Here is a 203,002-nt window from a genome sequence, read left to right as displayed (position 1 = left end):
AAACCTCAGATGAAAATAGTCATTTTTCTCTAAAGTTGTAAATTTCAAAAATAAATTGTAAACTTCAAAAAAAAAAAGTAAAGGAAATGTAGAAAACATAAAAAGGCAACTAACCACGTGAGAAATGGAAAAATCTAGGAAACTTCCCAAATGTATCAAATGATGTTACAGACAGGTTTTGCAAAAAACTCCAGGGAAGAGAAAAATGCTATCTTATAGAAAATATTCCAGAGCCCAGAAACCATCCTCACTATTAGTGTTGGCACATCAATTCTAGCAAAGTGGCAAAGCGCTAAGGGTCATCAAGCTTTCCTCACCGAATGCAAAAGTCATCTGGCCGGCCTGGCTTTCGCTAGCCATTCGCGAAGGCTCGCACTGACCGCCCCTGGGGGTGCACATAGGGAGGAAGCCGTGGGGTGCTGGTCTGGAGGGGGGCGGTATGTGGAGTGGGGGTAGGGCCGGGAGGATACCTACAGCCCAGGTGGGGGGATCCACAAGTGAGTCATCCCCAGCAACGTGTGGGCAGCCTCCCCAGCGGAGTCCGCGAGGCAGCCAGTGGGTTCTGTGCCGTGGAGTGTCCCGCCTGCTGTTGTGCCAGCCTCTTTGTCCCCCACCGACCCGAGCTGTAGAGCAGGCCTCGGGATTCTGGACGGAGCAGGAAAGGAGCGGCCTCTCCACAGCCGCTCACACGCTCTCACTCTCTCCCATGGGAGAAATCACCGGCTGGGAAGTTTTCTCTTGCACTGAGCTGTGCCCCCGTAGGAGACATGTGGGCCACACAGGTGAAGTGAAGCTGTTCCTCTTACCCTCTCCAGCGCATGTAATCCCAAATATGTATTTTTTCCTCCAACGGTGCCGGACTTCTGCACTCCCATCCATGGCTGATGGCCAATGTTTATGTTCTTTGGGAGAAGGAGGTAGAAACTCCTATTCCACCACTCACTGATGTCACTCTCCATTGTGTCTTCCTAGGATCCTATCAGACACACCGTGGGACTTCTGGGTCTGTTCGCCATATGAGGCAATACAAGATTGATCTCCCCCCCACCAATATTTTCCATCTTTTATCTCACTGTGCTGTGTCCCAAGAGATACTCTCAGCTTGACCTTCGGTTCTCTAATGATTCTTTGGCCGTGTCCAGTCTGTTATTCAACCCACCTATTTGGGTTTTTGCAAATTCCAACAGCTATGTGTTGTATTTTCAAAATCTTTTTTAGTTTTTTTTTCTCTCACAGCTGACTCTTCACATTTTATAGTGATTTTACATTTTTTAAAGTGATTTTTAGACTTCTGAAGGGTTGCAAAGATAGGACAGTGTTGTTACATCTTTCCCTTTAATGCTGACATCTTACACAACCAGGGGGCAATTATCAAAACTAAGAAATTACCGCTGCTACCTTACTATTAACTGAACTGCAGCTTTCTTCAGATTTCACCAGTTTTTCACTGATGTCCTTCTTCTGTTCCAGCATCAAATGCAGGGCCTCACGTTGCATTTCCTCGACCTGCCTCATCGGTGCCCTCCAAACTGTCACAGTTCCTCAGTCACCTCCACTCTTTCATGACCTTCACACTTTTTGAAGAGTACCGATCAGGTATTTTTGAGAACATTCGTCAATTTGTGTTTGTCTGATACCTTCTCGTGATTCTATTGAAGTCATAGTTTTGGGGAAGAATACAACAAAGCCTGTGGTTCCTCCTCAGCGCATGGCAGAAGAGCGTTCGTGTCAATAAGTCTTATTGGGGTGACGTTAGGGGCACCCAGTCGTTTAAGCATCTGACTTTGGCTTCGGTCACGATCTCGTGGTTCGTGGGTTCGAGCTCCGAGTTGGGATCTGTGCTGACAGCTCAGAGCCTGGAGCCTGCCTTAGATTCTGTGCCTCTCTCTCTCTCTGCCCCTTCCCTGCTCATGCTCTCTTTAAAAAAATTTTTTTAAACTAAGTCTTACCGAGGTGACGTTAAAGCTGATCATTTGGTGCGGGTGGTGTTGGCCAGGTTTCTCCACTGTATAGTGACATTTCCCTTTGGAGTTAATACATATCTTGTGGAGACATACTTTGAAGATATGCAAATATTGTTTTTCTCCTGAAACGTTTGCCAACTAATTATAGTATTTATGGGCAGATATTCTTGCAGCTAGTGTGATTGTGGTGTTCTAACTGTGATGGTGGTTTTTCTCCTCCCTCACTCCTTTTACATTTATTATTGACATTCTTCTGCAAGAACGAGTTGTTCCTTGGGGGCCTGGGTGGTTCGGGCGGTTAAGCGTCCAACTTCGGCTTGGGTCGTGATCTCTCAGTTTGTGAGTTCGAGCCCCGCATCAGGCTCTGTGCTGACTGGTCAGAGCCTGGAGCCTGCTTCGGATTCTGTGTCTCCCTCTCTCTCTGCCCCTCCCCTGCTCGTGCTCTGCCTCTCTCTCTCTCTCTCAAAATAAACATTAAAAAAAGAAAAGAAAGAGTTGTTCCTTCTCCCCAGTTAATTTATTTATTCAATTCAGTTATTTGCTATGTTATTAGCTGTGTGATGCCTTTGAGTAGCCATTACCAAATTTTATGCAAGTTTTTAAACTGTTCTTGTGCTTCAGAAAGAGACTAATCTAACTTATTTCACCATTACCAGAAATGAAAACTCCCTTCAACATTTCCTGTTTATGTCCCAGAGATAGAGGTAGATATCATAGCTATAAATACAGATAGATAGGTATGCTATAGATCAATAGGCATAGGTGCTATTGGTATTGAGTATATTTTAATTTATTACATGAGTGATATCATAACTGTACTCAGTAAATGTCTTTGTTTTCTCAACAAGTATGGCACAGGCTTCCATATTAAAACATACAGATCTTCCTCATTCTTTTTTGAATAATACCCACCAAACTCAGAATGATGGACAGGGAGGGTAGTAAAGGTTTGCCTTTTGACATGATTAGTAGTCAAAGGGTACCTCGGATTTTATATAAGATTTTCATTATGTTATAAGGTGAATGAATTTGTTTCGAGTTGCATAATTAAACATTTGAAAAATGAGTAGCTATACTGGTGGAAAGGGCATTTTGTAGTCAGAACAGAAAACCTTTAGGTAAGGGAGCGTCACTTTTCCAGACAACTTCTTTGGCATTTGGGGACTATATTTAACATACTGTGTTTATGTTTTTTAAGATTTTATTTTTTAAGTAGTGTGTGCCCCCAATGTGGGCCTCCACCTTACAGCCCTGAGACCAAGAGCCTCATGCCCCACCCACTGCAACAGCCAGGCGCCCTTAACATACTGTGTTTACAGTAACTTTTTCTCCGTAGCATTTCAAAACATCCTCCTCCTCCTCCTCCATTTTTTCCTCAGTAATTTGGTCAATGTCACCAGCTAATCAATCCGTATAATCTGTTCACTGATAACAGAATCTTTTCCTCTGAATACTGAGTCATTCTTTCCATCTGTTTTTCCCTTTGGCTTCGTAAGCAAACATTGTGCATTTTTGTGGGACCTGGAAGCTGAAGTTAAGAATTGTTTTGTTTTTTCATCTGAATGAAGATGAAGTTCCTTAAAACCAAGTCCAAATAGCTACAGAACAATTCTTTTATCCGCTCATTTCTTCATACACAGACTATTTTGCAGGGCCCTCTTAAAAGTCAGTAGACAAGAAAACGTGCTGTCCTAAAATATAATATCATGAAAAACAGTGGGCTTCTAGTTATTCTCCCAAAGGTTTTCCTACCCTTTCTAATAAATTAAAGCCAGCTTGGCCACCTTTTCATGGATGGCATAGAAGGCAAACAGTGCGTGACTAGCGATCTAAGATGTAAATAATGCAAACCTTCTCAGAGCAGGGATGTTTTTCTGCAGGGTTTAGTCTGGCATTAAGTCAATGTCTGGTGGGGCTATGTACCTATGCGGCATCTCGCACGCTGTGGCTGTCCCCTCTTAATCCCAATCCAGCTTCATCCCTAGACTTTGGCAGTCAACCTCCTCCAACTGGAATGTTCCTTGAGACTGCTTCTTGACTTCTTGCTTTCCTATCACTTGTTCATTGGATGAGTGAGTGAGTGAGTGAGTGAGTGAATAGAAGCTCATTAATTTGCTCGTGGTCATAGTACTACCGAGGGGCAGAACCCTTTTGTTTCTCTGTTCGGCACTCTGCTACCCACTGTAGAAAGTAAGAGAGACACAAAATTAATCCCTCTCCTTTTGCTGACTCCCTGTGTGGGTGCAAGTCAATTCTAGTTATGTGCCTAGAAAACCGTCTCGTGTATTTTCCTATAAATGTATCTATACTGTCATTTGTGGATGACTTAGTTATTGTTGATTTGCTAACTCGGCAATGAGTGGTTTTAGCTTCTGTTACATGATATTAAAATGAGACAATATTTGCACACAGCTTGACACACATCTTCAGACTGAAGCCTCAGATGAATAACAAATATTGAAAGAAGATGAGTTGGTATGTTGAACAAAAGGAACATATGGATTGCGATAAAAGCACGTTTGTTTTTACCTCCCGCTGTTCCTCTGAACATTATTTAATGGAGATAATTGTCCCTGTCCCTCAACTCCCTGTGGGTCCATGATTTGTTTTCCACTTTAAGGTAAAGGTCCCACCACACTTAAATTTACAACTAGTTTTGTTTCAGAAAGTGGCACTAGACACTTGATCAAATACACAGTCTTGCTTGGCATTGTCTTCTCTCCTCCTGTTTTGGCTCCCATGTCCCTGTGGAGGCCTCTCTCTTTGGGGATCGCTCATAGCTCTTTTCTCAGCTCTTGGACAGCTTACACAAACCTCTGTCCTCTTGTTGAAGTCTCCTCGCCCTTCCAGACAGCCTTGTGTGACAGGACCAAGACAACTCCATGCCAACTCTTTCCAGCAGGGCCAACATTTGGTCCCACAATCTGACAACTTTGGGAGTGTGGGGATAGAGGCTCCAGCCTGGCCAACAGGAGGCACTCCAGACACAAAGAACCACCATGCATGAGGAAAGAGGCCACTGGACCCAGTCATCTCTCCCTTGCTGGGGTTCACTGAACAACAAATGCAGGGCAACGGAATAATTAACCCAGCAAGTTGATGGCAGACTAAGAGGGGAATCCAGCCTTCTGATGGCTAGGCATCTTGGGCCCTTCTGTCACACCATTTTTTGAAGCAAATGTTAAAATATCCATGCCTTTGCTACACTTCGGTAAGACGCAGAATCAACGTATGGGCTAAGATGCGAGATGTTTAACATGTCACATCATTAGACCAAGTTTTTCCTGGCTTGTCCCCCTGTTCCATGTATTTGATGACCGTTCTTGTGGAAACAAAGGTTTGGGTGCATAGCTCAACAAGTACAGGCTTACCAGTGGTTCCAAAAGAGTCTATTGATAACACGCGGACTATCTGGAGGAGGTCTAGGACGAAAGGCCCCCAGAATAGCAGTCGTCTTGTTTAATGGCTGGGGGTCACACTGGAAATTTGACCAAGAGATGCCCCGCTTTCCCAGAGCAAGAGGGTGTGGTTCAGCAGTTCCTCTGTGATCTTTAAGGAAGTGAGGCTCTTGATGTCAGACATGACGGGTGATTGGAGTATATTTAGCCTTCCTGCTACCACAAATTTGTCCTTGCTCAACTCTCCTACCCTTTATTGGGCACTTTCTGTGCCATGTACTGAGCTAGAAGCTGCAGGTGTAAAGGAAGTCACAGCCTTTGCCCTCAAGTAGTTTGCAGAGCAAGGCAATGTGCTAAAGTACCACATATTATTAGCAATTATTATGGATAATCATTTTATCTGTAGAAAGTTTTTTGATTTACCAAGTATCCCGATCTAAAAACCCTGTACGTCAGATGGCCTTATCATGTCTATTTTATAGGTAAACAAACTGAGACGGAAGATGTAAAGTGATGTCTCCAGGATGGATATGAAGTTGCAAAAGTCAAACTTAAACTCAGTTCTGCCGAATCCTTTCCCGAGTTGTCCCTCTCAGTGGCATGTGCATCTCAATAAGGATCAGTCTTCCGTGAAAGCTGCAGGATTCAAGCCAGGGACTCCCGGAGATATTTAGGAGATTGGAGCGCTGGAGCCCTCCCAGGGTCCCTGAAAACCCAGCACAGCAGCAACCTGTGGGTAATACTCCCCTGGGAACAAGTCTCACCCTGAGGGGTAGCCCTGCAGCCGCCTCCTTGGCTGCCTGGAATGGCCTTCCTGCCAAGTCCAAAGACTGTCTTCCTCTGGGGCCAGGGCTTCTGAATTGCTTTCTGTGGGCTCATTCCTACTTTTCATTAGATTAGGTGCAAACACTCTGAGTAAACAAAATAAAAATTCCCCAGCATCGGCAGCCCAGTGCTAACGGCTACACCCTGGATGATTTTCTTTTAGTTAATAATTCAATTGCCAAAAATGTCGGGGGGGGGGGTGGGAGGGCTTGGCAGGGACTTGCCTCCAGCTGCAAATCAACTTCAGACCCCAGAGGAACTTGAAAGAACTACCAGTGCCCACAATGGTTCTTCAGTGCAGCCTGTGTTTACTCAGGACCAGCCCACAACCTCCATAGCCCCAAAGGCGGCCTGCATGTAAATGCTACATTGTGCGGTGATTTGGGGGTTATGTGGCTTCAGGCTGGTGGCAGATGATTTGTGAGGCTGCTTCAGATCCATCAGGTTTGAAATTCGACATTGGCTGGTATGTTTTGCTTTTGTGCTCATTCATTCCTCCTTCCATTCATCAAAGCTTAATTAAATGCCAACTATGTGCTAGGCACTGTACTAGCCACCAGCTATAGGAAAACATAAAAGGACATGGTCATTGCCCTAAAAAAAAGATGATAAGGAGAGACCTGTGCAATCCCTTGACAAGTTCCCTATTCTACTCAGAGCATTAACGTGACCCTTGTCATGCTCTCTTCTTGGGATCCTCTGATGAGTTAAACTCAACAGATTGGGGTATATGATTAATTCATCAGACATAGGTACTTCATAGAACCAGGTACTTCCCAAGGCAGCAGAGTTAACAACACAGAAAAACATGGTCTCTGTCCTCAAGGATATTCAGACTAGTGGGAGAGAGGGATCTGCCGGGCAATGGTTGCATTAAAGAGCCATAATTTGTAAGAGACAACCGTTCAGGCTATGGTGTAAGCACAAGGGAGAGAGTCTTGGGTGGAGGGACTGGACCAAGTTACAAAGAGGACTCTACAGACGAGATGACGGCACTGATTCAAGAAAGATGAGCAGGTGTTCATCCAGGTGGGCTGTGGGAAACGCAGTGTCCCCAATACCACGGACAGTATCTCATTCATTCTTTCATCAGACATTTATTGAGTGCCCATTATGTGCCAGGCACTGGAATAGGTACTGTAGGAGACATTAGCAATACACAGAATGGCAAGACCCCTGGAAACTTATTCTCCAGAGGAAGGGATAGACCTATAAATCTAGAACCATAATACAGTGACCTAAGGTGTGCAGTCAGAAGGTGTTCAAGAGGTTACTTATGGTTTCTTTCTCATACCTGGACACAGAGTGTCAACATTAGAGTCTGCCTTTCTAGAACTTAACACTAATTTAATAGGAAGAAATGTTTACAGGGTATACCAGAGGCAACATGGTACGAAGGTAAGAGTGGGGATTTCGGAATCGTATACAGTTGAGTTCAAATCCCACTTTTGCCAAGCTAGCTGTATGACCTTGGGCAATTTGCATAACCTACGTAGAAAAAAGCTCCATCTTCTCATCTGCAACCTGTCTATGGTTGTTGCAAGGATTAGAGATAATCTATATTATTAAAGTGCCTGGTTATCATAGGTGATCAGTAAAAGGCAATTACTTCTTAGTGCACAAATAACACTGAGAAGTGAATTTCTAGTACCGAAGTGAGACGTTAAGGCTGATCATTATTCATTACTTCACTGTTAAGAAAACTATGATCAGTGTTTGACCTTCTGACTCCATATGACCAGGAGAAATCTGGACATAACAAAATATAGATGAGGCCAGGTATGCTAATTCAATTTTTAAACCTTCAGTGGTTATTCCAAGAGATCCTACTTAATGATCCAGGCCATTAGAGTCCTTGGTCAGATTTTAGACAGAAAACCAACTTTCTCTCTCTACAACCGAGAAAACAAGTTGGACAGTATAGACTAGTCTATGGATTTTCTAGGGATTGGAGCGTAGCCAGACATCTTTTTGAATGCGTGAACTCTGAAATACCTCAACCAAAGCAAAATATTTTGAATGTAAACAATGGACTCTCAGGGAGGGTCTAAGCTCATTCCATTTCTCGTGTACAAATTTAAGTAGCACGGAATGTTTACAAGTGCTGTGTTTATATGTGATTATGGGAAACTAGGGGACGAGGAGACCTGAGAAGAGAAGAGGGGGAGAGACGAGCAGAAGGTGGCCACAGAATATTGCACAGTGTCCAGTAGGACTGCTAAAAATAGGGAAATCTAATACTCCATTTTAAGTGGTTCGCATTTATGCAAAAATATCCTCTCTCTTTTCTAAATCCTTTGATTAAAAGGGCTATCTTGTAGGTAAAGCTTTAAGTGAATAGTTTGGGTAAAAATAAAGAAAAAAAGAAAAAGGTACTCCAACATGAATTCCACATTTGAATGGACACTAGGCTGGAAATAAAGTGACAGCCACTTTCTGTAAAACAGCAGCAGGGCAGGAATTCAAAACCCAGGTGTCTCAGAAAAGTTCAGAAACTTTTGGGTGGACTTTGGACTTTTCACAGACACTTGTGACTTTGTGAAATTAACATGTGTTAAGTAAAGCCAGAGAGAAGTTTATTACTTGCAGGTCCTGAAGTAAGTACCTGGCCGTGCCTCAGGGGACCACGTGGAAAGGTCAAGGCAGGGTGCAGGCAGAGAGCATTCTGGATGTTATTTTTTCTCCCCGATTCACTATCTCTTTGTCTTTTCACTATCCTCACTGGGAGATTTCTCAACTTTATCTTCAAGGCCATCTACTGAGTTTTCCATTTCTGATCTTACGGTGGTCTCTAAATATTCCTTTTTGGGAGGGGGAGGGTTGTAAAAGCAATCTAGCCAAGTAAATATGTAAAGATCTAACTGACTTTATTAAATGATTCATGAATGATTCAGGAACTAGACCGGCAGCATCCCACCTAGAAGGTTTTTATAGGAAGGAGGGTGGGGCACGAAGTTATTAGCAAAGGAAAAGAAAGGGTCGTTTGAAGCAAGGTCACCTTTCCTTAGGGGAAAGGGCAAGGGTCTTATTAGGTAGATTACCTCATCTTGTTTTGAGTGGGTGGAGAAGGCATCTGTGATAGATTCCTCATAGATGCTGATCAGAAAATTCCTGACTGACCAGTTAAGACTACATTTGGGGGAGGTTGAAACTGAAATTAGGTATTAGGTTCAGATTCGGTGACTTGACTTAAGAGATGCCATTTGGGGCTGATGGTTTTCTTTTCAGCAGGGTAGAACACTTTTTCTTTCTTTCTTTCTTTCTTTCTTTCTTTCTTTCTTTCTTTCTTTCTATGTTTATTTGTTTTGGAGATAGAGACAGAGCGTGAGGGGGAGAAGGGCAGAGAGAGAGGGAGACACAGAATCTGAAGCAGCCTCCAGACTCTTGAGTCTTATCTCCAAGAGGGCAGTAAGGTTATTGTGTTGAAGTTTCCTTTTCCCTGCATTGTCTCTGTCTTTTCTGGGTTTTTTCTTCTTCTCCTTCTCCTTCCCCTCCTCCTCCTCCTCCTCCTTCTTCTTCTTCTTCTTTCTCATTTCCTTAGTTAGGTCTCTATCATATTACAGGTTTTCCTCAGATATCTGGTGGTCCTGCATTGTCTACCTTTCAACACATGAAGCCATCAAGGGATGTGTGCTGTGACAACACTGACACATAAGGAGCCATCTAAGTCATGACACATCTCCATTTTCTATTTAGATGGTTACGTAACTTACGTGACACCTCCAGGCACCCGTGCCCCATGGAGCCATAGACTAAAGGTTTATTCACCATCAGCAATCCTAGACAACCAAGTACATCCTTCCAAAAGCATTCCAAGGGCGAGACTTCCCTGCCAGCCATATCATTAGATTGTTTGCTAGGAGGTCTGTCATTAAATGTTTATAAAGGTATCTGACTGGATCACCTTCTTCCTTTCCTGGTGTCTCTCCCAAGTCATGAAGGGAATGAACTACAGACCTGTTGCTCAGCCAGTTACTTCACTGCATTTACAGCTCGCTGGACCTCTTATTCCATCAAAGCAAGGACCAAAGGGCATTGATAGTATTATCCCCATTTAACAAACAAGGATGTGAAACTCAGCCCGTAAACAGTTCCCCATGGTCATGGCGTCTGGTAAAAGCAGGAGGCTTTCACACGGCTAGCCTCGAGTTCTCGTCCCCATTGTGATCCCATGGACAAGGTCCCTTAGCCAAACAACCCTCCTTACCGTGGGGACCAGGCATAGTGTCTGCTTTTCTCTGAGCAGTGGAGAGTTCCAGTTCCCCACCAGCCTGAGGAAATTATTCAAACAGGACAATCACATCCTCCCAGGAGGATCAGAGAACACCTGACCTTCTTGTTACTTCAAAGCCTATGTCCCTTAGCCCCTACTTGTTCACTTTGTTCCCAAATGACCGTCCATGGCATGCGGGGTCCTTCTCCCCTACGCTGTGAGTGTAAGTGACTATTAAACCACTATTGGGATGCCTGGGTGGCTCAGTCAGTTACGCACCAGACTTTGGCTCAGGTCATGATCTCATGGTTCCTGAGTTCGAGCCCTGCTCCCTCGGGCTCTCTTCTGCCAGCTCGGAGCCTGCCTCAGACCTTCTGTGTGTCTCTCTCTGCCCCTCCCTCGCTCGCTCACGTGCTTGCTCTCTCTCTCAAAAACAGATAAACATTAAAAAAAAAAACCTGCTGTCAATCTTACCTGTCTAGTGTTGGGGATCATGTGTTCAGCCATCCTCATAACTCTAGGGAGAAAAAATAATAAAATAAAAGAATGATCCCAGGAGATTAAAAGTAGGAAATCCGAAAGAAGAGGGGCGACTGGGTGGTTCAGTCGGGTGGTCATCCAACTCTTGATTTTGGCTTAGGTCATGATCCCAGGGTCGCAGGATCCAGCCCCTTGTTGGACTCCACACTGAGTGTGGAGCCTGCTTAGGATTCTCTCTCCTTCTCTCTCTCTCCCCTGCCCCCCACTGCCCCCACCCCGGATCATGTTCACAAGCACGCTCTCTCTCTGTCTCTCTCTCTCAAATTAAAAAAAAAAAAAAAAAAAAAAAAAAAAAAAAAAAAAAAAAAGGAAATCCAAAAGAAGAGATTTGACAGAGGGAGGAAACATCGAATAAATAATATAAGTTGGGGGTGGAAAGAAGATTGATGTTGTTTAAGGGCACAAACTTCAACAAGTAGTGACTAAGCCACAGTGATGGAATGCACTGTTTAAAGAATATGGACAACAATACTGTACCATGATTATGGAATGGGATAATATAGAACAAAGGCTATGGTATTACAAGATATAAATGTATCAAAATGACATTTTGTACACCTTAAATGTATACAATGTTATATGTCAAATATACTCAATAATACACAAATAATCCAAGCAAATTCCCCAGGTCTACAGGGTACCACAGCTTGTTTGAAATTATGGATTATATGGGCATCATAATGTATTCAAGAATTCTAGAAACATCCAGAGGTTTCTTAATTTAGCGTGGATATTATTTATTGGTATTTATATAATCACCAGAAAAAAATAAAACAATTTATGATAGCCTTTAAATAATGTCAAATGTTCTCTTTTGGCAGAATTGAGCTTCCAAAAAATTTATTCTGATTTCATGCATACAGTTGGTGAAAAAAATTGGACCATTATTGGAGTAGACTTATTTTCTATTTAAAGTATCTGGTAACACCATGTGAAACTGGCATCATTTAGGCATTGATGGAATCAACGTATGTGCACAAGAAAACTTGAAATAAAATGAAAGGAATTAATTTAAAAGAAAAGTCATTTGAATAGAAAAGTCATGTTTCATAGAATGATATGTGAATGGATATTGTACCTGTTAAAATGTTGTCTTCAAACTTTTGAAATGATTGCCGATGCTTCCTTAGCAGATTCATGTGTCTGATTTTCATGTTGTCCGTGATATTTCTCAGGCCCATGATGGCTGGTAAATATTGACAAATATTTTGGGTAACCTACATGTTCATTACTAACTATCTTGAGAAAGGGAAAGACAGTACTTTTCATTAAATATGCATTTCCTTCTTAAAATTCATTGCCACCAAAAGGATTTATTGCAAAATAGTTACCAAAAATAAAATAAATGACTAAGTAGTTGTAGATTTGCACCATACAATAAATGATCATTCTGAGTAGCAAGACTATTTAAGCTACACACGAAGAGCTCCAGGCCTGAATTCCTCAGCCTTCATTTTCTGCACATATTGCACATAAACCTAAACTAGAATGTCCCACTTTCCCCACTGACCTGCTGACTGGTGGCCTCATGCATCTTAAACTGACTGGTGGCTGGCGGGAGCTTTGAATACTTTTCCCGCCACGACCACAGACCATAAGGAGTAAGCTGTCGCTAGCCACCCGTGTCTGAGCGCACTCGCGCACTCGATGATGTAACTGATGGTTCTGCATACTGTCCTTGAAAGGGAGAAGCTGGCGAGATGGCATCAGAAAAAGGCCGGGGACAATGAGATGGGCCACTGGTTAGCTTTCACGGTTCATCACTTTTCAAGCCGGAACGGTACGTGCATCTCACACACTATTAGATGAGAACATTCACAAACCCGAAGTGCAAGACTGAGGACGATCATTCTGGCTTATGCTGAGTCTACTCTTGATGATATTTCTTCAGAAATTGAAACACCCGGGTCAAATACGAAATTGGATGGGATACCGGGACAACAGTGACGAGCAAGAGGAAGGAACCGGGACGTTTGGTCATTCGGTGTTTCTTTCCTGTTTGCCGGAGCAGAAGCCAGAAGACTTTGGGAAATGTTAGTGGCTTATCTTCAAAAGAATTAGGTGTTGATACGTGCTCTTCCAGGAATACTGTCCTTACTAGAATAAATCAATACAGGCTTGGGCACCTGTTAGGGGGTTATTAACCAAGTAAATGGTTTATTTATTTATTTATTTTTTTAATTTAATTTTTTTTAACGTTTATTTATTTTTGAGACAGAGAGAGACAGAGCATGAACGGGGGAGGGGCAAAGAGAGAGGGAGACACAGAATCGGAAGCAGGCTCCAGGCTCTGAGCCATCAGCCCAGAGCCTGACTCGGGGCTCGAACTCACGGACCGTGAGATCGTGACCTGGGCTGAAGTCGGACGCTTAACCGACTGAGCCACCCAGGTGCCCCTAAATGGTTTATTTTTAATTCCATCAGCAAACACAAGCAGAAGCCATTTGCTTTCACCTAGCAAGGATAGTAGGAGATTTTCACTGTGTTATCTCCGAGCTGTATTTAGGGATAAATCGATGCCAGCATGAATAAAAAGTTACAAAGGTTTTGGGACCAGTTACTGTGTGTAAACCCATAAGGCTTATAGTTTTGAAAGCAGTTCATAGCAAGAGGGAACTTTGTAGCAACCAGGCTTCAGTACAAACTGCCTTGCCACCTTGGCCTCACGTCACAAAAGGCACAATACTTTGAGATACGGATGCCTTACGATGCTTGGGCACACCAGCTAGCAGAAGGGCAATGGAGACCCCTAGAGTGTCAGAGTTGAATCAACTACTCTCCATTTGATACGCACTTTGTATCCTGCAATCGGGCTCCTTGACCACAGGTACCACGTGAGTGTGAGACCTTAGCTGGTCTTATGAACGAGCTATTGTGAAATGTATAGCAGAATTCCACTCTCAAATGGAAATGGTATATACGTCAGTGGGCCTGGAAGGGACAAGTAAATTGATGAGCCGGTGGTTCAGACCTCCATGGCACTTGGTTTCACTGTTTGGCTTCCTCCACCCCAGCCCACACCTGTGGACTCATGTGGTGTTTCACTTCACAGAGGAGGAAAATCCTTGGGCCTGCTTTACCCTTGAGTGTCCACAGCATGGCACTAACCTTCCCAGTCTGGTCCAGCACTAAAAATCAGTAGTGACACAGGACAGACATTGTACGATTCCACTTACGTGGGGTACCTGGAACAGTCAAATCTAGACCAAAAGCACAAGAGTGGTTGCCAGGGCTGGGGGTGCTGAGGAAACGGGATTTATTGTTCAATGGGTACGAAGTTTCAGTTAGGGATGCTGAAGGTTTTCTGGAGATGGATGGTGGTGAGGGTTGCACAACAACATGAACGTACTTAATATCACAGAGCGCACGCTGACGATGATTAAAGTGGTACATTTTGTGTTAAGTATATTTTACCACAATGAAAAAAAAAAAAGAAAGCAAAAGAAAATCCTCCCAATGGGTGAAACTTTGGTTTCACCTTTGGCCTTACTCATGAATCCACACTGATTTATGGATAATACCTAAAATAGTTGGTCAAAGACCTGAAAAGTTCAAGACCGAAAGGCCAATAACAAGGATAGCCGTATGGACCTACTGGAATTGGCAGCCTGTGAATATAGATGTAGACTAACCGCCCCCCCCCCCCAGGGGCATTCAATGGAGAGGGTTTCCTTAATAATCAGGCTGACACCTTGAGAATTGGACCCGTTCTCTAGTTGTCAGGTGCCTCTTACTCCAGCCACATCTGTTTTTACTATATGCCTCACTACTCAGAAGCGGGTGGCTTCATAGAAACGTGAGGTCACTAGCTGGTGACAACACCTTGAGAGAGGAGCCCTCCTCTCAGATGCCCAGATACAGCATATGTCTTAAACCACCAGCCGATACGTGGGGCCATTTCTCTTACAGACAGAAGACGCCGTCTAAAAACCAAGGAGTGGAAGTGGCAATGACCTCCCATGCATTATATATAATAATCCACCTGCCAAGGTTTTGTATAGCATCCCCACGACATTTAGATTCGTGACTCGGGAGGTTTGGGTGGGCAAAGGAGAAATATTTCCACCAGTAAACACTCAGGCATGTGCCAGTAACTTGGAAGCAAAGCTTGCTCTCCAACCGGCAGAGAAGAAGGTCACCCTACTGGCTGGTGATTGGTCCTGACTACCAAGGGGAGGTTGTGTGGCTGCGACAGGATATGGCATGAAAGACTGTCCAGATCCCAGACAGCTCCCATGTCCAATGACAACAGTCCGTGAGAAACCAAGGCCAACGAATAACATAATGAATAAACAAATAAAGATCCTCTAGTACGAATGAAAGTGTGGGTCCCTCTCAGCGGTTAAAAGAAAACAGTCATGCAGGCCAAGAGGCTCATAGACTCGAATGGGGGAACATTGCAACGATCGTCAAATAAGGGCCCATGACCAGTTACGGAAGTGGGGACTGTAGCAGCCATAGTTTATCATTGTCTGCTTCTCCCACTTGCCTTTATGTGAAACAGCACTTACGCGAAAATAACCACGGATGGTGGCTAATGCCAGTTTAGCTTCGGGTGAGAATATGAATGAATTCACATACAGAAACTGATAGCACTTCTGTTTTATTCTGCGTTTTCTTCATCCCAATGAATGAAAAAACTATATAGACCTACTGGTTGTTTTCCGACTGTGTCTCCAGCTCCGTTTTCCACCCTCCTCTGGCCAAGTCTGCACTCTGAGACCATGACCTCTAAGGACGCTGGTACCTGTGTTCCTTTCCCCTCCACCTATCAAACGGCTCAGCCAACAGGAGGCATCAGGAGGAATCCGAAGGGCGGAGGACAGAGATGTTGGGGTATTTTCTGCCCCACGCCCTTCCTACCAGACAAGTGGCAGGGATTTTGTTCTGCTACCTACGGCTAACGTCCCCTTCGGGAAGCCTCTTTCGTGGCAACGGCCCTAGCTGGGTTTTGCTAACCCCTCCACCTCCCCTCCTGCCCTCGGGCCTCCAAGTTGTGACGGCTTCCTACTTCTGACTGAACGAAGACCTGTTTGTACGTTATGATTCCATTCAAACAAAGCTCAAGAGGGGCAAAAGTGGTCTGTGGTGACAGTAAATACTGTGGCTGCCTTTGACAGGGTAGGAACACAAAGGAGCTTCTGACGAGTGGGAATGTTCCATATTTGCTATTAAGGTCTGGACAAATACTTCAGCGGGGCGCCTGGGTGGCTCAGTCGGTTGAGCGTCTGACTTCGGCTCAGGTCACGATCTCACGGTTTGTGAGTTCGAGCCCCGCGTCGAACGTTTGTGAGTTCGAGCTCTGCGGAAGGCTTCTTTCCCTCAGTCACCACATTATTGAGTGTACCAGTATTTCATTCCTCTGATTGCTAAATAGTACTCCATTGTGTGACCACGATGCGGTCTGGGTTTCTGTTCATCTGTTGATGATGTTTGGGTTGCTTCCAACTTGTAATGGTTGTGGATAAAGCTGCTATGAAATTTGTGTACAAATTTTTTGTGTGTGGACATTATTTCTTTTGGAAAAACATCTAGAAGCAGAATTCTGTGTTACAGGAGAGGTGGGTATTTAACTTTGCATGAAAGGTCCAAATGGTTTTCTAATCAGCTGTACCAAACCTTCAGAGCAGGCCATCTCCCCAGACTGGGACAAGCCAAGATGCATCCGAAAATAGACCAACTTTGAAGTGTCATTAGGATTAGACAGCAATAGCCAATTGACTATTCTAAACACATAAGTGGTGGGGCTCCTGAGAAAGTCAGTCAGTAGCTCCTGCGGGGCCTCCTGGCCCCTCCCCTCCATTCTCAGCAATAATCAGGCTTTAAAAGGTCCCCTACAACCCAGACATGTGAAGTTCCACTCCTTAGGCTACCATATAGCTGTTAGAAGAGAAGTGACTGAGTAAATTAATTTACACTTACATGTGAATGGTTGTCAGGCCTTACTGCATTTAACACCCTAGAGTATTTGTATTTTGAAAGCAAAGTTTTATTCGTAAAGGAATTACTAATAAATAATAGCCTTGTAGTCGACATCCGGGGAGGAACAAGGAGAGGACACATCTTTTCCCTAGACTTCAAAAATTATATGAGCTGAAAAATGATGCATGTAGTAAATCAGGTGTGGGTTCAAATCCCCGTGGATTTTGTTTTGTTTTGTTTTGTTTTGTTTTGTTTTGTTTTGTTTCGTTTTTGGTGTTTGTTCACTTGAGAGAGAGCATGTGACCTGGGAAGGAGCAGAAAGAAAGGGAGAGAGCATCCCAAGCACAGAGCCAGCTTGATCTCCCGCACCGGTGAGATCATGACCTGAGCAGAAGTCAAGAGTCAGCCGCTTAACCAACTGAGCACCCAGGGGCCCCCCAATCCCAGTTTTTACCTTAAAAAGTAGTCTTTCAACGTCTGCGTCCTAGCGCATTGTCCTGGGGCCAAGCATGTGTTCCTTTGAGTACCAACCACTTGTTCGTCCTCCTTACGTGCCTGTGTTACTTCGGTCTGGGCATTTTCAGGACCGATCCTCCCTGCTACCGGGCCCAGCTCGAGGGCAGGCACGCCGTGGGCACGTCCGACCAGGACGCGAAGGCGGAAGGGACTGGTAAACCGTCCGGCGCCGCGGGGCCCGAGTTACAACACGGATCTTTATCACTGCACGCGTCAAGAACGCAAACCCGCCTCCGCTCGCCGCGGGAGGCCGATGCTAGGACACCGGACAGGGGGCGAACCGGGAAGAGGAAGCAACTGAGGGCAGGGACTCCTGCGGCAGAATCCGGCAGGACGCTTCAGCAGGTGAATCCCAGCCCCTAACGGACCGCGAGTCCCAGGCCCTGTCCAGGTGGAGGAGCCCTGGCCTGGGAGGCGCGACGAGGGCGACAACCGCCCCAGCGCCTTGGAGAAATGCTGGGCGCACCTGGGGACGTGAGGGAGGCGGCCGAAGATGCCCCCCCCCCCGCAGGGCCTTTGCAGCCACGCCGTCAGGAGGGGTCCCGCGGCCGCGTGCGCCTGGCTCCTTGGGGCGAGCTGGCTGGAGGCCCCTTGTCCCCACCGTGTTCCTCCTCGGGGAGCGGGGGGAGCCGCAAAGTCCGGGGGCGGAGCGCAGACGTGGGCGTTCAGGCTCGGACCGTCCTCCCGGGGTCAGGCCGCCAGGCCGCGTCCCCCTTTGGCCGACGCCCCCCCCCCCAGGCAGGCGGGGGGGAAAGGGGGGGGGGGTCCCTGCGGCCGGCGCTCGGCTCTCCCCGCCTCCCCGCGCCCTCACCCTCCGCCCCGGCGGCGCCCCGCGAGCTCGGCGTGCGGCGCAGCCTCCGGCGGTGCCGAGACCTCCAGGTGCCCGGCGCGAAGGCGGAGCCGCGCGTCCAGCCGCCTCCCCGGCGCCGCGGACGACACCCCCACCCCCCGGGAGCTGGGGGCCCCCGCGCGGCGGCTCCGGGCGCCCGGCCTCCCCGGGGCTCGGCGCGCTCCTCTCCCCGGGACGCGCGGGGCGCGCACGGCCGAGCAGAGCGCAGCGCGCACGGCCGAGCGGCGCCCACGCGGGGCAGCCCGCGCTCCAGCCCGCGGCGCCCGGACGCCCGCGACCATGGCCGCCGAGGGACGCGGCCCCCGCGCCCCGCTCGGGGCCGCGGCGCTGCTGCTGCTGCTGCTGCTGCTGCTGGGGCTGCCGCGCGTGTGCGTGCGGGCGGACGGTGAGTGTGCGCGGGGCCCGGGGGGCGAGGCGGCGCGCGGGGGTGCTCCCCGCGGCCCCCCGCCGACCTCCGGGTCCCCTCTCGCCCCCCCCCCCGGCTCCCGACCCCTCCCCGAGCACCCGAGAAAGCCTGGCCTTCCGAAGGTCGTCGTGAAAGGGCTTTGCGGTGAAGTCACGTCTAGGGCGCCCCGGAGCCGCCTCTGCGGAGACCTGCTTTTCCACGTCCGTTCAAGGGGCTCCCGGCGGCGAGGCTGACAAGGCTACCGGCTAGTTTGTCTCGGTCCAAGAACATCGGAAAGATGAGTAGGGATCAGCAGGCAAAGGGGAGAGGAGAGTGCCTTGCCCGGGGGAAGTAGCATGTGCAAAGGCCCTGTGACGGGCAGGGGAGATGGGACAAAAGAGTGGCTGGAGCCGAGCGTGCGAGGTGATGTCGTGTGACGCGAGGCCGCAGAAATAGGCAACAAACAGGTTCTCGCAGGTGGTGAGAATTGGCCCGCTTTTTTGTTTGTTTCTTTGCTTTTTTTTTTTTTTTTTTTTTAAACCTGAGTTCAGCTTTCAGCGCCTCCCTTAAATTGGCAGGATCAGAGCCTTATATCGGCTACATTTTGAAAAGCTAATTCAGCTGTATTTTCATTTTGGGACAAAACCCCATTGACTTGGTGCAGGAGGATCTGGGAGGAAAGAAGACAGCAGTTCTCACGTCCATGAGCGGTTTCTAGAAAGTCCAAGCTTGGGACAGATTGGATTGATGAAGAAGAAAAACCCTTGGCTGATTTGGGATGCTTTGTATATTTTTGAACGTCGTTGCTTTTTGAGTAAACAATTCCCGGTGAAAGAAGTGGGCTTGCCAGAAAGAGGCGTGGTGGTTAGGGAAAGGGGGAGAGTGCGAAAAAAACCTCCAGATACTATCTTAGAATTTTGGTGCTTTTGTCCTAAGTGCCAGCTTGCAGAACCCTTTGCTCCTAATTAAGGATGAATGTCTTATTTCTTCATATCCTCAGAGTGTTAGAAAAGAAAACATTTTTAACTTTGAAGGTTCCTCCTGAAGACTGTTGGGTTCTTTTTCATTGAGATGTAGTCCGTGTAAAATTTACCATTTAAACATTTATAATCAGTGGAGCTCGTACATTGATTGCATTGTCCCATCATCACCGCTAACTCCTGAACATTGCTATCCGCTGAACCGAAATCCCATACCTATTAGCAGCCAACCCACTGTTACTTTTTTACTATAGTATTTTTTGCCTGATGAATGCAAGTGGAATAAATAGGAGTCAGTATCGACTTTTGAACAATGTATAGTATTGTACCAACTTTAATTCGTTTCAAAGAAGTACTTCTGCAATCCCCGAGGCTTTAGAGTTTCACCCTATTATAACTGCTTAAGTGGAATGCTGAGTGGATAGAGATCAGCTTTTTTGTGCCTATCTGGCTTAGTGTGGGTCCTAGAAACTTGAAGGCAGAAATATCATTGGACAAGGAGAGAGAAACAGAAGCACCACAGCTCTTTTTCTTGTTATCCCTTGCCAGAAATGCCTGTTTCTCCCTTCTCCTTTCTTTCCTCTCCCTGCTTCCCTAAGTACACTTACTTTCAAGAAACTCCATTTACTGAGTTCCAACTTTTATAACAGAGCCATTGAAGAATTATAATCTATATTATGAAAGGATTCTTTTCCCTACAAAATATATGTTTAACGACCTTCGCTTTCCACATTTCGTTATTTGTGTTCTGCGGTGGTGGAAGGAAGAAGAAACTTTCAGCTAGACTTGATGTGTCACAGACATCTGGAGAGAGACTTGGAGTTATTAAAACCTCCATGGACTCATTAAAAAACCTCAATGAGATAAATTCAAACGAAAAACATTTAGTTTGCGTTTGACTGATGAGATATGCATCTCCTATATTAGAGAGATCTGCCCCTGTATTTTTTCCCCCTTTTTTCTACTGTGCTTTTAAAATACTTTTGAAACTGAAAACTTTTCACATTGACTGAATGGAAATTAATTGTGTTTGGGTAATGATTATAGGAAAAGATTCATTAATGCAACAGATAATTGATTGAGCATCTATCATAAGCTAGGTACAATCCTTGCTGTTGGGGATAGAATGGTGAGGGGAAATAGGTCCTTGCTATCAGGGAGTTTAACATCCAGTGGGTTAGTCAGTAAGCAAATCATTATGTGAATAAAATGTGAATTTGTGATTTTGATAAGTGATTAAATTAAAGGACAGAGGTACTATGGGAGCCTGTACCAGAAGATTCTGGTTTGGTGCATTAGGATCTGAGAGAGGAATAAGAATTGACTAGGCAAAGAGGGGGAAGAACAGGTGTCTGGGTAGAGAATAGCACATACAAAAAAAAAAAAAAAAAATTGTGAGCAGGGAAAATGGGCCGTGTGATAAGAGACAGAGTGGCTGGAGTTACGAGTCCAAGGTGGAAATGGTTTGAAATGATGCTAGGAAAATTGGAGTGGGTGTAATGAGGTGGGGTGTCATAGACAAAGTTTCTTCTTAATCCAAAAAAGGGAAGGAAGTCATTGGATGATTTCCAGCAGTAGAATGGCTAATAAGATTTGCATTTTGAAAAGATTGCCCTGATGGTGATGTAGGAAGAATGGATGGGACCAGGGCAAGACTGGATATAGAGAGAGACCATATAGGATGCCATTTTAGTTGTGCAGGCGAGAGAGGGTGGAGGTGTGTAGAGGTGGCTGCGGTTAGTGGGAAGGGTCTGGACTAAAGAGAAAAATGTGAGTCATCTGTGTAAGGTATGAAGCCATGTGTGTGGATAGAATCCTAGAGAAACATTTCGTAGTGAAAAGAGATGGCTTAGAACTGAGCCTGGAGTAAGAAACAGATTTACGGTTACTGACTCTACATTCATGAGATATATTGGCCTGTGATTTTCATTTCTTGTAATATTCTTGTCAAGTGTTGACATCAGTATTATGGTGATTTCTAAAATAAGTGGGGAAGTTGTTCCCTCCACTGTTGTCTAAAAAGGTGGCTGCAAGGTGAGCTGTTGTTTTGTTTTGTTTTGTTTAGTGTTTGGTAGTGAGGTCATATGTGTTTGAAGTTTTTCTCATGGGAAGATTTTTAAATGATGAGTTTAATTTATTTTTTTTAAGTTTATTTATTTATAATCTCCCCACCCAGTATGGGGCTCAAACTTAAGACCCTGAGATCGAGTCACATGCTCCACCATTGAGCCAGCCAGGTGCCCCTTAATTTCTTCAGTAGTTAAAGACATATTCAGATTTCTTATTCATTTTGGGTCAGTTTTGCTAAGTTTGTTTTATGAAATTTGTCCATTTCATCTAAATTGTCAAATGTACTGGCATATATAACATAATAATCGCTTACTATCTTTTCAGTGTCCATGGGATCTGTAGTAATGTCCCCTTTCATTCTTGATATTGGTAATTTGCATTTTCTCTCTTTTTGTCTTGATCAGTTTTGCTAAGGATTTATCAATTTTATCATTCTTTAGAAAGAAACAATTTTTGGCTTTATTTCCTCTATTGTACATCTGCTTTCCATTTCATTGATTTCTGTTCTATCTTATTTCCCTGCTTCTACTTCTTTAGAAGCTTTAATTTTATGTTCTATGTTTTTAAGATAAGAAATTAAGTCATTGGCTATCCACAACTCTTCTTTTGTAATATGATCATTTGAGGCTACAAATGCCCCTTAAATACTACTTTAGTTTCCCCACAAGTTTTTGTCACTTTCATAAAAATGTTTTGTTTGAATTGTGGTTTTCTTTGAACCCATCGTTTATTTAGAAGTGTATTTTGTAATTTCCATCCACAAGGGGATTTTCCTAGTTATTACTTTGCTATTGAGAGGCAGTATATATAATACAGTGGTTAGGAACTTTAAGATACAGCCAAAATGCCTGGTTTTGTATCCCAGCTGTGTGATCTTGGACAAATAATTCATACCAAATCTTAACTATAAATAAGGATAATAATAACACCTGCATCACAGAGTTGTTATAAGGATTAATTTAATATTTATAAAGCAATTTATAAAGCAATATTTATAAAGCAATTTATAAAGTGTTTACCCATAGTAAACACTGTATAAGTGTTTGATAAATAAGACAAGTCATTTTAGGTTGTTTGTATTGTCGTTTAAAAATGTGCTTTGTATAGGGGCGCCTGGGTGGCTCAGTAGGTTGAACGTCCAGCTTCGGCTCAGGTCATGATCTCACAGTTTGTGAGTTTGAGCCCCATGTTGGGCTGTGTGCAGACAGCTCAGAGCCTGGAGCCTGCTTCCGATTCTGTGTCTCCTTCTCTCTCTGCCCCTCCCCTGCTCATGCTCTGTCTCTCTCCTTCAAAAATAAATAAAAACATTTAAAAAAATTTTTTTAAATATGCTTTGTATGATTTGAGTCTTGAAATGTTTTTTGATTTGTCTTGAAGCTCAGTATTTGATCAGTTTTATAAATGTCCTTTGTGTGTCTATACTGAATGTGCATTCTATACTTTGCCATATTGTGCATCAGTCCTTACATCAAGTGTGTTAATTTTGTTGCTTAAATCTTATATGGTCTTTCCAGTTTTTTTCCTGTTTTATCAATTCCTGAGGAGGCCAGTGGTTAAAATTTTCATAAGCACTGTGGATTTTTTCCAATTCTCCCTGTAGTTTTATTAATATTGCCTTTTTCTAGTCTAGAGTTGTTATTTATTTGTTCAAAATTATTTTACATTACTCATGAAATAACTGTCATAACAGAACCTGTTCTTCTCTAGCAATGGCTTTTTTAATAACAGCTTTATTGAAATATGATTCATATACTGTACAATTTGCCCTTTTAAAGCGTGTGATTCACTGGTCTTTAGCATGCTCACCAACTTATGAATCACTGTGCACAATTTTAGAACATTTTTTTTGCCCCCAGATAAACCCTGTTCCCACTGGCATTTATTTCCTTGTTTCTCCTCAACCCCCCAACCCCTAGGCAACTACTTCCTGTGTCTGAATTTGCCTGTTTTGGACATTTCATGTAATGGACTCATACAATGTGTGAACTTCTGTGACTGGCTGCTTTCCCTTCGCATAATGTTCGTATCCATTTGTAGCATGTGTCAATACTTCATTTCATTTCACTGCCAAATAATATTCTTTCGTGTGGCTCTTCAGACCATACTTTGTTGATCCAGTTATCAGTTGATGGTCATTGGGTGGACTCTACTTTTTGGCTATTATACACACAGTTTTATAATTGTGGACTTAATTTATTATTTATTATAAATAACGCTGCTAGGAACATTCATACAGGAGTTTCTTTTTTTTTTTATTCACTTATTTAAATTCAGGTTAGTTAATGTACAGCGTAGTGTTGGTTTCTAGAGGAGAACCCAATGATTCGTCACTTACATGTAACACCCAGTGCATATACAGAAGCTTTTATATAAACACGTGTTTTCGGTTCTCTTGGGTATTCACCTAAGAGTATGACTGCTGGGTCACGTGGTAACTCTAGGAGAAACTGCTATCGACTTTTGAGATGCTAGACGGTTTTCCAAGCAGCTGCATCCTTCTCTGTTCCCACCAGCAGCGTCTGAGGGTTCCACTTTACCCACTTCCTCGCCATCACTTAGGTCAAAAAATGTCTTTTTGATGATAGCCATCCTACTGGATAGGAAGTAACATCTCATTGTGGTTTTGATTTGCATTTTGCTGTCGGCCCATAACGTTGAGCCTCTTTTCGTGTGCTTATTGGCCGTTCCTTTAAAGATGTCTATTCAGATCCTTTGCCCATTTTAGCCATTTTTAAGTGTGCAATTCTGTGGCATTTGAGCACATTCACATGGGGGTACAACTGTCACCGCCATCCGTTTCCAGGGCTTTTTCATCTTTCCTACCTGAAACTCCATTCCCATTAAGCATTAATTCTCTACCGTCCCCACCCCAGCCCCTGGCAACCCCCATTCTATTTTTTATCGCTATGAATTGGACTAACTTACTTCACTTAATATAATGTCTTCAAGATTTAGCCATGTTGTAGCATCTGTCAAATTTTCCTTCTTTTTAAGGATAGTTAATATTCCTTTGTATTTTGTACCACATTTCGTTTACCCGTTCATCTGTCGATGGACACTTTGGTCGCTTCCACAAATGGTGGTTGTGAATCATTCTTCACAATCCCGCCAGCAACGCATACACGTTCGGTATTTTTTCCCTACCTATCTGCCAGCCCTGTTATTTTCTGTCGTTTCTTTTTTATTAGTAGCCATCTTAGTGAGCATGAAGTGGTATTTAATTGTAGTTTGATTTCACTTCCCTGACGGTTAGCAACGTCAGCAGTGTCCTCTTGGCCGTTTGTATGGCTTCTTTGGAGAAAGATCTTTTCAAGTCCTTGGCCCATCTGTACTCAGGCTGCTTGGTCTCTTTAATTGTTGTCGGGTTGTGGGAGTTCCTTACCCACTCTATATACGAGTTTCTTACTAGATGTGTATTTGCAGAAATGTTCTTTCATGCTGTGGGCTGTCTTTTCGCTTTGTTGATTTTGTTCTCTGAAGCGAAACGTTTTTAATTTGATGAAGTTCAGTTTGTGTCTTTTCTCCCTGGTTGTTTGTGCTCTTGGTGTTGTGTCTAGGAAACCATGGCATCATCCAAGATCACAAAGATTTCCTATGTTTTCTCTTCAGTGTTACGGTGTCAGCTCTTCCATTTAGGCCTTTGATTCACTTTGAGTGAATTACTGTGTAAAGGGTGAGGCGGGAGTCCAGCTTCACTCTTTTGCATGTGCCTGTTGAGTTGTTCCAGCACCGTTTCTTGAAAAGACTCTCCTTTTCCCATTGGGTGGTCTCGATCACCCTTGTTGAAAATCAGTTGACTGTCAACGTGGAGATTTATTTCTGGAATCTCATTCTTTCCTTTGTGTCTTTTTATTAACTTACTATTTTTCATCTTTTTTGTCTCTCTGCTACCTTTTGAATGATTTCTTCTGACTTCTGTTTCAAGGATGAGTTCTTTTTTAAAATTTTTTTAATGTTTTTATTTTATTTTTGAGAGAGAGAGACAGAGTGTGAGCTGGGGAGGGGCAGAGAGAGAGGGAGATACAGAATCCGAGCTGTCAGCAGAGAGCCCGACGTGGGGCTCGAACTCATGACCTGTGAGATCATGACCTGAGTCGAAGTCAAACACCGAGTCCCCCGGGCGCCCCAAGGATAAGTTCTTTGTCCGATTGTGTCTGACAGGCAGCCAAAAGCATCCATTGCATTTTTAATTTATCATTGTGACTTTATTTCTAGAAGTCCTACCTGGTTCTTTTGCAGTTCAGCTAAGCCCCTTTTTGTAGTTTTCTCTTCTTTGCGGATATTTTCAGACTTGTCTTTTCTTCCTTTAGATGTGGTAATTATCATTGTTTTATGATCTGTGCCTATTAATAACACTATCAGATGTACCTTTAGGTCAGTTTCTGCTGGACACTGTGTATGTTGTTTCTCACTCGTGGTGCCTCGTGTCCTGAACACTTAGCCGTGTTTTAGTGTTGTGGTCATTGCCTTTGAAAGAATATTTGCATGGGATTTCCCGAAGCCTACGATGAAGATATTTTTTTCCCTCCAGACAAGATTTCCCTTTGTTCCTACCGGGTGTCGATAAATGTCGGCCTCAAGCCACTTTAGGCTAAATTCACGGCTTAAAGTATCTTAGACGTCAGTTTTTGTCAGGGTGACATTTCCCACTGAGTATTAGCGCTTGGGTATCTGGCACTCAGACAACTCTTCCCACAGTCCCTTGAGAATGAGGGGAGGGGGTACTGTTTTTCCTTGGTCACTCTTATCCTGAGAGCTAAACCCCTCAGGGTCCCAGCTTTGTGTATTTACGTGCGGGTGTGATGGTGGTGGAGAGGAGAGGAGAGGCCTGTCGCCTTCTCTACCTCATGTGCGCCCTGGGCTTTCACTGTTGTCCCCCTTGTTCAAGGGCTTGACTATCAGCGCATCAGTTAAATTTCCTAATATTTTTTCCCACTGAGGCAAATGCCATTGACACAAAAGTGTCTTGGGGCACGTGCTTCTCCAGGCAGGGCCATCAAGTACAGTTGTTCAGACTGTGTACTGCACACTGGCACCAAGTCTAAGGGAGGACGAGTCCCCTACAGATACGTTTAGTGTGAAACATTTTTTAATTTTCCTCACGGCTTTGATCCCAAAGCTGAGGGCTTATCGTATTTATTATAATTATCTCAGAACTGATAACAGCTGAAGTGTCTCATTCCAATAAGATCAACACAGTGTGATAATTTTGCCAAAAGAGGGAAGCGAAGTGTCTCATTCTAACCGGGATTCTTCCTCCCCCCTACCTTAAACTTGATAGGGTTTTCCCAGGCACTGCTTCACCTCTGCAGGAGGCTCCCAGAGACCACAGTGCTCCCTCCCTCCCCCGCCATGAGTTTCTTGCCGAAAGCTCTCTTTTGCTTTCAGACTCAGCTTCCTCCTCTGCCTGCTTTCCTGTTCCCATGGTACTCACCTGTCCCACGTTTTTGAGGCTCGCTGCACGCCCGTTTACCGAGGTGCTACGGGAATCCACGGTGCCCCGGACGTGGCCTCCGCTGTCTTGTCCGGCCTGGGACAAGTGGCAGCCCGCACAAGTGGATTCACCGCGGGACGGGCCCGATGATGTTCTGAGACAAGGAGAGGGGAAGCAGCCTGCCGTGTACGGGGTCACCCCGGGGCCAGGGCAGGCAGAAGAAGGCAGACCCGAGTCCGACGTCCGTCCCCTGGACACCGACTGCCCAGCTGCCCGGGACAACTAGGACACTGGGCCTTAAGACACGGTGTTTGTAAAATAGCTTTGAAAAAGGAAGGTTTCAAGGGTATATCCAGAGAAGCATGCAAAGCAGATGGTTAATTTTGTTTTAAAGAAGACAGGAGCAGGGCACCTGGGTGGCCCCGTCAGTTAAGCCTCCGGCTCCTGGTTTCAGCTCAGGTCATGATCTCGTGGTTCGTGAGTTTGAGCCCCGGATCAAGGCTCTGTTCTAGCAGCGCAGAACCTGCTTGGGACTCTCTCCCTCTCTCTCTCTGCCCCTCCCCTCCTTGCGCTGTCTCTGTCTCTCTCTAAGAAAATAAACTTAAAACAAAAAAGAAGTCATTGAAGGCGACAGGAGCGTAAAACCGGTAAAAGCACCAAAGTAACTGTCGTCACCTCGTCCTGGGATGAGTACCGTGGGGTGGTCGCTGCTCATTGGGGACTTCCGGCCAGCAGGAAACTACAGCTGCGACCCGTGTCTGCCAGAGACTGAGTGTGCTGAGGTTCAATCCCGTGGATCCTGGGGTAAGCCCGTGTTCGTGCTTGTCCCCACACAGGGAAGCTGTTTGTGCTGGAATCCCAGAACGGCTCTCGCGGCCTGGAACTGGAGGTGGCCCGCCTTTCCTGCAGGAGCAGGGGTGCGCACCTGGTATCTGCGGACGAGCTGCGGAAGGTGGTCCAGGATTGTGCCTTTGCGGTGTGCACCACGGGCTGGTTGGCGGATGGCACCCTGGGGTGAGTCAGGCATGCAGGGGAGAGCTCTCCTTCCCTCGCACCCCCGCTCCCCCGCCAGGGCTCCTATGGGGGCTCGGTCACCGTTTTGAGGTGCCAGGATGGGCCAAGGCCAGCGGGCAGTGGCCTCGGGCACATTCTTGTTTTCAGTTCTCAAATAAAAACACGTTTCTGGAGTTCTGTCACGGTATTCCCTCCTGACTTTGTTGTTCCGAGTTTCTTTCTAAGTCATAAAACTAATACATGCTTGTGAAAAGTTCAAGTAATACAGACATGTGTGAAGTTCAAAGTGAGTTTCTCTCTTCTTCCCCACCTCAGAGGTAATGGCTGTTAACTGCTCGGTGTATATCCTTGATCTCTTCTTTCCCTGTGGGGGTTCGTCTACATACCTGTGAATAGGAGGATGGGAACGAGTTCTCTCGTGTTACTCCCATGGAGAGCTGGGTCTGTGTCCTCTCCCTTTAAATGAGGCACAGCATAGAATGGCCTGGACCAATAGAATACAGCAAGAGTGGTACCATGTGACTCCTGAGGTTAGGTCGGAAAAATCCATGCCCAGATTCCTGGGACACTCACTTTTGACGTGTCATGTAAGACGTCTGCCTATCCCAAGAGGGCCATGCTGTGAGGAAGTCCAGGCCACAGGGAGATGCCCCACAGAGATGCCCTCACCGATAGCCCCAACCGGGGTCGCCGTCCATAGCCAGCATCGACCGCCAGAGACGCCAGTGAAGGTGTCTCTCCATGATTCTTGTCCCCCAGCTGTTGAGTTCTTGCCGGCTTCTGGGTCTTCCCAGCTCAGGCCCTAGACATTACAGATCGGAGGCAAGCCATTCCCCTCGGGCCCTCAGTTCCCGACCAAAGGAATCCTTGTGGAGAAACGATTCTTGCGGCCAGCCGGGAGAAGACTTCCCATTAGTTCTGGTCACTGCTTCTTTAGTCATACCCAGAAAAGGCAGGGGCCATTCCTGTCTCCTTCATGCCACAGGAATGTGAACGAGCAGAGCGGGCTCCAACAACTGCTTTGGTTGATAATAACCTTGAGGACGGGCTGGCAGATGGCCATAGACAACACACACAACCGGGCTGACTTACATTTCCAATTGGGCCACACGTGAAGCAGCAGTTGGACAAAGAAGACCGCTAAGGCTACCCCCAAAGCTTTTCAGTGAATCTGGAACCGTGGCTCTCTCTGCCTTACATTTTACATCCGGGTTCTGGACAGACAAAGTAGGTCGTGTGCATGCATATTTCCACAATGTAGTTAAGTGTGGATATTTTTCATAACGTTGTTGCTGTCACTACATCAGATAACCAGGCTGTTTAGGAATTCCGAAGAGCCAGTTTGAAGCCAGGCTTGGGTCTCCCAGGCTTTACAGATCAGGAGTGGGTCTTTGGAAAGGTCTGTCCTCTCTGGGTTTGCGGTATGGTGTTAGGACATATTAGTAGATCTCTACATTGCTTAGATGATATTTCTTTGTAGCAAACATACTTCCTTGATAGATTTACAACACGACGTATTAAAAATAAAACTATTTTGATGTTTCTGGAACCAAGAAGTATCTGATCATCGATACATACATTTCAGCCATCCCCCCTCCACCCTGAAGGCCAATTATTAAATGTGTGGCGCATCTTACAATTGATGGCATAGTGAACGTACAGTTCATGTGATCTGTGTCTCCATGGATTTCAGTTGACTGTACACATAAACCCAGAGGGGGATGGAGCCCTAAAGTGGTGAATCCAAAATTGGGGGCCACTCGCCTCCTGGAAGCTTTTGCTCATTCCATAAAGGATGACTGAACAAAACCGAGTGGCAATTTACATAGCTTCATAGGACTAGGACAGAGATTGGAATTCAGGTTTTGTGTAGGCAGGTCCTGTGGAGTCGTTTGCTTTGGGCTGGGACATTCCAGGGCTGTACCCCAGGAGTAAGAGTAAACTGGAAGAAGTATGCAGGCCCTCACGGGAACTGCAGTGTGGCTTAAAATCTTCTGGAGCCACGAGTGTGGCTTGAGATGATACTGGAGCTCCAGTGTTCCATATAGCTAGTGGAACTGATTTTAAAAATCCTCTCCAGAAGGATGATATTATCCTAGGCAATGTATTTCCACTAACAATTTTAGGAAAAATAAGATTTGCCACACAATATAACATTAAAAAATTTTTTTTAATGTTTATTTATTTTTGAGACAGAGAGAGACACAGATGTGAGCGGAGGAGGGGCAGAGAGAGAGGGAGACACAGAATCCGAAGCAGTCCAGGCTCTGAGCTGTCAGCACAGAGCCCGACACGGGGCTCGAACTCATAAACCATGAGATGCTGATCTGAGCCGAAGTCAGACACTTAACTGACTAAGCCACCTGGGCACTCTGCCACATAATATAACATAACCAGTTACATAAGGAGACAAGGCAACCAGAAAAAAGATAGCGAATAGAAGCTCTAGATATTAGCATTGGTAGATGCAGACTTTAAAATAACTTTTCAAATGTTCAAAGATACAGAAGATACAAGGAGAATTTTGACAAAAGACTAAAACTATGACAGTAACCAAGTGGAAGTTCCAGAAGTGAAACATACAGTAACTAAAATTAAGAGCATAGTGGATGGATCTAATAGCTGATTAAAAAAAAAAAAAAACCCAAAGATAAAATTAGTGAACCAGAAGATATTTCAGGAAGTATCCAGAATAAAAAAAACAAAAACAAAAACAAAAAAAAACCAGAAGAAAAAAGGATGAAAAATACAGAAGAAAGGGTAAGAGGCAAAGAAATATGTAATTGGAATTTTGAAAGAAGGAACAAAAGCAATTATCTAAAACTTAAGAAAAGACTTATCTACAACTGAGGAAAAACATCCAGGCACAGATTCAAGAAACCCTTCAAAACATGAGTGGGACAAATAAATTCACAACTTGACACATCATGGTGAAACTGATAAGAATCTAATAATATGAAGGAAAAATATTAAAAGTAGTAATAAGAAGGGGTACCTTCCAAGGAGTGACAATAAATGGACAATGAAAGCCCCAAAACAGTTGAATGATACTTTCAAAGTGCTGAAAGAAAATTGTTGCCAACCTAGAATTTTATACCCAGTGAACATATCTTCCAGGAATAAAAGTAAAATAAAGACATTTTCAGACAGACAAAAAGTGAAAAAATTCATTATGTCAGACCTGCACTAAAAGAAACCCTAGAGGCTAATATTCAGGCAAGAGGACAGTAGTTACAGGTGGAAGCCTGGAGATTCAAAAAAGGAATAGAGTAAACATAGGGGTAAATTGAAATTGTGTAATTATATAAAGCAAGAATAATAGTACTAAACACTAAGTGGCATATAAGTCAGGAAGTGTTTTAAGTATGTTAATATATAGTATTTTAATTTTTTATGTTTATTTTTAAGAGAGAGAGAGAGAGAGAGAAACAACATGAGCAGTGGAGGGGCAGAGAGAGAGGGAGGCACAGAATCCGAAGCAGGCTCCAGGCTCTGAGCTGTCAGCACAGAGGTGGACGTCGGGCTCAAATTCATGAACTGCGAGATCATGACCCGAGCCAACATCAGACGTTTAACTAACTGAGCCACCCAGGTGCCCCAATACATAGTATTTTAAGTATTTTTAAGTTGTATTGTTGGAGAAGAGGGTGAAAGTAATATTAAAAAGTCAAGGAGGAATACATAATCTCCAGTGTAACCACTAAAAGGATAGTAAAAGGACATATAACTTACAGACCCATACAGAAAAAGGGAGTGCCAAAAAAAAAAAAAAAAAAAAAGAATTCAAACAATCAAAATAGGAGAAAGAAAAGAGAGGAAGAAAGAATGCGCAGAACGAATAGAAAGATGGCAGGTTTCAATTCACAGAGATCTGTGATTAAATTAGATTAAAATAGATGGGACACTTCATTTAGAAAACAAAGATTAAAAAAAAAAATCTACTACTTGCTGTTTACCAAAGATACCCCTAAATATATCATGGGGCAAAGATAAATTATGGTTTGTTAAGTAGCATGTATGTGGAACTGAATGATATTAAAACGATAACATTCTCAAACTTGTAAGCTGCTACTAAAGCTGTACCCAGAGGAACACGTAAAGCATTTAAATGTTTGTGTTAGAGAAGAGGAAAGGCTAAAGGTTTATAAACTAAGTTATGACCCGTCTTAAGAAATCTGAAAAGGAACAGAAAAACCCCCTCCCAAAGAAAGGAACCGATAAAAAAAGCAGCATTTTGTGAAATAAACAAAACAAAACAAAACCATACACTAGAAAAGATCAATGAGGTCCTTCCTCTGAAACTTGAATTGGTACATTCGGCCTCACTGAAGCATCACCTGTGTCTTCCTGACCGTAGACATGTGTTTGGGGAGAGTATTTCCCTACGGATGCTTTCAGCCAAAGATCCTAAATCAGAAAAATGTCTGCTGATTCCGAACCGACAGCAGAAAAGAATTGTTCTTTCCCGTTCTTAGTCCCCCTGACACAGTCTTCTTTGTGTGTTTCAGGACAACCGTGTGCAGCAAGGGGAGGGGTGAGCAGCAAATCGTGAGAGCCGTGGACGTGAGAATTGAAAGCAACCCGGTTCCTGGTGGCAGGTCCAATGCCCTCTGTATGAAGGATGAAGGTCAGTGCCAGAACCCTTGTAAAGGTTCTGGAGGGTGTGCCTGGTGGTTGCCATCCGAGGCTGCATTCTCCGGAAGCAGACCTTGCGACGAGAAAGGCTTCCAAAGAAAAGCCAGTAGGGCGGTGGGGCAGTGGGCAGAGAAAGCAGGGGTGCCATACTCAGCAAAGTCCACAGTGGCGGTGAGGTGACGGGTAACTTTGGCTCGGTCCTACAGGAGGTCTCAGGAGACAGTGAAGGTCACCAGTTTCCCGGATCAGGGGTGAAAAGGCAGGGGTATCCACACCGCTGCACCTGTCAGTCATTGGATAAGGGCTGCTTCAGGGAGATGTAAATCCCCAGGCTCTTCTGGTTTAAGATGTGTGCTGGCGAAGGGTTCCAGTAGCCTGAGTGCCACCCTCCGGCAAAGATGCAAAAGTGCCCACCAGGAACCACCATGGAAACGATCAAGGCATCTAGGTGATGCGGGGCAGACCCCTGCAGCATCTGCTACAGTTGCTGATACAGCTTGTCCTTCGGTCTGTCTTCGCTGTGGACAGCACACTGAAAAGGAAAAAAAAAAAAATCATTTTTTCCCCAAAAGGAAATTTACAGGATTTAGGAAACTGCTCCAAGGATGGATAATTCTGCTTCCCTCTGGTAAATCGGCTGAGCAGTGAGAAAACCACAGTGGAGTCTCCAGGATAGCATCTCATTGCACTGAAATCACTACACCTTCATTATCAGAAATGAGATAATTTGAGAGGGGGGTGTACGTGCAAACGGGGCAAAAGACAGCTGCTCACTCGTCAGTGCTGGAAATCAGCATACGTGCTGCTTGGCTGCACATTGGCCTCATCTGGGAGGTTTTAAGAGGTACTGATTCCTGGGTACCAGCCCTAGACATTCAGATATAAATGTTCTGGGCATTCGGGTTCTTTAAAGCTCTTCAGTGATTTTAACACATCGTCCAGCTTGAGAGCTGCTTTCCTTTTTTTTTTTTTTTTTTTTAATTTTTTTTTTTTAATCTTTATTTTTGAGAGAGAGAGAGAGAGAGAGAGCAGGGGAGGAACAGAGAGAGAGGGAGATGCAGAATCCCAAGCAGGTTCCGGGCTGAGCTGTCAGAACAGAGCCTGATGCGGGGCTCGATCCCACAAACCGTGAGAACCTGAGCCAAAGTCGGACGCTTAACCGACTGAGCCACCCAGGCGCCCCGAGAGCTGCTTTCCTAATGCAGAGTGTCCCAAACCGCTCTGATGATGAGAAATACCAAAGGGACCTGTTAGAAATACAAACCCTCAGGCTGCATTCTAGAGGCACCAATCCTAATCTCGGAGGAAGGGGTCAGAGGAGTTGGGAAGTCAGAGAGCCAGGGGAACCCCAAGGCCCTGGCTGGTGCCCGTTAGATGCTTATCAGTGACAGGTTTCTCTGCTCCTCCGGGCTCTTCCTCCAGAAGGGTTTCTTCATTTGCTAACTGCTATGGAAGGGTGTGTTGGGAGAGTCTCCTAGTATCTGCCCAGTCGAGCTAGTGAATGATGTGGCCTTGCTCTGCAGGGCTTGGGGAGAACAATACCCATGGTTTGTTTTTCAAAATCACCTAAGTAAATTAGAATGATCCTTTGAATCCCAAACACAGGCAAAAGCTCAGATCCCTGAGAGAGACAGAACAGAGCCAGAAGAAAGAGCATGACTTTCTTCCTTCAGTGAATATGTGGGGCTTCTGAGTCTTTTCTTTCCCTGATAACAAGGGGTGTCAGTTAGCTTTCGCTACGTAACATAATACCCCACAATGTGGTGGCATTAAACAACTATTTATTGAGTTCACCGCCTTTTTTGGACCAGCGGTTTGTGTTTTGCTGCTGGGCTCAGCTGGGCTCATTCAGGAGTCTACAGTCAGTGGCTGGTTAGGTGGCCTTGCTTCTGGGAGTTGGTGGCTGTTGGCTAGGGCACCAGGGGCCACTGAACCATTGTTCATCATCATCCAACAGGGTAGCCTGGGCTTCCCGCCTCACAGGCCTTCAGACAGGTTGCGTCTATGCAATTGTAGTGCGTGAAGCCAGAGTTTGGAAACATCAATTCACATCCCGTAGGGCACCAAGCTCAAAGCCGTGATAGCAACTCCAGAATTACTGAGTTTTTGCCAAACCAACGCAATGTGCCTTCTGATATACCGCACTCAGAGGAACACAACTTCAATTCAGGGCTATTCCTGCCAAAAAGGCATAGCTTGACTCTAATCATGAAGAAACATTAGCCAAACTCAAACTGAGAAACAGTCTACAAAATGCCTTTAAAAATGTCTCAGAGGAGCAAGGCAAAGCAACTGTTCTAGATTAAAATAGGCTAAAAAGACTTGACGACAAAATGCAAAATATAATTTGTGAGCCTGGGCCGTATCCTGGACCAGAAGGAAATAGCTGTAATTGATAACATCTGAATATGGATTAGGAATTAGATAATCGTTTAGTAACTGTACTGCAATTGTGTAAGAGAATATCCCTGTTCTGGAAATGTGTACCAAGGTTTTAGGGATGAAGAGACATCATATCTATAGCATACTCTCAAGTGGTTCAGGAAAGAATTACAGATACAGATATACATACATATATAGATATATATACACAAACATACATATGTTTGTCTCTGTATAAATAGATATCTATATCATGTATCTATTTATCTATCTAGAGAGGGGGAAATGATAAAGCAAATGGGTGAAATGAAAACACCTTGGTAAATCCAGATAAATGGGTTTTTCGGGTTTTGTTTTTTTAAATGTTTATTTCGAGAGAGAGCAAGTGAGAGCAGGGGAGGGACAGAGACAGAGAGAGGAAGAGAGAATCCCAAGCAGGCTCTGTGCTTTCAGCACCGAGCACAACGCGGGTCTCGATCTCACCAGCCATAAGATCGTGACCTGAGCCCAAGTGAAGAGTCGCACGTGGATGCTTAACCGACTGAGCCATCCGTGCCGTGCCCCCCTGGATAAACAGCTTTGTGGAAATCCTGATTCTTAAAATTTTTCTGGAACGTTAAACTATGTAAAAATAAAAAATTTCCAACAACAAAAAAATGGTCTACGAAGTTCTCCAAAAACAACAACAACAACAACAGGAAAAACAAAAAACACTCTGAATCATGGGAACCGACACGGGAAGCCAATTCGTGATGGCTGTCAGCCTATGTGAAGGATGATGTCATTTTAGTAGAGGGAGCACTGTGTCTGGCTCATTAGTGCTCCAGAGTCCTGCCTCCCAGAACACTTTGCCTGAGCCTGGCCTGGCCTCCCCTCACCTCCAGGTCGAGAGGGATAGCCTCATGTGGGGAAGACTGGAGTCTTGGCCCTACAGGCCTGATTTATGAGGAGGCTTCGGGTGGGCCATGAAGGGGACTGAGGAATGCATGCTGAGGGGGTGTTAGGGATGGAGGGCTGCTCTCTCTTGAATATTCTAGAAAAGGAGGATGGATTCTGCCAGAGTCACTCAGAGAGAGCGCCGTCCCTGTTCAGAGCCTCCTTTCATCCTTTTGAGCCTTGAAACCGCTCCCCTGCAGCCCTCGCCCTACTCAGTGGAGCCGTTACTTTTCCTCAGTGGAGCCTTTGTTGACAGCGCAGTCAACAAGGGAAACCTGTGTGCTGAAGGTGTAACGCCTTAGCGGAAGCCGAGGGGAACGGGCGTCCTTGCGGCTCCCATGGTGGTGGAGGTGAGGTGTGGTTCAGCATAGGCACCAGGGCAGTATCCCCTCCTGAGGTTGCCTTTTCCCTGACGATGCTTCACGGCACTTAACTCTGTGCTCCCACTTCTCTTTGGCAAGATGGGAACAACGAAGCGTGTTCACTCCGAAAATGGCAGACGTGGGCCTCATAAAGAGCTCAGAAGGAAAACAGAGCCTGTGGAATATCCTGGCAGCTTCCTTCCTGGGTTTCTTTTTTGAAATAAAGCTCATCATGAATGTAGACTTTTCTTATTTGCCTTCCAGTATTTTTGTTTCACTGACAGTGAGTTTCCAGCCCTCTGGTGATCTCACTTAAACTAATAAGTGAAGTTATTTTTAACCAGCTGGATGCCAATGGCATAAGCGGCCTCCGCGCGGGTTCTCTGGCTTTGCTTCTCTTGGCGGCTCGTCTGTGGGGTCGAGGGCCTGACGTCTGCAGGCGTCACGTCTCTTCTCGCCCCCTCCCTGGTGCACCCCCAAGGCTCCATGAAAGGTATGCCTCCGTCTCCCCCCTGGCCGGGCTGCTCCTCCCTACCAGCCGCCTTACCTGCTCAGCACTGCACACTGCTTCCTCTGCATCCTGGACAATTGCCAGTGTTTCCCCTGAAAACAGAGAAGGGGTTCTTCCCTTCCTTTATGTCATCGAGGAGGGAGCTGGATGCTCACCTCTTTAAGAGCAGTAAGGACTTTTTGGGGCGCCTGGGTGGCGCAGTCGGTTAAGCGTCCGACTTCAGCCAGGTCACGATCTTGCGGTCCGTGAGTTCGAGCCCCGCGTCAGGCTCTGGGCTGATGGCTCGGAGCCTGGAGCCTGTTTCCGATTCTGTGTCTCCCTCTCTCTCCGCCCCTCCCCCGTTCATGCTCTGTCTCTCTCTGTCCCAAAAATAAAAAAAATAAAAAAATAAAAAAAAAAAAAAGTTGAAAAAAAAAGAGCAGTAAGGACTTTTTGAGAGTAGACGGTTCTCTCGTTTTGTTAACATGATTTATTGTCAAATTGGCTTCCATACAACACCCGGTGCTCATCCCAACGGGTGCCCTCCTCAGTGCCCATCACCCACTTTCCCCTCTCCCCCCACCCCCTGCAACCATCAGATTGTTCTCCGTATTCAAGAGTCTCTTGTGGTTTGCCTCCCTCCCTGTCTGTAACTATTTTTCCCCCTTCCCCTCCCCCATGGTCTTCTGTTAAGTTTCTCAACATCCACATATGAGTGCAGACATATGATATCTGTCCTTCTCTGACTGACTTCACTCAGCATAATACCCTCCAGTTCCACCCACGTTGCTGCAAATGGCCAGATTTCATTCTTTCTCTTTGCCAAGTAGTATTCTATTGTATATATAAACCACATCGTCTTTATCCATTCGTCAACTGATGGACATTTAGGCCCTTTCCATAATTTGGCTATTGTTGAAAGTGCTGCTATAAACATTGGGGTGCAAGTGCCCCTATGCATCAGCACTCCTGTACCCCTTGGGTAAATTCCTAGCAGTGCTATTGCTGGGTCCTAGGGTAGTTTGTGGGTTCGAGCCCCACATCGGGCTCTGTGCTGACAGCTCAGAGCCTAGATCCTGCTTCGAGTTCTGTGTCTCCCTCTCTCTCTGCCCCTCTCCTGCTCACACTCTGTCTCTGTCTCAAAAATAAACTTTGAAAAAATTAAAAAAAGAAAATGAAAATCATTCACGACAAGTCTGCCTTGAGAGAAGTACTTCATCGTCAGACAAATCTTTTTACCCTGCATTTTTATTTAGTTCACCAATTTGGGATTCTATGGACCATATATAGGTTTGCATTCTGTCTTTTTCACTCCGTAATGTACATCTTCCCATGACAGTGAATATGCTCCAAAGGATGATTTTTTAATGGCTATTACAACAGCCTATTATGAATGTACCCTAAATTAGACGTCCTCCTGTTCTCAGACATTTCAGTAGTTGTGTGGTTTTTGTTGTAATAAATAATACCATGATTGAGCATCCTCCTACATATATCCCTCTGCCTGTCTTTAATTATTTCAGGCTCCTTTTATAACCACGATTTCTCGGGAACTGTGTCAGAAATTGCACTAAGACCTTGTCTACTGCGTGCTGCGTTAGGGTCAGCCTCCTGGCAGAGACAATCCCCACCCCTCCACCCCCAACCAAGAGCCTGTTGTTAGTATTTACCAGCACACCACTGGTCAGCTGGAATCAGCAAGCAAACAGAGAGGAATTCTGGTACAAGTGAAAGGTGTCAACATTTCAAAAGAGAGGGCATTACTTTGAGGAGTCAGAGCAAATGAAACTGTTTAGAAAATAATTCATACACTCATTGAACGGCTATCTTTAGCTGCCATCCTCTCTCTCTCCTCCCCTTCATGGCCCTAAAATTCCTCTATATTCACCGTCTCTATGATCTCACCTCCCATCGTTTCTTCATCCCTCTGTCCACTGCTTTCTGGCTTCTGTCCTATCATGTGAGTGCAAGCGCTCTCACCGAGGCTACTGGAGGCTTCCCTGTGGACGACTGTGGTGCATTTTGCTTGCTATTTCCGCAGCCTTAAGTACTTGGTCATGCCTTCATCCTTGAAACACGTTTTCCTTTGACTTCCTTTCGGTTTCCTGTGTATCTGCCTGGCTGCAGCGGTGTGACCTGTATGAACTCTTCATTCTCTGCTCACCTCCTGGGACTCTCACCTGGGCCCTCATCTCCCCTAACTCCGCAGTGGCTTCAATTTTCATCCAGATACTCATTTGGGGTCTCCCTAAGCCTAGGGGTCTCCACTAAGCCTCAGATTCCACACACGCAGCTACTTACAGATGCTTCTTTTAGCACCTCGAACGCCACCAGTCCTGCCCTGTGCTCATGTCCTTTAACCTCCTTACCCTCTCCCTTGCCCCATCCTCTCCTTTACTCCCACAACTTTTCTGTTATAAGTTCCCCAAAACCTCCCTTCTCAGTATCTCCCAGATTCACCTGGCTCTTGCCATCTGCACGTCACATCAGCCCCTGTCCTTCTCCCCTGGACGTCTCAAATGGCCTCCTCACTGCTCCTTCAGTTTTCACATTGCTTCCTCAATCCGTTCTCTACCCTGCAACTGTGCTCCTTCTAAAGTGCCACGGGGATTGTGTTCTCTCCTGCTCTGAACTCTTTAACTGTCCCCCTTTCCCCACTGGACAAATTCCAGACTTCCTACCCGGCTTACGACGGCCTGCCCTAAACTCACACCTGCCTCCGTTGTATTTTAGCCTTCCGTCTCACTCACATATTTCCGTTCCTCAAATAATGAGAAGGGGTCAGATATCAAAATACATTTTAAAGCTATAGTAAGCAAAATCATTTGGCACTGTAGAGGGCACAGGAGATAAATCCTCGAAAGCAGAAGGCTGGAAGTACCCAGACAGACCCAATGTGCTTAAGTGTTAGTATATAGTGGGAGTATATCAGTACATAGTGGATGGTGAGACTTCAGATCAGTGGGAGACGGATGGGTGGAGCATTTGATAGTTAGTGCTAAGTGATTGGTTAAGAATTTGGGAAGGTGAGACAATGCATTGTTGTACTGATGTAAGGCAATCTCTTATAGGTTGATAAGGTAAAGACCGAAATACAGAAATACTTTTAAGAAATACAGTTGGTCAATAAATATTCAACTCTTTTTACCAATTTAAACATATGCATGTTTGTATAAGAAATCACTTTTTTGGTTCATGAAATTGTCCAAGTTTATGAAAATGATAGTCTCCAGGGTGCTGAGGACAAACAGGCAAGATTATACACCACTGAGGGGTGTAGATTCTTAAAACACTCATATTCAACTTGGCATAACCTGTCAGAAGCTTTAAAAATATGTATGCCCTTTCAAAAAATTCATATACCATTTCATCCATCAATTCTGCTTTGAACATTTTATTCTAAGGAATGAGCTTGGATAAGTACAAAAGTATGTTACAAAGATATTAATTACTTAGTAGGGAAAATTGGAAACAAAGTTAATGTTTAACAGTAGGGGAGTCCACTCTGATAAATCCATTACAAATGGATTAATATATAGTGATTTACAAGTAAATTCCAATGATTCAATTATCTGTTGATAGGGAAAATACCACAATATAATGTTAAATTAATAAGCTACAGAACAAAACAGTTATATCATAGTGTGGCAAGATACTGTGTGTGTGCAAAACTGAAAACAAAACCCATGTTAACAATGGTTATCATTGGTGAAATTCAAAGAGAATTTTAATTTTTCCTGTGGCATTTTTTCCCTGTGATTTTTTTCAGGTTTTCTGGCTTGTATAAGAAATACCCATATGGATAATTTTTAAATTTTTTATCATGAAAACTTTCAAACAAACAAAAACAGGAAGAATAGTATCACCAATCCCCATGTGCCCATCACCCAGCTTCAGTAGGCAATATTTTGCCAACTTGATTTCATCTATTTTCTCCAGTGCTTTTTTCCCATCGAGATATTTTAATTTTTTTTAATGTTTTTATTTATCTTTGAGACAGAGAGAGACAGAGCGTGAGCAGGGGAGGGGCAGAGAGAGAGGGAGACACAGAATCCGAAGCGGGCTCCAGGCTCCGAGCCATCAGCACAGAGCCCGACGCGGGGCTCGAACTCACGGACCGCGAGATCATGACCTGAGCCGAAGTCGGACGCTCAACCGACTGAGCCACCCAGGCGCCCCCCATTGAGATATTTTAAAACAAATGCCAGACATGATATCATTTCATTCTAGAACTTTTGAAAATTATTTTTAGGAGGGGAAACTCCGGAACTGGTATCTTATAGATTCCATGTGACAGTAATTGATTTAAATTTATTGATTGACACAGGATTTAACTGCGTATGAGCTTCCCCACACCTTGCAAATACTGCAATACTTCCAGGGTAGAAAGTCTGCAAATTGGGAACCACTCCCCTAAAAGGCACAGATCCTGGTCAAATGCAGTTTCCCTTGGGAGAGGTTGTGAGTAATTTTCACCCATTTATACCTCATGCTGAATAAATTACAGACTTTCTGGACGGGAGGTATTTTTTAAATTGACTTATTTCATGGAGGTATGATTTATATCAGCAAAATGCACAGATCTTAAGTTTGATGAGTTTTGACAAATGTATACACCTGTGTAACCAACACCCAGTTGTGATACAGAACATTTCCTTTACCCCAGAAAGTTCCCTGGAGCCCTTTTCCAAAACTCCTCTGCCTGTCCTCATCCCAGCAGAGCCAAGGCAATCTCTGTTCTGATTCCCATCGCCATATATTAGTTTAGCCCGTTTTGGGGGGTAGGTTTTTATCTAGAGCAGTAGTTCTCCAAGAACGGTCCCTGGACCAAATAGTACTAACATCACCTGGGAACCTGTTACAAATGCAAATTCTTGGGCCCTAACCATGACCTTCTGCCGAGTTAGAAACTCAGAGTAGTGTGTGTGTATGTGTGCATGAGAGAGAGAGAGAGAGAGAGAGAGAGAGAGAGAGTGTGTGTGTGTGTGCGCACTACCAGCCTTCATGTGATTCTGGTCATGTTCAAGTTTGAAGAGCTTGGGGACTAAGAACAAAATTGGACAGAATGGGGAGGGCAGCGCTGGTTGTGTATGGGGTGAGTAGGGTGGGACGGAACAGGGTAGGTTAGCCCAGAAGACAGCTGCCTCACATAGCTTAGAAACACCGAAAGGAAGGAGGAAAGGCTGAGCATTTGTATCAGAATTTCTACATTTTGGTTTTGCAAAGTAATAATGAGGGTCTGTAGGCTTCAAGTTTCGCAAAAGAGAAGCATCAAGTTTTATATGAGTTCTAAACCTGTGGAAACTGGTTTTCACAAGCTGTGATTGGCAAATGAGTCGTTTATTTTATAATACGATTTTATAGACAAGATCTTCTATAAAATCTCTTTTCTTGGAAGGGAAACTAATAGAAATTGCTCTTTATGTTGCAATTGCTGAAATCCAGCTTGAGGGTCTGAGAAATCCACCAACCGCAGTCCCTACCTGCGGAATAATGGAGAAGTAGAAATAAAGGCTGCCCAAATGGAAGTTTCCCTGAAGAGAATAGGACCCAGGTATATAGCCAGCTGCTTCCCCGAGCTCCCTCGGGAGGTTCAAGATGGGAAGGTTAATGAAAAGAAATGGTTCAAGTTGTGCCTGGACGTGGGTGGTGCTTTTGACATGTGCTTGGTTGTGTTGGCACACAGAACTGTTGTCCTGGAGTTTCTGAAATTACACCACCAAGAAGCCGTGCGTTTCCTGTCTTGAGCGTTTGCGGGAAATTCAGAAATACACGGCGTGTGTATGCAGACCCTCAGCAGCACGATTGCGGTTTTCCCGAGCCAGATTCCAGTCTGTGCCGTTCTGCAAATTAAGTCCGAGGGAGAAGGTCCCATGAATCTGGCAGGCTGCGAATGTGGCCTGCAGCACCCCTTTGTCGACTCTCGGAACAGTGACTCTGCCCCTGGATCTTCCTTCCAGGGAGCTGGTGTCGTGTCCCACAGATAGCACCATGTGAGACAGATGGGATTTACCGGCCCTTTGATCGTGAGTGTTGCACCAAGAGCCTCCGGTTTCCAGGACTAGATCCTGGGAAGAGGAGAGAAAGTTGGCACGTCCAGCACGAGCCCTGGCCAGCCGAGGAGGCTGGAGAGAGCGAGGGAGGCTGTAGCCCCTGAGGTGCTAGCTGGAATCCGGGCCAGCCTGCTTGACTGAGGCTTGGTCCATTCTTCCCAGGATGCCCTGCTCAGGCCGAGTGAACCCAGAGAACTCAGACTGAGTGGACGCTTCTCTGCTCGGCTGGGGGGACCCCCGGATTTGTGGCAAGTTTCAGATGGCCGCCTGTTGTACCTGCCCCACCCGTGAAGCAAACACTTGAGCTCCTGGGCTTCACAGTCAAGGCAGTTGGGGTTAAAATGCAGTACTCTGGGCCAGCTTCCCGAAGTACAACCACACCATTTTTCATTCAAAACCTCCTGTGTGAAAGAACATGCATAGCAACGACTCTCTTTGAGAAAGTGCTACCAGAATTACAAGCTGACAGGCTAATCAGGGTGGCTTCAGGCACAAGTCCTATTTTCTGTTTTCATCTTTTTTTTCTTTTTTTTTTAGCATGTCTTCTTTTAAGCAATATGCCTCTTAGGTAATTTGACGGAAAGGCTTTCCTTTCCAACATAAAACTAGAAGAGGAAATTCAAATTAAAAATTATTTCCTTTCTTTGAAAACGAAAAACAAGCATCACCACATCCCTTTGACGCAGCAATTCCGCTTCTAGAAGTTTATCCTAATAAAATATGTGCCGAAATGAGCTGGTCATTCTGTAGCATTGTTTTTGAAAACTTGAGGGGCGCCTGGGTGGCTCAGTAGGTTAAGCGTCCAACTCTTGGTTTCGGCTCAGGTCATGATCTCATGGTTTGTGGGTCTGAGCCCCAGGTTGGGCTCCACACTGACAGTGCAGAACCTGCTTGGGATTCTCTTCATCTCTCTCTTTCCCTGCCTTGCTTCTCTCTAAATAAATAAATAAATAAATAAATAAACTTAAAATTTTTTTGAAAACACTGAAAAGTTGGAATCAAAATGTCTGTAATGATTAAATAATTTGCTATGGTATAGCCTTTCAAAAGATTGGGGTAATTTAAAGTGCTAATGTGGAAGGAGCTCTAAAACGTTAGGGAAAAAATAGGCTTCTAGTTTACAGCCCTGCACGTAAGGAAAGAAGTTGAACCAATAATTAGTAACCTCACCAAACAGAGAGCACCAGACCCAGATGAGTTTGCAGAAGATTCTACCAAACATTTAAGGAAGAAATACCAATTACTAAGACAACCTCTTCCAGAAGTTAGAAGCAGAGCGAATGCTTCCTAACAGATTCTATGAGATCAGCATTACCCTAATACCAAAATGAGACAGAGTCATGACAAGAAGGTAAATCCACAGACCAATAGCTAATGAACATAAATGCAAAAATCCTCCACAAAACATAGGCAATTTGAATCTAACAACGTATAAGAAAGAATTATACACCATAACCAAGTGGGATTTATTCCAGGTATGCAAGACTGGTGCAACATTCAAAAATCAATTAATATAACCCATGACATCAATGAGCTAAAGAAGAAAACGCACATGATCGTATTGATAGATGCAGAAAAGCATTTGACAAAATCAATACCCTTTCGAGATAGGATTTAGCAAACTAGGAACAGAGGAGAACTTCTTCAACTGTATAAAGAACATCTATGAAAACCCTACAGATAACCTCGTACTTAATGGTGGGAAATTTGAAGCCGGAAATCTTAGTGGGAACACGAAGTTATTTTGTGTACTTTGAAGGCAATTTATTGTGTCTGCCCCTACATGAGAGGACCGGGTAGGTGAGGGGCTTCGGATCGCACCAGGAGTGGCCCTGCCCACCTCGAGGGTGGAGTCTGACCCGTGTCTCAAGCCCCAGCTCTGTAACCATTAACCTCTTCCTTCAGCTAAGAGTGTCATTCCACACAGTCAGACTCCGTGTTGGGATCTGCCCCACAGACCTGTGAACCCAAGGGCCTCACATGAGCCGGACCCCAGGGCTCCCACTGATGCGGAGGCAGGAAAGCTCGGATCCTCCTTTTCTCACCTTCAGGGCTCCGTCGCTGGCTGACATCTTGGGTTTTTCATAAGCAATTTGCAAGTTTTAATACAAACCAGCCTACATTCATGGCTAACAGGCTCATTTCCAGTAAAAAAAAAAATATATATATATATGTATATATATATATATATATATATATATATGCACCAGTAAAAACATTCTGAGAGGACATTTAGAACAAGGGTTTAAAAGGAAACCTGGGCCTCATTCCCCAAAAGTGGCTCTCGGGACCAGCCTGAGGGCAAAGCCCTGGAAGAGGTTCCAGGGAATGGGGGAGGGGGGGCTCTTCTTCATCTTTAGAGCCAAGCGTGGGGCTCCCCCACAGAGGGACCCGAATGTAAACTGTGGACTTCCAGTGAAAGTGGCATGACAGTGTGGGTTCAGAGTTTGTAACAAATGTGCCCCCCGTGGTGTCGGACGTGGATAATAGGGGACGCTGTGCCTGTACGGGCTCGGGGGACACATAGGAACCCTCTGTACTTTCCACTGTACTTTGCTGTAAACCTAAAACTGCTCCAAAAAACAGCTATCGGTAATACATATGATAGAAACTTGGGTTAAAACCACACACAAAACTATACCTAGCTGTGTCTACAGACACGTGTACATATATTGGTATATCTGTGCTTTTTGCATACACCAAGCTGGTGACGGTGTCGCCATCAGAGGCTGGGGGAAGGGAGGGGCACCTTCTGCTGAACCGTCTGGTCCGTAGCCTTTTAGCTTTTCGACCAAGAGTATCTATCTGTTGGCTTTCGTCAGTAAGACGGAAAGGAGCTTTGCTGCTAGACCTTCGCCTCTGGGTCTTCCTTGGGAGGAGACATTCGTGGGTAATGTTGCCTGGCAATTTCAAGATACAAAGTCGTAGCACTTTGTAGCACATTTATTCACTCAACAGGTTTTTTTAAGTTTTTTTAATTTTGAGAGAGAGAGCGCGCGCGCATGTGAGAGAGAGTGAGCGCACATGCGAACGCAAGAGTGGGGGGAGCCGGAGAGGGGCAGAGAGAGAGAGAGAGGGAGAGAGAGAACCCCAAGCTGGCTCCACACTGTCCGCACAGGGCCCCACGTGGGGCTCGAACCCCTGAACTGTGAGCTCGTGACCTGAGCTGAAGCCACGAGCCAGACGCTTACCCGACCGAGCCACCCAGGCGCCCCCAAGCAGGTGTTTTGTCTTTAGTGCCCCATTGGTGCCAGGCATCCGGCCAGGCTCTGGGGGCGCCAGGGTGAAGGCGAAGTGGGCCCTGTGACCCCAGTTCAGGGTGCAGGCAGCACCCGGGAGGGGGAGAGCTGTTTGTTCGTTCAGGTTTGTTTTCTCCCGGTAGTTGGGGAAGGCTGACCGCTGCCTCCTTTTCTTCAGACAAGCCGTGTGGAGACCCGCCCTCGTTCCCACACACCATCCTGCAGGGCCGCACGGGCTTGGAGACCGGGGATGAGCTGCTGTACGTGTGCGCCCCGGGCCCCGCCACCGGCCGCCGCGGATCGGCCTTCACCTTGCTGTGTAACAGCTGCGGGGAGTGGTACGGCCTGGTGCAGGCCTGCGGGAAAGGTAAGCCCCCCCCCGCCCCCATCCCCGGGCTGGGCCCCCTCCGGGTGCCCACACACCGTGAGCGGGGCCTCGCCCCTTCTGCTGGCAGCTTGGGGTGGCCTCTTCTCCACAAAGGTACCTTTGAAAGAGGCTTTCAGACCTCCCCACCCCCCCGCCGAGTTCTGGACCTGCCCACGTCTGCACTTGACCTTAGGTTAACTTTCTAACTTATTTCCCTGGAAATCTGATCAACATGCCGAACCAAGTAACAGTGCTTGTGGTAAAGAGGAGCCCTGATTGTAACCCGGGCCGGGGGTCGGGCATGAACGCAGGACGCAAGCTGGGCTTCCCCGAGTGTGGGGGGTCTCGCGACTGGGCTTAACCTTTGTGGGGACCTTGAGGGCTTCCCTAAGGGTTGTGACAGGAGCCCGGGGCTCATTCACCGGGGCGGGTCCACGGCCTCACATGCAAGCCCTGCTTCTTTGCCCCTGAGCCGTCCTGGGGCTGTCGTGGGGGTGGAGGGTGACGCCGGGAGGATATTCCAAGACAGCTGTGTGGTCTGGCCCCACCGACGACAGCTGCCCGCCGCTGTCCTGCCACCTCGTTCTGTTCCCGGGGCTGCAGCCTGAGGCAGATATTTAGTTGAGACTAACGATTCCGGGTGGACATCAGACACCAGAAACCTGATCTGATTCCCCCAGGTGTCCCCACTCCATTATCATCATAAACCTGAGGGTCTCAGGCTTCTGCACCCACCCCCCACCACCCTGGGGGATTCTCCCTGTAGCAGAAATCACTGTCCCCAGCCACAGCCTGGCCTCCCTCCTCGTGACCTGGGCATATGGCTTCTTGCCGGACTCTGAATTGTTCCCTGGCCTCAGGAGGCTCCTCTCACCCCAAGGCTCCTTTGGGGGCCACTTCCTGACCACCCCTCCCCGCCCCCCCCCCCCGCGACATCTGGGTACCAAGCGGAGGTTGGCTCCACAGAGGGGAATGAGTCCAGAAGCACAATGGTAACGCATTTATTGGGCAGTCTGTCCCTAGAACGTCCCACAGATCCCACGGGGGAACCACAAGGAGACTAGGGTGATGTCCTGTCTATGAGATGCATCCGTGCCGTGGCCCGAGCTGTGGTTAGTTGTCTGTGCTGCTGTCTGCGAAGGGTGAACACAGCAGCACTGTCCCTGCGGTCTGCCGGCGGACCTTTGGCTTGTCATTTGCAAGCTGTACTGCTACGATTGTTCTCATCCGGGTCGTCTGGGTCACATGCGAGCGTCTCCCTGCTGGTTCCTAGGAGTGGAATTGCCTTCCGGGGGTTAGCGTGTGTTCGGTGTCGGTGGATGCTGCTGCAGAATTTTCTAGAGTATTCTGACCAGTTCACTCTCTGGACTAGCTATGTCTAAGAGCCCTCATTGTTCAGCCTCCTCACCAACCTTCAGGACTGTGACATTTTTACCTTTGCCAACCTAGGGACTGCTCTGCGGTCACTTGCTTGTAGTATTTATTTCTCTGGTTGAGCACTTACCACATGTTCAGCAGGCATTAGCATTTCCTCTGTAAAATGCCTATCCGAGCCTTTCTGCCCATTTTTCTAATTGATTCAAATTATTTACCTCATGTAGGATTTCTCTCTTACATAAAACTGTCTTGTAAGTTTTTTTTTTAATGTTTATTTATTCTTGAGAGAGAGAGTGTGAGTGGGGAAGGGTCAGAGAGAGAGGGAGACACAGAATCGGAAGCAGGCTCCAGGCCCCGAGCTGTCGGCACAGAGCCCGACGTGGGGCTCGAACCCACGAATGGCGGGATCGTGACCCGAGCTGAAGTCGGACGCTCAACTGACAGACTGAGCCACCCAGGTGCCCCACATAAAGCTTTCTTAAGTGTGTTGCAAACATTTTCTCTCATTCCGTGGCTTATCTTTTTCCTCTTGGAGTATCTTGTAACGAATGAGATTGTTTAAAATTCCCTATTTCACTACTTCTCAAACTCTCTGTGCACCATTGAAAATTCTTTTCTAGTATTGGCAGACTGATGCTTTAGCACAAAGTATAGTGAAAGCCAAGTAATATAAAGCTAACCTAAAGCCCCAAATACAATACTGGTTTGTTTTTTTTATATATAAATAGACATAAAATCCCCCTTCCAAATTGTTATGACAGCTTCTAAAAACGTGCTCTCCAGGTATCTACTCGCCTTGTTGCAGACTAGTAACAAGAAATTGCAGACTAGTAACAAAAAGCCCTGTGGGGGTGATCTTTCAGCCCTTGACTCATCCTGGCGACTTCGCTGTTGTTGGGTGGCAGGCGGGAGCCTCCCTGCCGGTTCTGATCTTTCACCTGCTGGAGGAAACCAGGCCTGAGGCCCCGGCTTCCTGTTTGTAGACTGCGGCACCCCAGAGTAGAGCCCACCCCCCGAGACTGTTCCCGGAGCGGAGCGGGCTTGGTTTCTGGTGAGGCTCCGGCCTTGGAGCCTGACCCGCTCGGGAGCCACGCCCACCCGCCCCCGGGCTGGGCTGTTTACCGGGCTCCAGTGGAGTGAGAACTAAATGCAGGTTTTGTGTGTGTGCTGCCGTGTTTATTTTCGCACAGCAAGGCAGACTTGTTAGAGCTTTCAGCTGTGGGGCGGGAATTCTGGTTTCTATCCCTGGCTGAGTATACAGACTCTTACAGTATTCGTTGCCCTGTAGATTTAACGTTCAAACTAGCCGTGTCATTATAAGGGGCGTGTGTGCGTGCGTGTGTGTATGTGTGTGTGTGTGTGTGTGTGTGTGTGATGAGACTATCCTCACCAGGGATTCCACTCCCTTTGGCACATGGAGGTTTATAGTGAACGTCCATCTTTTGGCGAGAGAACTGCTTCCAGTTGGGGAAAAGTCGTCTTGGGAGAGGGGCCGCTCGGGGGCTGGACCCCGCTGGGTTTGGAAAACGGCTCTGCCTGCTGTGGGCTGAGGGGCCACTTCACATCCCTTCGCTTGGCCCGGCCCAGGTGCTCTGTGTGTGCACTTGAGCCAGCCTGTCCCAGCACTAAAGGGAACTCCACGAACCCGGTGCCTCAAGGGAGTCCCAAGCAGCAGATGATGCGGTGGAAGGGGAAGCTGGAAACCAGGTGAAATTTTGGAGGCCGTGTGTGTTTCCAGACGGCAGAAGCGCTCAGCGATGCGAGAGGCTGCAGAGAGCAAGTAAATGAAAGCTGAAGCGGGTGCCTTAGCTTCGCAGCACAAGGAGGCTCGGCTGCCCTCGTGGTCTCAGTGTGAACGTGGGGAGCGCGACGCTCCTGGGCCGTGTTGCCGCGAGCACAGGAGTGAGGCGGGGTGAGGAAGAGGTGGGGGCAGACGAGTCATCCTAAAAGCTCTCCTGCTGCCTGCTCGCCACCAGAACGAGGCAGAGACACAGGGCAGGGCCGGGGGAGGATCGGGGGGACCAGAGAGACTGTGAGGGTTTATTTTGTTTGCGTGCTCACTTTGTCATTTTAAGGCGGGAGAAACTTCAGTCTGTGTAAATGAGGCTGGAAAAGCTCGGAAGAGAAGGGGAGACTGAACTGTTTTCTTGACTTCCCCGAGTCTTAAATCGCTCATAGGAAAACACGGACACCCGCATGGGCTTCCTGCCGCTGCACCACTTAGAGCAGGACCTGCGAGATGAATGGAATCTCACGGAATGTTCTTTCCCCTTCACCTTCATGCTGATCCAAGAGAGCACTCAGGCCCCCTCACTTACGGGATCTGAGGGGCTTTGCGCATGACTCTGGCTCCCTGCCCGCTTCCTTGTATGTTATTGACTCTAGCCCCTATTCCACCGAGTAACCAGAGGCATCCTGGGACTTACAGCTGTCCGTTCCTTGTGAGAAGCTAGTCTTTGCCAGCAGGTGTCTCGGGTTCTGGAGAGCGGAGGTCGCACTTAAAACAGCCTGGGGCTCTGACGAGTTTGCTGTCTGACATTCTGGAGGCTCAGGAGGTCAAGGCTAGTGGGAGGGCTATTCCATTCACAGCTGGCCTTGTACAGACACCTGAAAACTGGCGGGATGTCTTGGGTCACATTGTCTACACATAGAGCCTGTGCAGATGCGTGTGATTTATCAACGGAGGAAAGTGGGCAGGGAGGCAGGAGACGTGAGGGGTGGATCGATGTGACCCCGGCAGCCCTCTCCCTTTGCCTGACCTCACGAACTGTGCCACAGGGTCGGTCCCACTGGAAGCGAGGAGGCCAGCTCCGAGTTCCTCTGTATCCATCCGGCATTGGCTGCTGGGCTGGGTGACGTGCTGTGTGGGGGGCACCGAGGCCGGTTCTCGTTCCACCGAGGGCAGTTGTCCAGAGAAGGGCCTGTCTGTGAACCATTAGCTGCCAGCGCTCACAGCAGCCGGGGGATGGGTGCACCGGCCTGGGAAAGGGGACGTGGTTGGGGACATCAACAGCCCCCACGACTGCAGTGGAGAACGTAGCTGTTTATTAAGCCATCAGTTCTGGAGAGCAGCAGTGGTTTTGGTTTTGCTTGAAATCCGTTAACAGGGTGGGGACTGGCTGGAAAAGCTTGTGTCACCATGAGCAAGGATGAACCCACAGGGGCATGTACACCCGGGCGGGGGTGCAGGACGTGCCTCGCTCGCCTGCTGCCTGGGTTGTGCGTTCACTGCAGGTAAGATCGAGCCTCAGTGGCGGCAGTGAGGTCTCTCGCTTAAGCATCGTGACTTTGTCCTTGACCGTGAACTTACATGGGCGAGGGCTGACTTAACTGCTGCCTTTCCTTCTGTGAGCCAGTGTCTCTCTAGCTTCGGTTCCTAGAGGCCAGGTCTGGATCTGGCCATTCAGCTTCCCGTTCTCCTGTCCAAAGCCACACATCTTCTTGGTTCCTGTTCCCAGCTGGGCAGCAGGAAATACCTGTCATACCTCTCTGATGTCCTCAGTGTCTAACCGGCCGTGGCCCTAATTACTGAGAAATCCTGAGGCTTTGGCCCCTGAGTGTGTATGCAGCAGGCTTCCACGCTGGGGTTGCTTTTCCTTGGGCGTCTTCTGATGCCTAGTCCACAGTCACCTTCAAGGCTGTGTTTTGTCTCTGGTCTTCTGTATTCTGAAAACCGTCGGGCCTCCCAGCCCCCCAAGAGGCCACCCCCGGCCACACGAGCCCAGTGATGGTGCCCACACAGTCTCACTTGTGTCTTTCCCTTGGCATGCTGCCCCTCCCCTACTCGCTGTCCTGGCCTCACATTGCCTTCAACACCTCCGTTCTCTCCTGACTTTAGCACGCAGGGGTCCTGTGGCCTCCACCCTGGGCTCCAGGCCAGGCCGTTTATCCCATCTTTGTGGTCGGGGTGGGAGAGGACAGCTACTGCAAAGTAGCATAGGGCAGATGACCCGGAAGTGAAAGACTTGGAGGCTCTCCCTCTGTCAGTTGCCCCTTGTTGGCCCTTTGAAACTTGCCCGGACAACAGGCATCACCAAGTGTTAAGACAGGCTCAGAAAATCCTTTAAGACTTTCCACTCTTAGGGGCGCCTGGGTGGCTCAGTCGGTTGAGCGTCTGATGTCGGCTCAGGTCATGATCTCACGGCTTGTAGGTTCGAGCCCCACGTCGGGCTCTGCGCTGACAGCTCAGAGCCTGGAGCCTGCTTCGGATTCTATGTCTCCCTCTCTCTCTGCTCCTTCCCTGTTCACGCTCTGTCTCTCCCTCTCTCTCAAAAATAAATAAACATTAAAAAAAATTGAAAAAAAAAAAAAAAAAAAAAAAAAGACTTTCCACCCCAAGCTCCTTGGGATATGTTTACGCTTTGTGGTCTGGAATATCAGGAAAGTGAGTGACACCCATTTTGACCTCACCCCACCCGCCCCACCTCCTCTGAGTCCAACAACAAATAGCTTCTCTCCTTCCCTTCCCTGGCCGGCCACAGCTGTGGAAACAAGACATTCCCCACGTAGCACTCATAAAACCCAACGCTCGCTCTGGGCCGTCTCTGTCTTTTTTGTCTTTTTTGTTTTTGCTCCTTTTTTCCCAGCAACTCGGTTGAGGTCCAACTGGCATCCAATAAACTGTGCCCACCCGAGCTACGAAAGCCTCTGACTTGTCACAGGTTTCTACACCCATGGCACCACGACCACCCACGACAGCGAACGTTTCCGTGAGAGGAGTCTTACACATCTTATGTCACTGAATCCGCAGAAATCTGAGGGTAGGAGTGGTTAGCACCAATTAACAGATGGGAAAACTGAGGCACGCAAAAGGTCAGCGACTCTTCTGTGTCATGCGGCCAGAAAGCAGCAGAGCCAGGATGTGAAAGCAGGCAGGTCTCCTTCCAACACCTGTCTGGTCTTTGGGCTTCCTCCATAGGCCTCTGAAGCTCAGGGAGCGAGAGACACAGGGTGGCACCGGGCCCTGCACACTGGCTCTTCTCCCGCCATGTTCCTTGGCTCTTTTATCGCCTTTCGAAAGCCTTCCTTTTGTTTTCTTAGACTAACTCCAGTTTCTGTTTGTCTCCGTTTTTTGGATTTCACTTCCTTCCTAGAATAAAGCAGGAGTCTGCCACTGAATTTAGAATTTCCTTGTCAATATTGCCATATTTGTTCAGAAGTTCATTGGACCAGTGGTTATTTCTGGCTTGTCTGGTTGTCTTTTTCGGAATTACTATTTTTAACGACCGTGTAGCCAAGACGAGAGAAAAAAAGAAGGAATGTGTGGGCTTCTGGAAGTGCAACGACTTGAAAAGAGGTGGAGAGCAGCAGGCCCGGGGGCAGCCTCCGGGTTCTGGGCCGTGACCCCGTGCACTTCGGGGTAGATGCAGGCGGGACATGAGCAAGCCTTCTCCTTCTACTCCTGGGTTCTCTGGGTCTTCCAGTTTCCTAAAGCAACAGTGAAACGTAAACACCCGGGGAATGATCTGGCTTTTTCCGGTGAAGTTTACATTTTCTGGACTTTCTGGTCCACTCAGGGGACCCCAGGTTGTATTAGCACAGGTTTGAGGGGGAGCGTGGGAGAGGGGAGAGGGCAAGGAGGATGGCTGCATCCTTGATGATTGAGGAGAGTGTAGACACAGGAAAGCAGGGGGGACGTGAGCGAACGAGCCGCTCAACAGGCACGGCACTGGACTTTCCCAGCTTAAAGGCAGAACCTAATTTTTGGTTGAAATGCAATGAATAACAAACTTTACTCTTACTCATGAGGAGAAAAGCAGGCTTGGGATACTTTCCCAGGGGTAGCCTCTTGGTAAACGGTCACTTCACTTGAGGTTCGGGAGAACTGTGACGTGGTGAAAACGTGTTTCTGAGCCGGGACCTTGACCTGAGAACCTAGGGAGACAGGGAGCACTTGGTTCAAGGCCCCAGGCTGCTGCCCAGGGATGCTCTAGGCTCAGGGGCTCTGGAAGCGGACCCTTCACACACACACACTGCTCACACTGACCATAAGGGCCCAGGCCAGGGGAGGCCCGCTCACGGCCACAGTGGACTGGCCTTTCCCAAACCCTCAGCTCTACCATTACACATTAGGCCACTGTTGCCTGCAGGACGAGGGGTGGGGGAAGAAAACACGACTCATGTACTGCCCACACTCCGGGTGCCTTTTGACTTCATGGCATATTTAAGCTCGTGGGGTGGGTTATACGGGAGAGGGAATTTAGCAGCCGTCGATCGTGCCCAGTACTGGAACTAAGAGGTCCTTTACTATTCTTTGCTGCCATCACGAATCAGATAATGCCATTCGATGGACTTCTGGGCTGAATCGAGCTTCATCAAAAGGGTTTCTACCGCTCACGAATTCACCTCTTAACCCACTCATTTGTTTATTCAACAAATGTTTATGGAGTGCAAGCACCACGCTGTGTGCAGGGTACGCAAAGGCAAAGTTCCTTGTTCTCAGAGGCCCCAGGCCGGGAGGGGCCGGCCGGACCTACTGTGCAGTGAGACCAGGGAGGTGTGCCCAGTGCACAGATCGAGACTGCTCGCATAGTTTCCATGCGTAACCGTGATTCCCAAATGAGACCGTTTGGGGTTTAAGTCTCAAGCACCAGCAAGGTATGCATTGGAGCTACCCAGCGTCCATAAGGATGAGAAGTGTCTCCGAGATATCCTTAGTCAATCCCCATTCATAAATACCTCTCACTTTGCCAACGAGAGCCCATTTCTAATACGTATCGTGGTCGTTACGAGGCCACTAATTTTACCAGTGGCCATTTCAGATATTCAGGACACTAATTAGCATTGCCGTGGCTTTGGGCAAGGCACAGATAATAGACGTACTTGCAGTAGGCACACATCTAGAGGGCGAGTGTCCCGATGAGAATGCTAATTGTCCGCCCCTGGACTGTGAATTCTTTTTCTTTTTTCTTTTTCTTTTTTTTAATGTTCCTATTTATTTTTGAGACAGAGAGAGACGGAGCATGAGCAGGGGAGGGGCGGAGAGAGGGGGAGACACAGAATCCGAAGCGGGCTCCAGGCTCCGAGCTGTCAGCACAGAGCCCGACGCGGGGCTCGAGCTCACGGAGTGTGAGATCGTGACCTGAGCTGAAGTCGGACGCTCAACTGACTGAGCCACCCAGGTGGCCCTGGACTGTGAATTCTTAATTGGAATGTCAGCAGCAGCTGGTTTACAGCTTAATGTAAGTGACACATGCATAAGGTCACACAGTATTTGCTTGAAATCTCTTCAAAGTACAAACATCCTAAGAAGAATGAATGCCTACTGTAGTTGTACATTAACGATGTGTAACATTGTTGAATTGCTCCCAACGTCACCTTCCAGTCATTGCCTTCCTAAGACTTCCATGACCAGGAACTATGTTTTCCCTGTTTAAACTTTATTTCTGTGGAAGCATAAAGGATGCCCTCTTGTGTATGGCTTCTTTTGTCCAACATGTGTCTGGGAGGCACATCTGTGTTGTTCGATGAAGCTACAGTTCGTTCTTTTTCTTTGTTGTGGAATATTCCATTCTACTGTAGATGAACGTTTTTGTTGTCTCAGGTGTGAGAACTCCGGGAGCCCCAGATCCTCACCAATAGTTGGTATTGTCCGTCTTCTTAATTGTTAGCATTCCGATGTGTAGGTCGTACTGTCACTTAATTTTAATTCCCCCTATTGTTAATGGTGTTGAGCGCCTTATCATATGTTTATTGGCCATTTGAATATCTCATTTCTGAAGTGCCTATCCATTTCTGTCACTCATTTTTCTACTGGGTTGTCCATTTATTTCATATTGATGTGTAGGAGTTCTCTATAGGATTCTAGATACCCGAACTTTCAAGGTATATTATATATGTTGCAAATGTCTTCTACTAGGTAAGTTGGCTTTTCACTTTCTTCATAGTGTCTTTGATGAATAGAATTTTAATGTAGGGTACATTATTAATCCTTTCCTTTAAAAAAAACTGTGGTGGAGGGACGCCTGGGTGGCTCAGTTAGTTAAGTGTCTGACTTCGGCTCAGGTTATGATCTCACAGTTTATGAGTTCAAGCCCCTTGTCAGGCTCCATGCTGACACCTCAGAACCTGGAGGCTGCTTCGGATTCTGTGTCTCCCTCTCTCTCTGCCCCGGCCCTGCTTGTGCTCTCTCTGTCTCTCAAAAATAAATAAATAAACATTTTTTAAAATGATAAAAAATAGAAAAATTATGGTGGGAAACACAGAACACAAAATTCACCATCTTAGCCATAAATATATTCACATCGTTGTCAAACAGGTCTCCAGAACATTTTTCTCTTGCAAAACCAAAATTCTATACCCACTGAATAACAACTACCTTCTCCCACCTCCCCCCAGCCCCTGGCAATCACCATTTTACTTTCCATTTCTGTGAATTTGACTACTCTAGGTACCTCATATAAGTGGAATTGGATAGTATTTGTCTTTTTGTGACAGGCTTATTTCACTTAGCACAATGTCCTCAAAGTTCATCTGTGTTTTAGCATGTGATGGTAATCTTTTCCTTTTTTCCTCAGTTTTTATATATTTTAAAAATCGGGTTAAGGAAGTTTCCTTACATTCCTAAATCCTAGGGGTTTTTATCCTATTGACTTCCGTCAGTTGCTTTTCTGAAACTCCTTTTTTCAAATAAACCAATCATGAATTCCTGGGATTAAACGTAACGTGGTGTGATGTGCTGTCCTTTCAATATAACGCCTCCAGGTTTCCATGTGTCAACATTGTGTTTATGATTTTTGCATCTATGTTTAGTGAGAATGGTCTGCAATACTACTTTCTCGTCATGTCCTTGCCAGGTTTTGTTCCCAAGGTTACACCAGATGTATAAAATCAGTCGGGAAGTAGAGTTTGTGTAAGATTGGAATTCACCTCCTTTATAAATATTTGATAGAATTCATTGACAAAGCCGGCTGTGCCAAGTTTTCTGTGTAGTGAGATTCAATTGCATTAATAGTTAATGGCATATAAAATTTTTCTCCCTCTTCTCATGGCACTTCTGGTGAGCTTCTTCCAGGATTTTGTCTATTTCATCAGGATTTTTGTTTTAGGAGAGCCTGGCTGGCTCAGTTGGAGGAACATGCAACTCTTGATCTTGGAGTCATGAGTTAGAGCCCCATGTTAGGTGTAGAGATTACAAGAAAGACGGACGCCTGGGTGGCTTGGTCGGTTAAGCATCCGACTTCGGCTCAGGTCATGATCTCACGGTCCATGAGTTCAAGCCCCGCGTCGGGCTCTGTGCTGACCGCTCAGAGCCTGGAACCTGTTTCAGATTCTGTGTCTCCCTCTCTCTCTGCCCCTCCCCTGTTCATGCTCTGTCTCTCTCTGTCTCAAAAATAAGCATTTAAAAAAAAGAGAGAGATTACAAGAAAGAAAGAGAGAAAGAAAGAAGGAAAGAAAAAAAGAGGGAGGGAGGAAGGAAGGAAGGAAAAACTTTTTAAAAAGTTAGAAGTTTAAAAAAATTTTTTTTTATTTTGGGGGCATAAATTTATCATAATCTTGTTACTGTCTTTTCTAATATCTGAAAGATCTATGGTGATCTTTTTTTATTCCTGATATTAAAAAAAATTTTTAATGTTTACTTATTTTTGAGAGAGAAAGAGAATGGGAGTGGGAGAGGGAGACACAGAATCCGAAGCAGGCTCCAGGCTCTGAGCTGTCAGCACAGAGCCTGACATGGGGCTCAAACCCATGAAGCAAGAGATCATGACCTGAGCCAAAATTGGACGCTCAACTGACTGAGCCACTCAGGTGCCCCTATTCCTGGTGCTTTAATTTGTGTTCTTTCTAAGAGTTTCTTAAGTACTCTTGCTAGGGGCTTCGATGTTTTGAGCTATCAATCAGTAGTTTTTTGCCAAGAACTAACTTTTGGCTGCATTGACCCTTTATTGTATGTTTGGTTTTTATTTTATTAGTTTCTGCTTTTTTAAAAATCTCCTTCCTTTATTTTCTTCGTGTTTAACTTACTCTTCCTTTCCTAGGCTTCTGAGATCAATGTGATTTTCAGCCTTTCTTCTTTTCTAAAATAGGTATTTAAAGCTATCACTTCTCCAGTTAGCCCAGTGTTTGCTGCTTCCTACAAGATTTGACATGTCATTTTTCATTATTCAGTTAGAATATTTTCTAATATCTATTGTATTTATCCTTTAACCCATGATTTATTTGGAAATATTTTGCTTAATTTCCGTACATATGGGAATTTCCTAGTAATCTTTTGTCTAATTTCACTATGGCTAGAGAACATATATATGACTTAATCCTTTCAAGTCAGTTGACATTTCATTTATGATCAAGTTTGTAAAAGTATTCTGTGTATCTGAAAAGAATGTGTATTCTACAGTTTTTAGATATGATCTGTATATGTCAAATAGGCCAAATTTATTAGACAAGCATGTTTTTCAGATATGTATTCTTAGCTTTTTGTCTGCTTACTCTAATTGTTACTGATAGAGATATTTAAAACCTCTCTCTATGATCATGGATTACGGATTTCTTTTTTTAGTTCACATATTTTGAAGTGCATTTATTTATTTTGAGAGAGAGAGTACTCGAGCAGGAGAGGGGCAGAGAGAGAGAGAGAGAGAGAATCCCAAGTGCGCTCTGCACTGTCAGTACGGAGCCTGACACAGGGCTGGAACTTACGAACCGTGAGAACTGGCCCTGAGCCAAAATCAAGAGTCGGATGCTTAACCGACTAACCCGCCCAAGCTCACCTTGTTTACTTATTTTAGACTCATATACTTTGAGTTTCCGTTAAGTACGCACAGATTTAAAAATTAATGTCTTCCTGGTACATTGAAACATCTATCTTTACGAAATGAGCCTCCTTCTCTCTAGTATTGTTTTTTGGCTTAAAGTCTTCTTTGCCGGTTAGTCTTTCTATGTGTAATTTTTTTCATTCTTTTTTTTTACTTTCAACTTTCCTGCACAGTTATATTTATTTTTCAAATTTTTTCCCGTAAAGTTATATTTAAAGTATGTCTCTTATAAGCATCAGACAACCAATTGGAGCATTAATCCGCTTACATTTAATCATCAATGATTTGGGTTTAAAATTACTGTCTCTATTTGTTTTCTCTGTGTTCTAGCTGTTTTTTTGTTCTTTATCCTCTGCTTTCCTGTGTTCTTTTGGAAGGATTAAGCATTTTAAAAATTATTATATTCACTCCATCTATTACATTCTAACACATTCTCTTTTTTTTTTTTAATTTAATTTTTTAAGTAATCTCTACCCCCAGCGTGGGGCTTGAACTCACAACCCTGAGGTCAGAGTTGCATGCTCTACAGAGTGAGCCAGCCAGGAGCTCCTCTAACACATTTACTCTTTTTTTTGGTGGTTACTCACAAATTCTTGACTTATCAAAGGGTGATACCATTTCCTGAACAATTTAAATACCTTCAAATATTTTGACTCCAGTTACCTCCTCCCAATTTCTATGCTGTTGCCACACGTTTCAAATAATAATTGTGTGTGTGTGTGTGTGTGTGTGTGTGTGTGTGTGTGTGTACTCGTTTTATGCAGTCAGTATTCACTTAGATTCGTCCCCCACCTCATATTCACCTGCTTCAGTGTTCTTTCCTGCCTACATCATGGGGCTTTCAGTGCAGAGGCTTTCTGCGAGGATATTTTCACAAAGTAAGAAGTCCAGGTTGGCAGTTCTAACTTTCTTCTGACACTTTAAAGGTATCGCAGGGTCGGGGCACCTGGGTGGCTCAGTCGGTTAAGCGTGCGACTCTTGGTTTCCGCTCAGGTCGTGATCTCACGCTCCATGAGTTTGACCCCCGAGTTGGGCTCTGCGCTGGCAGCAAGGGCCTGCTTGGATTCTCTCTCTCTCCACCTCTCTCTCTGCCCCTCCCCTGCACATGCTTTCTCTCTCAAAATAAATAAATAAATTTTTTTTGAGGTATCACAGTGTCTTCTGGCTTTCACTTTTTTTTTTTTTTGGAAAAGTCGCTCTCAGTCATATGGTTGCTCTTTTGAAGGTTATGTGTCTCCTTTCACTTGTTGCTGTTAAATTATTTTCGCCTCGGTTTTTAGCAGTTTTAATTGGTGTGCTTGCCTGTAATGGTCTATGCGTTTTTTCTGCCTGTGGTTTGCATTGACTCTTGAATACGTGTCTTCCTGTTATTTTTCTCAGCTTTGTAAAATTCTCAGGGTATTCTGTTCCTTGAAGTTTCTGTTTTTTCGTTCTGTGTTACATTGGTTCTCAATTTGATTCCTGAAGTTTAAAATCACTCTTTTCAAATTTTTTTTTTCAACGTTTTTAATTTATTTTTGGGACAGAGAGACAGAGCATGAACGGGGGAGGGGCAGAGAGAGAGGGAGACACAGAATCGGAAACAGGCTCCAGGCTCCGAGCCATCAGCCCAGAGCCTGACGCGGGGCTCGAACTCACGGACCGCGAGATCGTGACCTGGCTGAAGTCGGACGCTTAACCGACTGCGCCACCCAGGCGCCCCAAAATCACTCTTTTCATATAACATCCTGTTATCACCTCCCCTTGGAACTTTCGTTTAATTGCACCCACTTTCTTCTTCCTTTTTTTTTTTTTTTTTTTTGAGCTTATTTATTTATTTTTGAGAGAGACAGAGACAGTGTGAGCAGGGGAGGGGCAGAGAGAGAGGGAGACACAGAATCCAAAGCAGACAGCACAGAGCCTGACTCGGGGCTCGAGCTCACAAAACCGCTCTGATCATGACCGGAGCCAAAACCAAGAGCTTGACCGACGGAGCCACCCAGGTGCTCCCGTGCCCACTTTCTTCTTAAGTTCTGTAGTGTGAGGCTGTTGCTAGGAATTTGTTCTATTCTGTGAATTCTTTCTTCTAAGTTAGGTTTTTTGCCTTTTATGTGCATCTTTCTTTCATCTGAAGAGGGAATGGTAGCTAGAAGGGGGTGTAATTTTACTTTATCTGTTTGCTTTAAAGTATCTGGGCTCTGCTTTCTTTCCAGAAAGGTTACGTGTCCCATGTGAAGCTCTGCTTCACCTGCACAAGGCAGGTGCTGGTGTTTTGGATTCCAGAACCACCCGCCCTGCAGGTTACTGGTCTGTTTCCACCCACTTTGCTTCTGTCTGGGATTCGTTGACTCCTCGGTACGGTTGTGAAGGGTGAGGGTGGCTTGGGAGTGGAATCATGCTCCCTTCTTGACTCTTCTCCAGAATTTTCCGTTTCTCCTCCGGTAACTGGTTTTTGAAGTTTGCTGCAGAATATAATGTCCCTTTCCGTGCATGGTGGTTGTTTGTAAGAACTTTTTCCTGGTGTTTCATGTTTTTTCCTCATTAAAAAAAAAATTCATATTCAGCAAGCCTAGTTTGTGTGTGTGTGTGTGTGTGTGTGTGTGTGTACTCATGTTGAAGGTGTAGGGTAGAGAAAATGCGTGATGTGGGTTCAGCTGGACCACTTGGATGTTGTAAAGTGTGGCATGTAATCCACTCTAAGGATAAGGAAATGTTTGCTTATGCCCCGGCGACATATTTAGCCGTCTGGAGTGTGAGGGGTGAGGTAGAAGGAAGAGAAGGTTGAACGGAGGGAGAGCCGTCAGAAGGGGCGAGGACAAAGAAGCACCCCAGACTGCAGCTGAGGGCGACGGAATCGGGGTTGGGGGAGAAAAGAAGGGAGGAAGCCAGAGCAGAGGTTACGGGGACTCGTCAAGGCCACAGATACTCTGAAGTTCTGGAAGGTTCTGAGTCTCCCTCACTCACACTTGTTTTTAGCTGTCGCCTATTTGGGCCGAGTTCAGTTTGCCCGAGGCCACATGAGTCTGGGTGTCCTCTGGGTCGTAGGGCGATGGCCGTCTGGACCACGAGAGAGACCCCTGTGCTGCTGGCCGCCCTCACGCCGGCCCCCGGCCAGCTTCCACTGTGACACCGCTCTGCAAACGTGGGTCCCGTTGGCCAAGTTGCACCCAACGGTCAGTGAGCTCTGGTCGATGAGCTGAGAGAAAACACAGGGTCAGAATTTAACCAGCACCGACAGGAGTTCCACGGAAGGAAACAGGACCACGTGTGGGCTCTCTGCGGGTTGGCATCTCGGGGCTGCAGTGAGGCAACAAAGAAACGGTCCTTGGTAAAATAACGTGTGGTGAGAGGCCTTCCACTTAAGATTGCGCGTGAGGTAATAGTCTGCGATTTCAGGTGGGGCAAAGCTTCTGGAGGAAAAATGGTCTTGGAGAGACCTGCTTCCTGCCTTTCCCCATCGTGAAAGGGGGCTGTGTTCTGAGAACACAGCCATATTTATCCTCAACGGCAGCACCTCTGGGAGACAACTGGCATATGGGTATTGTTTTGCAAACATGCTAATTCTGTCTGCAATGCCATAAAATACATCCTATTTTTTTTTTAATAAAAAACAAGTTGGATGCAGCCGAGTTGAGGCAGAAATGACCTGTCGGATGTGTGAAATGCCAAGTTTCTTTGCGCGAAGACTAAATTTTGTGGAGAGGGGTTACCTCCCTGTGTCAACGTGAGTCTACCGGCAGCGGGGAGGGAGTTCTGTTAGGGTCCCCTTTTACATTATAGGGCGGGGGCACCAAGGAAAGGCTGGGAAGAGAAGAGATGTTCTCATGGGCCTGGCTGTGGGCTGATTTGCTCACCTGCGTGTGAAAGGTGTGTGTGTGTGTGTGTGTGTGTGTGTGTGTGTGTGTTGCCCTCCCATGTGGATGTCAGTGTATTCAAGTAGTGCTCCAATGATGGCACCTTTCAGAGCTGATAGAGGAAACCATCGTTATGTGTAATGCATTCCTCATAAATCGGAAATGAGCCCACAGTCCCCTTGGGTTTCAGCACTGTGTTCTTGGAACTAGATCTCCGCTCTGAGCAGTGACGAGGCAAAGATCAGGAGAATCTTGGGATCCGAGAAGATTTTCCTTCCTGTTTCTCCCAGTGCCATGGGTCCACTCGTTCAAGAATACCCATAAGAATACCTCTAATGGGCGGGGCGCTGTTCTGCTCTGCTGACACAGTGCCTGGGACCCTGCCCTCAGCAGCTCGTGGCCAGTGTGTCAGTTTTTTCTGCATAAGGAACCACCCCCCAAAACGTAATGGCTTAGTCAACACTCATTTACCTGGTGGCGATTTCCTGTGTAAACAGTTTGGGCTGGGCTTAGCTGGCTCGTTCTTCTGGTCTTGGCTGGGCTCACTCGGGGGGATGTGGCCAGCCCCCGGGTTGACTGGTGTAGGATGGCCTCAGCTGGTGCCGGTCATCTCTCCCCCACATGGCCTCTCATCCCTCAGTAGGCTCCCTGGGCTTGTTCACATGGCAGCTGACAAGCTTCAGAGAAAGACGGGGCGGCGGGGGGGGGGGTGGGAAGAGAGTGAGCATGCAAGGCTTTCACTGTTTTCTGTGGGTCAAAGCAAGTGACAGGCCAGTCCCAATTCGAGAGCTGGAAAGAGAGTCACCGCTTCTGGAAGCAGGAGCTCCACAATCACATTGCAAAAGGACTCGGGGCAGGAAAGAGCAGTGTGGCCATTTTCGTGATCTCCCTCCCTCAGCCAGTCGGTGCACACACGTTCACGCGATATAACTGCATTATCTTAAGGTCAAGGATTTAAGTCATGGGCGTGTTAAATGTCCAGCTGGTTTGGGTAGATTTTAGAGAAACGTTTTGTCACAGTAGCTTTTTTTTCGTTTTGTTCTGTTTTTAAGGCAAAAATGGTACTTCAGTGCAAAACCTAGTGTTTATTTGGCAGGACGGATGAGAATTTGCGCGTACAAAAGGTTTGCAACTCAACCCGGCAGGTCTCAAGACCGTGGAATTCTGACACCAGCTGGGTGTCATACAATTTAATTCAGTGCTGACGTTAGCTACTCGGTAGTGAAGGGCTCAGTCCCGCAAGGCTGCCTCCACTTGAGACGCCAAGCCTAAGTCCTGGGCCTCTTGTACTTCTGACCAACCGGCTGTAAATTGGGGATTCTCACAACTGTCTCCTCAAGCTCAGTAACTTGCTAGAAAGGCTCACAGAACTCAGGGAAGCACTTTACTTACATTTACCGATTTATTATAAGAGGATATTATAAAGAATACAGATGAACAACCAGATGTAGAGGTATACAGGGCAAGGTCTGGGAGGATCCCAGTCACAGGAGCTCCTGTCCCCGTGAAGTCAGGGGGAGCTACCCTCCCAGCACATTGGATGCAGTCACCAACCTAGAAGCTCTTCGAACCCGGTAGTTCAGGGGTTTTATGGAGGGTTCATTACTTAGGCGCGATTGATTCAATCATGGCCGTTAGTGATTAACTCCATCTTTTAGTCCCCTTCCCCCTCCTCAGAGGTCAGAGGCCGGGGCCGAGAGTGCCAACCCTCTAATCGCTTGGTTGGTTCCTCTGGCAACCAGCCGCATCCGGAAGCCATCTGGGGTCACCTCATTAGCATAAATTCAGGTATGGCCAAGAGGACTGTGTTATGAATAACAAAAAATGTTCCTCTCACTCCTATTGCTCGGAAATCCCAAGGCTTTTAGGAGCTCATGCTAGGAACTAAACATCTATGTCTTACTAGATCCCAACGTCATAGGGAGCCTTTCTGTCGTAATAATGAAGTATGGCTTCCAGTAGGACTTGACTTCCAAAAACCATTGTGAATGGGGAAAGCCCCATGGGCTGCCCTCTTCTGAGGACACGGCTTCTTGAGCCTTCTTGACCTGCTGTCCCTACATTCTGCTCTCCTAACTGTGGGGCCCTTTGTTCATTCTTACTCAGCTCATTTAGAGTATTTCACAGCGTAATCTCAAGAAGTCTTACAAAGAGCAAGTCCGCGTTTTAAAAGATACATTTTTATGTAAACATAGCATACATACAAATCCTAAGGGAACAGATCGATTAATTTTCAGAAAATAAAGAAACTAGCTATCACACAGGTCAAGAAGTGGGTTGCCCGTATCCGCAAAGCCCTGCTTGTCCCCAGACTCAGTAATTACTGCTTCGATCTACCAACCTGACTTTTAACACCATAGATTAGCTTTGCTTATTTTTGACCTTTATGCAAGTAGGATCACACAGAGTGTATTCTTTTGTGTCTGGCTTCTTTTGCGCAACATGCTGGCTGTGAGATTCATCTGTGTCCTTGTCAGAAGCAATGGCTTGTTCATTTCATTGATGTACAGATTTTCCTCGTACAGATATGCAGTGATTTACATCGGTTCTGCCGTGAATGGACATTTGGATTATTTCCAGGTTTTGGTTATTATGAGCATTCATGTGCATGTCTGTTGGGGCCCAAACACTAGATATCATCAGTTAACACTAGATACTGTCCGTCTGCTTAATTTTAGCCATTCTGGTGCTATGTAATGGCATATTTTTATGGCTGTAATTAGCATTTCTCTGTTACTAATGAGGTTGACCATCTTTACACATGCTTAATGACTACTTAGACAGATGTCTTTTTTGTGATATACCAACTCAAGTATCTTGCCAACTTCTCTATGGTTTGTCTGCCTACTTAGTATTGATTTGTAGGCTTTCTTTATCAATTCTGGACGTGAATCTTTTGGAGATGATATGTGTTGCAAATATCTTCAAGTCTGTGGCTTTCTTTTTAACTGTCTTCATGGTAGCTTTTGATAAACAGAAGTCCCTAAAGTTAATATAACCCAATTATCTATCCTTGTGCCAATACCAGAGTCTTACAAAGTATTTCAGTTTAATAGTAAATCTTGAAATTTTGCACATTTCAAGGAATCTTCTTGGTTCTCTGCATTTCCAGAAATTTCAGCATCAGCTTGTCCGAGTCTGAGATTTTCATTAGGGTTGTATCAAATCTATGTTGCTCAATTTGGACAGAGTTGACAGCTTATCAGTCTTGAGCCTTCTGTTGCATGATCATGGTATATCCATTTATTCAGGTCTTCTTTAATGTTGCTCAGTGGTATTTTGTACCATTCCTTGTACAAACCTCGCACATCTTTTGTTAGCCTTATTCCTAGGTGTTGGATTCTTTTTAGTGCTATGGCAAATGGTGTCTTTTAAAATGTTTGTTTCTGTACATTGCTGGTATACAGAAATACAATTGATATTTTCCACTGACTATGGACCCTGTGTCCTTGATAACCCGTATATTAATTGTAACAGTTTGCATGTAGATTCTTTGGGTTCGTCATCTGGGAAGGCTTAGCATCTGTGGAGGACAGTGTGAATAACACTGTCCCAGTCCTTATACTCTCTAGTCCTTGGGTTCTACACCACCGGCTCCAGGACCTGATGGAGTTTTTCCTTCTCCTTTCCAGATGATGCTGAGGCACATATTGACTATGAAGATAATTTCCCTGATGACAGATCTGTGTCACTCAGAGAGCTCATGGAGGACTCCCGGACGGAGGCAGAGGAGGACAGAGGTCCAGGAGAGGCCTCTGAGGAGGCTCCACGGCAGGACCATCTGGTCTCCGTTTCTGTGGGGAAAGACAACATAGCCCAGGATGCGGCCTCTGTGCCAACTACAGGCTTGTCCGTCGTTGGGAGCAGCGTCCCCACAGACCTGCCGGGATCCCGACTGAGCCGCAAGTACTTGTTCTGGCTTCCCGCGGAGCCCTTCCACAAGCCTGAGGGGGAAAAGGGGACGGATGATGACACCAAAAAGCAGTTTCTGGCTAGGGACAACCATGGTAGCATCACACCGGCTCCAGGCGAACCTGACGCCAAGACGGCCGATAGCAGCACGGATGGGCACTCAGGGACGTTTGTGGGCAGGACTGACGGCAAGACAGGGGACCCGATGGTGAGCAGCAGCGATGAGTCCTGGTTAGATGGCTACCCTGTGACTGACGGGGCTTGGAGGAAGACGGGGGCAGAAGAGGAGGACGGAGACAAGGGAGGTGGGTCAGTAGGGCCAGAAGAGAGGGTTCTAGTTGCTCCCAACCAGCCCACTCCTGTCGAAGTTAAGAAGCCTGGAGGTACCACGCTCACACCGAGTGAGGACGTGACCCGCGGTTCAGTTCTTCTGTCTCAAACGCTAGATGTGGAAGCTTTGGCTCTCGGACCGATAAATGTGTCTGAAACGGAGAGTCCCAGCGAGGGAGATGGTGACTTGCCCAGGTACCAGTCAACTGTTCCTCGGAAGTTTGCCACAGAGAAGGCTCCCGTGGCCACCCTCCCCTATGAACTCGCCAGCTCTGCCCCGGAGACGGCAACAACTGCTGCCCAGCAAAGGCCGGATCCCAGTCCCTCGACTGTCATGGCGGCCACCCAGACTCCAGTGGAAACCATCGCTCCTGAGGTCCGGGATAGCTTCCCCTACCTGCTGTCCGAGGACTTCTTGGGACAGGAAAGCCCCGGCCCACGTGCAAGTGACGAGCTTCTCCCAACCGTGGAACCGTGTGTAGGGGATGGGTGTCCCGGCCTCGGCAGGGGCCCTGTCATTGCCACCATCGTCACCGTCCTGTGTCTGCTGCTGCTCCTGGCGGGCGTGGGGGCGGTGTGGGGCCACCGTAAGTGCCAGCACAAGAGCTCTGTGTACAAGCTGAACGTGGGCCAGCGGCAGGCTCAGCACTACCACCAGCAGATTGAGATGGAGAAGGTCTAGCCTCCTTCAGTGCGGGCTCCCCCGAAGCCACTTGGGAGGAAAATGAACCGTGCCACGTCTCGCCGATAAACACGGATGATCCACTAGACCACGAAACAGGTGGCGCCGGGCTCATCCTTCTTGTGCTCGGGTCTTTGTTCTACAGGCCAAGAAGTGTCTCTGGGGGCACCTGGTAGGACAAGAAGGCCTGGGTGGCATCATCACACACATCAACATCTCCCTAACCAACTGCCCCGGAATGTGCTGCGCTAATCCCAGACCTGTGCTCGGGCCCTGATTCCCATGTGAGGTCAAAAGTCATCTCCCACTCCATCATGCTATTGCCTTCTTTCCCTTTTTTACAAAAAAAAAAAAAAAAAAAAAAAAAAAAAATGACTCCACAACCTGAAATGTTTAGAAAAAGTGTGATAACCTGACATTTGAGAACAGTGTTATTTAGGAGATAGATATTTAATTGTTGGGGGTGGGATATAGAAAAATAATAGGCTACTTCCTTTTAACGTTGTGACATTGTGGGGGCAAATGAGCCAGGAACTGGGGCATAGTCTAGAAGCTTTGAGGTTTCTTTTTAGCTGTTTGTTGAATTTGGAGAGAATTCAGGACTGATGTTTCGTTGGGGGTGAGGGGAGTTGAAAAGTAATGAGACACGCCATCCACTTCTGTCCCCTCCGTTCTGTAGGACAGACCATTGTTTTTTTTTTTGAAAACAAGGTCATCTTTGTACTGGTAAGCACGATTTCCTCTCGGATGCAGTGGCCTTGTTGTTCTTGACCAGTCTGTGCCTAAGAATACCATAGAGTTTTTTGTTGAACTAACAAAGCTCAGTTCTTGGTTTCCTCTCTTAGAATTCGCCATTTTTCCGAACTCCAGCAAGAGGGAATGACACGGGAGGAAAGTAATCTTTTAAGAGGGCCGAGGGCTTAGGATACCAAAGTAGAGGGATGCGGAGGAATTAAAAAGGAATATGAAATTCACCGTGCTGACGTCTTCTGTACTCTGTCGTGGCAGTTGGGAGCTCCATGGAAACAGCATGAGTCCGGGATGGACTCCTCCTGGCTATGGAGCACCCCATCTCATGGTGTCTAGATCACCTTACGACGGTTCGGCAGGTACCGTGTCCAACAGAGGCTCTCAGAGCGTGGTCCTCAGACAGGCAGTATCAGCTCCCAAGCGGAAACCCTGGGGGCGGGGCTCAGCTCGCTGTGTGTTAAGGAGCCCCCCAGGCGATCCTAAAGCGCAGTCACGTTGGAGAACCATTGCTTTAGACTATAAATTGCGAGCTTGAGCCAGCTGAAGGCCCAGAGGCCCAGAAGATGAGTAGCGCCCGTGGCTTGCCTTGCGCGGAAGCCGGGCATCGCCACGCGCACCTGTGGCAGCATTCGAAGCCGCTGCTACGCCGTCGCCAGTGGTCTCCGATATGTTGGCCCAGAGACGAAACACATTATGCTTTTATAGTATGAGTCACCTTCTTAGGAATAGTTTTCAGTGGTAAAAAAAAAAAAAAAAAAAAAAAAGTGACGAAGGCCTTACGTTGATTTTAAGACACTAATTGAGGGGTTTTACGTGCAATGAAATCCTGATCTCCTTTACGATGGAAGAATTGGTGGTGGTGTTTTGCACACGCACGTGTGGAAAATTCGCACACCATGTTTTCCACCCCGCCACCTGTTTGCTTTGGAAAAATGCACCTGGGTGCATGCTTTGGAAAAATAAGTATGTATAGAGGCAGTGTGGCAAAGTCAAAGACCCTAGTCACCATCACTGGGTAAAATGAAGGCCTGAAGGTACCGAATGGAATACCTACATGTCAGATAGAATCTAGAATAGGACCGAAATACTTTCTGCATGTGTAGCCAAAGCAAAACACCACAGAATAAAAGCCAGAGACTGTATGTATTTATAAATTAGATTCTCTTCTAATCTATTACAAGATAACGTTTCTATTTTTAACTATGTAAAATAACCTCCATCTCAACATTGGGATCGTGTTATTCAACTATCATTATGTCATAACCGAAGAACACTGACTGAATATCAACCCAGAAATGGGGAATGTTAATATGAATGTATTAATAAATTTATTACAGATACATTAATACATGTCAATGTATTATTCTGTAGATGTGAACTACATGAAAACAAACCCAACGCATGAGTTTTTACGTTTTTAGTGACTTACTGTCATCTAAATTAATGTCATAGGATCTAAAAATGCATGTAGAAAGGGAATGATTAAAACATTGTGTACCTAAATTTTATGTCATGATTCGTGTTTGGGACTGGTAAACATTTAATGTTCATGAAAACTGAGGTTGGGTGGTTTATTAACACAAAGTTTCCGGGATCTTTAAAATAAATACTTTCCCCAAACAGTTGCTAAATGTATTTTATATCTGAGTTACATCATGATGGTTTAAAAAAAAAACACACAAAAGATTCTCTAGGGGCCTCTGGGTTCAGGAACTGACTCTTGATTTCAGCTCAAGTCATGATCTCACAGTTGGTGAGATTGAGCCCCATGTTGGGCTCTGTGTAGACAGTGTGGAACCTACTTGGGATTCCAGAGGAATCCTAGAATTCTCTCTCTTTCTCTCTCTCTCTCACTCTCTCTCCTCTCAAAAGAAATAAACTTTTTTTAAAGAAAAAGATTTAAAAAAAATTTTTTTAATAAAAAAAACTGGGGGGGGGGGGACACCTGGGGGGCTCAGTCAGTTAAGCATCTGACTCTTGATTTTGGTTCATGATCTCACAGTCCGTGGGTTCGAGCCCCGCATCAATCTAATAGCGCAGAGCCTGCTTCGATCCACTGTCTCCTTCTCTCTGCCCCTCCCCTGCACTCACTCTCTCGCTCTCTAAAAAAAAACCAAACATTAAAAAAAAAAATCTTTGTTTTCAATGACTTTCCAAGTTCTTTTTTTTTTTTAATTTTTTTTAACGTTTATTTATTTTTGAGACAGAGAGAGACGGAGCATGAACGGGGGAGGGCCAGAGAGAGAGGGAGACACAGAATCTGAAACAGGCTCCAGGCTCTGAGCTGTCAGCACAGAGCCCGACGCGGGGCACGAACCCACGAACTGCGAGATCGTGACCTGAGCTGAGGTCGGACGCTTAGCCGACTGAGCCACCCAGGCGCCCCCCAAGTTCTAATTTCCTGTAAGTACGAGTGAGATGGTACACACCCCCCTGGCCGAGGGAGGGGAGGGGAGAAACAGTATTTCTCGTTTGGCCTGCTGAGTGCCCCCTTAAAGGAAGGTTGAAACTGATCTTATTTGTATTTGTTGGCCAAATTGCTTGCTTGCTTCCGTCTTATCCTTGTCTTATAAAATGGGGCATCAGTATCTTACCCTGTCAGCTCAAGAGAGTCGTGAGCCAACTCATTCATTCAACAAGCCACCAAAGCCAGATATCTGGGGGGGGGAGGGGGAGGCGTCTGGGGGCAGCCGGAGGGGCTGGGGGAGCCTGCCCCAGGGGAGAGGCGCCCTACTGTGGCACAAACCACAGCCAGTCCTGACTCTTTTCGGGGACAGGAGCCGGTCGGTCAAGGCGATGCTGAACTCTCAGGGTGTCGTCCCTCTCGGGGAGCCGCTAAGAGGAGGAGGACGGGGATGGGGTGGGGAACCGCCTTGCCCCTGACTGCGGGCACAGGAAGTCCTCTGCACAAAACCTTTGGCTGAGGCTTATTTGAGGCTCCTTTCCCTTTCTCCCCCGCCCTTGTATACAGCCTAAAGTCTCCACACTAGGTCATTCAAGCCTGGAGTCACCAGAAAAAAGAAGTCGCTGTTCGGGGCGATGGCAGATGATCAAGAGTGCAGACAGCTGTGATGAAGGATTAGTTGTGGGTTTTCCTCGGGGCCTCGCTACAAACTGCGTCGCAGTCCCATGTGCAAACACTATTAAATGAGAATGTTTTCTCTGGCACCAACCCACCTTTCCCCCCCCAGTTTCAGTATTGAATTAAAAAAAAAAAAAAAAGACCCAAAACACCCAAACTAAAGTAGCTTAGGTTTACAGCTCACATTTAAAACTTAAAAACATGATTTCCACAAATGTTGGCAGAAACCGGCCGCCGTTGACTCCACCGGCAGTCGTAATAAAAAAACCCTTTCCCACTGACAACCTAACAGATCATTTTCTGTTTGCCACGGAGTTGGGCTCAATAAAATGCTTGTGCTCTTAAAACTCCCTTGGTGAGAACTCCGAAAAGCAACATTTCCTGAGGCGGCCTTCGTGGCCAACGTACCTGATCCCAGGGGTGAGCCCAGCAGGCCTGTGGCAGCCGTTGGAAAGGCTCAAAACTCAGAGGCACCAACAACTTGGCATGTTGGTGTGTGAGGGGCTGCAATCAGGCGCCTTTAAACCCGAGTCCGCACAAGCCTCCCCTCGGCCCTCCGCTGCTCGTGTGGAGTCTGAACGTTCGCGGGGGCCTGGGTAGGTGGCCTCTAGACCCTTCCCGGCGGGGGCCCCCTCCCGGGGTGGACCGGCCAGAGGAGACTCCCCAGAACAACCGCTGGGCCCCGTGCAGGTGGGTCAGAGGACAAGCAAGGCCGGGCCCGGAAACTCCCACAAGCTTCCAGATGTGTTTGTTGTTTCACAAGACAGGCCCAAGTCACGCTGAACCCCTCAAGTCTCAATCCAGGAGTCTTCTAGGCTCTTGCAAGAAACGCTGTCAGGGAGGTGCTGGGTTGAGGTCGCTGAGTAGAGCCTGCCTACTGGGTTTCACGGTAGGTGTGGAGGAATCAGCCCGCCTCCTCCTGGTTTTTTGTCTGTTTGCTTTAACATTGGTTTGGTTTCCTTTGAAATGAAAACGTGGGTTACTCAGCCCCACCGCCTGCGATCCATCCATCCATCCGATCGATCGATCTGTCGGAGCAACGTGCGGCGTGGACCGGACAGTGTGGACCAACTGCTCCCGGGGCTTCTTCCTCAGGGGGCTTGCGAGGATGGGGGAGCACGGGGGCTTTTCGGTCCCCCGGAAAGAGGGGCCAAGTTCAGGGAGCGAGCGCGGACCCCTCCCACCGCCACCGCTCAACCCTGTGCGCAACACCATCCTCCACCAAGAGCTCGCCCGGCTCAGAGGGGCAGGACCAGATGGAAGCTGTGCAGGGCGCGCAGAGGTGAGGGGGATCCCACCGCCGGGCCCGGCCAGTCCGGCGCCGCTGTCCTTGGCGGCTCTCGCCCGGCTGGGAGGGACAGCTGCGGCCAGGCTCGCTGGGGAGTTCAACGGCCACCAGGTGTGCCCTCTCCGCCGGCCCAGGCCTCCTGGGGCGGGGCGTCCACTGCCTGGATCCCTCCCGGGAGTCCTGCCCTAGGACCGTCCTCTCCACCGGCTTCCACGGGAAGGAAGTCTGTCCGGTTGGGGTGGGGGGCGGCGAGGCGAGGCGGAGGACCCGCGGAGGACCGGCCTCGTGGCTGGGGGCCCTGGTGGGGGCTGCTGGGGACCCGCGTGCCGCCAATCACCCTGACTCCTTGGCCCCACGGTCCCCGGGAGCGCAGGCTCTGTAGGCCAAGTCCGGCCAGAGAGAGCCGCCGCTCACGGTCTCAAGTGCCCTGGGAGGGGACCTCTCTGGAGGACTCTGGTGCAGGTAAGAGCGCAAGTGCCCCCTTTTCCCCGCAGTTTCACTGTTGAATTAAAGTGAAAAAACAAAAAACCTGAAGTAGCTTAGGTTTGCAGCTCACGTTTCAAACGTGAAAACACTATTTCCATAAATGTGGTGCTCCCCAGGGAGGAAGCAGACTAGCTCAGGAGGAACACAAGCGCCCATCTGTGTTCCCGGAGCTTCGGATAGTGAGATGGGGGGGCGGGGGGGGGGGGATAGAGAGATGGGGGGAGGGGGAGGGGACTGGAAAGCCAAAAATACCTGCATTTTCCACCTCCCACTGTTCCCCATTACGTTAAAGACCCCCAACTCTCTCTCCCTTCTTCCCTTCCCGTGCCACTGTGAGAAAATTCCCGTCTCCCCAAGGCCACACCAGTCTCATCCACCCTGCATCCCCAGAGGGTCCCAACTAGACTAAGCGGCTCATTGAAAGAGGGGATGAGCTTGAATGAAGGAGACTGAGAACACCACTCTCCAGCCTCAAAGGTGGCTTCTTCTCGGTCTCTTTGGTGGGGTTCTCATTTCGCAGAGAGCCCCAGGGCTCCTCCTTGGCCCTTCTCTCTGGCTTCTCAACACACACGTGCAGTCTAGGTGACCCCCTCCGGCCTCACACTTGCCCATGATTCAGCAGGGGGCGTGGCGCTCCTCCCAGAGCCCCTTCACGAGAGTCAGGACCCGCACCCCTGCCCCCCGGCCCCCTCGCTGTGCCTCTCCACAGCGGTCCTGCCAGGGGTCCGCAGGCCTTTTTCCAGAGAGCTGCCCTTGGCTGACCAAGCCACTTGCCTGCGAAGGTCCACTCCACCCCACTGAGGGGCAGTCAATGACTCAGTGATGGAGACCTCACAGGTGCCTGCTGAACGTACCCCCACCATTAACCACAGGCATTTGGGTCCCTGCTTCAGGCTCTGCTGAAGACCCGATCTGAGAAGCTTCTCAAGTTTTGGTCGCAGCCGGAGGCTCCCATCCCAGCCTCAGCTGCTCTGCACCAAACTCCTTACGGAGCCCACGCCCCGAACTTCCCCATATTCGGCCAATGGAAACGCCATCCTTCCCGCTGCTCTGGCCAAAAGCCTGGAGGCCACCGTTAGCCCCTCTCTCCCATGCTCCACATCCAATGGGTCACTTCTTACGTCCCCATCGCGACCGCCCGGGTCCGAGCCAGCACTGCCTTCCGCTCAGCTCACGCTCAGGTTTTTCACAACGTGGCAGCTGGAGGGATCCAGTAGTCAGGGCCCTCTCCCGGCGGCTCCCACCTCAGCAGGAGTAGAAGCCTCACGCTGGCCTAAGCCGTCGGTGCTCGTCCCACCTCATGTACTGACACCTGCCAGACTTATCTCCTTCCGTTCTCCCCTGCCCACTCCTCTCCTTGGCCTCCGTGGCCACAGGGAGCATGTTCTCCATGTAAAGCATTGCACATGCTGTTCCCTCTGCCTGGCATGCTTTTCCCTGAGACCCGCTTCCCCAAAGTCTGGCCGTGATGTCGCCTTCTCAGCGAGGCCTTCCCTGCCCATCCGATTTAAGACTCCAGGCCTCATCTCCAGGCCCCCTTGCCCGCGCTCCTGCTTAATTTTTTTCCCATAGCAATTAACACTCTCGATAGTTTATATACATTTGTTCTTATTTATTTGTTGTCTGTCTCCCTTAGAGGACGTAGGCTCCGGAGGGCAGGGATTTTTTCCCCGTCATTCTGCACAGCGTTTCTAGTGCCCCCGTCAACGTCTAGCATGTAGTAGGTGCTCAATAAATATTTATTGAAAAAATGAATGAGACCAGACCCCCTCTGCTTTCTTCCATTTCCAACTCTGAGACTTGCAACTGACTATGGTGCCTAGGGATCGACCGACCATTGTTAAGACTTTGGAGATGCAGAAGTGTGGGGCAAAAGCCACATTTCTGGAGTCTGCACTATCTACCCAGCTTCTCTTTCAGTGGGTGCCAGAAATGGTGCGGGTCAGACCACTTGTACGCTGTCACGGGGTCGGGGGGGTGTGTGGAGAAGTTTGGCCTGTGTCTTCCACCGTCTTCCTGAATCAGGGCATGGGGATAACGGAGTCTAAAACCTGAAAGAGGAGAAAGCCCAAAATAGGTTTTCACAATTACCTAATTTGAGGAGTATTTTTCTTATTAAAAAAAAAAAAAAATTGTGGTTTTCTGGGGGGAAAAAAATGGAGGACTGTGCTTCCAACCAAAATAGTGAGAAAGGCCCGTGTGGAGGTGGGAGGCGCGTGGGGAGGCAGGTGTGGTCACGGGGAAGGCAGGCTCGCCCCTTATTGTACGCAGTGAGAGACGAGGCTTCCCTGTCACCTCGCAGAGTGAAGAGAAGGCTTTGAGGTATCGGCGACGTGGGCTACTGGGGAGAGGCGGACAGAATCTGTGTCCCCTGGACATCCAGGGGCTTCTCTTTGCCGTGGACTAGCCGGTCTCCTCCAGCTCCAAGAGGTCATCCACGTATTCCAGGACCTCTCCCTGTAAGAGACGACACAACACGTCTGTTAAGTGGGTTACCTGACTTTAGAAGTGCTGGTGAGCCAAGACTGTTTCTAAGAGGCCGCTGCCAGCTGCCTGTGTGGGCTGGAGCAGCCCCTCCCCCTTGCCCTTGGGCCCAGGGGACCTGCCTTCTAGCCGGGAGGGGACCTGGCTTCCACTCCTTGGGAACTTGGAGTCAAGGGCTCTGCAACCCCCACAGATGGCCTGTGTGAGGGAGGGGGGCAGTCCAGCCACCCTCTGAAAGAGCCGTTTAGAGCCCCCCCTTTCTGGGCATCCCCCTTCTTGGTAGTTAGTCCACAGGAGCACTCTCTGTCTGCTCCCTTTCTACACTGGCCAGCAGATCATGAGCTTTTCAAGGACTAGGACCCGGGTGACTTTCCTTCCCTAGAGCCTGGAATGGACATAGTCGGAAACCTGCTACAGGAAGAGGGTATGTGTGCGTATCCCTGGTGTGGCCGAAGCAGTCACTCCGTTCACAGGACGGTCTCTTGGGTGTCGTGGGACCCACCTGCCCACGGTTAGTACCAGGAGCGCGCCCGCTCCCCGCTTCTGCAATCAGCCTTAAGCCTCAATCTGATAGCCCAGCACACTTTCTCGTTTCCTCCCTGCATTGAATTCTCTCCCACGACACACCTGGGCCACCAGCTGAGGACACCCATTTTCTTCCGTGCCAAGAATGAGCGAATCACCAAGCAGGCCGAGTCTCACTCCCATGAGGGCCAGCCCCCCGTGAGGGCCAGCTTGGCCTCCCTCACAGAGGTCACCATCACAGGCCAAGAGCCTCTTTGCTCCTTTTGATATTTTACCACACTTCCTGTTATAACCTCTCAGCATCAGAGAATAGTTGGGAAACCTCCCGAGCGCGTCAGACACAAAAGGGAGGGGTCTTATTATTTTCATCAAATATTTCTACCGTATCATGCCTGAGATTGGAAACTAAAGTGACAGAAGTGGAAGACGACTGATCGAACAAACGATGTTTGCTTCCGTTGCCTTCTGGGCCCCAAAAGGAAAACACAGTAGAGGGATTCTATGTATGGCCATGACAGCTGTTCCCAGAGTTACTGTTTCTCGCGGCGTGGCTGCTGTGACATAGGGGTGTGGTATTATTTGCTCTCGGCTCACTAATAAGTACCCAAGGCAATACAGACGAGAGAAACACTACCCCCCCTGTGGCCTGTTATAGCGGAGGCCTTGCTCAGACCTTTCGGGTGCACCCGTCCCCCAGCTGCTGGGAGTGTTACTTGCTGACGGCTTACAGCTGCCCCTTCTCTGGACAATTGGCCTTGGCCAAAGGGAGCAGCCCTACCGGGGAGTTTGCACCCCAAGCCCTCCAGGCTGCCAACCGCCAGGGAGAGGACGATAAGGTGCGTACGAAATGCAGGAAGAGCTCTGTGGTACAGTTCGTGCCCCGGAGCTCCCACGGGATCAGGCTGAGCTTGACTCTGGCGGAGACCTCATATTTTCATGGCTCCTTCCCCTGCCCCTCACTTCTTTCCCTCCTGAGAGCACTCCCTCTCAGTAAATCACTCCTGCAAACTGTAATCTATTTCTTTGAGACCTTCCCGAAACAAATAACCATCAGATCCTGAAACTTGATGCGTCCATTTCAGCCTGCTTTATAAGGTTTCGGAAACTATAATAAGCGTCTGCAAAATTCTTAACGAGTGTGCAAAACTTTCAGGAGCTCTTACAACACATTTCAGGATAATAAAGGAGAAATCCCCTAATATCAGTCGCTGAATCGTACTGACGTTTTGTCTCAATGTAGCATTTTGGCCTTTGGAATCTTAAAGATTAAATTAATAATTTTATTGTATTGATTATACTTATTTCTTTGATACATAGAAATAACCCAATATGATTTGAAAATGAGCTGAAATATAATTTGATATATAGAAAAGAAAGTCGCTTGCTCACGGTTCTAAAGCTTCGATTAAGAAGCTAAATGCTTCTAGGACCTTCGACAGACCTCTTTCTTTATCATGGCAGTGTCAGGTCCAAGAATTCTAGGAATTTTGAAGCCTAGAATAATTCTGGTGAGCAATGGATGATTACTAACCAGCTGTGTGACTTTGAGCAAGTTACTCAACCTTTCCGAATTTATTTCCTCATCTGTGATGTGAGAGAGCTTGAGTGAATATCGTAAAAGTTCTCCTGTTGTTCTAACACCTATGATTTTTCTAAATATATTGTTTCTGTACATCAAAAGCCCTCATTCATAGCCTTAGACCCAGGAATCCCACCCATGGGAATTTATCCTAAGGAAATGACCAGGAAAAAGGTAACCAATGTAGTCACAGCTGTGTTATTTGTGAAAGCAAAAAGTTGGAAGCAACCTAAAATGCTTATAAAAACAAAAAGCTCAACTTTAAAAAATCCATACCACGGACTGTTAGTCACTAAAAAGTCATGTTTAAAATAAACATTAACTAACAAGGTTAACGAAAACCACACGATCATCTCAATGGATACAGAAGAAAGCAACCGACAAAATTCAACACCACTTCATGATAAAAACATTTGACAAACTAGGAGTAGAAGGGGGAACTTTCTCAACCTGACGAAGGGCACCTACCAAAAAACCCACAGTTAACAGCATTCTTAATGCTAACACCAAATGTTTTCCTTCTAAAATTGGGAACAAAACAAGGATGTCCAATCTCTCTCTTTCTATTTGACATTTTACTGGAGGTTTTAGTCAGGGCTATTAGCAAAGAAAAATAAATAAAAGTGATCCAGATTGGAAGAAAAGAAATAAAACCACTTCTATTCATAGATAACATGATCTTGTATATAGAAACTCCTAAGCAAAACCACACATACACACAACTATTACAATAAACAACTTCAACAAATTTGCAGAATTATAATATCAATATTCAAAATCAACTGTACTTCTATCTACTAACAATGAACAACTGAAAACAAAAATAAGAAAAAATTCCATTAGCAAAATTTCATTTCTTAATGAAATGTAAGAAAGCATTATTGAAGGAAATCAAAGGGGACCTAAAGAAGTAGAAAGACATCCCATGTTAATGGATCAGAAAACTTAATACTGTCAAGATGTCAATACTATCCACAATCCCTATCAAAATAACCAGCATTCTTACAGAGCTAAAACAAACAATCCTAAAATTTGTATGGAACCAGAAAAGACCCTGAATAGGCAAAGAAACCTGAAAAAGAAAACCAAAGCTGGAAGCATCACGATTCTGGACTTCAAGATGTATTACAAAGCTGTAATCATCAAGACAGGATGGTACTGGCACAAAAATAGACACTCAGATCAATGGAACAGAAAAGAGAACCCAGAATTGGACCAACGTATGGCCAACGAATCTTTGACAAAGCAGGAAAGAATATCCAATGGAATAAAGACAGTCTCTTCAAGTGGAGGTGGGAAAACTGGACAGTGACATGCAGAAGAATGAACCTGGACCACTTTGTTACAGCATACACAAAAATAAACTCAAAATGGATGAAAGACCTCAATGTAAGACAGGAAGCCATCAAAATCCTAGAGGAGAAAACAGGCAACAACCTCTTTGATCTCAGCCGCAGCAACTTCTTACTTGCCATATCTCAGGAGGCAAGGGAAACAAAAGCAAAAGTGAACTATTAGGACCTCATCAAGATAAAAAGCTTCTGCACAGTGAAGGAAACAATCAGCAAAAATAAAAGGCAACCGACAGAATGGGAGAAGATATTTGCAAATGACATATCAGATAAAGGGTTAGTATCCAAAATCCATAAAGAAGTTATCAAGCTCAACACCCAAAAAACAAATAATCCAGTGAAGAAATGGGCAAAAGATATGAATAGACACTTCTCCGAAGAAGACATCCAGATGGCCAAGCAACACATGAAAAAATGCTCAACATCACTCATCATCAGAGAAATACAAATCAAAACCACAATGAAATATCACCTCACACCTGTCAGAATGGCTAACATTAACAACTCAGGCAACAACAGATGTTGACAAAGATATGGAAAAAGAGGATGTCTTTTGCACGGCTGGTGGGAATGCAAATTGGTGCAGCCACTCTGGAAAACAGTATGGAGGTTCCTCAAAAAATTAAACATAGAGCTATCCTACAACCCAGCAATTGCACTACTAGGTATTTATCCAAGGGATACAGGTATGCTGTTTTGAAGGGGCACATGCACTCCCATGTTTATAGCAACGCTATCGACAGTAGCCAAAGTATGGAAAGAGCCCAAATGTCCACCGACAGATGAATGGATAAAGAAGATGTGGTATACACATTTTCAATGGAATATTACTTGGCAATCAAAAAGAATGAAATCTTGCCATTTGCAACAACGTGGATGGAACTAGAGTGTATTATGCTAAGCAAAATAAGTCAGAGAAAGACACATATCATATGACTTCACTCATATGTGGAATTTAAGATATAAACAGATTAGCTTAAGGGAGGGGAAGCAAAAATAATATAAAAACAGGGAGAGAGATAAACCATAAAAGATTCTTAAATACAGAGAACAAATTTAGGGTTGCTGGAAGGGTTTTGGGTGAGGGATGGGCTAAATGGGTGATGGGTATTAAAGAGGGCACTTGTTGGGATGGAGCACTGGGTGTTCTATGTAGAGGATGAATCACTAAATTCTACTCCTGAAATCAGTATTACACGATATGTAACCAACTTGGATTTAAATTTTAAAATAATAATAATTTTTTTAAAAAGATGTCAATACTATCCAAAGGATCTTCAGATTTAGTCCAATTCCTATAAAAAATCCCAGCTGCCCTTTAGAGAAATTGGCAAGCTGATCCTATAATTCATATGGAAATGCAAGGGACCTAAGAGTAGCCAAAACAATCTAGAAGAATGAGATCAGAAGACTCACATTTTCAGTTTCACGATGTACTACAAAGCTACAGTATTCAAGACAGTGTGGTACTGGCATAAGGACAGAAATCTGGATCAATGGATTAGAATTGAGAGCCCAGAGTTAAACCATCAGATTTATGATCAGTTGATTTCCAACAAGGGTACCAAGATAAGTCAATGGGAAAGAAAGTCTTTTCAACAAATGGTGCTGGGACAACTGGTTATCTGTATGTAAAAGAATGGAATTGTACCCCTACCTCACATCATATGTAAAATTAACTCAAAATAGATTGTAGACCTAAAGTCTTAAAATTATAGAAATCTTTAAAAAAATAGGAGTAAAATTTCATGATCTTGGATAAGTGATAGTTTCTTAGAGATTGATACCAAAAACACAAGCAAAAAAGAAAAAACAGATACATGGGATCCCATCAAAATTTAAAACTTTTATGCCTTAAGATACCATTAAGAACACGAAAAGAAAACCCACAGAGAATATTGCAAGAGAATATTTGCAATTCATGTGTCTGACAGAGGACTTATAACCAGAATAAAGAATTCTTATAATGCAACAATAAAAAGAAAAGTAACCCAATTAAAAAAATGGGCAAAGAGTGCGAATAGACTGCACATCTCCCCAAAGAAGATATACAAATAGTCAGTAAGCATATGAAAGAATGCTCAACATCATTAGTCATTAGGGAAATGAACATCAAAACCTCAATGAGATGCTATTTCTTACCTGCTAGGATGGCTAATATAGAAAAGACAAACAGGAGAAGGGCTGACAAATATGTAGCCAGTTGGAAATTTTATACATTGCTGCTGGGAATGTAAAACGGTGCAGCCCCTTTGGAAAACAGCCTGGGAGTTTCTCAACAAGGTGACCATAGAGTTACCATATTACCCAGCAATTCCCCTTCCACATATGTACTTTTGGTACGTAAGAGAATTAACAACCTTTGTCCAAACGCAAATATGCCCACAAATGCTCATGGTGTCATTATTCAAAATAGCCCCAAAGTGGAAACAACCCAGTATAAATGTCCATCAACAGAGGAACAGGTAACCAAACAGTGGTATATCCACACAGTGGAATACTAGTCAGCAATAAAAATGGAAATTCACATGTAACATAATACATATTACAACATGGTTGAACCTTGAAAACATTATGCTCAGTGAGAGAAGCTGGTCACAACAGACTACATACCCTATGATTCCATTTATATGAACGTCCAGAACAGGCATATCCATAGACACAGAAAGTAGATTAGTGGTTGCCAGAGGCCGGGGGCAGAGATGGGGGGGGGGGGGGGCAGCGGGCAGAGGAGAAAGAATGGGGAATGAGACCACTAACAGGTTTGGGATTTCTTTTGGGGGTGATGAAAATGCTCTAAAATTTGATAGCAGTGATGGATGCACAACTTTGTGAGTATACAAAAACACACTTATTTGTACTTTAAAAAGGATAATTTATGGTGTGCGAATAATATTTCAATAAAGCTGTTCCAGAAAAACATAACAAGGGAAGCTTCTCATATTGCAGCGTTAAATGGAAAAGCCATGATATCTATTACAATTGGGTTTGTAATGAATATGTATTGGAAAACGGGTAGAAAAAAAGTGGAGGTATACATCTCAAAATGTCAGTAGTGGCTTCCATTAGGAACTCAACTCTCCCCTTTTTTCAATATGGTTTTCTCCACGTTCCAAACAACAGCAGCCAACCCTGTTTGTATCAAGCCAGCACCCCTGCCTTTGCAGCATCCTTGTGACCTTATCTCGGGCTCTGCTTCTCAGACACATGCCACAACGATCACCTCCTGGTCTATAAATCACTTCCACACGCAGCATGGTATTTCATTTTCCCAGCCCTGTGAGGTCCCCATTATTCGTCCCATTTTATAAATGAAACAATGAAGCTCTGGGAAATCCAATGAGTACCAGTGACGGGTCCACCCCGCGCAAATCTGTGCACCGAAAACAAATCCCATGGTATCTTACTTAGAGGTGCTCCACCAAAAACCAGGGCAGTGGAAACAGAAGATCCGGAGGGCCCGGGCCCCTGGGTGCAGCCCAGCAGCTCAGAGGTGAGGGGTCAGGCCAGGATACGCTCCAACAGCCGGCAAGCCCGTAGGCTTAGGCCTTAGGAAGCATGTTCTGGTTTGTTTCAAATGCATCTCTCTAAATACCGCCCCTAAGGACTTTTCTGTGACTAGGCTGCCCCACCCCAAAATGCTCCGAGCGCGCAGCGAGAGCGGCAGGGCCTTTCTCAAAAAAGGAGTCAGCTGAAATCAGGAATTTCAAGCGGTCTCCGAGAACGATAAAATGCCGCCCAGCAAGGACGTAATTAACGAAAAGAGAAAGAAAAAAGATAATAATGATATCACAGAGAAATCGGGGTGAGGGTTTCCAAGGGTGTTGGGAGCACTGAGTAATTGAGAATCCACTGTGTTGTTATAAAGTTAAAACATGATGTCCGGATGACGTCTAGGATGGGTCCCCCCACACTCACCGTCAGGACATGTGGGGCTGCAGCCTGGGTTTCCTAGAAAGCCGCCTTTCCCCTCCCCAGAGCTCTGACTTCCACTAAAACGCCCACAGAGACTGTATTCCTCCGGGTCCCCTTCTGTTTCAGGGACGACTAGGCTTCGAGTGACTTCCGCGAAGATGTGAGTCATATTTTCTCCGAGCCAGACGTGTGCTAACCGTGCAAACTCACCTCATCATCATCCACTATATTTTCCTTAGCAAAGTCATACAGCTCTTTCTGGAGCGTAGTTACGTTGAAGAACTGAACTGCTTCCTGTTCAACACAAACACAGAACGGTTTTTACGACCAACCTTTCCACGTCAGAACCGGGAGGAGGGAGAAACAGGTATGGACTTCTTTCGGGGGCGATAAAAATGCTTAAAATTGGACAGTGGTCATGGTCGTGCCACTCCGTGAATGTGCTGGAAACCACTCAACTGTACATTTTAAAAGCATGAATTTTATTGCATATGAATCATATCTCAATTAAGAAAGAGTGGCCAGGGGCGCCTGGGTGGCTCAGTCGGTTGAGCGGCCGACTTCGGCTCAGGTCATGATCTCGAGGTCCGTGAGTTCGAGCCCCGCGTCGGGCTCTGGGCTGATGGCTCAGAGCCTGGAGCCTGCTTCCGATTCTGTGTCTCCCTCTCTCTGCCCCTCCCCCGTTCACGCTCTGTCTCTCTCTGTCTCAAAAATAAATAAACGTTTAAAAAAAAATTAAAAAAAAAAAAAGAAAGAAAGAAAGAGTGGCCAGCCCCAAGTGAGTAAGAGAGGGGGAGAGACAAAGAGAGAGAAAGCGTGCGGGTGTGTTGGCTGGGGAGCGAGGTACGAAGGAAAACGTATAGATGGCAGACAGGAAAGCACATAAAAATCCCAATGAAAATACAAGTTAAGGGCAGAGGCCAATTTAAGAAGCTTTTTTACAAGTAATATAGGAGCACCTGGGTGGCTCAGTCGGTTAGGCGTCTGACTTCGGCTCAGGTTGTGATCTCACAGTTTGTGAGTTTGAGCCACCCAGTCAGTGCCAGGCCTGCTTTGGATGCTCTGTCCTCCTCTCTCTCTGCCCCTCCCCGACTCGCACACACGCACTCTCGCTCCCTCTTACTCTCTCTCACAAAAAAAAAAAAAAAAAAGTAGGATACACTCCTGGAGTTCCTGGCAACACACGCCAAGCTGGGCCTGTCCATCAGGGGAATTAAATGATGCCTTGGAGGTGCAAAAAAATAAGCAGGCGTAGGAATGTGACACGGAAAACGTTCACGAGAAAGACGAAGCAATGTGCACAAGAGCAGGTAACGTGTGACCCTGTTTCCATAAAATCGAAGACACACGCGCTGTGCACATGAGACGTGTGTAGCGGTAAGGCAGGGCGTAGGGAAAAGGCACGGGACGTTGAAGGAACTTCACTTCCCAAGTAAAACATTTCCATAATGTTTGAAACTGGTAGTTGTTACTGATTTAGGAATCAGAATAGAGCGGTAAAATGTTCAAGGACAAAACAACAACGACAACTAGAAAAACAACAGAAGAAAAGGAGTTCCCCTTCGTTTCTGCAATAACTCTTCGTCTTAAGATGCGGAACAGTATCCTGAAAGTGAGAATGAAGAGGAGGCCAGGAAACGTGATGCCTGGCGCCCCGATACCTACTGGCCTGGGCTGGAAATGCTCGTCCGAGAGGCCCCACTTGTCCCTGTGGTACTGGTAATACACCAGGTTCTGCTGCATGACCTTGTCACTGTGGTCAAAGAGCAGGTAGCTGACCGCACAGGGGGCCGCGTTCTTCAGGTCGTTCACTGAGGCCGGGGAGAAAAGAGGAACAGGAAATCAGCAAACCCTGCCCTGAAATTGCCCTCACCAGCACAGCCGCCTAAAGGAAACGGCCATGAGCCAGCCCCTTGGGCACATCCCCTCCTTGGGAAAGCCTGTGACGGACCAGAATCACCCCTGGGCAGGCAGGTCACAGACCGGGTCTCCAGAGCAGCCTGGGGAGTGGTTTTCAAACACGGAGGTTCCTCGTGAGGCAGACGCCTCTGCAGAAATGTCTATTAGACTGCACTTCGGGATCCACTGACCTGGGCTGGGAAGGCTGGGTTCCCAAGGCCTGGACTGTCCTCCCGGGCTGAGGGAGGTAGGGAGCACGTGCCCGGGTCCCCTCCGGATGGCACCACCATCGCCAGATCCAGGCAGCCCTCCTACAGCTAAACCAAAGCTAGGAAACCCAAAAGGCGGTGGGCCCTCTGGGCCGGAAAAGATGTGAAGTCACCTGGTATTGACATGTCCTGGAAACTGGGGTTCCCACCTCTAGCGTCCCTCATTAGAGTTGCCCCACCTCCGATGGCACCTTCAGCATAGAGGATCTGCAGGGGCTGGGGTTTGTTTTGGGGGTGGGGGTGGGGGCAAAGGGAAAGAGGTGATAAGCCACAAGCCCCCGGGGCATTTATCCTGACACATTGCACTCCAATTTACAACCCAGAACACTACCCTTGCTAAAAGCTCAGCTTGGCCAGAGTAACCAAAACTCGGGTATGAATAAATTGTGCCACCTAGTGGCTGTTTCCTGTGACAACAACCTTAAAACCTGTACTTAAGGGCACAGGCCATTCACCAGGTCTAGAAGGCTGGGAAAGGCACTTAGGTCAAGGCCTTTTAGGGCTGGGGTTCAAGTATAAATGACACCTGCCCTCAAAAACTTTAGTGTGGCAGATAGTGTAGAAAGAGTTCACAACAGGGCCGACTTTCAAGAAGCCAATTTCAAGAAGTAAACGTTAACTCATACTCTTTACCTATAAACCCGGAAAGCAAAGATTTTCTTTCGAAGCAGCAAGCAGATGTAAAGGTTTTGGTCTGCCAGTGTTCATAAGTCATTGCCACAGTTTCCGAGATGCAGGGTGATTTCCTGAGCATGTGAGAATTTCGAGGACCCGTGAGCTGCCAGAGCCTGGATGTATCCGGAACACTCCTAAACTCCTAGTGTTCTGGCCCTGTGCACACAGCACCAAGCCAGGCTCAGAGGGCTCGGAGACCTGATCGATCCTTCCCTGGGTTTCAAAGTCCAACAGGGAGGTACCAACAGAGATTTTTGTGAAAATGAAATAAATACTAGCTTATTAAAACAACAACAACATCGGGGCGCCTGGGGGGCTCAGTCGGTTAAGCCTCCGACTTCGGCTCAGGTCACGATCTCACGGTCCGTGAGTTCAAGCCCCGCGTCGGGCTCTGGGCTGACAACTCAGAGCGTGGAGCCTGCTTCAGATTCTGTGTCTCCCTCTGTCTCTGCCCCTCCCCAGCTTATACTCTGTCTTTCTCTCTGTCTCAAAAATAAATAAACATTAAAAATAAATAAATAAATGGGGTGCCCAGGTGGCTCAGTCGGTTGAGTGTCCGACTTCAGCTCAGGTCATGATCTCACAGCTTGTGGGTTCGAGCCCCACGTCCAGCTCTGGGCTGACGGCTCGGAGCCTGGAGCCTGCTTCAGATTCTGTGTCTCCATCTCTCTGCCCCTCCCACTCTCACACTCTGTCTCTCTGTCTCTCAATAATAAATAAACATTAAAAAAAAATTTTTTTTTTAAGTTGAAGCTGGGTGATGGGCATACTACCACTCTCTCTAATGTATGTTTTTAAGTTTCCAGGGTGTTTAAAAAATGTACGTGACAGGGACGCCTGGGTGGCTCAGTCAGCTGAGCATCTGACTTCAACTCAGGTCATGATCTCACAGTTTGTGAGTTCGAGCCCCGCATCGGGCTCTGTGCTGACCTCTCAGAGCCCAGAGCCTGCTTTGGGTTCTGTGTCCCCCTCTCTCTGCCCCTCCCATTCTCACGCTCTGCCTCTCTCTCGAAAATAAATACACATTAAAAAAATTTTTTAAACACAAAACTTCATCCCTGCCCTCTGTGCAAGGGGAAGGACACCTGATGAAGCCACACCTCACCCTCCTCTTGACCTGAGATGTCCCAAGCAAGGGACATTTCAGGACACTTCACTGCATCCTTAGGTGAGGTTCAGGCCGTCGTAATGGCAGGTTCACTGCCGGAAGGGGCCATTTCCCTTCCTCACAGAGCTCTGGAGTAAATGACTGCTACACAGCCTTCCCAGGGACAATCTGGGAAGATTACCAAATTAAAAATTTACCTGATTACCTGATTACCAAAATTAAAAATGTAAATATATATATGTATACACTCACATATGCACACATAGAAGAAAAATCTTTTTTTCTTTTTTTTTTGGTCCCTTTTTTAACCTTCAGCAGGCAAATCTTTCAGAGTACCCTCAAGAGGACAGGAGGTGGGGTAAAACGGCAGGTGGCCGTGGCAGGACAGCCACTCAACAAAGCACGTTGATAGAGGTTTGTCACACGCCCGTGTACGAATACCCCAAGCATTCCACACCTGTCAACCCACTGGCCCCTCATGGCAACCTCAGGAGGTTAATACAATTGTCTCTGATTTACAGATGAGGACCCGAGGCACAGAGAAATTAGTAAGTGACGGCAGCTGACATGCGCCCTGAATCACCAGGCCTTGCCACCTTTTTGTGGGAGGCCCAGCAACTGGGGCTGTCGACATGACCTTGACAACTCCTCTCAACAGCCACAGGTAAGGTAGGGTTAAAATATCTTAACCCTATTTTTTACAGATGGGGAAGCTGAGTCTCAGGACTGAGCACCTTGCCCAAGCTCTCATGGAAGATAATTACTTACATTTATAATAAGCAAACTGCAAATAATGATACATGGTGGCCACAAACTTCTCCACGGGATAGCCTCCTACGATGGGGGTGAGGTTCTTTTCACACTGCATTTTGCATTCCAGGACTTCTACATAATGATCTGAAAGAATACACACAGATTTTCAGAGCAGTACGTTCATTCGTTCCTTTTTCTTTTTTTCAGTTTTTTAGTTTTTAAGTAATCTCTATACCCAGCGTGGGACTCGAACTCACCACCCTGAGATCAAGAGTCACATGCTCCACCAACAGAGCCAACCAGGCACCCCTGCATTCATTAGTTTCTTAAAACTACTTCTGCCCCCCTCTCCTCATGATCCCGGTAAAAGGTAAAGATAATCAAGGTAAAATAGTTCAACAACAGTTATGATAAATGGGCTGAAATCCTTAATATACAAAGTTCCTCAAAGTCAGTAAGAAAAAGACAAACACCCAATATAAAAATGGCCAAAGGAGGTTCACAGAAAAGAAATTGTAAAAATGGCTAATAAACATTGTGAAAATATGTTATACTTCATTTGTAATTAAGAAACACAATCCAGGGGCGCCTGGATGGCTCAGTTGGTTAAGCGGCCGACTTCGGCTCAGGTCACGATCTCGCGGTCTGTGAGTTCGAGCCCCGCGTCGGGCTCTGGGCTGATGGCTCAGAGCCTGGAGCCTGCTTCTGGTTCTGTGTCTCCCTCTCTCTCTGCCCCTCCCCCGTTCATGCTCTGTCTCTCTCTGTCTCAAAAATAAATAAACGTTAAAAAAAAATTTTTTTTAAAAGAAACACAATCCAGGGGCACCTGAGTGGCTCAGTCGGTTAAGCTTCTGACTCTTGATTTTTGGCTTGGGCAATGATCTCACGGTCGGTAGGACTGAGCCCCGAGTCAGGCTCTGTGCTGAGCAGGGAGCCTGCTTGGGATTCTCTCTCCCTCCCTCTCTCTCTGCCCCTTCCCCACCCACACACAATCCCACCTAAAATATCTTAAAGCGTTAAACTGGCAAATAAAAATTTGCTTAACTGAAGTATGGTGGACACACATATTACATCAGTTTCAGGTGTACCACATGGTCATTGGACACGACCGCAAGTTAAATTGGCAACATTTTTAAAATTTGATAACACTCAGCATTAGAGGGAAAATGGTGAAACTTACAGTCTCATATTCCCTTGATAGAAGCAAAACAGAAACACACTTTTTGGAGACAAATTCGGCAAAACGTATCAAAGTTAAAATACACAAATTCTCTGACCCACCAGTCTACCTCTAGGAAATTTTCCTTAGACGCAGGCACACCCAGGCACTGTTTGTAACAGCAAACAGACTTGGGAATAACCTAAATGCCAATCAACAGGCTAGTGACCACTCAACTCTGATACATACAAACAATGGAATCTACACAGCCTTTAAAAGAGAAGAGGTAGACTTAAATATAACAACAGAGCGAGATGTCAAAGACTACATTTCCCAGCCTCCCTTGCAGTTAGGGTGGGGCCCTATGGGTAACTGGGCCAATGAACCGTGGATAGCAACAACTAATGCGTGCCACTTCTGGGACTGGTCCCTAGAGTCTCCCACATGATCCTTGGTCCTCTCCCCTTTCTCCCTTCACACAGTTAGAAGCAGAAGACTCCAGGATGACGGTACATGTTTTGTTGGCCGAGACGGTGGAGGACAGGCACTCTCCTACATTTTTGGTAGGAATACAAAAATGGTACCTTAACGTACTAAATAATTTACAGAGACATTTACTCTTTGAACTATCTATCCCACTTGTGTTGGCTTTGAAAACATACCCCTACACTTAGCAAAAAAAACAAACAAACCCTAAAGTTCCCCCTTAGCAAAAGATTGGGCCAAACCAAATGTCCATCAGGTAACTGAATAAACTGGGGCATATTATTCCCACCACCCCTCGATGGAGTACTCAGCAACAATAAAAAGAAGGACTATCTCCACGTGCTAGGTAAGGTATATTGCTAAGTACAAAAAACCAAGAACAGAACAGTGTGTAAAGTATGGTACCTATTCGGTATGAGAGAAGTAAACATAAAAATACAGAAAAAAATATATATGTGTGTGTCTATTTTCCTTTATAGAGAAAAAAGAATCAGGCAAGAGTCTTCAATACATGCTAAATCAGGGGCGCCTGGGTGGCTCAGTCGGTTGGGCGGCCGACTTTGGCTCAGGTCATGATCTCGCGGTCCGTGGGTTCGAGCCCCGCGTCGGGCTCTGTGCTGACGGCTCAGAGCCTGGAGCCTGTTTCGGATTCTGTGTCTCCCTCTCTCTGACCCTCCCCCGTTCATGCTCTGTCTCTCTCTGTCTCAAAAATAAATAAACGTTAAAAAAGAAAATTAAAAAAAAAATACATGCTAAATCAGTATACATGTGGTAGTGGGGGAGGGGTGGAGACAGAGTTTAACGGACAACAAATTGTCTGAGTCTTGAAGTCTCTCTTCACAAATTACTTATTAGTATCAAAAGGAAAAACAGTATCGTAGAGAGACTGGAAACTGGAAAGTACCTTAACCAGTGCTTCAAAATTAACGTCACCAGTAAGGGGCCAAAAGATACCACGTACATTTGGATGTGATACCCTGAGAAGCATACTTCCATAACGTTCCAGCCCAAAGTGCGTAACCTGAATGTAATTGTGAGGACACACAACAGAAACTCAAACTGAGGAATAATCTATAAAGTGAGTGGCTTATAGTCCTAAAAAATATCAATAGCATAGGGGCGCCTGGGTGGCTCAGTGGGTTAAGCTTCCGACTTCGGCTCAGGTCATGATCTTGTGGTTTGTGGGTTCAAGTCCCGCGTCGGGCTCTGTGCTGACAGTTCAGAGCCTGAAGCCTGTTTCAGATTCTGTGTCTCCCTCTCTCTCTGGCCCTCCCCATTCACGCTCTGTCTCTTTCTCCTTCTCTCTCAAAAATAAATAAATAAGCGTTAAATAAATAAACCTAAAAGATGACCAATTTGTTACAATATTTTTGGAACTTGAGTATGTTATGCTAAGTAAAAGAAGCCAGTCCCAAAAGGACAAATACTAATTCTACTCATCCGTGGTACCTAGAGTAGCCAAATTCATGGAGACAGAAAGTGGTTGCCAGGGGCCGTGGTGGGAAGAGGGCGGGACCTGGGTTCACTGGGTCCAGAATTTCCGTTTGAGAGGATGAAACGGCGGGAGGTGGCGGTGGCTGTACGACAAGGGACTGCACGCTCACAGATGCGAACATGGCAATGTTCTATATCACGTGGGTCGTGAGTCGCTCTCGGCCCGCTTTTATTTTTCCGAAAGCCTGTGGGGAATCTGTGACTGGGCAGGGCTGATCTGGCCGACCCCCTTTCCAGGCCTGTGCTTGGACACCGTACTCAGTTATTTTTCCAGAAGCCCCTGGAAAGTCAAAGGCGGGTCTGCGTGGGTTACATATTACCTCCCCAGCTACCCAGCCAGAGGGACGCTCAAACGTCCCCCAGAGGTCACTGCAGGCACCAGGAAGGCACGCAGATGCCACACGAGGCTGTCCCGTTGGTCCCTGGTCCAAACCAAAACGCCACCAACCTGCTATGGAAAGATAGAAGTCCTTGAAGTCCTTGATCTCCCTGGAGCCCTCGCAGGCCGCCAGACACTCGTAAAAGGCTTTGAAGAAATCGGGAAGGGCCAGCTCCATGTCTGTGACGGACGTCCTCCAGTTCTCGCCATTGTAGGCCCGCACGGCTCGGACGAACAGGCTCTGGAAGGCACGGTGGAGGGGGCGGGGAGCTTGCAGGCCTGAAGGAGGCAGACCAGCACGGAGTTCTGCTCTCCTCAGTGCCCAGAAAACCACGCCGACCCTTAATCACACATAAGCCAACCGGGAACTGACTTCTATCTGGCTTTTTCTGTCCTGTGTACAATGGTACCTTCTCACCTAATTCAAAAAGTAGGAGGGGCTGGATAATACAACCAAATTCAGATCAAGAAGAAAGGAAAAACTTGCAGTGACAGAAATCGGAGCAGTGCCACCCCCGGCCCCCCCCCCCCGCCCCCCACGATCAGGGGTTGGGACAAAGGCTTGACTGGAAAGGGGCCTGAGGGAGCATTTTAGAGGAGATGAAACTATTCTATAGTGTGATTATGGTGGTGCTTACACAATTGCACAGCTTCCCCCCAAATCATTGAATTATACACTTAAAATTGGTGAATACATTTCAAGCAAGCTATCCCTCAGTAAAGCTGATTTTTATTTTATTATTATTATTTTTTTTAACGTTTATTTATTTCTGAGACAGAGAGAGAGAGAGCATGAACAGGGGAGGGGCAGAGAGAGAGGGAGACACAGAATCCGAAGCAGGCTCCAGGCTCTGAGCTGTCAGCACAGAGCCCGATGCAGGGCTCGAACTCACGGACCGTGAGATCATGACCTGAGCCGAAGTCAGACGCTTAACCGACCGAGCCACCCAGGCGCCCCAGTAAAGCTGATTTTTAAAACTGAACCGAAGAAAACACATAAGCTCGACAGCAGGTGGCAGGCCCCCTCCCCAATGGCTACGTATAAAATAGGAAAGCCACTACACTGGCTGCTGGGGATGGTGGCCACCTGCCTGGCGGCGGAAAAGTCAAGGGACTTCTGCTCATCGTCGACTGGACCAGACAGAGAGAAGTAACGGGGGCTGAGGAAGCTGCCTGGTCTCAGAAGAAATGAGCAGAGATCTGGGATGCATACACGACCCTGCTAGTGTGGATGCTGCAGGACGGGCCGGGATGTAAGCAGGGAATGCTCCCCTCGGGGTCCTCTTCCAGCGGCTCCAGAACGGGGGTATCCAAGGGCCACCCCTCAGACCTGAGCTTCTCGCCAAGCTTCAGGTGTCAGCTCGCACGGCAAGACCTCCCTAAACCCCCCGGGCAGGCAGCATCCCCTGCACATGAGGCCGACAGAGAACTGAAGGCACCTTGCCCGGGGACGCGAGCAGCAACCCCAGGCAGCCGGCTCTGCAGGGGCAGCAGGGCGGGGGCGACAAGAAGAAAGCCACATGTGGAGAGGGGCCCCTGGGCACACAGGAGGGCAGCCCCACCACAGCCGGGCTTTTGAACGGGGTTTTTGGAGCCCTAGGTTTCCTCTCACGCCCACCTACGTGCCCAAGAGATCCCACCTCCCAAAGCTGCTCCTTACCAGAGACCGGTGATTCCTTTTCTAGAGACCCCATCCATAAAGGCTGGAGGGTCAGGGACCAGGCATAGGAGGGCGGGGGTGCAGGCATGGGGCGGAGAGCCAGGAAGCGGGTGAGGTCTCCGACCCAGCCGCGGCGACCCCTTCCCTCTCCCCAGACCGGCTCTCGGACACCAGCGGACGAGCATGAGCCGCCACCAGTCCTTTAAAAGGCTGGAGGATTCTTCCCTGGAAAACTGAAGGGCCCCCAGAATAGAGACTTGGAGGGTCCCCACCAGTGAAAAAGTGAGCTTGCAGTCTGGTCACACTACAGGAAACCCTGGGCCTTGGTTGCAATCTACCAGCTGCCCATGGACACCTTCAACACATCCCTCTGTTTTCAACCCGGCCCTGCCCTCCCTTAGGACCCATGCTCCCCGCCCCCCGCACCCACGCTCGACAGGTCCAGACAACAGCAAGTGCTCACAGGGGTTAGGTTCTTCCCCACTCCCTCTCATCAGACTCCCCCCTGCAGAGGCAGAGATTCCAGTAGTCTCTAATCTGTCAAGTCAGTCCTCCACGCTCCCCGATCCCCTCTCCACCTCAGTACATATGGTGTGTGTGTGTGTGTGTGTGTGTGTGTGTGTGTGAAAAGATGTCTTCTAGTCTCATCAGAAACTGTGTGTTTATTCCTCTATCTTAAAAACCAAATGATCAAATGACCTTATTTCTAAAATACAGCATTTAAAGGAAAGATGGCTTCAGGTGCATCACAGAACGTAAAACCCCACTCTTAAGTGGGTCACCGTTATGCGAAACAGTCCATCGTTCTTGTTGCCCTAATATTCATCAGTGTCATCAAAAATCCTAGAGGCCCTTAGACGTCAACAGCTGTTCATCCAGACCTCCTCCTTCAGCCACTCACGCTGCCACTGTCGGCTGTGTGAAAACCCACTTATACCTCATATGACTTGGTTTCCAAGTCCTTAATGTATTCCTCGGCATCAGGCAAGCTCTTGTAATACGCCATGTTTCTCTTCATCATTTCGTCATCGGGATGCTTCAGTAGAAAGGTGTGAGCGGCGGCAATGGCCTTTGGGAGATTATTTGCCTAAGTACAACGAAGAGACGTGACATCTACTCAATGGAAGATGAACAGTGATTTTTGCAAAACAAGAACGTTCAGTCCTGCAAGTAACTCTGTGTTTCAACACAGGGCTTCCAGCCGGGGGTTCGTTGACTTCCATGGCCCATGAAACCTGCACTCTCTTGCTCTCCTGCTTCCAATGGGGGTCACCGGTGAGGAGCCCCAGTGGGAGCCCGAAGGAAGGCAAAAGGGTGAGGTTGGATTATTTAGCCTCCTGGCTCCCTCCCTTCCGTCACCTTGGGCTGCTAGTGCCCCTTAACTGAAGGCCACAGCTCCTCTCAAGGCGGCCCTCTCCACACAGTCTCCCTCCTTCCTGCGTCCTGAACTGTCCTCACCCTCGCCCTTTTTGGCCAAGGGGTGCTCACACTTACCATCACTAGCCTTTGTAAATAACCACCCTCAAACGTTCCTCCGACTACCCAGTATGACTACGCCACGCCTTCTGGAAAAATACATCAGTATTTTCCAAGATACGTATATGTTCCTAAATACATTAATATTTTCCCACATGTCTTACAGAACCTCCTGCTCACCATTCTCGATGACCCCCATCACCGTTCCCTTATCCATTCACTCGGCAAACATTCGCTGAGAGCCTCCTGCCTGCCAGCCGCTGCTCTAGGAAGTGGGTCTGTAACAACGAGCAAAACAGGAAAAGAAAACCCCTGCCGCCATGTACCCGTACCCTCAAGTATGCTTCCCGATCTCCTGGCAACATCCATTAAGGTGTGTGGCCTGGGAGCTTCAGGCAGGGCACCCTCGTGGACAGCGACCAGGAAGGCAGAAGTCCTCGGGGAGGAAGCGTGTGTTGGGGTGTGGGCTCCAGCAGGCGGGAGGGCAAGGATGTGGACGCCCCCCTGGGCGGACACGCGACCCGCAAGCAGAGGGCACCCACGCTGACGTGTCGTCCCTGGCCGTCCCCGGGAATCATGGCACAACCTCGCTGTGGGGAAGCGGAGGCACCCATACATGTGCACGGAGCCTCCTTCAGCCAATCCAGAGGGCCGCTCAGAGGTGGGAGTGAGGTTTGCAGACAGAAAACAAAGGGACACTTGGCACATCCTGGAATTCTGCACATCAAAGGGTAGCGTATATCCGTACGAAAGCGCCCCAGGATTGGCACCAAGTCATTTGGAGACGAGGCGGCAGCTAGGCCGGAGAAGTAACGAGGGCAGACTCCCGGCTGTCAGCGCTGGCATTTCGGAAATGCCTGTGAGTGGCCCGTGTGGGAATGCCCTTGCAAGAGCTCTACAGAAGGCCTTAAGCTCCGGGCCGGAAACAGGCAGGCCCGCAGGAAGGGAGGAGGTATGAATGCGGCCCTTTACAGCATTTGCCAATGAAATGAGACTCTTGAATTCTCAGAAGGGCACTTAGAAAAAAGGGCACAGAATGGGATCTTCAAGGCCGCTAACTTAGGATCTGAGTTTTATGGAAGCCCTTCCTGGAGAGGAAAGGGTGGTGTATTCACTTCAGGTCGGGCTCTGCCGGCTGAAACGTGGAGCCACATCTTGGCAGCTGAACCTCGCACAGAAACCCAGGCAGGTTCTGGAGAAGGGGGAAGGAGCACTACCCTCCCGTGAGCTCCTTAGAAACAGCCACCTGCACGGGAGGACCCCAGCTACCTCCCTACGAGCCACTGCTCAATGTGGTGACAGGGGGTGGGGGCGTGGGGAGAGAGTCCTGGTCCCGGCAAAGGGTGGGCTAGGAGTGCCTGGGACGGGGCCCGCTCTACCTGCTCAGACCTCAACAGTCATTCGGGATTTGATCAAGGGCGGGGGCCCACTTTTTGCTCAGCCTGTGGGGACGGTGAGCATTTCGTGGAAATGCGGCCATGGAGAGAACCCACGGCTGGGGACGTGGACCTAAGATAGGCAATGACCTAAAACCTACGTGGGCTTGTGGGCCATACCAGGAGCCCCTTCCTACAAAAGCACACATCCATACCTCTTTGCCTCGCTCTGACAGGCCAGCCCCACCATCCCCATCTGTGTGTTCAACTCAGGCATTTGTCCTTAATCACCGAAACAGAGGCCTGCAAATCAGAGTGGCACAATAACACCTGCTCAAGTCCTCCCACAGCAGGCGGCACTCAGAACCAGCCTCGGGTTTCAGGTGCCAGGCCGGATGTATGGGCCTGGCACACCATCATTTGGTCCCCACCCATTTGGTCTGAAAATAGAAACATCGCTAAGGAAAAAAATAAAGCATACAGTAACACCACCTAAAATCACTTCTTCAGTGATTTTCAGTCGAAGCAACTAAGTGAAGATTCTGGCTTACTCACAAAACTCTGAACCTTTTCCTGTCCCATAAGAGATCTCAAAATATCAACACAGATGCTATTTTACTGACTTTTAAGTAAAGGGTTTTGAAGAGTAGCTGTGACCACCCCGACCTTTGAAGATGCCATGCCGAAGGAGAAAACCTTTGCCTTCTGGTCACATTAAGGAAAATCCTTTCCCTCCTCCCTATGTATACCTTTTGTTTCAAATTCCTCTGTATAGAAAAGAAATCAGCTTCTACTGTTCTCCAGTTTTAAAAATAAAACATTTCCCCCTTGATTATATGACTCAAATTCGGTTCAGACAGTAATCTGGCAAAAGCTATACAAAAAAGAGAAAATTAAATGAGTCACTTTTAGCTTAAAAATAGGGATGGTGTGAGCCAGCCATCATTTTTCTACGTCCTGGAACTTTATCCCTGGTTTTATTTTAAAGCTTATTTTTTTTTTATTGCCAGAACAAACATTCACAAAATCGAGACCTCGTACAAAAATGTAAGCATAGAAATAACTCAGGTGTTCACCTATTTAGGGTTTCACGCTATTTTATTACTCTTAGGAGCGCAGCATAACACGGATTTGTTTCAGAAATACGAAAAACAGACCCTGCAGTGCAAAGACTCAAAGCAAAGACAAAAGCAAACAACTTCTACCTCCAGAGCCTGGAAAATGCCATGAATCTAGTTTTGTAGTCGTTAAAACAAATGCATAAACGCAATATATTCCTTTGAAAAGCGTTTCCAATTAGGTAAAGCAGAAGCTGGGCTTTAGGAGGGCTTCCTTGGCAAAATCTGGTAAAGACCTGCCAAGTTAAAGTCACTTTGTCCAGTAACAGGCAATTGAGCCCATCCTTAGAACTTGTGGGTCCCCTGAGAAGGGCCTCAGAGGGTCAAGAATCGCAATTTGTGGCTATTTTTAGCCAGCAATCACAGGATTTAAGCAGCCGCAAAGGAGGAAGTCAACCGCGTTAAATTCTAGACGGAAAAGAGCGGAGAGGACCAACCCGGATGAACCACAGTGCCCCGTTCTGCTCCTCCAGGCAGGCGTGCGTGCTCCCAAGGAGACTCTGCCCCGGCCTGGCCTCAGTTTCCTTCTCTTTAAGAGAGACTAGGCGGCAGCTCAGGTCCTCTTCCCCTCAATTACTGAAAGCCGCCACTGGAGACAAAAAGGGGTTTTCATGGTACACACAGAAAAGGAGAGTCTGTCAAATACCCGGTAACATTCATCAGGCACTGTTGCGTGGCAGACACTGCGCTAGACGCTCTGTGTACGAATTCCCTGCCTCAGAACAACGCTTCCAGAAAAGCATTTGCACCTCTATTTAAGACGAAGAAGGGGAACAGAAGTTGGAGGCTTCCTTTCGCAGGGCTGGGTGGGAGCAGGCCGGGTCAAGGAAAGGCGGGGCCGCCCAGACGGAGGGTCTGGGCCTGGGGATGGGGCGGGGCCCGGGCCTGGGGGCGGGGCCCAGACCTGGAGATGGGGCGGGGCCCGGGCCCGGGGATGGGGCGGGGCCCGGGGATGGGGCGGGGCCAGGGGATGGGGCGGGGCCCGGACCCGGGGATGGGGCGGGACCCGGGCCCGGGGATGGGGCGGGGCCCGGGCCTGGGGACGGGACACGGACCTGGGGATGGGGCGGGGCCCGGGACGGGGGATGGGGCGGGGCCCGGGCCTGGGGGCGGGGCCCAGACCTGGAGATGGGGCGGGGCCCGGGCCCGGGGATGGGGCGGGGCCCGGGCCTGGGGACGGGACACGGACCTGGGGATGGGGCGGGGCCCGGGACGGGGGGATGGGGCGGGGCCCGGGCCTGGGGGCGGGGCCCGGGCCCGGGGATGGGGCGGGGCCCGGGCCTGGGGACGGGACACGGACCTGGGGATGGGGCGGGGCCCGGGCATGGGGCGGGGCCCGGGCCTGGGGGCGGGGCCCAGACCTGGAGATGGGGCGGGGCCCGGACCCGGGGATGGGGCGGGGCCCGGGCCTGGGGACGGGACACGGACCTGGGGATGGGGCGGGGTCCGGGACCGGGGATGGGGCGGGGCCCGGGCCTGGGGGCGGGGCCCAAACCTGGAGATGGGGCGGGGCCCGGGCCCGGGGATGGGGCGGGGCCCGGGCCTGGGGACGGGGCCCGGACCTGGGGATGGGGCGGGGTCCGGACCCGGGGATGGGGCGGGGCCCGGGCCTGGGGACGGGGCCCGGACCCGGGGATGGGGCGGGGCCCGGTCCTGGGGATGGGGCGGGGCCCGGGCCCGGGGGCGGGGCCCGGGAGGCGGGGCGGGCCGACTTGCCTTGAAGTAGGCGAACTGCAGGAACTTGTAGGGCTCCCGGCGCTGGAAGTCGGCCAGCACTTCGCGGCTGGGCTGCGACTGGCGGAAGGCTGGCAGGCCCTGCTTGCAGCGCTTGAGGCAGTGCGCGCGGCGCAGCAGGCCCCCGAAGAGGCGCAGCTCGGGGTAGCGGGCGAGGCCGGCGGCCGGCTCGGGCTGGGGCACGGCGCTGCAGTTGCGGTGGCAGAAGGCCTCGCTGTCGCGCAGCAGGCGGTGCAGCCGCAGGCTGATCTCCAGGTAGCCCACGCTCTCCGCCCAGTGCTCGCCGCTGTACTGGTCCAGCGCGTGCCGGTAGGCCGACTCGAGCGGCATCAGCTCGTCCCGCGGGAAGCTGCGGAAGCTGTAGCGCTCGTACTGGGCGCGCCCGCAGCGCAGCGCACAGACTGCGCACAGCAGCGCCAGCAGCGCCGCGGCCGCCCCGCGTCCCGGCTCCATCGCGCCCGGCGGAAGGAAGGAAGAAAGGAAGGAAGGAAGGGGACGAGAAGGCAAGGAAGGCGGAGGACTGCGCAACGCGGCGAGCCCAAGGCTTGGGAGGCGGGGACACCAGCCTCCGGCCCGCCCCGTCCTGCGCCCTCCCCCACCCAACCACCCGGCCGGGGGGTCCGGGAGAAGCTGCCCGCGCCGGGGAGGGTGCCCTGGGGATGGCGCGCTGCCCTCCGGTTCTGCACCGGGCTCTGGGGGCTCCTTTGTTCATTTGTTTGGAGCTGGCGGTCTGCAAGCCGGACGCGGCCCTAGCGGATCGCAGCGCCGCTTAAAACCTTTTGATCGCTTAGAGCGCTTGTGAAAACGCAGATTCCTAGGCGGTACCCCAGAGTTCCCGACTCAGAAGGTCTCGGGTGAGGGTCTGGGCATTTGCATTTCTAGCCAGCATCCTGGTGAGGCTGATGCCGCGGGTCCAAGGCCTATACACCTTGGTGGCACTGCCAACGACCTTACCTCTCAGTGAGAGGAAGACGATGGATAAACAGAATTAATGCGGATGTCAGTGACCCTTCGTAAACTATTCAGCTGATCAAGTTGAAGATGCACACACCTTCAGTCTGCGATTCCACTCTTCACGAATATGCTGGAGAAACTTGTATGTATCCAGAGATAGGGGTGGGATGTTAAAGGCAGACCTGTTATTTTTCTAATGCTTTAAACTTTTTATTTTTAAATAATTTGCAGAACAGTTGCACGGATAGTACAAACAACTCCTATGTATCCATGATGCACATTCATAAATTGCTAATATTACACCACATTTCCTCTATTTTATTTATAGGGGTTTTTTTTCCCTGAATCATTTGAGAGTACATACATCAAGAGAGTCGCATACATCAAGCCCACTTGGCCCTTAATCTGTCAGTTTGTAGGTTCTAAAAGCAAATCTACAGACAACGATCCAGTCCAGGAAATTTCACGTTGATACATTATTCCAGCTTTGTCAACTGTTCTAATAATGTCTTTCGTGCACATTTTTTCCCTGGAGACAGGCTGCAGTCCAGAATCCATTTTGTCTCCTCTATGTAGTGGTCTCCAATCTTTTAGCTTTTCTTTTCTTCAGCTTTTCTCATTATGCCGTTGACATTATTCAAGACTCTAGGCCAAAACGACAATGCGAGCCACTACACAACTACTGGAATGGCCAAAACCCAAAATACTGACAACACCAAATGCTGATAAGGATGCAGAGCAGCAGGAACTCTTCATTCGTTGCTGGTGGGAACGCAAAATGGTAATGCGACTTTGGAAGACAGTCTGGAGGCTTCTTTCCAAACTACATGCACTCTTGTCACACCAACCAGCAATTGATCACACTTGTTAGTATTTACCCAAATGAGGGGAAAATTAATGCCCACACAAAAACCTGCACACGAGGGCACCTGGGTGGCTCAGTGGGTTAAGCATCTGGCTCTTGGTTTAGGCTCAGGTCATTATCGCAGGGTTCATGAGTTCGAGCCCCATGTCGGGCTCCACCCTGAGAACTCGGGACCTGCTTGGGATTCTGTCTCCCCTCTCTGCCCCTTCCCTACTCAAGCTCATGCTCGCTCGCTCTCAAAATAAATAAATAAGGTTAAAAATTGTTATATAAAAAAACCTGCACACAAATGTTTACAGAAGCTTTATTCATAACTGTCAAGACTGGGAAGCAGACAAGATGTCCTTCAATAGGTGAAAGGATGAAGAAGCTGTAGAATTTATCCAGACAATGGAACATTATTCAGCATTAACGAGAAATGAGCTATCATGCCGCGAACAGACATGGAGGAAACATAAATTCACTTTACTAAGTGAAAGAAGCCAATCTGAAAAGGCTACATACTGTGTTTCCAACTCTATGACCTTCTGGAAAAGGCAAAACTATGAAGGCAGAAAAGGATGAGAGGTTGCCAGGCACTTGGGGGGGTGGGCAGGGATGAGTGGGCACAGCACAGATGATTTCTAGGGCAGTGAAACTATAATGGTGGATAGGTGTCATCATACTTTTGTCAAAACCCATGGAATGTACGAGACCAAGAGTGAACCCTGATGTAAGCTGTGGACTTTGGGTCATGATGTGTTAATGTAGCTTCACTGATTGTAACAGATGTACCACTCTGATGCAGATTTTGGATAGTGGGGAAGGCTGTGCACATGTGGTGGCAGGGGTGTTGGGGGAGGGCATCCAAAAGACGTGACTGCTATCAACCTGTGAGTTGGACCCAGGACGCTCCTCATCCGCCTCCCTGTCTTAGAACGTGGGTCCCACTTGCCTTTTCTGCTCCCAGAAGCCGCTCCAACGATACCCCCTCGAGATAGCAATGTGGTGTTGAGAACACCTGCACAGTGCACTTGACTAAATCCAAGTGAAGCCTCTTTGTATGTGGTGGGCGTGGGCAGGGATCCACTCATCTTGCTGCCTTGTATTAATCCCTTTGCCGATTAAAACTGCCACCTACCAGCCTGGAGTGGCCTGCCTCTTTCCTTCTCTCTCCCTGCCATCTGCAGTCAGAGGCTGGTTTCATATTTCACCCGGGAAGCTCCCCAGAGGGTTGTGAACCAAGGAGGGGTGGGCAGTCCTGTATATGGAAAGTCTCTGTACCTTCCATTCAATCTTGCTGCGAATCTAAAATGGCTCTAAAAAATAAAGTCTATTTTTAAAAAGAATACAGGCCAGTTATATTATAAAAGGTCTTTCACTTCCCTGATGTTTTCCACGATTAGATACATATTAAGTGCTTGGCTAGAACACCACAGAAGCGATACTGCGTTCTTCTCAAGTGTCACATGGGCAGAACACAACGTCTGCCCTTAGCAGCAATGTTAATTTGGATTACTTGGTTAAAGTCATGTCCATTTTATCCACTTCATTTTTTTTTTTTTTTTTTTAGTAATAAGTGTTTTTGGTAAGATACAGCAACACTGTTATAAATAGCGGAAAGCGGAAGTAACCTGCCCTATAAGCAGAAGAGTGGATTTTTTTTTTAAGTATGTGTGCGTAGAAGAATATTTTATAGCAGGGGAAAATGAAAGAATCCCAGCTACACATAACAACTTCTCAATCTAAACAATCTCAAACAAACATGGAGTGATTCCATTCGTCTAGAGTTTAAAAATATACTGAAGTACACAAAATATCCTTTAGGATTACAAACAGTACAGTCTGGCTCATACGAAACACAGAGTGAAACCATAATGAAAAAAAAAACCATAGGAGCACCTGAGTGGCTCAGTCGGTTAAGTGCCCAACTTCGGCTCAGGTCATGACCTCACAGTTCGTGAGTTCGAGCCCCACGCCGGTCGGGCTCTGTGCTGACGGCTCAGAGCCTGGAGCCTGCTTCGGATTCTGTGTCTCCCTCTCTCCCTGCCCCTCCCCTGCTCATGCTCTGTCTCTGTCTCTGTCTCTGTCTCTGTCTCTGTCTCTGTCTCTGTCTCTCTCTCTCAAAATTAAATAAACATTTAAAAAAACCCTGTAAATCAAAACCTTGGAAAGTGGTTTCCTGTAAGGTGGAAGGAAGGAGCCAGAATTGGGAGAGGGTGGCATGGGGGTGAGGGGATAGGAGGATGAGGATACCCACCACATCATTCTTTATGCCATAGATATATAAACATAAAAATTATATATATATGTTATATATATATTTTTAAGAAATTATTTTATAGTTACTTGTTTTTTGAAAAAATGTTTTTAACTGTCCCTTCCTAATGGAGGGAAGGAGGCTCTGGAGAGAGCAGAGCTAGGGAGGGCAGTTGGCCTGGTCCCCCGGGGCCTGCCACTCCCACTAAGTCCAACGGACACTGTGGCCTCTGCTGACACGTCGTGTGGTCCCGGCTGGTCACCACTGAGGAGTCACCCCCATCACCCTTGGCCGAGCCCCTCCGGGTCCATCAGCTGTAGGCCACTTCCAGGCCACTCTGCTTTGACAGTGAAATCTTTGGGAGCTGCTTGGATCCCAGCCTACCTTCACATATTGCAAGCCATCCCGCCAGCCCCACAGAAGATAACTCTAAGGAGGAGACGGGAAAAGTGTGAGGGACTGAACCGAGGCCTCGAGGGCTTGGGTATGAAGAGGGGGGAAGGGAGAGGGGAACAGCCACGGTTCTGTGCATTGCCTTTGAGGAGCAAGGAGGTGGGTGGGCAGGCGGAAGTCAGGGGAACGGTGCTTTCCATTGCAATTCAACACAATTTGTAGAAGGAAGTGAAACCAGCCCCTGCCTAGTGTGGCTGACCCCTCCTTCTGGGGCTCTTCAGCTGCGACAGAGCTATGTCTAACAGTGGCTCCCCCCCCCCCCCCAAGGAGCCAGTGTTCTCCCATGTGACATTAATGGCAAATTCTCTTTTCTATCATGAATTTATTCATGCTTTTGATACACCGCTCAGCATCTACCTTATAGCAAATCCTGCCTTGGAATGCTAAGGTGAATCAGACATACATCCTTGACCAAGAGGAACTTCAAGTTGAACAGAGGTAAGACATCTATTGCTTTTTACTTTTACATAAACCTATAGTGTATTGCTGGGTGCCAGGTACCTATCAGAGAAACGACATCAAACTTTTCCTCAGGGAGCTCGCAGCCCGGAGAAGACAGATAAGTAAATCTTCAATGACCCTACCGTTAGAGCTGGAATGGAGACACGGGCAGAGTACTCTGCGGGCCCCAAAGAGGGTTGGGTAACTGTCTTAGACTGCGCAGGCTGCTGTAACAAAAATGCCACGGCACGGGTGGCTAAACACGGAAATTTATTTCTCACAGTTCTGGGGGCTGAGGAGTCCAAGATTAAGTTGCTAGCAGATTCAGTTGTGGTGAGAGCCCACTTTCTGGTTTCATGGATAGCTGTCTTCTCACTGTGTCCTCACATGGTACGAGGGGCCAGGGAGCTCTCTGGAGTCTCCCCTCCTCCTCTTCCTCCTCCTCCTCCCCCTTCTTCTTATTTATTTATTTATTTATTTAGAGACAGAGAGAGTGCAAGCAGGGGAGGGGCAGAGAGAGAAAGAATCTCAAGCAGGCTCTGCTGTTGGCACAGAGCCTGACTCAGGGCTTGAACCCAGGAACTGTGACATCACGACCTGAGCTCAAGTCAAGAGTTGGAAGCTTAACCAATGAGCCACCCAGGTGCCCGTCTGGAGTCTCTTCTATAAGGGCACTGATCCCATTCATGAGAGCTCTGTCCTCATGACCCAATCACGTAAAAGACCCCACAGACCCCACCTTCAAATACCATCACATGAGGAATTAGGCTCCAACACATGGCTTTGGGGGGTGGGGACAGAAACTGTCAGTTTATAGCAGTAATCTAGTCTAAAGCAGCAGCCTAGGGCTCAGAAGACAGGTGGCTAGTGAATCTGTGGTGTCGCCTAGATCTGTTTGATGTGGCAATTCCACAGATTGTGGTCACATTACTACCGATCCTCTCTGATCTAGGAGTTACAAAGTGAACTATCTCATAGAGCCTGCAAGGTATGTCAACAGTGAAGTGGACCAGATGGACGGAGACTGTTGCCTACGAGAGGGGCCAGCCGTGCCTAAAATATGTCCTGATGCATATCTCCCGTCTACCGTTACCCCCCAAGGGCCCGAGGGCCTGGTGTCATGAGATCTTCGGGTCTTTGAAGAGAAACTGGAAACCCAGATCATGTAAATTCCTCTCATCAGATGGTGACAGCTCCAGCAATTGGATGAAATGTCGGACCCCGATGGACCAACGTGGTTGTCAGAATGAATAGCCCTTCTGGCCACAGCTAGTTGCGACCTTCTGTCGAGCTGGCAAACAACCGTGATCTTTCAGGGAAGTGAGCCCCAGCTGCGGAGGTGGCTGTAAAGACAGAGAGGGTGGGCTACCTCTCAGGGCCCTGGTGAAGAAGAAACCACAGGCCGAGACCAAAGACATGAGAGGGAAGGGAGCTGAGACCTCCTGGAGAAGGAAATGCTCTTAACAGTCAGGTGACAGAAAGGACGGAGGAGAAAAGGAGTGTTTAAAGCAAAGTCATCAATTCTCTTTCCCGAAGTCACGTCTCACTTGGGGCATTTTTACGTGTCTAGACATCTCAAACTCCCGAAAGGACGTTCGAGGACACGGGGACAAGGACATCCTCACACTCATGACTGCCACATGGTGCGATCCAACTCCTGATGCACAGCGCTGACTTTTATTGGGACTTGGATGAACTGCTGGCCAGTTATTTCACAATTTTATCTTTTTATTGTTTCCTAACCATACCCATCGGTTGCTTGCACAACTTAACCCCGGGACGCAAGCCTCAGGACTTTCTGTGTCAGAAAACATAAAGACGTGTGAGAAAGATAAGGAATCGCTACAGAGCAGAACTGTCGACCTCTGTAGACTGGAGGATGTATTGCTTTATTTTTAAATAGCTTTTTATTTTGACAGAAGAATTCCTGGATGGCCTTATACCTAATTCATCAATAGTTAACATTTTGCCTTATTTGCGCCATAATTGCTGCCTCATCGTATACATGTAATGTAAATACAGATATTATATAGTTATTCTTACCATTTGAGGTAAGTTATATTCCGTTGCCCCTCAATATTTCAGTGTATTTCCAAAGAACATAGCCACGGGGTCATTATCAAAATTAGGAATTTTAATATTGATAGAATATTATTTTTTTAATGCATAGTCTATATTCAACTTTCGTTAATTGCCCCAATAATGTTTTTTGTAGCTATTTCCCCCCCTGGTTCAAGATCCAATCTGAGATCATGCATTGCACGTAGGTGTCATTCATACCTTTTTTTTTTCTTTTTTAAACATTGTTTTAATCAAGTAACGCAGTTGTTTAAAACAGGAAATTTTAAGACCATTGGATAGATCAAAGTGAAGGATTGGGGCACCTGGGTGGCTCAGTCGGTTGAGCGTCTGACTTCGACTCAGGTCATGATCTCACAGCTTGTGAGTTCGAGCCCCATGTCAGGCTCTGTGCTGACAGCTCAGAGCCTGGAGCCTGTTTCAGATTCTTTGTCTCCCTTCCCTTGTTCATGCTCTGTCTCTCCCTGTCTCAAAAAACAAAAAAACAAAAACAAAACAAAAAAAACGTTAAAAAAAATTTCAAAGTGAAGGATTAATTTATTAAGATAACCTCTACGGATAAAGTTTTAATATGTAGATTTGAATTCCGCTGGAAGTTTGGCACTGGTCTAAACTTTTAGTTTAAGAGACACTGGTCTAAGCCAAAATTGTCTCTTTAGTGTTTAGAAGCCCCACACAGGTTTTGGGGGCGCCCGGGTGGCTCAGTCAGTTGAGCATCTGACTTTGGCTCGGGTCACAATCTCACAGTGTGTGAGATGGAACCCTGTGTCGGGCTCTGCGCTGACCGCATGGAGCCTGCTTGGGATTCTCTCTCTCCCAAAAATAAATGAACATTTAAAAAACAAAAAAAAGGAAAAAAAGAAGCCCCAAACAGGTTTTCCTTCAGGTTAAGAGAAGGGCGGGGGGAAGCTGTCTTTTTAGTGGAGGCTTTGTTTTTTTCCTTGCTTTTAACATACATCGTTTAATACTTCTAAAACCTATTATAAATTACAATTAATAGAATTTTCTAAATATTAGAAAAGTAAAGTTAGTTCAATGTTTATGCTGAAATACAGATCCGAACTGCCATTAAAACTTGAAATTTGCTGAATAAGAAATCTTTGTTAGGACTGTAAGGGAAACCAGATTGGCCAAAGGGGTTGAGATTGAGTCTTGTGTGCAAAAAAGCCCCATGGGGATAGAAAAACAGGGTTTTCATCTGTGTTACTGGGCCACACCTCTCTCTCTCCTTCATTGTTCTTAGCACATGAGGCCCCTGTGCTTCTTAAAACTTCCATCTTTGGTGAAGGATCAGTTTTGTTTCTGTGGTTATCAGTGCTTCTCCCCATGGTTCAAGGGCTGATCCTGCTGTAAGATAAGATAGATAAGATAAGATAAGATAAGAGAACTAGTAGAAGGAAATAAAAATAGACACAGAAAATTCACGTCTTCTGTTCTCATTATTTGATTCACCTGACAAACTTTCTCAAACTTTCTCGCCACAGGTTTCTAAAGACCCACACTCAATTCCGGAACATATTTCATGCCTCTGGTACTCAGACCACACTCTGAGTAGCACTGGTCTACATGAGAGCATGCACTGTGTTTGTGCAGGTAAACGTCTCACCGGAGATGAGTCCCCACAGGGCAACCGCCTGCTCCTGGTCATTTCATGTCCCCCACAACCTGGGGCAGCAAAGTCTACACACGCACTTGGGCAGGAACTAAAAAATAAAGTATCGATAGAAGCACAGCCTTGGAAAAATAACTCCTGCTAAATTCAGGCAATAGGACTTCAGAGCCTTCATTACCACCCAGCCCTGCGGTGAGTCAATTAACTCCTCTGTGCCTCTGTGAAATGCGGACAATAATAGCAATTTGGATTATGAGGCAGACGTGACGCATTGCTGGTAAAGCATCGGCTCAAGTACAATACAAAGTCAAGTACTAAAATCTGGGAAACAAACTGCGATCTACACTCCCTGGGCAAGCTTTCACTGTAAAGCGGCAGATAAAAAACATTTCAGGCCTCGTGGGCCTTAAGGTCGCTGTTGCAATAGAGCAGTTACACATACAATGTCGAGGATGGGGAGTGGCTGTGTTCTAATACAACTTCATTTGTGGACACGGACATCGGAATCGCATATCGTTTTCAAATGTCACAAAATGTTATTCTTCTTTTGACTGTTTCCCAACCACTTAAAAATATAGACATAATTCTTAACAGACGGGCCATACAAACACAGGCAGCAGGCCAGAGTTAGGCTGCTGGCCTTTGTCAACCCCTGTGCCTCGATTCAGTTACGAATGCCTGCTGTATGTTATCACCGTGGGTCTTTATTACAAACTGGGAAAGAAGGTGGGAAAAGTTGAATCTGCCACGTGCTAAGGATTAGAAGATTTTTTTAAAGTTTCATTTTGCAATAACTCAGATTTGGAAAAAAGTTAAAAAAAAAAACGGTACATGGGGCACCTTGGCAGCTCAGTCGGGTAAGCATCTGACTCTTGATTTTGGCTCAGGTCATGATCTCATGATTTGTGAGTTTGAGCTCCATGTTGGGCTCTGTGCTGACAGTGTGGAGCCTGCATGGGATTCTCCCTCTCTCTCTCTCTCTCTCTCTCTCTCTCTCTCTCTGCTCCTCCCCAACTCATGCTCTCTAAATTAATTAATTAGTTAATTAATTAATTAACAAACTTAAAAAAAGAAAAAGAAGAGGGGCACCTGGGTGGCTCAGATGGTTAAGCATCTGACCTCTGCTGAGGTCACAATCTCACAGCTTGTGAGTTCAAGCCCTGTGTCGGGCTCTGTGCTGATGGCTGAGAGCCCGGAGCCTGCTTCGGATTCTGTGTCTCCCTCTCTCTCTCTGCCCCTCCCGGCTTGTGTTCTCTCTCTTCCGAAAATAAATAAACTTTAAAAAGAAAGAAAAAGAAAAAACAGTACAAAGAATTCTTGGTTGATTCCTAAAATGTCAACATTTTACCATATTTGCTTTATTGTTCTGCATGTGCGTATATACACATTTTTTTCCCTGAACTGTTTAAGACTTGCAAAGGTGATGCCCTTTTATTACCTAAAACCAAAGACATTCTTTTATATAGCCACGGTGCAACTATCAAAATCAATAATACAAAACTATCGTTTAATCTTTAGACTTCGTACTATCAAACTCAGGAAATTAACCTACAGGCCTGATTCTGACATCATCAGCTGTCCTACTGACATTCTGTATGTGCTAATGTCTTGTATCCATCACCTCCGCTAACTTCCCCAACTACCCAGTGAGTTTGATATTATTATCCCTGTGTTACCAGTGAAGGGGCTGAAGCTCAGAGAAGTTAAGTAACTTGCCCACAGTCACCCAGAAGGCACAGCTGGGATTTTCACTCAAGTGTACCAACTTCCAAAGCCCTTGCTGTTTGGTATTGGACCAGGATCGCAGAGTTTGGAAAGGACTTCCCAGTACAAGGAGAAGAAGCTGGTGTTCCAGGGATGAGAAGGATCCGAGCAGGGAAAGCCATGACTGGTTCTCTGTTTCTCAAGGAAATGTCCAGTGGGGAAAGAGAAAGGAGGCAACAAACGGAATTTTAGTTATTGTTACATAATAAGAAAAGGTTTTTTGGAAACACTTTCTAAAAGTAAAATATAACTTTTTAACTTATTTTAAAAACAGATACAGAACCTGACACAAAACAAATAAGTTAATGAATTCTTTAATGGAGAAAACCCTTGTAACCACCACCCTCCAGTTGAAGAAACAAAACCCTCCCAAACCCCAAAAGCCACTGCATGGGTGGGGTCCCAATCTCAGCTCCCCACCCCCATAAGTAACCACTATTCTTGACTTGTAGAGTTATTTCTCCCAGCGTTTAAAAACCAAATTAATGTCTGGGGGTGCCTGGGGGGCTCAGTCGGTTAAGCGTCCAACTTCTGATTTCGGCTCAGGTCGTGATCTCACGGTTCGTGAGAGCGTCGGTCTCTGTGCTGACAGTGCAGAGCCTGCTTGGGATTCTCTCTCTCCCTCTCTCTCTGTCCCTTCGCTGCTCGCATGTGTGTGTACTCTCTCTCTCTCTCCCTCAAAAACAAATAAACATTTTTAAAAAACTAAATTCAGATTTTTAAATGATCCACAAGTTGTACAAAATAATGTTAAAGAAAAAATTATTCTGATACTTGTTAAAAGGATAAGGAAGACTTCCTTCAAGATGTTGCAGTAAGGGAGAGAGAGAAGTTTGAAGTCAAAGGAGAGCAAAGACAGCTGGGGATTTATAGCTGACCGGCAGAGTGAGGGGGCTGGGGGTGGAAAATTACAAGAGGGGATATCAAGACATTCCTGCTAAGGGCAGTCAAAGGTAGGGGATGAGGAACTTGATCGAGTGTCAAGAGTGGGGGGGATTTTTCCTAAACTGACTTGGTCAGATTCTTTGCTAAACTAGGCAATGCAGGCCAGGCAAAGAAGGAGGAGCCTAACTAAAGTCTAGTCCGGGAGAGAAACAGAATCTATTAACAGAAAGAGCTTAATTTAACCTTACCTTTTATTTTCCAAAATAAGGAGTTAGCAAAATAAAATATTTAAAACAAATGAATTTTGTGCTATGTCAACTATAACTAATAAAGCTGGAAATTTTAAAAGTATGTATGTGTGTATTTAAAAGCAATATTTGTTTATTTATTTATTTTTCGGGAGAGAGAGCATGAGTGGTGGAGGCACAGAAAGAGAGGGAGAGAGATTCCAAGCAGGCTCCACTCTTTCAGAGCAGAGCCCAACGTGGGGCTCAAACCCATGAACCTTGAGATCAGGACCTGAGCTGAACTCCAGAGTCGGACACTCATCAAACTGAGCCACCCAGGTGCCCCCAGAGCAACATATATTTAAAAGCAAAATAGAACTACCTTATGATCCAGCAATTGCAATACCCTATGGGGTATTTACCCAAGAACACAAGAACATTAATTCAAAGGGTTACTTGCACCCCTATGTTTATGGCAGCATTGTTTATAATAACCAAGATATAGCCCAGGTGTCCACTGATTGTTGAATTGATAAAGAAGATGTGGTTGGGGCCTCTGGGTGGCTCAGTTGGCTAAGATTTCAGCTCAGGTCATGATCTCACGGTTCATGGGTTTGAGCCCCACATTGGGCTCTGCACTGGCAGTGTGGAGCCTGCTTGGGATTCTCTCTCTCTCTCTCTCTCTCTCTCTCTCTCTCTGTCTCTCCCCTGATATATCTCTCAAAATAAATAAATAAATGTAAAACAATTTAAAAATCTCTTTTAAAAAAACATGTGGCATATATATACAATGGAATATTATTCAGCCACAGAGAGAAATGAAATCTCGCCATTTGCAATGACATGGATAGAGCTAGAGAATATAATGCTAACTAAGCAAAATCAGTCAGAAAAAGACAAATACCATATGGTTTCACTCATATGTGGAATTTAAGAAGCAAAACAGACAAGCAAAGGGGAAAAAATAAGAGGAGAGAAAGCGTGCTCTTAATTCTGGAGAACTGGTGGTTACCAGAGGGAGGTGAACTAGGCGACCGGGATTAAGGAGTGCACTTGTCTTAATGAGCATAGGGTGAGGTCTGGGAGTGCTGAATTACTAAACTCTACACCTGAAACTAATATAACATTCCGTTAACTGGAATTAAGATTGAAACGCTAAATAAACAAACAAATACGCTGAGAAACAATAAAAGTGATTTCCCTCTGAAACTTAGTTTCCATTAAAGCTAAGACTTTCCAAGTGACAGTGAAGAGGACGTGGGATTTTCCGTGCTCAGGGGGAACCGGCCAGGACAGGATTTTAACTGAGGCTACAGGGACTGTTCTCTCCCAAGAGTCAAAGATACAGTATCATTTCACATCCAACTGTCAGATTCCCTGCGGTGCAAGGCTGTTGAGGGACTCAAGTGCCAAACTGAAAGGCGGGGGTGCTGCCGCTTCTCCTATCTCTCAAAACCCAACCGTGCAGAAGTAGAAATGCCGCAAACCCGGGTGCTTTGAAGGGTTGGCATTTGGAACTGATTTTGTCGCAGTTGAACCATAATCTCTAAAACTATCAGCGACCTAGCACGGTGGTTCTCAAATTTCTGCATACGCTGGAGTAACGTGGAACACTTGCAAAAATGCAGATTTCTGGACCCCACTCCTAGAGTTTCTGACTGAGAGCTTCTGGGACGATAGCCTGGAATTTGCATTTATGACAAGTACCAGGTGGGTGCAGGCACCACCCGTCGCGAACCCCCGCGCACGTCTTCCCCTTAGGTGTGTCGGCTCTCAGCTTCCCCTTCGGTCCTCTCCAGGCAGCCAGGGAGCAAGGAGACCCTGGTTGAAGTCCAACCCCGGGACGCCTTATCAAGCTGCTGACAGTCGGGCCTCCCGATTGCCCGTCCAAAGGGACCCTCCCACCCGCAGCCACTAGCAAAATCCAGATAGAGCCACCCTGGGGTCACGCGCCCGCCCGCGCCCCCGGGGCTCCTCCGCGCCCCTCCCTGCCGCGGGCCACGGCTTCACGGTCGCGGGGCGGAGCCGGCGCGGGGCTGCCCGCAGGGCCGACGAGGGGCGGAGCAGGGGCGGAGCGGGGGCGGGGACGGGAGCGGAGCCGGCGCGCGGCTGGCTGCGGGGCCGGAGAGGGGCGGGGCGAGGGCGGGGCGGGGGCGGGGTCGGCGCGGGGCGGGACGCAGGGCCGACGAGGGGCGGCGCCAGGCCGCGGGTCCTCCGCCGAGCGACGCTGGGCGGCTGGCCGGCGCGCTGACTGCGGAGCGGAGAGGCCGGAGGATGGACTTGTCCGGGGCTGCTCGCCTTCTCTCTCTGCTGCTGGTGCCGCTGCTGCTGGGCCCTGCGCGCGGCCTGCGCGTAAGTCCGCAGGAGAAGGGGCAGGCTGGCGGGGTCCGGGCTGCGGCGGCGGCCAGCGGGGGTCCTGCGGGCCGTGGGCCCGGGGCTCCCGAGTGCGCCCCGGCAGGCAGGCAGGCAGGCAGGCCGGCAGGCAGGCAGCCGACGGGGCGCAGGCAGTGGGCCGGCCCTCCCGTCGGGGGCGGGCCGGGCGGGGCGCGCGTCCTTCCCGGTAGCTCTGCGGCTTGCGTGCTCCGCCCGCGTTTCCCCTTTCGTTTGGACCCACTTCCCCGTCGGTGCAAGGACGGGGCGAGACGAGGTGCGCCCAGACCCTTGCAGCCTTGCAGGTTTCCGGAGCGCGCAGCATTGGAGGCGCCGTGGGCTCTGGCGTGAGGCGCCCTCCCTTGCCCATTTCGGGAGCTGCTGAGCGCTCCGGAAGGAGAAAAATGGGGTCAGGAGAGGCCCGCGCGGTGGAAGCGTTGGATTGATTTCCTTCGAAGTGTTGTCTTTTCAAACATCTCGTCCCCTTCTCGGCACTCCCTGCTGCCTACTTTTGGCTTGGGTTTCCCGGATCTTCAGGGTCTGGCGGTGCAGGCCAAGGGTGGGCCAGAGGTAGGCTGCAGGTGGTGGCCCGCGTTGCTGGGGGGGGGGGGGGGGGGGTCTGGCGGAGCAAGTAGGTGAGTTGGTGGGGCGGGCGAGATTGGCAGGGGAGATGGACAGCCCCAGTTCACTTGTCAGAGCTAAAGCGGGGGCCTAGGGGCCTCCAGACCGCCGCCTGGGGAGGGCAGCATCACAGCCGCGGAAAGGTTGGCGGGTGGGGGGCGGGCAGGCAATCGAAATGGGCACCTGTCTCCCTGCACGTTAGCGAACCGGCTGTGGTTCCTCCGAAAGTTTGGGTGGGCCGAGGCTGGGGCGTGTTTTCAGTAGAAGGTGGTGGAATTTGGGCCCATTGACTTGTAAATTGCACCGCTGGCTAAAAGGCTTTCAATAACTTGCCTAGGCAGAGAGAGGTCATACTTTCAAACCAAGAGTGAAAATTTTAAGTAGTTGAAAAACACCTGCTGAAAACAGTGGAACATGGGGTTCTTGGGAAAAGATCACTAAAATCGAGTTCTTGCTAACTTCCATCTCTGGTCTGTGGTTTCCACGCTCCGTTTTTGTTTTTGTTTTTGTTTTTGTTTTGTTTTTGTTGTCTAAAAGGCCTGAAGGAGCCCTTGAGCGAGAGCTGCGCAGCTTTGAGAACCACTGGCCAGGGGGCACTGGGGAGCAGTTCCAGGGAACATTGGCAGAGAGAGAGGAGGAGGGTAGATTTTAACCCGTACCCGGGAGGGTTGGGGGAAGGAAGAGATGGGCATTTATGGACAAGCTTGTGGACAGGGCAGCCCCCTGGGCTAACTTTACCTTAGAAATTAAAACAGAAAATTTAAAACTATTTATTAACTTATTTCAGAAATAATCGTTACAGGTTCACAAACTGTATTTATATATATAACTACATATTAACTGTATATATATGCACACACACATATATTTTGAAAAATAACAATATTTCTCCCCAGAGCTTAGGAGGAAGAGTGGCACCATTTTACATTTTTGCAAATCTCTTTCACGTCTGTCAAGTCCTTGCCAGGTCACATGTCACAGAGCCTCACGAGGGGTCCACTATGCACTCGTGACAGAATGAGAATGGAAAAGGCGGGTACAGCCTAGGGTTATCGTGGAAATCACTTTGACCACATGATGCTCCCGCGAGGCTCGCCCCAGACCACACTTTGCAAACTGCAAATTTAGGATAATGTTTTTCTTATTATCAAAACAAAAAAGTTCCTATGCTTTGTGGAAACACTTTTACATATTTTCAGAACACTGTAAGTAAGAAAATGAGAACTGCCCATCACGTTACAGTCCGCTGTGTTTGTATTTTAATAATCAAGGGTAGCAACCGCCGGATTTGAGCGGCTTGGATTCCAGGCAGGTTGGGTAGATGTGAGTGGCCTTCAGGTTTTGGATGGGGACAAGGAAGCTCTAATATCCCACAAAGCTGACGCGGGTTCCTGGTTGCAGGCGGAGCTGACCTGGAAACCTCTCCTTGGCCACTGTCCTTTCTAAGGAGCTCACCTTCCAGAGCCCGCCCGCCCAGAACTGGCAGGGGACCCTCTTAGGAGCAGAGAAAATGGCGATCTTCAGGCAGCTGTCCCTGCGTGCAAAGGCTGCCCTGGCCGCCGGCACTGTCTTCGTGTCCATGATTGTGTCCCGCTCGTGTCTGGCGGGGAGCCTTGAGCTCCGGGCCTGGCGTTGGCTGTTCCGCCTGCAGCTCGCCCTGTTTGCCAACTCGCTCATGCTCATTGGCTCCCTCTACATCTGGCGGAGCACAGTCAGCAACCTCAGCCACTGCCCGGGCGCCGAGTCCGCCTGTTTCCAGCTCTGGAAGATGGCGGTTGTGGCGTTTCTGGCCCTGGCCCATTCCAGCTTCTTCACCATGCTCTTTTTAGTGGCCGAGGAGCCCTATCTCTTCTCCTTGGCAGCCTACTCCTGCCTCGGGGCGTACATCATCATGGTCTTCTTCCTCTGCACCCTCAGTGGCATGGAGCAGGCCTATCAGCTCGTGGCCTGGCGCGGCGGCAGGGTCGTGGGCGGCCCCGACAAGACAAGGAGGGTGGCGGTCAGGCCGGCCCTGGCGGTGGCAGTGACCGCTGTGCTCAGCGTGGCCGGGCTTCTGAACGCCGCCCAGCCCCCGGCCGTGAAGACCGTGCAGGTGCCCGTCCGTCAGCTGCCTCCCTCGATGGACGGCCTCAAGATCGCGCTCCTCTCCGACATCCACTTGGGCCCCACCGTGGGCAGGACCAAGATGGAGATGTTCGTGAGGATGGTGAACGTGCTGCAGCCAGACGTCACAGTGATCGTGGGGGACCTCTGTGACTCGGAAGCCTCCACCCTGCGGACGGCGGTCGCTCCTCTGGACCAGCTTCGCTCGCGCCTCGGCGCCTACTTCGTCACGGGGAATCACGAGTACTACACGTCGGACGTCAGCAACTGGTTCGCGCTGCTGGAATCCCTGAACGTCAGGCCCCTTCACAACGAGAACGTGAGGATTTCCGCCACGGGGGCCCAACCCGGGGGCGCTGAGGGCGACGACTGGATCTGCTTGGCTGGGGTGGATGACATCGAGGCGGACATCCTGCACTACTACGGCCACGGCATGGACCTGGTCAAGGCCCTGGGGGGCTGCCGCCCGGACCGCCCCACCATCTTGCTGGCTCACCAGCCCCTGGCTGCCAAGAGAGCCCTGCAGGCTCGGCCGGATATTAGCCTCATTCTTTCTGGGCACACGCATGCCGGGCAGATCTTCCCCTTGAACGTGGCAGCCTATCTCCTGAACCCCTTCTTCGCCGGCCTCTACCAGGTGGCCCAGACCACGTTTGTGTACGTCAGCCCGGGCACCGCCTACTATGGGATCCCCATGAGACTGGGCACCAGGGCAGAGATTACCGAGCTCATCCTGCAGCGGGCTCCTTGAACCTGGCCCTGCCCTGTGCGCCCCTTCAGGGTCCTCGCCCTTCACCCTCCGTCCCTCTTCAGAGCGGGTGGCCTGCTTCACCCCCTGCAGCCTCTGCTGCCCAGCCCTGCCCACGCACGCTCGGCCACAAGCCTGGCTTGAGCAGTAACTTGCGCTGGGGCTGCCTGGCGAGCATGGGCTGGTTTCCTCCGCAGATGGCCAGTTGCTTATTTATGTATATCTGCGAGGCCACTGACGTCCCATATGTCAGAACAAGCGTCCCTTTTCCAGGTGATGTGGAGTGAGCCCTCCTTGTCCGCAGAGCTCACAGGGCCGCACCGAAACGGGGCTGCCTGAAAGGGACACCTCTAAAAGCAGAACAGAGAGGAACACTGGCGGTCTGAAACCCTCTTTAGGACTTGGGCAGTTTTCAGCATCACTGGTCCAGAGCTTTCTGGGGAAGGGGCGGGGTGGCTAGGTAAGCCAGGACAGGCAAGAGGGAGGCCCCTCTGGCCACTGGAGAAGAATGGTTTCTTTTCCCCGCTGGCTCTGGCAGAGTCACCTTTACTGAGGGCATCAGCCAAACCCGCGGGGACACAGGGCTCGTGCTGTCCCGGGCCTTGAGTGATACTTTTACTGCCTGTGCTCCTGGGCCTTTGGGATTGGGGGTGGGCTGGAAAGACACAGGAGCACGGTGGTAGGCGATGGGATGCTAAGGGTTCTGCTGCTGAGGAACTCAGAGGGGGCTTCCCTCCCTTGGCTCCCTTTATGCACCACTCGGGGGAGGTGATGAAGGACAGGCTACTTTTCCCTGTTTGAAGGTGTGGAGACTGAGGCCGAGGGAAGCAGGGCATCGGCAGAATGACAGGGCACGTAGGAGATTCTTGGCTAGAAGCCGGGTCCCCTCCCTCCTCTTCCGCTGTCCCGTGGGTAAGTAGTTGTATCTGTTACAAGCGAGTGCAGGATTCAGACACATCTGACTGTGCAAAGAGAACGCACAAGGGCTTAGAGCCTGCTGGTCTTTCAGAGTGGTTTGCTGGAGGCTGGTTTCCATTTATCCACGATTACTCGGGCCAGAGCCCGGAAGGAGGTCGGCCGGTTTCAGTGTAGGGTGTCTGTTACCCTGGAAGAAGAGTCAGGAGGCTGCGTGCCCCTCCCCGGCGCCCCACCCCCACCCCTCACCCCGGGTTCGGGTCTGTGTCTTGTGGGGCACCGAGGTTTGCTCTCCACGGGGGAAGTTGGGAGCTGCGCGGGGAGCGGCAGGGCTTCGTGCTCTGTCGGGGCCTCCAGGCCTTCCCTTCCCCTGGGCCCCGGCTGTGGGTGGCTGGGACTGTCTTCCCTGCTGGGTGGCCTCTGCTCCCACACCCAGCCCTCCATCCCCCACCCCGTCAGCGTTATCCTGGGGCTCTGGCCATAGGACCGCGGTGCCATGCGGCCGGGCTCTCGACCCTCTGGAGTGACCCCACCCTGCCGGCCAAGCCTCTTGGGCCAGAGCCAGATACCCTTTGACCCTGAGGCCGAGGTCAGTAAGCTCTCCTCTTAGAAAAAGTTGCACCGAGAAGCTTGGCGACCTCGGCTCAGCGGTGGCCCTTTTGTGATTGAGAGTCTCCACCGCCCTGCCTGGAGAGGCTCACCCGCTGCTCCTGGGTCAGGTAGCGGCCCGCACGTGACTTGACCTCACTGAGCCGCGCTTTCCCTCGCCTGAAAATGAGGATAACTTAGCTACCTCAGGATGGTTTCACGGGGAGAGTATTAGGGCGTGGCGTCAGGTGCGCGGGGCACAGTCACTCAGGAGGCACCGGGTGGTGTCAGTATTTAAACATCACGTGGGCATGCCAACCGCGCAGGCACGGGCGCCCGGAGGCACCTGTTCTGGAGCAGTAAAGCGGGGAGTGTGAGTGGGTAACCCACTGCCAGGGGCCAGCGATCAGGGTCAAGGCGGCAACTGCTAGGGTTTGCTCTCCTTGCCTGTGCTGCTGGGTCCGGCGCGCGTTCTGCCTCAGGGGGTTTCTTCAGCCTCCTCCTTGCCTTGCCGTGTACGACAGACAGAGTCCCCGGGGATCCTGGGGGCCACCTCTCCTGTCGGCAGGCAGCGAAGATGCTGACGGCGAGCCCGCCAGGCAAGTTTCACATGTGTCTTCCAGTCGAGATTGCAGTGGGTTCCTCGTTTTGTATCCCCTGGTGTTTCGTCGTCCTTGCGGCCAGGAGCAAGTTTGGAGAGCACCACCCCGGCCTTTCTTTTCATACCGCTGGTAGATGGCGGGATCACAGGAGAGGTGGCCTGGCGCGGGGTGGCAGGCCAGCTCCCAGGTTCTGACCCCCTTCTCCACGGTGCCACTCCTAGCTCGCCACCCCGTCCTGGCCTCGGGATGACGGTACTTCCAAACCCTCCCTCTGCCGCGGGACCTGACCCTGTTTTGTGGATCATTCTAGTTGCCTTTCCAGTTCTGTTTTGTGTGGATTTCACCAGACCACGCTGCCTGATGCCGTTTTTCTGGCACCTTCCGGCGCACCTGGTGGTGGTCAACTTGCCTGCCCGGTTATTTTGCCGCTTTCTTCAGTGTGGCTCTTTCTCACCCCGTGTCCTGAGCTTTGCGATGTTAGCTTCCTTCAGCTTCCTTATGTTTTATCTTGCACTTTGTGTCTTTTTTCTCTTGGATGCCATCAGGCAGGGCCATCCTGTGTGCCTTGGGAGTACTCCGTACCTTCTCAGGCCTGCTTTGTATTCCACGACGTGGAATTGTTCCCGGCAGAAACTGGTGGGCCACCCCCCACGGCACCCTTTGCACCTCTGTTCCCATTCCTCCTTGTTTACTTGCCTTCTTTGTTTTGTTGGGTCTGGGCTGGGGGAGGCGGTGAGGAACATTTACTTGAAGCTTGAAAATTCTTTCAACTTTCTTCTAGTTTCCTTTTTTTTTTTTAATTTGTTAAACACAAGTTGAGATGTAATGCTTTATTTATTTTTTAATGTTTATTTATTTTTGAGAGGGACAGAGACAGAATGCAAGTGGGTTAGGGGCAGAGGGAGAGGGAGACACAGAATCTGAAGCACTGAGCTGTCAGCCCAGAGCCCGACGCGGGGTTCGAACTCACGAGCTGTGAGATCACGACCTGAGCCGAAGTCAGACGTTCAACCAACTGAGCCGCCCAGGCGCCCCGAAATGTAATGCTTTTTAAAAATGAACAATGGCGTGTGATAAATTCATGCTATTCCATCCTTTCCAAACATCCAAGCACCCTTTTCTCCCTTTATTTTGTTTTAAACTTTCTTATCGTGAAATGTAAAAACATTCACAAAGTAGAGAGGATAGCATCGCGAATCCCCAGGTACTTACTCATCATGCAGCTTCAACAGTTAAGACCATCCTGCTGTTCTTTCTCAGGTACTGCTGCCTCATACTCTTTCTTTTTTGGCTGGAATATGTGGAAGCAAGTCTAAGACAGCATAACTTCACCCAAAAATACTTTACAAAAAGCGTATCCATAATGCCATTGTATCCAATAAAAGTAATAGTGAGTCTTGGTTTTTAAGTAATCTCTACACCCAACGTGGGGCTCGAATTCATAATCCCCCGATCAAGAGTCGCATGTTTTAGTGACTGAGCCAGCCAGGTGCCCTGGTAATAGAGATTCTTTAAAATCATTTAATACCTAGGTAGGAGATCTGGGGCTGGAAGCCAGGCCTTCTACCTCTCAATAAAGGTGTTTTCGTCTCCCACCGTTTCAGGGTTAAGTAGTTGTATCTGTGACAGGTGAGCACAGGATTAAATGCAATTAACTGTGTAGAGAATTTGTGTTCAGTGTTTCCTGATTATCTCAGGTGTCTTTTTTTCATCGTGATTAAAAACACCTAGTGTAAAATTGATCATCTAAATGATTTTTAGGTGTGCCATTCAGTAGTGTTAAGTGTATTTCCGTTGTTGAAGACTCCATTCCTTTTTAAGGCTGCATAATATTCCCTCGTAGGTACATACTACATTTTGTTTATCCGTTCACCCATCAGTGGACATCTGGGTCATTTCCACCTCTCGTCTGTTGCGAATGGTGCTGCGACGAACACGGGTGTGCAAACATCTCTTCGAGGCCCCGCTTTCTGTTCTTTTGGATGCACACCCAGGAGTGGGACTGTCGGATCATATGTTCTGTTTTTCATTTTTTTGCGGAAGCTCACTACTGTTTTCTGTAGCAGTTCCACGATTTTACGTTCCCACCACGATGTACAAGGGCTCCAGTTTCTCTACATGTCTACGTCCCCGCTTGCTCCTTTTTTTGATAATGGAGTGAGGTGATACTGTGGTTTGGATTTGCATTTCTCTGATGATTAGTGATGTTGAGCATCTTTCTCTGTGCATATTAGCTACTAGTCCATCATCTTTGGAGAAATGTCCATTCAAGCCGTTCGCCTCTTTTTCAAATCAGGTTATTCGATTTTTGTTTTTATTAGAGGAGGTCTTTATATATTCTCAATATTGACCCCTTATCAGATAAATGATTTGTAAATATTTTCTCTCATTCCAAAGACTGACTTTTCACTCTATTGGTTGTGCCCCTTGACAGGCAAAAGTTTTTAAGTTTGATGTCCTATTTGTCTGTCTTTGTTTTTGTGCCTGTGCTTTGGTGGTGTCATATCCCCAAAATAATTAACCGAATCCAGTGTTGAAGATTTTCCCCTTTGATTCCTTCTAGGAGTTTTATGGTTTTGGGTCTAATATTTAGGTCTTTGGGCCATTTTGAGTTAATTTTTGTATATGGTATAAGGTAAGAGTCCAATTTCATTTTTTTGTATGTGGATATCCAGTTTTCCCAACACCACATCTTTTTTTTTTTTTTTTTTTTTTAGTTTACTTTTGAAAGAGAGAGAGAGAGAGAGAGAACAAGCAGGGCAGGGGCAGACAGAGAGAGAGAATATCCAAAGCAGGCTCCAGGCTCAGCTGTCAGAAGTGCCCAATGTGGGGCTCAAACTCATGGACCGTGAGATTATGACCTGAGCTGACTTTGGATGCTTAATTGAGCCACCCGGGTGCCTCTCCCAACACCGTTTTCTGAGGAGACTGTCCATTCCCTGTCAAGTGATCTGAGAGTCCTTGTGAAGACCATCTGAGCATATATGTGAGGGTTTATTTCTGGCCTCTCTAGCCTATTCCATTGGTCTGTTTGTGTTCTTATGCCGGTATCACACTGTTGATTACTGTAGGTTTGTAATATCTTTTGGTATCAGGAAGTGTGAGTCTTCCAACTTTGTCCTCCTTTTTCAAAATTGTTTTTGGCTACTTGGGGTTCCTTGAAATTCCGTATGAAATTTAGGATGAATTTCTGCAAAAAATGGGGTGGGACTTTGATAGAGATTGTGTTGAATCTGTGTATCCCATTGGGTAGAATGGACATCTTAATGTTTGTTCCTCTAATCCTTTCCTTCATTTCTTTAAGCAATGTTTTGTAGTTTTCCGTGTATGAGTCGCACCTCCTTGTTTAAGTTTATTAAGGATTTTTTTAAATGCTGTTGTAAATGAAGTTGTTTTCTTAATTTCCTTTTCGGATTGTTCATTGTCAGCGTATAGAAATGCAACTGATTTTTATATGTTGATTTTGTATTCTGCTTTTTTGCCGAAAATTTTTCATTAGTTGTAACAGTTTCTCTCTCTCTCTCTCTCTCTTTGGTATATGAAACTTTTCATTTGTTTTTCTTGCCTTGTTTCTCTGGCTAGGACTTCCAGTACTCTGTTGAATAGAAGTGGTGAGAGCAGGCATTCTTGCCTTGTTCCTGATCATAGAGGAAAAGCTTACAGTTTTCACCACTGAGTATGGTGTTGGCTGTGGGCTTTCATATGTGGCCTTTAATATGTTGAGGTGATTTTCACCTATTCCACGTTTGTTGAGTGTTCTGTCATTAAAATGGTGTTGAAGCTTGTCAAAACTCTTTCTGCCTCAGTTAAAATGATCATGTGGTTTTTGTCCTTTATTCTGTTAACATGGCGATTGATTTTCATATGTTGAATCATCTTTGCATTACAGGAATAAATCTTACTTGGTCATAGTATATAATGCCAAGTTGTTGAATTCACTTTGCTGGTATTTTATTAAGGATATTTGTATCAATATTCATCAGAAATATTCATCTGTAGGGGCACCTGGGTGGCTCAGTCGGTTAAGCGTCCGACTTTGTCCCAGGTCATGATCTCATGGTTCATGAGTTCGAGCCCCGCGTCAGGCTCTATGCTGACAGCCCAGAGCCTGGAACCTGTTTCAGATTCTGTGTCTCCCTCTCTCTCTCTGCCCCTCCCCAGCTCACACTCGCGCTCTCTCTCTCTGTCAAAAATAAATAAAAACTTAAAAAAAATCATTAAAAAAAAGAAATATTCGTCTGTAGTTTTCTTGTTATGTCTTGTCTGGCTTAGGTATTAGAATAATGTTGGCCTTATAGAATGAGCTTTAGAAATATTTTCTCCACTTTGATTTTTTGCAAGAGTTTCAAGAAAATTGGTGTTGATTCTTCTTTAAATGTTTGGTAGAATTCTCTGGTGAAGCCATCTGGTCCTGGATTTTTCTTTGAGATTTTCAGTTAGTGACTCAATTTTCTTTCTAATTATTGGTCTCCTCAGATTTTCTATTTCTTTGTGATTCAGTCTTGGTAGGTTGTATATTTCTAGGAGTTTTTTCATTTGTTCTAGATTACCCAGTTTGTTGGCATATTATCATTCATAGTAGCACCTTACGATCTTTTTTTATTTCTGTGGCATCAGTTGTAACATCTCCTCTTTTATTTCTGATTTAGTTATTTGAGTCTTCTCTCTCTCTTAGTTAATCTAGCTAAAGGTTTGTAAATTTTGTTGATTTAAAAAAAAAAACTCCGTTTCATTGATTTTTTTTTTCCTGCTGTTTTTCTATTCTCTCATTTATCTCTGCTCTGATTTTTATTATTTCCTTTCTGTTAGCTTTTGGTTTAGTTTATTTGGCTTCTTCAGGAATTACGTCTTTTTACAGTTCTTTTGTTAGAATCATAATCTAGAAACAAGGTCCAGGGGCACCTGGGTGGCTCAGTTGGTTGGGCATCCGACTCTTGATTTTGGCTCTGGTCGTGATCTCACAGTTTGTGGGATTGAGCTCCACAGAGCCCACTTGGGATTCTCCCCCTCTCCCCCACTCTCCGTCTCTCTCGAAAATAAATAAATAAGCAAACCTAAAAAATAAAAAATAAAAACAAGGTCCATATACCGTATGTGATATATTTCTTAAATCTAAGTCTATAAAACATCTTCCCTTCTTTGTGTCGTTTACTTGGTCAAGTTATCTGGATATTATTTCTTCGTATTTCCTACATTTTGGATTTGTGGTAATGTTTACTGTGTTGTACTATCCCTCATTTTCTGTGAACTTGTAGAGCTAGAGATCTGTAAAAGTTACAGCTAGAGGCTGGATAGAATCACGTTCAACTTTTTTCTTTTTTGGCAGGAAGACTTCACTGCTTTCAGTGATGCTAAGACTGACCCAGGTGTTGCCAGCTTGACCCCTCCACTAGAGGAACTAGAAAGTTCCTCATCATCTTCTCCTCTATGACTGTTTCAGCAGTCACTGATGGTTATTACCTGAAGTCACTGTTCCATAGGGGTTTCAAAATGATTTTTTTTTTAAGTTTGGTGTATTTAATACAGAATTTAGTAGGCCAGAGTACTGAATAGGCTTCCTAGGACTAGTTGGTTACTTAGCTTTTCTATATTCAAGAGACAACGGAAACTTCTTTTACCTCTGCTCTGACTTCTGAAGGATTTTTTGGAGCACTCAGAAAATCTAATCATGCCATCAGCCCCCAAAGTGGTGATTTTTCATTTCATCATTTCTTCTGTATTTACTAACTGTGGTTCTTCTACAGAGAATTCTCTTCATCAACTGATTGCTCTGAAAAAGTCTATAACGAAGGCAAGATAGATGCTAGACTCTTTCCCTCTATTCGTTGGTTTCCAGAATGAAGAGTTGATTCCCCAGCAAACTGCAAAGATGAACCCATACTTTTCTTTGGGTTGGGAGGGAGTATCATGAATTTGACTCTTTTCATATATCTGATGTGTTTCAGTCCGTTGAAGTGATAAATCTTTTGATGCTCACAATCTCCTGTGCTTGGCCAGTTGGAGCCAGATTGCTTCTGTGGCATTTTGTTGTGACCCTAATAGTTGTTGACAGTTTTGGGCTTATTTTGTACGTGTTTTGCCCCGGATTTGGACTAAGTAATTTCTGGAAGGAGTTCTGGGTTCCTTTTAGTGGGAAGTATTTAGAGGCTGTGGTTTAAGTGTTAGAGGAGTTAAGTGCTGCTCGCTAGTGTCATTTCTAAGCTGTTTCAGTGGCTATTGCTAGGAAATAAATATTTTTTTTTAGGAAGAGAAAAAATAAGTTATATTAGTATTTCCAATTCAAATGGCAGATTATGGGCTTTTTTTTTTTTAATTCATTTATTTATTTTTTGTTTTTGAAGTGTTTATTTATTTTTGAGAGACAGAGAGTGACAGAGCGCAAGTGAGGGAGGGGCAGAGAGAGAGGGAGACACAGAATCCGAAACAGGCTCCAGGCTCTGAGCTGACAGCACAGAGCCCGACGCGGGGCTCGAACTCACGAACCACGAGATCGTGACCTGAGCTGAAGTCAGACGCTTAACCGACTGAGCCACCCAGGCGCCCCATGGGCTTTTTTTTTTTTTTAAATAGACTTTATTTTTTAGAGCAGTTTTATGTTCACAGCAAAATTGAGTAGAAGGTAGAGAGTTTCCCACATAGCCCTGATTACAGGGTTTTTACTTCACTTTCTCTGACTTTATTTCTGAAAATGTTGGTTGCTAATGACCAGTGTCATTTCTTATTTACTGTATCCTACTTCTGTATATTATGGATTCAAAATAGCAATAAAATATTACTAGGGTGAAATCTGCGGGATGCAGTTTTGTTTGTTCGTTTGTTTTACCTGAAATGCGGCGTAAGATGTATTTTTGTCCGTAGGCTAAATACCGTCAAAATATTATTTCAAATTCACTTGAAATTGTCCTTTCCTGTGTGGAAAGTTAGGTCTGTTTTCAACTTTTAAGAATTGTTTTATAATTTTAAGACTCGTGTTTTGGTCTTTTTAGACTGTGTGCTTCACCTCTTCTCTGAGACGAGGGGGCAAAATTAAATCTGTAACTGCCTGCGAGTCCTGGGGAGCTGGCCCCACACTGTGTTTCTGCCATTTTCTCCTCCGTTCTGCCGTTTTCCTGCCTCTTCCACTGTCATTCACGCTCTCTATCCGCCATCTTTAGGAATGCTGGACGGAAATCTTTGTGGAACAAGAGAGGCATAAATAAATGAACCAACTTGATGAAAATAGAATGCATAGGCCATAGCAGTTCATCCACAAATTCTTCCACATCCACATGGATTGTCCCCGTTCCCTGTGGCTCGTTTGCTTCAGACGTGTGGCTGATGTCCTGGTGCTTCCATAACACTGGATGTTTGAAAGGCTCTTAGCTCTGGCCCAAAGTTTGTTGTGGAGTCATCTGAAATAGTCCTTCTCGTCTCTTTGTTCTGTGAGCTGAGGGATCTGGGAAGCCCATGTGTACCAACTCTCTTCCATTCTGATCTCCTCCACTCCCCTTAACTTGTCCCTCAACCCTAGGGCGCTAGCGGCCTTAGGAGGGTTGGGTCTCTGCCACTCTGGAGCTGAGCAGCTCACATCAGGAATTCTCCAGGCTTTTGGGCCTGGAGTGAAAGGGTATATAGTGTGCAGGGGATGCAAAGCCATTGAATGGGTGCTTTACCAGAGTTATACTGAAGGGCTTGAAGACGTACTGTCTTCCCGTGGTCAACATGCCTCCCAACCTGTGGTGTCACCGAGCTTTTATTTCTTTAATCCAGTGGAGGTATGTGCACAAGTAATGCAAATATGATTATTTTTAGTCCTGAGCATTAGGAAACCTGGGGGATGTTCACATTACCTGGTCATGTAGATTTTGGCATTATGTTTAACATTTTTAAGAAATGCCTATTTACCACTGAAATAATCTGAATGGAGTCAATAACTTTTAAAAATGTTGTATTGGACAGTATGAGTCCCTGATGTGTAATTGGTTCAAGGATGTTTTGTTTGTACTGCTGTCTTTTTTCTCCAGTGTTACTATATGCATTATGTACACGGGGGTCTTGGGAAGGTGTGCGCTTTGCCTTGCTTGGAATTGCTTTTTCTAAGTGTTTTGTGACCTCATGCATTGGAAACACTGACGCTCACAGCCCTGCACATGTGAAATAAAACCATGCTCTTCGGTATTCTGTGCCCGTGCCAGTTAATGTAGAAGGGGGTGAAATCTGCACACAGGTCAAATTTTATGGTATTTGTATGTGGGGGGGGGGTCAGCTCTGAAGGCAGATTCCCTCTTCCCTTCTCCCCCTACATTTCTCGGTGGCCTTACTTCTGTCAGAGGTACCACAGCTCCGAGATATTAAGGAGGCTGGCTCTTTTAGGCTGGATCCTCTCAGGTCCTTAGATGTTGAGGGGAGTCACTTTGGAGCCACGAAGCAGATTTTCCCTATTTACCTTGACCATGACCGTCACCATTTAGAAGCTGTCCCTTAGGGGTGACTCAGTCGGTTAAGTCTGACTTTGGCTCAGGTCATGATCTCATGGTTCGTGAGTCCAAGCCCCACGTGGGGCTCTGGGCTGATAGTGCGGAGCCTAGTTGGGATTCTCTCTCTCCCTCTCTCTCTCTGTCCTCTCCCCCACCCCACTCATGCTTTCTCTCTCAAACTTAAAAAAAAAAAAAAAAAGAAGAAGAAGCTGTCCCTTAGGTGATGCTGCTTCTGTAGCTGTCCCTGTCACTCTGCTGCTTTTCCAAGCTTCAGAGACCTGTCACTGCTCCCTAGGTCCAAATAACATGATGTTGTTTATATAGCAGACAGCGTGACAGCCCAGGGGATGTGCTGATGACCAGGGTCTCTCATGGGAGAGAGTGGGGCAGTTAAGGGGACCTGGGACCAGACAGAATGTGTGCTGCTATCCTGCCCGCTTACAAATGGCTTTTGATCCTTTCTACTGATAGTTTTGAAAAGAACAGAACATGAGCCACAGACCCAATGCCAGAGGCTGCATTGGCTGCTCCAGTGACAACGCTACACCCACACAGCAGGTGCCACTCGGGCTGCTGCGTGGTTCAGTTAGCAGTCCCCTGTCATCCACCATGATCTGTCTGCTCTGCAGGGGCTCACATGTGATATGAATGGGGATCTGAAGAGAACGTTCTGTGAGTCTCTGCGGAGGGGGCACTAGGACCTGCCATTCCAGGAGGAATTGTAGTCTTCAGATTGGTCTTGGGTTGAGCTGGGGGAGTGGGCACTTCCACGATTTCCACCTGGCTCTTCTGTCCACGATGCCTCTGACTTACGGTAAGGGTTCTGGGGGCTGTTAAGGAAAACCACCCCAATATGCACTCGGGACCGGGGAAATCGCCAGAGGGTAGGCCCTCTGACTTGTTGGACCCACTGTAGAAGGACCCTGGCCATGGCACCCCTTTCTCCCTGATTTCCTAAAGAGTGATAAGGGGGTGTGATGGCATGTCAGATACCCTGGTATGTCAGCTCAAGTGTATCCAGCCATCCCCACGAGGTCTGGAGGACCATTTTCCTGAGGACACAGGTACCCGAGTCCTACTGGGGAAGGATTAGGAGAATATTCATTGGGCGTCCTGGAGTGGCATCACAGAGTTCTTCCTCAAGGGATCCATCCAACCCTCCGTTCGGTCAGTTGGCTGTTTGTTGGAGAGCTGGCCCAGAGCCAGGAACTGGAGGAAGGAATCACAATTGTCCATTGCGGTGGCTGACATCAGCCTTTTGCTCACGAGTTTTTGATTACCTTTTTCTTGTTAGACGGGTCAGGCAGCATCCTTGCCGGTTACCCAATCATCCCACCCTCTGGAGATGTTGTGGTTGATGAGCCATTGCCCGAGATTGCCACCGGTCAGCACACCCTGGCCTCGCCGGTCGCTGTGGTAATTATGTTGTCCCTCGCCGGGACCTTCCGGAGAGTGTCGTCATCCTCAGTGCCACAGCAGCATTTTCTGCTCCAGCCTCGAGGGCTCGGCAGCCTCGCTGGGCTTCTCGAGGATGCCAGGGCCCTGCTCGGTGGAGCGTTCCTTCCTGAAGGCAGCGTTCTCTGTCCTGTCTTGGGGGATGTAGTCAGACGGTGGCCTGTTTGGTCACCGTTTTTGCGTTCCCATCTCCCTGAGACGTCTCACACGTTCCTCAGGATGCCAAGCCCATCCTGGCGTCTCTGGCTCGTTTCCTACAGGCCAGTATCCTGTCCAGGTTCGGAGAGCTGGCTTCCAAAAGCATAGCGACTGGGTTAAGGTACTTCCATCAAGATGGTAACTCAGAGGTCATGGGAGAGGGCACCGTGTCAGTAAACTCCCCTCTCTCCAGCCTCCCATTCTGAGCCTCGAGATCCTGTCCCACGTGCCCGCGTGGTTAAGTCCTGAGCCTTACATTTCTGGCCGGAGACGTCAGTCTTTAAATACTGCCGCGGGAGCTTTTGGCATCACAGAATGGCTGACTTGAGCCCCTCGAGCAGTCTTTCTTCAAAGCTTCCAAATCTGTTAATAAAAAATCAGCCAACTTCAATAATCCTTGTAACTACCGGCACCTACCATCCCCCCACCCCATTCCAAGGGTAGAGCTATGGCAGATTCCAGCTGTCCTTCGGCCCATACCTCCTCCCAGTCCCGCACAGGCGAGGACCTCAGAACTTGTATTTACACGCCCACTTAGCACCAGCTGTAGGGTTCTTGTTGCCGTTCGATAGATATGAGAAATCCAGGTACAGGCTCACATCCTGAGGATGTGCTGTTTAGGCTAACCCTGGCACCCACTGTCTCAGAGTGGGTTCCTCTAGAAGTAACACACGAAATAAAGGCTTGAGTGCAGGTGATCTGAGAAGTGAGCCGAGAGTTGCAGGGAGGAGGGGCAGGTGAAAAGAAGCAGAAGTCTGTTTAAGGACGTATCATGGTTCTCGCTCCGGGCAGTAGGGCCGGGATCCTGCCAGCCATAGAAGGTCTCCAGAATTGTCTGCCCGAAAGAGGAGAATGCGGTGATCCACCCCCGTTGGTTGAGGGTTTTCCAGAGGGGCACGGGAACCCCCTGGATCCCTGGGAGAGCAGGTTCCCATGTGAGGCAGGAAGGCACCGAGTCCCAAGGTGTGGGTCTGGGCTGAGACACTGTCAGCATAGAGTGTACTGAGCTCACAGAGGACCGTCCACGAGGGCTGCAGCTGACATGGGTATGCTTTAAAAACAACTCTCAACCTTCTTTTAACTCTTTACGTATCCAAGCTGTTCCTGCAAGGGCAAGAGTATGCCCTTCGTCTCAGGGGCTGCCTAATACTTAATCGTGTGTGTGTGTGGGGGGTACGTACACTCATGCACAATGCCCTTAGCCTAGAAGCCGTAACTCAGTTCATCAGTCCGCTTTTTAATTTTATTTATTTATATTTATTTTTCCAGTTTTACTGACAAAAGTTGAAGGCATACAGCATGATGGTTTGATTTACGTGTATCGTGAAATGAGCACCACAGTATGCTCAGCTGACATCAGTCTTCCCATATAGATACAACAGAAAGGAAAGGAAGAAAAGAAGGGAAAAGTTTTCTCCATGCCATCAGAACTCGTAGGAGTTTCTCTCTTCCCAGCTTCCCCGTGTATCACACAGCAGTGTGGACTACAGCCATCATGCGGTGCATCACATCTTTAGTGTTTCTTGATCTTTTAACCGGAAGTTTGGACCTTTTGACCACCTTTCTCCAATTCCCGCCCCCCCGGCCCCCGCTGGCTTTTTTATTTGTGTCAATGTTTTACTAGGACAAATTTTCACACGTAGAGTTGAAAGAATTTTATGCTCACCATCCAGATCCTACCATTAACATATGGTGGCCGTCCCTGCACTCATCAATGCACCCCGTCTTTTGGATGTGTTCCAAAGTAAGCTGCAGGCATTCGTGTACTCCCCACTCTGAGTACTTTAGCAGGTCCTGTATCATTAACTAGGGATCAGTATTTGTTTATCGCTGTTTTTTCCCCCTTTTAAGGTGAACTTTACATACAGTGACGTATACAAACCTTAAGGGTACCATTCGGGGAACATGACAAATGCACACACCTGTATAGTCCACATCCCTCATTCAGCTAGATTACAGTTACCCAGGACGTTCGCTCGTGTTCCTTCCCGCGCAATGCCTGCGTCCCTCTCCCAAAGGCAGCGACTTCTCTGACTTTTTTCCCACCATAGATTAGATTTGCCTGTTCTAGAGCTTCACCTGAATGGGCTCCTCCGGTGAGAACCTTTTGTGTAGGGCTTCTTTCGCTCAGCATGACATTTTTGAGATGTATCCGTGTTCCCGGAAGCCCCAATAGCTCTGTTGATGGATATTCGCTTCCTTCCAGTGTTGGACAATGATGGGTAAATCTGCTGTGAACATTTGTTACAAGTCTTTTCATGAACCATGCTTTTGTTTTTCTTATAACTGAGAAAAAGCCTTTATTTTGAAGTGCATTTTTTAAAAAATTTATTTATTTTGAGAGACAGATTGTAAGCAGGGAGGGGCAGAGAGGGAGAGAGACAGAATCCCAAGCAGGCTCTGCATTGTCAGCGCAGAGCCCGACGTGGGGCTTGAACCCATGAACCTTGAGATCATCACCTGATCCGAAACCAAGAGTCAGACGCTTAACCAGATGAGCCACCCCAGAGCCTCTAAGCTGCATTTGGTTTAAACAGTGTTGCAATTAAAAACAGACACACAAAGGGACAAAGAGAATACTCATGTATCCATACCTAGCTTCCATGATGATCAGCTTTGTTCTATGTGCCCTCTGCTTTTTTTGTTTGCTCTTTTTCTTTTCCATCTGTAGTGACCTCAGGGGTTGTCATTCCACCCAGAAATACTTCTGGATGTATCTAGGGAGTGCCTGGGTAGCTCAGGCGGTTAGGCGTTGACTTTGGCTCAGGTCATGATCTCACAGTCTGAGTTCCAGCCCCACATCAGGCTCTGTGCTGACGGCTCGGAGCCTGGAGCCTGCTTCGAATCCTGTGTCTCCCTGTCTCTCTCTGCACCTCCCCTGCTTGTGCTCTGTCTCTCTCAAAAATAAATAAACATGACATGCAAAAAGATTTTTTTAAAAATATTTCTGGATGTATCTCTGATGAGAACTTTTTTTTTTTTTTTTTTTGGTGAGGTCACCATGCCATCATTATAGCCAACAGAATGAACAGTTTTGTTTTTTTTTTTAATTTTTTTTTTAACGTTTATTTATTTTTGAGACAGAGAGAGACAGAGCATGAACAGGGGAGGGTCAGAGAGAGGGAGACACAGAATCTGAAACAGGCTCCAGGCTCTGAGCTGTCAGCACAGAGCCCGACGCGGGGCTTGAACTCACGGACCGCGAGATCATGACCTGAGCCGAAGTCGGCCGCTCAACCGACTGAGCCACCCAGGCGCGCCTAGAATGAACAGTTTTAATTCCACCCAATGCCTGGTCTGTATTCAGTTTTCCCTGTCGTAACATTGGGTTTTTTTTTGGCAGTTCATTAGAATCAGCATCCCATGTTGCATTAGGTTATTGTGGCTCTTAAGTTCTCTTTTGTTTTCTAACAATATCTTGTTTGATTTTTTTTTTATTTTTTTAAATGTTTATCTTTGAGAGAGACACAGAGCATGAATGGGGGAGGGGCAGAGAGAGAGGGAGACACAGAATCTGAAGCAGGCTCCAGGCTCTGAGATGTCAGCACAGAGCCCGATGCGGGGCTCGAACTCACGAACCGCGAGATCCTGACCTGAGCCGAAGTGGGACGCTTACTGACTGAGCCCCCCAGGCGCCCCTATCTTGTTTGATTTAATACCATCAATCTGCTGGAGCAGCTCTATCATCGGGCTTCTAGAATGTCCCTCGTTTTGCCTTTGGCACATTTTGCGTCCTTGTGTTATCATTAGATTACGGCTCATCCGAGATTCAAGTTCAGTAATGAGGACTGCTTTAGGTGGGGCTGTGTACCTCCTGTTGAGCGACAACATGAGGGACATAATGTCTGCTTGTTCCCTTTTTAAGAGGCTGAGGTTGAGCAGAGAACTCATGTAGATGTAACCCACAGGTGTTAATATCTATGCAGTCTTTATTCCCCGCCCCCCCCCCCGCCCCCCCCCCCCCCCCGATGATATGTCTTTTAACTGTCTCTCCTTTAAATGCCCCCGGTGTTTCCACCTGAGGCCAGTGGGAGCCTCTTCAGGTCAACCCCTGTGTCCTGCCTCTAACCACCCACCCCGGTCCTGCCACTTACACCTCCTGTCCACTGCCCATGCGCTGCCGTCACCACGGTCCCTGACTCTGCTTCCTTTTTGCTGCCAGAGTGCCAAACATGTGAAAACCGTGTTTTCAGGCACTCTTCTGTGTAAGTCGCTGTCCGTGGCCGTTGGCCTGAAGCCCAGGCCCATGACTGGATGTTGGGGCACATTTGGTCTGGTCCCTGCCCATCTTCAGCTCCTGACTGCACCGTCCCGAGGTCCCAGGCCTCCCTCTTTGCGTCCCCCACACCGTGTCCTCTGCCTGTGTCCTTCCCCTTGCCTCACTCCACCTCATCCTGGGCTCAGCCCAGGCCAGTAGTTCCCAGCCCTGGCCGTACAGTACATCGTCGTCTGGGCAGTTTTAGGAAACACCAGTGCCCGGGCACCACCCAAGGTCAATTAAGCTCTGATGTCTGGGGGTGAGGCCTGACTTGGCGGTTTCTAAAAGTTGGCGCAGGTGATTCTGATGTGTGGCCCAAGTTGAGAGCCAGGGCTCCTTCCTCTGGGAAGCTTGTCCTTGTGTCCCACACGTGCGTTACATGCCATTTATTACCTCCGCAGCATTCCGCTCTAATCCTGACCCCAGCTTTATCGAGACATAGTCGACGGCTAACACTGTGGGTTAAGCTGTGCGACGTGAAGGTTTTATCCTTGCTCTAACCCCCTGGGCCTCACCGCGTTGACCCCTGGGTCTGTCCCGGGCCACAGGGAAGCTCCGTGCAGGCTGTGGCCACATCTGTGTGGCTCCCTCTGTTACTCCTCAGCACATAGTAGGGGGTTGGCCATACTTATGAAATGGATGGGAGGGAGATATTGGGGCTGGATTCGGGGGTTATTTCGATGCAGGGACGTTGCTGCACCGAGTGGGACAGAGACCTGAGTCCGTTTCTGCTGGACATTTCTCACCCACCACATCTTCTGTTCCTCCGAGCCCCTTGCCCTAGACAAGAGGGCTTCAAACACCCTGTCCTTCTCCCAGTCGCTTATCCTTTGCTACCCGTCCCCAGAATTTCCCCACCTCACGCGCCGCTTCTGAACTCACGGAATGTGTGGGAAACCCTTGTTTGCCACCTGGTCACATACATGCCGTGAAAATGTCTTCAAACCCATCTGTTGGGCACCTGGTAAAAGAAGTAGTTTTTATATTTTTTGTGAGTTTCTTTAGGAGTTTCTTGCCTTTGAAAGGCAGCTAAAGCCTTGTTTACTAGAAGAACAAAGTAATATTAAACTGACACTCTGGCCTTTAAAAAAAAAAAAAAAGATTCTTGGGGAGCCTCGGTCGCTAATCGTCCGACTCTGGATTTTGGCTCAGGTCGTGATCTCACGGTTTCATGAGTTCGAGCTCCGTGTCAGGCTCTACGTTGGCAGCTTAGAGCCTGTTTGGGATTCTCTCTCCCTTGTTCTCTGCCCTTCCCCCAATGTGCTGTCTCTCTCTAAATAAACAAAAAAAACTTAAAAATAAAATTAAAATAAAAAATGATTCTTAAATGATTTATTTGTTTAAAAAAAATTTTTTTTTAATGTTTATTTATTTTTGAGACAGAGAGAGACAGAGCATGAATGGGGGAGGGTCAGAGAGAGAGGGAGACGCAGAATCCGAAGCAGGCTCCAGGCTCTGAGCTGTCAGCACAGAGCCCCACGTGGGGCTCGAACTCACGGACTGCGAGATCACGACCTGAGCCGAAGCCGGATGCTTAACCAACTGAGCCACCCAGGTGCCCCATGATTTATTTGTGTATTTTTGGTTAGGTCTATTGAGGTGAACTCACCTGCAGTAAAGCTGTCCATTCGCCCCTAAACGATCTACTCTGAGTTGTTTAACTTTCCATCACGGTGCTTTAACTCCCTAAGTTGGATTTCAGGCCAGATGTGATCTAGGACTCATGCTGTCACAGTTACTTCAAGGGAGACCTCCAAAACTGTCATGGACTGTGGTGCTGCTATGGGAAAAAAAAAAAAAAAAAAAAAGGTTTTTAAAAAAAAGCCTAGGGGCACCTGGGTGTCTCAGTCAGTAAAGCGTCTGACTTTGGTTCAGGCCATGCTTTTGTGGCTCACGAGTTCAAGCCCCACATCGGGTTCTGTGCTGACAGCTCAGAGCCCGGAGCCTGCTTCGGATTCTGTGTCTCCCTGTCTCTCTGCCCCTCCCCCACTTGTACTCTGTCTGTCTCTCAAAATAAATAAAACATTAAAAAAAATTCCTAAAGCTGCGCAGGAAATCTTACCAAGAGTGGGGGACAGCACTTAATTGGTTTCTTATGCTGTGGTCCTGTTGGCACCCATGACCCATCACTGCCTTCTTCCATCCACCAGAGGGCAGTGTTCCCTTCTGCCTCCCCTTTGACATCTTCCCTTTCAAATTCTAGCATTTCAGCTTCTGAAGTGATCTCCAGTCTTTCTCGAAATTTGATTTGCCTAGGTTTTTTGATTTTGCTAGAAACACGCCTTCCGTTGCAACCCCGTGCAGATTTACATCTGATGCAACTCTGCATCTGTATACATAACAACGGTTTCATAAACTAATACTTGTCTTAACTATGTGTAGTACGCTGATATTTTATTACTAAAAAAGTGTCAATCAAAAAAAAATTTTTTTAAGTGCCAGTCGTCGCCCAAACTGGGTTCATGATTCACCAAAGGGATTGCAGCCCCTAACTGGAAACAGATTGGCTTGAAGTTCATCTCGTCAGACATCCTGCATGTTTATGGCAGTGGAGATGTGGGTTCGAGAGAGTTCACCTGGTCACTGCCAGACTTAGAGCACCAGCCAGGACTCTAGACCTCTCGTGTCTTGCCTGCACCCGGGTGACATTACTGTCGAGGTGCATCCAGTGCCCCAGTGAGTGACCGCCACAGGGAGGGAGGGTGTGATTGTGTCTTCCATTCCCAGCACGTTGGGCTTTGCTCGATCAAGGAAAGAGTCAGCCCCAGCGAGGTCTTTACCAGATCGGTGCTGGCCTCTGGAAAAGTAAGCCCTTGGGAATCCTGCACAGGGGTCCTTCCCGATGATTTCTGTTGCCTGAGTGCAGTAACCACCGTCTGGGCAGCGGTTTGCTTTTGGGCCCAGAAGCCACGCACTGACTCGATCAGCAGATTCCACAAATGAAGCAGGCAGGAGGCCGCCTGCCACTGAGAGTTTCTGCTCCCGAAATGGGGAAGGTGGAAGTTCTCACGTGGCCCCATCCCTGCCCCGTAGAATGCTTCCCAGAGGACGTTCAAGATCGACTACAGCCACAACCGCTTCCTCAAGGATGGCCAGCCGTTCCGCTACATCTCGGGGAGCATTCACTACTTCCGGGTGCCCCGCTTCTACTGGAAGGACCGGCTCCTGAAAATGAAGATGGCCGGGCTGAACGCCATCCAGACGTAAGTAGGAGGGCACCGGGCTCTCACCTGGGCCCAGACACCCGCGCCTGGAGACGGGCTGCCGCCAGTTGCGTGTCTCCGCGCGGCGAGCGGTTTCGTTGCTCAGAATGGGAAACAGCATAACCTGGTGTTCTGGGAGGGGCTTGTCCTCAGCTCGACTGGCCCATCTTCAGATAATTAACCACTTCTTCCGATCTTGAACCTTGTCAATGGAAATCGTGAAATGAATATCAGCTTTGAAAGGAAAGGGAAGTAACAGTGATTGAGCGTTTGCCGTGCGCAGGGCCCTTTACACAAAGGATTCCGTCCCTTCACCCCCCCTTTATGGCTGGTGAGACCGAAATTTGCCCAAGTGCCTATTTTTGGCCAGAGGTCTCCCCAGAACTTGAAGGTAGCAGTGTTTATAGGCGGCCACAGCTTCTCTCAGTTCTTGGGGGAGTGTGCCAGGTTAGGTAGGTTCCTGAATCCCAGTTTTTCTTTGTGGTTCTGCTGGGGTACTTCTCTAACTCCAGATAGAGAATTATCCCAATAACTATCTCTCCTCGTCTCTTCTGCTGTTGCAAGGTGACTAATTGGGAGAAAAGCTGGGTTGGCTGGCCACTCTGGTTTTTGCACTACTGATGAGGATTGCTGATAGCCTCTTCAAGATAAAGGGTGAGAAAATGCAGAGGCAGAGGCCTGGGGCATCCATTTCCTCCCTGTAGTTTAACACTTAAGCTCTGGGGGACCGGGGCTGTCTGTCCCATGGAGCCCTAAAGCCATGGGATTGTGGGAAAAGGCCATAAGCCAGGGGTCATCCGAGAGACCTCTGCGATGGCAGTGGGTGGCTCTGTATTCCAGTTTGTGTCCCATGTTTTTGTCACTTCCTGCGTGCTGCTCCTGACAAAATCTCTTGCAGGAGGACACAAGGGTTGGAGGGGTTTTTTGTTATTATAATAATTTATTTATTTTTTAATTTACATCCAAGTTAGCATATGGTGCAACAGTGATTTCAGGAGTAGATTCCTTAATGCCCTTGCCCATGTAGCCCATCCCCCCTCCCACCACCCTTCCAGCAACCCTCTGTTTGTTCTCTATATTTAAGAGTCTCTTATGTTTTGTCCCCCTCCCTGTTTTTATATTATTTTTGCTTTCCTTCCTTTCTGTTCATCTGTTTGTATCTTTTTTTTGTTTTTTAATGTTTATTTTTGAGAGAGAGAGACAGAGCACGACCCAGAGGAGGGGCAGAGAGAGAGGGAGACACAGAATCCAAAGCAGGCTCCAGGCTCTGAGCTGTCAGCACCGATCCCAACACGGGACTCGAACTCACAAACCGTGAGATCCTGACCTGAGCCCAAGTTGGACGCTCAACCGACTGAGTCACTCAGGCGCCCCTTTCTGTTTTGTATCTTAAAGTATTCATATGAATGAAGTCATACATTTGTCTTTCTGTGACTAATTTCACTTAGCGTAATACCCTCTAATTCCATCCACGTAGTTGCAAATGGCAAGATTTCATTCTTTTTGATTGCCGAGTAATACTCCATTGTGTATATATACCACATCTTCTTTATCCGTTCATCCATTGATAGACATTTGGGCTCTTTCCATACTTTGGCTATTTTTGATAGTGCTGCTATAAACATGGGGGTTCATGTGCCCCTTTGAAACAGCACACCTGTATCCCGTGGATAAAAGAGTAGGAGTGCAATTGCTGGGTCGTAGGGTAGTTCTGTTTTTAGTTTTTGAGGAACCGCCATACTGTTTTGCAGAGTAGCTGCACCAGCTTGCATTGCCACCAGCAGTGCAAAAGACATCCTCTGTCTCCGCATCCTCGCCAACATCTGTTGTCTCCTGTGTCGTTAATGTTAGCCATTCTGACAGGTGTGAGGCGGTATCTCATTGTGGTTTTGCTTTGCATTTCCCTGATGATGAGTGATGCTGAGCATTTTTTCATGTGTCGGTTGGTCACCTGGATGTCTTCTTTGGAGAAGTGTCTATTCATGTCTTTTGCCCATTTCTTCACTGGATTATTTGTTTTTGGGGTGTTGAGTTTGGTGAGCTCTTTATAGATTTTGGATACTAGCCCTTTGTCTGATCATGTCATTTGCAAATATCTTTCCCATTCCGTTGGTTGCCTTTTAGTTTTGCTGATTGTTTCCTTTGCTGTGCAGAAGCTTTTTATCTTGATGAGGTCCCAATAGTTCATTTTTGCTTTGGTTTCCCTTGCCTTGGAGGGGTTTTCTTAATTTTTAGTTTTGTTAAAAAGCATTTTCAAAAAATAAATATCTCTTATTACCTTAGCATAGATATTTTCATTTTCCCTAAGCCTTCCACAGGTATATATAATTTCTACATAGTAGTAATTAATGTTTGTGTAATTCTGTGGTTTTTTTTAAGTTGTTAAATAGGAATGGGCATTCTTTGTGGGTCATAAACTTAAATGTGTCCCCCACCAAGTTTGGTTCACTTGCGTAACTGCTCTGAAAACTCAAGACAAGGCCTCTTTCCCAAGAGGCTGCCGAGGGGAGCTATGTGAGTGTCCCGAGGGTTTACAGTTCTGCTGACGGTTTAGAAATTCACATGAGGGGGGCGCCTGGGTGGCTTAGTCGGTTGAGGTCATGATTTCGTGCTTCTTGAGTTCAAGCCCCACATCGGGCTCTCTGCTGTAAGTGCGGAGCCTGCTTCAGATCCTCTGCCCCCTTCTCTCTGCCCTTCCCCAGCTCATGCTGTCTCTCAAAAATATATAAACATTTAAAAAAGAAAGAAAGAAAGAGAGAGAGAGAGAGAGAGAGAGAGAGAAGGAAGGAAAGAAAGAAAGAAAGAAAGAAAGAAAGAAAGAAAGAAAGAAAGAAAGAAAAAGAAAGTAAGTCACATAGGACAACTGGATTTTTGAGCTATTTCCAGGAAGGGGCTGTGTGTTTCTTGGCAGGTACGTGCCCTGGAACTTTCACGAGCCCCAGCCAGGACAGTACCAGTTTTCTGGGGAACATGATGTGGAATATTTTCTCAAGCTGGCCCATGAGCTGGGACTGCTGGTTATCCTGAGGCCCGGACCCTACATCTGTGCAGAGTGGGACATGGTGAGTGTGGCCAGACCTGGCTCTGCCCGGCTGGTGCACGTGACAGGGGCGGGCTGACTGGCAGGGATCTGGGGCAAAGTGAGTTAAAGCAGTTTAAATAGGTTTCCCGTTCCAGATGACAGGGAGTCTGTGACTGCAGCCGGCATAGGGATCTTTTACCTCAGGGGGTGTCTAGGCAGAGAGGAACAGGGAAGGGTCCGCAGGCGTGCGTCCTCCCCTTGGTGCTCACATAACTCGGTTTCCCCATCGGTTAACGGTACGGGCTCCGTCTACCTCACAGGGTTGTTGTACAATTAAGTGGGATGAGCCGTATAAAAGCTTTGATCATTCTCCAAACACTCCATTCGTGTGATGTCATCTTACTAGTAAAAGGAAGTTATGATCACTGCCGTCCCTGAAAGTTCTACACCACAAAGCCCGCCTCGACTACCCCTTCTTCCCTGAAAGTCTTCTTTTCCCTCACTGCTAAGAGTAATTTCTCTCTGCCTTGAGACCTCGTAATGGCTTCTCCCTCCTTTTGCCCCACCCCCCATCCTAGGGAGGATTGCCGGCTTGGCTGTTACTAAAAGAGTCGATTATTCTCCGTTCTTCTGATCCAGGTAAGTTGTTACGGGTGTCCCGAGAGACTGATGATGTCTTTCGCGACATTTTATACCAAAAGCAGCAGGTATTTTGGAGGCTGGGGTTCTTCTGCACAGACACTTTGGAAGGCTTAGTGGAAGCGTGTTAGTCACTGCCCACTGCAGACTTTGAATGTGTAGGAAATAAGGCTGTCTTGAACCGTTTGACCAGATCTTGCTGATAAACTGGTGACTTTGAACTGGCACTGGGCCCTGTTTGCGGTTGACCGACTGACTTTAATGCTTTCTCTTCCCACTTTCTCAATAATTACATGCCCAGTGATAGCATCTGGCTAATCAAAATGACAGTTCGTTTGTTGACCTTTACAGAGCGATCTGGAAAACGATAGTCTTTTTCTGGCCTTTTTCAACAACTAGAAATTATTTTCGCTGTAAACCCTGATGAGGCAGAAGGTCCCAGTAGCTGCATTTCTGCCTCCTGAAGATGCTGGTCTCGGGACGGTCAGAAGAGCAGCTAACATTGATTGAATCTGCTGTGCGAAAGGCTGGTGTCCTGTGCTCTACGTGTACATCCTTCTTAGTGCATTACCCTCCCGGTTTGCAGTCCCAGCACATTATTCATGTTTTTACCTGTATTACCTCATTTCGTCCTCACGGCCTCTTTACAAAGGGTGCGCTCTGTTATCTCCATTTGCCAGTGTCAGTATTTAATTTATTAAAGCTTCATTTTAGAAAGAAAAAAAACACCCATCCTACTGTGACAGAGAGAAAGACACCCCCTTCAGGCACTCTTTCCTTCATTCAACAAACATGGGCTGGACCAGCCTCCTGCGCTCCAGGCCTGGTGTCCCCGTGGTGGGGCAGATACCATGCATGTGCTCCTTTCCACTGGGAACCCACTGAGCAGATGGCTCCTTGTGGGACAGCTGTTATCACATCAGTGCGTGCAGCTACCCCATCTCAGTCTCGCTGGGTCCGGCATATCCCGATCTCGGCTGCGAGCCCCAGGGTGACAGGGCATCAGTGTGTGTTTGTACTAAAAGGTGTGGAACGGTGCTAAACCTGTCCTCTTTTCCAGATTACCTTGCAGCCGTGGACAAGTGGTTGGGAGTCCTTCTGCCCAAGATGAAGCCTCTCCTCTATCAGAATGGAGGGCCCATTATAACCGTGCAGGTAACCTCAGAGATGAGCACGGGCAGGTGGGGGGCGGGGAAGGCTTTCATCCGGCCGCATCGTACCCGGGAGTGATGCAGAGGTGAGCCTCACAAGTCTGTTTCTCTGCAAGGCAGTGCCACAGCTGGTGATTTTATATAAGTCACACTTTGGGGAGGCATTGTCGTTCACGGCTGCTGTATACTGGACCCTGAGCTGACTGCCCTCCAGACGCCATGCAATTATTCCAACCGATGTCTCTTTGAAAAGAAGAACTCCAAAGGGGTGAAGTGACTTGGCCCGGGTCGCCCAGTGGGCAGGTGGCAGAGTCAGGATTGCATCCTAGGCCCACTGATCCCGTGGCCTGCCTCTTTCTCTAGTGCCACGTTGCCTGTGGCTGAGGGGGTGCAACACGGATTAAAATGATTTGGTGTCTGCCCTGCTTAGGCAGTCAGTTCATGCTGGTTTGAAAGAGGATGTGGTGAACTGGGGCCATTCTGCTTTCTCTCCTGCTTCCTGCCCCCAGTCTCCTCCTTCCATGTGTTCTTTGCTCTGCAAGGATCGGTATATTGTGGGTACATCATGTGCCAAGTATTTTCCATGTGAAAAATTGGGGCACTTGACCTGCAACAATTTGTGATGTTTGTAGAAATTACTTAGGTGAAACTCAAAACCGGGGCGCCTGGGTGGCCCAGTCAGTTAAGCGTCCAACTTTTGCTTTCAGCTCCGGTCACTATCTCATAGTTTGTGAGTCTCGAGCCCCGCATCGGGCTCCGTGCTGTCAGATTCTCTCAGCCCTTTCTCTCTGCCCCTGCCCTGCTCATGTTCTCTCTCTCTCAATAAATAAACTTAAAAACAACAACAATAACACATAAAACCATGTTCATTAGTCATCTGCCAAGGAGCAAATGTAAAAGGGGCTGCATCCTGAAACGGCAAGGGGGTGCAGTGCAACTCCCAGAGAAGTGTGGGCAGGATTTCCTTCTTAGGAACGATACTATGGGCCGTTGTAGGAACGGTCCCTGTGGGAAGGGAGCGTGGCCACCCTCTTGCCCTTCAGGTGTAGGGCAAATGAGGCGGTGAGAAGGCCGACCTGGCCACAGTGGCCATTCTGACCCTGCATGGGGGAGAGAGGCCAGCTCACTGCTCCCGGAGCGCTGAACGCCCCTCCACCCGTCTTGAGTCTGTACTGGTGAAGCTTATAGGAGCCCGTTTTCCCACATGAAGATGTCAAGGCTGCAGGTGAGTGTGGCTTCGCACGAATGGGTCTTCTTCCTTTGTCTTCACCTCGGGTTTTCTCTGGTTTCCCTCGTTTTTAAATCTCTGCTTCTTCCCAAGTCACTTTCAAGCTTCGCTCACAACTTTCCTGTACCTTTTGGTCGTCGACATGCCGCGAGGAGTGTAATCGGACATGAATTCCGCAGAGGAGAGCAAAATTGGCTGCGTGAGGGGCATTTCTTGTGTGCATCCCTTGGACGACCTGAACTTGACTGTGGGTCCTGCCAGGGTCCTGCCGGCCGCCGCCTCCTCTGCCTCTGCCCTTCGCACCTCCCCCCGCTTGAATTCCATAATCCTTTTGCCCCTTGATTACTAAATAAGTAAGTGTGGGGAAGCATGGAAGGATGTAAGAAAACAGAGAAACCATAATTTGCTTCTGGAGTCAGAAGCAAAGCTCTTTACGTTCTGGGGAGATTTCCTTGATTTTTTTTCCCATGCCTTTAAAACATTTCTTTTTACAGAGTCAGTGTAAACTGCCCAGTTTCTTACCTGACTCTTCTTGCTTGAGCCTACGGTCATAAGCATTTTTTCATATCATTAACAATTCTTCGCACTGGCCACCGAATTCATGGTGGCCTCTTGTCCACGTAGGCCCTCCTCTGCCTGGAGGCCTTCCCAGTTGGCTTGTTGGCGTCCATGTGACTCTCAGAGCCCCTGTTGGTGCCTCCGTTTGTGAGGCCCTCCTGACACTTTGTCCACGTTCCTCCCTGACCACTTGTGTCTCCGTTCTCTTCTCCCCACGTGTCTGAGGTCGTACCACACGTGGGTACACCTCACATGCCCCCCCCCAAGTGGTTCTGGAATGGAACCGAAGCCCAGGGGTTAGAAAAGAAGGAAGCTGGCATTGGTTGACAGAACTTGGGCACGCAAAAGTTTCTGTACCAGCTGTCTGTATTTCTCAGTGGGGTGTGCCTTTCACTCAGTGTCATGCCTCTAAGATTCTTTGATATATTGGGTGGAGCTGAAGGTCATTCATCTTATGGCCTTAGAGCAATGTTTCTTAACTTCTTTTTCGTTATTGCCCCTAAAAAGCCTTTTTAGACATCTTTTTAATTAAAATTTTTTTAACGTTTATTTATTTATTTTTTTTTGAGAGAGAGAACACGGGCAGGGGAAGGGCAGAGAGAGAGACACACACACAGAATCCTGAGCAGGCTCCAGGCTCTGAGCTGGTGGCGCAGAGCCCGATGCGGGGCTCGAACCCACAAACCGTGAGATCATGACTCGAGCCGAAGTCAGACACTTAACCAACTGAGCCACCCCGGCGCCCCTGTAGACATTTTTTTCTAATTTCCTGCCCACGAAATTTTAATACTTCTGATCTACTGTAGAAGTGTGTATATCTGTGCTTTACATATAAAAAAAGAGTAAGGTGTTCTTTTCTCCTGTAAGAATCCATTTTTACCTTCTGGGGCATGCCCTGTCGATGGGTGCGTCCCCGTGGAGAATGGGAGAACGCGTGCCCCAGGGCAGCATTTCCCACCCTCGGCACAAGTGCCACTCACTGCACCTGAAAATCCTTCGTTGTGGAGGCTCACAAGCAGCGGGCCCGGTAGCATCCCTTGGCCTCCACCCACCAGGTGCCAGCCGCACGCTCTCCCCCTCCAGATGTGACAACCCAAAGCATCTGCAGACCTTGTGAAACGTTCCCTGGGGGGCAAAATAACTCCTGGTTGAAAACCACTGATGCTGTTGAACGCAGACTGAGCCAATTGGTTACTAAGAACAAAAACAAGAAACGCCCTGAAAGTTTGGCAGTAGGTGGAGCGAACGGCAGTACGTCCTCATCCGGCACTTGCCCTTGTCGCCTCCACGGACGTGTCGCATAGCGTGTTGAAGGTGGGAAGCCAGTGTTATAACTGGTGCGTGTATCATACCAGTTTTAAGAACAGAAGTCACTGTGCTTTATTCCGTATATCTAGGGTGTGCGTGTGTGTGAATCTCGAAGGCTGAGCCAGAATGCCCATAGCAGTTATCTCTGAGTAATGGGATTAACACACGGTCTTTCTAGTTTCTTTGCATTTCCCCACATTGTCTAATATTTCTACCGTGGGAAGGTGTTGTTTATGTCACGTTTGAAGGATCTATTACCCAGTATAGGGTAGAGCATCACTACAATCCAAAATCTGACACGGTGGTTTTGTCTTTCTTATTTTGGTGGAGCGGGAGGTAGGGGCGGTGTTTTCGTGCGGAGTTGCCCTTTGGAAGATGCGAGGACTTGGGCAACGGTCGAGCTTTGGCAGTGGTTGGGCAGGGGCTCAAGCCTGCCTCGAAGGACTCGGTCGGGATCTCCTGACCCCGCCCCTTTGTTAACTTGCAGGTTGAAAACGAATACGGCAGCTACTTCACCTGTGACTACGACTACCTGCGCTTCCTGCAGCGGCGCTTCCGCGACCACCTGGGCGGTGACGTGCTTCTGTTCACCACCGACGGGGCGCACGAGAAGTTCCTGCAGTGCGGGGCGCTGCAGGGCATCTACGCCACCGTGGACTTCGGCCCAGGTCGGTGTTCGCCGTCGCAGAGAACCGCGCCCAGGCCGCGCGGGCTCGGGCGGTGGGCGGTGGGCGGTGGGCGCCGGCCGGCACCCCGGGCCGCGCGTTTGCAGTGGGTACGTTGAGTGAGATTTCCCAAATGCTCCCCGACGGATCAAACGGAGTCAGTAGTGAAGCGCCCCCCTGTGGCTCGCGTTAGTTATTTGAGTGAGGCCGATGGGCCCTTAGGGCGGGAGCTGCTAGGAGCTGCGCCCCCGTGCGCTCGTCCTCCAGGTCGGCTACCGGGAGGGTGGTGTGGCCCCGCCCTGGAATGCGGGGAGCCTCCCTACACGAGCGTGGTCTTTCCGTGGAACTCAACATCGTGACCCTTGCGGGCCGCGGGCCGTCGGGGAGATGCTGCAAAAAGGCCTTGCCTCACCGGTTAGGGCCGTGTCAGCTGCAGGAGGCCCAGCGAGTGCGATTCCGGGGCGGCCGGCGCGGCCCGCAGGCTCCCGGCCGTGACCAGCGTTAAGGGGGCAGCTGTCATGAAGGACAGGACACCCACAGGCAGTGTATGCTCCTGAAGGGGACCCCGGACCGGATTTGCCCGCCTTCCGTCTATCTGTGCTAAGAAGGCCATTCCCGGACAATTGCATTTTTTGAATCAAATCTGTAGATTAGATAACAGGATTGTTTGCATGTTAACCTCCCCCGTTTTTTAAATAATCGTGTTGTGTCTATTTGAAGAATGCTCATGCTCTTCCGGGAATGTATGCTGAAGTATTTAGGGGTAAAGGGCCATCATGCCTGCAACTTATTCACAAATGGTTCAGAGAAAAGTAACTGTACTGAGAGAGAGAGAGAGAGAGAGAGAGACAGACAGACAAACTGATAAAACAAACGTGGCAAAATGTTAACGACTGAGGAATCTCGGTCCTTTGGGAATTCGGGTTCTTTGTTCTCTTCTCACAACTCTTGCGTAAGGTTGAAATTATTTCAAAATAAATGTCAACCTCCCCTCCCCCCCCCCCCCCACAAAAGACCTGCCCTTCAAGCAGCATGAAGGCCCCGCTGCCTTCCTGACAGTGTAAGAGGCTCCACCCCCACGGCACGACCAGCACTGACTTTCTCTTGAGAAGGATGTGTGGAAGGCTGAAGTTGCCTTTTTTATGTATTATTTTTAAAATAATTTTTAAAGTTTATTTTACGTATTTTGAGAGAACGAGCGCGAGCCAGGGGAGGGGCAGAGAGAGAGAATCCCAAGCAGGTTCCGTGCTGTGAGCACAGAGCCCGACGCAGGGCTCGATCCCACAAACCGTGAGACCGTGACCTGAGCCGAAATCGAGAGTCGAACGCCCCAGCGACTGAGCCCCCCGGGCGCCCCTGAAGTTGCATTTTTAAAGAGCTCCTTCTACATTCGCAGAAAAGAAAAGAGCTGGTTTTAAGTGAATGAAGTGTTTCTAGAAACATGAGGCGTTGCTCAGAGTGTTTGGTGATGAAATAACTCGTCTACAAAGAGCTGCACAGGAAGCGGCACTCTGGTTTCCTCCTGCCCTGGCACACTTCCCATCACAGTGATGAAAAGCACGGCATCCTTGTGTCGGGAGAAACAGTTTGAAGGTTATTCTGACTTTGCTGTAGGGCTGATGTGCATGTGGGGTGAGAACACAGTGGCTCCGGCTGTGGGTCGAAGACAGACCAACGTGAGGCCAGTGTGTGTGGGGCAGGTGGGGCTTGTGGCCGCTTCATTCACGTGTGTGGGACGGGGCAGCGTCCAGGGTGAGGTCACAGGACGAGGCCCACGAGAACAGAACTGAAAGATCTGAATGCCACCCGGTGCTTAATGGTGAGACATTTACAGCCATGAGTAAATGAGATTCCACTCTTGACCAGCACGTCCTCTCCCGAGGCCTGGCCTTACAGGGGGCAAGGGGTTATTTCGAGGTCTTGGCTGGTGTCATTTCCACGCCGGGTACCTGCTGTGGGAAGTGGGTCGTGAAGTTCGGGGCCAGCGTACCCTCTGCTCCGGTTAGAGAAATACGGTTCGTGCTTGTTCGTTCACTGCAGGAAGGCAGCCCACGGCCTCCGTGGGGAGAGGTTCGTCCCGTTCAGAGAGGGAAAGGAGACAGAGGGAGCAAGCCCACACACGGGCGTCTTAATGGAGTATTTTAGAAGGAGAACTTAAGAGCAAGTGGCCTGGAGTGGCTGACGATGTACAGATTCAAAATCAGCGTATGCGCCGTGGCTCAGGCATAAAAAGACAATGAGACCACATCTCTCCCTTTGCTTTGTTAATGGCCTGGCACGTAGCTGTGGCATTATCATGTGTGTGGGGGGTGCCGTGGAGGCTGCAAGGAGGTGTCTTCAAAGCAAGCCCCATCCTGTAGGGAGCATCTCGGTCAACCAGATGGGCCTCTCTGTGGAGAGAGAAGGACGCAAAACGTGCGGGGAAACCCAGGTGGAGAAGACGAGCCTGTGACGTGATCTCCTGAGACAAGGCGGTCAGGAAAGACCATAGGGACCTGCTCTGAGAAGAAGTCACGTTCCGTGATCCCCACACATCCTTCGGATGGATGGTGTGAGTCCAGCCTAAAGCTGGCTGGGGGATGTTCCAGGCCCCCTGTGGGCCAAGGGCAGGCAGGGCCTCGGGCTAAAGGTCTGTGCAGGACTCTTTTTACTTGACTTATCATTCCCACGACTGACCTTTCTTCTCCGTCTCGTAACTTCCAGATGCCAACATCACCGCTGCTTTCCAGATCCAGAGAAAGAGCGAGCCCAGAGGACCGTTGGTAAGAACGGGGGGTGAGCTGCGGGTTGAGGCGAGGTTGCTTGCAATAACTAAGGGGGTAGGTCCTTGCCTTTTCCGGCTGCGGAGTCCGCGGCTGGATGGGACCGGGGGCCCGTGGCCCTCTGGGCGCAGTGACAGCAGTGGCGTGGAACACAGTGGGGACAGATGTGCCTGTCCTGCCATGACTCGGGCTCCGCGCTCTTTCGTGCTCCCTCCCGCTCGGCACTGATGGCCCCTCTCACAGGGGGTGTCGTTTTCTCCATTTTCACCGAGGCTCAGGGAACACGTCACTTAGCCAGGGCCGTACAGCTGGCGATGGCCAGGGCCAGCCTCTGAGTTCAGGTCTGTGTTTCTTGAGAGCTCTTTGCGACAGAGCTTCTCCGTCTTTAGTGTGCGTGTGAGTCGCGGAGGAATCTGGGTAAGACGCAGGGCCCGCGTGGGGCCCGAGCGTCGGCATTTCCGACAGGCATCCTGGGGAGCACAGGCTGAGTTCGGGGGCTTTCTGGCATGCCGCAGAGGCAGCCAGGAGGAGGAGGCGACAGGAACGTCCGGGCAGGTCCGCACAGCCCTTCAGCTTCTCCCTTGTCCGTAGTCGTCACCCTTGTTTCTCGGCACAGTTTGAGGGCTGGGGTCCTGTGCCTTCTGTGCAGCCGGCCAGGCTGCCCCCCGCCCGTGCACACAGCCTTTCCTGAACACGGTCTCTGAGCAGTGCAGAACCTGTGTTCACAGACTGGATGGAGCTGTTTCCCAAGCCCTGACACAGGCAGCCCCAGAACACGTCCAGGTTTCTTCTTCCTTCTCCAGAAGGAAGGGCGTGGCAGGGGCGTGCTCTAGAGAGCCGTGAAGTGCCTGGGGTTTGCTTCGCAGAATACTCGGGCAGGTCCGCCTCAGCTAAAGTCAACCTGTGATCTGAAAATCCGGATGGACACAATGGGTGAACTTAGATCTGACAGTTTGGTGAAAATATTTTGCCATCGGATTCTTTTGCCCACCAAAATTTCCTGCCTTGTTCAAACTGGGGGCTGGCTAACAAAATTTTGTTGCGGGTACAGCTTTTCAGGAATACCTGTATTGTTGGCACCTAAAAACTGAGTTTGGGCAGTGACCCTCATTGGTCCCCCAGCTCTGGGCTAAGCAGTACACGTACACGGCCCGCTCTGCCCATCGCTCGGTGGGGTAGATAGGGTGATGGTTCTAGAGAAGTGCCAACGTCTGAAGGTCATGAGTCTGTCCTGAGCTCCCTGTCCTTTCCTCTTTTTAGGTGAATTCTGAATTCTATACTGGCTGGTTAGACCACTGGGGCCAGCCTCACTCAACAGTGAGGACTGAAGTGGTAGCTTCCTCCCTCCATGACGTACTTGCCCATGGGGCGAATGTGAACTTGTGAGTGGTAATTCCTGGAAGGGAGGGCACCCTCCATAGCTATGGGCTCGTAGTTAAGTATGTCTGTTCTCTTGTTTCCTTGCAGGTACATGTTTATAGGTGGGACCAATTTCGCTTATTGGAATGGTAAGAGCAATTTAATGTGTTCATGGAAGCTTATGCTAGAATGTTTCTGGGGCTTGATTTGGGGGTAGGGAGTGCCTACAGACAACTTTTATTTTCTAATATATAGCAATTTCCTAATATATAAGAACTACCTACATAATTTTTAAAATCACGATAATTTTTTCTTAAGGAACAGAACTTGTCCGCTTAGAAAGCCTATTGCTTATTTATTTATTTTCAAGTTTACTTATTTTTTTTTTTAGTAATGGGGCTCCAACTCACAGCCCCAAGATCAAGAGACACATGCTCTTCTGACCAAGCCAGACAGATGCCCCAGAAATCTTATTCTTTAAAAAAAATTTTTTTTTAATGTTTATTTATTTTTGAGAGAGACAGAGAACAAGCAGAGAAGGGGCAGAGAGAGAGACACAGAATCTGAAGTGGGCTCCAGGCTCCAAGCTGACAGCACAGAGCCTGATGCGGGGCTTGAACTCACAAACTGCGAGATCATGACCTAAGCCGAATCGGATGCTGAACTGACTGCGCCCCCAGGTGCCCCCCAGAAACCTTATTGTTTTAAACAAGGTAGCTGGGTAGGTCCCATAGTCTCTGGCTATAGCTTACTTGTTCATGTATTCTGCTGTGATCTATTTTCTTTTCTTTTCTTATTTTTTTTTAAACATTTTGTTTTGTTGAGATATAATTCACATACCATAAAACTCACAATTTTATGAGTCACAGTTTAGTGGTGCTTCGCATATCACAAAGTTGCATACCCATTACCACCACCTAGTTCCAAAACATTTTCACTACCCCAAAAAGAAACCCCTTATCGGAGAAATTCCCCACTCTCTCTCCTCCCGGCCCTTAGCAACCATGAGTCTATACTCTCTGTTGTTGTGAATTTCCCTATTCTGGGCGTTGCTTATAAATAGAATCATATGATATGTGGTCAGCTTTGTGTTTCACTTCTGCCCCTTAGGCAGGTTGAAAAGATGAATCTTTTCAAGGTCCATCCATGTTGTAGGATCCGTACTTTAGTTTTTTTACTGATAAATAATATTCTGTTGCCCGGATATACAACATCTTGTTTATCCAGATGTCAAATTGATGGGTATTTGAGTTGTTACCACGTTCTGGCCATTATAAATAATGTTGCTATGAACGTTAACATGTAAGTATTCATTTGAATCCCCGTTTCAGTCTTTTGGGCGTGTACCTAAGAGGGCGTTTGCTGGATAATAGGGTAACTAACTTTTAAGATCAGAGTTTGAGGAGCTGCTATACTGTTTTCAAAGTGGCTGTACCCTTTCCCATTCCTGGATGGTCTCTCCCTTTTTATCAGGAAAAACTATGAAAAATTCTCTTCACTGCCATTGATTTTTGCAGGCAAGTCATGCTATATTAGCCTTTTTCTCAGGCTCTTTCCTCACCCCTCTCCGCAGCTGCCCTTTCTCTCTGAATCACTGAGGATGCCCCCCAGTGCTGAGTTTTGGAAGCTTAATTTGGCCTGAACCTCCCAGGATCTGTCCCTAATGAACAGCTCTCTTCTGTGCGAGGTGGGATGGGCTGGCAGGCCTTGCCTACAAGTGTTACTGTTACTAGTAACTAACATCATTAGTGTCACTAATATCATCACTGTTATTAGAGGCAAGAAGGGAGATACTGCAAAACTCAGATGTCACTTCTTAAAAGATCACCGTATGCCAATTGAAGTTTTAGATCATGTCTGTGTGCCCGTCTTCTCACTAGAAACAGTTAAGATTTTGTGGCGCCTTTTTCATTCAGTAGATAAGGATTCCACCTGCTTTCCATTCGTGGAATGGTACCAAGCATCCAGTCCAGGAATGAAGACTGATATTTGGGGGGAACTTTGTAGCTCACGATACAATTTTTTTTATCTTGTACTATTTTACATAAAATGATACATTCTTCTTTTTTGAAAATTTAGATCTATAAAAACAACCACTCAGAAAATGGAAGTTGTCTTCAATCCCTTGCCTTGCTCCTGACCCTATAATAAATAACAAGTCTCTCTTCTGCCTCTGTTTTCTCAGTTAGTTCTCATAGCAGTCTCATCTAGGCCAGAGATTATGGGCCCATTTTACAGATCAGAAAAGCAGGGTGCAAAAAAAAGTCCACAGGTTTCCCGTTCAGCTGGCAGGGGATAGGACTCGAACTTGGGCCTTGGAAAGCTGGCCACTGCCCTTTGGACCACCTCTTGCATCCCAAAGCCCTTGCACCAGCTCCCAAACCAGCCCCTCCCATGTTTGTGGGCCTCTCTGACCTGCCCTAGTGCTTGGTCTCCTTGGGGACGTGGGGGAGGGCCAGTGTGTGCTTCTTTGTGGCCGCTCCTCAGGCCAGATCCCAGAGGAGCGCCGTGAGAGGGAAGGCCCCTGGCAGGGAGCTCACTGCCCGTCCTGCCCACGGGGGATGCACCTGTCCGTGCACGGGTGTGCACCCCACTCTGCCTGCGTGCATCCCCATCTGTGAGGCCTCCTGCGGGACCCAGGCCATCCTGGACTTCTCACGCGACGTGCAGAGTTGCGGAGCGGTGAGCCTTGCCGTTTCGTTTGCCTTCCCACCTTGCACTCCCTACCACGGGCAGAGGACGCTTGAGTTAGCGTGCTTTCTCTCCGACCCTGCCCTGGGGTGGTCTGAGGGCATCCAGAGAAAGATTCTGTGGGTGAAACCAGAGCAAAGACTTTGTTTTTCAGTCCATCCTTTGACCCACTGGCCAGCTTCCGTGCCTGGCTTCCCTTGGCCTGTGATTTTGTCTCTGGGAGTCACATTTGTTCGGTTCAACTTGGTGACCACTGATTGAGCTCAGCTGTGGGAGTGAGCTCTGAAGCGTAAGCTTGAGGGGCAGGCACCTGGTGTGGTGCCACTCATATAAATAGGAAGGTGGGCAACGTGACTGCCACATTAGAGGTAGGAGAGGGGCCACAAAGGAGATGAGCTCCTTGCAACAAGGGATGTGGTTTTATGTTTCTTTGCATCTCACAGCAAAGGATGTGCTTTAATGTATGTATCCCCACAGGCAGGTGGATCTGTGGGCAGGCCACTGCCTCCAGTCAAGAAAAAGCGAGGTAAAGGAAGGACTGGGTCAGTTCGGTTGCTTAAGTGGTCCCAGTCCCTCAGACATGTAGATCTTGTGCAGAGAGAACTAATGAAACGGTGTTGGGGGGTGACCTGAGCCTCGGCCCAGCTCATCTGTCAGCTCCCCCAGCAGTAGGATCCCCCAAGGTCCAGTAGGATCCCCCAAGGTGGTGCCATCATTCACGGGCTGTGGGATCAGACCAAGGAGTTCTTACTAAGTCACAGGTGAACTGTCAGACTTTGTGCCTCCTTTGCTTAACGGTTAGATATGGTATGAGATGATCCTAAAGCAGCTTTATTCTCACACCCTTGGTTGCAAAATGCTCTCAGGAGTAGAAGAGAAAGGCCTGGCGCAGAGCCTTACTAGTCCACAGGCGCCAGCATCAGCATCACCTGGGAGCCTGTTAGAGACCCCGGCTTAGTCGGTTGAGCGTCTGACTTCGTCTCACAGTTCGTGAGTTTGAGCCCTGCACTGGGCTCTGTGCTGATGGCTCGGAGCCTGGAGCCTGCTTCCGATTCTGTGTCTCCGCCCTCTCTGCCCCTCCCTCACTTGTGTGCACGCGCTCTCTCTCTCTCTCTCTCTCTCAAAAATAAATAAACGTTAAAAAAACATTTTTAAAGGAAGGCAGAGTCTCAGGTCCCACCCAAGACCTGCTGACTCAGAATCCCCGGTGCGGTGGGGCTTAGGAATCTGAACAGGCTCCCCATGTTGCACGGGTACGTTTTCTACGTAGTAGCACAGGCTCGCTACCCACTAGTGCACCCAGTCTCCTGCCTGTGAACATCATCTGTGACAAGGCTGGGCCCCACTGGTCCAGAACGTACCCCTGGAACAATACTTGCAAGGCCCTTTACCTTTCTAGTCTTTGCATACACAGTATGATCAGTGTTCATTGGTCTCTGTGGCGGGTTTTGTTCCCTGGGAAACGGACTGTGATTCCCCAGCGGGAGGTTCTTGGGGCACGTTCCAGGAGCAGCACCTTCAGAGGGTGTGGGTGGTGGCCCTGGGCAGAGGAAGAAGTTGAGCCGGGAGGGAATTCTGGAGTGGCTCGGCTGGTTCTAGAGAGAGCTCTGGAGCTGGGACACCAGGGGCTGGGTTTTTGAGCCCTCATGGTCACTCGTTGCACATGGGCTGTCCCCCGAGGGCCAGAACCTTGGCAGGTGGCCCAGCAGAGGCCCGAGAGCAGAGGGCGCATCTGAGAGCTGTCAGCAGCCGGCCGTCCCGGGAGCTGGGGGAGTGAGGGTGTGACTTGCTCCTGAAGGGGCCGGGAGAAGACACCGCAGGTCCTCTGACCGCACAGGTGTTAGAGGCCTCATGGTTACGCTTGACTCCGTGGGGTAACGTGTGTCTGCAGTCATCTCCCGTGTGGTGTCCGAGGGCATGGGAACGATCGCAGACGTGGGTCATGCCAGAAGCCTGCCGTGACTCCTTTGAGACACTGACCTCATTTTGTGGGAGCTTCAGCTCCCTGCTGGTTCAGCGGTGGTGACATCTGCTGGGGTCCCCGCTGAGGGCTCTTGCTGGGCGAATGGGCGGGGACGGTGCCTTATAGGCTCTAAGGTGCTTGTGAAGGGAAGGGCCACCTGCTGGAAGAAACGCGTTTCTCTAAACCTTGCCTCCTCAGGGCCACCTCTGTGTCATTTGACAGTGGGTTCTAATGTGCCCTTTATGTTCTCCCCCGACAACAACCCTGAGCCCAGAAATCCCAAAGAACTTGTCCCGGGGGGAGGGCCCTCAGTAGTTAACGGTGGCATGTTTTTGTCTTCCAGGGCCAACATCCCCTACCAACCACAGCCCACCAGCTACGACTATGACGCCCCACTGAGCGAGGCAGGGGACCTCACTGACAAGTATTTTGCTCTGCGGGACGTTATCCGGAAGGTGGGTGCCTGGTCCGGGCCGCGGTGAGTAGGGCTTGGATACAGCCTGCTTTAGATGCGTTGTGCTCTGTAGATGAGTCCCTGGAGCCCTTGTGCTTAAAAGGGTGTATGGAGGGGAGGCCTCAGGTGGATTTGGTTGGCCTTGGGTCTTGACCCCCACCTGATTAAGAGCGAGCCTGTGAGCACGTTACTTCACTCGTCTATTCTTTGTGAAACTGGGACAGTAGCACCTCATTGCATCATAAGGATCGAAAAGGACATCTGTGGGGCCCCTGGGCGGCTCAGTCTGTCGAGTGGCCGACTCCGGCTCAGGTCACGTTCTTGAGGTTCGTGAGTTCGAGCCTGCTGCTGTCAGCGCGGAGCCTGCTTGGAATCCTCTGTCCCCCCGCCTCTCTCTCTTCTCCTCCCCTGCTTGCGCTCTCTCTCAAAAATAAATAAACAGTAAAACACAAAAAAGACCATCCATAAGGCAGCCGGTATAGGCCTGGCACGTGTGTTGTCCGACAACTGGTGGCCGTTCCAACTGTTTGTGCTGAAGGTAAGAAGATGTGTGTCCACGTAAGTAGCTGAAGCACGTAGGAGAGAAAATCCGCAGGCTTTGTGAAGCATGGTGCAAAGGTGAGCTATCAACAGCGCCTCCGTTCTTCATCTGGGGCAAGTAAGTGCCACTTCCGTTTGGCCTGCCAGCTGAACGCTCAGTCCTGCTAACAGTTGTGACCTTTTGAGGCATCTAAAGCACCCAGGTGGGGTTTCCTGTCTCTGCTGTGGGTGTAAAAAAAAAAAAAACAAAACCACAATTTTTCTGCTCAGTCACCTGAGTTTTGAAGTTAAAAAACAAAAGGTTTTCTGCCTATAAATGGTATGGACCTTTTTTTGGTTTAAGGATGCCTTAGTCTCAATTTAAGCCTACGTGTACAAATTCATCTTGTGAAGTACTTTAAGCACATTGAAAAATGTGATCAATACTTAACTCCTCTAAGAATGTGCCCACTTCGCCTGAATTTTCAGATTTACGGTTGAAATGTTGCGCTCGCTACTTTTTACTATGAGTTTCGTCTTTGCAGAGTTCATAGCGATGACTCCCCAGTTCTCTCCTGTATGTTCGTTCTGTTTCAAAGCTCCTTGTGCCTCTCTTTGGCATTTCCTTCCTTTATTTGAAACTTAGCTTTGTAATTCAGCCTTTCTTCTTTTCTAATATAAATATTCAAGGTTATGTATTTCCTTCAGGTTCCTCTATAGCTCCTTCTTCTAAGTGTTGATATGTAACATACTTACTATAGTTTGCTTCTAATGATGCCTGTTTGGATTTCTCTTTGGCCGTATAACATACTTACTATAGTTTGCTTCTAATGATGCCTGTTTGGATTTATCTTTGGCCCTAGAAATGTTCAGAAGTCATTCAGAAGTAGCAATTATTAACATAATTATTTTTATAATTTGTTGGTTTATAACATATTTGCATTCTGGGTAGAGAGCATGGTCTGTATGATGTGAATCCCTTGAAATATGTCAAACCGAGTCCTGGAGCCTGGCATGTATCAATATGAATCAATGTTCCATGTGTTCTTGAAAAGACTGTATGTTTAGGGGGCGCCTGGCTGGCTCAGTCGTTCGAGCAACTCTTGATTTCTGCTCAGGTCATGATCCCAGGGTCGTGGATTGAGGGCCATGTTGGGCTCCACACTGAGCATGGAACCTGCTTAGGATTCTCTCTGTCTCTCCCTCTGTCCCTCTCCCCTGCTCGCATGCTCTCTTTCTAAAATAAAAGAATAAAAATTTTTTTTAAAAAAAGACTATGTTTTTAAAAATTTTTTAATGTTTATATTAAAGAGAGAGAGAGACAGAATGTGAGCAGGAGAGGGGCAGAGAGAGGGGGAGACACAGAATCTGAAGCAGGCTCCAGGCTCTGAGCTATCTGCACAGGGCCTGACTCAGGGCTTGAACTCATGAACCATGAGATCATGACCTGAGCCGAAGTCAGACGCTTAACCGACTGAGCCACCCAGGCGCCTCAAGACTATATGTTTTATAATTGTTGGATATCATCTATATACGTGTTCCTTAGGTTAAGCTTATTAATGGTGCTGCTGATATCTTTGATATCCTTCCTGGCTTTTTATCCATGTATTCTATTATTTGTTAAAGGATTGTGTTTCTCTTTGTAATTGTGTATTAGAATTAGGAATGCAAATTGAGAATGAAATCTTTCAGTATCATTTATTTAGTATCATCATGTACGTAGCCCTGTATCTCTAATAATGCTTTTTACCTTCAAGTTTTTTTTTTTTGTCTGATACTAATGCATTTTTTCGGTTAATATTTACTGCTATATCTTTCACAATACTTTAATTTCAACCTTTGAATATCTTTTTTTTAACATGTCCCTCGTTAACAAGATATAACTGGATTGTTGAAAAATCTAGTTTAAACATTTTTTTGTCTTCTAATTGGTACATTCATTTATGCTCATTCATTATGATTCTTGATATACATTGATTATTTTCAACTGTCTTACTTGACAATAATCTATTTGTTCACCTTTTTTTTTTTAAAGAATTTTTGATGTTTATTTTTGAGGACAGAGGGAGACAGAGCACAAGCAAGAGAGGCGCAGAGAGTGAGGAAGACAGAATCCGAAGCGGGCTCCAGGCTCTGAGCTGTCGGCACAGAGCCCGACGTGGGGCTCAAATTCACACACCACGAGATCATGACCTGAGCCGAAGCCAGTCGCTCAACCGACTGAGCCACCCAGCACTGTGTCTCACATCAAGCCCAGTTACATCCCTTGTGACTTACATGTTTTATTAACGCCATGTTTTTTAGTGCCCTTAGGTTTAGAGTTGATGTATTTTCATCCTTTCTTTTAAAAAATCCCATGAGGCATTGTAATTGTATTAGACACTATTTGACTTGACCCACATTGTTTGTTTATTCACAAGTAATTCCACAAATGTTTGGCAAGGTCCCTCTATATGCCAGGTATGGTTTTAGCTGTTTGGTATATATAAGGCTTCCTTGAGAAGGTAAAGCTGGAGTGAAGACTTCAAGGTGGTAGGGCAGCCATGTGGGACATCCGGGGTGAGAGCATGCGAACGGAATGTCACCAGTGAAAAGGTGGCCATGTGCATGGCATTTCATGTACAAATTGTACCTGTGTTTCTTCTGTGTACTACCTGTGCGGGTTCCTTCCCCGTTTCTCTGCCTATTTGTTTTCTGTGTAATTTGCAAGAGTTCTATTGTGGCATTTTTACCAGTTTGGGGGGTTTCTTCAGTGTTTTTTTTTTTCCTGCAAAAAACAGTCCTGAGTTATTATATAGTCAAATGTTTCACTTCTCTCTCTTTTTTTTTAAAATTTTTCTTTAATGTTTATTTTTAAAGGAGAGAGAGTGTGTGAGTGGTGAGTGGGGGAGGGGCGGGGGGGTGGAGGGAGAGGGAGACACAGAATCCAAAGCAGGCTCCAGGCTCTGAGCTGTCAGCACAGAGTCCGACGCGGGGCTCGAACCCACAAACTGAGATCATGACCTGAGCTGAAATTGGACACTCAACCGACGGAGCCAACCAGGCGCCCCTCATGGCTGCTTCCCTAGCCTAGTAGTAGAAATAAATTCCTGTGGGGTGCTTACAGTTTTTATGACTTCACGTTTTATGTTCAAATATCGATGTACGTGGAATTGCCAGTTTTGCTGTTGGGAGTGAGGCTGGGATTCAGCTTTATTCGTCTCTTAAGTTACCAGCCGGTTAAAGTATTTGGGTCTGTTTTCAGATTCTTTTATGTTACTGAATTTTTTTTCTCCTTTCCCAACACCAAACTGCTTTAATTGTTATTTGTACTATGTTTTATTATCACCTGGGAGGACTTGTCTTCCATGTTTAGTCTTTCAAAATTTCCCTGGCTACTCTGTAAGTTTATCTTCCACATACGCTTTGGTATTATTTTATCAACTTCAAAAAACAAAACAAAACCCCAGGAAACCTATTGATATTTTGACTCATTTTGTATTAAATTTGTGTATCAAATTAGGGGTGAAATTTATGACATGGAGTCTTAGCCAAGAAAAGTTCCTTCTCCCTCTCTTCAAGTCTTTCTGATGTCCATCTTGTTTTAAATTTTCTTAAGATAATCCTTGTCCATTCCTTAATATGCTTATTCCCAAATATCCTGTTTTTTTAGATACTCGTAAAATGAGTCTTTCATTCCTTAATATAGTTATTAGATATATTTTTCTTTAAAATATGAAATATTCGCAACAATTTTAAGTGTATAAAATAATGTTGCAAACACCCATGTACCCAGTACCTAGATTTAACCCAGGTTATCTCTGTGCCCCTCCCCCGCATCCATTCATTCTCTCCCTCTCTCTCTGTCAAAATAAATACACTTAAAAAAATAAATACATAAAGTCTGCCAGTCAGTGGTTTTTTGGCATCTTACATTATTAACTTTTTAAAATTATGATAAAGTATATAGAACATAAAGTTTGCCATTTTAACCATTTTTAAGTGTATGATCGATCCAGTGGCTTTAATTACATTCATAATGTTGTGTAACCATCACCACTGTCTATTTTCAAGATCTTTTCATCACCCCAAACAGAAACTCTGTAACTATTAAGAAATAAGAGGGGCGCCTGGGTGGCTCGGTTGGGCATCCAACTTCGGCTCAGGTCATGATCTCCCAGCTTGCGAGTTCAAGCCCTGTGTCGGGCTCTGTGCCGACAGCTCAGAGTCTGGAGCCTGCCTCAAATGGGCTCTCTCTGCCCCTCCCCCACTCACGCTCTGTCTCTCAAAAATAAACATTAAAAAATTAAAAAACAAAAAAAAAAAGGAAGGACTCGCCAGTGTCCTCTCCTCGCAGCTGCTGTAACCTCTACTCTACTTTTAGCCTCTGTAAGGTTGCCTGTCCTCGATATTTCATAGAAATGGAACCATACAATATTTTCCTTTTGTGTCTGACTTATTTCACTTACCATAATTTTTTCATGGTTCCTCCACGTTGTAACATGTATCAGAACTTCACTCCTTTTTCTGGCTAAGTAATATTCCACGCATGGATAGACCACATGTTGTTTAACTGTTCATCTCATTTGTCTCTTGCTGGATACGTGGGTTGTTTTCCATCTTTTGGTATGTATGTATGTATGTATGTATGTATGTATGTATGTATTTATTTATTTTTGAGAGAGAGAGACAGAGAGAGAGACAGACAGAGACAGAGTGTGAGCAGGGGAGGGGCAGAGAGAGAGGGAGACACAGAATCCAAAGCAGGCTCCAGGCTCTGAGCTGATAGCACAGAGCCTGATGCGGGCTCAGACTCACAGACCGCAAGATCATGACCTGAGCCAAAGTCAGACGCCCAACTGACTGAGCCACCCCGGCGCCCCCCCTCTTTTTTTTGGCTGTTTTGTTTTAAAGTTTATTTATTTTGAGAGCGAAGGAGAGAGAGTGCGCATGCGTGGGCACGAGTAGGGGAGGGGCGCTGAGGAGAGAGAGACTCCCAAGCAAGCTCCACTGTCAGTGCAGAGCCCGATGCAGGGCTCGAACTCAGGAACTGTGAGATATCATGACCTGAGCTGAAACCGAGAGTCGGATGCGTAATCGACTGAGCCACCCAGGCGCCCCATCTTTTGGCTGTTTTGCATAATACTACCTGGGGCATGAGGGCACTGGTATCTGCTCAAGTCTGCTTTCCGTTCCTTCGGTTATTTACCCAGCAGTGGCGTTGCTGGTGGGTTTACTTTTAGAATAGTTTTCTTTCCGAAATAGTGAGCCCTTGATGCCTTATCGTCGAATATTAAAACATATTTACTGTGCTTTGTTATGTAAAACATCACCTTATATTTGATCTCACATTTTTATTCTCCTATATTTCTAGCTCCCTCTTTCTGCCCCTCCCTCCACCCCGGCAACACTCCCCCCACACTTTTCCTGACTCTCCCTGGCTCTTCTGATTGATGGTCGCTAGAGCTGTTCACCATCACCCGCCAGTCCCCTCTCTGCTGCAGTTCGAGGGCCCCTGCTCTACAGACCACCTGGCCGGGACGGCTAGGACCATTCTGACTGTCATACTCTGGCCCTTTGCAAACATGCACCGTGCATTTCAGTGGCCTGGCTGGAAGGGGGACCTGTGTTCCAGTCAACTGGACTTTTAACAATCTCCAGTTCCCTTTTGGCTCCCTGATCTCTCTCCATTGTAAGCTATCGCTACTACAGTCTCTCCTTAATGGACAGGTGATATTATCACCAAGAACATTAATGCTATTGCACATGCTCTCTTAAGGAATGTGAAGAAAGCGATACAGTCAGATACGAATGTCACAAAGGGTACTGGATAAGGCAACAAAAATGAATGTGTATTTTTTAAAATTTATTATTTTTTAGTAATCTCTACACCTGACATGGGGCTCAAACTCACAACCCCAAGATCAAGAGTCACGTGCTCCCCCAACCGAGCCAGCCAGGTGCCCCAAAAGTGTATTTAAATGAGTAAAAAAAAAAAAAAATCATGACAAATTTAAGAATTTTAAGGATTAAAATAATCGCAAACGTCACAAAATTCCAAAGCATACTTTGAATTTATTAACTGAAACACACCTGCTATCCTTCTGGTTTTTGTCTCTGTTTTGTTTGTACTCTTTTTCTCTAGAGAGAGAATGGAAATCTTTCTCTTTAGCGTGGCTTATTGAAATTTGTTTTTTAGAATGTACTGAGCTTTTTTTTTTTATCTTATTTTTTTATTTTTTAAAATTTACATCCAAGTTAGCATACAGTGCAACAGTGATTTCAGGAGTAGATTCCTTAGTGCCCCTTACCCATTGAGCCCATCCCTCCTCCTACAACCCCTCCAATAACCCTCAGTTTGTTCTCCATATGAGTCTCTTCTGTTTTGTCCCCCTCCCTGTTTTTATATTATTTTTGTTTCCCTTCCCTTATGTTCATCTGTTTTGTCTCTTAAAGTCCTCATAGGAGTGAAGTCATATGATTTTTGTCTTTCTCTGACTGACTTAGCATAATACCCTCCATTTCCATCCGTGTAGTTGCAAATGGCAAGATTTCATTCTTTTTGGTTGCCCAGTAATACTCCATTGAATAAATATACCACATCTTCTTTATCCATTCATCCATCGATAGACATTTGGGCTCTTTCCATACTTTGGCTATTGTTGATAGGGCTGCTATCAACATGGGGGTGCATGTGTCCCTTCGAAACAGCACACCTGGATCCCTTGGATAAATGCCTAGTAGTGCAACTGCTGGGTCGTAGGGTAGTTCTATGTTTAGCTTTTTGAGGAACCTCCATACCGTTTTCCAGAGTGGCTGCACCGGTTTGCGTTCCCACATACTGAGAGTTTAGAAAACAAAAAGTTTCACATTTTGTTTCTGATAAAGTTATATACATATTTAAGATTATTATCAAAATTGAGGCAATCTCTCTCCAGTTCTTTCACATATGAGCTTGAGAATTTGGAGAAATTTCTACAGCCAGGTCCTGGCCCCAGACATTTGAAACCCTGTGTCTCTTCTACAACCCCGTACTGCTGAGGCTGGATGCCTCAGGGCACCATCCAGTGATGTGCACTGAGTCAGCCTGTTGGGTGTGGGGAATGATCTGTTAGGGATAGTGTATCCAGCCACGGAAGTGACAACGAACTATGTAGATGTATCCAACACCCAAATTAAACAAACCCCGCCTCAGCCCTCCCTGGGGTGCATCCCAGAGATGCCTGTGGCGAACTCCAAGGCCTCCTGACTTGTGACACAAGGAAGCTGGCGCAGAAAGAGACAAGGGTCTTAGCCTGTGGCGGTTAAATTAGATGACTTCTGCAAATTTTACAAAAACCCGTGACCACGTGAACGCACTGCTGGGACCCTCCCCGGGGACATTTCCGGACGCAGGAAATGAGCTAGGAGGCTGCTGACATAACCTAGAAATGAGATGGTGGTGGGGGCGGCGGGGCGTGGAGAGGAAGCAATAGATTTGAAAAATGTTTCGGGGGTACAGTCGGTCGGATTCGGTGACTGCCCGCGTGCAGGTGTGAGGAAGCGTGAGGAGGCACTGATTTGTCTCGGTTTACAGCTTTTGGTCGGATACCCGGATGGGTGTTGTGGTCAGCAACAACCATGGAGGACTGCAGGGAAGGCACGGGCCAGGAAGGGGAAGGGGGAAGGAAGCTCTGCGCTGGGTTTGTTCAGCTCCAGATGCCTTTGGGGACATCCGAGTGGAGGTGTCTATCCAGCAAGTGCCTCACTTAAGAGGGAGAAGCTCCGAGAAGCGGTCATTAGGACAGGTCATCGGTGGAAGGGGAGGCTAAAGTTCAGGGGAGGCTGAGATTGCCGATGGAGAGCTGAGCGAGAAGGGCAGTGGGCCAAGCGGAGACAAACCCGGGGGGTCCCAGCGTTTCACCAGAGGGCACAGTAAGATGAGCCCGTGAAGGAGACAGTCTCCAGAAATTAGTATAATTCAATAGCTTATGATAGATCATAGCTTACCACGTGGTCCTTTTTTCCGTTTTCTTCTTTTCGGTATTTCAGGTTTGGAAAAGAGAAAAGAACTGCTTTAAAAGTGAGATCTGTCTGGGGCGCCTGGGTGGCTCAGTCGGTTAAGCGGCCAACTTAGGCTCAGGTCATGATCTCGTGGTCCGTGAGTTCGAGCCCCACGTCGGGCTCTGGGCTGATGGCTCGGAGCCTGGAGCCTGCTTCCGATTCTGTGTCTCCCTCTCTCTGACCCTCCCCGTTCATGCTCTGTCTCTGTCTCAAAAATAAATAAACGTTAAAAAAAAAATTAAAAAAAAATAAAAATAAAAAAAAATAAAAGAGATCTGTCTTACAAGACTTTGTAGACTTTCAGTCACCTGGTTTGCTTGCACTGAGGAAAAGAATGGGATCATAAAAACCCCCACTAGAGCTGCCTCTTCCTTCACCAAAGACTTAAAAGGTGGAATGGGTCTCTTCTTTAATCCATTTCAAGAGTAAGCTGGGTGTCGACGGACAATATCTTTCACTGATGTGGATGCCCAGGGTGGATAATTTCCCATCAGGCTGCAGAAGCCTGTGCTCGATGATGAAGGCTCCAGGTGGCCTTTGGCATGTGACTCTTCAAGGTATGACAAAGCTCATGACATTTGCATTTTCTAAAATACTCTCTTTGCTGTGGGTAAAACTCAACCAGACATGGTTAACACTTTGACCTCGAGTATGAACCATAAGACTGTAGGGCAGCGCCCTCCTCCTCCCTACCAATTCCTGAGAGGGGCAGTGGTGAGTTTATTTTTGTACGCTTTTGAATGAATTTAAGACCCACTTTCTAGTCTTGTTACAGTTCTTCCTAAGGATTCTATCAAAGATGAAAGTCCAGCTAGCTTTTTGGTGATGGGTCATTATTACAGAAATTAATCAAGTTGTACATTGAGGACCTTGACAATCGGAGCAAATATTAGGATTCCCTGAGGTGGACGCTGGGGCTGGGTGGGGACCGGGGACGTGAAAATGGCCAAGGTGACTTTTACTATTTCAGAGCTTAATGAAGTCTGAAACTTGACTGAGGACCAGTCTACACCGGCTGATTGATTGTTCTTCTTGGTTTATGGATGGAATGACATTAGCTCAGTGGGTAGACACAAGCTGTCTCTTGTGGATCCACGGTGCTGGTGGAAACACAGTGTTTTATGTCTGATAATTAGGGCTAACGAAGTGACTATTTCATAACAAATGTTAGACTTCTAAAGCATTGCCTGCACTCTTGTGGTTCTAGTGTTTTCCTTTCCTGCAGAGTTGGCTTTTCTGGTTTGTCTTTCAGAGTGATTTCTCTAAAACGCCGATCTGGTCAAGATGCCTTCCATGACTTGGCCTCCTATTTTCCTCAAGCCTCATTTTGCAATTCTCCCCTTCTTGTACATGACCCTCCGGCCTGAAAATGAAGGTGCATAAGATTCCGTGAATAGGACAGTATGTTGATATCTCCCAGCCTCTGCACATAATGTTCCCTCACCTTCACCCATCTGGAAAATGAGAACACACTTCAGTTACCTTCTCTGGGACGTTGTCTTTGACCTGGCTCTGCAGTTAGTCGCGTTTTAACTTCTTCTACCGCCTTGCAGTGTGGACATCTTGAACATGCTACTTCCCATAGTGCATTGCTACCATTTGTTTACACACATTTTTCACAGTCTGCATTAGGCTGTTTATGTCCCCAGTGCCAAGCGTAGGACCTGACACAAAGTCCTTTCTTAATAAGAATTTGTTAGAAGAACGAATGAAAACGTTAGAGATCTTGGGGAAAGAGAGGTTGGTCGCCATTGAATCTATTTGATTTGACTGGGACAAGAGCAGCTTCTGATGTTAAATTTGTCCAGCTAAATAGTCAGGATAAGAAGCACCATTTATGACCGGTATGAAAACTCTGATTAAAGCACAGATTATGACAGAAAAATAAATTAAGGTTCTGAAATAGTGTTTTGGAATATTTATCCTTTTCTGGAACATTAAATTCGTTTGATACAAGATTAGGATTTTACTATAAGATAATCAGTGAAAAATCACTAAGCTTGTTGAAAAGAAAAGACAGAAGATTGGGGCAAATGGGATAGACAGATGGAGACTTAATATCAACATTATGATGAGCTCTTACCACTGATTTAAAAAAACCAACATCCAGATCGACAATTGGGTGGAAGATGTAAACACGTATAGACATTTGGTGAAAACTTCGGCATACGCTCTATTAAGACTCATATAAAATGCTTATATCATTTGGCCTAGTAACTCTTCACTTGGTGCTTTATTGAAAAGATTTTTTTTTTAACCAAGATGATGCTATAGACCTACAGTTGTTCATTGTAACACTATCTGTAATATCAAGAATTGGAAATTATCTAAATCCTAATACTGAAAGGATGGTCGTATCCATTTGGATGTAATATGCAGTAGGGGCATCCGGGTGGCTCCGTCGGTTAAGTGTCCGACTCGGGCTCAGGTCACGATCTCGCGGTTTGTGAGTTTGAGCCCCGCTTCGGGCTCAGTGCTGACAGCTCAGAGCCTGGAGCCTGCTTCCGATTCTGTGTCTCCGTCTCTCTCTGCCCCTCCCCCACTCACACTCTGTCTCTCTCTCTCTCTCTCTCTGTCTCTGAAAAATAAACATTGAATATATTATGCAATAAGTAAAATTATTGTCCGTATTTAGGCCAGAAGTACTTTGGGTAAGTAGCAAGTTACAAAACCGTCTCTAATCTTTCATGGCATATGTGCATAAGGAGAGGGTCCAAGAGAAAAACTGGAAGAGAAAAGGTATCATGGGGTGTTTTTGTCTCTGGAATTATGTTTAATTAATAGGAGACACTGTCTCTTGTACTGTTGTACAATAAAGGAGGTGAGGTGGAACGATAGAAACAACACTTGCCTTGGGGTCAAGATCCCAGCTCATTCCTTTGCCCTGTGATTCTCTTGAGCAAGTTCACCAGTCTCACCTCTAAAAAGGAAATACAATGACGGACTGTAAGGGCCTTTGTGCATAGCAAGGGAGAGACCAAGCTAGTACAGAAGCATTCCATCCCTGTGAGCTCAGTGTAGGTTAAGGAACGCTGCCTGTGCCGCGATTTTTTCTTCCAGTGTGATAGAGGAGATTGCAGCCCTACTCACATTGGACGCCGGACTCCATCTTGACTTTCGGAGTTAGATACGACATGGTCACTACTATGTGCAGGTGAATAGGGGACCTCGGCAAACAAATTAGACGACTCTCAGTTCCCCTCTGTGGATTTGTGTTTGCTGCTTCTATTGGCCAGAGTGTGGGCTGGAGGAAGAGGCAGGGAGACTGCCACAGGACAATGAGTGTGGTTTAGGACTGTCAGGGAGGCTGGGAAGAGAGATTTCCCATCTTGTCTGTCTGAGATCCACAGATACAACTACTTGGCCTCACATTCATTTTAATGTGAATCATGAAGATCGTTTTAATGTGCTTATTTTATTTTATTTTATTTTAAGAGAGAGAGAGAGGGCGCAAGTGAGCGAGGGGCAGAGAGAAAAGGGAGTGAGGGAAGCAGAGCTCACCCGAAGCAGGGCTCAGGTGATGTGGGACTCAAATTCATTGAAGTCAGATACTTAACTGACTGAGCCACCCAGGTGCCCCTCATTGTATTTATTTGAGAGAGAGAGAGAGAGAGAGAGAGAGAGAGAGAGGGAGAGAGAACCCGCTGGGAAGAGGGGCAGGGGGAGGGAGAGAGAGAATCTTAAGCAGCCTCTGTGCTCAGCGCAGAGCCTTGATGCGGGGCTTGATCCCGTGACCCTGGGATCATGTCCTGAGGTGAAATCAAGAGTCGGATGCTCAACCGACTGAGCCACCCAGGCACCCCTTTAATGTGCTCTTTTAAAAATGTCACAGAGGGGTGCCTGGGTGGCCCAGTCAGTCGAGCGTCTGACTTTGGCTCAGGCCATGATCTCACGGTTCGTGAGTTCGAGCCCCACATCAGGCTCACTGCTGTCAGCACAGAGCCCGCTTCGCATCCTCTGTCCCCCTCTCTCTCTTCCCCTTCCCTGCTCACACTCTCCCTCTCTCAAAAATAAATAAACATTAAGAAAAATTTTTTAATCTTTAAAAATGTCACAGGGGCGCCTGGGTGGCTCAGTCGGTTAAGCGTCCGACTTCGGCTCAGGTCACGATCTCACGGTCTGTGAGTTCGAGCCCCGCGTCAGGCTCTGGGCTGACAGCTCAGAGCCTGGAGCCTGTTTCAGATTCTGTGTCTCCCTCTCTCTGACCCTCCCCCATTCATGCTCTGTCTCTCTCTGTCTCAAAAATAAATAAACATTAAAAAAAAAATTTTTTTTTAAATAAAAAATAAAAAAATATATAAAAATGTCACAGAACTATCAATTCATTGAATACTAGAAATACAGTTCAAGATGGATGGCTGACCACATACTTATCTCTTCTGCCTTTCAAAATGTTATTAAATGATTAAAAATGGTATTTTTTTAAATGAAGCCATCAAGAGGGGCACTATCCATGCATGAGAGATTTCAAAAAATTTCCGGGTAACAAAAAATAGATATAGGTGACTAAGGAAGTAGCACGAGGAAATCTAGGTCCCCAGGGAGTGTGAAAGGGGATTATTGAAACAGGTTAACAGGGGTGCCTGGGTGGCTCTGTCAGTTAAGCATCCGACTTCGGCTCAGGTCATGATCTCGCGGTTCGTGAGTTCAAGCCCCACGTTGGGCTCTGTGCTGACGGCTCGGAGCCTGGAGCCTGCTTCGGATTCTGTGTCTCCCTCTCTGTCTGCCCCTCCTCCACTCATGCTCTCTCTCTCAAAAATAAATAAACATTAAAAAAAAATTTTTTTTAAAGAAACAGGTTAACAGGGAGTAGATTACTCTTAAAGAACCCTATAGAACCAGGGTCCTGGAAACGCAGATGTGACAAAAAACAGAATGAAACAGCTGAAAATGGGAAGGCTAATGGAACTGCCTATTTCCCATCAGGTCCTCCACTTTGCCACCCCTCTTTCAAATGAACTGTCCGTCAGGGAAGCATCTTTTTAATAGTCAGAAAATTAGAATTAAAAAAAAAAAGTGTGCAGCCTGAGAGCAAAAACCTTACATATTATGTCTGACTCCCTCCCAAATCACCCTAAAACAGTTCCCCACTGAACAAACCTTGCTCTGGTACACAGAGCAGGATTGGCTTAGAGAAGATGGTCATGCGAATGCTGGTGCATTCATTTGCATTACCATTAAATAAGAATGGATGGCCAAGGGTGGCCGGATGTTTGAAGACATCCATAAAACCTGTACAGGAAAAGAGAAAGACCAAAATGAAGTAAACAGAAAAATAACCTAAAGGCAACAGATAATTCAGGACAGAAATGAGAGATCTTAAGCAAAGCTGAGCAGACCCTCTCAAATTTATATCTTTTAGAGACATTTGGAAAGATGTTGCTTTCACACTATAAGAATAGGATACTTTGAAAAAGGAGCAATTAAAGAACAAAGAAGGCTTCCCCAAAATAAAAAATAATCTCCTAGAAATTAGAACCAGAAGACAGATTGAAATAGAGAAAAGATGAGAGATACAGAGGAACAAACTAGGACGTCTAACTTACTTTTAAGGGAAAAAGATGAAGAAAAGAAAATATTAAAAAAACACAGAATTTTCTTCTAAAACCAAAAAGGATATTTGAGTTGCCCAGAATAATAAATGTAAAAAACACACAAACGCAAACACATCCTTGGAAAAAAATGAAAACATAGAGAATAAAGCACTTACAAGCTTCTAGAGAGAAAAAGCCAGTCACCTTTGAAAGAACAAGAATCATCCGGTGACTTAGACCGGATGATATGGGGGGGCAAATCTTGCCTTCTAAGGGAAGATGATTTTCAGTATAGAATTCTGTACTCATCCAAATTATCGACTTCATATGCCATTTGCAGACATTCAGAAATTCAAAAAATTTCCCTTCCACATACCACTTCTTGGGAAGTTACTTGAGATTGCTCCAGCAAAAGGAGGTAGTTACGAGATCCTAGAAACAGAAGCTAAAACCAGGAGAATAATGAAGAAAAGTGCCAGAATATCAAGGCCAGAGGAGAGTCACTCCCTTGGAGCAAGAAGACTCGAGAGTTCCAACAGGAAGTTTACTAGGGGGAGGAAAGAGTGTTTGGAGAAACTTGGCCACCATCTTTGGAAATTTAGAACAGCTAAAGAGGAGTTAACCTAAAGGCAGACAGGAAAAGAGAAAGGCAATTAGAAACCCCAGGGGAGGAGAAGAACACAAAAAGCTGAAGAACACAGAACATTCACCATGATACATACTACTTAGCTTTGCAGAGAGTAACATTTATATAATTATAATCATGTGAACACTGTTGATTGATTTTGAATTTAGAGTCAGTATACAGGTGGTGGGAAGGTGTATGGGTACAGGACAGACTTTTTAACCTTGACAGTGTAAAAGTATAACTGATAATTTGGGGGTGGGAGTAGGGAAGAGAGCTCAGGAAAGGGTGCAAATAGACTTATCTTAAAAAGTATGGACACAAAAGATCATCTTAATTGATGGAACTAAGAAATAGAGGTGTAGTATTTCAAGCTACAAAGGTAACCAGTAGAGAAATGTTGATATAACCATGTTGGCAAGAAAGAGAGATAGCCAGAACAGTACACGTGGGCTAAATTCTCATGTATTAAAGAAATCAATAATGTGTTCAAGGGATGAAATAAGAAATAGCAGATAAGTATAAATACAGAAACTAAAAGATGCAAAAATGGAAAAATTAAATGGATTTAAAATGGCTTCCTCTGAAGAATAGCACAAAGAGAATAGTCAGGAAACTATTGCTTTTCATTACAGCAGTCTGTCGTCTTCCTTTTTAAGTACTTTAAAAAATGGAAACCGAGGAGCGCCTGGGTGGCTCAGTCAGTTAAGCGTCTGACTTCGGCTCAGGTCATGATCTCGCGGTTCGTGGGTTTGAGCCCCTCGTCGGGCTCTGTGCTGACAGGTCGGAGCCCGGAGCCCGCTTCGGATTCTGTGTCTCCCTCTCTCTCTTCCCCTCCCCCACTTGCACTCTGTCTCTCTCTCAAAAATAAACCTTAAAAATTAAAAAACATAATAATAAAAATAATTTTAAAAGATGGAAACCGCAGGAAAGGAAGGGAGGAAGAGAAGAATGGAGGAGGAAAGAAATGTGGGGAGCCTGCGAGATCATAATGCAATCTACTAGGAGGTGGACACAGACTTCTAAGACTTGGCACTTATATCTTCTAACTCTAATTTAAATGTGTGTGTGTGTGTGTGTGTGTGTGTGTGTGTGTGTGTGTGTGTTTAGTGTATAGTAAGGTTCTATTTTTATTTTAGTTTTTGGCTTTTATTTAAGAAAAATTTCAAACTTACAGAGAAGTTTCAAGAATAAAAGTAGTACATCGAGCGCTCGAGTATTCCACACCCAGATTCACCCAGGTCAACATTTCACTCTCTGTGCTTCATCATTTTCCCTTCACTGCCCCCTTGGGTTTTCTCAACCACTGGAGGGTTACATGCAGTAACCTTTAAATACTTTACCTTTACCCCTAAATACTTCAGTGTGTGTTTCATAAGAGGTAGGAATATGCTCTTACATAACCACAGGAAATTTAACACTGATATCAAACTTTAATCTATCAGTAAGATTCAACCTGCGAGTAATACTTTTCCTTACTTACAGCTACCTCCCTTCAAGATTCTGTTTGGCCCTGGGCCTTTTTCCTTTTCTCCCCCCAACTCCAGCCTTCTGCCATCACCTCATTCTCTCTCCTTGTTTTTGCTCTCCGTTTTGAAGTCTTTTCTTTATAATTATTTGAATGATTCCTGGAGTTTACAATGCAGACATACACAGACACGCACACACACACGGAAGTAAGAGCTTTACCAGACCCTGTCTGGTGGGGGAAACCTTTTGTTCCTTTGCCTTTCCGAAAATCACCCGCACTATTGTTCGAGTCTTTGAGCCTCCTTTTGAAAACTGAATTGTATAGCTACGTTTCTGAGGGTTTAACAGCTTTTCTTTTTTCTTTTTTTTTTTCTTTCTCCACTCTGGTTTCTAGTTTGAAAAAGTACCAGAAGGTTTTATCCCTCCATCTACACCCAAGTTTGCATATGGAAAAGTTGCTCTGCAAAAGGTAAGAAAGAAAATAACAACTGTTGGGAGTGAGGGGGTGGAATTTAGCAGTTGTGAGTGAAAGTGTCACGCCGGGGAATTGGTTCTATCTTTCTGTGAATTGGTTTTCTGTGAGACTGATGGGGTAGGTGATGTTTCTGGGAAAATGGGGACGTGCGTGTGTCACATTGACGGGGTGAGCACATAGGGCATGAGCAGGAGTGGGTGGACGTTTGTGCATCATTCAGGTCATTTTGGTTCAATTACCAGTCATCCAAAGCAGCTTCAGGACCTTTGTGGGAATAACATGCCACCTTGTTATGCTTGGTGAGGTTCTTTTTCCATAATTTACATTTTTTTAGGGAGTTCTCCAAAGCCACAGGCATTGTCATAGATCTTTGCACATGTAGTGTGCTTCCCTCCATCTCAAAATCATGTACTGATTTTTGTGCTCTGGTTTATTTGGTAAATGGGGCAGCAAGAGGGAAATGGCTAGAAATTAATCATAAAAAGGAGTTGAAGACGTTTTATTCTAGGAAAGAGAAAAAGAAGGGAGATTTCATTTCATTGTCGGGAGTGACGTAAGCCAAAATCAATTTGTTTTGACCATCTGTGTCTTCAGGATTTCCCCTTTTATAATCCCTAACTCCTACATCTGTTAACTCACAAGAGAAAAAAAAAAAACCACAAGCAGTTACACATTTCTTAAGAATCTTGACATTCTAAAATAGTGTAAGTTTTTATCTTTAACCAAAATGCCAAACACGATTGTATAATTTTTCCGTTCGTGAAGCCCTTTGATACTATGATTGGTTGAGCTCCTGTGACATTTTCCACCTAGCGTCAGATATGTGTGTTACATTCTACAAAGAATGTGGTCTCTCTGCGTGATAGGAATCTTTCTTTAGTTTTGATCAGACTTGAATCACACTTGTAAACGGAGTATCTTCTATTTTTCTCCTTGCTGCTGGCTACTTGAGGAGGTTGATTTGTTTTGGAGCTGCGAGAAATGTATTTTTATGCAACAGAAAATAGGTACAAATATTTAATACAGCAACATTGCTAAAACAAAACAAAACAAAACTAGCATAGTACCAAAAATACATTCTATTTACCATGAAGGAGAATTGTGTGAGTAGAAATAGCTTTTCCTTATGAACTAAATGTTTACAGTTTAAGACAGCAAATTAGCACGCAACTGAATTCAGTTGATGTAGGACATGGTTTATGGAATAAACCGTTTACCGTGAGTGGAATTTCTTTAGTTGTCCACATAGAAAAGCATCCATGTGAGTAGCTGAACTGATGGAATTGTACTTAAGGTTTTGTTTTCCCTTATGTTACACATCAGCAAGGTATCCCTGCAAAAGTGTCCATAAAATTTCTAACCAGTGTCAGTCGCGGGAAGTCCTAGGTTCAGAGCCAAACCTAACTGCAGACCTTGGCTCTGCCGTTGCTCCCGTGAGGCTCTCTGAGAACCTGTTTCCTCATCCCTAACCTGGGGACAGTGATGGCTGCCCCACCCGGCGGTTGTAAGGATTCACTGGGGTGTGCGTGCGAGGTACGCTCACCTGGGCCTCGGTAGGCACTCAGCGATCGGTAGCTGCCATCATCCTTGTTATTACCTCGGAGTAAGCCTCCTGGGTTGTGAGAGTACACGATCGTCTGGACTAAATGTAGTAAGCATTTATTGAGTGTCTACTATGTGCTGGGTATCGGGTGAGCACCACACAGACTCTGCCCTTAAGAAGCTGACACAACGGCAAGGACGGCAAAGGTAAGCGGCCGGTACGTGATGCAGGCGTGGAAAATAGGCCACAGTCAAGTTCAGAGGAAGGTGCAGTCCTGGTTACTTCCCTCCGGGATGCTGGGGAAGGCTTTAGAGAGGAGGCAGCCTCCGAGTCTTGGTTTTCATTCATTTGAAGGGCCTTTTAATTTTTTTTTTAATTTTTTTTAACGTTTTATTTATTTTTGAGACAGAGAGAGACAGAGCATGAACAGGGGAGGGTCAGCGAGAGGGAGACACAGAATCTGAAACAGGCTCCAGGCTCTGAGCTGTCAGCACAGAGCCCGATGCGGGGCTCGAACTCACGGACCGCGAGATCATGACCTGAGCCGAAGTCGGTCGCCCAACCGACTGAGCCACCCAGGCGCCCCTGAAGGGCCTTTTATATAGAGGTTGTATTTGCGAATAGATGTGCTTGACACGCTTTACGACCACCATGAGTTATTTTTCATCGAGAGTTAGGGGATGGATAGCGATGATTGAAGGCAACTGGGGGTCAGCATTGAGCGGAATTTTAACAGTTTAGGTCTGTTTAGGGATTTGGTCCAATCCAGTAATGTCTTTGATAATTTGCAAATGGCATTAGCCTCCACTCTGATGACCAGGTGACAGTGAGTGAATGCTGGTCTTGTTTCTTTTCAGTTAAAGACGGTGGAGGACGCTCTGAACATTCTGTGTCCTGCTGGGCCCATAAAAAGCCTTTATCCGTTGACGTTTATCCAGGTGAAACAGGTAGGCCTTCAGAGGTAATGCTTCACCCTTCTTCTACTGACAAAAAGGTACTTTCTGCACTGCCCTGCAGGGGCTAAAGTGGTAGGCAGATAAATCGGGTCCCGTGTAAATTCGCCACCGATTTCCAGGCTCTCTGTAGCTTTAAGTACCACACGGTGGTCCTTCCTAGATTCCCCCCACCCCGTTCTTCTCATGCCTTGAATAGGCGTAGCTCAACCTGATTCAACATAACTCTGACTGTATTTCTGATCTACTTAGTCTTGATTACTAGAGGAAAACCACCATCTTAATGCGCAAAAAGACCATTTAATTATTTGTCCTTAGTTAGCTCAAAGGTGTAGGGACCGTGTTCTCAATAGGTTAGGTTCTTAGAGATTTTTCCCGCTTTTGAAGGGAGCAGAACGCCTGTCAGTGCATACATGCATGCCCGCGTGTATGTGGTTAACCCAGGCACTGCCTCATATGAATTTTATTTATTATTTATTTATTTTAAATGGGCTCCATGCCTGACATGGGGCTCAAACTCATGACCCTGAGACCAAGAGTTGCACACTTGGCCGACTGAGCCAGCCAGGTGCCTGCCCCTCGTATTTATTTAAAAATTTTTTCCCAGCTTTTTATTTTGGAAATCTTCAAATCTAAAAATGTTGCAAGAAAAGTGTAATTTACACCCCTGTAGCTTTCACCTGGATTCACTAAATGTTGCCAGTTGGGTCTGTGTGTGTATCTGCAGTCAACTGCCCTTTTTTAACCATTTGAGTTTGTGGTCAGTATCCTGACACGTCACCCCTAAATATTACAGCATATATCTTTTAAGAAAAAGGACATCTTCCTATATGAACACAATATGATGATCACACTTAAGAAATTTAACGTTGACATAATCTTATTTAATATGCAGTCTATAGTCAAGTATCCAATAATGTCCTATATAGCTTACCTTTTTTTTTTAAATGTTTATTTATTTTTGAGGGAGAGGAGTGGGGGAGGGGCAGAGAGAGAGGGACACAGAGGATCAGAAGCAGGCTCCACGCTGACAGCAGCAAGCCCCATGTGGGATTTGAACTCACGAACCATGAGGTCATGCCCCGAGCCCGAGTCAGATGCGTAGCCGACTGAGCCACCCAGCCACCCCTTAACTTTTTTTCAATCCAGCTTCCGATCCATGATCACACATCGCATTTAGTTATAATGTCCCTTTTTTCTTCTTTCCTCTGTCACTATTCCTAAGTCTTGTTTTCCCTCTCTCTCTTTCTCATGACATGGACATTTCTGAGTTCGGGCCAGTTGTCTTGTAGACTTCCCCTCACTGACTAGATTCAGTAAAACATTTTTGGCATGAGCGTGACAAAGGGGCTGTGTCCTCAGAGCGCCATGTCAAGATGTCCATGAGGTCACTTTGTCCCCTTGTTGTGATGTTAAGTTTGAACACCTAGTTAGGATCTCAGCCCCATTTTTCGAAATGGAAACTTATCTGGATCCCCCTGATGACTCTCTGTGGAGATCCCCTTCTGGAAGGTGTCTGAACCATAAGGTAATAAGACAGTGGCATATCTAATCTTAGTGTATTTTGCCTCTGGTTACTCTGTTTACACTTGTGATTTTGTTCTAACAACTCTGTCGGGTCGATGCAATGAGTAATTAAGCCCTCCTTTCATTAACACTGGATAGAATCCTTGCTCCCGTTCCAGCCAATACCTGCTGTGTCCGCGTCTTCCTCGAGAAAATACAACCCGCCTTTTTCACCAAGCAGGGGAGCGTCTCGGCCAAGACACGGTCAGGTCACTAGAGCAGCTGGAACCTGGGAAGTGAATTCCAGGTTGATGCATCGACATGTGCACTCACTGTTCTTTGCCAGACCCTTCTGCTCTGTGATCTCTGGCCGAGGCAGTGCTCTAGGACTGGGGGCACTCCCTGGGCCCTGGCTGTTTCAGGTCTGGGGCCAGCCCACTGAGTGTTTATTTCCAGCGAAACCCTGGAGAGCGCAGGTGCAGGGAGTGGGATGCAGCCCTGCTCCTCTGCCCCCACCCCATCCTCACCCCCACCCCCACCCCCACCCCCACCCCGGCGGCCGCAGCCAGCTTTGCAGGGAGCACTATGACTTCTGCTCCCTCCTGGGAGCCCTTCCTCAGTGTTCCTCAGCCTCTGAGCTAGGACTTACCACCTCAGTTACTTTGAAAAGAAAAAAGCAAACAAACAAGAAAAAGGTGGAGATTTGGGGTCTGGGAGAGAGGGCACCCTTGTGCATGAAGGCTTGGGTGGTGGCCCCAGTGACATTTCTTGAGTTCAGCCCTTTCCTGCAACACAAGAACGTGGGTTAACGTGTTTCTTTTTTCACCTCGTCTAAATCCCCTTCACATTTGCCGACATACACTCCCTTGCTTTCTGGGCTCTAGACGTGAGGAACTTTTTCTCTGTCCCACACTGGATGTCTGTGGGATCCCCCTGGATGACAAGGTGTGGTTCCACTCACCCTGCCTAACATCCAGAGCAGGAAAGTCACCAGCTGAGGCCAAGGGTGCTCTTTGTTGCTGCGGCTGATAGTCTGGGGCCTTCCTTTCGGACCAAGGATTCCAGCATCTCTGGCTTCTGACTTAGCCACCGGTTACACCCTCATCTCTCACTGTCTCTGTTCCCGCCACCCCCGTCCCTCCACTTTAAACAGTTTCTGATTGACTCTTGTTTTGTATGTTAGAGCACATTTAGCCCAAGAACCTGGAAAATGTTTCACCAACATTGTTGGCTTCATTGTTGTCTTTTTTTTTTTCAAGATTTTTTTTTTTCAATGTTTATTTATTTTTGAGAGAAAGACAGCACAAACAGGGGAGGGGCAGAGAGAGAGGGAGACACAAAATCCAAAGCAGGCTCCAGGCTCCAAGTTGTCAGCACAGGAGCCCGATGCGGGGCTCGAACCCACAAGCTGTGAGATCATGACCTGAGCAGAAGTCGGACACTTAACCGACTGAGCCACCCAGGCACCCCTAAGATTTTATTTCAAAATAATCTCTACACCCAATGTGGGGCTTGAACTCATGACCCGGAGATCAAGAGTCACATGCTCTACCGAGGGGCGCCTGGATAGCTCAGTCGGTTAAGTGTCCAACTTCTGCTCAGGTCATTATCTTGCGGTTCATGGGTTCGAGCCCCGCATCGGGCTCTGTGCTGACAGGTCGGAGCCTGGAGCCTGCTTCGGATTCTGTGTCTCTCTCTCTTTCTGTCCCTCTTCCACTCATACCCTGTCTCTCTTGCTTTCAAAAATAAACAAATATTAAAAACATTTTTAAAATTTTTAAAAAGTCACATGCTCTACCAATTGAGCCAGTCAGGCGCCCCGTTTGCCTTTTTTTGTTGTGTTATGTTGTGTTTTTGAGGTAATGTAAATAACCTCCTGATATGTATGATAGGATCCCCCTGAGTGATTCTGGGCAAATTTCCTTGTGTGGGAAAGGGATGTCTGATAAAATGCTCTTCTGGATTCCTTGCTGCGACTGCTACGAGAGTGTATGATCTAAAAATTTAAGCCAGTTCTTTCAGACTGAATTTTTGCTGGAGGCTAGAGAAACACTTTATTCCTTATGATTCTAGAAACAGCACTTTCACACAGATCGAGGTGGCCAGGCTATCTTTTTTGAAAGAGTGATGTATTTTCCTTCCTTCTTTTTGTCACCAGTATTTTGGTTTCGTGCTATACCGAACAACGCTTCCTCAAGACTGCAGCAACCCCACACCCCTGTCATCACCCCTCAATGGAGTCCATGACCGCGCCTATGTCGCCGTGGACGGGGTAAGAATTGTCTCTGAGCTGTGTGTGTCTGCCCCAACGGGGGGATGTGTGGTCTGTGCTTGGAAATGGGGCATTCGAGGCCATTGCGCACCTTTCTACACTCCGGCTCTGCCCCTCCTCTCGATGTCCCTTAGCTGTGGCCCTTGCTTGCTGATGTGGCCTCACCCATGCTCCCTCTGCCTGCACCTGGAAGGGTGTGCTCAAGCCAGCCCCCTTCATGGAAACCTTCCTGGTCTCCCCAGCCCAGGCCGTCCTCTCTGACCAACCACAGGATGTCACCCATGTCTCCTTTGCTCCTGGAGGACAGGCCCCATTTTGAACACGCGGGAGCCGCGATTCGTTTAGCTCTGTGCCTTCATCCTGTGGGAGAAATTCTATGCAGAGGGATTGTTCATGGTAATCATAGCCACAATACACAAAGAACTTTGTTTCACGGCGCAGGGAAGAAACATTAGAGGATTTCCATTCCTTCCACTGGAGTAATCATGTGAAAAAGCACATGAAGAGATTTTTCTAACCATGGAAATTTGTTCAGAAATTTTTAAATTAAAATGTTTCCATTCTGCTGTGATCAAAGGCTTTCATTTCAGCGGGAGCACGTTTCTAGGACACCATGTGTGTGTTGCCCGTGTATATACTGACAGCCGTTGTGTGTTGAATTCCAGTTTAGGGGTGGGTCGTCTTCGTGAATTCTAGTCAGTAAAACTTCAGTTGTTTGTTCTCATTCTATTATATAATTTTCGTGGTTAATGCATCCTATCAGGTATTTTGAGGTGAGACTGCTCCACCTAACTCTCTGATTTTTATCTCATTTATCTGATTTTTGGTCTCATCTCTCCACGTTGTGTAGAAGCCACTTTTTATGACTGCCTTTTGTGCTGTGAGAACACGGAGGGGCTCCCGTAGTAGGAATCCCCCCCTGGAGTTGTCGGGTCCGTTCCCTTTCTATTAAAAGTAGACGTGCAGTAGGGACGCCCGGGTGGCTCGGTCGGTTGAGCGTCCGACTTCGGCTCAGGTCGTGATCTCACAGTTTGTGGGTTCGAGCCCCGCATCGGGCTCTGTGCTGACCGCTTGCTCAGAGCCTGGAGCCTGCTTCGGATTCTGTGTCTCCTTCTCTCTCTGCCCCTCCCCCGCTCATGCTTTGTCTCACTCTGTTTCTCAAAAATAAATAAAGGTAGTAAAAAAAAATTAAAAGAAAAAAGACGTGCAGCAAACATCCCAGAGCAAAGGAAGCCAGCCTAGACCTTCCCTTGCTCTGAGCTGTGCCTGGTGGGTTGCCTGTTTTGGAAGCAGTGTTTGGAGGAACTTGGCCACCTGGCCGGTGGCTTGGGCAAAGGGGCCGGCAGAGCACTGTCTCCTGAGTCTGGTGACACCTCAAGGCAGGAAAATGAGTGTGACAGCTGAGCCAGCCGAGCTCTGTTGCCCTTCTCACCTCAGTTAATTCCCACCGGACTCTGACCCCACAGGTGCCCCAGGGAGTCCTGGAGCGAAGTTACGTGATCACTCTGAACATAACAGGGCAAGCCGGAGCCACTCTGGACCTTCTGGTGGAGAACATGGGGCGTGTGAACTATGGCAGATACATCAATGATTTCAAGGTAGGACCAGCCTCGCTGTCGAGGTCGATAGGACTGTGTCTGTGCCACCCGAGGAAGTCTTTGTAAAGCCATTTAAAAACTCTCGCACATACATTCTTCTCCTCCAGCCCTGTTCACGTAGAAGCGGTTTTTAAAAACACACACACTTTGCCAAGTTTGGTGATTGAACCTGCCATGATTTGTTTTGCAACTTCAAAGCTCGTGTATTTTGAGGACCTGCCCTCCTCTGCAGGATGAGAAAGTTGAGCTTTGCAAAGAGAACCCTTCCCTCGTGTTCGGGTTCGGTCATCCTGTAGAAAGAAGGAGGAAGCCTCTCCACCAAGCTTTTCCTTTGCTTAAAAAAGCCCACCTAGCTCTTGAAAGGGGCTTCGTGGCCAACCAAGCCAGCTTAGCCTTTGGTCGGCCCCGTTTGCTGGGTGTGGACCATCCGTGATGAAGCCTTGAGGCGTAGGAAGGCTTTTCCCTCGGTGCGTGGCCTCTCACCCCTGCTGGTTCCTCTGTGTCCGGGTGGCTAGCCCCGACCCAAACGTTTTTCCTTGGAAAACATTTTCAGAGCATGATTCGGCAAACATTTGTTAGGCTCATGCTCTGCACGAGGCTCCGCGAGCTGCAAGGATGTTGAGATACAGGCTTCCCTGCAGATAGTTCCTCATCTGCTAGAGGACAGCAGGCCCCCATGGAAAGATTTATGGCATCACTCGGCCTAGGCCAGAACAGGTGTGTGGGACTGTTTCCTGACCCCGCTGATGCGGCTCAGAGGCAGGGCAATTACACTCCTAGGGAATGATCGTGCAGGGGCCACCTTTGTCTCCAGTAGAGATGTCCCGGTTAAAGTCCTTGTGCTCAGGCTGTGGCTAGTGGCCTTCCTGCTTGGCTGTCACAGGCCACGTTGGCCCCTGCAGTGACAGACATTCTTGTGTAGTCTCTGGCCGTAGTGCCCAGCAAAGAGCCTGGCACATGGCTGCCTGGCCAATGTTTATTGGGTTTACTAAGTGGGCAGTGGAGGCTGGGTATCGAGAGGTGGCCTGGGAGAAATTTGGGACCTGACTGGGAATGGAGAAGTTCGCCACATAAAAGGCAGGGAAGAGGAAGCTAGGCAAGCCGTGAGCATAGGCCTCGATGGGGCCAGGGACGCCTCAGCCCGCTAAGCCGCTGGACAAATAGAGCAACTCCAGCATGCAGGTCTGAGGGTCACCATTATCGTCACTCCGTGCCTAGCCTTTCCCAGATATCAAAGTATTCTCGTTTACGCCGCCTCACTGAGTTCCACAGCAGGTGAACGGACTCGGTGGGATCATCCCAGAGTGCTGCTGAGGGGCTCAATGCCAAGACTTGCTCCTGGTTATATGAAGGGGCGGGGTCTGCCCCCCTCCCCCACTACACCTTCTGCATTCCTGACTCCATGCGTTCTCCCATTCCATAGATTCCATCATCCCTTCCATTCAGCGATGACTTTGAACCAAGCACTCAACATGGCGGGCACGGGGTCGAAAGCTCTGGCCTCAAGCAACATGCCACTTTGGCGTGCACCTCATTTGAGTCTCATTTACTGTTGGTGTTTCACATCCCAGTTTGCTTTCCCTAAGAATTCAGGGTAGGGACACAGAGACACTCGACGCCTTTTTCTTCCCACCCCAGCTCATTACCGTTTCTCCTTTTCAGGGTCTTATTTCTAACCTGACCCTCGGTTCCAGCGTCCTCACGGACTGGATGATCTTCCCGCTGGACACCGAGGATGCGGTGCGCAGCCATCTGGGAGGCTGGCATGGCCGTAACCATGGCCGTCAGGAGAAAGCCTTTGCCCACCACTCGTCCAACTACACACTCCCGGCCTTTTACACGGGGAACTTCTCTATTCCCAGCGGGATCCCAGACTTGCCCCAGGACACCTTTATCCAGTTTTCTGGATGGACCAAGGTACGTGTCTTCATGGAAAGTATTTTAGTTTGAGCCTCAAAGATCTGCTTTTCGGCTTCTGATAAAGAATCAAAAAGAGCTGCTGATGAGACGCCGTGTGACAGTTTGGGAGTAGAGAGCTTTCTGTGTTCGTTTACCCAGTCCTCCGTAGTGGCACCTTGGCAGACCTTCGGGGACTCGATGGCCAGCCGGAATGTGTACCGTGTGCCCCGTTGTCACTGACTGACAACTTCCTTTAGCAAGTGATGGCTTTCTGGCTTCCCCTAAGAAAAACCGTAGCCCTTCGGATACTGATTATGAGGGACACTTTCTGTTTCTCTTGAAGAAATTTGGCCCAGGCAGGGGGTGGGTCTCTGGGAGAACTTGTTTTTCTTTTGTCCATGCCTACTTCTGTACCCCCACAACACTCCACTTTCATACAGCCTTGCACCCTGGGGGCGCCCACCGTTGTCTCTGTGATCTTCACCTCTTCCTTGGCCACTTTCCTGACTGGTCACCCCCCACCTTTATTCTTTGAAGCCATCCACATGTCTTCCTTCGCCGTTGTCTTCTTCATTTCAGTCCCATTTTCACCCTGGATGACCTTACCATGACTCAGTTATGCATTCAACAAGTATTTTTCAGTGGCTGCTATGTGCCCAAGCTTCGTGCCGGGCACTAAGGGTGCAACAATGAACAAAACCAACTGTGGGACTTGCCCTCATGGAACTTACACTCTAATTGGGGAGACAAACCCAAATCATACAGTCACCCAAATGAGATGGCAAGATAGCAGCTGCAGTGGGTGCTAAAAAGAAACATGGGAGTTGGTAATAAGTGGAGTGTTTGACCTTGTCAGGGAGGTCAGGGAAGCCTTCCCTGTAGGAGTGATGCGTGACAGAGATATGGAGGATAAATGGGAATTGCCATGGCAAAAGGGGGAGGGAAACGTGTTGCAGGCAGAAGAGATGGCATGTGCAAAGGCCATGTGGTTGGTTAGAGGGGAAATAAGGGGCGCAAGGAACCAGTAAAGGACCCAAATACATGGTTTGGGGGTGGAGTGTGGTTCAGAGAAGAGACTAGAAAGTGGGTAGAGATGAAATTGGAATAGACCAGTTACACCACATTAATGTCTCGTCGTTATGATGAGAGCCTTTGAAGCAGGAGAGTGCCATGACATGATTGTGATACGACGAGCCTCTCTGACCCCAGGTTGAGTGAGGGTGCCTGTGGATTTGGGGGAGGCTATCTAGGTGGCTGGACCGTAGTCCCAGGGAGAGACAGGGATGCTGTTAGCTAAGATGGAGAGGATATCAACTATCTGAGAGATATGTGAAAGTAAATCAATGAGATGTAATGATGGATTGGATATACCCTGGATGCCTCTTAGGTTCCAGGCTGGTGGCTGGGCAGATGGTACCATCTATTGAAAGAAAAGATTTCCAAAGAAAACTTGGGCTGGGAGAGGGAGATCATGAGTTTGGATTTGGACAGATTGAGTTGCAGAGGCCTTTGAGAACAGCCGAGCGAAGGTGCAGGCGGAGGACTGTGGGCCCTGTGGGTGAAGTCAGAGGAGGGACCTGGGCTGGGAATATATGCATGAGATCATCTGCGTGTGGACGGCCATTGAAGACGTGGGATGGAGGAGGTCCTCTAAGGAGAAGGGGTGGAGAAGGAAGCAGAGAGGCACAAACATGGCGGGCAGAGAGTGAGGAGGAGAGCTGGCATTTGTGTTGCCGAGGGGACAAGTAAGAGGAAGACAGAAGCTCTTCTTCTGCTGGATTGAGCCACGAGGAGCTCAGTGGGACCCCCAGGAAGGATATGCCAGTGGAGCAAAGCCTCCACAGGCTGCATCGCATGCTACTGAGGAGCGTAAGGCAAAGAAACGAACACCTGAGCGTAAATTTGGATACTTGAATATAAACGTTCTTGCTGAGAGTTTTGACTCTGGAGAAGAAAAGGATGTAAATAGCTGAAAGAGAAGAGGGCAAATGATATGCGCAACATTTAAGAAATGCCCTCTTATATTTTTTGCTTTTTAAATGTTTATGGAAATACATCATTCTGTTTAAAATATTTTCTAATTTACCTAATTGTCTCTTCTTGGACTGGTAGATTATTTAGAAATGTGTTATTTAATTCCCGTATGTTTTGTTTATGGGGTTTTTTTTTTAGTTTGTCTTATTTTTATGGATTTCTAATTTAATTCCTCTATAAAATTTCTCGAAGATGGAGAAAAGTCTTTATGACCTTGGATTAGGCAAAGACTTTTTTTAGATTTGACGCCTAAAGCGTGATCCTTAAAGGGGGAAACGGATAAATTGGATTTCATCAAAATTAAAAATGTTTGCTCTTCAAAAGATATCATTAAGGAAATGAAAATCCAAGCTACAGACTAGGAGAAAATATTTTCAAATCATGTATCTAGCAAAGAACTCGTATCTAGAACACATCAAGACTTCTTACAACTCAGTAATAAGAAGATACACAGCCCAGTCACAAACTGAAAATTTCGCCAAAGGAGCTATACAAATGGTTGATAAGTACATGAAAAGATGCATAATGCTCAACACCATTAATCATGAGAAAAGTACAAATCAGGGGCACCTGGATGGTTCGGTTGGTGAAGCATCTGACTCTTGATATTGGCTCAGGTCACGATCTCACGGTTGTGAGACTGAGCCCCATGTCGGGCCCTACGCTAATAGCGCGGAGCCTTCTTGGGATTCTCTCTCCCTGCCCCTCCCCTGTGCAGAATTACCATAGGACTGAGGAGTTCCACTTCTAGGTATGTGCCCAAGAGAAATGAAAGCCTATGTCTACCCAAAGACTTATATGAAAATATTCAGAGCAGCATAATTCGTAATAAGCCCAAACTGGAAATTCAAGTGTCCCTCAACTGGTGAATGGGTAAATAAAACGTGGTATATCCATTCAAAAGAATAGTGCTCGACAGTAGAAAAGAACAGACTACTGATACAAGCTACAGTGTGGGTGGATCTGAAAAACATTATGCTAAGTAAAAGAAGCCAGGTATAAAAGACCATCTATTGTAGGATTCAGTTTATATGGAAAGTTCAGAAAAGGCACATCTATAGAGACCAAAAATAGGTTGCTAGTTGCCTGCAGGGAATGGTGGTGGGAATGGAGAGTGACTGCAAGTAGACATTGGGTTTCTTTTTGGGGTGATGGAAATGTTCCCAAATTAAATTGTAGTGAGGGTTTCACAATCTTCTTAAATTCATTGAGACTTGTTTCATGACCCGGCGTATGGTATATCGTGGGGAACGCACTCCAGAATTTTAAGCTTTGATATCCTCTCTCTTGCTACGTGTTTCTGTCCTCCGAACTCTCAAGCCTCCCCAGCCTGCTCTTGGGTCTTCTTGATGACCTGAAACTCTCCGCCATTAAGGCCACAGTTCTTCCCTATCCAGCCTAGATATCACCACTATCCTTTTTTTTAAAGCCATCAATCCCTGGCCCCCTTGACCTTCCACTCCACCTCCTTGTTCATCCTCCACTCTGAGTGGGTCCACCATTGACCTTTGCTCGTTCACCAGTGACTGAGCACTGCTGGGGGTTCTCTCCAGCACGTTCATCAGGGCCCCGGATCCCCACATTCTCTCCAGCCTCCGGAGGCCCCCCGTTGCCCAGCAGTCTTTGGTCTCTCTTCCCCCTTCCCCAGCTGGTCTTTCTAACCTTCGCTTCTCCCCTAAGCCACCTTCCTCCTCCCCCACCCGCTCACCCTCCTCGTCTGTTATCAGGTGCGACTCCTTTGTTCCCTCAGCTTCCTGTCAGACTTATCTCTCTGCCTCTACCCTCACTTCCTGCCCGGTGGCCCTAGGAGGAAGTCTAAGCTCTGAATCCCCTCCCTCCCTTCTTCCCCCAGACCAGGATCCTGTTCTCATACCTCCTCATACTGCGTTTTGTCAGCCTTTCGGTCTCTCTGTCACCTTCCAGGTTGTGGCCAAGAAGTGACACCTGGAGGCTCTAGGACCCAAACACAAAGTAAAACCCTCCCTGGGTCGTCCCACTTTAGCCAGTAGGCTTGTTCGTCCTCCCTTGCTCCCTCCTTTTCTCCCTCCTTCCTTGTCCCCTTTTCCCTCTCAGTGTCCTGATGTGTCATATATCTCCTTTGTTCAGGCTTTTTCACTCCCTCGCACGGCCCACCCTGCCATCACATACTCATCTGTCAAGACTGGCATTAACCCCTCTGAGAAAGCTTCTTAGACCCTTAGTCCAGGAAAGGACCAGCCCCGCCCTCCTCTGAGCCCCCTCCTTGTGCCCCACCCAGACTTGTCACACTGAGGCTGGCACCTCGGTTTCACCCACAGGGTCACAAGCTTCAGGAGGGGCGTTTTGTAAAAGGTGCTCAGCTTATTCACCATCCTGCCCACCTCCCGGGGCCTGCTTGCTCTGTAAGTGCCCTCAGGTGAAAGGGTACACAGGTGCCCGTGTTGCTGAGCCCCTGGGAAGAGAGCAGACGGGAACAGTGTAGGCCCTCAGGCAGCCATGTTGGCGATGGGGGGCTTGGCGGGGCGCCGTGGGTACTGGGCCAAGGCAGATGAGAAGCACACCATTGCTCACCAGTTTAGTGCTTTAAGAGAAAGAACTTCCGGGAGGTGCTTAGCAGAAAGAGAACGTGTCCGTTTACAGGAATGTTCAGAAGGGCTGGGTGGCTCGGGTGGAGGCCGATCCGACAGATGGATGGCACGTCGCCAGAGCCAGAGGGAGTTCTGTGGGGGTGGCGGAGGGGGAGATTTCAAGCAGGAGCGTGGTAGATGCAAAGGCAAAGAAATGGAAAAGCATGAGATCGTTTTGGTGGGCAGAGGGGGTTCACTTTGGCCAGGTCATGAAGGTGTCACACCCAAGAGTGCCTGACCCAGGCGTTGAGCTCAACATTTTAGAGGCACTGCCTATGGAATCGTCAAGAGCAGGTGTAGGGGCGCCTGGGGGGCTCAGTCGGTTAGGCGCCCGGCTCCGGCCACGATCTCATGGTTCGTGAGTTCGAGCCCCACACTGGGCTCTCTGCTGTCAGCACAGAGCCTGCTTCAGAGCCTCTGTCCCGCTCGCTCTCTGCCCCTCCCCCACTTACGCTCTCTCTCTCTCTCTCTCAAAAAAATTAAAAACGTTAAAAAAAGAAAAAGAGCAGGTGTGGTGGGATGTCCTGTCATTACCTCTAACTTGTAGACGAGCAGGTCAGGAGAGCTAAGGATCTTGCGCGAGGAGCACAAGTAGGTGACGGAACAGCTCCCTGAGCCCCAGGTCTGACTCGCAGGCCCGCATGGAAAGGCAGGTGGCGTTGTACAGGATCTGGAAGGGCTGCGAGGAGCTTGTGCTGAGCCTGTACACGTGGGCTCTTCACGTGTGGACGTTCTACGCCTTCGTGTTTGGAAGGTGTATATACATACGGTATTTACAAATGCGTCAGAAGGTCTGGAACCCCACAAGCCCATCTAATGCACACGTCCTCTCAAAAACGAGTACACAGCTGTTCACAGCAGCACCCTCCAGAATTATCCAGAATCGACCAGAAGGTGGGAAAGCCCAGATGTCCATCCACCGATGAATGAATAGACGAGATGTTTGTTACATATGGAACAATGGAAGATTATCCGACAGGAAAAAGAAATGAAGCAGTCATGTATGTTACAACGCGGGGGGGACCCTGAAGGCGTGTTAAATGGAAGAAGCCAATCGCAAACCATGCATATGGCAGATTCCATTTATGTGGCACGTCCAGAATAGGCAGGTGTGCAGACAGAGAATCCGTGGTTGCCTAGAGGAGGGCGAGGGAGAGGCGGGGGTGGGGGTGGGGGGAGGGATGGGCAGTGATGCTAAAGAGTACGGGGTTTCCTTTTGGAGGGATGAAAATACTCTAACGTTGACTGTGGGGACGGTCGCACAGCCGCCAAGCTGTGCAGTTGACGTGAGTGGATTGTATGTGAGGGACATCTCGGTAAAGCAGGCAAGAAGGTCCATCCACAGAATTGGGGACCTGGGTTGTGTGGGTCCAACGGTCAGAGGACATGCCCATAAAACAGAGCATGCTGCTTTCTGATACTTCCCGGCGTGCGCAGTGGCCCCTGTTACTGAGGACGCTCCCAGGCCAGCCCCTGAGGTTCTGAGCGATCCGCGATGCGGAACAAACAGAGCCCACCCCCCCATGGGGCACTGAGGTCTGACTTGGGGGAGGATGGGCAGATGTGAGGGTGGGGGAGGGGAGCCGAATGACACCAGAGCCCGAGCCACTCCTAAGCCCCTGCCTCTGGATACACTAACCCTCCTGGACCCTCCCCGACTGGAGAGGCCCTGTTCGGCCTCTGGGCCTGTGCTCTTCGGTTGCTGTAAAGAAACTGCCTTGATTTAGTGAACGAAGTCACTGATAAGGCTGATTCACGAGATTCAGAAACTCACTTCTGATTTGGATGTGGCTTTCTGGTTAAGTGCCCAAGCATCAAACTGGGATTTCAGTGGGAAGCAGTCAGGCGTGTTTTGCTGCGCCCGAGAGACTCAGGCCAGTGTTTTGTCTGCACAGAAGTCTTATCTGACCACAGGCTCCCTCCGATGGGCAGTGCTCTTCAGCGCCTCGGCCGTGTCACTGTGTGCCATCCCGATGCCATGTTCTGCCAGCGCACTGGATCCGGGCAGTCGGTCTCCCCTTCCTATGGTGTGCACGAGTCTCCTACCGACACCCGCTGCAGCCTTCCTGCGCGGTTCAGCCACTCGCGGGAGGCCGGGTGCATAACAGCACGATGATGAGAAGGGTGGGGATAATGTCCCGCTTTCCTCAACCAGAACTACGCTTTGAAAGCTAAGAATCAAAGTAGAATACTGACTAAAAGTAACTTTTTTATTTTTTGGAGGCCAATGTACCCTTTCTCAAGACGTAAAAAAAAAAAAAAAAAAAAAAAATCACAAAGTCCAAGAATTTCTAGCAAAGGGCTGACAAAAATCCCTTCGTAGGTTTCAATTATTTCTGCATCTTGCTTTTGAAATTTCCAGCACCCTCATCATTTGGTCTTTCTGGTACCGGTGGGGCGTAGTCACCAGGAAGACCAAATGATTGAAGGACTGGAACTTTGAGTTCCACAGCCCAACCTCTGACTTCTGGGGTGGGGGTTGGGAGCTGGAGCTCTGTAAAAACTCTAGAACTTCTGGGCTGGTGGACCCATTCAGGTGCTAGAAAGTGCTCCTGGAGAGGGCAGACGTGAGGAAACTGCTTTCTGAGTTCTGTGCACCACTCTGGCAAATTCTTGAACCTGAGGAGGAGGAGGTCATGGGGACCCCCAATTTGGAGCTGGTAGTTCAGAAGTATGGGTGACCCCAGACTTAGAACTGGTATCTGAAGTGAAGGCAGTCTTGTGGGTCTGAGCCCTTTGAACTTGCGGGATCTGACCCAGCTCTAGGTAGACGGTGTCATAATTGAGTTGTTGCACAAGCATCTGGCGTCCAGAGAACTGGAGAACTGGGTGGCGTCGTCGAAACCATCCCAGAAGGAGCCGGGAGGGCAGTGGTCGGAAGCACATTTGGAAAGGTGGTTTCATGGCCTCGTGTGTCAAGGAATTTGGGTATCACCTTGAGACCTTTGTAGAAATAGGGGCAATTAAGGAATAAATGCCATCGTTTCAGATAGTGGTAACAATTGGGAAGAGAATAAACATGATGATGTGACGGAAAGTAAGGCATGGGAGTAAAGACGTTGCTATCTTATGTGGCATAAGAGTTACCTATTGCCATGTAACAAATTCTACCTTAACATTGAGTGGCTTAAACAGTGGTCCGCGTGTATTATTCTCCCAGTTTCTGTGGGTCAGGAATTTGGGACTGGCTCAGCCTGGTGGTTTTGGATCAGGGTCTCTGACGAAGTTATAGTCGAGCTGTCAGCCGGGGCCACGTCACCTGAAGGCCTCACTGGCTGAGAAGGACCCTTCCACGGTGGCTGGCTTGCACGGCTGCCAGGTTGATGTTGGCCGTTGGCAGGAGGCCTTAGTTCTTCCCCACACAGGCCTCTCTGTAGGTTGCTGGAGTGTCCTTATGACATGGCACTGGCTTTCCCCAGAGGGAGAGAGCCAGGCAGAAACTACCCTTTTTATAACCTAGCCTTGGAAGTCACATAGCATTGCCTTCATCACATTCCATTGGTGAAAAGAGAGTCATTGAGTCCAGTCCGTGATTGGAGGGTAGGAATTAGATTCTGCCTTTTGAAGGGAGAAGTGTTAAGAATGTATGGACACGGGCACCTGGGTGGCTTAGCTAAGCAACCAACTCTTGATTTCGGCTCAGGTCACCATCTCACAGTTCGTGAGTTCAAGCCCTGGTCGGGTTCCATGCTGAGGGTGCGGAGTCTGCTCGGGATTCTCTCTCACTCCTTCTCTCTGCTCCTCCCCCGCTTGCACTCCCTCTGTCTGTCTGTCTCTCAAAAAAAAAGAAAAAAATATATATATATATGGACATATATTTAAACCACCACAAAAGGAGTGGTGAAAGGTGCCTCTAGGAGGAGGTGGCCATTGGGTGAGACCTGAAGGCTGAGACCGAGTTATCCATGTGAAGAGCCAGAGGAGGAATGTTCCAGAGCTAGGGAGCAGCGAGTGCAAAGGCCCAGAGAAAAAGATCCTGTGAGCCAGGGGAGAGTGTGGGGGAAGAGTGTGGCCCCAAGTCAGGGGGTGGTGAATTTGGCTTCTCCTCATTCCAGTGGTGGCTGCTAAGCAGAGAGTGAAAGGATGGGCCTGGTTTATAAGCTCATGTCTCTGTGAGACTGGATTATAGGCGGGCAAAGCTTATGCAGAAATTCCTGATGGGAAGCTAAGCTGAGCTTGGGTGGTGGGGCAGAGAAGTGCAAGATTTGTAAGAAAAGAAAAGGCAAGGTTTGCTGAAGGATCGGGCATGGTGCTCCAGAGAAAGGAGTCAAGGAGGATGCCAGAGTCAGGCCTGCGCAGTGGGAGGGGTGGGCGTGGTTAATTTCTGACAGAGGGGACGCTGTGGGGTGGGGGGGCTGGAGCAGGGCGGCGTGGAGGCGGGCGGGGATCAGAAGCTCTGTTTTGGACATACTCAGCCTCTAGTAGTTCCTAACCGTCTCCTCATCCCAAGGGGAAGTGGCCCATCAAGTCTGGAACATAGTAAAAACAAGTAAGTAAGTAAGTACGCAAGTAAATAAAGCAACCAAGCAGCCAACTAAGCTATATTCGGTGCGAATACTGGTCTCCATGTTTCTAGACCTAATGGCCATCCTATAGAGGGCCTGTCGGTCTTGAGTCTATACGCAGAAATCCGTGCAAATCCGCAAGTGGGTTGCAATGCAAGTTAAAGGTATGTATTCAGTGCCTGTAGTGGGAGTGCAGGGGTGAGGTACCTGTCCCAGGTTTGGAGCTGTGGGGAAAAGGACCCGGTCGGTAGAACGAACTCCAGAGTGGAGCCCCACGGGGAGGAACCACCTTCTGCCCCCACACTCCTCTGTAGCTGTCCTTGCCAACACCAGCAGCACCCCCACGTTGCAATGTCCCCCCGATGCTTCTCAGGACCTGTCTGTCTTACCGTCCTGGCCGGTGACGTCTGACACGAGGAACCACTCCCTCCTTGGAAACCCTTCCCCTGACTTCTGCGCCGAAAGCCCTCCGCCGTTTCCTTCCCCCGTCTGTTCTTCCCGGGGCTTCTCTTTCAGCTTCTAGGCTGCAGTCCTCAGGACCTGATCCCGGTCCCCTTCGGACACTGCCAGGGGGCGTCGTCGTCACATGTGTGCCGGCGACACCCAGGTTCCCGGGTCCCACTCAGCATTTGTGGGGACCCAGAGAGCCACGTCCGGACGCCAGTGTGGCCCGCGCTGGAGCTGCGTGAGGCAAAACAGGCCTCTTCCTCCTCAGCAGCCCTGATGTCTGCTCTTCTGCCGGAGAAGGAGAAGTGGTCCAGGGAGAAAGAATGAGGCTCGGGCGTTCGGGTAGCGCTGGGGATGGGGGGGGGGGGGCACGGGAAGTCACACCGGCGCCGCCCGATCGAGCTCACCGCGTGTCACTGTGCCCGGGGCTCCCGTGCGTCCTCCCCCTTAGCCGTGTCTGTCCAACGACGCCCAGCGGGGCACAGACACCACCAGGCGGCCCTGACGGCATCCGGCGGCTGGTCAGTGAGAGGAACCCAACACCCGAGCAGGAATCCACCCACCGTCTTTACGTTGGGTTTGTAAGCACCGTTTCCTTTACTGAAGGGTCTCGACGCGTGGGCAGCACCTGCCGCAACGAGCCGTCGGGTCTTAGTGCTCTGAGACAGCAGCCCGTTCCTCCAGCTCACCGTTTGGAGCGCGGGCAGGCCGGGCGGTTCTGCTCACGGCTGCACGCCCTTCCGGTCAGCGAGGAGGCCGTGCTCCTGGATGTTGGCGGCCTGTCCACTGAGGTGACAGAGGAGATCGGGCCACGTCCCTCTCATCGTCCGGCAAGCTATTCCAGGCTTGTTCATACAGTGACCGGCAGGGTTCCCAGAAAGAACGCCGGCGTGCAAGGCTTCTTCTTCTTCTTCTTTTTTGCCATTTAATTTAATTTATTTTTTTAATTTTCATCCTAGTTGGCTAGCATATAGTGCAACAGTGATTTCAGGAGTAGATTCCTTAGTGCCCCTGACCCATTCAGCCCATCCCCCCCTCCCACAACCCCTCAGTAACCCTCTGTTTGTTCTCCATATTTAAGAGTCTCTTCTGTTTTGTCCCCCTCCTTGTTTTTATATTATTTTTGCTTCCCTTCCCTTAGCCCTCATATGAGTGAAGTCATATGATATTTGTCTTTCTGTGACTAATTTCACTTAGCGTAATACCCTCCAGTTCCATCCACGTAGTTGCAAATGGCAAGATTTCATTGTTTTTGATTGCCAAGTAATACTCCATTGTATATATATATATACCCCATCTTCTTTCTCCATTCATCCATCGATGGACACTTGGGCTCCTTCCATACTTTGGCTGTTGTCGATAGTGCTGCTATAAACATGGGGGTGCACGTGTCCCTTCGAAACAGCACACCTGTATCCCTTGGATAAATGCCTAGTAGTGCAGTTGCTGGGTTGTAGGGTAGTTTTTAGTTTTTTGAGGAAGCTCCAGACTGTTTTCCAGAGTGACTGCCCCGGTTTGCATTGCCATCAACAGTGCAAAAGAGAGCCTCTTTCTCTGCATCCTCGCCAACATCTGTTGTTGCCTGAGTTGTTCATGTTAGCCATTCTGACAGGTGTGAGGTGGTATCTCATTGTGGTTTTGATTTCTATTTCCCTGATGATGAGTGATGTTGAGCATTTTTTCATGTGTCGGTTGGCCATCTGGATGTCTTCCTTGCAGAAGTGTCTATTCTTGTCTTTTGCCCATTTCTTCACTGGATTATTTTTTGGGTGTTGAGTTTGATAAGTTCTTTGTAGATTTTGGATACTAACGCTTTATCTGATATGTCGTTTGCAAATATCTTCTCCCATTCTCTGGGTTGCCTTTTAGTTCTGCTGATTGTTTCCTTCGCTGTGCAGAAGCTTTTTGTTTTGATGAGGTCCCAGTAGTTCATTTTTGCTTTGGTTTCCCTTGCCTCCGGAGACGTGTTGAGTAAGAAGTTGCTGCGGCCAAGATCAGAGAGGTTTTTGCCTGCTTTCTCCTCAAGGATTTTGATGGCTTCCTTTCTTACATTGAGGTCTTTCATCCATTTTGAGTTTATTTTTCTGTATGATGTAAGAAAGTGGTCCAGGTTCATTTTTCTGCATGTCGCTGTCCAGTTTTCCCAGCACCACTTGCTGAAGAGACTGTCTTTATTCCGTTGGATATTCTTTCCTGCTTTGTCAAAGATTCGTTGGCCATACGTTTGTGGGTCCATTTCTGGGTTCTCTATTCTGTTCCATTGATCTGAGTGTCTGTTCTTGTGCCTGTACCATACTGTCTTGATGGTTACAGCTTTGTAATACAGCTTGAAGTCCAGGATTGTGACGCCAAGATTGCTTTGGCTATTCGGGGTCTTTTCTGGTTCCAGTGTGCAAGGCTTCCTAAGGCCCAAGTCAGGATTCACAAGTCACTTCTTCCATGTTCTTTGGCCAGGGCATTCACTAGACCAGCTGGATTCGAGGAATGAAGGAACAGATTCTGGCTCTCGACAGGGGGAGCTGCACAGAACTGTGGCCATTTCTGCAACCTGCCACAGGTCTCAGCACTCTTGACCCTCCTTTCATTCTGAATCTGATAAGCTTTTTAACTCTTGGCCTGATTTTCAGTTGTTTTTACCCCCTACAAAGTAGTGTTTCCACCTAATTCATTGCTTCCTAGTCACAAGTCCTGTGAGCCTGGAAACGATATATATTAATTTAGCAACAAAACGAGACACCCGGCTGGCTTATCAGTCCATAGAGCACATGCAACTCTTGGTCTTGGGGTCATGAGTTCAAGCCCCATGTTGGACCTAGAGCTTACTTTATTTTATTTTTACTTTTTTTTTTTTTTTTTTTTTTTTTTTTACTGTTTATTTATTTTTGAGAGAGAGGGATACAGAATCCAAAGCAGGCTCCAGGCACTGAACTGTCAGCACAGAGCCCGATGTGGGGTTCGAACGCATGAACCGTGAGATCATGACCTGAGCCAAAGTCGGACGCTTAACCAACTGAGCCACCCAGGTGCCCCAGGCATAGAGCTTACTTTAAAATATAAATACATAATATTTAAATTCAAATGTAGTGACAAACTTGTGAGAATTACGTGTACACAGGAGTAAATACGCTCTGCCTTGAAGGGGGTCTCCTGCAGTTTGCCGTGCGTGGGATGGCTGCCGGGAGGCAGTTTTTGCACACCGGTTCTTAGCTCTGGTCCAGGTATGCGACAGAGCATGGTGCCCACTGTCGGGTAAGGTCCTAAAAAGGTCAGATGATGGTAGAACTTCAGGGGCTGAGAAGGGAAGGAATTCATGTCTGGGGCTGGATAAAAGGAAGAAGTGATTCATCTTTTATGCTAATTTATATTGCCATGGCTTTAGTTCTAGTTGGATCTGTCATAAAATACAGAGACCATAGAGTTATTTATTACCCCAAGACTGCGGAGGAAGTGAGGGGGTGTGATTTGCATCAGCTCTGACCCCTTTGGCTCTGAAGGAAACAGAGCATTAATTTTCCCTCATGAAGTGCGGTGCGAGGTCTCTTTCCCATCTTATCTAAGCAAGCCCCTCACTCTTTTACCGTTTTTTAAAAAATTCTCTCTTTTCTACCGTGTTGGCATCACAACCGCTCGTTAATTGTGTGTCATGACAGCCCTCTAAGCTTGAGAAACTTCTCTCAGAGTCGGACAAAGTCAGCGTCCAACCAGAGCTTGCTGATTTCGAAGGAACTCCCAAGCAAGTTCGAAAAATGTGAAACTGTGACTTAAAACAGCATTGACATTTTGCTTGAAGTTCTTAGGAGAGGATGGTGTCTGTCTAGAGGATTTGAAACAGACACACATCTGTCTGATTAACAGAGAAGCAGGTCACACATTTCCGGAAACCTAACATTCATGGGAACGATTATCACCTTGGTGACAATAGCAGAGGGGGGAGTCCAGCAGAGGTCAAGCCATGGTCAGAGAAAGACTTTGTCATGGAACTCTTTTAGCTGGGACAGCCCCAGAAATCCCCAGAAGCCACTGGGGTTCGCTCTGCAAATGCTGGGCCCTGATGGGGCTCGCCGTATGAAGAATGAGTCTACTTTTGGGGCACCTGGTGGCTCAGTCGCTTAGGCAAGCATCTTTGGCTCAGGTCACGAGCTCACGGTTCATGAGTTTGAGCCGCGCGTCGGGCTCTGTGCTGACAGCTCAGCACAGGTTCTGTGTCTCCCTCTGTCTCTGCCCCTCCCCTGCTCACACTCTGTCTCTGTTTAAACAAACATTTAAAAAAAAAAAAAAAGAATGAGCCTACTTTTACCATCACATTTACTAACATGTGCGTACTCTCCCCCCGCCCCTAATAATTTCAGCATAACTTTTTAAAGAAAAACAGTAATCAGAGTGCGTGTAGTTTTTCATAGAATTTTTAAAAACTTGATGCTTTTAGAGTAATTTTTGAGTAACAAATCACAGTGCTGATCGAGGAGAAACAAATGCAAATATTTTCTCTCTCTTCCAGTGACCAAGAGTCTCTAAAACTCTTGAGCTGGGAGCAGAGGGGCATGGAATATCCTTTCAGTAGGACTTCGTGTCACCTCGTTGTTGAATCTGGTCTCAGGCAGAACTATCAGCCAGTCTCCCCTAATGAGTGCTGCTAGGTATATACTGAGTATCACCGCTGAGTGCTGACAGTCTCGCTTCGAACAAGACGAACAAAGTTTCTTCCCTTCGTAGAATGTATGCTGGAAATAGCTGATAAGCCGATAATCAAACAAATGGTACCCATGTCAAATAATGACAATGACTAGAATAAAAAGAAGAGACCGAGGGGGCAGTAGGTGACCCGGACTGGAAGGCCCGGTATCATGGGTGGCCACGGCTCTTCTCCCTGAGGAGGTGACGATGGGGTTGGGATCTCTGTGGTCCAAAAGTTGGGGGCCTGGGGGAACAGCTGTCAGGCAGCCAGAACAGTGGCCGCACTGGGGGTACCGGCTTGGTGTGTCCGAGTGATGGAGAAGAGTCCCGTGCGGGTGTGAGTGGCACAGACAGGGCGGGGAGGAAGCAGGCAGGAGGCTGTCTGGGGGCCGTGGGTCAAGGTCAGAGGCAAGAACACACAAAAAGCGTCTGATTTCTGGCTTTCGCTCTGCTGTGGTGCAGAGCATGGGTTCTAGAGTTAATAAAGGGAGTCGGGGGCCCTGTGAGGAGCCTACAGGAATCTGAGACCGCGTGGGTTGTGACTTTGTCTAGAAGACGGCTAGCCACACGTGGCCGTGATGTTTACGTTTAAATTAACGAAAGTAATGAAAACTCGGTCCCTCCTTCACATTACCCCATTTCAAGCGCTCAACAGCCGCGGCCGAGTGCACGTAGCTGCTGGGTTGGGCAGCACAGAACACTGTAACGTTGCAGAAAGTTCTGTTGAACAGCGGTCCTTCCGAGCTGTGGGACTATGGCCTTTTCTTTCCAAATTGTCCATCTGTTCTTTCCAAGGTCTTGATTCCTCTCCGGGAAGGGCAACCAAACTACCTTAAACTTCATTTAATGCCTATTCTTTTAGGAGCTAAGAGTGGAGGGAAATTTTGTATTGGAGAAATTCCTAGCTTTTGCGAATTAACCAAGGCCACGAAAGGTGTAAAGCAGAGTCAGACGGAAGATGCAGGGCACAGCCCCCAGAAAGCGGAGGGTCGTCTGGGTGAGGCAGGAGGCAGAGTTCACAGGGGAGCGGAAGGCCCCACAACAGGCCACAGGTGGTCATTTGGGGGAGGAAAGAAAAACCGGACCAGATTGTGCTGTGTCCAGAATTAAGGAAGCAGCAAAGTCATGCCCACTGTGATGAGCACCTGGGAGCGACAGTCTGGCATTGTGTCTGTGTGTCACAGTGTAGTCTGTGGGGCCGCTATTTCCTAGGAGGAGCGGGACCTCACCCCCGCGTGGGATGAGCCAGGAAAGCGGAAGTCGCGGGAGGGGCCGGGGAGTCACGGGCAGACACACTGAGCAGCCCTGCCCCCTGGTCCGGCCGGCGCCTCCAGGCTCTCGGGAGCAAGCCTTGCTGCCGAGCGGTGCTGTGGGGAGCTCCCAAGCGGGTCTTAGGGACTGTTGCCCAGTGAGGCCACTGCACTATTGGTCTGTGGGGCAGCATTTAGGAAGACGAGCCGGGCACGGGACAGGCTCACCCGCAGGCACCCCTGGTTCCGTCAGTCCGGTGTCTCTGTGACATCGCACCCCAGGAGCAGTCCCTTCCACGTGCCCAGCCTCAGCTGTAGCCCAGAACCTGCTGGCAAGGGGCATCCAGGGAAACCGTTCCCGGCTTTCAGGCAGACACGCCCGTCCGGCACCAGAGACGTGAGGGGCGGTCCCTTGCATTCTCAGGAAAGGAAACCGTGGGTGGGAGAATGGACCGGACCTCCAGTCGTCCACCTCGTCACTCAGCCGGGAGCTGGCGTGGCCTCTGCCGGGACCCATTGTGACGCCCGTGTGCTCTCACCGCCCTCCCACCGCTCTGCCCTTGAACCCGTCTCCTCCTCGGCCTCGAAAGTAAAGTGCTGCTCTTCTCTACTACTGCAAAAACAAGGCACCGGCAGATCTTACCCTGATAAAAATCCGATAAAGCTGTCGTTGCGTATGCCTTGTAGGAAGGATCGAGATAGCGCGTCCTGCGGTGAAAACAAGAGTAAAATATTCTGAGAACTGTAAAACTGTCATCCTTTCTCTAAATGACTTAACCCAACAGACGGGTGGTTTTCAATCACTGGCCTCCTTTTGCAGGCATGTGAAAGCCAAGATCTTTTTACGGTAGCGGGAGGAGCGCCGTCCCTCCCTGGGCTCGGCCCCGGCGCCAGCCACCGTGCTGACCGCCAGACAGCACCTGCCGCCTCCCACTGTCCCCGGTCACCAGCGTGAGCGGCGCCTGCCCGAGCTCGGGCAGCCAGGAAGGAGCAGGACTGAGATTTGAACCCGGGTAGGAAATTCAGACAGAGGGAGGATAAAGGGGACACCTGGAGGCTGAAAATTCCCCAAAGTGGGCAACGGAGTAATTTGAGGTGAGCAGCCACAGCATGTGGGGCGTCGGGGCTCGGCAGGTGACGCCACGGCCGTACCTCCTCCAAGGTGGCTCCTTCATCTCCCATACATTCATTCTCCCTCTCTCTCCCTCTCTTGCTCTCCCCTCTTTCCCTCTCTCTCTTCCTCTGTGATAGAATGTTCCATTTATTCGGCCAACTGTTAAGTCCTACTCTATGAGCAAACCCTAGCCCATGCAGGGGGTCTCTGTAGACACACCCAAATGCCCCTCTTCTTCTTTTTCTTTTTAATAATTTTTTTAAGTTGATTTATTTTGAGTGCGAACAGGGGAGGGGCAGAGAGAGAAGGAATCCCCAGCAGGTTCTGCAGGGTCAACACAGAGCCCGATATGGGGCTCGAACTCACGAAACCGTGAGATCATGACCTGAGCCAAAATCAAGAGTCGGACGCTTATTACAAAACTGTAACCATCAAGACAGTATGGTACAGGCACAAGAACAGACAATCAGACCAATGGAACAGGATAGAGAAGCCAGAAATGGACCCGCAAGCGTATGGCCAACTAATCTTTGACAAAGCAGGAAAGAATATCCAGTGGAATAAAGACAGTCTCTTCAGCAAACGGTGCTGGGAAAACTGGACAGCGACACGCAGAAAAATGAACCTGGACCACTTTCTTACACCACTTTTCTTATATTTCTGTTTCTGCAGGGTCAGGTGTGGATTAATGGCTTTAACCTTGGCCGATATTGGCCAGGGCGGGGCCCCCAGGTGACTTTGTTTGTGCCACGGCACATCCTGGTAACATCAGCCCCGAACACCATCATGGTGCTGGAACTGGAGCGCGCGCCCTGTGATGACAACGGCCCGGAACTGTGCACCGTGGAGTTTGTGGACAGGCCGCTCATCGGTGCCACTCCCACCTCCAGTCATCCCCTGCCAGACCTGTCTGATCGAGACTCAGGATTGGACCGTGTCTGATGGCTAAACACTGTGACCCTTTGGAGTTTCAGCCTTGCACATACCTCACGTATCCCTCGCGTAATGCCAATATTCCCTGGAAAGTCCTATTGGAAAATAGATTTAGTGCGGGTGTTTTCTCCTGGGGTTTTCCGGGCAGCCTCGCGGTGGCTGGCAGGGGCCACAGGGGACGCGTGATGAGGGTGGCCACACGGTCATGCACAATGAGTCCGCACAGTCGAAATGGAAGCTTCAAAGGTGTTCCTGATTTTTATTTTGAAAGAATCATGTTGTCTTTTTGTTAAATAAAATTTTATTCAAATGACGTTAACTGTTTTTAATGTTGAGCAGGTATTAAATTATAGGTTCTGATTTAAATCATAACTAGACTTGAGTGGGTCGAATAAGCCACTTCACTAACTTGCGGTTCAAAGGAATGGAAAATAGTCTTGGTTTGATCTACTGGACTGCTGCTTCTCTGATCCTCATTTGACTTCCTTTTGTGTTTCTGTGATGTCAACGAGGTAGCCCATAAATGCAGCTCAAAACCATTGTGCGAACGACCTGAAGCCTCAGCAGCTGGAGAGGGTACATAGTAGGGCACCTCTGCGCAGTAGGATATCACGGAGCCACGAAAATGGGACGTAGGTCCGTATATGAAAACGCTCTCATGGTGTGGTGGGTGAAGAAAGCAGATTACCTTAAGTTTGGTCCCATTCTGTGTGTTTAGACAAAAGAATTGCACGTACGCACACAACACAGGCCTGAACACACGTCACAGACACACATACGCATGAGCGTGCGTGCTGTGTACGTACACAGATCACGGCCTTACAGAACAGGCGTGTCCTGCCGTGGGGCAGTAGCTCTCATGGGTTGAGCCCTTGACCTATTCCATGTCTGGTTCTGAGCATATTTAATGCGCTCGTCCCTCACAAGGACCAAGGAATGTGCCATCACCTTCCCCGGTTTGCCCAGCCACACAGCTGTAAGTGGTGGTAGAGACAGGATCTGAAGCCACGTAGCCTGGTGCCAGCTTCTAGGCACCCTCTGCACACGTCCCACACCAACGCATGCTCATGTTCCCCCGGGAAAGAATCGGGACGGCATAAACCAAAACGTTCATCGATCATACCGGGGTGGTAAGCGTTTGAGAAAGAGTTCGCTTTTTCCTTTTGCCCACCCGAGTTTTAAATCCTTTACAGAAAAGATGCGCCATCTGCTAAGGGAGGAAGAAAGGAAAGACTTCTGATGCTAATCTGCAGTACATCTCCATGATCGTGTCCTTTACCCTTCTCGTGGACACCAGTGACGAATGTGGGATTCACCAGGGAGAATCACAGCTCCGGCTGAGTCAGCTGGCAGGAGGCGTCTCTGGGTTGAGACTAACAGAACCTAGAACTTTCTTTAGGATTGTTTTCTGCAGTATCTTTGTGTAGATGTCCTGCATTTGATGTTTGAGGGACACCATGGGGCGAAGGAGGTGCTGCGTAGACTTAGGTCATCATTTCTTTATCTTTCACTGCTCGTTACCGACAACTTAGAAAATGAGACTCCAGAACTGTGCCCACTTAGGAGCTTCGGGAAGAAATGTGAGACGGTTCCTTGTGAAGCATTATGGATGTTGGTAAGTCGCACCTCCGCTGTTGCAGGTACTACCTGTCGAGGCTCCAGAAGGCTCAGGCAGTGGAGCGGGATCTCCTCGCGGGAGCGTGTGCTTCCATTCTGTTCGCCCCGTCTTCTGAGCCACGCTCAGGTAGGCAGCAATAAGCCCGCCTGACACATGAAAACGTTGGAGGCTTAAGCAGGAGGCGGAGTCAGATTCCGATCTCGTCTGTCTCTGTCCAAAGCCAGTGTTCTTTCTGTCTTGTCAGTGTGACAGAATCTCTCCCACAGCACTGTGACATCCCTTGTCCAGGATGTCATGTTCCGGAAAACCAGAATTCGATACATAAATTGTACCACCCATGACTCTGCACACCCATCCAGCTCTCCATACTACCTTGGGGAGGTATTCATTTCACCTTCTGCGATGCCATTTTTTTTTAATGTTCATTTATTTTTGAGAAAGAGGGAGACAGAGCATGAGTGGGGGAGGGGCACAGAGAGAGGGAGACACAGAATCCGAAGCAGGCTCCAGGCTCTGAACTGTCAGCACAGAGCCCGAGGCGGGGCTCGAACTCACAGACCGTGAGATCATGACCTGAATTGAAGTCCGACGCTCAACCGACTGAGCCACCCAGGCGCCCCTATGATGCCATTTTTAAAATACGTACCTCCTGGCACTCCTGATTTCTTAACTCTGTGTGTGGCTGCTGCCTCTGAAAATAATAAGAGCAGTGCCTTTATTACCTGCCATGTAAACCTTTTACATTAAATTTCTCTTTAAGCTGATTTTAATATTCTGGGACTTTCTGAGCAGGCCTGTGCTAACCCAACCCTAACACCAATGGTCTTGGAATACTTCCATATTCTCAATCCTTGAGATGAACATTGTGGCCTTTTCCTTTGTACCCTTGGTTTAGATGTACCCCAGATTTGTACACCGTACAGAACATCTTGTTTTAAATTTTTTTTAATGTTTGTTTATTTTTGAGAGAGAGCGAGAGCGCGCACAGTCAGGGGAGGGGCAGAGAGAGAGGGAGACACAGAATCCGAAGCAGGTTCCAGGCTCCGAGCTGTCAGCACAGAGCCCGATGCGGGACTTGAACCTACGAACCGTGAGATCATGACCTGAGCCGAAGTCGAATGCTTAACCAACTGAGCCACACAGGCATTCCAGTGGTTGAGCATTTGAAATGTTTCTGGTTTGGGGCTATCAGGAATACTGATGGTGTAAACATCCGTGTACGATTCTTTGCGTGGTCGTAGGTTTTCACTTCCCCCGAGTAGAATTGTTTAGTCACATGGTAACGTATTTAACCTCTACACGTTTAGTCACATGTTTAACTTTTTAAGAAACTCCAGACAATTTCAGACGTCTTTGAGGCTAGCAAAAAAGGAAGAAGCAGAAGAGTGCTGTCCTTTCTGGAGTTGGCAGCCCTTCCTCTGTCCTCCTTCTTCATCTGGCTCCACCCCTCTTCAGTGTCTCTCTTTTTGTCTCTGTCAGTCTGTATTTCTCAGCAAATCCAGTTTCTTGAGGATGAAATTGTTTGGCGCTCATCTGAGTTTGGGTTTTTTCCCTTGTTTCCCCAGCAAGCTGTGTATCTTCTGTCAGATGACACAGCTAGGAAATGATCTTGTGTGGTCTTTGTTCCTTGCCTGAGGAGGAAAAAAAAAAAAACTTATTTCCTTTCTTTTTTTTTTTTTTAAGTTTATTTATCTGTTTAAGTCATCTCTGCCCCCAAAGTGGGGCTCGAACTCACGACCCCAAGATCAAGACTTGCATGCTCTTCTGACCGAGCCAGCCAGGGGCCCCGAAAGTCATTTTCTGAAACCACTTTTTTAGTCAACGTGAGGGATTCTGTCTGGTCTGTGGTAGAACAAATGGCTGGTGTGAACCAGTAACCCGTGGGCTGTGAGGAAAGTCCAGTCAACATCCCGACAACAGGAGGGAGGCGGCTCTGGGTTTGAGCCCCGGCCCTGCTCTCGGTCTGACCGAGCAGTGCTTTCTGGGCTGTCCCTTGGCCTCCAGCCTCCCGGCAATGATGTTGGTCAACTGGACACCCAGCAGCCTTGTAAACGCCCCAGGAAGAGTCAGAACAGATCTCCCTCCAGACAGCGGCTCTGCTTTCATCTGGAGGGGCTTTCCCACACGCGAGGAGGCCCCCCACCCGCCTCAGTCTTCTGAACTCCCAAACCAGAGGCGCTGCGTCCCCGGGGGAGACAGGACAGGCGCCGCGACAGAAATGCGGGGTCCTGCTCCCGCTCTGTCACTTAGCACTGGCATGAGCTCACGTGACTCACTGAGAAGCTTCAACTTCCCCACCTCCGAAGCGTGTGGGGTTTCAAATCCTCACGGGCTTCAAATCCAATCCAGTAACCTAAAAGCTCCTCAGGCGGGACTTGCCATGTAGTAAGTGGGTTGGATTCCGACGCTGGTTGGATTCTTCCCTGTGGCATTCCCCCGCAGGAACTGGTAAGCCGTCGTCTGGAGACCTGAGGGACAGGGGGAGAAGAAATGCCACCTGGGACATGCCATCCATTCCCTGTGTCCCCTTGAGTTCAGTTCAACAGCCTGGTTCTCCTGACCAACCACTGTGCCGGGCTGAAGGGCGCAAAGGGGAGGAGACAGTCTAGGATAAGGCGTGGACACAGGTTCGAGGGGCACGAGGAGGTTCCACAGAAAGCGTGAAGGTGCATCATCTGTCAAGACCCTCCAGCATTTTTTTAATACCTTTTTTTCATTTTTTTTAGTGTTGATTTAGTTTTGAGAGAGAGAGCAAGCAGGAAAGGGGCAGAGAGAGGGGGACAGGGAATCTGAAGCAGGGTCTTTGCCGACAGCAGAGGGCCCGATGTGAGGCTCAAACTCACGAACCATGAGATCGTGACCTGAGTCAAAGTCAGATGCTTAACCCACTGGGCCACCCAGGCGCCCCAAGACCCTCCAGCGTTAACATGACCCTGGGGGAGGGGGGGGTGGAGAGAGGGGCAGTGCCTGGAAAGCCACACCAGCCTATGGAAAAGACCCTTGTTCCCAAAACCCGAGTAGGGCCCCTTCCGCCACAGCAGCCATCGAAGAGCAGCGGCCGAAGCTCCGCGCTACCCGGTGGCCACGGGGCGTGACGAGGGCCACAAGGTGACCGGGAACGTGAGCAAGCGACACACAGCTGCCCACGGCACCTCACCGAGCACACCAGGTTCACGCGGGATGTGATTCAGGGGCGTGCACCTCTGTCCTGCGTGAGCAGCTCTGGGTCTCCCAGGACAAGTGGACCCTCAGCTCTTCACGGAAAGGGTGAGACTCACCTCCACACCAGGAGGAAGTGAGAAAAGCTGAGCAGGGCCCCAGCCACCAGTGGGAAAGCTCCCAAGGCCTCCAAGGAACACTGGGCCCGTCCTCCAGCCCTGTGCGCGGTAAAGCCTTTACAGAGGAAGGATATCGCGTTCCCGGCCCGAAGGGCGTGTCTCATCGTGGGCTGTTTTCGTTGTCGTCTGTAGTTGTGTATGAGGCATGTCAGTGAGTTTGTGTAAATGGCACAGAGCGGCCATTTCGTGTTGGACGTGATTCTACAGGTCGGAAGTCCGGACGGGCACGGGAGGATGGCCTGTCTTTGTTCTGTGATACGTGGGGCCTCTGCCGGGTACGGAACCATCGGGACTTTCCTTCCCTCGTGTCCGGCTGGGATGACTTGGAGTCTGAGCTCAGGCGGGACTGTCCCTGAAGCACCTGCGTGTGGCCGCTCTGGCTCCTTCGGCGTGGCGGCAGGTTCTGAGAGCGTAAGCTTTCTAGCAGAACCCGGTGCCAGCTGCCTGGCCCTTGGAGACCCAGACTCAGGAGGCACACCCAGATTCAAGGGGAGGGACCTTAGATCCTACCACCTGATGGGAGGAATGGCAAAGGATTTGTGGCCATTAAGTAAAAAAGCAACTCCCGTGGACACGTCGTGCTGGGTTGTAGCCCGGTGAGTTGTGCGCGTTTGCATCAGCCCACCGCACGCCCGAGGGCCCCCGGAGCGTGAACGGAGGCCTATTCGGCCCCGGCCCGAGCCCCTCCTGGGCAAAGCGGAGCGCTTGCTCGGCCCACGGT

The 203,002-nt window shown here is 47.9% G+C and overlaps 4 protein-coding genes across 6 annotated transcripts; 3 read left to right on the top strand and 1 right to left on the bottom strand.

The window, feature by feature from the left end:
• The first annotated feature begins 18,507 nt into the window (after positions 1–18,507).
• Positions 18,508–67,842, top strand: SUSD5 (sushi domain containing 5). Its single transcript, XM_042956951.1, has 5 exons — positions 18,508–18,613; positions 27,934–28,111; positions 32,620–32,738; positions 46,387–46,575; positions 66,172–67,842. Exons 1-5 carry the CDS (start codon positions 18,508–18,510, stop codon positions 67,461–67,463), a joined length of 1,884 nt encoding a protein of 627 aa, XP_042812885.1. The 3' UTR covers positions 67,464–67,842.
• A 6,818-nt stretch (positions 67,843–74,660) lies between these two features.
• Positions 74,661–99,235, bottom strand: LOC102967678 (cartilage associated protein). Of its 2 annotated transcripts, XM_042956315.1 has the most exons (7): positions 98,493–99,230; positions 93,744–93,893; positions 91,216–91,387; positions 87,644–87,772; positions 84,590–84,735; positions 83,135–83,218; positions 74,661–75,526 (listed from the first exon to the last, which is right to left on the bottom strand). In XM_042956315.1, exons 1-7 carry the CDS (start codon positions 98,961–98,963, stop codon positions 75,473–75,475), a joined length of 1,206 nt encoding a protein of 401 aa, XP_042812249.1. In that variant the 5' UTR covers positions 98,964–99,230; the 3' UTR covers positions 74,661–75,472. The 2 variants fall into 2 exon arrangements, with proteins under 2 accessions (XP_042812249.1, XP_042812250.1); XM_042956316.1 differs by lacking the exon at positions 83,135–83,218 and having other exon boundaries at positions 98,493–99,235.
• Positions 99,236–112,221: 12,986 nt separating this feature from the next.
• Positions 112,222–197,638, top strand: GLB1 (galactosidase beta 1). Its single transcript, XM_042957161.1, has 16 exons — positions 112,222–112,381; positions 135,377–135,546; positions 138,458–138,608; positions 139,147–139,207; positions 140,268–140,362; positions 143,940–144,120; positions 146,821–146,879; positions 148,140–148,261; positions 148,347–148,388; positions 153,236–153,347; positions 169,911–169,985; positions 172,392–172,481; positions 176,152–176,265; positions 177,732–177,863; positions 179,526–179,780; positions 197,065–197,638. The coding sequence occupies exons 1-16, from the start codon at positions 112,304–112,306 to the stop codon at positions 197,332–197,334; spliced, it is 2,007 nt and encodes a 668-aa protein (XP_042813095.1). The 5' UTR covers positions 112,222–112,303; the 3' UTR covers positions 197,335–197,638.
• TMPPE (transmembrane protein with metallophosphoesterase domain) lies at positions 112,298–118,806 on the top strand. Of its 2 annotated transcripts, none has more exons than XM_042957162.1 (2): positions 112,298–112,381; positions 114,422–118,806. In XM_042957162.1, the coding sequence occupies exon 2, from the start codon at positions 114,531–114,533 to the stop codon at positions 115,872–115,874; it is 1,344 nt and encodes a 447-aa protein (XP_042813096.1). In that variant the 5' UTR covers positions 112,298–112,381; positions 114,422–114,530; the 3' UTR covers positions 115,875–118,806. The 2 variants fall into 2 exon arrangements, with proteins under 2 accessions (XP_042813096.1, XP_042813097.1); XM_042957163.1 differs by lacking the exon at positions 112,298–112,381 and adding an exon at positions 112,889–112,969.
• Positions 197,639–203,002: the final 5,364 nt, after the last annotated feature.

Source organism: Panthera tigris, chromosome C2 (assembly GCF_018350195.1).
Source record: "Panthera tigris isolate Pti1 chromosome C2, P.tigris_Pti1_mat1.1, whole genome shotgun sequence".
NCBI lineage: Eukaryota > Metazoa > Chordata > Mammalia > Carnivora > Felidae > Panthera > Panthera tigris.
Note: the sequence above shows the minus strand (reverse complement) of the source record. Positions and strands in the feature narration are given on the sequence as shown.

What these genes read in the sequence shown, in the direction of transcription:
- TMPPE (XM_042957162.1), top strand. Translation starts at nt 114,531, where the DNA reads ATGGCGATCTTCAGGCAGCTGTCCCTGCGTGCAAAGGCTGCCCTGGCC.
- GLB1 (XM_042957161.1), top strand. Translation starts at nt 112,304, where the DNA reads ATGGACTTGTCCGGGGCTGCTCGCCTTCTCTCTCTGCTGCTGGTGCCG. An exon ending in CATGGGGCGAATGTGAACTT is followed by an intron (nt 148,262 to 148,346) that starts GTGAGTGGTAAT and finishes GTTTCCTTGCAG; the next exon opens with GTACATGTTTATAGGTGGGA. An exon ending in CCTATGTCGCCGTGGACGGG is followed by an intron (nt 176,266 to 177,731) that starts GTAAGAATTGTC and finishes CTGACCCCACAG; the next exon opens with GTGCCCCAGGGAGTCCTGGA.
- LOC102967678 (XM_042956315.1), bottom strand. Translation starts at nt 98,963, where the DNA reads ATGGAGCCGGGACGCGGGGCGGCCGCGGCGCTGCTGGCGCTGCTGTGC. An exon ending in TGGAAACCAAGTCATATGAG is followed by an intron (nt 91,388 to 93,743) that starts GTATAAGTGGGT and finishes CGTGCCTTCCAG; the next exon opens with AGCCTGTTCGTCCGAGCCGT. An exon ending in GCAGTTTGCTTATTATAAAT is followed by an intron (nt 84,736 to 87,643) that starts GTAAGTAATTAT and finishes CCCCGGCCTCAG; the next exon opens with TGAACGACCTGAAGAACGCG.
- SUSD5 (XM_042956951.1), top strand. Translation starts at nt 18,508, where the DNA reads ATGGCCGCCGAGGGACGCGGCCCCCGCGCCCCGCTCGGGGCCGCGGCG. An exon ending in CCTCTGTATGAAGGATGAAG is followed by an intron (nt 32,739 to 46,386) that starts GTCAGTGCCAGA and finishes CCTTTTCTTCAG; the next exon opens with ACAAGCCGTGTGGAGACCCG. An exon ending in GGTGCAGGCCTGCGGGAAAG is followed by an intron (nt 46,576 to 66,171) that starts GTAAGCCCCCCC and finishes TCTCCTTTCCAG; the next exon opens with ATGATGCTGAGGCACATATT.